This window comes from Pseudophryne corroboree, chromosome 3 (assembly GCF_028390025.1).
Source record: "Pseudophryne corroboree isolate aPseCor3 chromosome 3, aPseCor3.hap2, whole genome shotgun sequence".
NCBI classification, from domain to species: domain Eukaryota; kingdom Metazoa; phylum Chordata; class Amphibia; order Anura; family Myobatrachidae; genus Pseudophryne; species Pseudophryne corroboree.
This window is the reverse complement of record NC_086446.1, coordinates 463,668,135-463,956,492: the sequence shown is the minus strand read 5'-3', so window position 1 is coordinate 463,956,492 and position 288,358 is coordinate 463,668,135. Positions and strand designations below refer to the sequence as shown.

The window sequence follows — 288,358 nt, the reverse complement described above, 5'->3', positions numbered from 1 at the left end:
TAATTTAAGAATGCCATCACCTGTGCTGAAACAGTTTCTTATCAATTAACCTGTCCAACACAGGTGCTGGCAATCATAAATTAAGAGAAAAGTCCAGAAGCAGAGCATTCTGTCCCTCCTGGAGAGGGTCATGTTGGGAGGTATACATACATACATACATACATACATACATACATACATACTTACATACTTACATATATTCACTTTTATATATAGATAGTTGCAGTATCAGTAAAGATTGTGCTGATGAGTAGGTGCTTCAGTGTGGTTCTGGAAGGATCCACCCACAGGAGAGAAAAAAGAGAAAGGGTATGTGACCACACCTAGGGGCTGCCTGTGGAGGCAGAGTCCAGTTGAGGTTCTAGCAGTCAGAGCCCAGTGTGCTTGGAGGCCAGTGGGGGCTAGGAAGCTGTGTTCTTACCTGCAGGAAGTAGGGAGAACCAGAAAACTCAGACTCTGCATTTGTGAAGCTGTGGCAGCCAGCCAAGCAAGGCTGGAGCCTGTGGTATACATGCAGAAAGCAGGCAAGACTGGGAGACTTTGCAAGGGACTAGAATGTTAATTATTTTCTGTTTTATGTATGTTGACAGTTAAGTATTATTTCATTTGTTTACCAGAAAAGCTGTATGTAGACCCTGATTAAGCACATAGACACTGAACCAATACACCCCTCCACTGAGCTAATTACCCCAGGTTATCACATGTGGTGGAGATTTGGCTTGCAAAACATCTATGCAGAAAATGTGGATTACAGCAGCTTAAAGGAATATATGGATGCTTATTGCACTGGTGTAATAGAGCCAACATGTAAGGTGATGAATGGAAACAAAAAGGCCTGTTCAAGTGCTTTAATGGAAAATTGTCTGCATATGTGCAAAAACATGATGCAAAGTTATACAAAGTGCAAATGTTTGGAATTGCAAGCTATAAAGTCTATACTGTGTACTTGAAGAGAAATAAGTGTTTTATACAATGTGAATGTCTGCATGGAAAAGCAAAGTGTTTGAATTTGTTGCAGCAGAGAATGGGTTAATGTAAAAAAGTCTGTTTATCTTGCTAGTAGCTCAAGCCTATTACCCTGGCTCCTTAAGACAAAGGGGGTCATTCCAAGTTCGCTCGTTGCCGATTTTCGCTATATTGCGATTAGTCGCTTACTGCGCATGCGCAAGGTTCGCAGAGCGCATGCGCTTAGTTATTTTACACAAAAGTTAGGTATTTTACTCACAGCATAACGAGGATTTTTCATCGTTCTGGTGATCGTACTGTGATTGACAGAAAGTGGGTGTTTCTGGGCGGAAACTGGCCATTTTCTGAAAGTGTGCGAAAAAACGCTGGCGTTTCTGGGAAAAACGCGGGAGTGTCTGAAGAAACGGGGGAGTGTCTGGGCGAACGCTGGGTGTGTTTGTGACGTCAAACCAGGAACGAAACTGACTGAACTGATCGCAATGTAGGAGCAAGTCTGGAGCTACTCATAAACTGCTAAGAAATTTCTATTCGCAATTCTGCTAATCTTTCGTTCGCAATTCTGCTATGCTAAGATACACTCCCAGAGGGCGGCGGCTTAGCGTGTGCAATGCTGCTAAAAGCAGCTAGCGAGCGAACAACTCGGAATGAGGGCCAAAGTTGTGTGGACATTTCTTTTGCAAAGGCAGTTAAAGAGAAAGTGCCATGTTAAATGCTGGTTATTGTAGTGCCACATAAAGAAAGATATGTTGCTATATTGTGTGGTGCAAGTGAAAATAAAAGCGTTTTGTGTTGATATTGTGCTGAGAATACATTTGAAAGCCAAGGTTTACAAGTGAAACAAGATAAATTGTTCCTGTGTTTATTAAAAGCAAATAAAAATGGGAAATAATATAGAGAAATATGCTATTAGAAAAGGCAGATTGCCTGCTGCAAGTGTTCACTTTCAAGCTAGAGGGTCATAAAGCCTGGACTGGACTCAGGGGCGGATCCAGAAGAAAATGAAAGGGGGGGGCACCATGATAGGGTAACAGTAATAGTTATATTTACATGCTGCTAAGGCACGTGTGCTCACAGATAAGGGGTGTGGTATCACAAGGGGCGTGGCCTCACAGAATACGTTATCAGGTAATGATTGGCTGTTGGAGTGCATCCTGGTTTATTGCCAATGTTTCACCCTGATGAAAAGGCTGATTGGGCTTTGAAATGTTGGTCACCTGTTCCATTAGGTATGGGAGCCTGGAAGGCACCCCAGCACAATATAATTATTAAAGTTTTTAGTTGGTGGTGGTAGGTGCAGCATACCTTGTTTTTGGCACTGCACAAGACTACAGGACACGAACTGCCCATCTTTGATTAGCAGAAGCAGCCAGCTGGATCTCCAACAAGCAGCATAAGACATCTGGAGGACAGCCCTGTAGCAATCACACGGGCTGCCTTCTCAAAGCTGAGGCTGAGTTTGACTGCACCTAGCATGGTGGTAAAGGAAGTGGAGGAGAAAGCGCTGGGAAACTGTGCGGTGCAGTGAGGGCTAATAAAGTCTTCTGCGCAGTCATAAGTAACAGTCTTACTCGATGCTGGCATTTGAACCCTGCACCTGGGCTGGCGGGAGGTAGGTTGCGGTGTGAGCAGGAGGAGGCTGGAGCTGCAGCTCCAGCCTCCCCATTGGTTACCACACAGACTTGCTGTTAGAGCAGGGGCGGGTCCTAGTGCCTGACGGCTCTTTTATCAAATCTGACTGACGGAAATAGCAGTAGTGCTGCTGCTGTTCTCCTTTTGAAAAAAAGTCAGAAACGACAGGGGGGGGGTGCACGGCCCGAGTGCTCCCCCCCCTGGATCCGCCTATGACTGGACTATACAGTCTAGAAGTGAAATAAGTGTGGTGACTGATGATGAAATAAAGTTGTATATTGTCTTATGGCATGACTATTTGCAGAGAGATGGTAAAGCAAAAGAAATACTTTAAAGTGACAAAGCAAAGTAAAACTGACAGTGGGTGTGGACAGGATAAGTTCCTGGGTCTACCATGTGAAGACTATGTCGGCTTGAAAGAATATGACCTTATGAATACAGTGGTGTATAAAAGACTTACATTATTTTTAGCAAATTAGTGACTCAAAGAGAAAATCAGTGGAAGATAAAATGTTGCATGAGCAAATGGTTGAAAAGTTGCACAGTGATTTGTCCTCTTTAAAAAAAATCCCTTAAACAAGAGAGAGAGAGAGGAATTTGAGTTTACATTTCTTAAAGAGACAGAATTCAAATTAGCAGTTATATCTGAATGCTTTGAGAAGGCTTCAGCATCAAAATGTATTACAAAAAATTAGAATGATGTTCTTTTCATAAGAGTGCAAGATTGTTTGAACAACTATCTGAGAATGACTTGCTTTTTGCAAAGCAAGAGCAATACACTGTGTAATTTCATCAGAGGTGTTTGGAACTTCAGAATTTAGAGAATGTGTTATGGGATGTCAGATTGATGCAGAGCACATACAAGTAAAAACGGTAGACATAGCAATGGTGTTAAAAGGAAAAGACATGGAGGTTGTCTGTATTGAAGCAAGTTTTAAGGAGCAAATTCAGACTCTTCAATCCAACTTGGCCACAACTAGAGCAAATTTAGAGTATCTCACTGAAAGAAATGTGTTTCTGGAGGAAAGCTTACATAAAGCAGCAGTACAAAGTGAAGCTTTAGAGAAAGAACTTAATCATGCTGATGGTGTTGTTGGAAAATTGCAAGGAGTCAATGAGAACCTAGAGAAATGTTTGTTACGTACACAGAACCAGTTGCAAAATCTCCAAATGTAAATGAATGCCAGAGAACTGGAGCTTCTGTGTAAATGAAAAGTATCAGAGTCTGAAATAGCTGTACAAAAGTTGAGACTTGTTGAATTTGAAGATATGGAGAGCAATCTACTGCATACTGAGAACAAGTTGGAAAGCACTGTGGGAAAAATTACCCAGCTGGAAAACAGCTCTCTGCAACTAAGGAAAAATGTCACTTGGAAGTGGGAAAAGCAGAAGTAAAGAAATTGAACTACACCCTAGAATTTTATTCTGGACCCAATATGGCGGCTGATGTCTTTACTGAACCTAGGCCCTCATTCCGAGTTGTTCGCTCGCTAGCTACTTTTAGCAGCATTGCACACGCTAAGCCGCCGCCCTCTGGGAGTGTATCTTAGCATAGCAGAATTGCGAACGAAAGATTAGCAGAATTGCGAATAGAAATTTCTTAGCAGTTTCTGAGTAGCTCCAGACTTACTCCTACATTGCGATCAGTTCAGTCAGTTTCGTTCCTGGTTTGACGTCACAAACACACCCAGCGTTCGCCCCGTTTCTTCAGACACTCCCGCGTTTTTCCCAGAAACGCCAGCGTTTTTTCGCACACTCCCAGAAAATGGCCAGTTTCCGCCCAGAAACACCCACTTCCTGTCAATAACACTACGATCACCAGAACGATGAAAAATCCTCATTATGCCGTGAGTAAAATACCTAACTTTTGTGTAAAATAACTAAGCGCATGCGCTCTGCGAACCTTGCGCATGCGCAGTAAGCGCCTAATTGCAGTATAGCGAAAATCGGCAATGAGCGAACAACTCGGAATGACCCCCCTAGTCTGACCGAAATACAATAACTCAAGCAACAGTTACTACAGGTTGATCCTGAAAAAAATGGCATTAAGAATGAGATGCAAATTGACTTGTATAATGAACAGAAAAAAACCCACAATGAATTGCTTGAGCAAAGTAAGATGTTCCATAAGAATAATAGCAGAAAGCAGCTATTAGACAATGGAGATATCCTCATTAATTGCCACTCTGTGCAAGAGGGGACCAAAGTGTTCTAGTTGGGAATCTCCCTAAAAGAACTGTATTGTAAAAGTTGATGCAATACCTTGCAGTGACTTTCAACGCACAGTGATAGCTAAAGGGGTGATGTTTTCCTAAATGGCTACAGTTCCAGATAATAAAGCTGTGTCTAATGGGGATCAGTACGAGATCCTGGTGGCCGGGATACCGGCGGTCAGGAGACGGATGCCGGGAGCCCAACAACCGGGATCCCGATGGAGAGCGCAGCATGTCCCCTCGCAGGCTTGCTTTGCTCGCCACGCTTCGGGCCCAGTGCCGACCTTAAGTCACCACAGGTTTCTGTTCCTGTCCGGGTGGTGGCGTGGACCACCACCCAAGAGGGGTAACCAGCCAGCGGGCAGGACTCCGACCGCTGGTATTTCAGCTGGTGTCGGGATTCCGGCATCGGTATCGTGATTGCCGGGATCCCCACAGGCAGTCAATTGACTACCTTCCATCTAAAGTTGGTGATATAGAACTGGCAAAGGTACAAGATATACAGAAGCAAAGAAAGATATTGACGGCTTCCTAGAATGAGACCCTGTTGTTGCCATGTGAATAGAGACACACAAGTGAGGTCTTCTGCCAATAACAGCCACCCGTTGTTCCCTTAGCGTACGACACACTTACCGGTACTTAGGGCGCCATCTGGACTTACACTCACAACAGTAAGGGCTTATACAATCAACAGATGATTCAGTGTGGGGCTGGAAGGATCCATTCACACAAGGAACAAAAAGAGTGTGTGACCATCCTTAGGGTCTGCCTGTGGAGACAGAGTCTAGTTGGGTTTTAGCAGTCAGACAGTCCAGATCAGGACTGCAGTCAGAGCCCAGTGTGCTTGGAGGCCAGTGGGAGCTAGAAAGCTGCGTTCTTAACTGAAGAAGGCAGGGAGAATGAGAAAACTTCGCATTTGTGAAGCTGTGACAGCTTGTCATGCCAGGCTGGAGCATAAAGGAAGCAGGAAAGATAGGGAGACTTTGTGACTTTGTAAGAGAGACTTTGTTCCAGACTAGCTGTCCAAGTATAGAGAGGGGAGAATCAGTGAGATGTTGCCCTATATAGGGGCTAGGCTGTTTATTATTTTCTGTTTTTTTATGTTGACAGTAAAGCATTATTTAATTTATTTACTGGAAAAGCTGTGTGTGGACCCTGAATAAACACCTAGACAGTGAGACAATATACCCTTTTACCGAGTTAATTACGTCAGGCCATCACAATAGATGCGTGTGTGTGTGTGTGTGTGTGTGTGTGTGTGTGTGTGTGTGTGTGTATATATACACCCGCTAGCCATCCACCTGTTAGGCCCCCTGCACCCCCAGCCCGCCACCTGTCTGCATGTCGTATTCAGTATGAGTTACCGATGGACGGGATGCCGGCTGTCAGTATACAGACAGCGGCACCCCATCCATCAGAGTCCTGACAGCCCACCATTTACCCTCCTAACCCTCAAGATTTCCCTGCCTAACCCTAACCCTCCCCGGTGGTGCCTACCCCTAACCCTCCCCACTTAGTGCCTAACCCTAACCCTCCCTTTGTTATGATTCCAGCACTCTGGTCTGAGGAGATTTTATAACAAGGACCTGAGCACTGGACAGGAACAGACGTTCAGCAAACCTAAGCAGCATGCAGGAAGCTATTACCGGCGTCTGTGTGAAGCACTGAGAAAGTATTTAGCAAGGAGTCCTCCAATCAGATGTTACAGAGCCAGATTATCAACATGCCGTGCAGCTGCCAGGCTGCACGAGCAAAGACAAGTGTGTGTGTGATTTATTTGACCCTGCAACGGGGAACGCGGTCCACCCGTGGCGTCCCCGTTGCTAGGGTCCGGGCGGCTAAGCACGCCTGGCGTCCCTGCGTTGCTAGGGAGCCGGCGGCTATGCACGCACGGCGTCCCAGCGTTGCTAGGGACCCGGCGGCTAGCCCGCTCGCCGTCCCTAGTAGCTAGGCGCCGGGCCGTGAGGACATCGCGGACCCCGGCGCCTAACAGTACCCCCCCCTTGAGGAGGGGTCAAGGAACCCCTAAAGCCAGGTTTCTGAGGAAATTCTCGAAAAAATGCCCTCTTGAGCCTAGGGGCATGAAGATCCTTGTCCAGGACCCAAGACCTTTCCTCCGGACCATAGCCTTTCCAGTGAACTAAAAAATAAAGCCGACCCTGGGACAATTTAGAGTCAAGAACTTTCTCTACCAAGAATTCCTGTTGTCCCCGTACCTCCACTGGAGATCTACCCTGAGAGATCCTCCGAGGAAATCTACTGGAAGAAACGTATTGTTTCAACAGGGAACAATGAAAAGTATTTCCAATTTTAAGAGATCTTGGTAAACGTAGCCGAAAGGCAACTGGGTTGACCTTCTTACTAATAAGAAACGGTCCAATAAATTTGGGTCCCAGTCTAGCCGAGGATTGTCGAAGCCTGATGTTGCGAGTCGACAACCACACCTTATCTCCCACCTTAAAAGTGCAAGGACGTCGGAGCCTGTCAGAAAATTTCTTCTCTCGGAAGGCCGCTTTCCTGAGAGCTAGGTGCACTTTTTTCCAAATTGCTCTGACATGAGAGGTCAAGGTTAGCGAGGAGACTGGAGAATGATGAAAAAAAGAATTGGCTCTGGGGTGAAAACCAAAAACTGAAAAGAACGGAGACTCTTTGGTGGAGGAATGACAAGAGTTATTGTAAGCAAATTCAGCCAAAGGGAGAAACTCAGACCAATCATTGTGGAGTTTGGCTGAATACAGATGCAAATATTGTTTTAATGACTGGTTGACTCGTTCGGTTTGCCCGTTAGACTGTGGGTGGTAACCAGTTGTTAAAGACAGTGTCATCTTCAATGAGGCACAAAAACATTTCCAGAACTGTGCGATGAATTGTGGACCCCGATCAGAAACAATATCAGTGGGCAACCCATGAAGCCTGAACACATGGCGGAGGAACAAAACTGCCAACCCTTGAGCAGAAGGCAATCGAGGAAGAGCGACAAAATGAGCCATTTTACTAAAACGGTCCACTACCACCCAAATGACTCGGAATCCAGCTGAAAGGGCAAGGTCAACCACAAAATCCATGGAAATATGAGACCACGGCCTGAGAGGAACAGCTAAAGGCACGAGTTGCCCGATAGGCAACGAACGAGGAACCTTATGCTGTGCACAAACCTGACATGAATGAACGAATTCCTTAACGTCTTTAGAAAGACTAGGCCACCACACTGAGCGAGAGACTAACTCCAATGTCTTAGTGATTCCCGGATGCCCTGAGACTTTGCTGTCATGAAATTTAGTTAAAACAGTGGCTCTCAAAAATTCAGGGACATAAAGACTACCAGCTGGAGTAAGTCTAGGAGCTTGGTGTTGAAGCTGGTTTAACTGGGTAAATAAATCCTGAGTGAGGCCAGCCCGGATGACTGAAGATGGAAGTATGGAGGTAACAACAGAATTGCTATTGTGAACCGGAACAAAGCTACGTGACAGGGCATCAGCTTTTGTATTCTTGGAACCAGGCCTGAAAGTAATTATAAACCTGAAACGAGTAAAAAATAATGCCCAACGTGCCTGCCGAGCATTAAGCCGTTTAGCTGTCTCAATATATTGCAGGTTCTTATGGTCAGTAAAAACCGAAATAGTATGTTTAGCTCCCTCCAGCCAATGCCTCCACTCCTCGAAAGCCCATTTCACCGCCAGTAACTCCCGATTACCAACATCATAGTTGGATTCAGCGGAGGAGAATTTCCTGGACATAAAGGCACAAGGATGTAACTCCAGAGACTCCGGATCCTCTTGAGAAAGGACAGCCCCCACTCCAACCTCTGAGGCATCAACCTCCACAACAAAAGGCAATTCCGGATTAGGATGTCTGAGGACTGGAGCCGAGACAAAGGCTTGTTTCAAGGCCTGGAAGGACAATTCGGCTTCATGCGACCAGTTGGTAGGATCCGCCCCTTTTTTTGTAAGAGCTACTATGGGAGCAACCAGGTCAGAAAAAGAATGAATGAACCTCCTATAATAATTTGCAAACCCTAAAAAGCCCTGAATTGCTTTTAAATTAGTGGGTTGCGCCCAATTAAGGATGGCCTGGAGCTTCTTTGGTTCCATGGAAAATCCCTGAGGAGAAATTATGTACCCTAAAAAAGATACTTCCGTGACGTGAAAATCACACTTCTCCAGCTTGGCATACAAATGACTCTCACGTAACTTTTGAAGAACCAGACGCACCTGGGTAACAAGTTGTTGCATAGATTCAGAAAAAATCAAGATGTCGTCTAAATAAACGACCACGAATTTCCCTAGGAAGTCACGGAGAACATCGTTAATAAGGTCTTGAAAAACCGCTGGAGCGTTAGACAGGCCGAACGGCATCACCAGGTATTCGTAGTGACCTGACTGAGTGCTGAAAGCCGTCTTCCACTCATCCCCAGATTTAATTCGGATGAGGTTGTAAGCTCCTCTAAGGTAAATTTTAGAAAAAATCACAGCAGAACGTAACTGATCAAAAAGTACAGAAATCAACGGCAAAGGATAGGTGTTTTTAACGGAGATCTTATTCAGGGCTCTAAAATCAATGCACGGTCTAAGCGAGCCATCTTTTTTCTCCACAAAGAAAAAACCTGCACTTAAAGGAGATTTTGATGGTCTAATAAATCCCTTCTTTAAGCTTTCCTGAATATAATTATTCATGGTCGTAGTTTCTGGCCCGGACAAAGCATATAATCTCCCCTTTGGCAAAGTGGCACCTGGAACTAGCTCAATTGTACAATCATAAGGCCGATGGGGAGGCAGAATATCCGCATTGCCTTTAGAGAAGACATCGGCAAACTCTTGATATTCCACAGGAATGAGCTCTGGAATGATTTCTGCAACTCTGACTGGATACGAAATACATTCCTTAGCACAAAATGTACCCCATTGGGACATCTCCCCGGACCGCCAATCAATGGTGGGATTATGAAAGGCCAGCCAGGGGTGACCCAGAACAACAGGAACTGCCGGGCAATGTGTAAGGTAAAATTCAATATTTTCGGAATGTAAGGCTCCTACGGTAAGTACTACTGGAGGTGTACGGTGAGTAATTATCCCATTAGAAAGCGGACCCCCATCTAAGCCGTGCATGGTGATACATCTATCTAATGGTAACTGCGGAATGCCTAAGGCCTTAGCCCAAGTTAAATCCATAAAGTTTCCTGCAGCTCCACTGTCGACAAAAGCCGACACCAAAGAACTGAGGCTGCCAAAGGAAACCTTAACGGGGACTAAGAGAGAGTTGTTCGAGGAGATAAGCTGCAGACCTAAGTGAACCCCCTCACAATTCACTTGGTCAAAGCGTTTCCCGACTTGTTCGGGCAATTACGAGCAAAATGTCCCTTACAACCACAGTATAAACAAAGACCGGAATTTTGTCTTCTGGTTTTTTCTTCAGGAGACAGCCGGGAGAGACCCATCTGCATGGGCTCCTCGACGTCCTCTGGAATGGAATATACACATGGACTAGACCTTACAGATGCTCCTCTTTCAGCCCTCCGCTCACGGAGACGACGATCAATCTTTATAGCAAGCTCCATAAGTTTATCGATAGTCTCAGGAGCGGGGTACTGGAGGAGGCTGTCTTTTATAGATTCAGATAAACCGAGGCGAAACTGACTGCGCAGGGCAGGGTCATTCCAGCCACAGTCGTTCGACCAACGGCGAAATTCGGTACAATAAACCTCCGCAGGATTTTTTCCTTGTTTGAGAGCGCGCAGCTGACTCTCAGCGGACGCCTCTCTATCTGGGTCATCATACAAGAGCCCTAAAGACTTAAAAAAGGCGTCTACAGATAACAACGCAGGATCCTCTGCTCTTAAACCAAATGCCCAGGTCTGAGGATCCCCCTGGAGTAAAGAAATAATAATCCCAACCCGCTGAGATTCATTACCAGAGGATGTTGGTCTTAAACGAAAATAAAGTTTACAGGATTCTTTAAAATTAAAAAATTCTTTTCTATCACCGGAAAAACGGTCGGGCAAATGCATCTTTGGTTCAGAGACTACCTTCGGGGAGGCTCGCAAAAGATCTTCCTGCGATCTCACCCGAAGAGAAAGATCCTGAACCATCTGAGTAAGTTCTTGAATCTGGTTTACTAAGAGCTGACCGGGATTCGGCCCTAAACCTGACGGATTCATGAGGCCGATAAACTCTCACAAAAACTGAATGAGAAAAAATTAAACCCCGTTTAATTTTAAGTTTTGGTTTGGCCGGTAATAATGTTATGATTCCAGCACTCTGGTCTGAGGAGATTTTATAACAAGGACCTGAGCACTGGAACGTAATGCTGGGAAAGGAAGCGGGAATGGAAAATAGCCCCTTGCGCCCTAACTCCGTTGTCTCGCCCGTGCTGTCAGAAATCCCTTGCGAGACTATGGTTGCTTGAGCCCATGGCAGCCGCGTTTGAAGGGCGGATTACGTCTGCCCAACTCCGATGCCCCCTCAGGTCTTAATGGGAGGCAAAGGGAAATCCGAGACAGGGTGATAACAAGGGGCCCTCTAACTCAGCAACAAGGCCAGGGGCTACAAGGTAACTTAAAACTAGAATATGTGCGGAAATACCGCCAGGGAAAAGGACAACCAAAATACCACTTGTCCACTCTCCTACCCGGCACCGCCGAGTTCCGGAGAGGACTTGTGGAAGCGGAACCCTCCGCAAATGCTCCGAAACAGAATACAAAAAATATAGCGGGCTGAGCCGCAGCACACGGCAGAGCCGCAACTCACGAACACCACACGAGATTCTCTGGCGACCGTGGTGGACAATAGAGGACCAGAGACTTCTTGGGATGAGATGATAACTCCAAGATTCGGGAACTCTGAAGACAGGAAGGACCAGACACAGCAGGACAGGAACAGACGTTCAGCAAACCTAAGCAGCATGCAGGAAGCTATTACCGGCATCTGTGTGAAGCACTGAGAAAGTATTTAACAAGGAGTCCTCCAATAAGATGTTACAGAGCCAGATTATCAACATGCCGTGCAGCTGCCAGGCTGCACAAGCAAAGACAAGTGTGTGTGTGTGATTTATTTGATTGACCCTGCAACGGGGAACGCGGTCCACCCGTGGCGTCCCCGTTGCTAGGGTCCGGGCGGCTAAGCACGCCTGGCATCCCTGCGTTGCTAGGGAGCCGGCGGCTACGCACGCACGGCGTCCCAGCGTTGCTAGGGACCCGGCGGCTAGCCCGCTCGGCGTCCCTAGTAGCTAGGCGTCGGGCCGCGAGGACATCGCGGACCCCGGCGCCTAACACCCTTCCCCGCTGCCTAAACCTAACCCTCCCTGCTTGGTGCCTAACCCTAACCTCCCCTTCTATGTGCCCAACTCTTACCCTCCCTCCCCGGTCCCTAACCGTAACCATCCCGTGCCTTCACCCCAAGCCTTACCCTCCCTTCTGGTGCCTAAACCTAACCCCACCACCACCACAGTAGTATGGCAGCGCGTCTCAATGTCAGGACAATCGGGATGCTGGTTGTTGGTATTTTGACGCCGGCATCCAGCTTGGCATCAGTATTTTTTACGTCTGAATTTTGTCCTCCCTCGCAATCCCGGCATCAGTATATCGACCGCCAGGACCCCGTTCGTCGGGAAGCTAACTGCTTCCCTGCATGTTAGCCTGTAACTCCCACCAATGGGTCCCACCTACACTCACCGCATACCCCTCTGAGCACACTATATAGTAACATAGTAATTGAGGTTGAAAAGAGGCAAAATGCCCATCGTGTTCAACCTCTAGTTGTGTTGATTATAATGTACCTGCTTAAGTAATGTTTTATGACTATTTAACAACTATAAATCATGTTACACCCAGAATAACAACATCAATATTTTACAGTGTCCGCCATTACTACCTTCCCTGGCAGTGAATTCCAAATCCTTATTGCCCTAACAGTAAAGAACCCTTTCCTCCGTTGCGTACGGAATTTCCTCTCCTCCAGCCTCAGTGAATGCCCACATGTCCTAAACAGTGTTCTTTTAATAAATAATTCCTCTGATAACTCTTTGTAATGCCCCTTTACATATTTGAAGATATTAATGTCTCCTCTTAGATGCCTCTTTTCCAGGGTATACATATTTAACATAGTAAGCCTTTCCTCGTAGTCCAGTCCCTCTAGCCCTTTAATCAATTTAGTAGCTCGTCTTTGAACCCTTTCGAGTTCACCAATATTTTTTTTATACAGTGGTGCCCAAAACTCAACACAATATTCTAGGTGCGGATGTACCAATGATTTATACAGCTGCAGGATTACATCCTCATCCCTTGTCTCAATTCCCCATTTAATGCACGCTAGCACCTTACTTGCCTTTTTTACTGCGCTTTGACATTGTGTACGGTTATTAAGCCTATTATCAATGAGTACTTCCAAATCTTTTTCCAGTACTGTTACCCCTATACTTTCCCCGTTTAATATGTAGGATGCAAGTTTGTTTTTAGTCCCGAAATGCATAACCTTGCATTTTTCTATATTGAACCTCATTCTCCATTTAGTCGCCCAGGTTTCAAGTTTAGATAAATCATTCTGCAGAGACTCCACATCTATTTCCGAATTAATTACCCTACACCATTTAGTATCATCTGCAAAGATTGATACTGTGCTTTCCAGGCCTATTTCTAGGTCATTGATAAATATGTTGAACAGTAGTGGCCCAAGAACGGACCCCTGTGGTATTCCGCTGACTACTGGGGTCCAGCTTGAGGACTTCCCATTGACCACTACCCTCTGTACCCTGTTATCCAGCCAGTTACTTATCCATGTGCAAACAGTTTTTCCTAGGCCAAGCTCCTTTAATTTGATGATCAGTCTCCTGTGAGGCACTGTATCGAAGGCTTTTGCAAAATCTAAGTAAACCACATCCACTGATTTTCCCTGGTCGAGATTATTGCTCACTTCCTCGTAGAAGCTAATTAGGTTAGTTTGGTTCTTGCTAATAATCATAGCGGTCTGTAGATACTCCTGTATGCTATCCCTTAGAATTCCTTCCAATATTTTCCCCACTATAGACGTCAAACTAACCGATCTGTAGTTACCCAGGTGATATTTGGGTCCCTTTTTAAATAATGGCACCACCTCAGCTATACGCCAATCCTTTGGTACCATGCCTGACTATTGAAAATCAAGTATAGGGGTCTTGCTAGTTCTGATCTAAACTCCATAAGAACCCTAGGGTGAAGTCCATCAGGACCAGGTGATTTATTAATCTTAATTTTGCTTAGTCTCTCCCGGACTACTTCTTCACTTAAACAAGTATCTAACCACAAATCATTACTGTCACTATCATTATGCACTCCTCCCACCATCACTTCTTCTCTGGTGAACACTGATGAAAAAAATGTATTCAGTATTTCCGTTTTTATTTCGTCATCATTTATCAATACTCCAAATTCATCTTTTATAGGACCTATGTTCTCCTTTTTTAACCTTTTATTGTTTATGTATTTAAAAAAACTTTTTAGGATTGATTTTACTCTCTATAGCGATTTGCTTTTCATTTTCCATTTTAACTGCTCTTACTGCTTTTTTGCATTTTTTATTGCATTCCTTGTAATTCTTGAATGACTCCTCCTTTCCATTAGATTTATATGCTTTGAATGCATGCTTCTTGTTATCCATTTCTACCTTGACGTTCTTGTTAAGCCACATTGGTTTGAGTTTAGTACTCCTGCGTTTACTACCCATAGGGATAAATTTGTGAATATTGCTATCTAGCAACCCTTTTAAAGCATCCCACATTTCCGAAGTGTTCTTGTTATGAAACAAAACTTCCCACTCAATGTCGTTAAGTGCACATCTCAGCATACTGAAATTATCCTTCCTAAAGTTAAATGTTTTGGTTGAACCCTTATAGCTATGTTTCCTGAAACTGATGTCGAATGTGATCATATCGTGATCACTGTTACCCAAAGTCTCCCCAACTTTAGTGTTTGATATAATGTCCGCATTATTAGTAATTACTAGATCCAGAGTAGATTTACCCCTAGTTGGGTCCTCGACTAATTGAGACAAGTAGTGATCCTTTACCATATTTAAGAACCTGTTGCCCCTCGCTTTAACACATGAATCGTTACTCTAATTTATATCACTATAATTAAAATCCCCAATCATTATGATGTCCCCCAATCCCGCAGCCCTTTCGATTTGCTGCAAGAGTTGTTCTTCCTCATGTATTCTAATATCCGGCTGTTTGTAGCGCATGCCTATGACTAGTTTTTTTGCATCAATACCCCCACTTGAGATTTCAATCCATAGTGACTCCACATTATCGCCAGTCCCCTCATAAACAACCTCCTTTAAGTATGGTTCAAGAGATGGTTTAACATAAAGACATACACCTCCTCCTCTTTTGCTTGCCCTGTCCCTCCTGAAAAGAGAATACCCCTCCAAGTTTACAACCCAGTCGTGAGAGTCGTCCCACCATGTTTCCATAATACCTATAATGTCATACTCGGCCTTTGATGCTAACCATTCCAATTCCCCTATTTTACCTGCTAGACTTCTTGCGTTTGCAAGCATACATTTAAGTTTAGCGGTTCCCTTGTCCGTTTGTTTTTTTTAAAGGTAACCTATCATGGTTTACTAGTGCGTCCCTAGAGTTACTCTTACTGACTGTCCCTCTCGCTCCATCTCCACCGCCACCATACTAAATACTGGCCACCTTACTCTTCCCTTTGAGCAACCCAATGTTTACCTCTAAATTCTCCGCCCTGACATAAGTATTTTCCCTTATGTCCCGTACATCATTTTCTATATGCTGTAATGATGACACAAGATTGTTGTTAGTTAATGTTTTGGCAATACCATCATTAATACACCTTTCTAGATCCCATGTAAATACTCTTGCTGGCTGCCCTTTCCCTCCCCCCTTCTCCACCCCCATTTAACTCACTACCACCATCCCTACTATTCTCACTTCATGACCCATAGCTTCTAGCTATACCCTCCCCCCCAGGCTCATAGTTTAAAAGTTCCTCCAACCTACTAACAGCCTCCCCCCCCCCCCCCAGCACCGCAGCCCCCTCCTCATTCAGGTGCAATCCATTGCAACAAAAAAGATGGCGCCTGACTGAGAAGTCCGCCCAGTGTTCCAAGAACACAAACCCCTCTTTCCTACACCAGTCTCTAAGCCACACATTTACCTCCCTGATCTCCCTCTGCCTCCCTGGGCTAGCGCGTGGCACTGGTAATATTTCGGAGAATATTACCTTAGATGTCCTTTTTTTTTTAGTTTCTGACCTAAGTCCCTATAATCTTTCTTAAGGACATCCCACCTACCACTAACTTTGTCGTTGGTGCCAATGTGCACCAAGACCGCCGGGTTGTTCCCAACCCCTCCCAACAATCTATCTACCCGGTCCGCGATGTGCCGTACCCGAGCACCCGGGAGACAACAGACCATATGGTGATCACGATCCTGGTAGCAGATTGCCCTATCTGCCTTCCTGATGATAGAGTCCCCTACCACCACCATCTGCCTGGGTGCCTCTCTAGCTTTCATCCCATCTGAGCCAGAGGGACCACTCCTCCGGTTGCTAGAGGGAACAGTCTCCTCCGACTCCGTCATTTCGTCACTATCATCCACCGAATCCAGTCGGGCAAATTTGTTCGGGTTTGATAGTTCAGAGATGTCATGCCTCCCCCTCTTTTTCTTCCTTCTAACAGTGACCCAACTGGTTACCTGATTTTCCTCGTCTACCGGTGACCCCTCCTGCAACTCCACCGTTCTATCTAAGCATTGCTCGAGATTATGAATATCCTTCAGTCGCGTAACAGTTTGCTCTAGATCAGTTACCTGGGCTTCCAGGGCAACCGTTCGCACACATCTCGTGCATATGTATTCCCACTGGGTTGGCTGCTCCGGGTGCACATACATCTTGCACGACACGCACTGAGTGAGACTCTCAGTCATGGCCCCACCCATTTAATTGAAACTCTAACTCCCTATTACCTTCTGAAGACAATGCAAAACAATACAAACTATGCAATACGATATTGACTATGACCTAGCTGTGAAGAGAATAAATATTCACAACACAGTAGAAATAGCCATTACAATCAAATACACAATAAAATAGATAATCAATACTTATCTGAGTGGGCCCTCTCCTGCGTCACCGATACTCCTCCTTGCAGTTGCACCAGCTCTCCGCACCCCCTTCTCACTCGGCTTCCGGCACCTACTTCGTGCACAGTCCACAGTCTGCAGACCTCTCTCACGCAGGCTGTGGCTGCAGCAGCGCACACTCACACCCTGAAGCAGCAGCCCTCACACACTTTCTCTCCCCTAGCAGCACTCTCTCACTCACTCTCACCCTGCAGCAGCAGCAGCACTCCCACTCTCACCCCCCCCAGCGCACACTCAGTCACTCACCCAGCAGCAGCACTCACACTTGCCTTCTTCCTCACACTTACACACACACGCACTTGCTTACTCACTACACAAGCTGCAGTAGCGGTTCGGCTGTGCCCTCTCACTCACTCCCACACACACTCACACAGCAGCGGTAGCACTCACGCAGCGCACAAGCAGCTCACAAAGTAAACCCACAGCAGCAGCAGCGATCTCCCGCTGCCCATTCCACTGTACACAGCCTGGCGCCGCTCAGCCCGGCGCCGCTTCCTGACTCCTGGCCTCCTCCCGCACTTCCACGACACTTTCGCTTCCTCAGCGTCTCCTCCTCTCAGCCCATAACTGAACCCACCATGGCCGCACCTTCTCTTCCCGCAAGGTCCGCACCGATGACGTCCTCTACTTCTTAGGATGCCCTGTATATAAAAATGAATATTTTTTCTCTATGTATTAGTACTGTCTAGTATCCTTATTATTATATGTGGAGGTGCTCATGACACAAACAGGTTGCATCAATACAATGACATGAAAAATAAGGTAAAGATGGCTCTACTCAAATGAGTTTACAAGAGGTCTATTCAAATGTTGTCCTCATGGAGATTCCCCTCGGCTTAACGTCTCATATTTTTTTTTATTAAAGATTTTCAATACAATACAAAAACAAATGTAAAATACAATAAAGAAAAAAACAACACAGCATTTTAGATATACACAAAGATTTGAAACTCGAGAAATTATACAGCACATGTTCGCAAACACTGAGATATCAGCAGAGATAATTACCTTATCAAATTAAGGGGGACATGTACTAAGCAGTGATAAAAGTGGAGAAGTGGCCCATGGCAACCAATCAGCTGCTCTGTATATGTTTATAGTATGCAAATTATAAATGTTACGTCAATGCTGATTGGTTGCCATGGGCAACTTCTCCACTGGCTTACTTCTCCATTTATATCACTGCTTAGTACATGTCCCCCTTAGTTACTGAACACACGGTATGTACAGTAGCCTTAAAGCACAAGAAAGAGGTGAACATTACATCACGATAACCATGTTGATAATTGCAATTGCGATTTTTTTAGGCTACAGAGCTGCTAATGTCAGTAAATGAAGCTGCCGCCCAGCAGTGATAAGAGACGCCCACCAAAGCCACTGCAAACTCAATTGTAGTTGCGTACACATTCACAACCAACACGGAAAAACAAGGAACATCGGAGCTAAGTATTGGTCTATGGCTACGCAGACTGGACACTGCAGTAGCGCCTTTTTTTTTTACATACAAACTCACAGCTGATGCCAGAAAAGCAGACCCGAATATGGCCATTATACGCCTGCATTTCACCAACCACTCCCCATAAACTCCCAGTTAACACCTCCAAACGGGCATTTCCTGTCAATCACTTTGCAATGGAATCCTCAGTGCGATGGGCAGTCTTCCGATACTCGCTCTGTTGCATGATCATCGCCATTTCGTACAAACATGAATTAGGCCCTTAGTTCATTTACAGTTCTTCTCCACCTATTTATGTAACATTAGATTTGCATTGTTTTCTTTTCCCAGAGCTTTCTCACAGCTTATTCTCCTTTATTGTCTCTGTTCAATAAAATACTAACACTTTGTCTTAGTATATCTGCCTTCAGACCCATTATTATATATGCTGAGGCTCAGATTCTAGGTGATTCAAAGTGATTGAGAGCACAACTAATGATTCTTCTAGTGAAGACTGAAACCTTTAAATGTTCTGCTTGCATATTCTGTGCAACTCGGCTAGAGCAGGAAAGATTCATCTATTGTTCCCCGTTATATCACAGTAAGCGCGTAGGAGTATTTATAGTTTGCTTAGGGTATGCAGGCACCCACTTGCCGGCATAAGATAAGTTTCCTGTTGGAGCAGGTTGTGTAACCAGAGTATACTTGTCTTGCACCCAGAGTATACTTATCTTGTGCCAGCAGTGGGCGTCTCCTCCTCTGCGGCACCATCTTCCCATGAGTTAGTGACATATTTATAATGGGTGGAGGGAACGGATATATTTATAATGGATGCAGGGTGTGCCTACAGGGGGCCTACACTGCACACCGTACACCCATTCACAGTACTTACCTCTCCATTGGTACCATGTTTCTGGAGATTTGCACTGCAGATATTAATTGGAACATGATGCAGGTGCCATGTTCCTGGAGATCTTGCATGTGCACTATAGAAATGATCGGAAAATGGCACCTGCGTAATTCCTGGAGATCGGCGCATGCGAAGTAGGCTTTGGCACAGTCGGCAGGATGTAATGGAGTCCAAAATCATGCCTTTTAAGTGATTTCCCATTTAAAAAATGTCCGAGATCTGCCGGCATCCTGAACCTCCTGCGATCTCGGACTCTATTACATCCCGCCGAGTGTCAGAGCTCAGTCTACTGAGGAAATCCACCGGTGAAAGAGGGGGGCACACTGAGGCTGCACACAGACCCTCTCCTCTCTTGATCTAGCACACATGGGTCTGTGACTCGCCACTATGTGCCTACTGTGAGGGCCTGCCACCACCTATTACCACAGTTGAAGAGCTGGAGTTAAATAGAAAAAAAAATGTTTACTAGTATCTATGCTGCCAAATAACTAAGAAAGCAGGATTCTGCCTCATGTCTGGTCTGTGAGTGCTGCAACTGTCTGAGTTACAGTAATAAAAACTGAAATAAAAATCTACAGAGGTGTGGTTTTAACCTATCATCTACACTGGTGCCAGCATTATATACCCTGGTTCTCTTTGGTGGTGTTCAGGACACTCAGACCACTCAGTGACCACCCTTCTGCCTACTAGAGCTGCAGACAGCTCTGAATAGGGAAATAAATAGCTTTGTTGTATATGCAACCTGCACTGTCAGGCACTTGAACAAAGTTAAATACTGAAGCAGCTTGTGTAGGCTTGTGCTATTAGTTTAGTATGTGATTTACTTTTATTAAATGTGAAGCAACTGATGTAATTTAGCATTGACGAGAGCTATCAATACCTTGTAGGAGCTAAATGTATGTGGCCTGTCATAAATGTGGAGGCAAATAATTTCATGCTGGGACTAGTTGGGGAAAAGTCAGTGGCATAACTACTGTGGGTGCAGGGGGTGCAGCTGCTATGGGGCCCAGGATGCTTCCAGGGCCCGATGCTCTCCCTGCACCCAGTCATAGGCTGCCTCCGCTGTCTGCAGCTCCCCCTTCACCCTTGCCCACTGGATGAATGGGCGCTGCGGATAGCACCCCCTTCAGCCACATGGAGGATGTGGCAGGAGAGTGGGAGGCGGGCCCTAACTGGCAGCCTCCGAGCACTGTCACTCTCTCTTGCGCCCCTCTATTTCACTCTCCCTGACTCTCTCTCCCTCTCTTCACCTCACCCATTTTTATCTCTTTCTCCCAGTTACCCCCTCTCTCTCTTTCTCTCATTCCCTCTATTTTCATGCAACCTCTCTCTCTCTCTCTCCCTCTTTCTTGCTCCTCTGTCTTCTTCTCTCTCCCCCTGACACCCTCATTGTTTCTCTCTCACTCCCCCTCTCTCTCTCTCTCTCTCTCTCTCTCTCTCTCTCTCTCGCTCTCTCTCTCGCTCGCTCGCTCGCTCGCTCTCTCGCTCTCTCTCTCTCTCGCTCTCTCTCTCTCTCTCTCTCGCGCTCTCTCGCTCTCTCGCTCTCTCTCTCTCGCTCTCTCTCTCTCGCGCTCTCTCGCGCTCTCTCTCTCTCTCTCGCGCTCTCTCGCTCTCTCGCTCTCTCTCTCTCTCTCTCTCTGTCTCTCTCTCTCTCCATCCTGCTCCCCTGAGGGGAATTGTAGTGACAAGGGGGGAGGGGGCTTTCAAGTATTTGTTATGGGGCCCTCCAACTTCTAGTTATGTCCCTGGGGAATGTAGTTTTTTGATGTGGGTACTATTGATTTAATGTTGGGGAAAAAGGCCTAGTGTGTTCCCTTGTTACTCAAATTTTCAGTATGTGAACAATACACTATGTGAACAAGCGCCAATAGGCGTGAGATCAGATACATAGTATTTACAGTAGCATGCAACTACTATAAAGGGCTTGTGGCCAATCCTCTTACTAGACCTGAATACTTAAAATTGTTTCCAATCTGTGTCCCAACTTTCCAAGATCCAGACAAATAGAAACAGAGATTAAGAAAGCAGCAGCAATGTGTTAACGCTATAAAGAACAGGTAGTAGAGGATAGCACAGTCTGTCAACTGGACTAATTATGGAGGACAGTTCCAATTTGAAGGTACAGTTTCACATAAAAGGTTTTTGTCCCATTTCAGGGTCAGATATGTCCTTCTGGTGATAGGTCTTAAACTCTGTGCGTACCAGCAAAAGGTGGCATTTTTGACAGGAATGGGGGCATGGGCAGCAATATGATGTCGAATGTAATGTGATCATACTTCCTTTCCACCTGATGTTCCTGTCCTGATTCTTCATTCAAAAATTTTTGGGCCATATGGATGATCAGTCCAACATAACCACACCTAAGGGTTCTATTCAATGCCTGTCGGATCCTTCCGATGGAGAGGATCCGACCGGTTAGTATTCAATTAGCGGTATTTCCAACAGGTTTTGCCCATTTTCAACAATGCTGATCTGACTTTTTTTGAAGTCGGATCAGCATTGTTGAAAACAGGCAAAAATTGGCCACTAATGCAACAAAACACGTGGATCCACAGCTAATCTGCCGATCCACGTGTTTTCCAACAAGTCGTCAAAAAACGGCAACTCCATTGAAAAGGTTGAATCCTGATTCGACCTAAAAAAGTCGTAAACTGCCGTCTTTCCGACTTGATGGCAATTCCGACAGGCATTGAATAGGGGTTAGAGGTTGGTATCGTTATACCAGCGTCGGTCATCCCAGGGGTCAGATCCCTTGTGTGAGTGCAAAAGATCCCATTGCGGGCTTGCTGCGCTCACTATGCTGCACTACGCGCGCCACGCTATTTATTCTCCCTCCAGGGGTGTCGTGGACACCCCAAGAGTGAGAATAGGTGTCGGTATCCCGGGGGTCAGGATCCCAGCACCAGTATGCTGAGCACTGGGATCCCGACAGCCAGGACATTGAATGCATCCCATTGAATAGACCCCTAAGGGTGTTAAGATGTGGTATAGTTGTACAGATGTTGTATGCCATATTATTTTGTGCCTGTGGTAGAAAACAATTTTACTGTATAAATGTTATCTGTTCAGGACAAATGTTAGTGTGTCCTACATCCCAACCTTTGTAGACATTCAACTGAGAAAAAGGTAGATATAATTACATCATAATGGGTGGCACAGTACCTTGAGGCAGCGGCATATAAGTAATTGGTTTCCCAGTTCTAAATACAGTATATGGAAATTTTCAAGTAAACAGACCAATACTATCCCCAGACCATCATAGAGTTTCCTGGGGTTTTTTGCAAATGTTTCAGAATTGTGAGTAGTGATTTTGTTTATCTAGGACAGGTGTCTGCACCTTGATGAATGAGAGTCTTAGGTGCAGGCTATGAATAAATGTGATATAAATTTATATTTTTCATACTAGAAAAAGGAAGTATTTTGACAGTAGAATGTGTACGGTGTAACAGGGGAACTGTGGCCCTCATTCCGAGTTGTTCGCTCGCAAGGCGAATGTAGCAGAGTTACACACGCTAAGCCGCCGCCTACTGGGAGTGTATCTTAGCTTCTTAAATGTGCGACCGATGTATTCGCAATATTGCGATCACAAACGAGTTAGCAGTTTTAGAGTAGCTTCAGACTTACTCTGCCTGTGCGATCAGTTCTGTGCTTTTCGGTCCTGGCTGACGTCACAAACACACCCAGCGTTCGTCCAGGCACTCCCACCGTTTCTCCAGCCACTCCTGCGTTTTTTCCGGAAACGGTAGCGTTTTCAGCCACACGCCCATAAAACGCCGTGTTTCCGCCCAGTAACACCCATTTCCTGTCAATCATACTACGATCGCCGGAGCGAAGAAAAAGCCGTGAGTAAAAATACTTTCTTCTTAGTAAAGTTACTTGGCGCATGCGCAGTGCGAACATTGCGCATGCGCACTAAGAGAATTCTCACTGCGATGCGATGAAAATCTCCGAGCGAACAACTCGGAATGAGGGCCCGTGTTCATTATTTCCTTCCATCTTATGCTGAGCGAGTGTATCTTAACCTGGAGTTTCCTGGTCAAAAATCAAAGAGTTCTAAATCTCCCTAATGACCTTCCCCTTCTGGTAATTTGGCATGTGCAGCTAAATTTTACATCTGCCTTTCCCTCTGCAATATTGTTTTAGATTTAGAGCTGTAAAACACTTATGCAGAGCTCAAAAATGAGCTGGAAACCCAGGATCTACATAGACTTGAACGGCAGAGCAATACTGTAACTAAGGGGGTAATTCAGAGCTGATCGTAGCAGCAAATTTGTTAGCAGTTGGGAAAAACCTTGGGGATCATTCCGACCTGATTGCACGCTAGGTTTTTTTCGCTGCGCGATCAGGTCAGAACTGCACATGCATATGATCCGCAATGTGCAAGCGTGTCGTACGGGTGCAAAGGGGATCGTTGCTGAGCGACGGATTTTACGAAGAATCCATTCGCACAGCCGATCGCAAGGAGATTGACAGGGAGAGGGCGTTTGTGGGTGTCAACTGACCGTTTTCTGGGAGTGTTTGGAAAAAAGCAGTCGTGTCGAAGCGTTTGCAGGGCGGGTGTCAGACGTCAATTTCGGGCAAGGAACAGGCTGAAGTGATCGAAGAGGCTGAGTAAGTTCTGAGCCACTCAGAAACTGCACAAAACGTTTTTGGACCACTCGGCTGCACATGCGATCGCATACTTGCAAATCAAACATACACTGCCCTATAGGCAGCGACTATCTGTTCGCAGCTCTGCAAACAATAGCTAGCGAGCTATCAACTTGAAATGACCCCCCATGTGCACTGCAGGAGGGAGCAGATATAACATGTGCAAAGAGAGTTAGGTTTGAGTGGGGTGAGTTCAAACTGAAATCTAAATTGCAGTGTAAAAATAAAGCTGCCAGAATTTATACCCCTTTTCCACTAGCTCAAAAAACACGGGTAAATGCACAGGGGCACGCATTTACCCGTGTTTTTTTTCAAGTGGAAAAGGGTCCCCCCGCAAAAACCCGGATCAAGTGACCTGTGAATCCTACCCGGGTAAATACCTGGGTAGGACACGGGAATGATCCAGGTAAGGTTGTAGTGTAAACGGAAGCCGTGTCGATGCGACACGGCTCCCGTTTACACTGTATGGAAGGGCGGCGCTGGGAGATAATGTGATCTCCCAGCACCACCACTGCCGCGTCACTAGCAGCGTCACCAACCCGGCAATATGCCGGGTTGGTGAGCGCAATAGGAAAGGGGGCTGAGCACGGGCCGCAGCCGAGTAGCACCCATGTCAGGCTCCCAGCTGCGACCCATGCTCGTAGGTGGAAAAGGGGTACAACTCTACACAGAAACAATAACACACCCAAATCTAGCTCTCTCTGCAAATGTTATATATGCCCCCCCCCCCCTGCAGTGCACATGGTTTTGCCCAACTGCTAACAAATTTGCTGCTACGATCTGAATTACCCCCTAAATGCTACAATTTGCTAGCTATTTAAGGCTAGAGTTTTCTCTGTGACATTACCTGTACCATACCTCCCAACTTTCTAAATGTAAAGAGGGACATGCGTGGCGAAAAGGGGCATGGCCTATTGAAAAAGGGGCATGGCTTGGCGGGAGGGACCGCGATCACGAGCCACACCTCCATTTTCGTCACTGAGGGCACAGCGGCTATTCACCACTGCTCTGCTAAGCAGGGTAGCGATGACAGGAGACTCCCAACTGCCCCCCCCCCCCCCCCACCGTGGGACACTGCGGCCCGTGGGTGGGACTGTCCCACGAAAATCGGGACAGCATTTTATTTTTTTAAATGTAAAATACTGGGGCAGATGTACTAACCCTTGGAGAAAGATAAAGTGGAAAGAGATAAAGTACCAGTCAATCAGCTCCTAACTGCCATGTTACAGATTGTCAGTTTGAAAAATTACAAGATATGATTGGTTGGTAGTTTATCTCTCTCCGCCTTATAACTCTCCAAGGTCCAGTACATCTGCTCGACTGTCCTATTAACATTTAAGGGTTTTCTATCCTGACAGCGTTGAGGACCAGCAACAAAGAAGCTCACTCTGTGGCAGATGTGGAGAAGGCATAAGGAAGTGATAAACCATTGATAAGTGCAAGGTGATAAACGCACCAGCCAATCAGCTCCAATATGTAAATTAACAGTTAGGAGCTGATTGGCTGGTGCATTTATCACCTTGCACCTATCACTGGTTTATCACTTCTTTAGGGTGGTATTCAGTTTGCCGACTGTCGGGATCCCGGCACACAGTATACCGGTGCCGGAATCCCGACAGCCCGCATACCGACACTTTTTCTCCCTCTTGGGGGTCCACGACCCCCCTGGAGGGAGAATAGACCGTGCCCATAGCGTGGCGAGCGCAGCGAGCCCGCAAGGGGCTCATTTGCGCTCGCCCAGCTGTCGGTATGCCGACGGTCGGGATTCCGGCACCAGTAAGCTGGCCGCCGGGAGCCCGGCCGCCGGCATACTCTACCACACCCCTTCTTTATGCCGTCTCCCGGCTTAATACATCTGCCCCTCTGTTCTTCACAGAAGTCTGTTGTACCTCCTGCACCTATCATACAACAGGCTTAGGGGTACATTTACTAAGCAGTGATAACAGCGGAGAAGTGAGCCAGTGGAGAAGTTGCCCATGGCAACCAATCAGCACTGAAGTAACATCTATAATTTGCATACTATAAAATGATACAGAGCTATTGATTGGTTGATGGGGAAATTTCTCCACTGGCTCACTTCTCCGCTCTTATCACTGCTTGGTAAATGTTCCCCTTTTACCGCTTTCAGACATGTGACCTGGCAAATTCTCAGGTCTCAACTCCATGGCCATGGTCAGGAGCAGGGTCGTGGCCCCAAGACATAGTCCCTGGTTGTTTGCATTCATACATAGAGAAATCCTGGTTTGATGCGCGTTCTGCAAAAACCCGGGATTTCCATGTGTGTGTGAAAGAGGTATAAAGGGCATCTGCACATTTCAAGCAGCCTTTCCTGGCTGTTTTCCATGCGGACAGCAGGATGGATAGCTGCAATGTGACATCAACCTTTCACTGCATTTAGCCTTGCATGTGAATAAAATTACTTTGGGTAACAGTGATATGTAGGCAGGGGAGGCAGAGCCTCTCCTGTCATACTCCAATCATACCTCCCAACTGTCCTGATTTTGCGCACAGCATCTGTTCACTAGGAGAGAGGGACAGAGGGCATGCCAGCAGCTCACAGAGAGCTTGGCGTGTCCCCCACAGCTGCAAAAACGGGGGCGTGACCCGCGATTGCGGCACTTCCACAAGACCACGCCCCCATCCATAAGGTCACTCCCCCTATTTTTGTCCGCACGCCTCTGGCGCACGTCTGTGTCTCTCCTCCCAGCTTTCTAAAGTTAGGAGGTATGCTCCAATATACTCCGAAATGTTTGCTATAAAAATGATTAGAATAATACAAGGAATATAATTATAATATTACTTATGAATATCATCTGTATATTATTCTAAGCATTTTTATAGTCAAAACTTACCAAATTTGCTGCACTCTGCTGGAAATACAGGGACAGTCAGGGAGAGACCAGAGGTGAGGCGCCTATGAGCTCAGCCTCCCCTCTGTCATAGTCAGAAACTGTCTGGAGCTGGGGATGGGGCCCAATTGTGGCCAATAATACTGCAAACTGCTGTCTGCTCCCCAGACATTGACCTCGCCGCACGTTATTATTGGGTAATATACTAAGCTCTTAGCAAAATTGTGCAATGTATGGCCTTGCTGAGTAACGATATAACACCTTTAAAAACAGCCATTGTTACTTTTGATCTTTGAGAGATCCTGCGATCTAACCAGTTTTTCAAAACAAGACATGACTTACGGTACAAGACGACTACTGCTTTAACATGGAGATAAATTGTGCCTAGTTCAGGGGAATTCTATTACAATTCTTTTGGGAGATGAAACTCAACTGAAAGTTTAATCTCAAAAATAAAAGGTCATGCTCCCAAATGTTTGACTGTAATATGCTGGGACTTGTAAATGACTAAATGTAATTGCAAGGCCCTTTGAAAATAATATATTTCATGGAGCATATGTACTAAACAAACATAATAATCTACAGTATGGCTGAAGGATAATAACCATGCAATATAAAATCATGAATACTGGATACAGTTTTACCACTTCAATTTAACTGGAACATATGACAGAACTCATGAGTTACAGTTGGTCATCGTTATCAGTAAAGGGAGCAGGCGGAATTAATTATAAGAAAATATATAAAATTCACAGAGCCTTACTGGGGAAAGTTGCCTAGTGGCCCATACACGTAGAGCGGGATGTACTAAAGCAAAAATGCGGTAAAACCCCCGAAAACGGGAGTTTTACCGCATTTTCATATTTACTAACACCCTACCGACGCGTTTTCGGCGTCCAGGGTATCGCCATCTCTGGATGGCAATACCCTATAGAAGCCAATTGGCTTCTTTTCGCCGACCGCCGCATCCCGCCGACACCGCCGACACCGCCGCAGACGCCTCCCCCCCCTCCCCCCCAGCTTACCTTCCTCCAGGCTGCCCTGGACCCGGAAGGTAATCTCCTCCTCCCCCTAGCAACGCAGCCGGATGTCCTTCTGGCTGCAGGGGGGAGGAGGAGGCACCGGGGGCAGCCTGCTGCTGCTTCCCGGCATCTAGCCTGTGTGGGGACCCCTGGGAGGTGACGGAGACCCCCTGCAGACCACCTAACAGGTATCGCGGGGGGCCTCCGTCACCGCATCGCGATGTTGATCGCATATGTTAGTACATATGCGATCAGCATCGCTGCGGTAACCGGCGAGGGGCGGCGATGTATGTTAATACATCCCGCCCATGGTGAGATTCGGGCTATGCCCGATTTTCACTATGCGACAGGGGCTAGGTCGACATCACAAGCACATAATGAGTGTGCTTGCGATACTGACTATGTGCGATTTTGGCAAAGTGTAAATTTTGACTATCTTTTCTACGAGATCGTCAAAATTGACTTGCCTGCACAGTCCATCTAGTCTTGCGATGCCGACTGCGCGGGACTGCGCATCGGCATCTAATCGGGATCGCAAGGTGACTGTCTCCTTGCGATCTGCACTAACTTTTCTTACGATTTTGACTATATAGTCAAAATCATAAGAAAATATCTCACCATGTGTACACACCATTAGAAGTGACTTAATTGTATCCCAGATCAATGACAAGGGGTCATCAACTGGAAAGGGTTCTCACCTGTTAGGGTAATTAGCATGACTTGATGCCCTTATTACAAGGAATGGTATCTAGTGAGGGAAAATGGGTCATGGAATTTTTACAATAAAGTAATATTTTCCTGTGCGATTAGATTGACAAATGCTTCGCATGGGTTTTGTTTTACCTGTTCTGGATAACACCATTTGCATTTAAGATGGGTTGAACTTGGACTTTGGTGAGCATAATGGGTGAACATCAATGGCCTGATACAGAATTGCACGCACTCTGCATGCAATGCTGATGTTCACGGTTACAGGTGCTGTTGCAGTGAGGACATATGGTACCAGAAATGTGACAAAAAAATAATAGGCGTGCCTGGGCGGTGACTGGAAGGTGGCTACTAGTGAAGGAAAAATCATCCGTTCAGTGGACTGATTATGGGAGTGTCACGGGCGTAGCAATACAAATGGCTGCATTCTCAGATGCACAGCCAGAAGCATAAGAGACCATGGCCAGCCAGAGAAACTACAGCAGCCATAGGGCTGGTATTGATGGTGAGGCAGATTGTGGTATATAAGGGTGCACCAAGTTGTATTACAGTGTGCACAGGTACTAAAAGTAGGCGCCAATCTTTGCACATTTATCGTCACAAATGTACACAAGGGATGGAGTTTTTAGGCCATTTGCATAAAGTTGCAAATGAGGAAGCGCCAATAGATACTGCTGTGTGCACTTTTGCGTTTAGTGCAGGATCAGGCTCAATGTGTGGGAATAGGAATAATCTGGGTGGCGCTTAATAATACATGAAATAACCAGTGTATAAATAAAAAAGTATTTATTCAGCTAAAATGATAATCTGAATGAACCTCCCGGGCGTATTTCAAATATTTATAACGGTATACACATTAAACATTAATTATTCAGATTAAAACACAATTTGAGTATTTAAAATAAATTACTCACATAGAGATAGTCAGACATTTCCAGAGTATTTTGAGTGGTGTAATTCCCACAAGATTAGTAAAGAGTACAGAGTGACCGATGTAGTAGTAATATTGTATCAGATAGTTAGCCGTAGTATGGTTATGGCAGCAGGGGCACTCAGATATGAAACAGACAGTCTGCCCGTGCCACTGGTGTAAAAGGCTGACAGGGGGCACAAAATCCAGGTGTGCATGCACTAACCACTCCGTGGATGACGACAGGTGGGCGTCCGGTCCTGTCCTTTTGGGCACCGAGACCTGCACTGCGACGGGAGATGGGCCTGGATGTTGTACTGCTGGTAGATCCCGGATAGCGAACCTCTTTTGCGTGAGCTCCTATGCAGAGTGGCCGGATTGAATATTTGTCATGCTCCATGCGGTATTAAGAGCAGCTCACCGGATGGTACACCAATCACTGCATCACTGCAACAATAAAGGCATGAGAGCGGTCACACTGTGGTGGATGGTGGGTGGTTTTCCATCCACGAGGAGGGATAAGAAAGTCCTGTTTCCTTAACGCGTTTCAATGCACAGCAGGGTATCTTTGTCCCGCCCCTGGAAAAGTGGGTGTTGCCTCACAACTTTATATTATCAAAATGTATGTATGTATATATATATATATATATATATATATATTTATATATATTTATATATATATTTACCTCCCACCTATTACTTAATGTCCCCAGTATAGTGTCAGATACACATATGCCCCCAATAGTTTCAGATACACATACGCCCCCATAGTGCAGTGCCAGATACACATATGCCACCAATAGTGCCAAATACACATATGCCCCCTGCAGTGCAGTGCCAGATACACATAATATGCCCTCACAGTGCCATGTACACATTATATGCCCCCACAGTGCCAGATACATATATGCCCCCACAGTGCCAGATACATATATGCCCCCACAGTGCCAGATATACATATGCCCTCAGCAGTGCCAGATACACATATGCCCCAGTGCCAGATACACATGTGACCCCTGTAGTGCCAGAAACATATGCCCCCAGTAGTGCCAGATACACACATGCCCCCAGCGCCAGTTACACATATGCCCCCAGCGCCAGATACACCTATACCACCAGTGTTCCCGCTGCGGCTGCCACTGCTGCTGAGAGGGTCTCCAGTCTCTGGTGTCGGCCAAGTCAGACGCCGGTTCGTGAACCAATCAAAGCTTGCGGTCCGGCAGCCAATCATGAGCTGTCGCCGGTCCACGAGCTGAATGGCTGATGATCCGGCGCAATATTGTAGTTGAATAATGGGCCGGCTCGAAGAACGTCCTAAGGAATGTGTCTCGAGCCGCCCTGGCTCTCATGCATTTATTGCTGCAGTGATCAGTGAGCTGCTCATAATACCACACAGAGCACGGCAAATATTCACTCCACTCCGGCCACTCTGCATAGGATCACATGGCAAAAGAGGTGCGCTATCCGGGATCCACCAGCAGTACAACATCCAGTGCCCGTCTCCCGCCACAGTGCAGGTCTCGGTGCACGTAAGGATAGGACCAGACGCTCACCTGTCATAATCAACGTGAGCGGTTAGTGCATGCACACCTGCATTTTGTGCCCCCTGTCAGCCTTTTCCACCAGTGGCACAGGCAGACTGTTTCATATCTGAGTGCCCCTGCTGCCATAACCATACTACGGCTAACTATCTGATACCAGTGCCGTAACTAGGCATTTTAGTGCTGTGTGCAAGAAACGACATTGGCGCCCCCCATGTAAGATAGGGGCAGTGCGCGCCGTAGGCGCGTGAAAAATATATAGGGGTGTGGCTTCATGGGGAAGGGGCGTGGCCACAAAATAATAGCAATTCATACTACGGTGCACAGTAGTCTCCATTATTCAAATTACGCTGCACAGTAGCGCCACTACACCAGGTAGAGCCCCTTTTACACATTACGGCAGACAGCGTCCCCCTTTTTACACATTACAGCAGACAGTCCCCCTTTTTACACATTGCGGCAGCCAGTCCCCCTTTTTACACATTGCGGCAGACAGCGTCCCCTTTTTTACACATTACAGCAGACAGCGTCCCCTTTTTTAACATTACGGCAGACAGCGTCCCCTTTTTACACATTACAGCAGACAGCGTCCCCGTTTTTACATATTACGGCAGATGGTGTCCCCCTTTATACACATTGCGGCAGCCAGTCCCCCTTTTTACACATTACGGCAGCCAGTCCCCATTTTTACACATTACGGCAGCCAGTCCCCCTTTTTACACATTGCGGCAGCCAGTCCCCCTTTTTACACATTACGGCAGCCAGTCCCCATTTTTACACATTGCGGCAGGCAGATTCCCCCTTTTTACACATTACGGCAGCCAGTCCCCATTTTTACACATTGCGGCAGCCATGCCCCCTTTTTACACATTACGGCAGCCAGTCCCCATTTTTACACATTATGGCAGACTGTGTCCCCCTGAGAGAGAGAGAGAGAGAGAGATACATACTTACCATCTCCCCGCTGGCAGTCAGGCTGCTCGTGCAGCTGCCTCGGTGCAGGCAGGTGAGAAGGAGGAGGAGGGAGGAGGACTGGAGCCGCAGCAGCGCTATTTCATTGGTAGTAAGCGCCGCTGCAGCAGCCCCCTTTCCTTCCGTATTGGCTGCCCGGTGCTGCTGTGGATGCTGGGATGGAGGAACCGCATCCGAGCATCCACAGCAGCGCCGGGCAGCCAATACGGAAGGAGAGGGGGCTGCTGCAGCGGCGCTTACTATCAATGAAATAGCGCTGCTGCAGCTCCAGTCCCCCTCCCTCCTCCTCCTCCTTCTCCGCTGCCCGGCGCTGTAGCTCTCCTCCACAGCGCGGCGGCGGCGCACACAGCAGACTTCAGAGGCATGTAATGAGTCAATTTGACTCATTACATGCCGTTGGCCGTGCTCCCTCAGGGCAACTGCGCTGTGTGCCAAGCCCACTTGGCACACACGTAGTTACGGCCCTGTCTGATACAATATTACTACTACATCGGTCACTCTGTACTCTTTACTAATCTTGTGGGAATTACACCACTCAAAATACTCTGGAAATGTCTGACTATCTCTATGTGATCAGTGAGCTGCTCATAATACCACACAGAGCACGGCAAATATTCACTCCACTCCGGCCACTCTGCATAGGATCACATGGCAAAAGAGGTGCGCTATCCGGGATCCACCAGCAGTACAACATCCAGTGCCCGTCTCCCGCCACAGTGCAGGTCTCGGTGCACGTAAGGATAGGACCGGACGCTCACCTGTCATAATCAACGTGAGCGGTTAGTGCATGCACACCTGCATTTTGTGCCCCCTGTCAGCCTTTTCCACCAGTGGCACAGGCAGACTGTTTTATATCTGAGTGCCCCTGCTGCCATAACCATACTACGGCTAACTATCTGATACCAGTGCCGTAACTAGGCATTTTAGTGCTGTGTGCAAGAAACGACATTGGCGCCCCCCATGTAAGATAGGGGCAGTGCGCGCCGTAGGCGCGTGAAAAATATATAGGGGTGTGGCTTCATGGGGAAGGGGCGTGGCCACAAAATAATAGCAATTCATACTACGGTGCACAGTAGTCTCCATTATTCAAATTACGCTGCACAGTAGCGCCACTACACCAGGTAGAGCCCCTTTTACACATTACGGCAGACAGCGTCCCCCTTTTTACACATTACAGCAGACAGTCCCCCTTTTTACACATTGCGGCAGCCAGTCCCCCTTTTTACACATTGCGGCAGACAGCGTCCCCTTTTTTACACATTACAGCAGACAGCGTCCCCTTTTTTAACATTACGGCAGACAGCGTCCCCTTTTTACACATTACAGCAGACAGCGTCCCCGTTTTTACATATTACGGCAGATGGTGTCCCCCTTTATACACATTGCGGCAGCCAGTCCCCCTTTTTACACATTACGGCAGCCAGTCCCCATTTTTACACATTACGGCAGCCAGTCCCCCTTTTTACACATTGCGGCAGCCAGTCCCCCTTTTTACACATTACGGCAGCCAGTCCCCATTTTTACACATTGCGGCAGGCAGATTCCCCCTTTTTACACATTACGGCAGCCAGTCCCCATTTTTACACATTGCGGCAGCCAGGCCCCCTTTTTACACATTACGGCAGCCAGTCCCCATTTTTACACATTATGGCAGACTGTGTCCCCCTGAGAGAGAGAGAGAGAGAGAGAGAGAGAGATACATACTTACCATCTCCCCGCTGGCAGTCAGGCTGCTCGTGCAGCTGCCTCGGTGCAGGCAGGTGAGAAGGAGGAGGAGGGAGGAGGACTGGAGCCGCAGCAGCGCTATTTCATTGGTAGTAAGCGCCGCTGCAGCAGCCCCCTTTCCTTCCGTATTGGCTGCCCGGTGCTGCTGTGGATGCTGGGATGGAGGAACCGCATCCGAGCATCCACAGCAGCACCGGGCAGCCAATACGGAAGGAGAGGGGGCTGCTGCAGCGGCGCTTACTATCAATGAAATAGCGCTGCTGCGGCTCCAGTCCCCCTCCCTCCTCCTCCTCCTACTAATATTACTACTACATCGGTCACTCTGTACTCTTTACTAATCTTGTGGGAATTACACCACTCAAAATACTCTGGAAATGTCTGACTATCTCTATGTGAGTAATTTATTTTAAATACTCAAATTGTGTTTTAATATGAATAATTAATGTTTAATGTGTACACTGTTATAAATGTTTGAAATACGCCTGGAAAGGTTCATTCAGATTATCATTTTAGCTGAATAAATACTTTTTTATTTATACCCTGGCTATGTATTATTAAGCGCCACTCATATTATTCCTATTATTTGTTCTTTTCTAGGGGCCGGCATACCCCTACTCTGGGTGGCTGCTGATAAAATTACTAGAGCTAACCGTATCTACCACAGAATCTATTATTTTGTTAAACTGAATTGAGTGTATATATTATAATTTTCTTTGTGGCTGTTGGTATACAAATTATTATAAACTACATTCGCTATAGCACCTGAGACCATTTCTGCTCAATGTGTGGTAAAGCCTAATATTACAATATGGCAGGCATGACCTACAGAGAGACAAAGAGAGAGGGAGATACTAATAAAGTAGGCCTAATGATTGGTAATGATTGGGATTTTTCTTATGTCACCAAGTATAAAACAGTGGGGGTAATTCAGAGTTGATCACAGCAGGTAATTTGTTAGCAGTTGGGAAAAACCATGGGGGTAATTCCAAGTTGATCGCAGCAGGAATTTTGTTAGCAGTTGGCCAAAACCATGTGCGCTGCAGGGGAGGCAGATATAACATGTGCAGAAAGAGTTAGATTTGGGTGGGTTATTTTTAGTGATGAGCGGGTTCGGTTCCTCGGAATCCGAACCCACCCGAACTTCACCCATTTTAAACGGGTCCGAGGCAGACATGGATCCTCCCGCCTTGCTCGGATAACCCGAGCGCGCCCGAACGTCATCATCCCGCTGTCGTATTCTCGCGAGATTCGTATTCTATATAAGGAGCCGCGCGTCTCCGCCATTTTCACTCGTGCATTGGAGATGATAGGGAGAGGACGTGTGCAGCGTTCTCTCAGTTGTGTTCAGTGTGCTGCAAATATCTGTGTGCTGCAAATATCTGTGCTCAGTGTGTTTGCAAATATCTGTGCTCAGTGTGCTGAAGTGAAAATATCTATGTTCTCTGCCTGAAAAACGCTCCATATCTGTGCTGCATTGTAGTATATAGTAGGAGGACAGTGCAGAATTTTGCTGACCAGTGACCACCAGTATTATATCAGTACGGTACAGTAGTCCACTGCTCTACCTACCTCTGTGTTGTCAAGTATACTATCCATCCATACCTGTGGTGCATTTAAGTTTTGCGCAGTATATATATATATAGTAGAAGGACAGTGCATAATTTTGCTGACCACCAGTATATAATATATAGCAGTACGGTACAGTAGTCCACTGCTCTACCTACCTCTGTGTTGTCAAGTATACTATCCATCCATACCTGTGGTGCATTTAAGTTTTGTGCAGTATATATATAGTAGGAGGACAGTGCATAATTTTGCTTACCACCAGTATATAATATATAGCAGTACGGTACAGTAGTCCACTGCTCTACCTACCTCTGTGTTGTCAAGTATACTATCCATCCATACCTGTGGTGCATTTAAGTTTTGCGCAGTATATATATAGTAGGAGGACAGTGCATAATTTTGCTGACCACCAGTATATAATATATAGCAGTACGGTACAGTAGTGCACTGCTCTACCTACCTCTGTGTCGTCAAGTATACTATCCATCCATACCTGTGGTGCATTTAAGTTTTGCGCAGTATATATATAGTAGGAGGACAGTGCATAATTTTGCTGACCACCAGTTTATAATATATAGCAGTACGGTACAGTAGTCCACTGCTCTACCTACCTCTGTGTCATCAAGTATACTATCCATCCATACCTGTGGTGCATTTAAGTTTTGTGCAGTATATATATAGTAGGAGGACAGTGCATAATTTTGCTTACCACCAGTATATAATATATAGCAGTACGGTACAGTAGTCCACTGCTCTACCTACCTCTGTGTTGTCAAGTATGCTATCCATCCATACCTGTGGTGCATTTAAGTTTTGCGCAGTATATATATAGTAAGAGGACAGTGCATAATTTTGCTGACCACCAGTATATAATATATAGCAGTACGGTACAGTAGTGCACTGCTCTACCTACCTCTGTGTCGTCAAGTATACTATCCATCCATACCTGTGGTGCATTTAAGTTTTGCGCAGTATATATTAGTGATGAGCGGGTTCGGATCCTCGGGATCCGAACCCGCCCGAACTTCACCTTTTTTACACGGGTCCGAGCGACTCGGATCCTCCCGCCTTGCTCGGTTAACCCGAGCGCGCCCGAACGTCATCATCCCGCTGTCAGATTCTCGCGAGATTCGGATTCTATATAAGGAGCCGCGCGTCGCCGCCATTTTCACACGTGCATTGAGATTGATAGGGAGAGGACGTGGCTGGCGTCCTCTCCGTTATATTAGAAAAGAAAAGAGTAAACTGAGTGACTTAGTTATAATTGTGGGGAGGATTGGGGACGGGGAGCAGCTGTTAGGGAGTACAGTGCAGGGTTTACCACCAGTGAGTTTAATCCTTTGTTTCTCTACATGAAAAAAACGCTCGACCATATCTGTGCTCAGTGTGCTGCACTGCTGCATGATATATCTGTGCTGAGTGCACTGCTCAATCTGCCTAATTGTGGGGACTGGGGAGCAGTTATAGCAGGAGTACAGTGCACAGTTTTGCTGACAGTGACCACCAGTCTAGTATACGTTTGTCTGCCTGAAAAACACTCCTGTGGTGGTTTTTTTTTTCTTCATACTAGTTTAGCAGTCTGCTGACAGTGTCCACCAGGTCCGTTATATACAGTATATTATATATATAAGCAGTACGGTAGGCCACGGCTGTACCTACCTCTGTGTCGTCAGTGCACTCGTCGTCCATAAGTAATATAATACTATACTATCCATCCATCTACATTGTATACCTGTGGTGGCTTTTTTTTTTCTTCATACTAGTTTAGCAGTCTGCTGACAGTGTCCACCAGGTCCGTTATATACAGTATATTATATATATAAGCAGTACGGTAGGCCACGGCTGTACCTACCTCTGTGTCGTCAGTGCACTCGTCGTCCATAAGTAATATAATACTATACTATCCATCCATCTACATTGTATACCTGTGGTGGGGTTTTTTTTCTTCATACTAGTTTAGCAGTCTGCTGACAGTGTCCACCAGGTCCGTTATATACAGTATATTATATATATAAGCAGTACGGTAGGCCACGGCTGTACCTACCTCTGTGTCGTCAGTGCACTCGTCGTCCATAAGTAATATAATACTATACTATCCATCCATCTACATTGTATACCTGTGGTGGCTTTTAGTTGTGCGCAAAATATGGAGAACAAAAATGTGGAGGTTAAAAAAATTGGGAAAGATCAAGATCCACTTCCACCTCGTGCTGAAGCTGCTGCCACTAGTCATGGTCGAGACGATGAAATGCCATCAACGTCGTCTGCCAAGGCCGATGCCCAATGCCATAGTAGAGAGCATGTAAAATCCAAAAAACAAAAGTTCAGTAAAATGACCCAAAAATCTAAATTAAAAGCGTCTGAGGAGAAGCTTAAACTTGCCAATATGCCATTTACGACACGGAGTGGCAAGGAACGGCTGAGGCCCTCTCCTATGTTCCTCATGACTAGTGGGTCAGCTTCACATGAGGATGGAAGCACTCATCCTCCCACTAGAAAAATGAAAAGACTTAAGCTGGCAAAAGCACAGCAAAGAACTGTGCGTTCTTCTAAATCACAAATCCCCAAGGAGAGTCCAATTGTGTCGGTTGCGATGCCTGACCTTCCCAACACTGGACGGGAAGAGGTGGCGCCTTCCACCATTTGCACGCCCCCTGCAAGTGCTGGAAGGAGCACCCGCAGTCCAGTTCCTGATAGTCAAATTGAAGATGTCACTGTTGAAGTACACCAGGATGAGGATATGGGTGTTGCTAGCGCTGAGGAAATTGACAAGGAGGATTCTGATGGTGAGGTGGTTTGTTAAAGTCAGGCACACCTGTTGTCCGTGGGACGAATATGGCTATTGACATGCCTGGTCAAATTACAAAAAAAATCACCTAGTCGGTGTGGAATTATTTTAACAGAAATGCGGACAACATTTGTCAAGCCGTGTGTTGCCTTTGTCAAGCTGTAATAAGTAGGGGTAAGGACGTTAACCACCTAGGAACATCCTCCCTTATATGTCACCTGGAGCGCATTCATCAGAAGTCATTGACAAGTTCAAAAACTTTGGGTGACAGCGGAAGCAGTCCACTGACAGCTAAATCCCTTCCTCTTGTAACCAAGCTCCTGCAAACCAAACCACCAACTCCCTCAGTGTCAATTTCCTCCTTAGAGAGGAACGCCAATAGTCCTGCAGGCCATGTCACTGTCAAGTCTGACGAGTCCTCTCCTGCCTGGGATTCCTCCGATGCATCCTTGAGTGTAACGCCTACTGCTGCTGGCGCTGCTGTTGTTGCTGCTGGGAGGTGGGGAAGTCGGAAGACCACTTGTACTACTTCCAGTAAGCAATTGACTGTCCAACAGTCCTTTGCGAGGAAGATGAAATATCACAGTAGTCATCCTGCTGCAAAGCGGATAACTCAGGCCTTGGCAGCCTGGGCGGTGTTAAACGAGTTTCCGGTATCCACCGTTAATTCACAGGAAACTAGAGATTTGCTCGAGGTACTGTGTCCCCGGTACCAAATACCATCTAGGTTCCATTTCTCTAGGCAGGCGATACCGAGAATGTACACAGACCTCAGAAAAAGAGTCACCAGTGTCCTAAAAAATGCAGTTGTACCCAATGTCCACTTAACCACGGACATGTGGACAAGTGGAGCAGGGCAGACTAAGGACTATATGACTGTGACAGCCCACTGGGTAGATGTATTGCCTCCCGCAGCAAGAACAGCAGCAGCGGCACCAGTAGCAGCATCTCACAAACGCCAACTCATTCCTAGGCAGGCTACGCTTTGTATCACCGCTTTCCATAAGAGGCACACAGCTGACAACCTCTTACGGAAACTGAGGAACATCATCGCAGAATGGCTTACCCCAATTGGACTCTCCTGGGTATTTGTGACATCGGACAACGCCAGCAATATTATTCGTGCATTACATGTGGGCAAATTCCAGCACGTCCCATGTTTTGCACATACATTGAATTTGGTGGTGCAGAATTATTTAAAAAACGACAGGGCGTGCAAGAGATGCTGTCGGTGGCCCGAAGAATTGCTGGCCACTTTCGGCATTCAGCCACCGCGTGCCGAAGACTGGAGCACCAGCAAACACTCCTGAACCTGCCCTGCCATCATCTGAAGCAAGAGGTGGTAACGAGGTGGAATTCAACCCTCTATATGCTTCAGAGGATGGAGGAGCAGCAAAAGGCCATTCAAGCCTATACAGCTACCTACGATATAGGCAAAGGAGGGGGAACGCACCTGACTCAAGACAGTGGAGAATGATTTCAACATTGTGCAAGGTTCTGCAACCCTTTGAACTTGGCACACGTGAAGTCAGTTCAGACACTGCCAGCCTGAGTCAGGTCATTCCCCTCATCAGGCTTTTGCAGAAGAAGCTGGAGAGATTGACGGAGGAGCTAAAACGGAGCGATTCCACTAGGCATGTGGGACTTGTGGATGGAGCCCTTAATTCGCTTAACCAGGATTCACGGGTGGTCAATCTGTTGAAATCAGAGCACTACATTTTGGCCACCGTGCTCGATCCTAGATTTAAAACCTACGTTGAATCTCTCTTTCCGGCAGACACAAGTCTGCAGAGGTTCAAAGAGCTGCTGGTGAGAAAATTGTCAAGTCAAGCGGAACGTGACCCGCAACTGGGGCTGCGAGGAAGAGGCTAAGAATTCCGAGCCCACCCGCTGGCGGTGATGCAGGGCAGTCTGGAGCGAGTGCTGACATCTGGTCCGGACTGAAGGACCTGCCAACGATTACTGACATGTCGTCTACTGTCACTGCATATGATTCTGTCACCATTGAAAGAATGGTGAAGGATTATACGTATGCTGACCACCAGTATATGTATGTATATATATATATATATATATATATATATATATATATATATACGTATACTGGCAGGAAAAAGAGGCAATTTGGAGGCCCTTGCACAAACTGGCTTTATTTTACCTAAGTTGCCCCCAGTGTGTACTCCGAAAGAGTGTTTAGTGCAGCCGCTCACCTTGTCAGCAATCGGCGTACAAGGTTATTTCCAGAGAATGTGGAGAAGATGATGTTCATCAAAATGAATTATAATCAATTCCTCCATGGAGACATTCACCAGCAATTGCCTCCAGAAAGTACACAGGGACCTGAGATGGTGGATTCCAGTGGGGACAAATTAATAATCTATGAAGAGGGGGATGTACACAGTGAAAGGGGTGAGGAATCAGAGGATGAGGAGGAGGTGGACATCTTGCCTCTGTAGAGCCAGTTTGTGCAAGGAGAGATTGATTGCTTCTTTTTTGGTGGGGGCCCAAACCAACCAGTCATTTCAGTCACAATCGTGTGGCAGACCCTGTCGCTGAAATGATGGGTTTGTTAAAGTGTGCATGTCCTGTTTATACAACATAAGGGTGGGTGGGAGGGCCCAAGGACAATTCCATCTTGCACCTCTTTTTTCTTTCATTTTTCTTTGCATCATGTGCTGTTTGGGGACTATTTTTTGAAGTGCTATCCTGTTTGACACTGCAGTGCCACTCCTAGATGGGCCAGTTGTTTGTGCCGGCCACTTGGGTCGCTTAGCTTAGTCATCCAGCGACCTCGGTGCAAATTTTAGGACTAAAAATAATATTGTGAGGTGTGAGGTTTTCAGAATAGACTGGAAATGAGTGGAAATTTTGGTTATTGAGGTTAATAATACTATGGGATCAAAATGACCCCCAAATTCTATGATTTAAGCTGTTTTTGAGGGTTTTTTGTAAAAAAACACCCGAATCCAAAACACACCCGAATCCGACAAAAAAATTTCAGGGAGGTTTTGCCAAAACGCGTCCGAATCCAAAACACGGCCGCGGAACCGAATCCGAAACCAAAACACAAAACCCGAAAAATTTCCGGTGCACATCTCTAGTTATTTTTTTTCTGTGCAGGGTAAATACTGGCTGCTTTATTTTTACACTGTAAATTAGATTGCAGATTGAACACACCACACCCAAATCTAACTCTCTCTGCACATGTTATATCTGCCTCCCCTGCAGTGCACAAGGGGATGGGGGGGGGGGGGTAATTCCAAGTTGATCGCAGCAGGAAATTTTTTAGCAGTTGGGCAAAACCATGTGCACTGCAGGGGGGGGGGCAGATATAACATGTGCAGAGAGAGATAGATTTGGGTGTGGTGAGTTCAATCTGCAATCTAAATTGCAGTGTAAAAATAAAGCAGCCAGTATTTACCCTGCACAGAAACAAAATAACCCACCCAAATCTAACTCTCTCTGCAAATGTTATATCTGCCCCCCCCCCTCCCCTGCAGTGCACATGGTTTTGCCCAACTGCTAAAAAATTTCCTGCTGCGATCAACTTGGAATTACCCCCATGGTTTTGGCCAACTGCTAAAAAAAATTCCTGCTGCGATCAACTTGGAATTACCCCCAAGGTTTTGACCAACTGCTAACAAAATTCCTGCTGCGATCAACTTTGAATTCCCCCCCATGTGCACTGCAGGTGTGGCAGATATAACATATGCAGAGAGTTAGATTTGGGTGGGTTATTTTGTTTCTGTGCAGGGTGAATACTGGCTGCTTTATTTCTACACTGCAATTTAGATTTCAGTTTGAATATATACCACCCAAATCTAACTCTCTCTGCACATGTTACATCTGCCCCCCCTGCAGTGCACATGGTTTTGCCCAACTGCTAACAAATTTGCTGCTGCGATCAACTCTTAATTAGGCCCAGTGGGGGTCATTCCCAGTTGATCACTCGTTAGCAGTTTTTAGCAGCCGTGCAAACACATTGCCGCTGCCCTCTGGGAGTGTATTTTCGCTTTGCAGAAGTGCGAACGCTTGTGCAGCAGAGCACCTGCAAAATCTTTTTGTGCAAAACAAGACCAGCCCTGTAGTTACTATTCTAACGATGGTGGGACAGCTTTTGACATCACACACCTGCCCAGCGTTCGCCCAACCATGCCTGCGTTTTCCCCGACACGCCTGCGTTTTTCTAAGCACTCCCTAAAAACAGTCGGTTGACACCCAGAAACACCCACTTCATGTCGATCTTCTTGCTTTGTGCTGTGCGACTGAAAGCTTCGCTAGAACCTGTGCAAAACCACAAAGGACTTTGTACCCCTACGTCGCGTGTGCGCATTGTGATGCATGCGCATGCACAGATTAGCAGTTTTTTTCACTGATCGCTGTGCTGCGAACAACGGCAGCTAGCGATCAACTCGGAGTGACCCCCAGTGTACAGAGTGTGAATTACTAATACTAAAGGGCTGTGCAAGGTGTTCTGTCAGTGGGTTTTTATTCAAATGCCTACAAATAAACAGGACACTGAATACAGTAATTCTAGTAAAGGAAGATGTTCAGCAATATTAAGACCATTACATTTCCCCAATGGTTGAAGAACTAGCGAGTGGGGGCAGCAATAATGGACTGCTTATTAACTAATAGAATTAATACTACTATAATACTTGATCTGTGTTTTATGAAGGGATACAAAATCCATGTATTTCAGCTAAATTTAATCAGCTTAGCGACGTTTTACAGCTCATAGACTGGGATTGTGTCCTTTCAAACAAAAACACAAAGGGCAACTGGGTCATTTTTAAAAATACATTAAATACATGAAATAGATGTAGCTGAGCGGCCGAATGTTAGAACTGACATGTGAAAAACACACAAACTATAGAGGAATTAAATTAATACAGGAAAGTAAAGACAATGACATAATGTCAACATTGTGAATGTCAACAGACAAAATGTCGACACCCCGGTTTCTCATGATTTTAAGTTGGGTTAATAGTTAGGGTTAGGCTGTGTTTAGGGTTTATGCCAGTGTGGACTTACTGACATTTGGAAAGAGACACTGGTACCAACTGTGGTAACTGTATAATTTTGGTTTAATTATAATTTATGATCAGAACTGGGAAATTATTCATATTTTAAGGCATCATAATAATAATAATAATAATAATAATAATAATAACTGTTAGATTTTACATTACAATATGTATTTCAAGTGTGTGTGCCCCAAATGGATTCCTCTACTTTAGATACATAACTATGTAGGAATATATCAGGGGTTAATACACATGTCTGGCAATGAGCTCTTCATTGGAATATGCAGGTGAAAGAAGAAATCTACTGAAAGCCATTTCCGCCATACCCACAGATTGGGTTCCATGCTGTAAAAGTAGTCAGACTGCAGAACTCTTTACATGGGTAGGTGGTGGATAAATTCAAAAGGAACTGAATGCTTTCCTTACAAGAAATGTTATGTGGTACCGGTAACGCATACATCCCAACTTTTTGGATGATTGAAGTGGGACTCACACACGGCGTAGCCGCGCCCACCCGGGAAAAGTGGGTGTGGCCTCAGTAAAAGAGCGTGGCTTCACAGTGATGCCGCAATCGCGAGCCACATCCCCAATCTCCATCACTATGGTGGCATGGTCAGCGCTCTGTGAGCTACTGGCAGGGGCGGATTGGGAACTAAAAATGGCCCTGGAAAAATTTCTAGAAGTGGCCTCACATGGGCGGCACCACGTGAACTGTAGGCGGGACAAACACCAAAGTAGGAAGTATAAGTACATCACTACACTAGCTTGGAAGTTGTTGGTTTCAATGTTATTGGTAGTCCTGGCCCCAACACTCACAGACCTTTAACCTGCAGTGACAAACCCGAAACCTCCATATTCCAAACAACACTCAGTCACCACCACCGAGACTGAACACAAACCCCAAAACCTCCAGCATACAGAGACACAATCACTAAAACAAGCTGCGTACAGGAAAGAGGGTGACACACAGGGCTGGGTAAGGGAGCAGGGGCTGGCACACACACATTGTTGGGTGCAAGGGCTGACACACAGGGCTGGGAAGAGGAGAAGGGCTGTCACACATACAGGGTTGGGTACAGAAAAGGGGGCTGACACACACACACACACACACATACACACACACACACGGCTGGGTGCAGGGGCTGACACACAGGGCTGGGTAGAGAAGCAGGGTCTGGCACACATACAGGGCTGGGTAGAGGAGTAGGTGCTGGCACACATACAGGAGCAGGTGCTGACACAGAGGACTGGGTACAGGGTAGGGGGCTGGCACACGTACAGGGCTGGGTACAGGAGAGGGTCTGGGTACAGGAGCAGGGGCTGGGTACAGGAGCTGGGTTCAGGAGAGGGGCTGGGTACAGGAGCTGGGTGTAGAAGAGGGGCTGTGTACAGGGGCAGAGGCTGGGTACAGGAGCTGGGTGTAGGAGAGGGGCTGTGTACAGGGGCAGAGGCTGGGTACAGGAGCTGGGTGTAGGAGTGGGGCTTGGGTACAGGGACAGAGGCTGGGTACAGGAGCTGGGTGTAGAAGAGGGGCTGGGTACAGGGGCAGGGGCTGGGTACAGGAGCAGGGTGCAGGAGAGGGGCTGGGTACAGGGGCAGGGGCTGGGTACAGGGGCAGGGGCTGGGTGCAGGAGCTGGGTACAGGGTACAGGGGCTGGGTACAGGAGCAGGGGCTGGGTACAGGAGCAGGGCCTGGGTGCAGGAGCAGGGTCTGTCTGACCCACCCACACACCCACCCCTGGGTAGGAGAGAAGTGTTTGTTACACTGGGCTGTGTTCCCCTAATCCAGCTACCATTGTACCTCTTTGCTGTATCCCATATTTATTTATGTTCTTTGGCAGCTCCGCACCTGTGTCCACAGCAATCACTCAGCCTCAGGCAGGAAGTTAAAGTAAACACACATGACACTTCCTGCGTAGCCTGAGGCTGAGCAGAGGTTGTCCTGTCAATGCTGCCGGTGGGCCACCAGGTGGTTCTGCTGGTTATAGGAAGCAAAAAAAGACCACACAAAAAAGTAACTCAGCCGGAGGCCGGCCTCGCAGTAGTGTCGGCCTTCCGGGAATCCCAGTCTCTCTGGTCTCCGTGAATAGACCTGTGCACATACACACAGCATCTATTCACTGCTGCTCTGCTAAGCAGAGCAGCGAGTGAGGGGGGGGGGGGCAGTTGGGTGCTAAGCAGTGCACCCCACTGCCCCCCGCCCACAATGGGACACTGCGGCCCACGGGTGGGACGGAGGGACAGTCCCAAAAAAATGGGATTGTCCCGCAAAAATCAGGACAGTTGGGAGGTATGGTCATGATATTGGGGGTCAATCCAGTAAGGTGCAATTTGGATCATATGAGTCACTCTCACAGCAAACTTGTACTGTGAATTACATTTGCAAACCAATTCCATACATGCTATGATTTTCTAGATGAAATTTGCATTTTTTTGTGTGCACCCCCCTGAGCAGGTGAAAAAGTAAGGAAAATATTTTAAGGTCAAAATGTTGGGACACAGTGCAGATCCACACAGTTACTTTATATCCACACAGCTAGTCTATATTCGCATAGCTAATCTACATTCACACAGCTAGTATATATTCACACAGCTAGTCTACATTCACACGGCTAGTCTATATAGGGAGAGGTTAAACTGTATGGACTGTTGCCTTCAAACATCCTGGTTGTCTTCCATTTAGTGTCCACACCAACCCATGCTGTATGGTATAGCACTGGCTAAGGAATTGGGGAGGTCAGCTTTGCTACCCTTTTTCTAAATTATTATTATTATTATTATTATTATTATTATTATTCTGTTTAAAATGTGCATGCTGTATATACAGATGCACATGCAGATTACATCACAGGATGTTTGGAGCTCATGTTGGCTGTGATGTAGGGGTCATTCCAAGTTGATCGCTCGCTGCCGATTTTCGCAGCGCAGCGATCAGGTGAAAAAACTGCATTTATGCGCATGCGTATGGCCTGCAATGCGCACGTGCGACGTACGGGTACAAAGCTCTTTGTGGTTGTGCTCAGGTTCTAGCGAAGTTTTCCTTCGCACTGACAGCTGCAAGAAGATTGACAGGAAGGGGGCGTTACTGGTAGAGATGAGCGGGTTCGGTTTCTCTGAATCCGAACCCGCCAGAACTTCATGTTTTTTTTCACGGGTCCGAGCGACTCGGATCTTCCCGCCTTGCTCGGTTAACCCGAGCGCGCCCGAACGTCATCATGACGCTGTCGGATTCTCGCGAGGCTCGGATTCTATCGCGAGACTCGGATTCTATATAAGGAGCCGCGCGTCGCCGCCATTTTCACACGTGCATTGAGATTGATAGGGAGAGGACGTGGCTGGCGTCCTCTCCGTTTAGAATAGATTAGAGAGACACTTGATTTACTAATTTTGGGGAGCATTAGGAGTACTCAGTACAGTGCAGAGTTTTGCTGATAGTGACCACCAGTTTTATTTATAATCCGTTCTCTGCCTGAAAAAAGCGATACACAGCACACAGTGACTCAGTCACATACCATATCTGTGTGCACTGCTCAGGCTCAGGCCAGTGTGCTGCATCATCTATTATCTATATATAATATTATATATATCTGTCTGACTGCTCAGCTCACACAGCTTATAATTGTGGGGGAGACTGGGGAGCACTACTGCAGTGCCAGTTATAGGTTATAGCAGGAGCCAGGAGTACATAATATATTATATAGTGAGTGACCACCAGACACACAGTGCAGTTTATTTAATATATCCGTTCTCTGCCTGAAAAAAGCGATACACACAGTGACTCAGTCAGTCACATACCATATCTGTGTGCACTGCTCAGGCTCAGGCCAGTGTGCTGCATCATCTATATATATTATATATCTGTCTGACTGCTCAGCTCACACAGCTTATAATTGTGGGGGAGACTGGGGAGCACTACTGCAGTGCCAGTTATAGGTTATAGCAGGAGCCAGGAGTACATAATATTATATTAAAATTAAACAGTGCACACTTTTGCTGCAGGAGTGCCACTGCCAGTGTGACTAGTGACCAGTGACCTGACCACCAGTATATATAATATTAGTAGTATACTATCTCTTTATCAACCAGTCTATATTAGCAGCAGACACAGTACAGTGCGGTAGTTCACGGCTGTGGCTACCTCTGTGTCGGCACTCGGCAGCCCGTCCATAATTGTATATACCACCTAACCGTGGTTTTTTTTTCTTTCTTTATACATACATACTAGTTACGAGTATACTATCTCTTTATCAACCAGTCTATATATTAGCAGCAGACACAGTACAGTGCGGTAGTTCACGGCTGTGGCTACCTCTGTGTCGGCACTCGGCAGCCCGTCCATAATTGTATATACCACCTAACCGTGGGTTTTTTTTCTTTCTTTATACATACATACTAGTTACGAGTATACTATCTCTTTATCAACCAGTCTATATATTAGCAGCAGACACAGTACAGTGCGGTAGTTCACGGCTGTGGCTACCTCTGTGTCGGCACTCGGCAGCCCGTCCATAATTGTATATACCACCTAACCGTGGTTTTTTTTTCTTTCTTTATACATACATACTAGTTACGAGTATACTATCTCTTTATCAACCAGTCTATATATTAGCAGCAGACACAGTACAGTGCGGTAGTTCACGGCTGTGGCTACCTCTGTGTCGGCACTCGGCAGCCCGTCCATAATTGTATATACCACCTAACCGTGGTTTTTTTTTCTTTCTTTATACATACATACTAGTTACGAGTATACTATCTCTTTATCAACCAGTCTATATATTAGCAGCAGACACAGTACAGTGCGGTAGTTCACGGCTGTGGCTACCTCTGTGTCGGCACTCGGCAGCCCGTCCATAATTGTATATACCACCTAACCGTGGTTTTTTTTTCTTTCTTTATACATACATACTAGTTACGAGTATACTATCTCTTTATCAACCAGTCTATATATTAGCAGCAGACACAGTACAGTGCGGTAGTTCACGGCTGTGGCTACCTCTGTGTCGGCACTCGGCAGCCCGTCCATAATTGTATATACCACCTAACCGTGGTTTTTTTTTTCTTTCTTTATACATACATACTAGTTACGAGTATACTATCTCTTTATCAACCAGTCTATATATTAGCAGCAGACACAGTACAGTGCGGTAGTTCACGGCTGTGGCTACCTCTGTGTCGGCACTCGGCAGCCCGTCCATAATTGTATACTAGTATCCAATCCATCCATCTCCATTGTTTACCTGAGGTGCCTTTTATTTGTGCCTATTAAAATATGGAGAACAAAAATGTTGAGGTTCCAAAATTAGGGAAAGATCAAGATCCACTTCCACCTCGTGCTGAAGCTGCTGCCACTAGTCATGGCCGAGACGATGAAATGCCAGCAACGTCGTCTGCCAAGGCCGATGCCCAATGTCATAGTACAGAGCATGTCAAATCCAAAACACCAAATATCAGTAAAAAAAGGACTCCAAAACCTAAAATAAAATTGTCGGAGGAGAAGCGTAAACTTGCCAATATGCCATTTACCACACGGAGTGGCAAGGAACGGCGGAGGCCCTGGCCTATGTTCATGGCTAGTGGTTCAGCTTCACATGAGGATGGAAGCACTCAGCCTCTCGCTAGAAAAATGAAAAGACTCAAGCTGGCAAAAGCAGCACAGCAAAGAACTGTGCATTCTTCGAAATCCCAAATCCACAAGGAGAGTCCAATTGTGTCGGTTGCGATGCCTGACCTTCCCAACACTGGACGTGAAGAGCATGCGCCTTCCACCATTTGCACGCCCCCTGCAAGTGCTGGAAGGAGCACCCGCAGTCCAGTTCCTGATAGTCAGATTGAAGATGTCAGTGTTGAAGTACACCAGGATGAGGAGGATATGGGTGTTGCTGGCGCTGGGGAGGAAATTGACCAGGAGGATTCTGATGGTGAGGTGGTTTGTTTAAGTCAGGCACCCGGGGAGACACCTGTTGTCCGTGGGAGGAATATGGCCGTTGACATGCCAGGTGAAAATACCAAAAAAATCAGCTCTTCGGTGTGGAGGTATTTCACCAGAAATGCGGACAACAGGTGTCAAGCCGTGTGTTCCCTTTGTCAAGCTGTAATAAGTAGGGGTAAGGACGTTAACCACCTCGGAACATCCTCCCTTATACGTCACCTGCAGCGCATTCATAATAAGTCAGTGACAAGTTCAAAAACTTTGGGTGACAGCGGAAGCAGTCCACTGACCAGTAAATCCCTTCCTCTTGTAACCAAGCTCACGCAAACCACCCCACCAACTCCCTCAGTGTCAATTTCCTCCTTCCCCAGGAATGCCAATAGTCCTGCAGGCCATGTCACTGGCAATTCTGACGAGTCCTCTCCTGCCTGGGATTCCTCCGATGCATCCTTGCGTGTAACGCCTACTGCTGCTGGCGCTGCTGTTGTTGCCGCTGGGAGTCGATGGTCATCCCAGAGGGGAAGTCGTAAGCCCACTTGTACTACTTCCAGTAAGCAATTGACTGTTCAACAGTCCTTTGCGAGGAAGATGAAATATCACAGCAGTCATCCTACTGCAAAGCGGATAACTGAGGCCTTGGCATCCTGGGTGGTGAGAAACGTGGTTCCGGTATCCATCATTACTGCAGAGCCAACTAGAGACTTGTTGGAGGTACTGTGTCTCCGGTACCAAATACCATCTAGGTTCCATTTCTCTAGGCAGGCGATACCGAAAATGTACACAGACCTCAGAAAAAGAGTCACCAGTGTCCTAAAAAATGCAGCTGTACCCAATGTCCACTTAACCACGGACATGTGGACAAGTGGAGCAGGGCAGGGTCAGGACTATATGACTGTGACAGCCCACTGGGTAGATGTATGGACTCCCGCCGCAAGAACAGCAGCGGCGGCACCAGTAGCAGCATCTCGCAAACGCCAACTCTTTCCTAGGCAGGCTACGCTTTGTATCACCGCTTTCCAGAATACGCACACAGCTGAAAACCTCTTACGGCAACTGAGGAAGATCATCGCGGAATGGCTTACCCCAATTGGACTCTCCTGTGGATTTGTGGCATCGGACAACGCCAGCAATATTGTGTGTGCATTAAATATGGGCAAATTCCAGCACGTCCCATGTTTTGCACATACCTTGAATTTGGTGGTGCAGAATTTTTTTAAAAACGACAGGGGCGTGCAAGAGATGCTGTCGGTGGCCAGAAAAATTGCGGGACACTTTCGGCGTACAGGCACCACGTACAGAAGACTGGAGCACCACCAAAAACTACTGAACCTGCCCTGCCATCATCTGAAGCAAGAAGTGGTAACGAGGTGGAATTCAACCCTCTATATGCTTCAGAGGTTGGAGGAGCAGCAAAAGGCCATTCAAGCCTATACAATTGAGCACGATATAGTAGGTGGAATGCACCTGTCTCAAGTGCAGTGGAGAATGATTTCAACGTTGTGCAAGGTTCTGATGCCCTTTGAACTTGCCACACGTGAAGTCAGTTCAGACACTGCCAGCCTGAGTCAGGTCATTCCCCTCATCAGGCTTTTGCAGAAGAAGCTGGAGGCATTGAAGAAGGAGCTAAAAGGGAGCGATTCCGCTAGGCATGTGGGACTTGTGGATGCAGCCCTTAATTCGCTTAACAAGGATTCACGGGTGGTCAATCTGTTGAAATCAGAGCACTACATTTTGGCCACCGTGCTCGATCCTAGATTTAAAGCCTACCTTGGATCTCTCTTTCCGGCAGACACAGGTCTGCTGGGGTTGAAAGACCTGCTGGTGACAAAATTGTCAAGTCAAGCGGAACGCGACCTGTCAACATCTCCTCCTTCACATTCTCCCGCAACTGGGGGTGCGAGGAAAAGGCTCAGAATTCCGAGCCCACCCGCTGGCGGTGATGCAGGGCAGTCTGGAGCGACTGCTGATGCTGACATCTGGTCCGGACTGAAGGACCTGACAACGATTACGGACATGTCGTCTACTGTCACTGCATATGATTCTCTCAACATTGATAGAATGGTGGAGGATTATATGAGTGACCGCATCCAAGTAGGCACGTCACACAGTCCGTACTTATACTGGCAGGAAAAAGAGGCAATTTGGAGGCCCTTGCACAAACTGGCTTTATTCTACCTAAGTTGCCCTCCCACAAGTGTGTACTCCGAAAGAGTGTTTAGTGCCGCCGCTCACCTTGTCAGCAATCGGCGTACGAGGTTACATCCAGAAAATGTGGAGAAGATGATGTTCATTAAAATGAATTATAATCAATTCCTCCGCGGAGACATTGACCAGCAGCAATTGCCTCCACAAAGTACACAGGGAGCTGAGATGGTGGATTCCAGTGGGGACGAATTGATAATCTGTGAGGAGGGGGATGTACACGGTGATATATCGGAGGGTGAAGATGAGGTGGACATCTTGCCTCTGTAGAGCCAGTTTGTGCAAGGAGAGATTAATTGCTTCTTTTTTGGGGGGGGTCCAAACCAACCCGTCATATCAGTCACAGTCGTGTGGCAGACCCTGTCACTGAAATGATGGGTTGGTTAAAGTGTGCATGTCCTGTTTTGTTTATACAACATAAGGGTGGGTGGGAGGGCCCAAGGACAATTCCATCTTGCACCTCTTTTTTCTTTTCTTTTTCTTTGCATCATGTGCTGATTGTGGAGGGTTTTTTGGAAGGGACATCCTGCGTGACACTGCAGTGCCACTCCTAGATGGGCCCGGTGTTTGTGTCGGCCACTAGGGTCGCTAATCTTACTCACACAGTCAGCTACCTCATTGCGCCTCTTTTTTTCTTTGCGTCATGTGCTGTTTGGGGAGGGTTTTTTGGAAGGGACATCCTGCGTGACACTGCAGTGCCACTCCTAGATGGGCCCGGTGTTTGTGTCGGCCACTAGGGTCGCTAATCTTACTCACACAGCTACCTCATTGCGCCTCTTTTTTTCTTTGCGTCATGTGCTGTTTGGGGAGGGTTTTTTGGAAGGGACATCCTGCGTGACACTGCAGTGCCACTCCTAGATGGGCCCGGTGTTTGTGTCGGCCACTAGGGTCGCTTATCTTACTCACACAGCGACCTCGGTGCAAATTTTAGGACTAAAAATAATATTGTGAGGTGTGAGGTATTCAGAATAGACTGAAAATGAGTGTAAATTATGGTTTTTGAGGTTAATAATACTTTGGGATCAAAATGACCCCCAAATTCTATGATTTAAGCTGTTTTTTAGTGTTTTTTGAAAAAAACACCCGAATCCAAAACACACCCGAATCCGACAAAAAAAATTCGGTGAGGTTTTGCCAAAACGCGTTCGAACCCAAAACACGGCCGCGGAACCGAACCCAAAACCAAAACACAAAACCCGAAAAATTTCAGGCGCTCATCTCTAGTTACTGGGTGTCAACTGTCAACTGACCGTTTTCAGGGAGTGTTTGCAAAAATGCAGGCGCATCTGAAAAAACGCAGGCGTGGCTGGGCGTTCGCTGGGCGGGTGTGTGACGTCAAATCCGCACATGAATAGGCTGAAGTGATCGCAAGCGCTGAGTAGGTTCAGAGCTACTCATAAACTGCACAAACTGTTTTTGCAGTGCTCGGCTGCACATGCGTTCGCACTTCTGCAAAGCTAAAATACACACCCCAGTGGGCGGCGGCATAGCGTTTGCACGGCTGCTAAAAACTCGGAATGACCCCCATAGAACTTAAGGCACAGTGCACTTCTACATAAGCACCACCTGCTGTTTTAAATCAGTATTGCAGGTCCATTAAAACATGCTAGTAGCTAGTTCATCATGATATTGGGGCTAATTCAGTCCTGATCGCTGCTGTGCATTTTCGCACAGCAGCGATCAGGTATTAACTGCGCGTGCACCGGCACCACAGTGCGCATGCCAGATGGCCGACGGCTGTCTCAGCCCTGCCATCGCCTCTGCCTGATTGACAGGCAAAGGCGGTCACTGGGTGGGAGGGGGCGGGCCAGCGGCGTTTGGCCGCCGTTTATGGGGCGCAGTCCAGGCAATGCAGGTGTGCCTGGACCATTAAGGGGGCGGTCTGCGGCGGCTGCATGACGTCACACGCAGCCGCTGCAACCCTCACAATGACGCGTAGCTCCCTGCCAGCGCGCAGGAGCTGCGCTGGTAGGGAGCTACTCTTCCAGTACAAAAGCATCACCACTGTGCAATGCTTTTGTACCTATGTGGGGGCGTCCCACCACATGTCTGAAGACTGATCGTAGATGTGCTAAATTTAGCACATCTACGATCAGGTCTGAATTCGGCCCATTGTACCTTAATGTGAGATGTTCTACTAAAGGCATGTTGTGTTGCTGAAAGTATAGTTAACGGGGGACACATCTGTAGCTGCAAACCTAAAAATAGTCAATAATGGGTCAGATGTCAGAACTTTAATAGGTGGTGCCTTTTATTTTGTAGATATTTTTCTTACTGACCAGCCTTGCAATATTCTTTTGTAGGGCACTATAGCTCCCAACTATCCTGTTTTTCAGACATTGTCCTGCCATCCCACCTGCGGACCACAGTGTCCCACGGTGGGGGGGGGGGGGGAGTTGGAAAGCCCTCTGTCACTTGCTGCTCTGCTATGCTGTGCGCAGAGCAGTAAGTGACAGAGAGAGGGACTGGGGGCGGCCAGCAGTTCCCAGAGTGCTGGGCATGCCCCCACAATGATAAAAATGTGGGGGTGGCTCACAATTGTGGCATTTCTCGTGAAGCCACACAACCTAGCCATTAGGCCACGCCTCCTACATCCAGATGTGTGCAGCTGTCCCTCGTCCAGCCTGCACAAAGTTGAGAGGTATGGAGAACCACTGTAATGCTTCTCAGGGTCATTTATTGGTAATTTTTCTTGGGTTCCCTACATCAAAGGGGGTCTCTGGGAAACTAGTTGTCAGAAATAAATATGCTTCAGCTGAGTCTGTTATATTTATTTTTTGACTGGTTCAGCTGTTTGGATATCAGGGTTTCAATTTATTGAAATTGAAAGTTGAGGGTCTTAGCTTTTATACTGCTCTTTGGTTCTAGCACTGGTTCTCCTTTTTACTTTTAGTTTCCAGATTATTTGTTTTACAGTACAGTACTACACAAAACACCCTTTGCTGCCTCTTACATATAAAATATCTATATAACATTATTTGAGCATTGACCTATGTCTTGGGTTTGGAGACCTGTGACAACAGTGGGGTACAAGGTAAGGTAGTGAAGAAGTTGCACAAAGCGACAGTAATTTATCTACCAGGGTCTATGAAATTACAATTAACATTTTCTCTCTCTCAAAGGTTTGATACAGTATATCTCCCCTGAAGAAAGGAGGGGCCCAAGTGCAGCCTTCATGAGGACCCCATCCTTTCTCCATTGTGCAGTTGTGAGTAAACTCTGGCACTATGCACACATCTACAGGGAAATAACTATCAACCTTGCGGTCGCATGCTTCCGGGATGCTAACGCATAGTGAAGGGTCAAACCGACCTGATGGACACTGCCGTTGAGGCCGTGTCTGAATAAGGCCCTCTCTCCTTTCAAAACATTTATGACTGTAGAGGTTTTACTGGAGAGATAAGGAGCTTTCTAATGTTTTCCAAGGCATACGGGGCCTGATTCAGATTTGTAAGTGAAGCAAAAAAAAGCAAGAAACTTTGGGGCAGATGTATTAACCTGGAGAAGGCATAAGGAAGTGATAAACCAGTGATATGTGCAAGTTGATAAAGGCGCCAGCCAATCAGCTCCATTATGTAAATTCACAGTTAGGATCTGATTGGCTGGTGCCTTTATCACCATACACATATCACTGGTTTATCACTTCCTTATGCCTTCTCCAGGTTAATACATCTGCCCCATTGTGTCTGGAACAAGCCATGTTTGATTTGGATGGGCAGCAAATACATGTATATTTTTTCTGTGCAGGATTAATGATGGATGCTTTTGCATTTTAGCCCACAAATGTTAGACAGCTTTATTTTTACACTGCAATTTAGATATAAGTTTAAAAACACCCCATCCAGATCTAAATCTCTCTGCACATGTTACATTTGCCCCACCTGCAGTGAGTGCAACATGGTTTTGTACAGTTGCTTCCTTTTTACTTTCAACTCAGAATCATGCCCACTGTGGGTGCCTGAGAACTACTGTAAATAATGATGACAGTGACTGTCACTAGCACTGGCTTACTGCTTCTGAATGCCCCCCTGACAAAATATTTGTTCTTAGCCGGGCACAAAAGTGTCTTCAGATTCTAACTGGAGTGCTCCTCACACAGTGAGCTCTGATCGACAGAGCTCTTTGTGGATTGCATACAAATGGCCAATGGGGAGTTGCTGCACATGGCCAGTAGCAGTAGCTCCTCACATTGTCCGGCAGCCAGTCTTCTCCTCTCCTCAATCCCTTCTGTATATGAGTAAGTATATACAGATGGAGCCGCACTCATCTAGTGCAGCTCCATCGCAATTGTGCACTCCTGGCGGGACTAGGCGCTCCGGCACCGAGCCCCGCTATGGGAGTGCACAGAGACACTTCTGTTGTAGTGAATGGGGCGCGTGCGCGGCAAGGATGCGCGCGTGGCCCAAGCGCTGCGTTGAGTGCACCTAGGCAGGGCGCGCCCAGGCACAGACGGAGCCACGATTAACATGGTTCCATGTGTATGCATGCATGTGTGTGTGTACATATACATACACGTGTGTGTGTGTGTGTGTGTGTGTGTGTGTGTGTGTGTGTGTGTGTGTGTGTGTGTGTGTGTGTGTGTGGGGTATGTGTGCGCGCGCACGCTAATTATGTGTATGTGATATAGCACTTATATGGACTCCCCCTCTCCCCCTTTACAAATCCTGCATTAGCCTGATTGGATAATTGTGGGGGCGAGTGGAATGAAGCCCCTTGCGGGCTCGCTGTGCTCGTCACATTGCGGGCTCGGTGGCGAACTGCACTCGCCACAGGTTCTGTTCCCACTCTGTGGGTGTCATGGACACCCACAAGTGGGAATAATCCCTTTAGTCAGCATGCAGACTGTCAGTAATTTGAGTGGGCGGGAAGCAGGAGGAGGTCATGTGACCGTCGGTCTCTTGACAGTCGGTCACATAACTACATCCCATGTACTGCTCAGACTAGCCTCAATTAGACTGTATCTTAATCATAAGAGTGTGAGGTAGTTGGGACATTTTTTCTTTACTTTGCCAAAGTGTACCTAGAAGTGTACAGTACATTTCTGCTGCCGTGCTATTTAAGGATATAAAATGTCCCACTTAAAGGTAATATGTGATCCTACTCTATGCCACCCCTAAACAAAGAATGCCTCTAAAAAATGTGCCCTCTTCGCTTCTGTATCTTATTTCAATAATTTTGATCTGCAAAGTTAAATATGGCTTTTTCCTGCTTTGCCATGCTATGTGCCCACCCATATAAAACAGGGCATATCCCATATCCTACTCCCGGTGCAAACATTGACTGGTCCACAAATAATGTCACCCTTCTCTACAAATCAATGCACTTTGGTGAACATCTGCAAGATTTTGTGCTTCCTATGTTACTACCACTTTTGTTACTGTAGCACTGATACCTGTTGCAGGCAGCTAGGGAGGCCAATCCAGGGTCGTTTTTCAATCCTGGGAATCAGGATTGAAAAATGATCAATCCCAGAATTCTTGGGATATCTGGGAATGGTTTGTTGCTTTTAAAATTGAATTCTTTAATCTCCCCGCCCTGCACAGCCCAGCCCACACATCAACTCACCATCCTCTGGAAGGATGGGGGGGGGGGGTTTCCACTCGCTGCAGGCAGTGTGACCCGGTGAGGTGTGGGCGGTGCACGGAGCTGGGGTCAGGCTGCACAGCGTTACCTCTGACATCATGTCACGCTGTGCAGTGCGCACAGCCTGGGGTGGCCATCGTCTGAGCCTGCTGAAGATTCTCAACGCTGCAGAGCATTAAAAAAAAAAATGTCCAAGCTAATCCTAAAATTCATGGGATTGGAAGCTCCAATCCCGGGAATTCAATCTCGGCTAATTTTTGGCCAAAATCCTGGGATACCGCTGATCCAGATCTCGGGATTGAACACCATACAGGCAGCGCTTCTGAAAAGGAACACAGGGAGACTTGTGTTCACAGGCTACATCTACAGACTGCCTTGGGATCAGAGAGTATTCAGAAAGACATGCAGAAGCTGTCAGGGATGGGGATACTGGGCATGGAGTTGAGTAAGTCCAGAGAAGTAGAGAAAGGGAGAGACAAGCAGCAGCCATGGGATGGAAAGTTAAGAGGCAGCCATGTGCTGGGGAATACTGTGAAAAGAATCCCTGCATCCAGGTAACTAACTCAGCTGATTGACACTTTTTTACATAATTTAGCGCCGCCCGCTCCATAAGGTTTCTCGATTCTTAGCATAATCTCCTCATCCTGCCTGCTTTACCAGGAAGTGGGGGGTATGCTGGAGATCCGGGGATTCTTCCGTGGATGCAAGGGACTACCCGAAAAATCAGGAGTCTCCCACAACTTCCAGGAGAGTAAATAAGTATGCTTACATTTTTACAGCTTTCAAAACAGCTTTTTTCAACAGAAGCTACTGTACCTCAATAGTTCATAAAATAAGTGCAATAGTGCAGTACTGTTATTTCAATAAACAACGGTGACATTTCTATAATTATGCAAAGTGCCTATGTACCAAAAAATAATATATCTAAATAAATTACATCTTCACAGTCTTACTTTCCTCAATAGATCCTGGTGCTCAGGAGATTGCTAAAAAGATAAGAGTGTAATAGTGTCATGCCAGGTGACTCTGAGTGTAGTCTTTCCCTCTCTCCATAGATCATTTGGTAACTGCATAAACATACATCAGGTAACATACTGTAGGGATAGCAGATTCTCAAATACTGAGTGTCACACATCTGGGTCTTAGCCCCACTTACCATGTCCAATGGTGCAGCTTCCCTGTGACCCGCGCATCCCCTGGCCATCTGCAACATGCCTGAGCACTGCCTCATCAGTTGTGAACAAACAGTCTGCATGCATACTGTAGGTGCAGCCATATTGGATTCTGTCATGTGAGCTCTCAGTCCTACCAGTTCTCAGCAGCCATGCTCACATGACCAGCTCAGCCTATGGTCTCTGACAGCACCCTATTTAAACAAGCTCTGGTGTTCAGCCCATTACCAGAACAATTTATTTCCTTCCTGAGAATAGTTCTAGGTTCCAGGTTTCAGTGGGATCCTGCTCTGTTCCTGTTTAATCGCTTCTGTGATCTCCTTGTATTTTGCACCATCCTGTACCACTGTGATGGTATGCCTGTCTTCAACACTTTGGGCTTATCAGCTGCTCTGGGTGTCCTGCCTATACTACCAGTATTTTTGGCTATTCCTAGAGGTCATGAGTTAACTCACTATAAGGCTGGTTAGAAAGGATTTCCTGTTCTGGGTGTCTTGGTTTCTGGAGCTGGCTCTGACTCTCATAGGACCCAGTTCCAGTGCTGGTAATCAGAATGTGGATACCATGTCTGTGCATTGCGGCAGTTGGCAGTTCTGGGTTCCCCATTTCTGGTTTTCAGTTTTGGAATTCCGAGTCTAGGTTTCAGGTCTAGGGTCATGGTGACGTTGCAGAACTGTGCAGCTGAGGTCAGTTAGAAGTTCTGAGTTTGTCATTTCTGATTTCCTGATTCCAGGTCCAGTACTAATGGGTCTACTTACTAAGCCTTGGATGGAGATAAAGTGGACAGAGAAAAAGTACCAGCCAATCAGCTCCAACTGCCATGTTCCAGGCTGGGTTTGAAAAATGGCAGTTTGGAGCTGATTGGCTGGTACTTCACTTTATCTCCTTCCAAGGCTTAGTAAATAGACATCTATATTCTGAGCTTCCACTGCAAGGTTGCCTGAGTTCACAGTAGTGGGTTCTAGCTCCGTGTGCCTGGGTTCAGGTCACGGGGTTGAGTTTGCCACAAACTGTTCCAGGTTTCCACATTTGCGGACTCCAGTGCCATATCCTGGCACAGCTCCTGACCAAAGGATTCCATACAAACCACTAGTGTTCTCTGGTTATCTGTATTTCCATTTAAAGAATCTCATAAAGGGTCCTTATTTCATCTACGCTGCAATCGGAGATGGATGACCAAAACCTTTCAACCATGACACTGAGGAAGTGTATGCCTACAAACTATTACGGTCTACGGTATTAGGACTTATTATTGTAAGAACTAGTGACTTATCTAGGGCACAGGCACAAGACCAAATATAATTTATTTTTTTATTACAATGCATAGTCAGTACTGTTTAATAAAAAGCTTGCACCTTCTACAGTACAGATAGTTAAAGCGTGCGCAAAGATTTTAATATGAATGATACCTCTTAGTCACACTGCTGCTCAAATTTGCAAAACAGGCTTATAGAGATAGATGTGTATGATTGTAACCAATGAGACATTCTCCTTATATGAGCTAGTAAAGTCCTGTGTTTAATAGACTTTCACTGCAGCCTATACGTATACTGTATGACATACATTCTCCAAGGCTTTGGGAAGATGCTGAATTGATGCAGCCAGTCGATTGGTGGTTACCAAGACAATCATTCACCATATCACAGGGGATACGGTCGTTAGGTCGACACAACTTAGGTCGACAGTCATTAGGTCGACCACTGAATGTCGACTTTGGCATTAGGTTGACATGCACTAGGTCACCATGGGCTTTAGGTCGACATGTACTAGGTCGACAGGTAATAAGGTCGACATGAGTTTAAAACAAATTTGTTTTTACTTTTTCAGACTTTACGATCCACGTGGCCTACAATTGGGAACGGGCGTGTGTGAAGCGAGCCATGCAAGGGGACACGGTGCACTAATTGGGGTTCCCCGTCACTTTACGGAGAAAACAACACCATAAAAAGTACAAAAACTCATGTCGACCTTTTCACCTGTCGAGCTAGTACATGTCAACCTACTGCCCATGTCGACCTAGTGCATGTCGACCTAATGCCCATGTCGCCCTTCAGTGGTCAGTGGTCGACCTAAGTTGTGTCGACCCATACCCTATCACAGGTACCATTTACAACTCAACACCAGTTGCTGATTCAGTCTGCAAAAACATCCATGGTGCTGACAGTTCCAAAAGGAAATGATAAGGCTAAACACCTATATCTGTAAACCTATCTTCATTCTAGCATTGAAGACAATGGGGCAGATGTATTACCCTGGAGAATGGATAAAGCAGTGATGAGCGCAAGGAGGTAGCCAATCATTATGGATTTGAAAAATGACAGTTACAGTAGGAGCTGACTGGCTGGTGCGTTATTACCTTCCACTTATCACTTCTTTATCACTTCTATATCCCTTCTCCAGGTTTATACATCTGCCCCAATATTCAGTATCCATATATTAAATGGCATAGAGATTTGTTTCTATTGCCATGGGATTTATGGATATATAATGGCTCATTCTGGATATTATAGGGAACTTATGTTAATATGGGCCCTCATTCCGAGTTGATCGCTAAGTTTTTCGGTCGCACAACATATTCGCAAAGTTGCGTTAATGTAGTAAATTTGCGAACCTCCGCCCTCAACGTATTTTAGCAAATTCGCACGCAGCATTACACAAAGTGGGCGTACGCCAAATGACATCGCAGTAATGCGAAACCATCGCAGCATTGCGAAACCATCGCAATAACACATATTTAATCGTAAAAATACTAAGTTTGAGTAGATTTACACATTTTACCGTAAAATTGCACACTTTTAAGGTAAAACGCACCAAAAAGTTTTTTTTGGCTATTAAGTGAAATTACACCTTTCCTTTTAAAGTCCACAAGCCCTTTTCAATTACGAACCCAATTAGTGTAATGATTGATAATGTTCCTAAACAATTAAGTCTGTAAAAAAAACCAGATTAACACTTTGTTGCCATAATTGCCCATCAACATGTAAAAGTGTAAAATAGTTTTGTTTTTTTTTTCACTTTTTTTTTTTTTTAAAAAGGTGTTGTTTGTGAATGAAGGTTTTTACATGTTTCTTAACACAATAATCTCCTGTATTTTTGGTTAAAAATGTAACGTTAGATGTGTGTAATTTTTTTGGCTAACAAATTCTGCCTGCCAATCTGCTGATCCTTTTTTGCATTAATAAACACAACACCCGGTTAACTTTAATCAACTTTTTTATTTTTTTTTGGTTAATATTTTTTTTATTTTTAAAACAAATAATCAAAATCAAGCAAATTTTTGCAATTGGTCAACACAAGTCATTATTCCTTGCAGGTGTAGGCGCATGGTGTAAAGAATCCCGGATAAACTTGTAGGATCTCCAACTGCAACATCTGAAATTAAGATGCAACACAAACATTAATAACTTAATTACATTAATTATTATCCAAGCAAGGCGCAAAGCACACTTAAATGCTGGCATGTCCAAACTGCTGGACTCCAGCTGTTGTGAAACTACATATACCAGCATGCCTTTACACAGTTTTGTGGTCAGGGAATGGCAAAGCTGTGTCAGGGCATGCTGGGATGTGTAGTTTCTCAACAGTTGGAGTGCCGCAGTTTGGACAGGCCTGCTTTAATGGCAAAGTTACTACATCCTGCCTGTTTTATGGTACAATCATTAGCAGAACACACAAGCCTGCTCAGCCTTTTTATCAGATTTTAAAGTGTTCCAGACCATGTGTTAAATTTACTACTATGTGAGTTATATTTAAGATGGAACGTTGCCCATAGCAATCAAGCAAAAATATGATTATTATATTGTAGAAGTGGATCCCAATTTTTAAAGTATAATCTTATTGGTTGCTATGTCCGACATCCCATGTTAAAGATAACTACCATCTTCGTCAATGTTACACCATGTTGGCATTCATTCCCATTTGTTGTTTTATTTGTATTTTATTTTTAGGGGGTTGGTCCTGCATCATCACACTGCATATCCACATCTTCAGAAGGCCAACATATCATAGCATTCCCACACTCCCTGAAAGCTGCCCTTACTAAATAAGTGCAAACAGGTTTGAGTAGAACAATTAGTAATTTTGAGAATGTAACTTTCACACAAAAAAACAGTGTGTCATTAGGCTGCATAACAAAGTGAAGCATGTGATTTGTAAGTGTAAATATTCAGACTACACAGGCCCAAGTGTAAAAGGCAAACAACATACTAAACTCCACTCAGGTCTAACTGTTTACCAGAAAAACTAACACATATAAACCCTGTTCTCCTGGCAACCCTGGCTACCTAATGAGTGTCAACCTAGAGTGGACACACAAAACATTGCACACATACACACTGTACATATAATGACACTCACAAATATGTCAAGGCAACATGTACACCATGATGAAATTTTCAAATATTTGACCAGGGTCCAAGAATTCTAACAGTACAACACTGCATGTTTTGACATTGTAAGTGTAAGTGGGTAATCATTTTTTTCATTATAAAACAAAACTTACTTTCCACGGCAACCTCAAGACTCCCGGACCGGTCTGCAGGGGCTTCCTCTGCCCATTCACTGGGTGGGGATGTTGGCTGGATGGGGGAAGGTGGCTGGATGGGGGAAGGAGGAGGGATTGGGGAAGGAGGAGGGATTGGGGAAGGAGGAGGGATTGGGGAAGGAGGAGGGATTGGGGCAGGAGGCTGGATGGGGGAAGGAGGCTGGATTTGGTTGCCAATTTCAGAGGGGGGGTCTGATTGAGAGGGCGAGGGGGGCGGAGAGAAAGTTAAGGCAATAGAGGGTGTGGGGGGTTCAGATTGGGATGTAGAATTAGAAGGAGAAGGGGTATGGGAAGGAGGAGAAGGGGTCCCAGAAAGAGATGGAGAGGTGTGGTGAGAAGGGGAATGGAAAGTGGAGTGGGCCAGGGAAGCTGATGGGGCCTGGGAAGCTGAGGTGGACTGGGAAGATGAGGTGGACTGGGAAGCTGAGGGGGACTGTGAAGGGGAGGGGGAGTGAGAAGGGGAGGGGGAGTGAGAAGGGGAGGGGGAGTGAGAAGGGGAGGGGGAGTGTGAAGGTGAGGGGGAGTGGGAAGGGGAAGGGGGTGGTGAGTTTTGCCGTTGTTGTTGTCCTAGAATGATAATTGTGTACAAATTTTGTAAACATGAGAAATTACTTAGTAATCAATTTCTTTTCTCAATGTTCTGTTCAATGTTAAATGTGGTTTTTTTTGTAATAGCAAAGCAAACATGTTAAGATCCTCTTCATGTTGGCCACAGCAAACAAAATGAGTCCAAATTTTTACTTTGAAGCTCATTCCTTCATCTAGTCAATTGAGTCATAGTGATTGGTCTAGGCAACATCACCAGATTACTATTCCAGGAACCTTATTATATAGCCAGCACTGATCAAGTTTTTTGGTTCTTTTTCCTGCCTGCTTCTTATTTTTTTGAAACAGGCACTTGTTTGGTGTTACTTTGCTACAGTCAGTACTGTTTTCCCTAACCACACACAGTGTCATAATTTCCAAAAAAGGACACAGCAGGTTGCAATTAGCCTACCATTTACTGTAAAATGATTGAAATTCCAAGGGGATTACAGCAGGAATTTCGTTTGCAATTGGCCAAAAGCATGTGCACTGCAGGGGTGGCAGATATAACATGTGCAGAGAGAGTTAGATTTTGTTGGTTTGAGTAATTATGGGCAGGGTAAATACATGCTGCTTTATTTTAACAATGCAAATTTATATGCAGATTTAACATACCCCACCCAAAAATTACTCTCTCTGCACATGTTACATATGCTTCCCCTGCAGTGCACATTGTATTGAACAATGGAACCATAAATTCCGGAAGCCCTAAACTTGGAAAAAAACACAGTAGCACAATTTTGAACAAAAACATTATGTAAGGTAACTTACTTCGTGTATGCAGAGCCCGAATTTGCTGGCGGATCTCCGCCAACAAATCTGGAGTCCTCCTACGGAGATCACTCCACCTCCTTTCTAGCTGGATGATTGTCCGCCTGCTGCGGACGCGAGTCCGCAGCAGGCGGCGGACCTCCGCGTAGGCCTCGCGCTTCACCCGATTGGGGATGAAGCGCCCAACGCGGCCTACGCGGCGGTCCATCACCGCAACCAGCACGCGGAGCTCCCGCCTGGTGAACGGTGCTGCACGCATCATGGCAATGGCGTTTTCCTTATTTGGGCATATATTTATAGTGTCTGTTAGCATGTGATTGGTCAAAAATCTATGTTGTCATTTCTAATAACTTTATTGCTCTAAGCAATGCTGTGAAGAGCAGAGTGTTATTTGGCACGAGCGGAAATTCGCATTAGCAGAAGCGAAAATGTTTTGAACACAAATTTAAGAAAACAAAACACACACAGAGACACAGACTTTAGATAAAATTACTATACATATCTGTGTACTCACCACAGTTCGTGTGATCATTCAGCTGGACAGTCACAAAGTGTGAAACATTGAGTATCATTTGTTTGTGTGTTTGGTTCCAGAATCAGGATTTGAGGATATAAAATAAATAAGTACACTATTTATTAACATTACAGTATTTAAATTACTAAAAAAACATTGTAAGCTTTACGTGTTTTTGGTTTTTGATAAAAAAAAACAATTACCCATTCCAACACAACAAAAGCCTTACCCAATCACTTTACAAGATCATACAAAATGCAATCATGGTTTAAAAAACATAAGCATACTGTGTTGTATTATTTCTGCAAATATAAAATATAAAAACACTATACCTGAAATATTCTGCAACAATTCTTGCCCTCACTTGGCTCCCCCTCCGTGTCACACTCCCCCCACCGAAGCGTGGACCAACCCCTGGCTCCTCATCAGGCAATTCCTCTGCCTGAGGAAGCTCTACACTACTCCTTACCGCGATATTATGTAGTATTGCGCACAGGACCACTATTTTACTTGCCATCTCCGGCGAATACATGATGTCGCCACCAGTGCGGTGGAGCACACGAAACCGCCCTTTAAGGACACCAATTGTGCGCTCCACCAGCTGCCTAGTGGCAGTAAGCGCGGAGTTAAATGCCATCTGTGGTCCTGGCCTGGGATTACGGTAAGGAGTCATGAGCCAGGGGGTGCAAGGATATCCACGGTCTCCTGTTGGTAGATAATCCAATATTTCAAAATAGTATATTTGTCAAGTTATTTTTGTTTGTTTCAAAAATTAAAGCAAAAACTCACCCAATAACCACATGTCTGCTCGTTGACTTGATCTTAATCTCTGCCATATCCCTGATTGTCTAATGACATATGCATCATGGGAACTTCCAGTAAACTTTGCATTCAGGGAAAGGATCTGGAGGGATGGCCCACAAACAACCATTACATTCAGAGAATGAAACAGTTTCCTGTTTCTAAAAATTTCTTCATTATGTCTTGGTGGCTGAATAGCAACATGTGTGCCATCCACAACCCCAATAACATGTGGGAAGCGACTACCACCTTCCGCAAATTGCCGCTTCACCACATCTAGGGCACCAACATCCAAAGGCATATCAATGAACTGCTTCACCCGCTTTAGGAAAGCCTGGCAGACACGCCGCAGGACCTTACTGAACTGGCCCTGCGACATGCCAACCAGGTCTCCCACAACATGCTGATATGAGGCTGTAGCCAAAAAATGTAACACTGCAAGGAATTGTGTCAATGGTGGTATTGCTGTAGGATACCGAATTTCAGACTCCAGATCACTCTCTATTATGGAGAGAGTGTCTAGGATTAGATGTGGTGGCAGCCGGTATCTACGCACCACCACATCATCTGGCATCCCAAAAAGTAGGACACGGGTTCGGAAAATTGGTGGCCTAGCACGCCTCCGTTGCCTTGGTTGATGAGGAGCCGGCTGTGGTTGTGGGGCTTGCGGTTGGGGTGGGAGTGCTGGCGTGGGTTGGGGAGGTAGGGCTTCTGCTGCAATATATATTGACATCACACACTTTTTAAAAAAAAAAAAAAAAAACAAAGATGAAGAATACAAAACTAAAGTTTGACAAATATACTACAATAAAATGGTTTGACAAATGTGGTGTCAACTTACTGCAGGAGCGTACATTTTTTCTGTGTTGAATTCATGTCCAAAATGTAAAAAAAATTGGCAAATAACAAATAAAGAACAAATTTAAATAAAAATACATATGTTATTTTTACAATTTCCAAAAAAAAAATATGGGTACATTTCTCTGCATAAAAAACTTCACTAACACCAATAAAAAACCACAAACAAAAAATAATAGGCATTTAGTAGCTAGACCAGGAAAGACAAACACTACTTTGCAGATCAATCCTGGTAAAAAAAAAATTTGTTTAGCCAAAAGGCCAAAAAAAAAAAAAAAAAAAATATTTTACAAAACACAAACAGGCACCAATACAGGCCAAGGACACTTACCTGCTCCAAAAGAAAGGAAAACTTGGTGTTCCCTAGCACACCAATCCAAATAAATAGCAAAGGGTTATATGACCCAAAAACAAGCACCTACAAGAGAACACAAATGATAGTCACAAATAACATACAGAACATTAAAACAAACAGCCACCAATACAGGCCAAGGACACTTACCTGCTCCAAAAGAAAGGAAAACTTGGTGTTCCCTAGCACACCAATCCAAATAAATAGCAAAGGGTTATATGACCCAAAAACAAGCACCTACAAGAGAACACAAATGATAGTCACAAATAATAAGCACATGTTTATTTTCACAAATGGACTTGCCAAATATATATAGGATTAAATAATTAAACAAAAAAACATTAATAAAACACTTTGACTTCCAAAAATTAACAATAACATTTCCACAATACTCACAAACCAAAAATTGCATAAACAATGCAACACTGTCTATATTCCAAACGCAAACGAAAGGACAAAGGTATGCTTGACAATTACTCACTCTGCAAATTCCACTAGCACCTTCACGCACAAGCCAACAAACAAATGAAACTCCATACTACCTACACTCACAGCGTGCAAACTCGGCCCTTAAATAAGCAGTGCAATCATTCACCAGATTAATAGTGTACACCTGTGTGAATTAACTATTCGCACGTAGGTATATAAGCGCACACACCTCGGCGTACACGTCATCACAAACATGGCTTCTCGTGAGCAAATCGCAGCAGAGCTAGACCGCATTGCAGAGCAGCAGATGGCATTGCAGAAACAACGCTTAGAGTGGCAAAGGCGCTTGTTAGAATCAGCCTCTGCGGATGTGGAGGCAGGACCTAGTACTCTGCAAATTTCTGCTTCTGAACCTCAACAATTGAGTGTGGATACCCTGCCACACACACATAGTGAGCCAACTGAGGGAGAATTGACTTTAGCCACACAAACACAGCAGACAGAAGCTGCTAGTGAGGAGGAAGATGGAGATGAACAACAAGAAGAAACCTCACAGGCTACCTCCAGACGGAAAAAAAGACAGCCTGCATTCACTAAGAGGGAGTTGCGTGTCTTGGTCACGCAGGCCATGGCCAAAATACATAGAGGGCCAAAAAACATGGGTGCTGCTTCAAAAGAACGCATATGGAGAGACATCACAAAATCTGTGAATGAAGTTGGCTCTGTCGTCAGAACATCACAGGAAGTGAGACGACGGTAAGTGCATCTTGACAATCCATTTTCTGTGCTAAGTTGTTCAAAAAATATAGTTACATATCATGTTCTGTCTAGCAAACACAAGCAGAACATGTGTGCTATATATTTTCTACAACCAATAATAATACTCAACTTTGTCCCTCTTTCACAATACATATGTAGGTGGGCTGACTTCAAATCCCGCCTGAAGGCAAAGAGGGCTGCGGAGTGGAATGCCTCAAGGGCTACAGGGGGTGGACCACCTGTCGCTGTGGAGTATACTGACTTGGAGGAGATGGCGATGGACTGTGTCAGTTATGAGGAGGGCCAAGGGGTGTCTCATATGGACACGGACCTGCCTGAGATTCTGACGGGACATGACTTGGAAGGTAAGTTTACACATTTATTTGTCTGTAATTTGAACTGTATTTAGAATCTTTTACTAATTTATACTCCAACTTTTTCCCCACACATTCTTCTATTTGCTTGGCACAAAACACAGCACAGGGGGGTGAACAGTTTGAGTCACAGGCCGGTTATGTGGTTGAGGCTGAGGTGGAGGGACCTAGTGGGTCTGGCAGTGTGGGCCAACAAAACCCACCTATGCAGGTTCCTACTGGCCCCCCCACCCAACCCTCTGCTATCCCGGAGATCCTGCTTGAAATTGCTAGGTATGGTGAGAGCCTAAACACATTTCAAGACGGGGTCATCCGGGAGGTAAGCCAGATAGCTGTCCGGCTCACTGAGATCCGAACCTGTGTTGAGCAAGGTGTTGCTCAACTCTGCCAAGGTCTGGCAGAGATCAGGCAGGCCCAAGAACAACTGGCCTCCTCAAACCAAACCCTTGCAAATAACATCTTGCAAGGGCTCCAGGCCATCGCTGTCTCCCTTGCCCACAGTGGCAGAGAGCCAACCACATCGGCTCCCTCCCCTGCCCCTGCCCAGGAAGAACAGGCCACTGGGCAGGCCCAACGAAGGTCACTCCGCAGACCAAGCAAAGAAGATCAGCCTCAGGCGGGGAGAAAAAGAAGAAAGTGATGTCTCTCCAGATGGGCAGCACCCATGTTTTTGTAGTTGCCTCTATGTTATTTTGGAGTTGGCTTGTGTGGCCAGAATGGATCACTCCCTCTTAGTGAAATGTCTTTTTTCTGTTTGGAGGAATTGTAGCCTGTGAGTTTCTTTTAACAAACAACAGAGCCATCTTCCTCTCACTAGTGTGCTGTGTATTGTTGTGTTTGTGTGGTGGATACTAATTCTTTTTCATTTGGTATCAAATTTGTGTGTGGCAGGGTGTGTAATATGTTTAATTTATGCATTTAAAAGATACTTTTGTCAGAAGCAGAAATTTGCAGAGTACTGAGTTCTGCTATCTAATTATTGTCAGTGCCATCTGCTTGGTGCTTGGTCTATCTCTGCCTGTGAGACTCATGTGGAGCCATGTTTAAATGTTGTGTAATATTCTTCCCGTAATAAAAAAAACATATTACAAATGTGTGCAATTTCTTGAAGGTAATGCATTAGCAAAATCTTAGTTAACAAAAGATTAGGTCAACATATAGACACTTGGTGACCAATCTGCTAATTCTCCTTAAAATTCAAAATAATTTAAAAAAAAAGGTATGCTTTGCACCACACTTTAATGTCCATATTAATAAAACAGACACGACAACTTGATTAAATATCTTTGGTCAACATGACATCATTGAAAACATTGTCAGATATTATAAACATATATTAGTGTGACTTTTAAAACTAAATCATAGTGTATGCTGCATTATGTGGCTGTTGGTTAATTGATAAGAATGTAGCAGAATTCTATAACTTTATCTAAAAATGTAACTTGTTTGTATTTAGTAGTCTAACACACATTAAAACATTTCAACAAAATGCTTACACACCAAGGTAAACACAAATAACAACCTTATTTGACAGTGTGTGAGATTAATATGTGAGTAGAATAAACATGTAATGTGTGTTCAGTCAATTGGTGGTTGGTAACTTTCATGTGCTCAGTAATTAACAAGTAATTGGACATCAGATGAATGTGCTCTCCAATTAACTGCTAATTACTGCATACACACTTGTACCAGTACTTCGCAAATGTAGAGTAACTGCAGACCTACTCTGCTGCTGCGTGAATGGTGCTACGGTTTCCTATGTTAGTTTTAACAGCGACAATGTTTATTTGCGAAAACAACGCCCAATGCTAGTTGCATACTCCCACACAGTACGCCCACTTTCACGCCCATGTCGGAGCATTGCGAAGTCTCGCCTCCGCCACGCCCACGCCACTCCTCGTTTTCGTTTGGCAGTTACGGGTTTTTTTTTCCAAAGTAATTTTGCACAGTTGTCGTACGTATGTCGTCGCGCATGCGTAATCACGCATTTGCGCATGCGCAGATACTTACATTTCGGACATTTGCGATGCGATGACTCTTAGCGATCAACTCGGAATGAGGGCCATGGTTCTCATTTTATTCCGTTTAATATATTGTTGTTACGTATTGTCATTTTATAGCTGATATATTTTTATAAATAATTGTGGTGGGATTCAGTTAGCCACCCCCCAGCACACGTGCTCTTTTTCTTGGCGTATAATGGGGGTCATTCCGAGTTGATCGCTCGCTAGCTGTTTTTAGCAGCCGTGCAAACACTATGCCGCCTCCCACTGGGAGTGTATTTTAGCTTAGCAGAAGTGCGAACGAAAGGATCGCAGAACGGCTACAAAATACTTTTGTGCAGTTTCAGAGTAGCTCCAGACCTACTCAGCGCTTGCGATCACTTCAGACTGTTCAGTTCCGGATTTGATGTCACGAACACGCCCTGCGTTCGCCCAGCCATGCCTGCATTTTTCCTGGCACGCCTGCGTTTTTCCGAACACTCCCTGAAAACGGTCAGTTGACACCCAGAAATGCCCACTTCCTGTCAATCACTCTGCGGTCAGCAGTGCGACTGAAAAGCTTCGCTAGACCTTGTGTTAAACTACATCGGCCGTTGTGAAAGTACGTTGCGCGTGCGCATTGCGCCGCATACGCATGCGCAGAAGTGCCATTTTTTTGCATCATCGCTGCACAGCGAACATTTTCAGCTAGCGATCAACTCAGAATGACCCCCAATATGTGAAATGCCTGCTATTTAATACAGAGATTTTCAGTATTTTCTTATTTTGTAACAGAAGGAGAGAGAATTGACAGCATAGGAAAGGAATGAGTTAAACATCTTGTGAGGGGTGGACCTAGCTGGAAAGGAAAGTACAGCCCTTTGGAAAAGGGGAGGGTTAGTATATATAGGGAAGGATAGCCATTTTGTCTCTCTCTTGTTGGTGAAATTGCCTTGTGTTGTGGGTGAGTGCTGCAGTGCAGAACTTCCCAATTTCATTCCCAGTTTCCCTGCGGTTTTTCCTAATTGGGGTGCATTTATAAGCTCCCTGCATCCCTTCTTAGCTACATATTCTCCCTGCTTTATTGTGGTAGGAATGGCTACCCGCCCTCGACGTTCCGCCGGGCCCCCAGCCCGGTACCGCGCTTCTGGCGGTGGGGCTGGCCCGGGGGAAGGGGTGGCAGGCCTGGGGGACAGGGCCCCGTCCCCCGGGGCCTCCATGGGCTCGGGCAGGAGCACAGGGCGGCGGACCAGGTCGGCCTCGCCGCTGAGATCCGGGCCGGCTTTGCCGGGCGGGCGCGGCCGGCGGGGTGGGCCGGGGGTCCGGCACGGCCGCCCGGAGGTTGACGGGCAGCGGCCCTCGCCTCCGGGAGCGGCTGCTGAAGCAGCGCGCGGGCGCCCGGCGGGGGATATGCAGGCGGCCTCTATCAATCGCCCCTGCCGCGGCCGAGTGGAGGTGCCGGGCGGGGGGGAGAGGCCAAACTGGGATCGGCTGCTCGCCGCGCGGGGCTGGTTACGGAGCCTCGCGCGGCGGGTCCTACAAGGGCGGCAAGCGGGAGCTCTCTGGCTGAGAGCGATGGGGCGCGCGCACGGCCACGCTCACCTCTGGCGCCGCCAGCCGCGCACGTGTGCGCGCAGCGGCACCGCCGGCCCTGCTGTCTCCCCTAATATCGCCCCGGCAGCCGGAGGCCGGCGGGGGCCGGGGGGAGAGATGCAGGTCATTGGGGAGAGTATATGCAGGGGACGGGCAGGGGAATGCAGGAGTGGGCCAAAGAGGTGCGGCAGCAAGAGGTGACGGGGCGCGCGCACGGGATGTGCGCGACCCCGTGCCCACGGCGAGCGGCGCCGTGCGCAGCGGGTTTCCCGGTCTCCCCAAATCACTCCCCCGGAGCCGGAATCCAGCGGCTTGCGGGGGAGGAGGGGGGACAGGGAATGGGTTAGCGGCCGCAGGGCGGTTGCACGCACCGCATGGGCTCGCGGCGGCCCCCCCTCAGCGGCGACGGATAGTTCCGACCCGCAGGAGGTGGGGGCGTATTCGGAGGGGGAGAGCGAGGGCAGTGCGGGTACCGACAGGGGTGCCTCCGCTTTCCCGCCGGGGCAGCGGGCGTCAGGTGCCCAGTTCACGCAGGTCGGCCGGCGAGCGCGTGGTCGCGCGCGGGCCCCGGTTGAAGGGCACTTGGGGCCCAGGGCCGGGTCTTGGGGGGGTCCCGACCCCTCCGGAGCGCTGGCGTCTGCTCTGGCCACGGTGGTGGAGGCTTTGGGGCCACTAGCCGCGGCTGCCTCCCCGAGGGCGGCGGTTCGTTCCGGCGCGCCTGCAGGCTTCGGCAGCGCAGCGTGTGGCACGCGCCTGCCGGGAGCTCGGGGCGGCCGCCGCAGAATTGGAACAGGGGCCGGGGCAGGACACGCGGGAGCGCGCGGCGGCAACGCCCCCCTCACGGAGGGCGCGGCATGCGCCGCGAGTGCTGGATGGGTCCTCCGCTTCTTTCTCTTTTACAGGGAGCTGAGAGACGAGGAGATGGAAGAATTCGAGGAGGAAGATGTCGGTTTGGCCACGACGGAAGATTCCATGTCGGAGCAGTCGGCGGCATCAGGTGAGGTGGTGCAGTCGGTATCGGTTTCCTCCACGAGCTCTAGTTCTCGTAGTTCTTCCTCTTCCTCCTCTTCATCTTCTCTGTCATCGCAGGCGTCCGAAGTCAGTAGCACGACTAGGACAAAGAGGCGGGCGACGAAATTCGCCAAGAGGGCAGCGGGCCAGCAGAAAAGGCGGAAGAGGCGCAAGCGGCTTAGCGTGGAAGCTCGTAGGGCCAAGAAGCGTCGCGATTTGCCCGGTGTCGTGCTCTGCGACTATACTGCCGTAATGCGGGGGCTGCGAGATAGCTGCCGCAGGAAGATTCGCAGAGGGGACTTCGTGGACGTGTTCGTATTGACGAAGGACACGAAGAAAGAGTATAAGGTGGCGGCCGCAAAGAAGGGCATCGGGGCTGAGGCATTCCGTACCTTCGATAATTGGCTGGCCGGGTTCTGGGTCTTCACGGCGTGTTACCTGGAGGACAGGCCGGCAGAACACATGAATATAATTCGGTACCTGCATCTCGTGCATGACATGCAGCGCACGTCTTCGGGATCAGAGTGGCGTAGGTACGACCAGGAATTCAGGGAAAAGCAGGACGGTTTGCAGGTCATGGACTTTGGGTTCAAGGACGTTGAGGTCTGGCTCAAGGTCACGCGGGCTTCGCAACAGGCTGATGAGCCCCGGAAGCCGGGGGCGGACGGGCACCGCGCAGGGTCGTCCGCCCAGGGGTCCGGCGCGGATTGGCCAAGCCAGGAAGGTCGGGCGTCCGCGTAGGGGGGCGAGCCGCCACAAAAGGAAAATGTTTCGCGTTTAACAACGCAGCGTGTTCCTTCGGCAAACAGTGCCGTTTTCGACACTCGTGCCTGCAGTGTGGCGGTTCCCACCCTGCATCCTCCTGCTTCAAAGGCAGTCGGCAGGGTGCCCGGGGTAAGCAAACTTACCCCAGGCAAGCCGCGGGCGGGAACGCTCCACAGAGCGCCAACACCAATTAAATTGGAAACTATGGGCCGGTGGTTGGACTGGTATCCGAATAGGGAGGATGCACAATTTTTGTTTTACGGTTTTCAGTTTGGGTTTCGCTTGCCTGTTGCGAGCGAAGTGTCCGTGCGGGCCCAGCGGAACCTCCAGTCTGCCCGAGCCTTACCGTTAGTACTGAGGGAGAAAGTAGAAAAGGAGGTCAGGTTGGGCAGGATGGAGGGACCATTTTTATCACCCCCGGTGGATGACTTGGTCATCTCTCCAGTGGGGGTGGTTCCCAAGAAGACTCCAGGCGCTTTCCGGCTCATTCAGCATCTTTCTTACCCGTCGGGGGCGTCGGTCAACGACGCAATACCGCCGGCTCATTGCTCGGTGGTCTATCAGTCGTTTGACGAGGCGTTGGAGATGGTCCGCAGCTACGGGTCTGGGGCCCTCATGGCTAAGATTGATGTTGAGTCCGCTTTTCGGTTGCTGCCATTACATCCGGACTCATTCCGTTTTCTGGGTCTCCGGATTGGAGCGGAGTATTTCATCGACAAATGTTTGCCGATGGGATGTTCCGTTTCATGCTCATTTTTCGAGCGCTTTAGCAAGTTTCTACATTGGTGCGTGGAGTCTTCGTCAGGGGGTCACGGGGTAGCCCATTACCTCGATGACTTCCTGTGCGCAGGTCCGGCAAATTCACCTCGGTGCGGCAGCTTGCTTTTCAGCATCAGAGCGCTGTTTTTCCACTTCGGCGTTCCGGTGGCCGAGGATAAAACAGAGGGCCCGTCCTCCTGTTTGTCCTTTTTGGGGATTGAGATTGACACGGTGGCTGGATCGTGTCGGCTGCCTCAGGACAAGGTGGTGAAGCTCCGCGATGCTATTTGCCGGTTTGAAGGGTCGCGTAAGGTCACGCTGCGGCAGGCGCAGTCCTTGCTGGGCATGTTGAACTTTGCTTGTCGGGTAATCCCGATGGGCAGGGTCTTCTGCCGGAAGTTAGAAAGGGCGACTGCGGGGTGTGCCAGACCACACCATTTTGTGCGTTTGTCCTCAGAGATCAAGAGGGATTTGGCCGTATGGGCCTCATTCCTAGAGGACTTCAACGGGGTGTGTATATGGCAGGCCCCAATGGTGGACAGCGCTAGGTTGCAGCTGTTCACCGATGCAGCGGGTGCCTCTGGATTCGGTTGCTATCTGGAGGGATCTTGGTGCGCGGCCTCGTGGCTGGCGGAATGGCATCGCGAAGGTTTAACTAAGGACCTTTTGCTTCTGGAGCTTTTCCCCATTATGGTAGCACTGGAGGTATGGGGCGATCGGCTGGCTCATCGCAGCATCTTGTTTAGATGTGACAATCTGGGCGTGGTGCATGCGATTAATAACCAGAGGGCGAAGTCGCTGGTCGTTCTGCGGGTGCTGGGGCAGTTGCTGTTGACATGCCTACGACGAAACGTGTGGTTCCGCGCGCAGCACGTGCCGGGGCTGGAGAACGGAATTGCTGACGCGTTATCACGAGGGCAGTGGGAAAGATTTTGTTTGTTGGCACCCGAGGCCGACGAGCATGGTTTTCATTGTCCCGGTTATGTTTGGCAGGTGATCGGGCCGGACTGGAGGGTCTAGCGTTGCGGTCAGTCGCGCCAAGTACGCTTACGGCTTACAGGCAAGCTTGGAGCGAGTGGGAGGAGTTTGTTCAAGGACGGAATTCGCAAGGTAAGAGCGGGCATCAGATGATGCTTTCTTTTATTTGGCAGCTGTATGTTTCGGGTAGGTCCAGAGCGGTGGTATCCCGGTACTTGGCTGGTATTTCGTTTTTCAGCAAAATAAAGGGCGTCCCCGACGTGACGAAAAGTGGGATTCTGCTGAAGGCGATGAAAGGATGGGCGCGAGTCGCGCCGACGCCGCCTGACAGGAGGCGGCCCATTGACGCGGCCTTGTTGCCGGCTGTCATCAGAGCGGTGGGAGGTGTCGCATCGTCCATGTTTGAGTCGCTGTTGTTTAGCTTGGCGTTCTCAATGGCTTACCACGGGGCCTTTAGGGTTTCCGAATTGGTAGCGCCTTCAAGGCGAGCAGATTCGCGCATGCTTCTCGGAGACGTGGTGGTGGGTGAGAGGTCCTTGATTTGCAGATTGCGTCGCTCTAAGACGGACCAAGTGGGGAGAGGTCGATGGGTCACTTTGGTTCCGGCTCTTGATGAGAGCATTTGCCCAGTAAGGTTGGCAGTGCAGTATGAGGCAGTATGGCCCGACGGTCGGGGGTCATGGCTGCTGCATTATGATGGGCTGCCGGTGCCGAAATATCAATTTCGTTGGATGCTGGGTCGCTGTCTTGTGAGCTTGGGCCTTCCACCCGCTGCGTTCGGGACGCATTCCTTCCGCATAGGGGCTGCGACGTCGGCTGCGGCGGCGGGATTTTTCATGGCTGAGATCCAGGCGGTGGGGCGATGGAAGTCGTCAAGTTACAGACGGTATATTCGCCCCGTTGCATGGGATGTTGGCTAGCGCATGCGTTCTTTGCACTTGCTGTTGTTTAATCATGATTGTTACAGTTCAGTACGTTATGGTGTTGTGCGTTTTTGTTTGTCTTCCCGTTTTTTTATCCTACTCAGGGATTAGCTACTCGCCGTTGCAGGCACGAGCCGGCAGCGGGGGTCTGGAGTTATTTTGCGATTTTTTTGCCTGACTTGACGGACTGAATTCTAATCCACAATTCGGCTAATCTGTTCTAATCAGAGTCCCTCAGCAGGTTTTACGCTTTCACCTCCAGCTGAGTTCTTACGTGTTTTACCCTGTTTTTTACCCCCCCCCCCTTTTTATTTTATTAATTTTGTTTTCAACTTCCCCATTTGTGTGTTCATGTTCTGCTTCAAATTGGCCGAAAGCTCAGGCAGATCGGCTAGGCCGAGATTTCTGCAATATTCGGAAACAAAAATTTTTCTTTTTGGCAGATCCTTCAGGTTAACGCAATTACTGAATTATTGGTGTAGATATTTAGTAACCAATTTTACCCCCTTTTTTCCTCCTCTTCAGGTTGTTTTGTTGATGACTTCACCGTTTGGGTGGTGGGCCACTCGTATGTGTTTTGGGCCGCAAAGTTTTTAGCCTCGGCTGGGGCTCAGCGGTTTCCTAGGGCTCAAGGAGTTAGATGGCTTGGTTGGCGAGGAATGATGTGGAAAGATCTGAGGAGTAGGCTAGTTAGTCAGGCCAGCAAGCATGGAGTTCCTAGAGTATTGGTTGTCCATCTAGGTGGCAACGACCTGGGGAAGAGGACATCTTTGGAGTTGCGGTGGGCCATGATACAGGATCTGGCAAGTGTGGCCGCGGAATGGACCAATTGCATATTGGTGTTCTCCTTGATGGTGCCAAGATTGAGTTGGCGAGGTGTGGTGGACGGACGCGTAATTGATGAGGCCAGAAAGAAGGTGAATGGGGCGGTGGCGAAGTGGGTGCTGTCCCACGGAGGCAAAGTAGTTCGCCACCCTAGGATTCGGTTCCGAGACAGTCACCTTTTTCGGCCGGATGGTGTACACCTATCCAATGAGGGGATGATGTTTTTCCTGGAGGATCTGTTCCTAGTGTTGCAGGAGTTAGGGTGAGGTTATGGTGGCGGTGCGAAGACTCTGGGGAGGAGTCTTTCGCTGTTGGCGGAAAAGAACGGCAGTTTGTAGTTGTATGGTAAGCTGTAGTGATTTACAGTTTGATTTGGTTTAGGTGCACTCACCTCCATCGACTTATTGGCCGCTCGACCACCCGACGGGAGGCAGCGGAATGGGCACCCATCAGGGTGGGAAGTCACTGTGGGGGTGGAGCTAGCACCTATTACCGTTGTTGATAGTTTGTAATTAAATTAGGATGGTTTTGATTTTAGCACTTTAAGGTTAGCGTCAGTTAATAGAGCCGTTCTTTTTTCTGCCACCATATGCCGGCTGATTCGGCATCTTAACAAAAGTTTTCATTACAGGTTTGCTATGGTTAGGGTCAAATAAATAGCTAGCAATTTTTCTGCCAAATTCACGTCTCCGTGTCTTTATTTCTTGGTATGAGAGGTAGCGAATGCTTACTTAGAACGAAGGGGTCCACCAAATGTCACTAGGATGTTTAGGAGAGAGAATTGACAGCATAGGAAAGGAATGAGTTAAACATCTTGTGAGGGGTGGACCTAGCTGGAAAGGAAAGTACAGCCCTTTGGAAAAGGGGAGGGTTAGTATATATAGGGAAGGATAGCCATTTTGTCTCTCTCTTATTGGTGAAATTGCCTTCCCACCCTCCCGCCCTGTTGGTAGAGGTTCTGGCACGGAGTGCATTGGCATTGAATTGTTGGCTGGTTTTATCGTTGGCTATTTATTGGCGGAAAAGAACGGCAGTTTGTAGTTGTATGGTAAGCTGTAGTGATTTACAGTTTGATTTGGTTTAGGTGCACTCACCTCCATCGACTTATTGGCCGCTCGACCACCCGACCGGGAGGCAGCGGAATGGGCACCCATCAGGGTGGGAAGTCACTGTGGGGGTGGAGCTAGCACCTATTACCGTTGTTGATAGTTTGTAATTAAATTAGGATGGTTTTGATTTTAGCACTTTAAGGTTAGCGTCAGTTAATAGAGCCGTTCTTTTTTCTGCCACCATATGCCGGCTGATTCGGCATCTTAACAAAAGTTTTCATTACAGGTTTGCTATGGTTAGGGTCAAATTAATAGCTAGCAATTTTTCTGCCAAATTCAAGTCTCCGTGTCTTCATTTCTTGGTATGAGAGGTAGCGAATGCTTACTTAGAACGAAGGGGTCCACCAAATGTCACTAGGATGTTTATTAGAATTCTAATGCTCAGATCATCAAAAGAAAGCTTTAATAGCAGTAATATCTGCTATCATTACAGGCAACGACTTTGCAAAGTCTCCTTAATTTCGTTGCAAACTGTGAAGATGACCTTCCCTCTCCCAGAACACTGCATGCCGAACTGTAGTTATGGAGAAATGATTGGAAGACTGTAAAGTCTTCCTGCTACTCCATTTAATCATATAAGGTTCTACAGCATGCTGCCAAATTGACTTACTGAATTCCAACATAATACACTCCTAATGTTATCGGGGCCCATGTAGAGTCGGCTATATGTGTTTTGTTTTTGTTTGTTTCTTGTGCATAATAATAATAATATGTATCAAAAACGCTTACATGTGTAGATTTTATTGCATTTTACACTTATGACTGGAAAGGTAAAAATGAGGAGGGAAGGATCGGACACACATAGACCGAATACATTAAGGGGTCATGTAATTGCCACTAAAGTAGATCTGGACACTGGCAGTTGGCGGATATTAATGGTAATGATCAACATAGCTACCTGCTTATAAATGACTAATTGTGGATTGACCCCTCTAGCTCATAACACTTCATTCGTTATAAAGGTTGTTGTATTATTTGAGTTGTAGTCTTGTATTTGTATAACTTAATTGTTATTTGCATATGGGCTGTGATAGGAAAAAGATTCTTAACGAGTAAAACAATAGCTATAGATCTCATTTAATATAATTTCAATCATTTTTATTACATATACTGAGCATTAATGGATATCTAAAACAACATTTTTGCCATGAAAACACAAAAACACATAAAAAAATTGTTAAGAAATAGGGACAGAGAATCTCACTTTGCATGTATGGGACTGTAAGTTACATATATCACTGGGGTTGGTATCGCCGGTCACCATACTGACGCCGGGATCCCGGCATTGAGATGCCCGGAGGGCAGGGGGGGGCGGGCGCAATAAAGCCCCTTGTGGGCTCGCCACACATCAATGAGGCAGCTGCCTCTTTCCTCATGTTTTTCAATGGCCTTTTAAAGCCCGTAGTTTGGCCTCGCCCCCTGCTTCAGCCAGTTTACAATTATCAGTGGGAAGCAGAGATCTCGCTGCCTTCCATCAAGACTGGACTGGGCAAAAATGATTATAAAAATGCAAAGAAGATAATTGTGAAACAGAATATGAGTTTTAAATATCTTTGTGTTATTTTACCTATTATGGCAGAGGGGGCTCTGCCTCCCCTGTCTCCCTTGACTGCACGTCATTGGATGGGGTATACTTACTAAAGGCCAACATTCATAGATTTTTATCAAGTTAAAATAGCTGAAAATAAATCTAAATCAATGTTGGGTTTCAGGGTCTAAAACACACCTTTACTAACAGATTATTTTTATATACATTTTTAAATGTTAGCAAATGTGTGTTTTAGTCCTGGAAACACAACAACGATTTTGATCAATTCTTCATCTATGTTAGTAAATATACCCTGGCCTACAGGATATCCCATTGACCTTTTATCTTATTTCCTGAAGGCAATGCTTCAAGCTCCATCCCTATTGGCAGCATTTCAGTCTTACACGGCAGACCCATGTCTGCAGGGCCTTCAGGGCTGAAAAGATTGCGGTTTTCCTTGAGTGAAAAGACAGCACGGATAGTGCAATGGTTAGCATTACTGCCTCACAACACTGAGGTCATTGGTTTGATTCCCACCATGGCCCTCCCTAACTTTGTTGAGTTTGTATCAGTGGTGGACCTGCTCAGGGCCAGAGAAATGGATACCTAGCAACAGTGACATAACTAGACATTTTAGCACTGTGTGCAAGAAATGCCATCGGAGCTCCCCCTCCATGTAAAACAGGGGCAGTGCGCGCCATAGGTGTGCACAAAAAATATAGGGCCGTGGCTTCGTGGGGAAAGGGTGTGGCCACAAAATAATACCAATTCATATAACGGTGCACAGTAGTCTCCATTATTCAAATTACGCCACACAGTAGCACCACTACACCAGGTAGAGCACCTTTTACACCTTACGGCGGACAGATTCCCCTTTTTACACATTACGGCAGACAGCGTCCCCTTTTTACACATTATGGCAGACAGCGTCCCCCTTTTTACACATAACGGCAGACAGCGTCCCCTTTTTACACATTATGGCAGACAGCATGCCCTTTTTACACTTTATGGCAGACAGCGTCCCCCTTTTTACACATTATGGCAGACAGCGTCCCCCTTTTTACACATTACGGCAGACAGCGTCCCCTTTTTACACATTACGGCAGACAGCGTCCCCCTTTTTTCACATTACTGAAGACCGCGTGCCCTTTTTACACAGTATGGCAGACAGCGTCCCCCTTTTTACACATTATGGCAGATAGCGTCCCCCTTTTTACACATTACGGCAGACAGCATCCCCTTTTTACACATTACGGCAGACAGCGTCCCCCTTTTTACACATTAAGGCAGACAGAATAGAAAGAAAGAAAGAAAGAGAATTATACTTACTGTCTCGGTGCAGCTTCTTCTAGCAGAGACTCCCCCTTAATCTGGCTCTGCATGCCGGCTAGAGAGGAGGGGGCCCAGATGGAGACTGCACACAGGCCTTCTCCTCTCTTCATGCACTCCTGTGTGTAAGTGTGTGTTTGTGTTCATGGGCAGACTAGATAGACCAAGTGTTTGTTATCTGCCATCAAATTCTATGTTCCTCTTCTATTCTATGCTTCTATGACAGGAGAGACAGGGACAGGGACCAACCAGCTTCCTACCTGACGGGGATATTTCCTAATGCAGGAGATTCCACTTTGGAGATTTTCTCAATTTCATCACACTATGGGCCTAATTCAGTTTGGATCGCAAACTGTGGGTGACCCACAGTAAATGCGAAAGCCTCTGCTTCATTGACAGGCAGAGGCATTTGCGGGGCAGGCGGCAACGCTCCGTTTCCAAGGTGGTGACGGAGCGTTGCGGGGGCGGCGGCAGGGAAACAGAGGCGGAGTTTTCCGAACGGGAGGTGCAGCGAGGGCGTGATCAGGCGGGCTGCTTGACGTCACAAGCAGCCGTTCTGATCAAAAGGATGGTGGCGGGTCTCCTGCCATCACAGCCAGGTTGCGCTGGCAGGAGCAATCAACAATTTCAGCGATCACGCTGAAATTGCGGTGCAATCGCGAATTCAGCAGGATCGCAGTGGTGGCCTGCAGGCTGAGCACCCTTGCCCACCAATGGCCAGCTCTCAGTATACGAGTAAAAGGATTGTAAATTCTGTTGTTTAGCAGAATTTACAATCCTTACAGAATAGGGTCCCATATCTTTTCTTTAATCTCAGAGCTCAATCCACGCCCCTCAGCTCACTTCACAAAGGCTGGAATTAAGGAGAAGGCCTCTCTGGAGAGGCATCATGTCAGTGTGGAGCTTTACTGGGAGGGAAAGTACAAATATATGACCTGGGTCCAGGGACCGCCTAAGTCTCTGGGGCTCCATAGCAGCAACATCCTCTGCCCCCATTATAACTATGCCAATGCAATGATGCAGTCAGAGGTGTAACAAGGTGTCATGGTGCCTGGAGCAAGCTATGATTTGGCGCCCCCCCCCCCCCCCCCTCCCCTGTACTGAATTGGGGGCGTGGCCAACATGTGAGGGCATGCTGCACTTGGGAAAAAAATATTCCAAAATCCTAAATTGGTGACACTTGTGTGTTTTATTACTCAGAAATACAATACTGAAAGATAGTGTGGTGCTATAGTCTAAATGGGGTCAAAACAATGTATGTACAGTTGCTAACATGCCCCTTTGTCAAGGTGAGTAACATGTTAGCCCCGAAACGTTGGGATATCATGAAGTGATCTTTTAATACACAATTCTGTTTTGGAAGACTCCGAGTGCCGCTACATTCTTTCCTGTTGTTACTAGAGATGAGCGGGTTCGGTTTCTCTGAATCCGAACCCGCACGAACTTCATGTTTTTTTCACGGGTCCGAGCAGACTCGGATCCTCCCGCCTTGCTCGGTTAACCCGAGCGCGCCCGAACGTCATCATGACGCTGTCGGATTCTCGCGAGACTCGGATTCTATATAAGGAGCGCGCGTCGCCGCCATTTTCACACGTGCATTGAGATTGATAGGGAGAGGACGTGGCTGGCGTCCTCTCCATTTAGATTAGGGTTGAGAGAGAGAGAGAGAGATTGACCTGAGGCTGTGATACTGTAGAAGAGAGTGCAGAGTTTAGTGACTGACGACCACAGTGACCACCAGACAGTGCAGTTGTTTGTTTTATTTAATATATCCGTTCTCTGCCTGAAAAAAACGATACACACAGTGACTCAGTCACATACCATATCTGTGTGCACTGCTCAGCCCAGTGTGCTGCATCAATGTATATATATATCTGACTGTGCTCAGCTCACACAGCTTATAATTGTAGGGGAGACTGGGGAGCACTGCAGTGCCAGTTATAGGTTATAGCAGGAGCCAGGAGTACATAATATTATATTAAAATTAAACAGTGCACACTTTTGCTGCAGGAGTGCCACTGCCAGTGTGACTAGTGACCAGTGACCTGACCACCAGTATATATAATATTAGTAGTATACTATCTCTTTATCAACCAGTCTATATTAGCAGCAGCCACAGTACAGTGCGGTAGTTCACGGCTGTGGCTACCTCTGTGTCGGCACTCGGCAGCCCGTCCATAATTGTATATACCACCTAACCGTGGTTTTTTTTTCTTTCTTTATAGTCATACTAGTTACGAGTATACTATCTCTTTATCAACCAGTCTATATTAGCAGCAGACACAGTACAGTGCGGTAGTTCACGGCTGTGGCTACCTCTGTGTCGGCACTCGGCAGCCCGTCCATAATTGTATATACCACCTAACCGTGGTTTTTTTTTCTTTCTTTATACATACATACTAGTTACGAGTATACTATCTCTTTATCAACCAGTCTATATTAGCAGCAGACACAGTACAGTGCGGTAGTTCACGGCTGTGGCTACCTCTGTGTCGGCACTCGGCAGCCCGTCCATAATTGTATATACCACCTAACCGTGGTTTTTTTTTCTTTCTTTATACATACATACTAGTTACGAGTATACTATCTCTTTATCAACCAGTCTATATTAGCAGCAGACACAGTACAGTGCGGTAGTTCACGGCTGTGGCTACCTCTGTGTCGGCACTCGGCAGCCCGTCCATAATTGTATATACCACCTAACCGTGGTTTTTTTTTCTTTCTTTATACATACATACTAGTTACGAGTATACTATCTCTTTATCAACCAGTCTATATATTAGCAGCAGACACAGTACAGTGCGGTAGTTCACGGCTGTGGCTACCTCTGTGTCGGCACTCGGCAGCCCGTCCATAATTGTATATACCACCTAACCGTGGTTTTTTTTTCTTTCTTTATACATACATACTAGTTACGAGTATACTATCTCTTTATCAACCAGTCTATATATTAGCAGCAGACACAGTACAGTGCGGTAGTTCACGGCTGTGGCTACCTCTGTGTCGGCACTCGGCAGCCCGTCCATAATTGTATATACCACCTAACCGTGGTTTTTTTTTCTTTCTTTATACATACATACTAGTTACGAGTATACTATCTCTTTATCAACCAGTCTATATTAGCAGCAGACACAGTACAGTGCGGTAGTTCACGGCTGTGGCTACCTCTGTGTCGGCACTCGGCAGCCCGTCCATAATTGTATATACCACCTAACCGTGGTTTTTTTCTTTTCTTTATACATACATACTAGTTACGAGTATACTATCTCTTTATCAACCAGTCTATATTAGCAGCAGACACAGTACAGTGCGGTAGTTCACGGCTGTGGCTACCTCTGTGTCGGCACTCGGCAGCCCGTCCATAATTGTATATACCACCTAACCGTGGTTTTTTTTTCTTTCTTTATACATACATACTAGTTACGAGTATACTATCTCTTTATCAACCAGTCTATATTAGCAGCAGACACAGTACAGTGCGGTAGTTCACGGCTGTGGCTACCTCTGTGTCGGCACTCGGCAGCCCGTCCATAATTGTATATACCACCTAACCGTGTTTTTTTTTTCTTTCTTTATACATACATACTAGTTACGAGTATACTATCTCTTTATCAACCAGTCTATATTAGCAGCAGACACAGTACAGTGCGGTAGTTCACGGCTGTGGCTACCTCTGTGTCGGCACTCGGCAGCCCGTCCATAATTGTATATACCACCTAACCGTGGTTTTTTTTTCTTTCTTTATACATACATACTAGTTACGAGTATACTATCTCTTTATCAACCAGTCTATATTAGCAGCAGACACAGTACAGTGCGGTAGTTCACGGCTGTGGCTACCTCTGTGTCGGCACTCGGCAGCCCGTCCATAATTGTATATACCACCTAACCGTGGTTTTTTTTTCTTTCTTTATACATACATACTAGTTACGAGTATACTATCTCTTTATCAACCAGTCTATATATTAGCAGCAGACACAGTACAGTGCGGTAGTTCACGGCTGTGGCTACCTCTGTGTCGGCACTCGGCAGCCCGTCCATAATTGTATATACCACCTAACCGTGGTTTTTTTTTCTTTCTTTATACATACATACTAGTTACGAGTATACTATCTCTTTATCAACCAGTCTATATTAGCAGCAGACACAGTACAGTGCGGTAGTTCACGGCTGTGGCTACCTCTGTGTCGGCACTCGGCAGCCCGTCCATAATTGTATATACCACCTAACCGTGGTTTTTTTTTCTTTCTTTATACATACATACTAGTTACAAGTATACTATCTCTTTATCAACCAGTCTATATATTAGCAGCAGACACAGTACAGTGCGGTAGTTCATGGCTGTGGCTACCTCTGTGTCGGCACTCGGCAGCCCGTCCATAATTGTATATACCACCTAACCGTGGTTTTTTTTTCTTTCTTTATACATACATACTAGTTACGAGTATACTATCTCTTTATCAACCAGTCTATATTAGCAGCAGACACAGTACAGTGCGGTAGTTCACGGCTGTGGCTACCTCTGTGTCGGCACTCGGCAGCCCGTCCATAATTGTATATACCACCTAACCGTGGTTTTTTTTTCTTTCTTTATAGTCACATACTAGTTACGAGTATACTATCTCTTTATCAACCAGTCTATATTAGCAGCAGACACAGTACAGTGCGGTAGTTCACGGCTGTGGCTACCTCTGTGTCGGCACTCGGCAGTCCGTCCATAATTGTATATACCACCTAACCGTGGTTTTTTTTTCTTTCTTTATAGTCATACTAGTTACGAGTATACTATCTCTTTATCAACCAGTCTATATATTAGCAGCAGACACAGTACAGTGCGGTAGTTCACGGCTGTGGCTACCTCTGTGTCGGCAGTCCGTCCATAATTGTATACTAGTATCCAATCCATCCATCTCCATTGTTTACCTGAGGTGCCTTTTAGTTGTGCCTATTAAAATATGGAGAACAAAAATGTTGAGGTTCCAAAATTAGGGAAAGATCAAGATCCACTTCCACCTCGTGCTGAAGCTGCTGCCACTAGTCATGGCCGAGACGATGAAATGCCAGCAACGTCGTCTGCCAAGGCCGATGCCCAATGTCATAGTACAGAGCATGTCAAATCCAAAACACCAAATATCAGTAAAAAAAGGACTCCAAAACCTAAAATAAAATTGTCGGAGGAGAAGCGTAAACTTGCCAATATGCCATTTACCACACGGAGTGGCAAGGAACGGCTGAGGCCCTGGCCTATGTTCATGGCTAGTGGTTCAGCTTCACATGAGGATGGAAGCACTCAGCCTCTCGCTAGAAAAATGAAAAGACTAAAGCTGGCAAAAGCAGTAGCACCGCAAAGAACTGTGCGTTCTTCGAAATCCCAAATCCACAAGGAGAGTCCGACTCCAATTGTGTCGGTTGCGATGCCTGACCTTCCCAACACTGGACGTGAAGAGCATGCGCCTTCCACCATTTGCACGCCCCCTGCAAGTGATGGAAGGAGCACCCGCAGTCCAGTTCCTGATAGTCAGATTGAAGATGTCAGTGTTGAAGTACACCAGGATGAGGAGGATATGGGTGTTGCTGGCGCTGGGGAGGAAATTGACCAGGAGGATTCTGATGGTGAGGTGGTTTGTTTAAGTCAGGCACCCGGGGAGACACCTGTTGTCCGTGGTAGGAATATGGCCGCTGACATGCCTGGTGAAAATACCAAAAAAATCAGCTCTTCGGTGTGGAAGTATTTCACCAGAAATGCGGACAACAGGTGTCAAGCCGTGTGTTCCCTTTGTCAAGCTGTAATAAGTAGGGGTAAGGACGTTAACCACCTCGGAACATCCTCCCTTATACGTCACCTGCAGCGCATTCATAATAAGTCAGTGATAAGTTCAAAAACTTGGGCCGACAGCGGAAGCAGTCCACTGACCAGTAAATCCCTTCCTCTTGTAACCAAGCTCACGCAAACCACCCCACCAACTCCCTCAGTGTCAATTTCCTCCTTCCCCACGAATGCCAATAGTCCTGCAGGCCATGTCACTGGCAATTCTGACGAGTCCTCTCCTGCCTGGGATTCCTCCAATGCATCCTTGCGTGTAACGCCTACTGCTGCTGGCGCTGCTGTTGTTGCTGCTGGGAGTCGATGGTCATCCCAGAGGGGAAGTCGTAAGCCCACTTGTACTACTTCCAGTAAGTAATTGATTGTCCAACAGTCCTTTGCGAGGAAGATGAAATATCACAGCAGTCATCCTACTGCAAAGCGGATAACTGAGGCCTTGACATCCTGGGTGGTGAGAAACGTGGTTCCGGTATCCATCATTACTGCAGAGCCAACTAGAGACTTGTTGGAGGTACTGTGTCCCCGGTACCAAATACCATCTAGGTTCCATTTCTCTAGGCAGGCGATACCGAAAATGTACACAGACCTCAGAAAAAGAGTCACCAGTGTCCTAAAAAATGCAGCTGTACCCAATGTCCACTTAACCACGGACATGTGGACAAGTGGATCAGGGCAGGGTCAGGACTATATGACTGTGACAGCCCACTGGGTAGATGTATGGACTCCCGCCGCAAGAACAGCAGCGGCGGCACCAGTAGCAGCATCTCGCAAACGCCAACTCTTTCCTAGGCAGGCTACGCTTTGTATCACCGGTTTCCAGAATACGCACACAGCTGAAAACCTCTTACGGCAACTGAGGAAGATCATCGCGGAATGGCTTACCCCAATTGGACTCTCCTGTGGATTTGTGGCATCGGACAACGCCAGCAATATTGTGTGTGCATTAAATCTGGGCCAATTCCAGCACGTCCCATGTTTTGCACATACCTTGAATTTGGTGGTGCAGAATTTTTAAAAAAACGACAGGGGCGTGCAAGAGATGCTGTCGGTGGCCAGAAGAATTGCGGGACACTTTCGGCGTACAGGCACCACGTACAGAAAACTGGAGCACCACCAAAAACTACTGAACCTGCCCTGCCATCATCTGAAGCAAGAAGTGGTAACGAGGTGGAATTCAACCCTGTATATGCTTCAGAGGTTGGAGGAGCAGCAAAAGGCCATTCAAGCCTATACAATTGAGCACGATATAGGAGGTGGGATGCACCTGTCTCAAGCGCAGTGGAGAATGATTTCAACGTTGTGCAAGGTTCTGATGCCCTTTGAACTTGCCACACGTGAAGTCAGTTCAGACACTGCCAGCCTGAGTCAGGTCATTCCCCTCATCAGGCTTTTGCAGAAGAAGCTGGAGACATTGAAGGAGGAGCTAACACGGAGCGATTCCGCTAGGCATGTGGGACTTGTGGATGGAGCCCTTAATTCGCTTAACAAGGATTCACGGGTGGTCAATCTGTTGAAATCAGAGCACTACATTTTGGCCACCGTGCTCGATCCTAGATTTAAAGCCTACCTTGGATCTCTCTTTCCGGCAGACACAAGTCTGCTGGGGTTCAAACACCTGCTGGTGAGTAAATTGTCAAGTCAAGCGGAACGCGACCTGTCAACAACATCTCCTCCTTCACATTCTCCCGCAACTGGGGGTGCGAGGAAAAGGCTCAGAATTCCGAGCCCACCCGCTGGCGGTGATGCAGGGCAGTCTGGAGCGACTGCTGATGCTGACATCTGGTCCGGACTGAAGGACCTGACAACGATTACGGACATGTCGTCTACTGTCACTGCATATGATTCTCTCACCATTGAAAGAATGGTGGAGGATTATATGAGTGACCGCATCCAAGTAGGCACGTCACACAGTCCGTACTTATACTGGCAGGAAAAAGAGGCAATTTGGAGGCCCTTGCACAAACTGGCTTTATTCTACCTAAGTTGCCCTCCCACAAGTGTGTACTCCGAAAGAGTGTTTAGTGCCGCCGCTCACCTTGTCAGCAATCGGCGTACGAGGTTACATCCAGAAAATGTGGAGAAGATGATGTTCATTAAAATGAATTATAATCAATTCCTCCGTGGAGACATTGACCAGCAGCAATTGCCTCCACAAAGTACACAGGGAGCTGAGATGGTGGATTCCAGTGGGGACGAATTGATAATCTGTGAGGAGGGGGATGTACACGGTGATATATCGGAGGATGATGATGAGGTGGACATCTTGCCTCTGTAGAGCCAGTTTGTGCAAGGAGAGATTAATTGCTTCTTTTTTGGTGGGGGTCCAAACCAACCCGTCATATCAGTCACAGTCGTGTGGCAGACCCTGTCACTGAAATGATGGGTTGGTTAAAGTGTGCATGTCCTGTTTATACAACATAAGGGTGGGTGGGAGGGCCCAAGGACAATTCCATCTTGCACCTCTTTTTTCTTTTCTTTTTCTTTGCGTCATGTGCTGTTTGGGGAGGGTTTTTTGGAAGGGACATCCTGCGTGACACTGCAGTGCCACTCCTAGATGGGCCCGGTGTTTGTGTCGGCCACTAGGGTCGCTTATCTTACTCACACAGTCAGCTACCTCATTGCGCCTCTTTTTTTCTTTGCGTCATGTGCTGTTTGGGGAGGGTTTTTTGGAAGGGACATCCTGCGTGACACTGCAGTGCCACTCCTAGATGGTCCCGGTGTTTGTGTCGGCCACTAGGGTCGCTTATCTTACTCACACAGTCAGCTACCTCATTGCGCCTCTTTTTTTCTTTGCGTCATGTGCTGTTTGGGGAGGGTTTTTTGGAAGGGACATCCTGCGTGACACTGCAGTGCCACTCCTAGATGGGCCCGGTGTTTGTGTCGGCCACTAGGGTCGCTTATCTTACTCACACAGTCAGCTACCTCATTGCGCCTCTTTTTTTCTTTGCGTCATGTGCTGTTTGGGGAGGGTTTTTTGTAAGGGACATCCTGCGTGACACTGCAGTGCCACTCCTAGATGGGCCCGGTGTTTGTGTCGGCCACTAGGGTCGCTTATCTTACTCACACAGCTACCTCATTGCGCCTCTTTTTTTCTTTGCGTCATGTGCTGTTTGGGGAGGGTTTTTTGGAAGGGATATCCTGCGTGACACTGCAGTGCCACTCCTAGATGGGCCCGGTGTTTGTGTCGGCCACTAGGGTCGCTAATCTTACTCACACAGCTACCTCATTGCGCCTCTTTTTTTCTTTGCGTCATGTGCTGTTTGGGGAGGGTTTTTTGGAAGGGCCATCCTGCGTGACACTGCAGTGCCACTCCTAGATGGGCCCGGTGTTTGTGTCGGCCACTAGGGTCGCTTATCTTACTCACACAGCGACCTCGGTGCAAATTTTAGGACTAAAAATAATATTGTGAGGTGTGAGGTATTCAGAATAGACTGAAAATGAGTGTAAATTATGGTTTTTGAGGTTAATAATACTTTGGGATCAAAATGACCGCCAAATTCTATGATTTAAGCTGTTTTTTAGGTTTTTTGGAAAAAAACACCCGAATCCAAAACACACCCGAATCCGACAAAAAAAATTCGGTGAGGTTTTGCCAAAACGCGGTCGAACCCAAAACACGTCCGCGGAACCGAACCCAAAACCAAAACACAAAACCCGAAAAATTTCCGGCGCTCATCTCTAGTTGTTACCTAGCCTATTTTTGCAAGTGGGCACCGGAGCATATTATACCGCAAGTGGGAGTGCTGGTCCATTCAATTTTATATATATATATATATATATATATATATATATATATATATATAGACAAGCAGAATGATTTGGCACTCCAGCAGGCCCTCAGCTGCAATAGTATTTACTCACGGTGCCTTCCTCATAGGCTAACAGCCCCCAATACATCCGTCGAAAGGAGGCGGCACTCAGAGACTTTCAATGTAAGAAGCTAAATTGATTTATTAGTGCATCAATGTTTCGGACCCGTAACCCCGTCGTCAGGATAACAGTGAATAACAAACAGTTTAAATACCTTCACCGCATGAGGTCCTCCCGGCTTCCGGATACATCACGTCCAGCTCACCTGGAAGTGACTATGTCTCGGCCCGTCCAGCAAGCATGCGGGGCTAAAAAAGAGTAACCAAGACAACGTGTATAACTAATATTATGATATTGTCATGTGCAAAAGCTATCAAACTTTATCAGACCAAATAATACACACAGATAAAACTCTTCATACATATATCAAAACTTAAACAATACAACAAATTCATTACAAATCATGCTACACGGGTGAGCAGGGCCGGCTCGAGGCATGTTCGACTCGAGCGGCCGCGCAGGGCGCCACCCTTAAAGGGCGCCGCACGCTGGGGCCGCCATGTCGTTGCCTGGAGCCGGCCCTGTCTTGGAAGCCTGGAGGCAGCGGCTGTTCACCCGCGCCGCTGCCTCCTGTCTGTTAGGGAGATGTGCGCGCTATGCGGCGCCGGCGTCTGATGTCAGACACCGGCGCCGCACAGCGCGCACATGTTCTGTTTCAGCTGGCTTCGGATCGTACAGCAGCACTCCTCCTTCTCCCTCATCTGCACAGCAGGTACTGGGGGCATGATATGTGGCACTGTGGGGGGCTTTTATCTGGCACTGTGGGGGCATTAATCTGGCACTGTGGGGGTAATTAATGTATCTGGCTCTGTGGGGGCATTTCCGGCACACTGTGGGGACATTTATCTGGCACTGTGGGGACATTTATCTGGCACTGTGGGGGCATTTATCTGGCACTGTGGGGACATTGGCATTTATCTGGCACTGTGGGGACATTTATCTGGCACTGTGGGGACATTGGCATTTATCTGGCACTGTGGGGGCATTTATCTGGCACTGTGGGGGCATTTATCTGGCACTGTGGGGACATTGGCATTTATCTGGCACTGTGGGGGCATTTATCTGGCACTGTGGGGGCATTGGCATTTATCTGGCACTGTGGGGGCATTTATCTGGCACTGTGGGGGCATTGGCATTTATCTGGCACTGTGGGGGCATTGATCTGGCACTGTGGGGGCATTGATCTGGCACTGTGGGGGCATTTATCTAGCACCGTGGGGGCTTTTCTGTATCTGGCACCGTGGGGGCATTTATCTGGCACTGTGGGGGCATTTATCTAGCACTGTGGGGGCTTTTCTGTATCTACATATCTGGCACTGTGTGGCCATTTATGTATCTGGCATTGCTGGGGGGCATGTCATGTGTTGCTGGCACTGCTGGGGGGCATGTCATGTGTAGCTGGCACGGCTGGGGAGCATATCATGTAGTGTTCCCGCTAGGCGTCTGTGGCTAGGCAATGTGTCTAACGTGCTCTGCCTGGCGCAAAGTGTCTAACGTGCTCTGCCTGGCGCAAAGTGTCTAACGTGCTCTGCCTGGCGCAAAGTGTCTAACGTGCTCTGCCTGGCGCAAAGTGTCTAACGTGCTCTGCCTGGCGCAAAGTGTCTAACGTGCTCTGCCTGGCGCAAAGTGTCTAACGTGCTCTGCCTGGCGCAAAGTGTCTAACGTGCTCTGCCTGGCGCAAAGTGTCTAACGTGCTCTGCCTGGCGCAAAGTGTCTAGGAGGTTCTACCTAGTGCAGTGTGTATTAACTGCACTACTGTGTGGTGTAATGCGAATTGCCACTATTATGTGGCCATGCACCTTCCCCACGAAGCAACGCCCCTAAATGTTTGCGGCGCGCCTTCGGCGCGCTCTGTCCATGCTTTACCATGTGGGTAGATGAGCAACAAGCATTACAGTATGTACATCATTTTGCCCTCCTAACTTAAAAATGTGCCCTCCCTGCCCTAAAAAGTGAACACTATCGTATAGCTGGCACTGCTGGGGGGCATATTGTGTGTAGCTGGCACTGCTGGGGGGCATATCATGTCTATCTGGCACTGCACATTGTGTATCTGGCACTATACTGGAGACATTGTGTATCTGACACTATACTGGAGACATTGTGTGTAAGGAACACTACTGTGGCTGTTATGTGTAAGGCTGCTAATTGTGTGCGTAGAGGGGGTGTGAAAACATATTTATTTATAGTCTAATAATATGAAGTTATGAGGCCACGCCCACTTTTCCTGGAGCGCACGCGCCTTCGGCGCGTGCATAGGGGGGGGGGGGGGGCGCTTTTACATGTTTTCGCTCAGGGTGCTAGTAGGCCTGGAGCCGGCCCTGCGGGTGAGAATGAGAACAAGACCCAAGCAGTATACTATAATTACTTAATAAATGTTCGAACTCATATACATCACATTCTAATAAATAGCAAAGAATAAGGAAAATTACTATAAAAAACATCTTCTACCCTCTTAAGAGTATTACATTCCCTGGGTAAATTACCTGATGGTATCATTCTAGCTTCGATTGATAATATATATATATATATATATATATGTATAAATATATATTTATGTATATATATATTTATGTGTATATATATATATATATTTACATTATAAATAAATATATATATATATATATATATATATATATATATATACACCACTTTTTTTCAGAGTCCTGTATTTCAGGAGTATAGTGTCTTTCCAACGCGTTTCGTCCTTTAGCAGTTTGTGTAGGACTTCATCAAGGACTTCACCCCTTGATGAAGTCCTACACAAACTGCTAAAGGACGAAACGCATTGGGCAGACACTATACTCCTCCATAAGGATATCAGATAAGCCTCTCTATTTTTTATTCATTGTATGGGTCCATTTTGTGTATATTGTTTTTTTTTTTTTTTTGTGTTTGTATTAAAAAATTTTAAAACGTTATTACACTACGGGCTTTCTTCCCGTTGTTGGGATTTTATATTCTACTTTTAAGGTTTCCTGGTAATTACCTGGAAGGAGAGAGAGATCCTCTTAAAGAATCCATTATATATAAGAAAGCACAAGTCCTGACTCCTGAGGGTTCTTATACCAGACTACTGAGAAAGCCAGAAGATCTGACCAGTAGAAGGAGAGATATACACTACAAGCTGGAATATACACTGGATGTGGTACGCATATTGGGGGTCATTCCGAGTTGTTCGCTCGCAAGCGGATTTTAGCAGATTTGCTCATGCTAAGCCGCCGCCTACTGGGAGTGAATCTTAGCATCTTAAAATTGCGAACGAAGTATTCGCAATATTGCGATTACACACCTCGTAGCAGTTTCTGAGTAGCTCCAGACTTGGCATCTGCGATCATTTCAGTGCTTGTCGTTCCTGGTTTGACGTCACAAACACACCCAGCGTTCGGCCAGACACTCCCCCGTTTCTCCGGCCACTCCTGCGTTTTTTCCGGAAACGGTAGCGTTTTTTCCCACACGCCCATAAAACGGCCTGTTTCCGCCCAGTAACACCCATTTCCTGTCAATCACATTACGATCGCCAGAACGAAGAAAAAGCCGTGAGTAAAAATCCATAGCAAATTTACTTGGCGCAGTCGCAGTGCGGACATTGCGCATGCGCATTAAGCGGAAAATCGCTGTGATGCGAAGATTTTTACCGAGCGAACAACTCGGAATGACCCCCATTATTATTTCATTTGCACTTGGAAACCACTAACACAGAAGGGGCTGGATCCTACCATTTCTATACATAACTTTTGAGACTTTGAAATAGAGTCTACATCACAGGACTTTTTAAGCAGTCCCCCTAAGTGGGGAAGCGTTCTGAACTACATTTCTCTATATCTGTAATTAACCATAGATATAAGTCTTGTCTTTCAGGTAGCAGCGCTAATTACACTATTGTATAATGTAATGTCAGCACCAACGACTGTGCTAACACGTATGGACAGCACTTGAATTGCTCTGTCGGGTACCATCTAGTGGCCGCCAGTGCGCAAAACACTTGAATTCCCCCCCATAAAAGTGAAGAGCAGCATTAGCCTTATTATATAGGATATGGACTTTAATTTACATGTATACATTTCAAATCAATATAATAAAATCTGAGATATGATTTGCTGCTCATGTCATTGTTCTTTGCAGGATTCTATAAAATGAGCTGCTATGTAGAGATGCACCTGTCTAGCATGACAGAATCTCTGTAATTATATTCAAATGTGTGAAATTATAACTATAACAAGCGTGGTGATGTTAAGATAAGGATGAGATTAGATAAAATGAGGGATTTCCATATCAGGGAAGACAGATGTCCTTACTTTGACACCACATTTTATTTATTGAGTACAAATAGTTTGTACTACCAAGCTTCTCTTCCCCAGTGGTGCACCCTCCTGGAACAGATGTGCAGAGCACTGTGTAACTGATGCAGCCCTCTGGCTCCCCCTCTGGGATCTCATTAGTTTTACAGATAGAAATATGTAATTGCAGTGTGTGCTTCAGTGTCCAGGCAGCAGAAATTGGCAGAAGACTGCTTATTACCTGGATTTAATATTGGCTAGATTTCTCTCAGCTATCCTCTTCTAATGCATCTTGATCCTATGGAATGGAAGGAGAGAACCTCACCATGACTAAATAATTATAGCAGATTTATTAAGTACAGCTCAAAAACTAATGAAAAAATGTGTGGTAATTGCTGTGTGGAACTGATTGTACAGTGACTAAGATCTCCCATCCTGGGTTACAGAGTACATATTACACATCAGACATGTCCCAAGCATGATCATCAATTATTTTTAGAAAAGTTTCCATTAACTAAGCTTTTTTTTTTTTTTAAATCAATCCTGACTGTATGGTTTCACAGGGGTACAGAGGGGGAATAATTATGCATAAATACTTGGCCATGTCGTAGGTATCATCGTCCTGGTAGATATTTGTACACAACAATCTCTGACATTAAAGTTATAGTAAACCCAGTTATAAATAATACAGTTTTTGCAATTTCAGTCTCTGGGGTAAATTTACTAAGGTGCGAGTCTTTTAGAACTGGTGATGTTGCCCATAGCAACCAATCAGACTATACCTATTATCTTCTAGAAGCAGCTAGATAAATGTTAAGTAGAAGCTGATTGGTTGCTTTAAGAAGCTTCACCAGTTCTATAAAAAGCTCATCTTAGTAAATTAGTGTAAATTTATAACGTCCATAGAAAAAGACTAGGGGAGTCATTCCGAGTTGATCGCTAGCTGCTGTTGTTCGCTGCGTAGCGATCAGTGAAAAAAATGGCTAATCTGCGCATGCATATGTACTGCACTGCGCACGCGCGTCGTATGGGTACGAAGTCCATTGTGGTTTTGCACTGGTTCTAGCGACGATTCCAATCGTAATGCCGATCGCAAGGAGATTGACAGAAAGAGGGCGTTTATGGGTGTCAACTGACCGTTTTCTGGGAGTGTTTGGAAAAACGCAGGAGTGGCCGGTCGTTTGCTGGGCGGGTATCTGACGTCATTACCGTGTCACTCGTCGCAGCAATCATCGCACAGGATAAGTAACTACAGGGCTGGTCTTGTTTTGCACAAAATGTGTTTAGAGGCGCTCTGCTGCACAGGCGTTCGCACTCCTGCAAAGCGAAAATACACTCCCACGTGGGCGGCTACTATGCATTTGCACGGCTGCTAAAAACTGCTAGCAAGCGATCAACTCGGAATGACCCCCTAGATGGAGAGCATGTAAGTCAATAAACACGATAACAGGAATTTTACTATGTATGAGGTGTGGCTATTAAATAATGAGACTGTGTGAGTTAAAAGGGAGTGGAAGAACATTGACCATGGACTATACCAAAACGGTTTTGCAAATGTCACACTTCTCACAGATAGTTTGCTATCACGTAGTGTTCGAAGAAGTTGTGTTTTTCCTGTGCATTGTAAAAATGTTTAGTTCAAAAGTAGAGCAACGTGTTAACTTAAAATTGTTAGTTAAATTGAACAAAACACCCATTGAATCTTTCCGTATGCTAACTGAGTCTTATGGGTCAGATTGAGTGGCACTACAGATATAGGGGGCTAATTCAGACCTGATCGCTGCTGTGCATTTTCGCACAGCAGCGACCAGGTCTTAACTGCGCATGCGTCGGCTCCGCAGTGCGCCAGTGCATGACAGTCGACAGCTGTCTTAGCCATGCGATCGCCTCTGCCTGATTGACAGGCAGAGGCGGTCGCTGGGTGGGAGGGGGCGGGCCGGCGGCATTTGGCAGCCATTTAGGGGGCGCGGTCCGGGCAACGCTGGCATGCCCAGACCGTTGAAGGGGCGGGCCACGGCGGTTGCGTGAAGTCACACGCAGCCGCTGTGACCAGGGCAGCGACGTGTAGCTCTCTGCCAGCACGCAGGAGCTGCCCTGGCTGGGAGCTACTCTTCCAGTACAAAAGCATCGCCGCTGTGCGATGCTATTGTACTTGTGCAGGGGGAGGTCGGGCCTGACATGCGGGGCGGACTAGCCCTGTGCTGGGCATCCCCCCGTATGTCTGAAGACTGATCGTAGATGTGCTAAATTTAGCACATCTACAATCAAGTCTGAATTAGGCCCATAGTGAGGGTCGTAAGGATGTCGAACGTACCGGAAAGCCTTGCACATCAAAAATAAATGAAAATGTGTAAAAAATTTAGAAATATGTTCAAATTGACCATTGACTCAGCATCCGAATTACAGCAGAAACGATAAACTGTTATGCAAGTTTTTCATCAAGCTCTTAAAATGAGAAAAGTTTATGCTAAGATCAGGGCCGGTGCTTGAATGTTCGGCGTCTCACTGCAAATTATAAATTTGTGCCCTCCCATACTTTTCAAAGGGACAGCACACATAATGCCCCCTGCAGCAGTGATGCTTATACACATAACGCCCCCTGTAGCAGTGAAGCTTACACACATAGCACCCCCTGTAGTAGTGATGCCTACACACGTAACACACCCTGTAGTAGTGACACTTACACACGTAACGCCCCCCTGTACCAGAGAAGCTTACACACATAACGCCCCCTGTAGCAGTGATGCTTACGCATGTAACGCCCCCTGTAGCAGTGACGCCTACACACGTAACGCCTCCTGTAGCAGTGACGCTTCAACACGTAACGCCTCCTATAGCAGTGGCGCTTACACACGTAATGCCCCCTATAGCAGAGACGCTTACACACGTAACACCCCCTGTACCAGTGACGCTTGCACACTCAACGCCCCCTGTAGCAGAAACGCTTACACACGTGACGCCCCCTGTAGCAGAGACGCTTACACACACAACGGAACTTGTAGCAGTCACGCTTACACGCGTAATGCCCCCTGTTGCAGTTACGTTTACACACGTAACGCCCCCTGTAGCAGAGACACTTACAGACGTAATGCCCCTTGTAGCAGTGATGCTTACACACGTAACGCCCCCTGTAGCAGTGACGCTTACACATGTAACGGCCCCAGTAACAGTAGCGCTTACACACGTAATGCCCCCTGTAGCAGAGACGCTTACACATGTAACGCCCCCCAAATTTAGAAATATGTTCAAATTGACCATTGACTCAGCATCCGAATTACAGCAGAAATGCTAAACTGTTATGCAAGTTTTTCATCAAGCTCTTAAAATGACAAAAGTTTGTGCTAAGATCAGGGACGGTGCTTGGATGTTCGGCGCCTCGCTGCAAATTATAAATTTGTGCCCTCCCATACTTTACAAAGGGACAGCACACATAATGCCCCCTGCAGCAGTGATGCTTATACACATAACGCCCCCCTGTACCAGTGAAGCTTACACACGTAACACCCCCTGTAGTAGTGATTCTTACACACGTAACACACCCTGTAGTAGTGACACTTACACACGTAATGCCCCCTGTACCAGTGAAGCTTACACACGTAACGCCCCCTGTAGCAGTAACACTTATGCATGTAACGCCCCCTGTTGCAGTGACACTTACACACGTAACGCCACCTGTATCAGTGATGCTTGCACACGTAACGCCCCCTGTAGTAGAGATGCTTACACACGTAACGCCTCCTGTACCAGTACCAGTGAAGCTTACACACGTAACGCCCCCTGTAGCAGTGACGCTTACGCATATAACGCCCCCTGTAGCAGTGAAACCTACACAGGTAATACCTCCTGTGGCAGTAACGCTTACACATGTAACGCCTCCTGTAGCAGTGGCGCTTACACACGAAACACCCCATGTAGCAGTGACGCTTACACATGTAACGCCCCCTGTAGCAGTGACGCTTACACACATAATGCCCCCTGTAGCAGTGACGTTTACACACGTAATGCCCCCTGTAGCAGTGACACTTACACACGTAATGCCCCTGTAGCAGCGACGCTTACACGCGTAACTCCCCCTGTAGCAGAGACGCTTAAACACGTAACGCCCCCTGTACCAGTGATGCTTGCACATGCAACGCCCCCTGTAGCAGTGACGCTTACACACATAACGCCCCCTGTAGCAGTGACGTTTACACACGCAATGCCCCCTGTAGCAGTGACACTTACACACGTAATGCCCTCTGTAGCAGTGGCGCTTACACATGTAATGCCCTCTGTAGCAGTGGCGCTTACACACGTAACGCCCCTTGTAGCAGAGACGCTTACACATGTAACGCCCCCTGTAGCAGAGACGCTTACACACGTAACGCCCCTTATAGCATTGATGCTTACACACGTAACACCCCTTGTACCAGGGACGCATACACGCGTAACACCCCCTGTAGCAGAGACGCTTACACACGTAACGCCCCCTATAGCATTGATGCTTACACACGTAACACCCCCTGTACCAGGGACGCATACACACGTAATGCCCCCTGCAGCAGAGACGCATACACATGTAACAGCCCCTGTAGTAGTGATGCTTACACACGTAAGGCCCCCTGTGCTATTGACTATAACACACATAACGCCCCTGTAGCAGAGACGCATACAGACGTAACACCCCCTGTAGCAGTGATGCTTACACACGTAAGGCCCCCTGTACTAGTGACTCTTACACACGTAACGCCCACTGTAGCAGTGCCACTAATACACATACACACACAGCTACACATACCACATATACATACATACACACATACATACTGTACATACATTACACACAAACATAGTCACACATACATATACACAGATACTGTAGCAGCTTATCCTCCTGCTGCAGCCTGGTTCTGGTTCTGTGTAGCCCCGCGCCTTATTTCTGTGTAGCCCCACCCCTTTTAGGTCCGCACACTGCACTGTGAGTCTGTGACAGTTGAGGGGAGAGGCGGCTTCATGCTATCGGCACCACTGCCTGTGATAGAGTGTGACAGGCGCAGCAGCAGCAGGGACATCAGCTCAGCACATGGATGCAGAGCAGGCAGAGCGCCTCTCCAGCCTGGCGTCTCCCTGCTTTGCATCCCTTTGCTGAGCGGCTAGCACCGGGCCTGGCTAAGATAGTTCCAAGGCTTCTTACTGCCGAGCAGAAAAAAAATCAAAAGTGAATTTGTACAGACATTTTTAAACAAGTTGAAGTAGATTTAAATTTTTTATATAAAGGTATCACCTGTGATGAAACATGGATATTCCAGTACGATCCAAAGACAAAACACCAGTTCATGCACTGGAAAGCATTGTCATAACCAAGAATGAAGATTACGTGCCGAAGTATATCCAAATTCAAAGCCACGTTAATTGTTTTCTTTGATATCAAGGGTGTTACTTTGGCAGACTGGGTACCAGAAAGCGCAACAGTGAATCAACATTACTACAAAAATGTTCTAGACTTTGTGGGAAAGAATCAGAAGAAAGAAGCCAGAGTCGTGGAAAATGGTTTCATCTTCCATCAGGACAACCGCACCAGCCCACACGGCTCTCTCTGTGAAGCAGGTTTTGGCCAAGAAACAGATTGCAGTGATAGAACATCCTCCCTACTCACCAGACCTAGCAACCCTAAAGTCAAATCTGTACTCAAGGGAATCTGTTTGGCATAAGTTACTAAGGTGATTAAGAAAACAACGGAACTGTTTAGACAGCTGACAGATAATGAGCTGCAGCACAGTTTTGACCAATGGAAAATAAGAATGCAGTGATGTGTGGATGTGGAGTAACTAGAAGGGTAATGGAATTAAAATGTACTTAATGGAATTAAACGTAATTACAGCATCAGTCTCGTAATTGAATAGCCACACCACATTCCAGGGACAAATGTTTGAACCCTTGTATATTGGCTTATGTGTCTGGTTATTTTCTAGATACATTAACTGGTGCCAGTTTTATCTAAGTGCTAGACCCAAGCCCAATCTGGTTAATTCGTCTTCATATGTATGTATGTATGTATGTATGTATGTATGTATGTATGTATGAGGGAAGATGAAGGGAATCAATGTTACAAATATAATTACCTGTTTTTTAACATGTACATAACACCTATAGAACTAAAATACAAAAACATGCCCTTTTTATTTAAATTAATACCTAGAAAAACACATAGCAAATCAGGAAAATACATAGTATAGATTATACGGGTTGGGTTTGATATACCGGCGGTCGGGATCCCAGCGGTCAGCATGCCAACGCCAGGATCCCAGCCGCCAGAATGCTGGCAGGGGGGCGAGCACAACAAAGCCCCTTGCGGGCTCGGTAGCTTGCTGTGCTTGCCACAGGTTTTATTCCCACTCTGTGGGAATAGCCATCGGCCCCCTGCCGGCATTCTAGCAGCCGGGATCCCCGACCGTTGGTATCGTGACTACATCCCAATTGTACATTTCATATACACATGTGAACTCTGTACATCTGCATATGAGGCTGGGAATATGACCTTTTCCATAGTCAAAGGCCACTTATAGTATACTTGGGCCAAATTCCGCCTTTCAATAAACAGTTAACGGTTTCGGAGCTACCGCTCCTTCATCAGGATTTTCAACAATGCCCTGCTTGTTGAAAATCCTGATGAAGGAGCGGTAGCTCCGAAACCGTTAACTGTTGATTGAAATACAAGCGGAATTTGGTCTAAGTATACTATGCTCTGAGTGCCGTTTTTCATTAAGAAGTATGTATATATATATATATATATATATATATATACAGATATGTCCTGATATATCGTTGCTGCGTACCGCATAGCGGGCGCCATGCAACTCGCACCAGCTCCTTGCGCTATAACTCCCGTTATAAGTTGCGTTGTAAATGTGACGTCACGTTATAATTGTAACATGCATTCTACTTTCTGTCCACCAGATGTCGTTTTTCCTAAACTCTATGGCGAATGCCTCAAATAGCCAACGGACCCTTCGTAGTGCCACCTGCTGATTGGCTGACGGGTTCGAATCCTAGCGGGACCAGAATTATTATTTTTTGTGGATTCTTTCTGTTTATTCTTTCCTGCTGAGCTCGTTGTAACAAAGCACTAACCCCAACCACGGTGCACCCGTTCACTATCAATATTGTCGTTACATTGGGGAAAATATCTTTTATTGTGAAGCATAAACAGCATGTACAGTTCGGACATCATTTCCGGTTCATTTGCTTCAAATAGCCCTAAATATGTAATGCACAATGCCACTGGATCTCTATGTCATTAATGTGACATCTTGGAAGGCTCCATTATGGTTTGTACACAGACACCGGACAAAATCCGTTAATAGTACAACACATCAAAACACATCATATATTTACCTGGAGTGCCAACTCATAACATGGTCAGCACTGGCATAATGGTTACAGTGTCCGCTTGCAATGCGTGCATCCCGTGTTTGAATCCTGTCGACACCAGAGAATTTTTATTTTTTTTTGTGAATTTATTTTTATATATTTTTTTTTAAAGAAATACACTTGTTTGTTCTGTTTATTCTTTCCAGCTGAGCTCGTTGTAACAAAGCACTAACCCCAACCACGGTGCACCCGTTCACTATCAATATTGTCGTTACATTGGGGAAAATATCTTTTATTGTGAAGCATAAACAGCATGTACATTTCGGACATCATTTCCGGTTCATTTGCTTCAAATAGCCCTAAATATGTAATGCACAATGCCACTGGATCTCTATGTCATTAATGTGACATCTTGGAAGGCTCCATTATGGTTTGTACACAGACACCGGACAAAATCTGTTAATAGTACAACACATCAAAACACATCATATATTTACCTGGAGTGCCAACTCATTACATGGTCAGCACTGGCATGATGGTTACAGTGTCCGCTTGCTATGCGTGCATCCCGTGTTCGAATCCTGTCGAGACCAGAAATTATTATTTTTTTGGTGAATTTATTTTTATATATTTTTTTTTTTTAAGAAATACACTTGTTTGGTCTGTTTATTCTTTCCCGCTGGGCTCCATTATGTTTTGTACACAGACACCGGATAAAATCCGTTATGGGTACAACACATTGCAGGCGGTGGGGAAGCAAATTCAGTTTGCACGCATTGTGGGCTACAGATTCAATCCACGGTTTGTGGACTGCATCCGGCGTCTTACATCAGGCAAAAATGGCAGAGAGACGCTACATTAGAGGGGAGCTTCTGATTCTGCTTAGGTGGCGGGACCGGCCATTTACTACTAACTTGGAGAAGCGGCAGGCTTACAATAATGCCCGCCTTGAGATCCGAGCAAAATATGGCCAGTCCCGCAGCCTCAGGTCACTCCAGAGGAAGTGGAGTGATCTGGTCACCAGGGAGCCCAGGAAACTGGAATTACTGCGGCTGTCCCTGAGGAGTAAGTACAGTCCAGTATTGCACATTATTACTACAGGTTGAGTCTCCCTTATCCAAAATGCTTGGGACCAGAGGTATTTTGGATATGGGATTTTTCCGTATTTTGGAATAATTGCATACCATAATGAGATATCATGGTGATGGGACCTAAATCTAAGCACAGAATGCATTTATGTTACATATACACCTTATACACACAGCCTGAAGGTAATTTTAGCCAATATTTTTTATAACTTTGTGCATTAAACAAAGTGTGTGTACATTCACACAATTCATTTATGTTTCATATACACCTTATACACACAGCCTGAAGGTCATTTAATACAATATTTTTAATAACTTTGTGTATTAAACAAAGTTTGTGTACATTGAGCCATCAAAAAACAAAGGTTTCACTATCTCACTCTCACTCAAAAAAGTCCGTATTTCGGAATATTCCGTATTTCGGAATATTTGGATATGGGATACTCAACCTGTACTGTATTTAAGTAATGTACATTTCTCTAATGTCCTAGAGGATGCTGGGGTCCATTTAGTACCATGGGGTATAGACAGGTCTGTAGGAGCCATCGGCACTAAATGACTTTAAACGTGTGGGCTGGCCCCTCCCTCTATGCCCCTCCTCCAGACGTCAGTTTAGAAATTGTGCCCGGAGGAATCCGTTTTGATGGGCGACCATGTTAAGGTCGACAGTCATTAGGTCGACCACTATTGGTCGACAGTGACATGGTCGACATGGACTCATGGTTGACACATGAAAATGGTCGACATGACAGGTCAGCATATGAAAAGGTAGACATGGGGTTTTTTTTTAAATAGATTTTTAACTTTTTCATGCTTTACCATACACGTGGACTACAATTTGAAATAGTAACCTGTGCCGAGCACAGTGGTAGCGGAGCGAGGCACCTTGCCTGCAGCATGGCGAGCGAAGCGAGCCATGCAAGGAGACGCGGTACACTAATTCAGGTTCCCCGTCACTTTACGACCCCCACCCCGTCACTTTGGGGTCAACAATACTTAGGTCGACAGTGTCTAGGTTGACCACAATTGGTCGATAGTAAGTAGGTCAACAGGGTGTCTAGGTCATCAGGGCCTCTTGGTAGACATGTACTATATCGACATGACAAAAAATTGACATGCACTTTTCTAAAATGTTTTCATTTTTTGAACTTTTTCATATTTTACGGTCCACATGGGTTACGAATGGGAATAGTGACCGGTATCCGATTATATGGTCAACCATCATTAGGTCAACATTCATTAGGTTGACCACTAATTGGGGTTCCCGGTCACTCTGTGAAAAAAACGATACCCAAAAATGTCAATAGTACCATGTCGACCTATTTTCATGACGACCTAGCACATGTCCACTTATAGACCATGTCCACCTATCAACACTGTCGACCAATAGTGGTCGACATAATGACTGTCAACCTTAGTGTGGTGCACCCAATGATGGTTACCCCGTGTACCTAAGCACCTCCTCAGCCATTATTTACTGTTACAGCATTCAGTATGTGCAGTAATGTACTGTATCTAAGGGCACTGTACATTCCTTTTTGTACCCAGGGCGTCAGCAGCAGCAGATAAGATGGCGAAGGGCCCAGCAGCAGATAAGGTGGCGAAGGGCCCGGCACCACTCTTTCACTGCTATACCGGGGACCAGCGCCACAAGCAGTAAGTCTTGTACTCTCTTTATTGTGTACTGTTTATACCAGTGGTTCCCAAACGTTTTTGAGTCACGGCACCCCTAGGCCAAAAGTTTCTTATTGAGAAATTTAGAAACAAATAAATAAACAAAAGTAAAATGTGCTTGTACAGTACTGTATGTCATCCTTAGGTTCAATTACTGTATGTGGTGAGGGACAGGATTCACTTCTGATTGCCCAAATACTGTACTGTAATTTATGATTGGAAGACCCCAGCACTGATTTTGCCTATTACAGTGACAATAAATATTTGAATTGGTTCTTGATCACCCCTGCAAGCGTCTATTTTTATTTTTGAGATTTACGGGCATTGCATAAGAGTCACTTTATAAGCGGGACATAAGGGGCACTCCTGGGGACATAAAGGGCACTACTACTGGGGGCATTTCTTTACAGTATACAGTATGTGTATATATATATATATATATATATATATATATATATAAAATAGGTAGATAGGGGTTCAGCGACCACTGGTGTCAGTTATTTCATTAACCAGGTTTATAAGTTCGAAAAAAACATAGAAATATCTAAAATATACTGTAGAAGGTCCGGTATTGAATATAAGGTTTGACAAAACATGTTTATTTAAGACATACTGTAGCTTGGGGATCTATGGCCCTTTGGAGTAATCCCCATTGGCGGTGGCAGTAAAAAGTGAGGTACAGTCTAGGTATTCAAATAACCATCTCTAGTCATAGTCTGTGTGCAAAACCATAAAGGATACTTACTGAGAAGTCCATGACTCGGGTAAATAATACATTTGAGACAATTTAATCTGTTTACAGTTGTAAAATAGTCTAGATTATTACTCTGTATAATCGGTAATTGGAATATTGTACACAGGTGTCTCCACTCTTTGAAGGTAAAATGCATAGGTCATGGCAACTAAGGGGGGCTAAGGGGGCATGCGCCACTGGTGCAGAATCTGAGAGGGAGCAGAGATGGGTACTCTGCCTCCCCTCTTTCCTCTCAGCCTTAAGGGGCTACCTTCTGCTGGGTCCAAGAACCCTCGCTGCAGGTACCCGCTCCCCAGCACCTAAAACACTAATGAATGGGGCAGGAGTGGTGACCAATGACTCTCCAGCTGCTCCCTTTCATTTCCCAAGCGTTGGTTCGTGGCCATTCACACACTCCTATGCCTGTGTAAGCGATGTCTGCCCCCAGGCCTGTTCCCCAGCACCTCCCCCTTCCCGCATGCAGCTCCACCAGAGAAGTACAGGGCCCTAAGGGGCTACCTTCTGCCAGGTCCCAGAACCCTCATTGCAGGTCCCCGCTCCCCAGTACCACCTATGTGGACTCCTGGGAAACCAACCCCCCCCTCCCCCCCCCCCCCCCCCTGACAACTAGAACACTTATCAGTGGGGCGGGTGTTGCCACTTACACACTCCTGTGCCTGTGCAAACTATGTCTGCCCCCAGCCCTGTTCCTCAGGGCTTCCTCTTTCCTGCACTGCAGCTCCACCAGAGGAGGACAGGGCGAGAGGAAGCAGCAGCCAATAATTAGTCTGGGCACTGAGGTGAGGTCTCTATATGCCAGGACAGCTGCTGCCTCCCAAAGTGTGGTCTTAGGTTTTACTTGCATGCAGGGCTTTGTAGTCCTACAGCAGTTGGCCAGTTGGAGTCCTCCACCCCCACCCCCACCCCCCACCCCCCCCCCCCCCAGTGTTTGTGATACAGTAATTGCATGGCTTATATCAGGTATATACTGTATCATCAGCCAGTCCTAGGGACTCCTCTCTGCAGCCAGGATAACCCACATTGTGTGTGACCCCTCCTCAGAAAGTTGGTACTCCTCCTCTTTAATTGGACCTAGGTCCTGATTGGAATACTGGGCTTTGTAGTCCTACAGCAGTTGGCCAGTCAGAGTCCCCCACAATACTGTATCTAAGGTTCATGTTAGTTTTCTTGTGTTCCTATCCATTTTCCTAGGGAAGGTGTGCTGGATGCACCCCGACGGTGCTGGTTGTCACTTTGCCAACTGTTTATTACTGTGTTTTTGACATGGGCCCTCATTCCGAGTTGTTCGCTCGTTCTTTTCCTTCGCATCGGTGCAATTTTCCGCTAATTGCGCATGCGCAGTATTCGCACTGCGGTTGCGCCAAGTAAATTTGCTAAGAAGTTTGGTATTTTACTCACGGCATTACAAGGTTTTTTCTTCGTTCTGGTGATCGGAGTGTGATTGACAGGAAGTGGGTGTTTCTGGGTGGAACTGGCCGTTTTATGGGAGTGTGTGAAAAAACACTGCCGTTTCTGGGAAAAACGCGGGAGTGGCTGGAGAAACGGGGGAGTGTCTGGGCGAACGCTGGGTGTGTTTGTGACGTCAAACCAGGAACGACAAGCACTGAACTGATCGCACTGGAAGAGTAAGTCTCGAGCTAATCAGAAACTGCAAAGAAAAATCTTTTCGCAATATTGCGAATACTTCGTTCGCAATTCTGCTAAGCTAAGATTCACTCCCAGAGGGCGGCGGCTTAGCGTGTGCACTGCTGCGAAAAGCGGCTAGCGAGCGAACAACTCGGAATGAGGGCCATGGTTCCAAAGTGTGTGTGTGCATGGGGGGCGCCAAATTACTGCCTTGCCCCAGGTGCCAAAAATCCTAGTTTCGGTTCTGCATAGGTACTTTAGAAGTTCCAGAACTCCTATTTTTTTTCGTGCTGAGGACATTTTTCATAAAATAATTATTGTAATATATGTTAAGACTACAGTGACAGAGGCATCAACCTCTAAATAGAAAGCTTGTGAAAGATTGTAATATACCAAATCATTAGCTGTATGGAATTAATTTTAATTTTTTTTTTTTTGATGGCTTCCTTCTACTGAGGTGAACCACAGAAAAGGAATTGCTTTATGAAGAATTGTAATGTGTTGCAAAATGTTTGAATAGTTCAAAAGCTCTACACTGCCTGAGAAATTCAAATGTGATTCAAAGAAGTATTTCTGAAATATTAGCATACAAACCGTATCTTCTCAGATATCCTAACAAAGGGGGTCATTCCGAGTTGATCGCAAGCAGAAAATGTTCGCTGTGCAGCGATGATGCAAAAAATCTGCACTTCTGTGCATGGGTATGCGTCGCAATGCACACGCGCAACGTACTTTCACAATGGACGATGTAGTTTTACACAAGGTCTAGCGAAGCTTTTCAGTCGCACTGCTGACCGCAGAGTGATTGACAGGAAGTGGGCGTTACTGGGTGCCAACTGACCGTTTTCAGGGAGTGTTTGAAAAACACAGGCGTGCCAGGAAAAACGCAGGCGTGGCTGGCCGAAAGCAAGGCGTGTTTGTGACGTCAAATCCAGAACTAATTGGTCTGAAGTGATCGCACGCGCTGAGTAGGTCTGAAGCTACTCAGAAACTGCACAATATTTTTTGTAGCCGCTCTGCGATCCTTTCGTTCACACTTCTGCTAAGCTAAGATACACTCCCAGAGCGCGGCAGCTTAGCGTTTGCACGGCTGCTAAAAATTGCTAGCGAGCGATCAACTCGGAATGACCCCTAAAAGGCCTAATTCAGCTTGGATCGCTGTTGAGACCCCCCACCGATGCAATTGCAAAATTGCATATGCAACAGCAGAATTAATTGCTATGCATACGCAGAAATCGAGTGCTAACGATAATTGCGGTTGCTCCAGGGCTACTCATAATAATGAGAATGTAGTCGCACTGGCGCCATGTTTTTAGTTGCAATCTATTGCAACGGACATCAGATAATAAGATTTTACTCACCGGTAAATCTATTTCTCGTAGTCCATAGTGGATGCTGGGAACTCCGTAAGGACCATGGGGAATAGACGGGCTCCGCAGGAGACTGGGCACTCTAAAAGAAAGATTAGGTACTATCTGGTGTGCACTGGCTCCTCCCACTATGACCCTCCTCCAGACCTCAGTTAGGATACTGTGCCCGGAAGAGCTGACACAATAAGGAAGGATTTTGAATCCCGGGTAAGACTCATACCAGCCACACCAATCACACCGTATAACTCGTGATACTATACCCAGTTAACAGTATGAAATATAACTGAGCCTCTCAACAGATGGCTCAACAATAACCCTTAGTTAGGCAATAACTACATACAAGTATTGCAGACAATCCGCACTTGGGATGGGCGACCAGCATCCACTACGGACTAAGAGAAATAGATTTACCAGTGAGTAAAATCTTATTTTCTCTGACGTCCAAGTGGATGCTGGGAACTCTGTAAGGACCATGGGGATTATACCAAAGCTCCCAAACGGGCGGGAGAGTGCGGATGACTCTGCAGCACCGAATGAGAGAACACAAGGTCCTCCTCAGCCAGGGTATCAAATTTGTAGAATTTAGCAAACGTGTTTGCCCCTGACCAAGTTGCAGCTCGGCAAAGTTGTAAAGCCGAGACCCCTCGGGCAGCCGCCCAAGATGAGCCCACTTTCCTCGTGGAATGGGCTTTTACTGATTTAGGATGCGGCAATCCAGCCGCAGAATGCTCCAGCTGAATTGTGCTACAAATTCAGAGAGCAATAGTCTGCTTAGAAGCAGGAGCACCTATTTTGTTGGGTGCCTACAGGATAAAAAGCGAGTCAGTTTTTCTGACTCCAGCCGTCCTGGAAATATAAATTTTTAAGGCCCTGACTACGTCCAGTAACTTGGAATCTTCCAAGTCCCTAGTAGCCGCAGGCACTACAATAGGTTGGTTCAAGTGAAAAGCTGATACCACCTTAGGGAGAAACTAAGGATGAGTCCTCAATTCTGCCCTATCCATATGGAAAATCAGATAAGGGCTTTTACATGACAAAGCCGCCAATTCTGACACACGCCTGGCCGAAGCCAAGGCCAATAACATGACCACTTTCCAAGTGAGCTATTTCAAATCCACAGTTTTAAGTGGCTCAAACCAATGTGATTTTAAGAAACTCAACACCACGTTGAGATCCCAAGGTGCCACAGGAGGCACAAAAGGGGGCTGAATATGTAGCACTCCCTTTACAAATGTCTGAACTCCAGGCAGTGAAGCCAGTTCTTTCTGGAAGAAAATCGACAGAGCCGAAATCTGGACCTTAATGGAACCCAAGTTTAGGCCCATAGTCACTCCTGACTGTAGGAAGTGCAGAAAACGACCCAGCTGAAATTCCTCTGTTGGGGCCTTCCTGGCCTCACACCACGCAACATATTTTCGCCAAATACGGTGATAATGGTTTGCGGTTACTTTTTTCCTGGCTTTTATCAGCGTAGGAATGACTTCCTCCGGAATGCCCTTTTCCTTTGGGATCCGGAATTCAACCGCCATGCCGTCAAACGCAGCCGCGGTAAGTCTTGGAACAGACAGGGCCCCTGCTGTAGCAGATCCTGTCTGAGCGGTAGAGGCCATGGGTCCTCTGATATCATTTCTTGAAGTTCTGGGTACCAAGCTCTTCTTGGCCCATCCGGAACCACGAGTATCGTTCTTACTCCTCGTTTTCTTATTATTCTCAGTACCTTTGGTATGAGAGGCAGAGGAGGGAATACATAAACCGACTGGTACACCCACGGTGTCACTAGAGCGTCCACAGCTATTGCCTGAGGGTCCCTTGACCTGGCGCAATATCTAGTTTTTTTGTTTAGGCGGGACGCCATCATGTCCACCTGTGGCCTTTCCCAACGGTTTACCAACAGTTGGAAGACTTCTGGATGAAGTCCCCACTCTCCCGGGGTAGGTCGTGTCTGCTGAGGAAGTCTGCTTCCCAGTTGTCCACTCCCGGAATGAACACTGCTGACAGTGCTAAGACGTGATTTTCCGCCCATCTGAGAATCCTTGTGGCTTCTGCAATCGCCATCCTGCTTCTTGTGCCGCCCTGTCGGTTTACATGGGCGACTACCGTGATGTTGTCTGATTGGATCAGTACCGGCTGGTTTTGAAGCAGAGGCCTTGCCAGACTTAGGGCATTGTAAATGGCCCTTAGTTCCACAATATTTATGTGTAGGGACGACTCCTGACTTGACCAAAGTCCTTGGAAATTTCTTCCCTGTGTGACTGCCCCCCAGCCTCGAAGGCTGGCATCCGTGGTTACCAGGACCCAGTCCTGTATGCCGAATCTGCGGCCCTCTTGAAGATGAGCACTCTGCAGCCACCACAGTAGGGATACCCTGGTCCTTGGAGACAGGGTTATCAGCCGATGCATCTGAAGATGCGATCCCGACCACTTGTCCAAGAGGTCCCACTGAAAGGTTCTTGCATGGAACCTGCCGAATGGAATTTTGCTTCGTAAGAAGCTACCATTTTTCCCAGGACTCGTGTGCAGTGATGCACCGATACCTGTTTTGGTTTCAGGAGGTATCTGACTAGAGATGACAGCTCCTTGGCTTTCTCCTGCGGGAGAAACACTTTTTTCTGTTCTGTGTCCAGAACCATCCCCAGGAACAGTAGGCGTGTGGTAGGAACCAGCTGTGACTTTGGAATGTATAGAATTCATCCGTGCTGTTGTAGCACTTCCCGAGATAGTGCTACTCCGACCAACAACTGCTCCTTGGACCTCGCCTTTATAAGGAGATCGTCCAAGTACGGGATAATTAAAACTCCCATTCGAAGGAGTATCATCATTTCTGCCATTACCTTGGTAAAGACCCTCGGTGCCGTGGACAGTCCAAACGGCAGTGTTTGGAATTGGTAATGGCAATCCTGTACCACAAATCTGAGGTACTCCTGGTGAGGATGGTAAATGGGGACATGTAGGTAAGCATCCTTGATGTCCAGGGATACCATGTAATCCCCCTCCTCCAGGCTTGCAATAACCGTCCTGAGCGATTCCATCTTGAACTTGAATTTTTTTATGTATGTGTTCAAGGATTTCAAATTTAAAATGGGTCTCACCGAACCGTCCGGTTTCGGTACCACAAACAGTGTGGAATAGTAACCCCGTCCTTGTTGAAGTAGGGGCACCTTGACTATCACCTGCTGGGAATACAGCTTGTGAATTGCCTCTAGCACAGCCTCCCTGCCTGAGGGAGTTGTCGGCAAGGCAGATTTGAGGAAATGGCGGGGGGGAGACGCCTCGAATTCCAGCTTGTACCCCTGAGATACTACTTGAAGGATCCAGGGATCCACCTGTGAGCGAGCCCACTGATCGCTGAAATTTTTGAGGCGGCCCCCCACCGTACCTGGCTACGCCTGTGGAGCCCCCGCGTCATGTGGTGGACTCAGAGGAAGCGGGGGAAGAATTTTGATTCTGGGAACTGGCTGACTGGTGCAGCTTTTTCCCTCTTCCCTCGTCTCTGTGCAGAAAGGAAGCGCCTTTGACCCGCTTGCTTTTCTGAAGCCGAAAGGACTGTACCTGATAATACAGTGCTTTCTTAGGCTGTGAGGAAACCTGAGGTAAAAAAATTTCTTCCCAGCTGTTGCTGTGGATACGAGGTCCCAGAGACCATCCCCAAACAATTCCTCACCCTTATAAGGCTCTATGTGCCTTTTAAAGTCAGCATCACCTGTCCAGTGTCGGGTCTCTAATACCCTCCTGACAGAATGGACATTGCATTAATTCTGGATGCCAGCCGGCAAAATATCCCTCTGTGCATCCCTCATATATAAGACGACGTCTAATGTTCGCAAAATAGTATCCCTGTTTGACAGGGTTACAGACCACGCTGCAGCAGCACTATCTGCAGGTCTCAGTCTAGTACCTGAGTGTGTAAATACAGACTTCAGGATAGCCTCCTGCTTTTTATCAGCAGGTACCTTCAAAGTGGCCGTATCCTAAGACGGCAGTGCCACCTTTTTTGACAAACGTGTGAGCGCCTTATCCACCCTAGGGGATATCTCCCAGCGTAACTTATCCTCTGGCGGGAAAGGGTACGCCATCAGTAACTTTTTAGAAATTACCAGTTTCTTATCGGGGGAACCCACGCTTTTTCACACTTCATTCACTCATTTGATGGGGGAACAAAACACTGCCTGCTTTTTCTCCCCAAACATAAAACCCTTTTTTAGTGGTACTTGGGTTAATGTCAGAAATGTGTAACACATTTTTTATTGCCGGGATCATGTAACGGATGTTCCTAGTGGATTGTGTATATGTCTCAACCTCGTCGACACTGGAGTCAGACTCCGTGTCGACATCTGTTTTTGAGCCCCTGATGGCCTTTGAGACGCCTGGGCAGGCGCGGGCTGAGAAGCCGGCTGTCCCACAGCTGTTACGTCATCCAGCCTTTTATGTAAGGAGTTGACACTGTCGGTATATACCTTCCACCTATCCATCCACTCTGGTGTCGGCCCCACAGGGGGCGACATCACATTTATCGGCATCTGCTCTGCCATCACATAAGCCTCCTCATCAAACGTGTCGACACAGCCGTACTGACACACCGCACACACACAGGGAATGCTCTGACTGAGGACAGGACCCCACACAGCCCTTTGGGGAGACAGAGAGAGAGTATGCCAGCACACACCAGAGCGCTATATAATTTAGGGATTAACACTATATTGAGTGAATTTTTCCCAATAGCTGCTTGTATATACAATGACAGCCGCTCTCCCTCTCTTCACACGGCATTTGGATCCAGAGAGGTGTATGCTCTTCCTTCCCCCGCTGCACCAGGCATTGGGAAGTTTACTGCTATTGAACTCCAGCAGCGGTGAGCATTAGACATTATCCATAAAACATTGTATACTATTCTGTGGAACTTTATCCAAATACAGTGGAAAAAGCTAACAATTCATGAGACAGCAATTGATTTACAGGCAATTACCGGATCATTTACATCTTGTGGAATCCTCTGGGGTTGTGTCAAGCACTATCACTTTCCAGAAAAAGTACAATTTATATTTTATATTTTGTTTTATAAATTATGTGCATTTATTAAAGTATATACAATTTTATTAATTGCATTTGCGCTCTCATTTATCCCAAATAATATGTAGACAACAAATGTAAGGACCCATAATAATTAAAACAGAGAGCACAAGCCCCTAAGGGATAGGAGAGCCCGGAACATACTGTAGTTGCAGCAGATTTCAGTCAGAGAGCTCATTGTGACAGGAGAGAACCTACAGTAGTCTGAGAGCTGTATTGCTGGTTTTAAATTGAAGTTGGGGCTACCCTCTTTTTTTATTCAATACTTCTTTTGTTGTTGTTGTTGTTGTTGTTGTTGTTGTTATTGTTGTTGTTAAAATGGTGCCTCTTTTGTTTGGTGACTTACAGTATTCTGGCGCATTTCCAGCGACTTGCAAAAATCACATCCTATTACATCTGATGACATATCTTCAACATTAAAAAATGAGAACATTTTGGACAGAGGCCTTCACTCAAGTGTGTCTCTTTCTGGTGGGTTTCTAGTTTCTTTTTGGCCGTCACATTCAATGAAATTCAGCGAATTGCAAGAATCATGCCAGTTGGTTAAAGTCGCAGGCTATTACATTCTCCCATAGTGTCTGGAACCATGGGTTTTGCTATGCCCCAAAAATATATAACTAAGGCTATATTAAAGATTATGAAACACATTCCGGTGCCCTCTTGCATGTTCCTCAGGAAAATAAAAGGTATTTTCCCAGCTCCGGTGTTTAATAAATAGCAAGCCACTCAGCTAGATTAAAGAATGACATATCAGGTGCATGAGTTCCTGAGTGTCTAATACCAAGTGTATAAAAATAGATAAAACTAATAAAAGGTTCTTCATTTATCACTAAGGGGTCTACTAATCATTAAATAGTTATTAATAGTGATTAATTTATGTTTTAAACTCACTGCGAGTTCAAAGACTCATTCAGAGGCATTCATCAAGCCTCATTAACAAAAGTATCACTTTCAAAACACTGCTCTTTTTGCTGAGTCAGCTTTTTGGAAAATTCAAATCTATGCTGTCTCCCCTCCTGGCCTACAGTCTCGGCCATGTGTCTCCTCTCCCCACATCTTATTGTAGTCTCTCTGCCCCCAGTCCCCCCTTGTGCCTGCAGCTTATTGTACGCTCTGTGCTCCCAGTCCCCCCCCGTGCCTGCAGCTATTTGTACTCCATGCGCCCCCAGTCCCCCACCCGCCCAAAGCTTAATAATTGTAGCATCAGCTAAAGCACTAAAGTATGGGGACCGTGGAAATTTTCTGGGGAGAATTTTTACTAGGAGATATCCGTGATATCTCCTGTGTTACATGAATGATGAATGGGTCTCACACTTAATGTATACAAAAGTAGGTGAAAATGGTAATTTTCACCTCCTTTTGTTGAAATTAAGCAATGATGAATAGACCCCTAACACTTATAACTAACAAACATATACAAAATGTAGTAATTATTAATTCAATTACAGTATAACCTGTTTTATATACATAGTATATAACATATCATTACTACGCTATACAATGAATGTACCAAGGTGTACACAGAATTTTTTACCTAATTTATTGCAATTTTTTACTAAGCTCAGTGACTTAGAGACAAGCCCGGACTGGCTATCTGGCACTTCTGGCAAATGTCAATATCCTGAAGAGGCAGTCCGCCCGGAAAGCTTGACTGGGCAGCTTCACATACAGTGATGTGCTGTGAGGCCACGCCCCTGTGACTTGCAACATACTCCCGTGAGGTGTGGCCACTCCCCTGAGAGGCATGGATATGCCCCTATTTTGTACGTGTGCGCACAAAGCGGATTGAGGTGGACAAATGACAGCCCCAATCTGTCCCTGCTTAAAGACTAAAGGCCCCATTTATCGACAATATTTGTCTCTGTTGTTAACTAACATTATTGTTCGCCGCTGCTTTTTTTGAACCTGAATTCTGCAATGACGCTATCGCCGGCTAGTGGTAACATTAAAACATCCAGTAAAGCTGTTTGTTATGTTCAAACAGCAATGATGAATGAAGTTGTTATTTTTTCCTGCAATCAACATATGCACCTTCTGTTTCCCCTTCCAGCACACGCGCAGTTTAATGGTCCAGCTCGCACCTGGTGAATTGAAATTATAATAACGTTTCAGAAAGTGACAAATGCCGCTCGTTAAATACTAACAGCCTCACATTTATTATGCACAGTGGCGTCGGAACGGGGGGGGGAGGGGCAAACATGTCAGAGGGGCAGGTGCTGAGGAGGGGGAGCATTACCACAGGATCCTCGCGGAGACTTCTACTTCACAAAGGGGTCTATTCACTAAGCCTTGGATGAAGATAAAGTTGATGGAAATAATGTACCAGCCAATCAGCTCCTAACTGCTATGCCACAGGCTATGTTTGAAAAATGACAGTTAGGAGCCGATTGGCTGGTACCTTATCTTCAGTGACTTTGGCCCAGATGCATCATTGTTTGGAAAGTGATAAATTGGAGAGTGAAAAAGTACCAGCCAATCAGCTCCTAACTTCCATGTCACAGGCCCTGTTTGAAAAATGGCAGTTAGGAGCTGATTGGCTGGCACTTTTTCACTCTCCATTTTATCACTTTCTAAGCGATGATGCATCTGGCCCTTTATCTCCATCCAAGGCTTAGTAAATAGACCCCAAAGTCTGCCGCCAGCGCAGTAGCATGCTGCCCCATGTCCTGTCCTAGTCGGCTCTTCACTGATGCATTACCGGGAGGAGGCGGGGATGTCCAGCAGGCTCTGCATGGCCACGCCTCCTCACAGTAATGCATCAGTAAAGAGCCAGCTAGGACAGGACTGGAGGCAGCATGCTGCGGCAGCACAGAGCACACGTTTTAAAGTAGGAGTCTCTGCGAGGAACCCGTGGTAAGCGCTCCCCGCATGGGGAGGGGAGGGGAGTTAAGGGATAATCGGGAGGAGCACCAAAATTAATTTTTTTATGCCCCCCCAACCACAAAACATTCTGGCGCCAATGACTAAACAAATAGTGAACCGCTGCGCCCTCTGCGGCTGCAGTCAAAGTCGACTCTGGGTGCCACTCAACACCCCAAAACAGAAATACACAACAAAAGGTGAGTGCTACTTCAACTGCGCACAGCCTATTGACCCACAATGGGTACCTTGCACATATAGGTGGAAGTCAGTCTATGAAAAGATAAGAGATTATCTTTCAATTTTGCACCCTCGCGGGGAGGGGGTGCTGACATGCGGGGCGGACTAGCCCTGTGCTGGGCGTCTCCATGCATGTCAAAGAAACTGATCGTAGATGTGCTAAATTTGGCACATCTACGATCAGATCTGAATTAGGCCCTAAGTGCCTAAGTAGTAGAGATGTGCACCGGAAATTTTTTGTGTTTTGTGTTTTGGTTTTGGATTCGGTTCCGTGGCCGTGTTTTGGATTCGGAAGCGTTTTGGCAAAACATCCCTGAAAATTTTTTGGCGGATTCGAGTGTGTTTTGGATTTGGGTGTTTTTTTTCAAAAAACCCTCAAAAACATCTTAAATCATAGAATTTGGAGGTAATTTTGATCCTATAGTATTATTAACCTCAATAACCACAGTTTCCACTCATTTCCAGGACACTGGTGACTCTTTTTCTGACGTCTGTGTACATTCTCGGTATCGCCTGCCTAGAGAAGTGGAACCTAGATGGTATTTGGTACCAGGGACACACTACCTCAAGAAATTCTCTAAGTCCCTGTGAACTAATGGCGGATACCGGACGCACGTCTAACACCAACACAGCTGTCAAGGCCTGAGTTATCCGCTTTGCAACAGGATGACTGCTGTGATATTTCATCTTCCTCGCAAAGGACTGTTGGACAGTCAATTGCTTACTGGAAGTAGTACAAGTGGTCTTCCGACTTCCCCTCTGGGATGATGATTGACTCCCAGCAGCAACAACAGCAGCGCCAGCAGCAGTAGGCGTTACACTCAAGGATCCATCGGAGGAATCCCAGTCAGGAGATTACTCGTCAGACTTGGCAGTGACATGGACTGCAGGACTATTGGCGTTCCTGTCTAAGGAGGAAATTGACACTGAGGGAGTTGGTGGTGTGGTTTGCAGGAGCTTGGGTACAAGAGGAAGAAGGGATTTAGTTGTCAGTGGACTGCTTCCGCTGTCACCCAAAGTTTTTGAACTTGTCAATAACTTCTGATGAATGCGGTCCAGGTGACGTATAAGGGAGGATGTTCCTAGGTGGTTAACGTCCTTACCCCTACTTATTACAGCTTGACAAAGGCAACACATGGCTTGACACCAGTTGTCCGCATTTCTGTTGAAATAATTCCACACCGAAGAGGTGATTTTTGGGGTATTTTGACCAGGCATGTCAATGGCCTTATTCATCCCACGGACAACAGGTGTCTCCCCAGGTGCCTGACTTAAACAATCCACCTGTCCATCAGAATCCTCCTGGTCAATTTCCCCCTCAGTGCCAGAAACATCCATATCCTCATCCTGGTGTACTTCAACAGTGACATCTTCAATTTGAATATCAGGAACTGGACTGTGGGTGCTCGTTCCAGCACTTGCAGGGGGCGTGCAAATGGTGGAAGGAGCCATCATTTCCCGTCCAGTGTTGGGAAGGTCAGGCATTGCAACCAACACAATTGGACTCTCCTTGGGGATTTGTGATTTAGAAGAACGCACAGTTCTTTGCTGTGCTTTTGCCAGCTTAACTCTTTTAATTTTTTCTAGCGGGAGGATGAGTGCTTCCATCCTCATGTGAAGCTGACCCACTAGTCATGAGGAACATAGAAGAGGGCCTTAGCCGTTCCTTGCCACTCCGTGTCGTAAATGGCATATTGGCAAGTTTACACTTCTCAGACGCTTTTAATTTAGATTTTTGGGTAATTTTACTGAACTTTTGTTTTTTGGATTTTACATGCTCTCTACTATGACATTGGGCATCGGCCTTGGCAGACGACGTTGATGGCATTTCATCGTCTCTGCCATGAATAGTGGCAGCAGCTTCAGCACTAGGTGGAAGTGGATCTTGATCTTTCCCTATTTTACCCTCCACATTTGTGTTCTCCATTTTTTAATGTGTGGAATTATATGCCAGTAATATACAGTATCTGGAATTAGACGGCAGTACTGTCTGGAATTAGATACCACTAGATAGATACCAGATACCACTGTGACTGGAATGATGATGACCTATGCACAGTGACAGGACACTACCACAGCACCCTACAGCAGCAAGATGCAGCACAAGACACTGGACTTTTAGTCACCACAAGGCAGCACTGACACTGAGCACAGATATTAAGCACTGTTCAGGATACTAGAAGTGACACGGAGCTGCAAGATACAGCAATGGACTACTGTACTGTACTACTATATACTGGTGGTCGCCACAATGCAGCACTGTACTACTATATACTGGTGGTCACCACAATGCAGCAGATATTGAGCACTGATCAGGAGACTAGAAGTGACACAGAGCAGCAAAAAACAGCAATTGCCTACTGTACTGTACTACTATATACTGGTGGTCACCACAATGCAGCACTGTACTACTATATACTGGTCACAACAATGCAGCAGATATTGAGCACTGATCAGAATAATAGAACTGAGTCTGACATGGAGCTGCAAGATACAGCAATGGACTACTGTACTGTACTACTATATACTGGTGGTCACCACAATGCAGCACTGTACTACTATATACTGGTGGTCACCACAATGCAGCAGATATTGAGCACTGATCAGGAGAATAGAAGTGACACAGAGCAGCAAGATACAGCAATGGCCTACTGTACTGTACTACTATATACTTGTGGTCACCACAATGCAGCACTGTACTACTATATACTGGTGGTCACCACAATGCAGCAGATATTGAGCACTGATCAGGAGACTAGAAGTGACACAGAGCAGCAAAAAACAGCAATTGCCTACTGTACTGTACTACTATATACTGGTGGTCACCACAATGCAGCACTGTACTACTATATACTGGTCACAACAATGCAGCAGATATTGAGCACTGATCAGAAGAATAGAACTGAGTCTGGCACGGAGCTGCAAGATACAGCAATGGACTACTGTACTGTACTACTATATACTGGTGGTCACCACAATGCAGCACTGTACTATTATATACTGGTGGTCACCACAATGCAGCACAGATATTGAGCACTGATCAGGAGAATAGAAGTGGCAAGGAGCTGCAAGATACAGCAATGGACTACTGTACTGTACTACTATATACTGGTGGTCACCACAATGCAGCACTGTACTACTTTATACTGGTCACAACAATGCAGCAGATATTGAGCACTGATTAGGAGAATAGAACTGAGTCTGATATGGAGCTGCAAGATACAGCAATGGACTACTGTACTGTACTACTATATACTGGTGGTCACCACAATGCAGCACTGTACTACTATATACTGGGGTCACCACAATGCAGCAGATATTGAGCACTGATCAGGAGAATAGATGTGACACAGAGCAGCAAGATACAGCAATGGCCTACTGTACTGTACTACTATATACTGGTGGTCACCACAATGCAGCACTGTACTACTATATACTGGTCACAACAATGCAGCAGATATTGAGCACTGATCTGGAGCATAGAACTGAGTCTGACACAGGGCTGCAAGATACAGCAATGGACTGCTGTACTGTACTACTATATACTGGTGGTCACCACAATGCAGCACTGTACTACTATATACTGGTGGTCACCACAATGCAGCAGATATTGAGCACTGATCAGGATACTAGAACTGAGTCTGACACAGAGCAGCAAAAAACAGCAATGGCCTACTGTACTGTACTACTATATACTGGTGGTCACCACAATGCAGCACTGCACTACTATATACTGGTCACAACAATGCAGCATATATTGAGCACTGATCAGGATACTAGAACTGAGTCTGACATGGAGCTGCAAGATACAGCAATGGACTACTGTACTGTACTACTATATACTGGTGGTCACCACAATGCAGCACTGTACTACTATATACTGGTGGTCATCACAATGCAGCACAGATATTGAGCACTGATCAGGAGAATAGAAGTGGCAAGGAGCTGCAAGATACAGCAATGGACTACTGTACTGTACTACTATATACTTGTGGTCACCACAATGCAGCACACTGAGCACAGATATTGAGCTTTTCAGGCAGAGAATGTAGCCATGTCCTCTCCGCTCAATCAACAATGCACGAGTGAAAATGGTGGTGACGCGCGGCTCTTTATATGGAATCTGAATCTCGCGAGAATCCGACAGCGAGATGATGACGTTTTCCCCCGTTTGGGTTTTGCGTGATAGGCGGGAAGAGCCGAGACTGCCTCGGACCCGTGTAAACCACGTGAAGTTCGGGGGGGTTGGATCTCGACGAACCGAACCCACTCATCTCTACTAAGTAGGTGTATATATTTTTAGCAGCATTGTCAACTAGGTTTAAAAACAATAATTTTGTAACGATTCTTTTACAGACAATCTGTGTCGATTTTTGTTTCATTTTCATTTGGAGGATTGTTAGGGGCTTCTTTAGCATCCACCTGAAACTGTCTTCATTCTGTTCCAGAGTCAGTTCCACTGACAGCCTGGCCATTCTCCAGCCTGAAGGAAAGACTAAAGATGTGGTTTATCAGAAATTCCTTTAAAATGAAAGTCACATGCACGGAAATACTTGAAATTTCATAGCGAAGCACGGGGATTCAGCTAGTACACACACACACACACACACACACACACACACACATACATAAATCACCAGTAATTTAAACATTGCCTTAATTATGGCACACTAAAGATAAATTATACTAAATAACATTTGACTTAATATCTGCCACAGGCAGAGACAGGCTCATCATTTTAACTGCTAAGAGCTAGATGAGTGGAATCGATCTGGAGAAATAATATATTGTTGTTCTTTCTATCCAATAAATATTTTAATTTACTTAAAAAAAGAACTAATTAATTTATTTATTCTTACTTCAAATGGATATTTGCAATGTATTTAGCACTTTCTCTAGATTTCGATAATTAAAAATTAGCACACAGGAGAAAATTAAAGTTAGGGCAAATTGGTGATCCACATACAGAGATTTCAATTGGATCAGTTTATTGCAAAACAAACTATATTACAAACTAAAAGTAAGGTCAAAATTCAAAAAAAAATTTTTTAACTCAACCGATTTGTTAAGTCCCTCGTGGGGTTACATATGTTATACCGGCGGACGGGATGCCGGCTGTTAAATCTCCGACAGCAGCATCCCGCCTGCCAGAATGCCGGCAGCGTGGTGAGCACTAAGAGTCCCCTTGCGGGCTCAGTGGCTCGCTGCACTTGCCACAGGATCTGTTCCTACTCTATGGGTGTCCTGGACACCCACAAGTGGGAATAGCCTGGGCGAACCAGGATTCCGGCTGTTGGCATTGTTGTCTGTCAGGATTTCAGCGTCTGTATCCTGAACGCCAGGATACTGACAGCCGGCATTTTAACTGCATCCCCCCCTAAGGGTGGAGGGCTCTCATTTGATGTATCCAATATGATTCTCTTAAACCCAATTTATTAAACCTGTCCCCTTATTATATACTAGAAAGCTTTCAGAAATACTAGTAATACAACAAGAGGTCATGTCTTTATAGCAGTCACCCAATGCCGGCAGCAAGTAAGCAAACCAAAGGTTTGGGTGTATGGTGGTGGGCAGGATAATTGTAAGGTGGGTGGGTGAGGGGATATCATTGTACCAGGTCCCAAGATTTCTGTTGCCGGCCCTGTTGCTCGGGGGTGAGAGTACATGATCACCACTCCCCTGGATGAGCCACTGCAATTAAAGGACCCCTACAACACCGAGGGTATCAGCACCATATGGAGGGTGGAGCGGCAATGCCTTGGGGGCAACATAGCAACTGCTACACTAGCCCATTATAGTCTCCCACTCATCATTTCATCAGGACATTTCTAACATGGAAAAGCATTACCTACAGTAGGCTGGCTGATTTCTGCTGGACTATTAAGAGGGACAAAATACAACAGAAAATCAAACAAAGCAACTTTTTATACTACAAGTTTGTCATTTATTAGAAATGTATGGGTATAGGGGGAGCAGTATGAGGCCCCTTGACTCAGGGGCCTGCGTGCTCCACACACCTGGCACCAGTGGTCAAAGTGGAAATTTTGAAGTGGGGGTATGGAAAGTGAAGGTTGTAACTATGCAATCCGGAAAAGGAGGTGTGGCCACTCAAAAGGGGTGTGTCCTACAGTGTAGTTTACCACACCATATACCCCTTATACACATTATGCACGACAATAGTAGGACCCCTTATACTATCTAGTACTGGTGCCACTTTCACATTATACCACACAGTATGAGCCAAAATTCACATTACAGCACACAGTATGAGGTTGAAATTCACATTATAGCACACTGTATGATCCGAAATTCACATTATAGCACACAGTGTGAGCCTAAATTCACATTATCACACAGTATGAGCCAAAATTCACATTATAGCACATGGTATGAGTCGAAATTCACATAATAGCACACAGTGTGAGCTGAAATTCACATTATAGCACATGGTATGAGCAGAAATTCACATTATAGCACACAGTATGAGCCAAAATTTACATTATAGCACATGGTATGAGCCAAAATACACATTATAGCACTTAGTATGAGGTGAAATTCACATTATAGCACACGGTATGAGCCGAAATTCACATTATAGCACACTGTATGAGCCGAAATTCACATTATAGCACACAGTGTGAGACGAAATTCACATTATAGCACACGGTATGAGCCAAAATTCACATTATAGCACACGGTATGAGCCGAAATTCACATTATAGCACACAGTGTGAGCCGAAATTCACATTACAGCACACAGTATGAGCCGAAATTCCCATTATAGCACACAGTGTGAGCCGAAATTCACATTATAGCACACTGTATGAGCCGAAATTCACATTATAGCACACGGTATGAGCCAAAATTCACATTATAGCACACAGTATGAGCCAAAATTTACATTATAGCACATGGTATGAGCCAAAATTCACATTATAGCACACTGTATGAGTCGAAATTCACATTATAGCACACAGTGTGAGCCGAAATTCACATTATGGCACACGGTGTGAGCCAAAATTCACATTATAGCACACAAAATGAGCCAAAATTTACATTATAGCACACAGAATGAGTCAAAATTCACATTATAGCACGCAAAATGAGCCAAAATTTACATTATAGCACACAGAATGAGTCAAAATTCACATTATGCCACACGGTATAAGCCAAAATTCAGGTTAAGCAACACAGAATGAACCAAAATTTACATTAAGCCACACAGTATGAGCCGAAATTCACATTATGCCACACAGTATGAGCCCCCCCTGCATCTCTCAGACACACCGCCCCCCCTGCGTCTCTCAGACACACCATCATCTCTTCCCTGCGTTGCCTCTCAGCCTTACCATCCTCCCCCGTGTTGTCTCTCAGCTACATCATCATCTCCCCCACTGTGTCAGCTCTCAGCCATATAATTATCTCACGACTATGGTCCTAATTCAGACCTGATCGCTAGGCTGCATTTTCGTACAGCGGGTGATCAGGTCTAAACTGCGCATGCGTAGGCGCATTGCACGGGTACAAAGCGGATCACTGCTCAGCGATGGGTTTGTGCGAAGAATCCATTTGCAAGGGTGTTCGCAAGGAGATTGACAGGAAGAAACCATTTGTAGGTGTCAACTGACCATTTTCTGGGAGTGGCTGGAAAAACGCAGGCGTGTCCATGTGTTTGCAGGGAGGGTTCCTGGCGTCAATTTCGGTCCCGATCAGGCAGAAGTGTTTGCAGCAGCTGAGTAAGTCCTGGGCTACTCAGAAACTGCACAAGATCTGTTTGTACAGCTCTGCTACACATGCGTTCGCACACTTGGAAAGTGAAAATATGGGCAGCGACTATGCGAACGCAGGATTGCAAAAAAAACCTAGCGAGCGAACAGGTCTGATTTAGGCCCTGTGTCTCTCTGCCTCTATGCCAACCCATCATGCTCCACCTGCATCTTTCATCATCCCCCTCTACTCATTCTGTGTCAACCAACCCCCCCCCATCTTTCTATGTCTCTCTGTAGCCGCCCTTCCCCCCTCCCCCATGTCTCTATGTGTGTGTGTGCCCCTCCCACTTCATTATATCTGTGTCCTGACAGCTGCCCTCACAGGTCAGGAAGCATTGGCGTCACGGTTGTCCTCCTGGAAGCAGCGCTAACAAAGTGGGAGCTTCCCTGCTGCAGTAAAGTCATGTCGCCAAGCACCACGAATCTTGCTCGGCGGCGCAATAGTTAGTGTGCGGTGCAGGTGTGGCGCCAGGGTGGCGGGTGGTGCTGGCAGGATACCCTGGCCGGGAGGCCACTGAGTGTCGGGGACATTTGGAGAGGTTCAATCTGCCCCTGCGCACCGCACTACAGCGTCAAACTGAAAATAAATAACAGCTCCCGACGCTTCCGGCAGCAATGTAGTTTATTTTCAGTTTGAACTTTGATCACTGTAGTGCCGGCTTCTTAGATTCGGGCATGTCGCGGTGCCCGCTTGGACCTGCATAGCGGGGTAATTCCGGACTGTTACTGGTGAGTAGGGTGCCGGACATTAGGGGGTGCCCCCCCCCGTGCGCATTCCTATGACCGCTCCTGATTGGTTGCCGGTCCGTGGTAGATTTGAAATAGTAGTGCCACGGTCACCTTGATGCTGCGGTGGCCCGGCGGGAGTCAGTGCTCGAAGAAGTGCCGGTATGCCATACCGTTGTATACGGGCCTACTTCAAGCACTGCCTGACACCCATTATAGATAAACCCCTGAATGCAGACATTCAGGAAGAAAAGCAAAAGTTACCGTTCTACGGCATGTGTCTAATGGCATCCACTCTGTCACCTCAGCCCACCATCACTTTGGCAAATTGTTTGACCTTACTGATGCAGTTTTCAAGCAAATTCAAGGTCATAAAGAATGAGAAGTTCAAAGTAATTAAATAAAACTACTGCAGTTCTTACCTGTATACATTCAATGCTGAGACCCAAGCCCCCAGCTGGTCACTGACAAATAGCTTAGCAAAGTAAGTTGATATATAGGACATACTTCAGTCGCATCACTAGGTGGGTGAAAGGGATGGGGATCAGTATGAATTGCAGATGGACGGGATGTCGGCAGTTAGAACCCCGACAACGGCATCCCATCCATAAGAATGCCGACAGCCCTCCAGTAAGCCACCTAACCCTCCTCTTCTCCATACCCTAACCCTCCCTTGTGGGTGCCTAATCCTAACCCTCCCCGGTGGTGACTAAATCTAACCCTGCCCGCTTGGTGCCTAACCCTAACCCTCCCTTCCCTGCTGCCTAAACCTAACCCCCCCCCACCACCACCACCCGCTTGATGCCAAACCCTAACCTCCCCTTCTAAATGCCTAACTGCTTCCCAGGGAGTGACAGGACAGGAGCCAGTGCTGCACTGTAACATTACATGCAACACTTGCTTCCTGTTACAGTGTAGGATCCAGCAGTGCAGCTAGACAAGTCTCCCGGGGCAGACCATCATCTCCGGAAATGCTGGGCATGCCTCTGGAGTAATGAAAATGGGGGTTAGGTCACAAGGCCAAGTCACCTTCCCTCACGAGGCCATGCACCCTTCAGCGCACACAGGGGGACTTTCCAGTGCACCGGGTGTCACTGACCCAAGTGACACCACTGCGTAGTGGTTATCTATGGTAGCACATACCAAAGAGCACTGGGATAGGGATGGCTATCGGTATTACACCCATCAATGAAAATATGCTATCATCTGTTAGGATATGGTGCGCTCTGTACCTGTCTCCTTCTGTGTACCAGTCTATGGGTGCATCCCCTAGTGTTAGACCTCTAGTGCCAGGAGTCACTCGGCAGCGGAGTCTTATGATGTAAGTTCCTGTTCCTCCATCTCAGAGAGAGTGAGGAGAGCGTGACACACAGAGACAGAGTCCTGGTATACAAGTGTGCAGAGCTGAGACTGGGAGCAGATCTCAGCTACAGAGACTAACAGTGTTCCAGTGCATGCATCATCTTCTCTACAGTGAGAGTCAGACTGCACGGCTGTGCAGTCCTCCATCTCTCACCACCACAGACATCTCCTGATAAGTACCGCTACCTAATGCTGTGATATATGGGCTCCTGATTACCGATATATGGGCTCCTGATTACCGTTATCAGTGTTACATCTGAGTCACCTGTGTACACTAAATAAACCTGCATTACTGTTTAAGTCATCTAGTGTGTGGACTGACGTCACTGCACCAGATAGCCCAGAACACTCTGCCAACATCATCTATCATTGATGGTTCGCGGCATTGAATATTTGCGCATGCACAGGAGAGGTTTTGCTGTAGAAACAATCCAGCAGCAAAATTTTCTCTGCGCATGCACGGCTCCCCCTTCCCCAGCAAGTAGCTGCCTTCCCTGTCCACTGTAGATACATAAGGGTGGGTGGGAAGGGGCGGGGCAGGTGCGGGTGACTGACAGCCGGTGCTGAGTTGAGTTGAGCTGAGCATCTGCAGGCGGAAGCCATTTTTGCTGCCGGCCAGGCCTAGGGAAGACTCACTGTCAGCAGTGCAGCAGCGGACAAGTGACTAACTGAGTCTTTTGTGGGGCTGTGGGCACAAGAATACAAGAAAAAAACATTGCCAGTGGCCTTCCACCACAGATGGTGGAAAACCATCTGATTCTCTTCCATAAATGGGAAAAATATTTGACATCAACCATAAACCATCGATGATTTCAAATCATCAATGGTCGATGGCCATCCCTACATTGGATTTGATTCTAATTAGCTGTTCCACTTTCTTTGCAAAATAAAAAAAATAGAAAACTTGTAGACTATTTTGCTTAAATATCTGCAGTAGGTATTCAAGCTGTAAGCTCTCATAAAGTAAGTACTCTTAACTCCCAAGTCCAATGTTGCTGTGTCTTGAAGCGGGACCCTGCGTGCGCATCCAAAAAGGGGGTAGAGGCTCAGGGAAAGGAGTGGAGCCTCACAGCAACCCAGTTCACGTCACTGCCGGGGTGGCCCAGCACTCTCCAAGATGCTGGCTGCCCCCAGGCTCCCCCTATACACTGTGAATAGATGGTGCACAGCTTCCATCCTCCCGCTGCTTATCCGCTGCTCTATGCAGGGCAACAGTGTGTCCCCCCCACCCCTGCCCCGTGATTGTAGGGGTGCTAATGTGACAGATTTAATATTCTCCTCAGAGTATCCAGTAATGCTACACAAGTAAAGCTTAGCAAATAATTATGGATTTTAGCAAATACTTTGACTATGACTTTGCTATATTTCAAATAATAATAATAATTGTATTTATATAGCACTCTTTCCCCAAATAGGATTCAAGGCACTTAACAGATAGAATGAACATAAGGCCTAAGTCAGCATGGATTGTAGATGTGCAAAAAATTGCACAGGGCAAGTCCGCCCCACATGCCGGGTCCTGCCCCCCTGCAAACTTGCGAGTGCATCGCAAGATAATGAAACGGTCCCATGTGTAGGTTTGCCCTCTGCCTTCGCAGTTTAGCTGCTAAGGTAGACAACGGGCCGCCATGTTCTGGGTGACAGTGGCTGCGTGTGACATCACGCAGCCGCCGTGTCCCGCCCCGCATCACAGTCCAGACACACCTGCATTGTCCGGACCACGCCCCCCAATGCCGCAACGCTGCCCCTGAAACGCAGCTTCTGCGCGTGCGCACACTGCACAGGGCTTCTGCATGCAAACGGTGTGGGAGCAGCATTCCTTGCTGAATTAGGCCCATAAACAATACAGTACAGAAACAATGAAGTACAAAAAATCTTTTCAGAAAATACAGAGAGCATATGACGGGAATAATGTGTCTGCATTGTATTTCTTTTTACAGAATTGGTCTATTAAATATTTTAATTTTTCACCAATAAAAACATATATAATTTTCCACATACTAAGTCTTCAACCTCTATACCACAATAAGTGCATAGTTTTGCCAAACCTTGTATGCCTGGTTATTTTTGGCAATAAAGTGAGCTGTACAGTTACATTATTGCTTTAATAACAAGCTCATGTAAAATGTAGGTGGCTGTAATACATTTACACATTCATTAAGCAGTGTGCGGGATACTACATATATCAGATTTGGTCTCAGCATGTTCATTTAACAGCTGGTTTTGTGCTAATTTGATACATTTATTTAATGGCAAACAGTGGTAAAATAACATTTTGGAGGTATGCTATGTGCTCTGAGCCTGATTCAGCAGTCCCGATTTAATCACAAATGACCGATTGTTTCGGGACTGTGCAGGGGTCGCAGTGCACATTTTCTGCAGTGTTACTGTTACTGTGGCCTGAGTCACAGTGCCCTGGATGCTGCAGCAAGATTGACATAATGTCAGCGTTTGGTGGATGAGACGGGGAGCATTCCTCAAAACGAAGCGCGCCGTAGCCAATGTCTGTGGCTTCGGACACAGATTCACTGGCTTTAGCAGGTAAGATATGAATGATGGCGATCCGATGCTGTGTTTTCAGATGCAGACACCGGATCTGAATAAGCCTCTGGTGGGCGTCTTTTTGCAAAAAAAACCTCCAGTGGCATTTGCATATGCACTCAGATCGGCTGTGATCAAAGATGCAACACTGATCCCCCCTGCGTGCACCTCTGAATCAGGATCTCTACATTAAATGAACCCTACAGTGCCACAGTATGTATGTGTGCAGATGCATTGTACTGTTTATATTTCTTGTAATATATGCAGCGCCGACCAAAGACTGCAGGGCGGAGCCGGACACCATCCAATGGAATGCCCAGAGTAGGCTCCCTGGGTCAAACTTATGGCCAGTGTACACTAACGGGAGGTCCGAGCCTCCGACTGGGACCCCAACCCCTAGTACGTCTTTTGGGATCCAATGTTACCAATCTGTGAAGTGTTCATCCAAATCAATCCAGTGAAAGGGCCAGGACAGGTTCCCCATGTCAAAGTTCTGCCTGGCGCATTCCGACGTGAGGTCCAACAGGGATCCTAACCCCCTTAAAACCTGGCCAGGATCCAACTGGACCACCTTGCATTGGTTTCATCCCCATGAGTGCAGGGGTGTAAGAGATTTTATATATATATATTAGTGCTGGGCAAGATAACGCGTTATTAACGCGTTAACGCCATAAGGCAATAACGGCGATAATATTGTTAACACCGTTAATGCTGCTGCGCCAGAAGAAGCCGCCGGAAGCAGTTATTCATCTGACCCCCTTGATGGAGAAGCCGCTGGATGCCGCCGGAGAAGAGGAAGCCACCGGATGCCGCCGGAGAGGAGGAAGCCGCCAGCCGCCATAACCTCTTGAGACCGAGACATCTACACAATATCTCTGTGAGTACTGGTTTTTATACAGAGCCTAAGCTCTAAGAGTTCTAAGCTAGAACACAAGCAGTGGGACTGGGTGAGTGGGATCCCGTAGCGCGCGCTGGCCGGAACTGGGTAACTTAGTTACGCGGCTGAGGAGAAACCTCAGTCGCGTGGGTTGCAGCGAGCAGGGCAGCCCTTCTCTTCTCTGGCGGGTGCCGCTGTGGGACTGGATGAGAATGGTTCCGCAGCGTGCGCGCAAGTTCTATCAACGCCGCTGTGGGACTGGATGTGACGGCTTTATGTACATTGGGGCTGATATTGCTTATATTAACAGGAGAGTTAGTGGAAGTTTGGGCCTCCTTCGTTCATTAAGGTCTCCCTGCTGAGCTATTATACTCCCTTTTATTGCTGGGGTGCCTAATCTGCTATAAACAAAAAATACAGTTTGTTTTACTTTTTTTTAAATAAATTTTATTTTATTTATTTAAAAATGTTTTCACAGAAAATGGAGAAAGGAACCGAAATCTTACATGGACATTTTCATTTTAAATCTCTACCAGATGGCACAGTTGATAAAACCAAAGTTATTTGTAAACACTGCAAAGCTGAATTTTCTTATCACCGGAGTACTTCGAGTCTGAAGTATCACTTAAATGCAATACACACCGTTGATGCCAGCAACTCACCCACTCAAACAAACAGTGGAGGCAAGCTTCGGCAGACTACATTGGATACAGCGTATGGGAGAAGTATAGATAAACAAAAGCAAGAAAAGCTAACAAATAACATAGCGAAGTGGATAGCTACAAACTGCAGGCCAATTAGTATTGTCGAAGATGTCGGTCTGAGGGATGTTCTTAGGATCGCAACGAATGACAGCACGTATGAGCCTCCCTCAAGACGCACCATCACAAGAAGAATACATAACTTGTATGAAAAGGAGAGTACTACAAAAGCGATGGCGTTACAATGTGTACCACATGTTGCTCTCACTGGAGATTACTGGACATCGCTGGGTAACCATAATTACCTCGGAGTTACAGTGCATTATATTGATGAACACTGGGAGCTACATTCACATGCTCTGACTGTAATGAAAACAGAAGAGAGACATTTTGCTGAAACGTGCGCTGAACATTTTATTCATGTTGCACAGGAGTGGAACATTTCAGATAAAGTCGGCACACTTAGCACAGATAGTGCAAGAAATATGATTGCTGCTGCAAGACACCTGCCTTTTGAACATGTCCCCTGCACTGCGCACAGTCTCCAGCGTTCTGTCACAGTATCTCTGCAGAACAGTGCGTTTGACAATGTCCTGGCCAAATGCAGAAAAGTTGTAGGCCACTTTAAACACAGTCCAGCAAGTGCTGCAGAATTACAAACACAACAATTTCAACATAGACAAAATAAGGAGTCGCTTATACAAGATATTCCAACCAGATGGAATTCGACTCTGGACATGATAAAAAGTGTCTGTAGAAATGAACAGGCACTGAGGGATGTCCTCACCACACACAACACCAAGATTGCCATGCCAACTACAGCTGAAATGGACAAACTGCAGAGGTTGGAAACGCTACTGGAGCCCTGCAGGTATATTTTACATACTTCATATATTTAATTTTTCCACTGTCCTGTCTGTAAAAAATATAGCATGAATGGGATGTAGTTAGGTAGGTTTAGGCACTTACTGGTGGTGGGTAGGAAGCAGGGAGGGTTAGGGTTAGTAGGGAGCAGGGATGGTTAGGGTTAGTAGGGAGCAGGGAGGGTTAGGGTTAGTAGGGAGCAGGGAGGGTTAAGGGTAGGGAGGGTTAGTATACTTACCGGGGACTTTTGGGTATCTGGATTCCAGGATGCCGCTGTCGGTCTTCTGACCACCAGCATTCTCCCGTACCCAAAGAAATGGGTTTGATTTTTTTTTACTGTTGCAGGTATGTGACTGAACTTCTGGGAGGAGAAAAGTAAGTTTCATGCTCTGTGGTTCTGCCTGCTTTTTGCCATCTCTCTCGGGTCATGGAGAGTTCAGATGATGACCCAGCCTACGTGGTCAAATTTAAGTCTACATTCAGAACAGACCTGGAGACACGCAAAGAAGATGCCAACATTGCATATCTGAAGATTGCTACCGCATTGGACCCTAGATTCAAGGACCTCAAGTGTATACCCAGAGCTGAGAGGGGTGAGGTGTGGGCCTTAGTCACCAACTTACTAAAGGAACAGAGGTTTGTTGCAGAGAAACCTGTGGAAGCAACAACATCAGAGCCACCAAATAAAAAGTTAGCCCTATTGGCTGCTTCATCAGAGTCTGATCCTGAACAGGAGGAAGATTCAGTTGAGAACAGTGTGCGTCGATTCAGAGCGGAGCCCACCATCAGTACAGAGTCCTGTCCATTAGAGTGGTGGTCCAAACATGCAGGCTCACACAGCAGGCTGGCCTCCATTGCACAGAAGTACTTGGCCACACCTGCAACATCAGTACCCTGTGAAAGGTTGTTTTCTCTTGCTGGTCATATTGTACAGAAGAAGAGTTTCTTTATCATCTGAAAATGTAAATAACCTTGTGTGTCTTAGCAACTGGCTTGGTGCAGAGCAGTAAATAGGTTACACACCTAAAATATATCTGTCCAATCTGGTGGGAAGAAAAATCTGGGTAAGAAAACAGATTTAGATTCTCAGAAAACATATTTTATTTTTTAATTTTAATTTTTAAAGTTTTTTAAATGCTACTGTGTTAAGGGAAAACTGCAAACCAAATGTTTTTGCTGTGTAGTTCATATAGAAGTACTAAAAGTGCGCAATACACTACTTTTGAATTCATTTTTGTCTTTAGTCGGCTAACAATACGATTAATCGCTATTAATCACATGAAATCCTGCGATTAATTGCGATTAAAAATTTTAATCGTTGCCCAGCACTAATATATATATATATATATATATATATACATACACACACACACACATATAGAGCCCTTGCCCCGAAAGGATTTTTTTAGTTTAGTGTTAAGTTGGATAATGAAAGGCATGTATACCAGGTTTGGCCCAGATCCATCTAGCCATGTAAGAGCCTATTAATAGAGTACATACATCATACATACATCATACATACATACATACATACATACATACATATTTTCACCTTTATATATATATAGATACACTATACCGGCACTCCACGTTGTAGCATGCTTTTGCTCTGCTGGTTGCCCTCACAGGATAAGATAAAGTCTGTCTGTAGGTGTGGCACTCCAGTCAAAAAAATCCAGTACAACCAAGAGAATCGGGAAGCAACGTTTCAATGCCTTTAATATGGCATTTTCATCAGGCTTATAACAAATACAACATCAAATCTTACCTTATATCCCCTCACCCATCAGTGAATGGCGCCATCCCGGCAACGGGACCACGCACCCGGCCTGGCGGCTCCTAATGATGACGTCATCATGTCTTGCGCTCAGCGCGGCGCACCCGATGACAAGTCACCCAGTTACCATAGTTACTGTGAGACAAACATAGATAAAACCACAAAGTATTTCTTTAATATATATAAACTATCCGATCACCATGGACAATTTAACCTGGCCTAAGCATGGACTAAGGATTGTATATCTACTATAAACAACATAATCTAACTGCATACCAGTCGAATCACATGGAACGTAGCAGTATGGTAGTAACAATATGTAAACCTTATACCTTAAATATGGAATACCACACAATAGTACATGATTAACTGCTATCAAATAGAACCACATATATTTTATATCATGGGTAATCCAAGCCAATAAACCATGAATACATAATCAAATGTATATGAACACCTAAATTGGACTATAGGAAATTATTAAGGCCCAGATGGTCATTAAGGCCCCTAGGTGTTAAGGTACCCATTCGGTGAATCCACCGGGATTCCATTTGCAGAAGCTTCAAGCCTCTATTACCACCCCGTATATTCGGGGGTACGTGGTATATCATCCTGTATCGGATAGAGGTCAGACTATGTCTAGCAGCTACAAAGTGTCTGGCCACAGGTTGTTCGCTATTACCCGTGGACAACGCTTTCCTAATAGCAGATCTATGTGCAGTCATTCTTTCTTTGAAGCTTCGTTCCGTTTTACCGATATAGGATTTCCCACACGGGCAAATAATCTGGTATACCGTAAATTTCGTATTACACGTAAATTGGTAACGAATGTTGTATTTTTTACCGGATAGGGGATGATTGACTGTATTACCAGCTAGCATGAATTGGCAAGTGGTACACGTACAACGTATACATCCCAGTTTCTGCCGTATCTCTTTAAGTGCATCAGTGCCCTGGATATTAGAGATGTCTACTTTAACCAATATGTCATGAAGGCTTCTTCCCGTAGTATGACAAGGCATAATTCTATTGGTAGCTAATGGCAACTCAGGGTCAGATTGTATGATAGGCCATAGTTTTTTTTACTTTTGGAGTAATGCTAGGGCTAGCTTGATTGTACCTATTCACCCATGGTAATATATTCTGCGGCTCCCGGTCTATTGCATTACTGTACCCAGATTGTTGCAATTCTTTTTATTTGGCTTCCAATAGCACATTAAGATGATAAGCCCTGCTAAGGAATTTATCTATCAAGATATTAATCTGTTGCTCAGCAAGCTTCGTGTCAGTTGTAATACGTTTAATGCGCAACATTTGGGAGTATGGTAGACCTCTAACGAATGCTCTAGGATGGGCACTGTTATAGTGTAATAGATTATTCCTATCTGACTCCTTGGTGTATAGACTAGTTTGAACAATACCTTCACAGATACTGATAGATACGTCCAAAAAATTCACACACTCATCAGAGATATTATATGTGAATTTCACTGGGCCATCCCTCAGGTTGTGATTCTCTAACAGGGTTATCAGCTCCTGTTTCTGTCCCTGCCAAAATATCAGCAGGTCATCTATAAAGCGTGTATAGAATACAATATGACTAGCAACCTGTGGACATGAAAAAATACATCTTGTTCAATATTGAACATAAACATATTGGCGTACGACGGGGCCACACTCGACCCCATCGCACAGCCAATACGCTGCAAGTAGAACTTGTTGTCGTAAATGAAGAAATTACAAGTGAGTATAAGTCGAAGTAAATCCATCACAAGACCCAAATCTGGTCCTATATAATTCTCATTGTCATCCAAGAATTTATATACAGAGTGTAGCCCCATATCATATGGGATTACAGTATATAAGCTTTTTACATCAATACTGCATAACCATATTTCTCCCTGTAGGTTAGGTAATTCCTTCAATTTTTGAAGTAATGATGGAGTATCCATTAAGTATCTAGGATGTGCCCTAATGGCCGGCTGAAAGAGCGAATCCAGATATACTGATGTATTTTGCAATAATGATCCTCTTGCGGCTATTATGGGGCGCCCCTGCAGCTTTTGCATAGACTTGTGTATTTTTGGGGTTGTATACAGGAGTGGTACCACAGGGAAGTCAGGGATAAGGGCCGTTGCTAATTCCTGTGAAATCTGTCCTTTATCCAAGGCTTCTTTCAAAACAATTTGTAGCTCGTCTTTGATCTTCAATGTTGGGTCCCCAGGCAATCGCTGATATGTATTATGATCTTCCAATTGTGCTTCAATTTCTGCTTTATAGTCTTGTAGGTCCTGCACTACAAGGGCACCCTCCTTATCCGCAGGACGGAAAACAAGTTGTTTATTTTGGGCTAGGCTCTTAAGTGCTAGATGCTCTTGTTTATTTAAATTGTACCTCATAGGTGGTAAGGTATTCACCGTCATCTGTACATCGGCTTCCATTAACCGCATGAAGGTCTTGATACTGGCATTAAATGATTGCGGGTCAAATGTAGACCGTGGTAATATCTTACGCAGTTGAGCTGGAATAACTGAAGGAGCTTTATCCGGAGTGTTAGTATTTCTAGCAAAAATTCCTTTCATTTTAAATGTCGATGCAGAGCTTGTTGTTCTACTAGCCATTGAAATTGATCAAATGGGACCGATGGTACAAAGGATAACCCCCTTGATAGCACATCATTCTCTATTTTGCTAAGGGTATAACATGATAAATTAACAACTAAGTAAGTTTTGGAGCAGGTGGCTTTTTTCCACGACCCCTTCCTTTTTGTTTGGCCGACCCGCCTCGTGTATTTCCTCTGCCTCTTCCCTCTATTGATCTTGTTGTCACCCCTAAAGGGTGAAATTGAGGATACCAGTGGCAATTCTGGTGTCACACGCCCTTTAGGGGTGACAACAAGATCAATAGAGGGAAGAGGCAGAGGAAATACACGAGGTGGGGCGGCCAAACAAAAAGGAAGGGGTCGTGGAAAAAAGCCACCTGCTCCAAAACTTACTTAGTTGTCAATTTATCATGTTATACCCTTAGCAAAATAGAGAATGATGTGCTATCAAGGGGGTTATCCTTTGTACCATCGGTCCCATTTGATCAATTTCAATGGCTAGTAGAACAACAAGCTCTGCATCGACAGTTAAAATTAAAGGAATTTTTTGCTAGAAATACTAACACTCCGGATAAAGCTCCTTCAGTTATTCCAGCTCAACTGCGTAAGATATTACCACGGTCTACATTCGACCCGCAATCATTTAATGCCAGTATCAAGACCTTCATGCGGTTAATGGAAGCCGATGTACAGATGACGGTGAATACCTTACCACCTATGAGGTACAATTTAAATAAACAAGAGCATCTAGCACTTAAGAGCCTAGCCCAAAATAAACAACTTGTTTTCCGCCCTGCGGATAAGGGGGGTGCCCTTGTAGTGCAGGACCTACAAGACTATAAAGCAGAAATTGAAGCACAATTGGAAGATCATAATACATATCAGCGATTGCCTGGGGACCCAACATTGAAGATCAAAGACGAGCTACAAATTGTTTTGAAAGAAGCCTTGGATAAAGGACAGATTTCACAGGAATTAGCAAAGGCCCTTATCTCTGACTTCCCTGTGGTACCACTCCTGTATACAAACCCAAAAATACACAAGTCTATGCAAAAGCCGCAGGGGCGCCCCATAATAGCTGCAAGAGGATCATTATTGCAAAATACATCAGTATATCTGGATTCGCTCTTTCAGCCGGCCATTAGGGCACATCCTAGATACCTATTGGATACTCCATCATTACTTCAAAAATTGAAGGAATTACCTAACCTACAGGGAGAAATATGGTTATGCAGTATTGATGTAAAAAGCTTATATACTGTAATCCCACATGATATGGGGCTACACTCTGTACATAAATTCTTGGATGACAATGAGAATTATATAGGACCAGATTTGGGTCATGTGATGGATTTACTTCGACTTATACTCACTTGTAATTTCTTCATTTACGACAACAAGTTCTACTTGCAGTGTATTGGCTGTGCAATGGGGTCGAGTGTGGCCCCGTCGTACGCCAATATGTTTATGTTCAATATTGAACAAGATGTATTTTTTTCATGTCCACAGGTTGCTAGTCATATTGTATTCTATACACGCTTTATAGATGACCTGCTGATATTTTGGCAGGGACAGAAACAGGAGCTGATAACCCTGTTAGAGAATCACAACCTGGGGGATGGCCCAGTGAAATTCACATATAATATCTCTGATGAGTGTGTGAATTTTTTGGACGTATCTATCAGTATCTGTGAAGGTATTGTTCAAACTAGTCTATACACCAAGGAGTCAGATAGGAATAATCTATTACACTATAACAGTGCCCATCCTAGAGCACTCGTTAGAGGTCTACCATACTCCCAAATGTTGCGCATTAAACGTATTACAACTGACATGAAGCTTGATGAGCAACAGATTAATATCTTGATAGATAAATTCCTTAGCAGGGCTTATCATCTTAATGTGCTATTGGAAGCTAAAGAAAAAGTATTGCAACAATCTGGGTACAGTAATGCAATAGACCGGGAGCCGCAGAATATATTACCATGGGTAAATAGGTACAATCAAGCTAGCCCTAGCATTACTACAAAAGTAAAAAAAACTATGGCCTATCATACAATCTGACCCTGAGTTGCCATTAGCTACCAATAGAATTATGCCTTGTCATACTAGGGGAAGAAGCCTTCGTGACATATTGGTTAAAGCAGACATCTCTAAAATCCAGGGCACTGATGCACTTAAAGAGATACGGCAGAAACTGGGATGTATACGTTGTACGTGTACCACTTGCCAATTCATGCTAGCTGGTAATAGAGTCAATCATCCCCTATCCGGTAAAAAATACAACATTCGTTACCAACTTACGTGTAATACGAAATTTACGGTATACCAGATTATTTGCCCGTGTGGGAAATCCTATATCGGTAAAACGGAACGAAGCTTCAAAGAAAGAATAACTGCACATAGATCTGCTATTAGGAAAGCGTTGTCCACGGGTAATAGCGAACAACCTGTGGCCAGACACTTTGTAGCTGCTAGACATAGTCTGACCTCTATCCGATACAGGATGATAGACCACGTACCCCCGAATATACGTGGTGGTAATAGAGGCTTGAAGCTTCTGCAAATGGAATCCCGGTGGATTCACCGAATGGGTACCTTAACACCTAGGGGCCTTAATGACCATCTGGGCCTTAATAATTTCCTATAGTCCAATTTAGGTGTTCATATACATTTTATTATGTATTCATGGTTTATTGGCTTGGATTACCCACGATATAAAATATATGTGGTTCTATTTGATAGCAGTTAATCATGTACTATTGTGTGGTATTCCATATTTAAGGTAAATTGTTTACATATTGTTACTACTATACTGCTACGTTCCATGTGATTCGACTGGTATGCAGTTAGATTATGTTGTTTGTAGTAGATATACAATCCTTAGTCCATGCTTAGGCCAGGTTAAATTGTCCATGGTGATCGGATAGTTTATATATATTAAGGAAATACATTGTGGTTTTATCTATGTTTGTCTCACAGTAACTATGGTAACTGGGTGACTTGTCATCGGGTGCGCCGCGCTGAGCGCAAGACGTGATAGGAGCCGCCAGGCCGGGTGCGTGGTCCCGTTGCCGGGATGGCGCCATTCACTGATGGGTGAGGGGATATAAGGTAAGATTTAATGTTGTATTTGTTATAAGCCTGATGAAAATGCCATATTAAAGGCATTGAAACGTTGCTTCCCAATTCTCTTGGTTGTACTGGACTTTTTTGACAGGAGTGCCGCACCTACAGACAGACTTCACCTATATATATATATATATATATATATATACAGTATATACACTGCTCAAAAAATAAAGGGAACACTAAAATAACACATCCTAGATCTGAATGAATGAAATATTCTTATTAAATACTTTGTTCTTTACATAGTTGAATGTGCTGACAGCAAAATCACACAAAAATTATCAATGGAAATCAAATTTATTAACCCATGGAGGTCTGGATTTGGAGTCAGACTCAAAATTAAAGTGGAAAAACACACTACAGGCTGATCCAACTTTGATGTAATGTCCTTAAAACAAGTCAAAATGAGGCTCAGTAGTGTGTGTGGCCTCCATGTGCCTGTATGACCTCCCTACAATGCCTGGGCATGCTCCTGATGAGGTGGCGGATGGTCTCCTGAGGGATCTCCTCCCAGACCTGGACTAAAGCATCCGCCAACTCCTGGACAGTCTGTGGTGCAACGTGTCGTTGGTGGATGGAGCGAGACATGATGTCCCAGATGTGCTCAATTGGATTCAGGTCTGGGGAACGGGCGGGCCAGTCCATAGCATCAATGCTTTCATCTTGCAGGAACTGCTGACACACTCCAGCCACATGAGGTCTAGCATTGTCTTGCATTAGGAGGAACCCAGGGCCAACCGCACCAGCATATGGTCTCACAAGGGGTCTGAGGATCTCATCTCGGTACCTAATGGCAGTCAGGCTACCTCTGGCAAGCACATGTAGGGTTGTGTGGCCCCCCAAAAAAATGCCACCCCACACCATTACTGACCCACTGCCAAACCGGTCATGCTGGAGGATGTTGCAGGCAGCAGAACGTTCTCCTTGGCGTCTCCAGACTCTGTCACGTCTGTCACATGTGCTCAGTGAGAACCTGCTTTCATCTGTGAAGAGCACAGGGCGCCAGTGGTGAATTTGCCAATCTTGGTGTTCTCTGTCAAATGCCAAACGTCCTGCACGGTGTTGGGCTGTAAACACAACCCCCACCTGTGGACGTCGGGCCCTCATACCACCCTCATGGAGTCTGTTTCTGATCGTTTGAGTAGACACATGCACATTTGTGGCTTGCTGGAGGTCATTTTGCAGGGCTCTGGCAGTGCTCCTCCTGTTCCTCCTTGCACAAAGGCGGAGGTAGCGGTCCTGCTGCTGGGTTGTTGCCTTCCTACGGCCTCCTCCACGTCTCCTGATGTACTGGCCTGTCTCCTGGTAGCGCCTCCATGCTCTGGACACTACGCTGACAGACACAGCAAACCTTCTTGCCACAGCTCGCATTGATGTGCCATCCTGGATGAGCTGCACTACCTGAGCCACTTGTGTGGGTTGTAGACCCCTTCTCATGCTACCACTAGAGTGAAATCACCGCCAGCTTTCAAAAGTGACCAAAACATCAGCCAGAAAGCATAGGAGCTGAGAAGTGGTCTGTGGTCACCACCTGCAGAACAACTCCTTTATTGGGGGTGTCTTGCTAATTGCCTATAATTTCCACCTGTTGTCTATTCCATTTGAACAACAGTATGTGAAATTGATTGTCAATCAGTGTTGCTTCCTAAGTGGACAGTTTGATTTCACAGAAGTCTGATTGACTTGGAGTTACATTGTGTTGTTTAAGTGTTCCCTTTATTTTTTGAGCAGTGTATATATATATATATATATATATATATATATATATACTGTCGGAAGGTGCGGCACTCCAGTCAGGAAGAATTTCACATGTAGGCAAATATATTTGCAACGTTTCAATGCCTTTATTACGGCATTTTCATTTCATCAGGCTTAATACACATACAAGACATAAACTCTTACCTTATATCCCCACCCATCAGTGAATGGCGCCACTCGGGTAGCGGGACCACGCACCCGGCCCGGCGGCTCCCAATGATGATGTCATCACGTCTTACGCACCACAGCGCACCCGTTGACTCATCACTCCGTTACCATAACAACTGTGAAACATATACAATTAAATACCATAATATAGCTACGTGATAAATACAAAACTGAAACACCATTCTAGACATTCAAATCTAGCCTATACAGGAGTTAAGGATCCATTACTATCTCAAGGCAACCAATTACCACTATATATAACTCAGCATACATAAACAACACCATGATATAGTGACTGCTCATCGCATCTATATTGACATTGAATGCCACATTAGGATTGATCAGTACGGTTACTACATGTTGAGATTATATAATACATACATGCATATAGTATAACTAGAGTCCTCGGCCCCTAATCTGTTCCATACTAGTAACCTAATTGCCCGCGGCATCAATCCAAGATAATCCAACCCATCACGGGTATGCATATATAAATATATACAGGCTTATCAAGACAGATCACTAGCACAACATTATCCAACCCCACGACAGCTATTGCAAAAAATTATTGAGGCCCAAATGCTCGTTTAGGCCCCTAGGTGTTAAGGTGCCCATTCGATGGATCCATCGGGATTCCATTTGCAGCAGTTTTAAGCCTCTATTGCCACCCCGTATATTCAGGGGTACGTGGTCGATCATCCTATATCGGATAGATGTTAAATTATGTCTAGCTTCTATGAAATGTCTTGCCATATAATTAGAGATGAGCGGGTTCGGTTCCTTGGGATCCGAACCCCCCTAACTTCACCCATTTTACACGGTTCCGAGGCAGCCTCGGATCTTCCCGCCTTGCTCGGTTGACCAGAACGCGCCCGAACGTCATCATCCCGCTGTCGGATTCTCGCGAGATTTGTATTCTATATAAGGAGCCACGTGTCGCCGCCATTTTCACTCGTGCTTTGGAGATTGAACGGAGAGGACGTGGAAGTGTTCTCTCCCTGAAAAGCTCCGTAATCTGTGCTCAGTGTGCTGAAAATATCTGTGCTCAGTGTGCTGCAAATAATCTGTGCTCAGTGTGCTGAAAATATCTGTGCCCAGTGTGCTGCAAATAATCTGTGCTCAGTGTGCTGAAAATATCTACGTTCTCTGCCTGAAAACGCTCCATATCTGTGCTCAGTGTGCTGCAAATATCTGATCAGTGTGCTGCATTGTGGGGACTGGGGACCACCAGTATACAATATATATACTTTTCTATAGCTTCTATACTGCTTGTCAGGACACATGGTCACAGTTACACCGCTCTGTACTGATATACAATAATATATATACTTTTCTATAGCCTCTATACAGCTTGTCAGGACACATGGTCACAGTTACACTGCTCTGTACTGATATATACAGTAATATATATACTTTTCTATAGCTTCTATAGTGCTTGTCAGGACACACATGTGTCACAGTTACACCGCTCTGTATTGATATATACAATCATTTTAAATCATTTTCTATAGCTTCTATACTGCTTGTCAGGACACATGGTCACAGTTACACTGCTCTGTACTGATATATACAGTAATATATATACTTTTCTATAGCTTCTATACTGCTTGTCAGGACACACATGTGTCACAGTTACACCGCTCTTTGCTGATATATACAATAATTTTAAATCATTTTCTGTAGCTTCTATACTGCTTGTCAGGACACACATGTGTCACAGTTACACCACTCTGTACTGATATATACAATAATTTTAAATCATTTTCTGTAGCTTCTATACTGCTTGTCAGGACACATGGTCACAGTTACACTGCTCTGTACTGATAAACAGTAATATATATACATTTCTATAGCTTCTATACTGCTTGTCAGGACACATGTGTCACAGTTACACCGCTCTGTACTGATATATACAATAATTTTAAATCATTTTCTATAGCTTCTATACTGCTTGTCAGGACACACATGTGTCACAGTTACACCGCTCTGTACTGATATATATACAATAATTTTAAATCATTTTCTATAGCTTCTATACTACTTGTCAGGACACATGGTCACAGTTACACTGCTCTGTACTGATATCAGGACACACATGTGTCACAGTTACACCGCTCTGTACTACTACTGATATACAGTAATATATATACTTTTCTATATCTTCTATACTGCTTGTCAGGACACATGGGTCACAGTTACACCGCTCTGTCTGTACTGATATATACAATAATATACATACTTTTCTATAGCTTCTAGTATTACAGTGCAGCATTTTGGTGACTAACAGTATATAGTTGTACAGTAGGCCATTGCTGTATCTTGCAGCTCTGTGTCACTGCAAGTATCCATCCATTCCATTTTCTTCCAGTGATTTGGACCAATAATACCATTCATTAGAATGAATAATTTCTGTGATTTTGTCATTTTCTTCCAGTGATTTGGACCAATAATACCATTGATAAGAACAAATAATTCCTGTGATATTGAGGTGTTTGTGTCGCTTAGCTTAGCCATCCAGCGACCACAGTGCACCTCTTTTTATCTTTTCTTTGCATCATGTGCTGTTTGGGGACTATTTTTTTAAGTGCCATCCTGTCTGACACTTCCGTATATGTCCAGTGGTACTGCCATTTGATATAATTCACGACATTACTGCCATATAATTTCAGTGATTTTGTCATTTTCTTCCAGTGATTTGGACCAATAATACCATTGATTAGAACAAATAATTCCTGTGATTTTGTCATTTTCTTCCAGTGATTTGGACCAATAATACCATTGATTAGAACGAATAATTCCTGTGATATTGAGGTGTTTGTGTCGCATAGCTTAGCCATCCAGCGACCACAGTGCACCTCTTTTTCTCTTTTCTTTGCATTATGTGCTGTTTGGGGACAATTTTTTGAAGTGCCATCCTGTCTGACACTGCAGTGCCACTCCTAGATGGGCCAGGTGTTTGTGCCGCCCTCTTGGGTCGCTTTGCTTAGTCATCCAGCGACCTCGGTGCAAATTTTAGGACTAAAAATAGTAGTGTGAGGTGTTCAGAATAGACTGGAAATTAGTGGAAATTGTGGTTATTGAGGTTAATAATACTATAGGATCAAAATTACCCCCAAATTCTATGATTTAAGCTGTTTTTGAGGGGTTTTTGAAAAAAAACATCCGAATCCAAAACACACCCGAATCCGACAAAAATTTTCAGGGAGGTTTTGCCAAAATGCGTCCGAATCCAAAACACGGCCGCGGAACCGAATCCAAAACCAAAACACAAAACCCGAAAAATGTCCGGTGCACATCTCTTATATATATATATATATATATTCTGTAGGTCTCCTTGTGACTTCCAAAACAGCTCTGACTGGCCGAGGCATGGACTCCACAAAACCTTTCAGTCCTGTAAGTTGCAAGGTGGGCCCTCCATGGCAGGGCGCATTATTCTGCTGAAAGAGGCCACTGCCATCAGGAACTTATGTTGCCATGAAGGGGTGGAGTTGGTCTGCAACGATATTTAGGTAGGTGGCACATGTCAAACTAACATCCACATGAATGTCAGGAACCAACGTTTCCCAGCAAAACATTGCCCAGAGTATCACGCTGCCTCCGCCAGCTTGCCTTCTTCTTACTGTACATCATGGTGCCACTCCAGGTAAACAATGGACACACACCCGGCCATCCACACGTTGTATAAGAAATTCATTGGACCAGGCCACTTTCTTTCATTGCTCCGTTGTCCAGTTCTGACACACATGTGCCCATTATAGGTGCTTTCGGTGGTAGACAGTAGTTAGCATGGGCACTCTTTGCATTCTGCGGCTACACAAGCTCTGATGCTCTGTGTGTTCTGGCACCTTTCTATTATAGCGAGCAATAGACTTTTCAGCAATTTGTGCTACAGTAGCTCTCTTGAGGGAACCGACAAGACGGGACAGCCTACACTTCCCACAAGCAACAATTAGCCGTGGGTGCCCATGATGCTGTCGCTGATTCACCAATTGTTCTTCCTTGGACCACTTTTGATAGCTACTAGCCACTACATATTGGGAACACCCCACAAGATCTGCCAAGTTGGAGATGCTCTGACACAGTCATCTAGCTATCACAATTTGTCCCTTTTCAAAGTCACTCAAATCCTTATGTTTGTCCATTTGTTCTACTTCCAACACATCAACCTCATGAACTGACTGTTCACTTGCGGCCTAATATATCCCACCCCACGCCAGGTTGAGGTAATCAATGTCATTCACTTCACAGTGATTTTAATAGTATGGCTGACGGGTGTGTGTGTGTATATATATATAGTTTCTTTAGGGGGTGCCTAGTATTTATAGATTTCTAGGGATTAGTATCCTTTGAATTTATATCGATTACATATAGGATATCAAACCTCTTATAACAATCTAATAAATGAGTAAAATGGCATCAGTCTTTTATTTTCCAAAGTATACATACATTTATTAAAAATATTTTCTTAAAATATTCGTAGAATAATTTTTACTAAAACCCTATTGCAGTAAAACAATAGTTGGTACACAAATACAATTGAGTTTTTCAGTAAGTACTTAGTAGACAACTTTTTTCTTTTCCTTTATGGATCCGAATACTATATCACCCAACGCATTTCGTCATCTATGAATTCATCAGGGGTGTCTTTAGTATATACTATCAGAGCAATAAATAATTGACTGTTAATAGTGTGGTCCCCTCGGTTAATCTTTTGTTCACATTAATATCAGTAGCTGGGCAGTATCTTTAGCTGGTACCTTTTATCCTGTAATACGTAGCTACCTGAAGATTTTCCCTCAGGAAAGTCTTTTCCTTTCTAAGGTTCTAGTTTCACAGATTAGTGTTCTCAACTTCCTATCCTGTATTCAGTTGGGTGGCTGCCCGAAGGGTTGCCCTCTGGGACGTATTTCTGTAGTTTTCCAGATCTGTGATCTGAGCCAATTTCTAGGGGTGTGGTCTTACAAGAAAGGGGTGTGGCTGCACAATTGTACTCCCCGTGGTACAGGGTGATAGTGGGTGACAGGGAGATAATAGGTTACTGGTGAGGCAGGGGTGACAGGAAAATGGTGGGTGACTGAGGCAGGGGTGACAGGGAGATAATGGGTGACTGAGGCAGGGGTGACAGGGCGATAATGGGTGACTGAGGCAGGGTGACATTGAGATAGTGGGTGACTGATGTCCCCAGTGCCAGATACACATGTCCCCGCAGCGCCAGACATGCCCCCAGTGCAGATACACATGCCCCCACAGTGCCTCCCACAGTGCCAGCTATGCCCCCACAGTGCAGATACACGTTCCTCCACAGTGCCAGCTATGCCCCCAGTGCAGATACACATGCCTCCACAGTGCCAGCTATGCCCCCAGTGCAGATACGCATGCCTCCACAGTGCCAGCTATGCCCCCAGTGCAGATACACATGTCCCCACAGTGCCAAATATGCCTCCAGTGCAGATACACATGCCTCCACAGTGCCAGATATGCCCCAGTGCAGAGCTCAGACATGCCCCTAGTGCCGATACACATGCCCCCACAGTGCCTCCCACAGTGTCAGCTATGCCCCCAGCGCAGATACACATGCCTCCACAATGCCAGCTATGCCCCCAGTGCAGATACACATGCCTCCACAGTGCCAGCTATGCCCCCAGTGCAGATACACATGTCCCCACAGTGCCAAATATGCCCCCAGTGCAGATACACATGCCTCCACAGTGCCATATATGCCCCCAGTGCAGAGCTCTGATTGGCTCACGGGCCGCAGACGAATTTAAGATAGTCACTGCCGCCGGAGACGTCAGTGCGCGCCGGGCAGCGGTGGCCGGGAGCGTATCGAGCCGCTTGCTGGCCACCACTGCTGTAGAGAGTGAAGTCACTGTGACTCACTGTCTGCAGCAGCGCCCTCTACTGCCTGGCGCTCAACGTGGCTGCGTAGCCCGCATATGCGTCGGGCCGGCCCTGGGCTAGTTACACAGGAGTCTGGAGGCGGGCTTACAGGAAGGAGTAGCTGAGTGCTACTGCACACCCGGTGCAGCGGCGGCTGTGAAACATACAGTGCTGCTGATCCCTGGGGGGCCATCATAGCATTGTATTACTCTAATTGAACTGATTAGCAACTTAATAATACTGTGGACACAGAAATGACTTGCCAAATCACATATTTAGTCTATAGTATTTAGTGACTGATTTCAGGGTGCTCCCCCTTTACCTTGTGGGCCCCTTGACATTAGTATTGTATACTATAGCTGTCATGTTGGAGCTTTCTGTAGTGTATTGTGGCTAGAGCTAACAGTTTGCTAACCTGGCAAATATATGTGTGGGGCTTGGCCTATAATTGATTTGATCCTTCCTACATGGGGTTACTTTCATAATTCTCCCCACGGACACTTTAAACTCCTGATCCGCCACTGGTGAAGTCCTCCATGACAAGGTTTATATTTGGGTCCATGCATCTTTGCCTACTTTATATTTATACTCCAGTGACAGTACACAATAAGCATGACTAAAGACGATAATGCAAATTAGCTTTAAAGTTTCCCTGTTCCTTATAAATTCAACATAAACCAGAAATTGATTTTAACATTAGTTTAGTCCCAAGTTCCCAATATATATGAAATAACATTTTGTTGTATGCACTGGATAACATGCCTAGCAGTCCCTGCCATTGTGAGGTCCTATCCTGTAAATGTAGCTTATTGTTTTAGTTCTGGTTATTTTAGCCATTAGTACGGGACCTCACTTAAAAATTTCAATTTCCAGATATAAGTAGCTTAGAGCAGGATTAGCAAAGGCCTTATTAGCCAAGACAGTCTGTCAGATGTGTGTACCTTGAGGTAAAATTTTCATAAAAAATCGATGTGAAAACCTAAACTGCAATCTGGGTCATGTGAAGAGAGCAGGAAAGAATATCTGGCTCGCTAACATAATTTGCCTTTTTTTATGATATCCTTTCACTTTCTCTCCCCGCCTCATTCTCTCTGTAAGGTCTGTGCATTGTCTCCACAAAGCAGATGGGAATGAAAAGCAAACAGCAAGATGTGATCGCTGTCTCTATAGAAACACAGCCCCAGGAGTGTGCTTGGTTTTATTTGTCCCAGCAGACGTCAGAGCATAGAAGCCAATATCACATGTGAAAATGGATTAGTATACAGAGGAACTCCCCTCTTCTACCTCCTCTCAGGAGCTTTTCTTGCCCCAAGCCCTCAACCTTTCATTCAGCAAAACTCTGTCACTGCATCTCATCCTGACTCCACATGATATGGCAGAATGCTTTGTCTGCACAACCTAAAGAGCTGACAGCAGGAAATTCTCAGGTTTAGACGAAATATCTGCAGTGCTGAGGATGGCATGATCATCACCCCTTTATTGTACTCAGCTGTCTATCTATATTGAATAAACGGTATCTGGGACACAGCAGCAGTGAAGCACAATCATATGATGAGCACTAGGACCAAAAGTAAATAATTTAGATGAATTCCAAGAGGAAATAATAACGTATGTGTGTTTCTTACAATAAATCAGGCTGAAAGCCTGCATGGATTGCTAACTAGACAGAAACTGTACTAAACCAATCCTTTCATGGGTAGAAGTACGAGTGCGTTACTCTATTGTCAAGCACATACTGTATATCTATTTTTGTTATAGATACATTATAGAAAAACCACACATCTCACAAATAAACATTTCTTACAGCAGTAGGAATGCAAAATAATTGTACAACTACCTAGCAGAGAAACTATCTGAAACTTTTAGCAGCTGCAAAATAAGTGATCTTGTGTCTCTATTGTTCCCGTGTTTTATTTTGATCATCGTCTTTTTTCCTTAATAGAAAATTGTCCTGTTTTATTTATTTATTTATTTATTTAGTTATCATTTTGTGGTTCCTTTGTGTGTTCCTTGTGTATCCGTGACCTGGATACCGATACACAGGCAACTTGTCATATATATTGTATACACAGTCAGTGGTGCACCTTTCTAGTACTGGGTAGGACCCACATTTGCCCCATAACCATAGCCAGATTAAGGGGGGGTCGCAGGGCATACAGCACCCTGGGCCCCCCTTTGTTAGGGGGCCCCCCAGCCAGAACACACTGACATTGCTAGCTTTCCCTCTCACGCAGTAGCAGAACCAGACAGCCAGAATGCGAGCAGGGCAGTATAGAATGCGAGGAGGGCAGTATGCATTGCAGGTAGAGTACAGGGTACACAGAACTTAAAATTACAGTAACTGAAAAACTAAAATAAAGCACAGGTAACAATTAGCACCGCAATTCTCAGCACACAATACGGCTGAAATCTAAGGAAGCAAAAGAGTAATTGGCATCCTACTTGGGGCGGGCAGCCGTTGGAAGAGATAAACGGTAATGAGCGAGAGGAGATGGAGGTATAGATGGTCGCTCAATAGGAAAGAGCTGTAATTGAAGTGCGAGAGAAGAGGGCTGTGAGAACAGGTGAGAAGAGGGCCCTACTCCAAGGAGCTTACAATATAGGTGGAGGGGGGAGACAGACAGGTGACATGAGGTGCGAGCAAGCTGAAGGTGGCCTGATGGCAGGAAGTAAGTGAGGCAAAAATGGCCAAGGCATGAGGCAGGGAGTTGGGAGAGCGGCCTCAAGACTAGGTTATGGGGAGGAAGGGTACGCTTTGGTGAACAGATGGGTTTTCAGTGCCCGTTTGAAGCTTAGCAAGGTCGGGGAGTGTCTAAAAGGGCGAGGCAGCTCAATTTAATGAAGAGAGGAAGCGTTGCCAAAATCTTGGATTTGTGCATGTGATGCAGTGAGTAAGATAGAGTAGATGCAACAGTATTGGCCAACCAGTTGGAATATGTAGGGAGATGAGGTAAGAGGTGTAGGGAGCAGTGGAGTTAGAGAGGGCCTTGTATATGAGGGTGAGGAGTTTGAAGAGGATTCTGTGGGGGGAATGGGAGCCAGTGCAGATTTTCTAAAAGGGGAGTGGCAGATATGGAGCTGCAGGAGAGGAAAATAAGTCTAGCTGCAGAGTTGATAACAGATCTGAGGGGAGCGAGATGGGAGCATGGGAGGCCAGTGGGGAGAATGTTGCAATAGTCGAGTCCTGAGATGACCAGTAAGTGGATAATAAGTTTAGTCGCACTCTGGGAGTGGAATTGCCTGATGCAAGTGATGTTGCATAGCTGGAACAAACAGGATTGAAGCAGAGATTGGACATGGGGGGTGAAGGAAAGGGAGGAGCAAGAGTGATGCCCAAGCAGCATAGTTGGGGAATGGGGAGATGATGGTGTTGTCAACAGTGATAAAGATATTGCGGGGGTGGAACCTCTGCATGGGGGAAAGATGATGACCGGTTTTGTCCACGTTGAGCTCCAGAGAATGCTCAGACATCCAGGAGGAGATGGCGGAAAGGCAACTGGATACCCGAGAGAAGACAGAGGGGAAGAGGTCAGGAGAGGAGATGTATAGTTGTGTATCATCGGCATAGAGGTGGTATTGAAGGCTAAAGGAGCTTATGAGCACACCCAAAGAAGAGGTATACATGTAGACCAGAAGGGGGCCAAGGACAGAACCCTGGGGGACACTGAAGGGGAGGATGGAAGGGGGTGATGTGGAGCCAAAAGCAGACACAGAGAAGGAGTGGTTAGTGAGGTAAGAGGGGAACTGGTCAAGGACAGTTATAGAGAGGCCAATGGTCTGGAGAGTGCGGAGGAGAAGAGCAGAAAGATTGGTGCAGATGGGATGGGCTGAGAGGCTGGCACAAGAAGGGCAGAGAGCATGGCACAGGCAGGGGAAGAGCATAAAGGTTGGCATACACATAGACAGTTCAGAGAAGCTAGCATAGACAGAGCAGAAAGGTGGATGCAGACAGGAGAATGGCAGGGAGGCTCATGCAGACAAGAGGAGGGCAGAGAGGCTGGTGCAAACAGGGAGGCTGGTGCAGACAGGAAAGCCGAAGAGGCTAGTGTAGACAGGAGAAGGGCAGAGACTGCTGCAGATGGGATGAGCAGAGAGTCTGGCACAAGAAGCAATAGGGCAGAGAGCCTGGCGCAGGCTGGGGAAGAGCATAAAGGTTGGCACACACATGGACAAGTCAGAGAAGCTGAAGAGAAGCAGAAAGGTGGATGCAGACAGGAGAATGACAGAGAGGCTGATGCAGACAGGAGAATGGCAGAGAGGCTGGTGCAGACAGGGAGGCCAGAGAGGCTGGTACAGACACGAGAAGGGCAGACAGACTGATGCAGAGGAAGGGCAGAAAGACTGATGTAGGCAGGAAGGACAAAGAGACTGTCACAGGCATGAAGGGTAGTAAGGCTGGTACAGAAAGGGGATGGATATAAAGCATGGCACAGATAGAGAACGGGAAGAGAAGCTGCGGCAAACTGGTAAAAAAAGGATTCCACTGCCTAACTACCATGTTACAGGCTGAAACTGTTGACACAAGACAGCATGAGTCCATGGATTTATGTAATTTATGTCAATTTCCAACCCTACCATCTGAATGTCAAGACAGAAATCGAGATAAGTCAAACCAAGAGATGTCTTTTCCAATCTTCAAATGCCCATGTTTGGTGAGCCTGTGCCCGCTGAAGCCTAATTTTTGTATTCTCAAATGAAAGGAGTGAAACCCATTGTGGTCTTCTGCTGCAGCCGTCCATCCCTTCAAAGTACGAATTTGGACAGAAAAGCTCTTTCTGTATACCACTGGTTATTTTAGTTACTGTTGCCTTCATACCAGCTTGAACCAGTCTGGCCAATCTCCTCTGACCTCTGTCATTATCAAGACGTTGGGCCAGATGTAATGACGTCCAACCAATTGCACATTTAAAAAAAGTCAGAGTTCGGGCGGCATCCCTCTGTAAACTCATCTTCATTTATGACCTCAGAACACAAGCACACCATAAAAATCTGACAATGAACCATTATGCTAGCCATCAGAAAGATATCGTTCCAACCAGCCAACGAGTTGGCTGGTTGGAAAGATAATCTGGCAGTGTGTGGGAGCAAACGATCATCAGTTGTTTGCTACCACACGCTAAAAACGCCCAGAAACGGTTGTTCCAACTAGTTGGAAAAATCAAACTTGTTTAATTTTTCCAACTAATCGTTCAGGTGTAGGGGGAACTTTCCCCCCAACTGAACGATAAGTAGGTGTACACTGGCCAGCAGTGTCCACCTACTTCTGTCACTCTGCCTGCGAGTGAGCCCAGGATCCCCAGCATCGGCAGCACTGAGCAGGGGCCGGGAGGAGGTTCAGGGGTAGCTGCTGCAGTTCATCACTGCTGCCGAGCTGCCCCTGTCACACTGGACCTCCTGCAAGTAGCAGCGTAGCGGGAGGAGGACCAGGGCAGCTACGTGGTACATCACTGCTGCCGGGCTGACCTTTTCACAGCGGGACCCCCAACAGTGGTGACGGAGCAGGAGGATTACCAGGGGCAGCTACGGCAGTACATCACTGCTGCAGGGCTGCACCTGTCACAGCGGCACCCCCGCACCTCACTCACAATCGCAGCACCCCACCCGTGATCCTGGCACTCTTGCTTTCCACCCGCGGTCGCGGCACCCCCGCACACCACCCGCAATCATGGCACCCCCCGCACCACACTCGCGATCGCGGCACCCCACTTGCAATTGCAGCACCCCCCACTCCCCACTCACGATTGTGGCACCCCGCATCACGGCACACCCGCACCTCACTCGCGATCGCAGCACCCCACCCGCGATCATTGCACCCTTGCTTTCAACCTGCGATCACGGCACCCTCGCATTCCACGAGTGTCACCCCACCCATGGTCGCGGCACCCCCCCACACCTCACTTGCGATCACTGCACCACCGCAATTGCGGCACCCCCGCATTCCACCGGCGATCACAGCACCCCCGCATTCCACTCATGGCATCCCACTTGCAATCACGGCACCTCCGCACCCCACCTGCGATCACTGCTCCCCCGCAATCGCTGCAACCCCCCACCCGCAATTGTGGCACCCCCCGCAGTCCACCCGTGGTGCCCCACCCACGATCGCAACACCCCTGCACCCCATCTGCGCTCATTGCACCCCTGCATTTCACCGCCATTTATGGCAGCACTGCATTCCACTCATGGCATCCCACCCGCAATTGCGGCACCTCTGCACCCCACATGCGATCACTGTACCCCCGCAAGTGTAAGGTGCAGTAAACCTTTAGTTTCTTGTTTCAATAAAAAAAAATTCCCATTTATTATTCTGCTTCTATTAATCAGAATCTTATATGTATAAAATAAATTAGACATTCAGCAAACATAAAAGGCAGAAACAAATGCCCGGTCTTTATAGCTTTGTTTATCTTGGCTTCTATTATGCTTTTTCCTTTATTTTCAACATTTTTGTACCTTTATTTAGTAGATTTAGATTAACTGGAATAAAGAAACAAATGATTTATATGGAAACATATAAAACACAGTATAAGGCTATGTAAACATTGTTTTTTTTAAAGCAAATGAAGCATGTAAAAAATTAGAAAATAACAAAAATTGAATACAATTAGACTGCATATATTTGCATTTTTACATGTGATTAGATAGATGTGGTGCATTGTTTAAAATAATTCTTGTTGTATTTCAGTGAGTTTGTCACATGTAAACACTGTTGAAAACATATAATCATCTCAGTTAGAGCCAGGGCCAGCTTTTGCCTAGGTCCCCAGTGGGTATGTGGCACCTAAAACACTCAATGGGGGGAATTCAATTTTATGTGTTATAGAATAAGGGGGCAGATGTTTAAGCCTGGAGACGGCATAAGGAAGTGATAAACCAGTGATATGTGCAAGGTGATAAACGCACCAGCCAATCAGCTCCTAACTGTTAATTTACATATTGGAACTGATTGGCTGGTGCGTTTATCACCTTGCACAGATCACTGGTTTATCACTTTCCTTATGCCTTCTCCAGGTTCCCCAATGTCGGGAAGCTATTCAATTATCCGAGCTGTAAACTCTCGACTAGAGGATTTCTGCTTTCACCCTCCTAAGGTGCAAGCAGAAATCCAACAAAACTAGTGCCATGATGTGAGTTGCGGGCTTACCGCCAATGCTAATAGCGCTATTCAATAGTGTGACACTCAATGTATGTTACTCATCCAGTGTTTTTAATGCCCATGTAGCACCCCCAAATGGAGCTTGGACCACTGACATTAAGGGGATATGAAGTAGCCAGCAGCCTCTTACATGCGATACCGCTGGCTATTGATCCTCTAAATCAGTTTACTGATAAAATACTAAGGAACAGCTGACACAAGTTTAGGACAATTGAGTTTACATAGGGGTGCATGAAAAAGCTTGTGGCCACAGTTAATAAGAGTTAACCAAAGATTAACCCTGCAATATACAAACAAATATAAAACCACAGCACTCGCCACCCCAGAAGCGGGGTGCAATGTCTGCACTCACCACTCATAGGGTGGGGTGCATGTAGCCCATGACCATCTACTTAAATATATACAAACAGAAAATTCAGCACTCACCATAGCAAGGTGACTAGTGTACCTTTAAAAGCCATAAGGTATGTGGCAGGTGCACATTAAACCAATTAGGCATATTTGCAGTTATATTATGTGTGATACAGTTGCCAGGTTTTAATTTTTGAAACTCTGTGATAGTTTAGGACCTGCATGAAGGTGGAGTACCTTGGCGATCGGTTTGCAGGCTTCTGTGCATTGGCCAATTTACTAACTAAACCCCCATCATTTATTTATTGATGTTGTGAGGATAAGTGAGCTTGCTATGGTGAGTGCTGAATTTTCTGTTTGTATATATTCAAGTAGGTGGTGTTAAAGGTAACCCCAGGAAAGGGCACCCTTTGCTTAACCAAGTTCAAGCACGCATTCAGTCAGTCAGCATCAGGTTCATACACGGCTGCAGCCAGTGACCAGTCAACAAATTAACATTTGTAATAACTAGCCACGTGTGTTCAGTGAGGAATAATAGTGCGGAGCTGCTTTATTTCCCGAAAACATTACATTATAAAGAGGTACATATTTGCATACAGTGGCGTAGCTTCCTTACACAAAACATAATCCTATTGGTTAATGATCTCTTTAATTCTATTGGTTAACATACTTTTCTTATCCTATTGGTTAATAAACTCCTATCTTCTTAGCAACGCTATAATTCCAGTTTGCGGTTTTATGTGGGGCAACAGGGGACTTTTGTTAAACTCATAACCTACATATGTCTGGTTCTGTTTTCGCACCTGTTATACCGCAAACTGACAAATACCTTTGAAGCCTTCACATTTAGCTGCTGACAATATATTTCTGCAAGGAAAGTATATCTTAGATAAAGGTCATAGCTTCACAAAATGGGTTCAAACAAAGTACAGGTCTGTACTTTTCCTGTGTCAGCTCTAAGCTGAAAAACAATTTGAAACAGCTTGTAAGATGTCAATTATAAAATGGAGTCCTATGAACAAATATGGCTTCCATCTTTATCAACTTCCCCTCTTTGTTTTTCATTTTAATTTACCCTTCCTTTACCTGGTCATTGATTCTATAGGGACACCTACTTTCACGACTGGTGTACCATAAGGGCACTCCAGGCATGGGCTAGTCCATTCAACATCCCTATGCTCGGGTAGAACCAATGTTCCCTATCCTCTTATTCCTAACCACAAGAGAAAGTTTACAAAAGAGAAGCGGTTTCTCAAGATGAGATTATTATAATGTTCATAGTCCTTGAAAATGTTTATAACTTCATATTGTGACAGCAATGTTCCTTTAGATCACATCATCATAGCAATAGAGACAGCTGGAAGCTTCTGTGTATCTGGTATGGCAGGTTTCACAGTAGAAGAATGTGGAATTGTATATTATAGCTCCTCCAATAAGTTTCATATAAATTGGTTGCGGTTTAGCAGTTTCAGCAATGCCTTAGGTAGAAAAATATTTTAGTGTCAGTATCCACATCATAAGCCTTACCATAAAATATGCAATTAACAGCAAAACAAGTCCCTTAGCAACAATAGATAATATTCTTGAAAAATTAATTGTTTGTATAGTGTTTATAAAACCAAGAAAAGAAAGAATCTGGAAATACACTGGTATAATTATGATTAGTAGCAAACTGATTTTTCAACTGTATTACTTCATTCATATTTTTAGCAATAATATCTTCTGGGCTAGTATAATTTATTAAATAAGTACAACATTTTACTCCATACATGGTCTGCAAAGTGACATACTAGCCTGCAGATACAGTAAACAATTGGAGACAATGTTTATATTGGTTCTGTTTTACATTTAATGACCAGCATCTTTTATGCCTATATGTCTTTACCTGGGTAATTGTTGACATCCTATGTGTAGACATTTCAGGTGGAGCAAGGGTAGTTAGTTGTGTATATATATTCCTTTTTGTTCTGTTATTTTTGGCATAGTTACTGATTATTGCACTATTACTTGACTCCTCATATAAGTAAGATTCAATCATTACTGTTTATATAAGAATAACCATGCTAACAAGAAGAACTGAGTAACACATTATACATCCCCCAGACCCTTATATGGCCTGGGGCCTATTAAATTGTATTTGTATATTTTGATTATGTATCGTGATTGGATAATACTTCCTTTGTCACTTTCTTGCAATGAGATGCGTTTATTTACGAGTTTCTTTCACTCAACGTGACTGAAGTGGCGGTAGTCAACAGAACTTAAAACGGTCCTTTGAATTTGGGTTCAAGAGACTTTCTCTTTCTTAGTGACCACCCAATCACCTTGCTTTAGTTCATGTGAGTCTTGGGAACAGTTGGAATCTGGGAATAGAATCAAAAACTTTCCATGCAATTTGGTTAGTTGCTGTTATATATGCATTACATAATAAGTTAAGTTACCATGCTCATGCAGAAGCTGCTGGGGAAAATAACATACTGTCCTAGCAACAATACCAAAATAAGATTTCATATGGTATTAACCCATGCTTTTCACTTGAAGTATTTGTGAGAACAAAGCAATGGGTAAACCTTCTAGTCATGTTTTGCCTGTTTCTGTAACTTATTTTTATAGCTTTAGTTTTAAGGTAATAAGTTTTTCTACATGTTTACTACTTTGCCTATAGGGAATGTAAAAGGCCTGAGTAACACCTAAATTTGACAGAATTTTGCCTAATACTTTTCCTGTGAAATGGGTACCTCTGTTGCTTTCAATAACTTAAGGTACTCCATATCTACATATTACTTTTTGCATTAACTTCTTTGCAACTGTTTTGGCATTTGCTGCTCTACAAGGCCAAGCTTCAACCCAATTTGAGAATAGGTCTTTGCACACAAGTACATTTTCATACCCAGAACATTTGGGTAACTGGACAAAGTCTATTTGTAATCTCTGAAAGGGGTAGCAAGTTTGTGGGGTACTTTTTGCTGGTACCTTCACAACCTTTCCTGGGTTATGTAAAGCACAAGCTACACACCCTGCAACATAAGCCTGTGCTGCCTGTGTGAAACCTGGTGCCACCCAATGCTGGTTCAGAATCCTCACCATTGCATCTGTGGATTGGTGAGTTTTTCCATGCAATATTTGTGCTAAGACTGGGTAAAGTGAGCGTGGTAAACAGATACGGTTTTCCACCATCCATCTGTCACCGTGTATTCGCCCACCTAATTTTTCCCAATCCTTTTTCTCCTTGCCTAAGGCCTGTGCTTGTAATTTGCACAATAACTGTAAGTCTAATGACTCTGGCGTGACAGTTAACATCACCTGAGTGTCTGGCAGAGGCTGGACTGCTGCAGCTTTTGCAGCCTGATCAGCTAGAGCGTTTCCTCTGACCTTTGCAGTATCCTCTTTAGTGTGCGCTTTGACCTTTATGACTGCTAATTTCTTTGGCAATTGAAAGGCAGCAAATAATGCCCTAATACAGTCTACATGTTTTATTGGTTTTCCTGAAGAACCTATAAAATCTCTGCTCTTCCAGATAACTGCATAGTCATGGGCAATACCAAAGCAGTACCTTGAATCTGTATAAACGTTAACTGTTTGACCTTCAGCATAAATACAGGCTGCTATCAGTGCTCTAAGTTCTGCCTCCTGAGCTGAACTACCTGATGGCAAGGGTTCCTGTATTAAGATGTCTGTTTCTGTGGTAACTGCAAAACCTGTATGAGGTTCCCCATCCACATAGTACCTGGAGTCATCCACAAATAAATGTAAATCTGCATTCAGTAGAGGATGTTCCTGTATTTCTGGTGTACTTGTGGCTTCAAGGGTCATTAACTCTATACAATCATGTTCTTGATCGTGTGTAGAAATTGAAAAATTTGATTGGTTTTCTGTGCCTGTCATTTCATCATCACTCGCACCATTCCCCTCTTTTGAAACCAGCGGCAATAATGTAGCTGGGTTCAAAGAAGTACAACGTTTGATAGTGACATTGGATGGTGTAAGCAATGCTACTTCATATTTGGTTAGTCTAGCAGCAGATAAATGTTTAGTCTGCGCTTGGTTCAGAATTTCAGTCACTGAGTGAGGCACATGTACAGTTAAGGGATGACCCAGAACAATATCAGCAGCTTTGTCTAACAATAATGCTGCTGCTGCTACTGACTTGACACATGTTGGTGCTGCCCGTATGACTGGGTCTAACTGTACTGAGTAATACGCTAGGGGTCGCTGTTTGTTACAATGTACCTGCGTTAATATTCCTTGCGCATGGCCTGAAATTTCACAACAAAACAAATTGAAAGGCCTTGCATAATCAGGAAGTCCCAGTGCTGGTGCTGATATTATGTCTGTTTTTAGCTGACAAAAAGCATCTAGCTGTTCTTGTGTCATGAGTAATGCACCTTGTGCATTTTGTCCCTTTAGGGCATCATATAACACTTGTAGTTTCTGTGATGCGCCTACAATCCACTCTCTGCAATAAGTGATCAGTCCTAAAAGGATATGAGTTGTTTACATGTTTGAGGAGGTTTAACTTCTGAAATAATTTTCCTCCTTTTTGTAGTGATATGCTTACTATAAGCAGAAATGCAGTGTCCTAGAAATTGTACTTTGTCTTGTGCATATTGTAACTTATTTCTATGTACCCTACATATTTTTTATATATGAATAGCAACAAGGGTTGACATTTGGGTTCTATTTAAAAATACCTTACACTTGTGGTTCTTTTGATGGCATCATATAAAACTTAGTTTTCTGTGATGCCCTTGGAATGTATTTTGTACAATAGGTGATTAATTTTAGAAATGACTTAAGCTGTTGTAAGGTGCGTCATAGAGATATTTCTAAAATAAACCTCCCTCCTTTACTGCCAAGCATCAACAGTGATGCAATGTTAATGTATGTTCACCTAACATCTTTCAGAGGTATCATTTATGCATTGTTACAGTTTACAGTTACAATCTTGATTTTATACCATGTAAATGTAATTGTATCATGAGGGCAGACTTTTATCTTAGGGGTATGGACTATGACTACAGTTCTGCCCACTTCTCATACCTAGTTTACTTCATCACTTGGCCCCACCCCTTGTAATAGTTACCCAAACACTTCCTGATTCTCTGACATTTCATTACACACTGTAACTGGAACAGCAACGAGCTGTACATTAAAGAAAATATTTTCTTACATCTGTAACATGTTCCTTATTATTTACTTATGAACTGTTACTGTTTTAGACACAGAGATATTAATTTTACTGTGGAGATTTTTTTTTTTATGCAAATACATGTCATATTTGTAGTCTTATGACAGCCCTTTGCTATTGGCTGGGGCAATATTTATTTGGCCACAACACATTTTATTATACTTATCCAAAACTTTATATTAAGATAATACTATTTTACACACACAAATAAAACACTGAGAGTGAGCCAGCACTCTCCCAACTCCGAACAGGGGTTAGCTGGAGTTTAATGATAAACCATTAGAACTTACATAATACATTATATTACACACTTCCATTGAAGTCTACAAGTCATTTGTAGCCACTGATTCAATACATATTTACCAATGTAATTTACAGACTATATATTTTGCTATTCTGTGGCACAAATTGACAGGAAAGTGCAAACACACTGATTACAATTTATGAATAATTTCTTTACACAATTTGATAAGCATGCAGTTTTAGAGACAAAAGCAGCCTGAAACTGAGACTTTTGGACCCCAGTTTTACCTAATGACGGACCAGACCACATGGGAAGGCAAAAAGGAGTAAAGAATAGATTACCACCAGCTGGTTTTATGTTTGCATTTCCATGCCACCTGAGTCCAATTGTTCATCACTAAGCAGGATCCAGAAAACTTATAACCCTTTTTGAATTCTATTTCTAGGTTTAAATTATTTTTAATTTTTTTACATGTTTAATGAACTTCATAAATTGTTGTTTAACATCAGGGAGTTCTGTAACTGTTATGTTAACAGTTCTGAATTTGTTTATGGCTTGTACCATGTTGTGGTTTTGCGCCGCTCTGCCTGCGCTGCGTTACCATCCACAGCTGCTACAGCAGGTGTGATTGAATCTTGTGTACATACCGGATACAATCCTCGGGTTCAGTATATGCTGGAGGTGCAGATGCCAATCTATAAGTTTAGGGCATCCGCATCTCCAAGTATATTTTGTAGGTTTGTTATTTTTAAGTAATGGCAACCATTCACTGATTAACTTTTTAGATTTAACAGATTTCCTAACATTTGGTCTTTTACAGGGTTTACATTTGTAAGACCAGGGTGTCTGACAAACTGGACATATTGTGTTATCTGGTGGGTTACAATGTCCACAATTTGGACATGCCCAGTAAGGATACCCTTTGGTTTTCTTGGGACCTCTATGTATCATTGTTTCCTGTCCAGATATGTCTGCATCTTTAAAATCAAGCCATTTGTTCTTGAGTTTGTCCTAACTCTTCTAACTTTTTCTTATACTGAAGTAATTTACCTGTTTTAATCCACAAATCAAGACTCTGTTCCAGATTATTATCCTTCACATATCTCCCATAGGTTACTCTAATTTGTTTCAACCTATCCGGGTCTAGAGTGCCATTAGTAGTCACTTTTGCCCATTGAAACAATCGTCTCATACCCTTCAAGCATTGCTCACCATGTACATTCTTCATAATGTCCATGGCACTCCGAGGTGCTTCATCCGAAGGGTAAGTATTTGTATTTCTGTTACACACACCAGTGCTAACAGGAGTATACCGGTGTATGAACAGAGAGGGAAGCGAAGCAAACGAACTCACAGACAGTATAACATAACATACACAGGAGGTGATGGAATAACTAATAAACACAAAGTGAACGGAGAAGCCCAAAGGCTCAGGAATTGGGTGTCTCCCTAGTGTCAGGAATGCTCAGATGGAATAGAGCGGACAATGAAGCGAGGTGTAGTGATTTAACATGTGGAGCACCTGAAATGATGTTGCTAAGAGCAACAGAAAAAACCCCAAAGGGTTACCAACGGGTGTGGGAATAAACTCCTTGGTCAGAGATAGAAATATAGACACAAGGAGAGTATCCACAATCCTAACCCCCACTTGCAGGGCACAGGTTCAGCTTACTGCCACTAAACTGACACCTGGACGCCCTGCACAGTGAGGGAGGATTAAGCAAGCAGGTCTGAGAGTACAGCCGCAAACCTGCTGGGTTCACAGAATAGCAAAAGAACCCCAGCAGGTCAAACAACTGACTCCAGTCTTACTGCTAGGTCCGGATTGGCAGAATGAAGTACCGAATCCCAAGGCCTATTCGCAGTAAGCAACAAGTAAATACAAAGTCACACAGTACTAGCTAACTCTCTGGAACTGACTAACAAACAGAGATTCAGCAGCATTTGCCTAGCCTGAGAGGATGGTTTATATAGCAGGTGCTGTCCACGCCCCACTCAGACCTCACAGACTGTGAGCACAAAACCAGCGCCGGATTCCCTGCCGTGCACAGAGCCTGTAACCACTACACAGTAAAAACCCGGACCGGAGTATCAGCTGCGCTCAGGTTACTTCGCTAACACTTGCCTCCCGGTTTCCATGGCGACGTGGCAGCACAGAGCAGGAGATCCTAACAGTACCCCCCCACTGACGAGGGGTCAAAGAACCCCTACCACCGGGTTTATCGGGGAACTGCGAGAAGAAAGAGCGTATCAGTCTGGGGGCATGAAGATCACAACTGCGCACCCACGACCGCTCCTCCGGGCCATACCCCTTCCAGTGCACCAAAAACGACAGCCGACCCCGAACCATCTTGGAGTCAAGAACCCTTTCAACCACAAACTCCCTCTGACCCCGTATCAGAAGAGGAGAAGGTCTTCCACTGGAAGGATTACTAACCGCCAGTTTTAAAAGGGAACAATGAAATGTTTTATTGATACCCAATGAACGGGGCAGATCTAACTGAAATGCCACCGGATTGATAACCCTGGTGATCTTATAAGGGCCGATGAACCGGGGGCCTAACTTATGAGATGGCTGTCTCAACTTCAAATTCTTGGTGGACAACCAGACGAAGTCTCCTAATTTGAAGCTGCAGGGTCTTCTCCGCTTATCAAAAACCCTTTTGGTCACTAATGACACAGACACAAGGGCTTTCTTCACTTTCCTCCAAATACCCCTAAGGACCAAAACAACAGAGGAACCACCAGGCGTGGAATCCAGGGGGTCAAAAGAATTGGCCTTAGGATGATGCCCATACACACAAAGGAAGGGAGAGATCCCTGTAGCAGAGTGAGCCGCGTTGTTATAGGCAAACTCCGCCATGGACAGATGAGCAACCCAGTCAGTATGACACTTGGTGACATAACACCTGAGGAACTGCTCCAAGGACTGGTTCACCCTCTCAGTCTGCCCATTAGACTGTGGATGGTAGCCTGACGACAAGCTCACAGAAATCTGGAGATCAGAACAAAATGTCCTCCAGAATTTGGCCACAAACTGGGATCCACGGTCAGAGACCACATCAAGTGGCAACCCGTGGAGGCGCACAACATGCTGCATAAATAACTCAGACAGGCGTCTGGCCGATGGCAACCCAACCAGTGGAACGAAATGCGCCATCTTCGAAAACCTGTCAACGACAACCCAAATGACTGTCATCCCCGAGGATTTGGGCAAGTCCACCACAAAATCCATGGAAATGTGGGTCCATGGCTTAGACGGAATAGAGAGTGGATGTAATGGGCCGACAGGAACCCCTCTAGGAGTTTTGTTTCGGGCACAAACGTCACATGCCCGAACCCACTGATCCACATCCCTAGCCACCGAGGGCCACCACACCGCCCTAGACAGCAACTCCTGAGTTCTGACAATACCCGGATGCCCTGCCGACCACTTGGCATGGAATTCCAGGAACACTCGCAGTCTTAACCTAGGAGGCACAAACAAGAGACCTACCGGAAGGTCTGGAGGAGCCAGCTCCTGTGCTCTAAGGACTAATGACAAGAGGTCCTGGGTAATGCCCACTTTAATACATGATGGGGACACAATGGGCAATGGCTCCTCGGTGGTCTCTTGAACTGGAGCAAAACTCCGCGAGAGCGCATCAGCCTTGATGTTTTTTGACCTAGGGCGATATGTTATCAAAAAATTAAAGCGAGCAAAAAACAAAGCCCATCGTGCCTGCCTGGCATTGAGCCGCTTCGCTGACTCTAAATATGCCAGATTCTTATGGTCGGTGAGAATTGAGACCACAAACTTAGCCCCCTCAAGCCAGTGTCTCCACTCCCCGAGTGCATCCTTTATAGCCAACAATTCCCGGTTACCCACATCATAATTCATCTCGGCAGACGAAAATTTATGGGAAAAGTAAGCACAGGGATGAAGGCGATTATCAGACACCCCGATCTGAGAGAGCACTGTCCCAATACCTATCTCAGAGGCATCCACTTCTACCACAAAAGGACGCTCTGGATCTGGGTGTCGCAGCACCTTGGCCGAGACAAATGCCCTTTTGAGATGGGCAAAGGCCGCTTTGGCCTCACAAGACCAGTGAGCAACATCCGCCCCTTTCTTAGTTAGTGCCACCAAGGGGGCCACTATAGACGAAAATCCAGCGATAAACCTTCTATAAAAATTCGCAAAGCCCAGAAAACGCTGAAGCACCTTCAAACTAGTGGGCTGCACCCAATCCAGGACTGCCTGTACCTTAGAACCCTCCATTTGGAAACCTTCTGAGGAGATAATATACCCTAGAAATGCGATTTGCTGGACTTCAAACTCGCACTTCTCCAGCTTCGCCCCAAGCTGGTGGTCTCTGAGTTTCTGGAGGACTAAGCGTACATGCTTCCGATGTTCCTCCAGGGAATGAGAGAAGATTATGATGTCATCTAGATAAACAACTAAGAATCTATCCAAATATTCCCTGAGCACATCGTTCATGAATTCCTGGAAGACTGCCGGGGCATTAGAGAGCCCAAAAGGCATCACCAAATATTCATAATGCCCAGAGTGGGTATTAAAGGCAGTCTTCCATTCATCCCCCTCTCTTATTCGGATTAGATTGTAAGCACCGCGTAGGTCAATCTTAGAAAAAATGGTGGCAGTACGAAGCTGGTCAAACAAAACCGAAATGAGAGGCAGTGGGTACGAGTTTTTAACCGTGATACGGTTCAATTCCCTGAAGTCGATGCAGGGTCGCAACGAACCGTCCTTTTTACCCACGAAGAAGAACCCCGACCCAACTGGGGACTGTGAGGGTCTGATAAATCCCTTAGCCAAGTTCTCCTGAATGTACTCTGCCATAGCCTGAGTCTCAGGACGTGACAGGGAGTACAGCCTGCTCTTGGGAAGCTCAGCATCCGGCAACAAATCAATGGCACAGTCATAGGGGCGATGGGTAGGTAGTACCTCCGCAACTTTTTTGGAGAACACATCCGCAAAATCTGCATAACATCCTGGCAATCCTGGCAAACTTAGCTGCGAGAGCCTGACTGGAAGGCTCAAGCAACTCCTGAAACAATCACTACTCCAACTAAGAATCTCCCCAGAGACCCAGTCAAATTGAGGGTTATGGGCCCTTAACCAGGGTAACCCCAAAACCAATGGGGCAAAAGAACAGACAGTCACATAAAAAGACAATTTTTCAGAGTGTGTGGCTCCAATAAACAAAGGAATTTGGCTGGTACAGGAGGTAATTTTACCCTGGGACAATGGTTCCCCGTTTAACCCACAGATCTCAATCTCTGATGCCAAAGGTACTGAGGGAACAGAGTGTTCCAGGGCGAATTGACGGTCCATGAAAACCCCATCGGCCCCACTGTCAACAAAGGCCTCAGTCTTGACAGTTTGACCGAGGATCTCCAAAGTCACCGGAATGAGAAAAGTCTTTTTGGGAAATTCTGACTTCTGGCCTGACAGGATATTTCCCATCACCCTCAGGCCCTGAAGTTTTCCGGTTTTTCTGGGCATGATACTACAACATGACCTTTATTCCCACAGTACAAACACAAACCCTGCTGTCTCCTCCGCGTCTTCTCACGCGAGGAGAGGCGGGTAGCCCCAATCTGCATAGGCTCCTCGGAATATTCCTCAGAGTCTGAGGTTCCCTTGGGAAAAAAGGAAACTGCGGTCTCCCTTTCAAGCCTACGCTCTCTCAGCCGTCTATCCACCCGGATGGATAACTGCATGAGCTGATCTAAGCTATCAGGCGAGGGATATTGTACCAGTTGGTCCTTTATCTGGTCAGAAAGGCCCCTTCGGTACTGGTTTCTCAGGGCTGGGTCATTCCACTGGGTATCATGAGCCAACCTCCGAAACTCCGTACTATAAACCTCAGCTGGCCGTCGCCCTTGCTTAAGAACCGTAATCTGAGCCTCGGCTGAAACCATCTTGTCAGGGTCATCATACAAAATGCCCAGTGCCGTAAAAAAAGCATCAACACTTTTAAGCAACGGACAGTCAGGCTGTAACCCATATGCCCAGACCTGTGGGTCTCCTTGTAGCAAGGAAATCACCATGCCCACCCGCTGAATCTCCGACCCAGAAGACTGGGGCCTAAGCCTGAATTATAGCTTACAGCTCTCCTTGAAACAAAAGAACTGCGAGCGATCTCCAGAAAAACGATCCGGGAGATTTACTTTCGGCTCCTTAACCCCTGAACTTGCCGCTGCTGCTGCGGGAGCTCCGCTAGCGGCCTGCGGGGTGTTCATTTTAATGGACATCTCATTAAATTGTCGAGTCAGGACCTGCACCTGATCGACCACCTGTTGCAAAGTATTTTGAGGGGTATGCTCCATATTCCCACAAAATTTCAACAGGAGTAGGGCTGCTGAATATGTTACACACACCAGTGCTAACAGGAGTATACCGGTGTATGAACAGAGAGGGAAGTGAAGCAAACGAACTCACAGACAGTATAACATAACATACATAGGAGGTGATGGAATAACTAATAAACACAAAGTGAACGGAGAAGCCCAAAGGCTCAGGAATTGGGTGTCTCCCTAGTGTCAGGAATGCTCAGATGGAATAGAGCGGACAATGAAGCGAGGTGTAGTGATTTAACATGTGGAGCACCTGAAATGATGTTGCTAAGAGCAACAGAAAAAACCCCAAAGGGTTACCAACGGGTGTGGGAATAAACTCCTTGGTCAGAGATAGAAATATAGACACAAGGAGAGTATCCACAATCCTAACCCCCACTTGCAGGGCACAGGTTCAGCTTACTGCCACTAAACTGACACCTGGACGCCCTGCACAGTGAGGGAGGATTAAGCAAGCAGGTCTGAGAGTACAGCCGCAAACCTGCTGGGTTCACAGAATAGCAAAAGAACCCCAGCAGGTCAAACAACTGACTCCAGTCTTACTGCTAGGTCCGGATTGGCAGAATGAAGTACCGAATCCCAAGGCCTATTCGCAGTAAGCAACAAGTAAATACAAAGTCAAACAGTACTAGCTAACTCTCTGGAACTGACTAACAAACAAAGATTCAGCAACATTTGCCTAGCCTGAGAGGATGGTTTATATAGCAGGTGCTGTCCACGCCCCACTCAGACCTCACAGACTGTGAGCACAAAACCAGCGCCGGATTCCCTGCCGTGCACAGAGCCTGTAACCACTACACAGTAAAAACCCGGACCGGAGTATCAGCTGCGCTCAGGTTACTTCGCTAACACTTGCCTCCCGGTTGCCATGGCGACATGGCAGCACAGAGCAGGAGATCCTAACAATTTCCCATTCTTATGGCCAGTAAGAATTTAAAATCCGGGAAATATCAGTAGCCTGGATCTAACGGATCCTCAGAGATACAACTGTGAGGATAATTGCCTGAAACAGAGGTGATCTGTAACCAATTTTTACCTATGTCACTATCCTTTGGAATGAAATGACATCCCATCAATATGAACACATCATCTGGGTTTTCTCTATTTTCCCAAACCCCTTCTTCTGCAGAGTACACTACTGCTTTTAAAACAAATGGATGTCCCTCCCCTAACTTGTGTATGATTGCTATGCAGACACAATCCTGACAGGACATTTAACTTGCATTCATTGCTTGCAGCAGTCTGTGGTTACAGCTCACGGAAGAGAGAGAGAAAAAAAGTTTTAAACGGCTTTTGTTCCTGATTTTTTTTTTTCTTCTTAACTCTGTACGCTATAATTTTTAAAGCGACAGGACGTGCTTTATGGTACTAACAAGGTATGCAAGTCAGATGCAATGATATTCTACCGTGAGTACAACTTAGACTCGTATATTATGTACAATATACTGTATTGTTCTGAACCTTCCAATTCAGACAGTATATCTGACCAATCCTTTCCAATATTTCTTACTTTAAGAATAAAATGACAACCTATTGGTACAAAAATGTTAAACCCCTCTTCCCACGGTTCAGAGAATAAGGGTGATTCTCCTGGATTACAAATATAATGTAAATAAAATTTCTGATCGTGGTGTGCCTTTGTAAGTGTGTAGTACTCTTAGTAAAGGGGACATGTTTGTTTCATAACTCTGACTTATTTTTTAAAGTCTTTATACAATATCCTACACATATAGACTGCAGTAACACAAACTTAACCTACGTTCTAATTCTCAATATAAGACAAAACAAGACAGTGGTTGCAGCAACATCCAGTTTAACAACCCATCAGTTGGTTATATGCAGACACACTCTAAATACTCAGAATCCATTTACTTCCACATTCATTCAGTCTTACGCCTTTATAACACATATATAAGCACATATAAGCAAGAGATAGAATGAAAATGAGAAAAACCTGTTTACTGAGTGAACTTTGTGCGTGCGATCCCGATGCCTGTCTCCCAGCGGAACAGAGTGGACAGTTAACAGGAATGAGAGTCTACAGAGAAATATTTCTACGTACCATGCATGGATTTTGAGTCTCAGTCCAGGAACCGTCCGCCCAGTCGTCCGCTGTTCAACAGGTGATGTGGGATCTCGGTGGGACCTCCATATTGTTAAAGGAAAGGGCACCCTTTGCTTAACCAAGTTCAAGCACGCATTCAGTCAGTCAGCATCAGGTTCATACACGGCTGCAGCCAGTGACCAGTCAACAAATTAACATTTGTAATAACTAGCCACGTGTGTTCAGTGAGGAATAATAGTGCGGAGCTGCTTTATTTCCTGAAAACATTACATTATAAAGAGGTACATATTTGCATACAGTGGCGTAGCTTCCTTACACAAAACATAATCCTATTGGTTAATGATCTCTTTAATTCTATTGGTTAACATACTTTTCTTATCCTATTGGTTAATAAACTCCTATCTTCTTAGCAACGCTATAATTCCAGTTTGCGGTTTTATGTGGGGCAACAGGGGACTTTTGTTAAACTCATAACCTACATATGTCTGGTTCTGTTTTCGCACCTGTTATACCGCAAACTGACAAATATCTTTGAAGCCTTCACATTTAGCTGCTGACAATATATTTCTGCAAGGAAAGTATATCTTAGATAAAGGTCATAGCTTCACAATATGGGTTCAAACAAAGTACAGGTCTGTACTTTTCCTGTGTCAGCTCTAAGCTGAAAAACAATTTGAAACAGCTTGTAAGATGTCAATTATAAAATGGAGTCCTATGAACAAATATGGCTTCCATCTTTATCAGTGGCCATGGGCTACATGCACCCCACCCTATGAGTGGTGAGTGCATACATTGTACCCCGCTTCTGGGGTGGCGAGTGTTGTGGTTTTATATTTGTTTTTTTATTTTTATATATATATATATATATATATATATATGAGATAATGAAGCGGCACTTATTCAGTGTATTTGTTTTGACCATTGCTAAGCAACTGCGGGTGGGATGCGGCTCGCTCTGGCGGACGCGGGATTCGGAGCTTGCACGGATGGCGTCTTCCAGGGGAGTAGCGTTCAGTCATCAATCAGTATTCATTGATGTTGGTATAAATATGTGTTGTAAGTGTCTGTTGTATTATGCTGTCCCTGACGAGGGGGGTTGTGCCCCGAAACGTAGGATTAAAACAAAGGACTTTTACTTCAGTTGAATACAAGTCTGGTGAGCGCTGCTTCATTATCATTTCTACAAATAGCTCGCATAAGCTTAAGAGGGCACCCTAGCAGGTAATCCCTCCTACCGGTGGAGTGCCGCGGGCACTTGGAAATATTATATATATATAAATAATATATATACTATTAACTATACAGTCACAGCCACCCTCCCCCCTTCCCCGCCACCAGCTTCTGCATAGGGTGCCCGGCTGCAGTGAATATGCTGTAGCCACAAGTCCCGCTCCAATCCTCGCCGCCGGAGATTGCAGCTACTGTGACTCCACACCCCCCCCCATGTCCCCCTGCCTGCAGTACCCGGCAGCGGAATCAGTGCAGGTCCCCCCTCTGGCCACCACCGCTGGGGCTGCCTGCAGTGCCAAACGGCGGAGATTACAGCAAGTGCGGCTCTCCCCTCAGTCCTGTCCGCACCGGTCAACTGCAGAGATCGCTCTGCAGCCGCGGACCCCCTATCCCTTCTGCATTTCTCCCCACTCCCCTCTTTCTTCTTTGCATTCAACTTGAATATGTATGTGTCCGTCGTCGCACCCCCCAACTGTAATTTGCAATTCAAATATCATTCTTCATATGGGGGCCTATTTTCTGCTGAAAGCAGCAATATGTGAAGATATCAGTTAGCCTGTGCGACCAATATAAAATCAGAAATCAGTTTTCCCCAGTGGTGCCCCAGCTCCGTATAAGGATTGCTTCATCATACAGTAATGTAGGGAGAGCGATTCATAGAAGCACAGGAAACTCTGTTTTATTTTTGCTTTACAGAAATTTTTTATTTATGTGGAGAGCCCCATGTAAAGCAGTGTAGATAGCAAAACGAGAGAAGAGAAAGACTCTATGTTGGGGCACTCTTTATTGAAAAATCGACTCAGTGTCGATTTTTCAATAAAGAGTGCCCCAACATAGAGTCTTTCTCCTCTCTCGTTTTGCTACCTTAATTTACTGACTCTGGGAGCACCACCGACGCATAATTGGTTAAACACACTTCGTGTATATCATTAGTCTAAAGTCGGTTACAGACTTAATTCTAATCTTGGTCATATGTCTGTTAGAATAAACCTGTTGCGGAACTATCCCCTCTAGATAAAGCAGTGTAGATCACAGGTCTTCATACGGAATGAATAAAGGACTTCCAAGCCAGTTCCAAGTTCAATGTTTCGGTGTTGCCACCGTTATGAAGAGCAACTGGCTTGGTAGTCCTTTATTCATTCGGTATGAAGACCCGTGATTTTCGAATGCAATTTTAGAATGGAAATTGCTCTATGTCTATTACAAAATATATTTGATCTATCTATCTATTCTATCTAATCTATCTATCTATCTATCTATCTATCTATCTATCTATCTATCTATCTATCTATCTAGGTCTGTCTATCTACAAAAGTTTAACGAACCCAGCATAAACTGAGTCACTTCAGTCTCCACCCCCGTGCTTGTCTCCTCCCCCCTCTGGAAACCCCCTCCTGCAAATCCTGCGTTTGCCCCTGATGCCCCATATACAGTACAGTATTACTTTTAAAGTGAAATAAGCTTTGCCTAGGGTGCAGAGAGACCTTGCACCGGCCCTGGTTCCAGCATGCAGTTCCTGCCGCTCCTCTAAGGTGGCAAGTGAAAATGAACTGGGAATGCTTTTATAAAGATTTAAGAATTTTTTTCATGTGCATATTCACATGACAACCACCAGGTGGAGCTCTCAACTATTGGCTGGTAGCCATAATCACCAAGGCATCCAGATACAGAACTGTACAACACTCAGTTATTTCTGACTGCAACGAAACATAATATTGTGCATGATGTGTAACTGATCTGTAGTATGTAATATACCTGACATTACAATGTACCTTACAGTGTCATAACTTGTTGAAGGACAATACATCCATTCGTTGATTTTCCTGATATATTACAGTTAAACAAGGAACTTATGCAAAGTGCTCTGTTGGCTCTCCCTGGTGTATTTTATAATTGTTCTTGGTTTACAGTGCCTGCTGTAAAATAGTTTAATCCCTGCTTCTTCTAGTATTTGACAAATGCTAAAACCCAGAGAAATCACATGTACAGAAAGGAGAGATGAGAATTTCACATCACTGTTAAGATGATATAGAGAACTGATCAAACATTGCTGAAGACCCTGCAGGACCTCTATGGCTGGTTAGAAATTGATCAGTTGCAGCACAATAATCACCTTCTGGTTTATGCAGCATTGCAGAATCTGTCTTAATGCACAGAAAATGTAAACATTAATAAATATACCCCCAAACATGTTACATTCTGTTTATTACTGCTCCTACCATCCTTCATTGTAGGAGGATAAGTATTTACTAGGTTTTAGAAGACACTGTATTTAGAGCTGTCTGAGGGAGACCATGGCTCACAGTAAATACATTCACAAGGCTTTTTTGCACATCTCAAATTTTACTTGTACAGTAGCACCACAGCAAGTATGTTGGGGCGGATTTAGGGGTCAGGCCACCCTTAGGCACATTATTGTCAGGCCACCCCCTCCCCCTCCCCCAATCACATCATTGCCCCCTTCATTTTAGGTGCCAGTCCGGATGCCCCAAGACCACAAAAGCAGCCCCAGCATCACCCTACTACCAACTCCTGACCCACAATTTGCTGCGCATTGTCCTATCCCTGTCATTTGCTAAATAAAATATAAAAAAATAAGTTGTAATGACAAAAAATAAAAAAAGAATCAACGGGCCATTATCAGCCTGGTGTGCAGCCCACCAGCAATTGCTGCCCCTAGGTAAATAGTACCTCACGTGCCTAGTGGGAAGTCCGCCACTGGAAGTATGAAAACTTCTGCACATAAGCAATTGTAATTTTTGCGTGTGAAATACTGGTGGGAACACAAAGTACAGGGGAGGTTTAAGAGAGGGGTGTAGTATGGTATGCCGACACTGGGCTACCAACGACCAGCATACCTGTGCCGGAATCCCGACCGCCGACACACCGACAGCTAGGCGAGCGCAAATGAGCCCCTTGCGGGCTCACTGGGCTCGCCACGCTATCTATTCTCCCTCCAGGGGGGGTCGTGGACCCCCAAGAGGGAGAAAAGGTGTTGGTATGCCAGGTGTCGGGATTTCGATGCTGGTATACTGTGCGTCGGGATCCCAACAGCCGGCAAACTAAAGACCACCCTAAGAGAGGAGAGTGTCTGTGTGCACACTCTGTGCAGGCCTCCTCCTCTCTGCTGTGCAGTAGGTCTCCAGAAACATGGCAACTGCCAAATTCCCAGGGACTAATCTTTATTGCTCATGGGCAGGTCTCCATTCATGACAGAGATAGTAACGCTTTACTTTCTGATGTTTCAATCAATGTACACAAACCTTGTTTCACAAAATTTGAAAAAATATTGTATAAAATTGCATTCAGGCTATGGGGGGTATTCAATTCTTGTCAGAAACTGTCGTCATTTCGGAAAGACGTCAGTTTCCGATAGGTTTAGTTCAGAAGGGGTTCCGACCTATTCAATGCCCCTTGTTTTTTTCCGACAAGTCGAGAATTCCAGACTTCTCGGAAAACATGTGGTTTGTCGGAATCCACGTGTTCTGTTGGAAGCGCGGCCAAGCCTGACAGATTTTAGCCCTGTTTCCGACAATGTCAATCCGACTTTAAAAAAAAAGTCGGATTGGCATTGTGGAGAACGGGCCAAACCTTTCGGATTTGGCCGGGCATTGAATACTCACATGTCATATCCTTTCCTTCGAAAAGGATCCAACATGAATTGAATACACCCCTATGTGTATAAGGTATATTTGAACCTAAATTCATTTTGTGTTTAGATTTGGGTCCCATTCCCAAGATCTCTTTATGGTACTGTATGCAAATATTCCAAAATACTGAAAAATCCAAAGTCCAAAATACTTCTGGTCCCAAGCATTTCAGATGTTGCCATTTTAACTCGTGCTGACGTAACCACCAACAGTCGACAGCTTTGAAAACCAGCATCTTAAATATTGTATACTCCTATGTCTTGGATAAAGAGACTTTCTCCAGAGTTTCTATTAACAGGGGTAAACTTGTAACAGGAATATTATTGATGATGCTGTTGTTTGCAGCTATAATTCCAAAGCATCTTCTCAAGGTCAATATATATTTCTTATGCTGAACTTTTATGAGTACATTTAAATCTTAATACAGGATGAAGATACTGGAAAAGGATGTAGCTCTTAGACAAATTACATCTGCAAAACCTTAGTATTACAAAGCCGGAATCCAGTAGAATGATTGTTGCTATGATTCAGCAATTATGTTAATAAACGCAGTAATAATAGTAATTTGACAACTAAGTATTGTTACCCTAAATCTCATTTCTCTAAAATGTTCTGTTCCTCTTAGCAGTGACCCAGATTCATAAATATTACTCATTAAAAAATAATACCACATAACGACCTCATAATTTTAGAAATAATTAAACTCACATATTGAACATGAAAAATAATTTGTTTCTATTGAAACATATATTTCATGATTTGTAAGCTGTAATTACACAGATTTATTGCATTTACTTTCAGCCTGTAATAAGAAATGATATTTGCAGTACAATAAGAGATGCTCTCAGAAACAGATAATAGAACAGACCCCACCCAATCAGAGGAAAGGATTATTAGCGGCATGAGCAGAATTTGGGCTAGGCAGCATTGGTTGAGATATGGGGGCAGGAAGCTGGTTCAAGGCTGTCACTGGAGGATATGGTAAATTCAAAGAGGGATAGAGGCTGACAGAAGGGGGGAAGTTATGAAGCTGCATCTGGAGCGGTGTGACGGATGGCACTGTAAATCCGGGTATTGGTGAAATGGTCCTTAAAGTATTAATTCCAGATTCCGCTGAGTTAGTTGGCAAGAGACAAGCATTCTGCATTGGTACTGGTGCTCCTGTAGATGTAGGCACAGGAGAGGCAGCCCTCATCTGGTTCAGCGAAGGTTTTTGATCTCCATATTGGAATGGGTTGGTAGGTGATGGGGCCCTCAGACCTAGAGGAAATACGAAAGGGATTTAATAAAAAATTTCAAAGGGCAAGCAATCAAGGCAACGATCTTAACTACCTCTAGTGCTATGGTTCCCAAACTTATTTATTATTATGAATTAACTTTTTCGACAACACCCTTAACTCATCAATAAAACCTTAAATACAGTAAGACAATAAACGTCATAACACAACTTTATATAAAATACTTGAACCTTAGGAGTGTTAGGGACCCGCCTGATGAGGTAACCAGTAGAAGGTGGGCCCATATTTCTTGGCCAAATATGATGCTAAGAACCTCAATTTTACTCCATGTTAAATTGCAGAGTTGAGTATAATTGTTTTGATTGCCAGTTTTCTTAGTGTTTAGAGTGTGCACCTGAAATATCTATTTTTAAAGTATAAAGTAGGCATGTTGGTGTGTCTAGGTTTGCATAGAATTTAATTATCCAAGTGGGATAAATGGGTATAAACAACGCTGTAACAGGGCTTTGCAGAGCCATGTGCTGGTGATGCCTCATAAGAGGATGATATCATGCCAAGGGTGCAGGGGCTGCTGGGAAGCACTGCCCAGAGCATATCTGGAGTGTCCATAGGATGCTTTGGGCACCACTGCAGCAGTGATACTGGCTGCAGCACCCTGCAAGCCAGATGAAGGTACCGTGGGACAGCAACAGCCACCCACAAAGCCCTGCTATCTGCAATGGCCCTGGGTGTAAAGAGTACATATTTGGGGGAGTTGCTTGCTGTGTGGAAGGCACACATCATTTTAACTAAAGCAAAATAGTTTTTTTTGCCCCAACTACACACTGGCTAAGAGTGGGTCTCATCTTATACTGAAAATACTATAGTGGAACTCATCTTTCTATCTACACTTCGGTAAAGAAGCTTATTTCTCTACAAACACACAAAAGTGCAACATGTATGTAAGCAGTCACAATGTAATTCAGGAGCATAAACCAAGCACTATTTTAGTTGATAAACTGGAAACTGCAATTTAATTATAAACTTATTATTGCTTAATATCGCACTTACCAGAGTAGAAGGGGTTTTTGTTTTTGATGGTAGCAGCATGGCTGACGAGGCTTTCTAGGTTTATCAGTGATATAGCAGCTGGTTCCAGAAAGGACTCTGGAGTGTTGCAGCGAGGTTTGGCATTGGTATCAGGAAGAGAATCTTCAGCCACAAAGTCCAGACTATCACTAGATGGCTTTGTGGGCGGTACAAGGTCTCCAAAGAGGTCCAGTTCTGTAAGAGAAGGGACACTGGGGGTCATTCCGAGTTGTTTGCTCATTGCCGATTTTCGCTATACTGCGATTAGTCGCTTACTGCTCATGCGCAAGGTTCGCAGAGCGCATGCGCTTAGTTATTTTACACAAAAGTTAGGTATGTTACTCACGGCATAACGAAGCTTTTTCATCGCTGTGGTGATCGGAGTGTGATTGACAGGAAGTGGGTGTTTCTGGGCGGAAACTGACCGTTTTATGGGAGTGTGCGGAAAAACGCAGCCGTTCGAGTTCCAAAACGCGGGAGTGTCTGGAGAAACGGGGGAGTGGTTGGGCGAACGCTGGGTGTGTTTGTGACGTCAAACCAGGAATGAAATGGACTGAGCTGGTCGCAATGGCTGAGTAAGTCTGGAGCTACTCAGAAACTGCGGGGTAATCGTTACGAGAAAATTAGCGAAGCTTTCGTTCGCAATTCTGCTATGCTAAGATACACTCCCAGAGGGCGGCGGCTTAGCGTGTGCAATGCTGCTAAAAGCAGCTAGCGAGCGATCAACTCGGAATCACCCCCACTGTTCTAAAGCCGACAGATAATGTGAGTCATACACTGTTCAGATGGTACATAGATAGCTTACCAAAAGAGTTTTCTGCTGTGATGTCTGATGATGATTTCAAATCTGTGGCAGCTGTTAAAAGAAAATCACAATTAAATTTGAAATATATTACTTTTTTATGCTGTATTACCAGGAGGCGCGAGAGGAGGAGTAAGCGGTGAGGAGTGAGGAGGGGGTGGCAGTAACATGGCAGTTACAATCGGTGCTGATTGGCTGGTACTTTATGGCCGTACACTTTATCTCTCTCCAAGTCTTATTAAATAGACCCCTGTGTTACTATGATAAGTGTGCGGTAAAACTACGGAGCGCCGTCATTGGGAATTAATGCATTGTCGTGTGATCTAATATGTCCAATCATGTTAGAGAGTTCTCTGTCAATATACCATGCCATTTTATAAATATAACTGCGGATAGATAGATAGATAGATAGATAGATAGATAGATAGATAGATAGATAGATAGATAGATAGATAGATAGATAAAGACCACTTTATAGCATATCTTTTTCAAGGTTTATTAGCAACCTATACACAGATGCACCAAATTCTAAATACAAGAAAAGATCCACATTTATATCCAAGCAAGCCATATGACCACTTCTGAATCTGACTTATGCACACTCCGAATCAGCCCCTAAGTATTCATCATTTACCTTGTAGCCATAATTTAAGTGATGCAGTTAATTTGCCGGCTGCCGATGCCGGAATCCGCACAGCCGACAATACGGAAAGCCGGTATCCCGGCGCACAGGGCCTATTCCCACTAGCGGGTGTCCATGACACCCATAGAGTGGGAATAGAACCTGTGGTGAGTGAAGCGAGGCGAGCCCAGCGAGCCCGCAAGGGGACTCTTTGTGCTCGCCCCGCTGCCGGCATCCTGTATACTGATAGCCGGCATCCTGACCGCAGATAAATCATACTGAGCCCCAATTTAACCATAGTAGTGTAGTAGTCTTACAAAGTTTACTATGAAGTAAAACAAACAACTTTACAATTCATTCAAGAACTTCTTTTTACACATATTGTATATTTTTTTATAGGAGATGCTGCCACAATTATTAATCCCAACAGGCTTAGTGTAAGATTCATGCTCCAAATATTTTGCAGAAAAAAAGCAGCAAGAGCACATCTTCAAATTTATAAGAATACAAAGCAAGTTCTTTGTTTCAAACTCAATTTTTTTTTTTTTTTTAAATTAGATTATATTGAAGTTTTATAGAACATAAGATAGAAGGGGGGGATACAGAAAAAAGAAAATGGAAATTGGGACAAAGGGGGGGGGGGATACAATCATATAAATACAAGGTTACAAGACAGTCTGCCAACACATGTTCGAACTGAGAGTTGACATGCAGATATAGTCATATACTGGTCAGTAAATGAAAGCCATCATGCCATTGTAAAATATAAAATGAACTCGGGGGGCCCCTGAAGGTGATCAGTGGAGGTGGGTAGCGTAAGGGGACTAGCCTGATAGGTTGAGAGACCTATATGTATACCAGGGAGACCAGCGGATGAGATGGTTGGACTGATAACCGGAATAGATCAAACCAGCAGTCTCAAATTCGTAATGGGATTGGACTGCGTGTTCGACAGCTGCTAAGGTGGGAATTTGGGGTGTGCGACAATTTTGTGCTATCAATAGTTTGGTTGAGATTAAAATATGACCCATCACATATCGATCGTTTGTTGAAAGATCGCCATGGAATATATGAAGAAGAGCTAGTTTAGGTAGCGGAGTTATGTGAAATCCAAGAACTTTAGATAAAAGTGTAAATACTGCAGACCAAAAATTAGTGAGTGCAGGGCAGGACCAGAATATATGGAGCAAAGTACCAACATTATTACAGTTGCGCCAACACATATTAGAGTTGGACAGCCAGATAGAATGAAGTCTAGACGGGGGGGGGGATATAGGCGATGTAAGAGTTTACAAAAATGTTCCACTTGGGACATGCATTTAGATAAATGGAAACAGGTATGGAGCACCCCCCCCCCCCCCCCCGCCATTCCTCAACTGAAATCGGACAAGCAAGATAATTTTCCCATTTCTCTAATGAGTTTAGTTTCGAAGGAGAATAGAGGTCAATAATGAGACTATACAACCTACTAATACCCCATTTACTATCAACTCTACCTAGTAAAACTCGTAAGTGTTTATGAAAAGGGGAGACTCTATGGGGGGTCAACGTAATGCTATGTAACCAGTGACGAAATTGTAGATATTTATAGAAGTCCCTATGGGGTAGGGAAAATCTAGATTGAAATTGACTATATGACAGGAGGGCACCATCTACGATCACTCCACAAAGAGTGGACAGGCCATGGTAAACCCAGACATCCAATTTTAAATCTGGGATCAGGGAAGCTACACCAGTTAGCGACAAGTCAGATGAGAGAAGATGGGTATCAGTCATTTTATAGACCAGTTCTAGCCAGGCCTTATGTGCTGAGAGTACGACCGCCGAGTAAGACACATAACGCAGACCCTCTAACTCCAGGAGCCAAAGATCATCAGCTATTGGAAGTGGGGAGACCAAGCCTCTTTCCAAAATTACCTAGGGTTTGAGATTATCTTCTACCAACCAAGCACCAACATGGGAGAGAATGCACACTAGTTGATATAAATGAATATCAGGGAATGCTAGACCACCTTCTAGTTTGGGTAGTGACATCGTGGCCCACGCTAATCTAGGTTTTGTTCCCTTCCATACATATTTTATGAATGCTGAATAAAATTTGGCTAGTAGAGCTTTGGGAATCAGAATAGGGATCGTTCTGAACAAGTATAATAATTTGGGAAGTACCATCATTTTTAGAGTACGGCCCATCCAAGTCACATGGTGCATCATCCATTCAGATAATAATAAGGATATTTTACTGAGAAGAGGTAGGTAATTACTGGATATGAGGTCGGAGACTCTTTGAGTGATCTGAATATCCAGATATTTTAAGCTCCTGTCCTGCCAGGCAAATTCATATCAGGATTTCAACAAATGTAATTGGGACGGGGAACAATTTATCGGCAACGCTTCCATTTTGGAGGTATTCAACTTGTAATACAAAACAGAAGAGTATTCCTCCAAAACTGTTTGTAGATGTTGTAATGATGTGTCTGGATTTATTAATGTAAGGAGAACATGGTCTGCGAATAAGCTGATTTTATATTCGTGGCCATAGACAACTGGACCCATCACAGTCCCCTTGGATGAAATAGCTTCCGCCAGGGGTTCTATATCGCTAAAGCACACACCAGTGGGGATAACGGACAACCCTGGCGGGTGACGTTACTGATTTGGAATGTGGAAGAAAGGATACCGTTCACAAAGACTCTGGCAGTCAGGTTTGAATACAACGCTGCTATAGAGGAGAGAACTCTACCCTCCATCCCAAACTTCCCAAGAACTGCATAAAGATATCCCCAGTGAAGTCAATCAAATGCCTTCTCCGCGTCCAGCGAAAGCAGTAACAGCGGCCGCGTGGACATGGAGAAGGCATCCAACACATCAATGAGCCTCCTGGTGTTATATGGAGCCTGTCTACCTTGAATGAACCCAAACTGATCACGTGTGACCAGGTCAGGGATCAGCGGATTCAGCCTATTCGCTATTAGCTTTGCGTAAATATTTACGTCCGTGTTCAAGAGAGCTATCAGATTGTAGTTAGTTACTAAAGTCAGGTTTTTTCCCTGTTTAGGGAATGTGACTATCCTAGCATCTAACATTTCACTGGGGAATACCCACACCATAGAGGCTTCATTAAAAACCGGAGTTAACACCAGGATCAAAATCTCTTGGAAGAAGGTACAGAATTTGTTAATATAGCCATCTAGGCCAGGAGCTTTGTCTGAACGAAGGGTATTAATAAGTTCACTCTGACCAGGGGAGTTCCAGGGTCTGGAGATCTGTCTTCTCCAGGCGGGGCAGGGTCATCTTTCCCAAAAAATTATTAATATCTTCAGATGTCGGTTGTGGAGTTGAAGAATCATTTTTTAGATTATACAGAGAAACATAGTAGTTGGCAAAGGCTGATGCTATGTCTACCGGGTCTGTCACTTTCGTACCTTGGGAATTGGCGACCACCTTCACCCGTTCCTTTGCAGTTTTCGCTCTTAGTTTCCTATCTAATAATCTGCCCGCCCTATCTCCTTGGACGTAAAACCTCTGTTTCAACCTGAACAGATTCTTTTGAACTTCTGTCAGAGCAAGAAGATTCCATTCCTCTCTAACCTTAAGAAGTTCACAGTAGAGGGATTTATTAGAGGGGGAGGATTTAAGTTTAGTCTCGTGGTCTGTTAACCTAGTCTTCACATCCCTCTGATAGGCCTCCTTCTGTTTATGTAGACGTGCAGCCTGAATTGCAGATCCATGAGTCACTGCCTTGAGGGCGCATCAATGCGTTAACATGGATGTGTCAGCTGAGTTATTGGTCTCTAGATACATAGTAAGCGTTTGGGCAATTGAGTCCCTAGTCTCCCGGTTAGAAAGAAGGTGATCACCGAGAAGCCAAGGACATGGTGGAGTCTTAAAAGAATGGTGATCCCAGCATAAGGACAGGGCTGAATGATCGGACCATGCACCTACAGGATAGTAGCTGTTTTAATCTGTTGGAGGGTCCACTTATCTGAGAACACCAAATCAATCCTGGAGAACGACCCATGTACAGGGGAATAGAAAATATAATCCCTACCGGTAGGGTTTTTGGCTCTCCACACATCATATAGGTCGTATTCATGAATTACGCTCCTAAATGCTGCGGAATGATCGCATTTAGGTAAAGCCTTCGGGGGGTGGTGCTTGGATGTTTTATCTAAGGTCGGGTCAAAAACCATATTGAAATCCCCTAAAAGGAGCAAGGACCCCGTTAAACAGGACTGGAGGACATTACAGAACTTCCGAAGAAAGGGAATCTGCTTGGAATTGGGGGCATAGATTACCGCTATGGTAACGGGCTTGTCATCCAGATTGCCCACTATTATCAAATATCTGCCATCTGAGTCAAAGAGATGCTTGGTCACTATAAAATTGCAGAAGCGAGGCATTAAAACAGCCACTCCTGCTTTTTGGCTTGGGCCGCAAGACATATAGCACAGTGGAAACTTATTATTGTAAAATGTTGGGGGGGAAGGGGACATAAAGTGGGTTTCCTGCAGGGCAACAATGTGGGCTTTAAACTTAGCAAAATGAGACAGCGCTAGTTTCCGTTTGTTCAGAGAATTTAGACTCTTGACATTCAAAGAAATGACATTAACCATAAGAAATCCTAACAAAATTGCATAACAGTACGGACCAGTGGAGTAATAATGAAATAAAAGTGCAAACATGATCACTCGTAGAAGAATATACACTGATACCTGCATCCCTGTATTCTCTCTCAGCAACCTCAAATATAAAGTAGGGGAAGGGGGGAAGGAGAGAGAAAAATGAGAGAGGACGGGGAAGAAAAGAAAATAAACAAACCATGCACCATACAGGTGCAACTTTAGACCACCAAAAGCGGTGGCACATTGGGGGATGTGGCATCCATAACCACCACCACCACTCGACCTAGAACCAAAAACTGAATGAAGTACATATGAAACTGAAATCTCCCGGTGTTCCACTCTCTCGCAAATAAACGGAAGAATGGATTACTAGAAGAGGAACACATCAGCGAAACACATACCCGAATCTGTGCAAACTATGTCATTAGGTACCATTGCAACAAAGAAAGCAAGTACCAAAAAAAGTGTGCTGTGAAAAGCAAAACAGCAAGTAAAAGAACATAAATCCACATACGTAGAGAGAGCCTATAATATCAATAATATCAAGTGAAGTCCGTTCATCAGTCCGCAATATGAATCCTCATATCAAGGACAAGTAAACATCGGGCCTGTTAGAAGAGATAAACGAGCAAATAGAATACAGAGAATATCGACACTCAGGTCGAGTTGCTCACAGTTGACCAGTCCTGGGCTAATTTGGACATGCTCCGGAGGTCAGAAGAAATCTCTTCTAAGTTCCAGAAAACCAGAAATTGGGAACCTTCATCTGGAGAAGTTATGACACTCGTATTAACATTTTGCCTGATAATCAGACACGTAGGGAAACCCCAGTGATACTGGATATTTGCCTTCCGGAGAGCTCTCGTGATCGGAGTGAAGGACCTCATTAGAGCCAACGTAGCAGCCGATAAGTCCCCAAAGACCTGAAGATCTCCTAGTATGGTGTTGGCGGTGTCCACAGATCTAGCAGCTTGGAGCACCCGTTCCTTGACATGATAGTAATGGAACCACATGAGAGTGTCCCTTGGCGCATCCCTTGGGGCAGATCGTGCCTTAGGAAGGCGGTGGATACGACCCAGCAGAAAGTCTATAATATGGACAGTAGGCAGCAATTTCGTAAAGAGATCAGTGACGTACTCCGTTAAGTCGGAATTCGATGCAGACTCCGGAATTCCTCTGATCTTCACGTTATTCCGATGAGATCTATCTTCCAAAATCTCGGACCTTACTGCGTAGTGCCGTAACCTCCACCTGAAGGTCTTCATGAAGGGAGAAAAGCTTGTTGTGGGATTTGATCACTTCTTCAAGTTTGTTTTCTAAGTAGTCTGTACACTGGCCCACAGTGTCTACAGATTGTTGGCAGATTTGCAATGCCAGTTTAAATTCCTGCGAAATGTCCGACTTAACGGAGGCTAGGAGTTGTTTCATAGAGCCAATCGTTAACGGGGCATCATCCCCCATCTCGGATACCACCACCGGGATCGATGCAGATGGATCAGGCGGGCAGTGAGTTGGAGAAAGAGGCTTATGAACTTTATCAGGAGGGAGTTTGCCCTTGGTACCTTGTGACGAAAGTGACTGTTTGAAAAAGTTCACTCTTGCATCTTTCTGACATTTAGGTGGCATTACGTCTTTGAAAGAAGGAAATAGCCAAGTAAGCTGACCACGACAGACTAGAACAGGGTCGGGTGGGATGTTGCAGGTACAATTCCGTACTAGAATGTCACATTAAGTATTTACATATATGCAGAGTAATGGTGCGCAGGAGCATCAGCTCACCACGGGGAATTCTTATCCGAAAACCTCATGGGTTCCAGAACAGCTGTGCCTTCACAGAACCAGCAGCGTGGATAATTGTATAAACAGAATACTCTGTGCAGTGCAGACCAAGTAATTACGCCCAGTGACCACAAGATGGGGATGTTGCAACATAGGAATATACTTGTTATGAAGACAGCATGTTGCCTACGATTTATCATAAATGCAAAATGACTTCCGTAGTGGGTATGTGGCACTTACCCTCCACTGGAAGCTGGTCCTGTGGAGTATAGGACCTTGTGCTGCACAATAGGGGCTCCAGACGCGGTCCAGCCAGTGTCCGAGCCTTCCTTAGGCAGCAGGCACACAGCTGTGGGAAGTCCCAGTACAGGCAGGGAGACTCAAGATGGCCGCCGCGGCTCCCGGGTGCCGGTCCTGCTGCTGACTCCCCCTGCCCAGGGTCCACCCGGCCTGGAGTCCCAGCTGATGTCCACTTTGGGGGTCTGGCGAGGATGGTAGGCGGTGAGGAGAAGCAGGGTAAGACTCGAGATTGCGCACTTCTGGTCTGTGATCCGCCTGTGCTCCAGAGCTCAGATCGCGGGTACTGTGGAAACTTGAGTCCCTGGATCTCTGACACGCTTAGGCCGCAACCTGCAGAGACAGACAGGGCTGTCCCCTGGCTCCGCGGCACTCAGCGCCCGACTCGGGGATGGGGGGGGGCAGGGATATAGAGGAGACCGGATAGTGAGCCCACAGGGGTCGGAATGCCAATATGGGGGCAATTAATAGTTTAGAAGCAGGAGCCCTGCAAAATCCCATCCACACTCCACTGCGGTTAGGCCACGCCTCAAACTCAATTTATTTCTTGTCATGGGTACACATGTACCACTTATTTATAACTTGGAAGTTCTTGCATTATAAAAGAAGTTTGTGCATTGTATATCTTGCTATGCAAAATTCTGGTTGGATCATTTATGACTAAACTGATTGCTCATGCAACACATGTACGTATCTATAATTAGTGATATGCACCGGAAATTTTTCGGGTTTTGTGTTTTGGTTTTGGGTTCGGTTCCGCGGCCGTGTTTTGGGTTCGGACGCGTTTTGGCAAAACCTCACCGAAATTTTTTTGTCGGATTCGGGTGTGTTTTGGATTCGGGTGTTTTTTTCAAAAAACCCTAAAAAACAGCTTAAATCATAGAATTTGGGGGTCATTTTGATCCCATAGTATTATTAACCTCAATAACCATAATTTCCACTCATTTTCAGTCTATTCTGAACACCTCACATCTCACAATATTATTTATAGTCCTAAAATTTGCACCGAGGTCGCTGGATGGCTAAGCTAAGCGACCCAAGTGGCCGACACAAACACCTGGCCCATCTAGGAGTGGCACTGCAGTGTCAGACAGGATGGCCCTTCAAAAAAATTGTCCCCAAATAGCACATGATGCAAAGAAAAAAAGAGGCGCAATGAGGTAGCTGTGTGACTAAGATAAGCGACCCAAGTGGCCGACACAAACATCTGGCCCATCTAGGAGTGGCACTGCAGTGTCACGCAGGATGGCCCTTCAAAAAAATACTCCCCAAACAGCACATGACGCAAAGAAAAAAAGAGGCGCAATGAGGTAGCTGTGTGACTAAGCTAAGCGACCCTAGTGGCCGACACAAACACCTGGCCCATCTAGGAGTGGCACTGCAGTGTCACGCAGGATGGCCCTTCAAAAAAATAGTCCCCAAACAGCACATGATGCAAAGAAAAAAAGAGGCGCAATGAGGTAGCTGTGTGACTAAGATAAGCGACCCAAGTGGCCGACACAAACATCTGGCCCATCTAGGAGTGGCACTGCAGTGTCACGCAGGATGGCCCTTCAAAAAAATACTCCCCAAACAGCACATGACGCAAAGAAAAAAAGAGGCGCAATGAGGTAGCTGTGTGACTAAGCTAAGCGACCCTAGTGGCCGACACAAACACCTGGCCCATCTAGGAGTGGCACTGCAGTGTCACGCAGGATGGCCCTTCAAAAAAATACTCCCCAAACAGCACATGATGCAAAGAAAAATGAAAGAAAAAAGAGGTGCAAGATGGAATTGTCCTTGGGCCCTCCCACCCACCCTTATGTTGTATAAACAGGACATGCACACTTTAACCAACCCATCATTTCAGTGACAGGGTCTGCCACACGACTGTGACTGAAATGACTGGTTGGTTTGGGCCCCCACCAAAAAAGAAGCAATCAATCTCTCCTTGCACAAACTGGCTCTACATAGGCAAGATGTCCACTTCCTCCTCATCGTCCGATTCATCACCCCTTTCACTGTGTACATCTCCCTCCTCACAGATTATTAATTCATCCCCACTGGAATCCACCATCTCAGGTCCCCGTGTACTTTCTGGAGGCAATTGCTGCTGGTGAATGTCTCCACGGAGGAATTGATTATAATTCATTTTAATGAACATCATCTTCTCCACATTTTCTGGAAGTAACCTCGTACGCCGATTGCTGACAAGGTGAGCGGCTGCACTAAACACTCTTTCGGAGTACACACTGGAGGGAGGGCAACTTAGGTAGAATAAAGCCAGTTTCTGCAAGGGCCTCCAAATTGCCTCTTTTTCCTGCCAGTATACGTACGGACTGTCTGACGTGCCTACTTGGATGCGGTCACTCATATAATCCTCCACCATTCTTTCAATGGTGAGAGAATCATATGCAGTGACAGTAGACGACATGTCAGTAATCGTTGGCAGGTCCTTCAGTCCGGACCAGATGTCAGCACTCGCTCCAGACTGCCCTGCATCACCGCCAGCGGGAGGGCTCGGAATTCTTAGCCTTTTCCTCGCACCCCCAGTTGCAGGAGAATGTGAAGGAGGAGCTGTTGACGGGTCACGTTCCGCTTGACTTGACAATTTTCTCACCAGCAGGTCTTTGAACCCCTGCAGACTTGTGTCTGCCAGAAAGAGAGATACAACGTAGGTTTTAAATCTAGGATCGAGCACGGTGGCCAAAATGTAGTGCTGATTTCAACAGATTGACCACCCGTGAATCCTGGTTAAGCGAATGAAGGGCTCCATCCACAAGTCCCACATGCCTAGCGGAATCGCTCTGTTTTAGCTCCTCCTTCAATGTCTCCAGCTTCTTCTGCAGAAGCCTGATGAGGGGAATGACCTGACTCAGGCTGGCAGTGTCTGAACTGACTTCACGTGTGGCAAGTTCAAAGGGTTGCAGAACCTTGCACAACGTTGAAATCATTCTCCACTGCGCTTGAGACAGGTGCATTCCACCTCCTTTGCCTATATCGTGGCCAGATGTATAGGCTTGAATGGCCTTTTGCTGCTCCTCCATCCTCTGAAGCATATAGAGGGTTGAATTCCACCTCGTTACCACCTCTTGCTTCAGATGATGGCAGGGCAGGTTCAGGTATTTTTGGTGGTGCTCCAGTCTTCTGTACGTGGTGCCTGAGCGCCGAAAGTGGCCCGCAATTCTTCGGGCCACCGATAGCATCTCTTGCACGCCCCTGTCGTTTTTTAAATAATTCTGCACAACCAAATTCAAGGTATGTGCAAAACATGGGACGTGCTGGAATTTGCCCAGATGTAATGCACGCACAATATTGCTGGCGTTGTCCGATGTCACAAATCCCCAGGAGAGTCCAATTGGGGTAAGCCATTCTGCGATGATCTTCCTCAGTTGCCGTAAGAGGTTTTCAGCTGTGTGCGTATTCTGGAAAGCGGTGATACAAAGCGTAGCCTGCCTAGGAACGAGTTGGCGTTTGCGAGATGCTGCTACTGGTGCCGCCGCTGCTGTTCTTGCAGCGGGAGGCAATACATCTACCCAGTGGGCTGTCACAGTCATATAGTCCTGAGTCTGCCCTGCTCCACTTGTCCGTGGTTAAGTGGACATTGGGTACAACTGCATTTTTTAGGACATTGGTGAGTCTTTTTCTGAGGTCTGTGTACATTTTCGGTATCGCCTGCCTAGAGAAATGGAGCCTAGATGGTATTTGGTACCGGGGACACAGTACCTCAATCAAGTCTATAGTTGGCTCTGAATTAACGATGGATACCGGAACCACGTTTCTCACCGCCCAGGCTGCCAAGGCCTCAGTTATCCGCTTTGCAGCAGGATGACTGCTGTGATATTTCATCTTCCTCGCAAAGGACTGTTGTACAGTCAATTGCTTACTGGAAGTAGTACAAGTGGTCTTCCGACTTCCCCTCTGGGATGACGATCGACTCCCAGCAGCAACAACAGCAGCGCCAGCAGCAGTAGGCGTTACACTCAAGGATGCATCGGAGGAATCCCAGGCAGGAGAGGACTCGTCAGACTTGCCAGTGACATGGCCTGCAGGACTATTGGCTTTCCTGGGTAAGGAGGAAATTGACACTGAGGGAGTTGGTGGTGTGGTTTGCAGGAGCTTGGTTACAAGAGGAAGGGATTTACTGGTCAGTGGACTGCTTCCGCTGTCGCCCAAAGTTTTTGAACTTGTCACTGACTTATGATGAATGCGCTGCAGGTGACGTATAAGGGAGGATGTTCCGAGGTGGTTAACGTCCTTACCCCTACTTATTACAGCTTGACAAAGGCAACACACGGCTTGACACCTGTTGTCCGCATTTGTGTTGAAATAATTCCACACCGAAGAGCTGATTTTTTTTGTATTTTGACCAGGCATGTCAATGGCCATATTCCTCCCACGGACAACAGGCGTCTCCCCGGGTGCCTGACTTAAACAAACCACCTCACCATCAGAATCCTCCTTGTCAATTTCCTCCCCAGCGCCAGCAACACCCATATCCTCATCCTGGTGTACTTCAACACTGACATCTTCAATTTGACTATCAGGAACTGGACTGCGGGTGCTCCTTCCAGCACTTGCAGGGGGCGTGCAAATGGTGGAAGGCGCAAGCTCTTCCCGTCCAGTGTTGGGAAGGTCAGGCATCGCAACCGACACAATTGGACTCTCCTTGGGGATTTGTGATTTCGAAGAACGCACAGTTCTTTGCTGTGCTTTTGCCAGCTTAAGTCTTTTCTTTTTTCTAGCGAGAGGATGAGTGCTTCCATCCTCATGTGAAGCTGAACCACTAGCCATGAACATAGGCCAGGGCCTCAGCCGTTCCTTGCCACTCCGTGTCGTAAATGGCATATTGGCAAGTTTACGCTTCTCCTCAGACGCTTTTAATTTTGATTTTTGGGTCATTTTACTGATCTTTTGTGTTTTGGATTTTACATGCTCTGTACTATGACATTGGGCATCGGCCTTGGCAGACGACGTTGATGGCATTTCATCGTCTCGGCCATGACTAGTGGCAGCAGCTTCAGCACGAGGTGGAAGTGGATCTTGATCTTTCCCTATTTTTTTAACCTCCACATTTTTGTTCTCCATATTTTAATGCGCACAACTAAAAGGCACCACAGGTATACAATGTAGATGGATGGATAGTATACTTATGGACGACGAGTGACGACACAGAGGTAGGTACAGCAGTGGCCTACCGTACTGCTATATACAGTATAATGGACCTGGTGGACACTGTCAGCAGACTGCTAAACTAGTACTACTAGTATAAAGAAAAAAAGCCACCACAGGTATACAATGTAGATGGATGGATAGTATACTTATGGACGACGAGTGACGACACAGAGGTAGGTACAGCAGTGGCCTACCGTACTGCTATATACAGTATAATGGACCTGCTGGACATTGTCAGCAGACTGCGTTTATAGTATAAAAAAAAAAGCCACCACAGGTATACAATGTAGATGGATGGATACTTAGTATACTTATGGACGACGAGTGACGACACAGAGGTAGGTACAGCAGTGGCCTACCGTACTGATATATACAGTATAATGGACCTGGTAGACACTGTCAGCAGACTGCGTTTATAGTATAAAGAAAAAAAGACACCACAGGTATACAATGTAGATGGATGGATAGTATACTTATGGACGACGAGTGACGACACAGAGGTAGGTACAGCAGTGGCCTACCGTACTGCTATATACAGTATAATGGACCTGGTGGACACTGTCAGCAGACTGCATTTATAGTATAAAAAAAAAAGACACCACAGGTATACAATGTAGATGGATGGATAGTATACTTATGGACGACGAGTGACGACACAGAGGTAGGTACAGCAGTGGCCTACCGTACTGCTATATACAGTATAATGGACCTGGTGGACACTGTCAGCAGACTGCGTTTATAGTATAAAAAAAAAAGACACCACAGGTATACAATGTAGATGGATGGATACTTAGTATACTTATGGACGACGAGTGACGACACAGAGGAAGGTACAGCAGTGGCCTACCGTACTGCTATATACAGTATAATGGACCTGGTGGACACTGTCAGCAGACTGCGTTTATAGTATAAAGAAAAAAAGACACCACAGGTATACAATGTAGATGGATGGATAGTATACTTATGGACGACGAGTGACGACACAGAGGTAGGTACAGCAGTGGCCTACCGTACTGCTATATACAGTATAATGGACCTGGTGGACACTGTCAGCAGACTGCGTTTATAGTATAAAAAAAAAAGACACCACAGGTATACAATGTAGATGGATGGATACTTAGTATACTTATGGACGACGAGTGACGACACAGAGGTAGGTACATCAGTGGCCTACCGTACTGCTATATACAGTATAATGGACCTGGTGGACACTGTCAGCAGACTGCGTTTATAGTATAAAGAAAAAAAGACACCACAGGTATACAATGTAGATGGATGGATACTTAGTATACTTATGGACGACGAGTGACGACACAGAGGTAGGTACAGCAGTGGCCTACCGTACTGCTATATACAGTATAATGGACCTGGTGGACACTGTCAGCAGACTGCGTTTATAGTATAAAAAAAAAGACACCACAGGTATACAATGTAGATGGATGGATACTTAGTATACTTATGGACGACGAGTGACGACACAGAGGTAGGTACAGCAGTGGCTTACCGTACTGCTATATACAGTATAATGGACCTGGTGGACACTGTCAGCAGACTGCGTTTATAGTATAAAGAAAAAAAGACACCACAGGTATACAATGTAGATGGATGGATAGTATACTTATGGACGACGAGTGACGACACAGAGGTAGGTACAGCAGTGGCCTACCGTACTGCTATATACAGTATAATGGACCTGGTGGACACTGTCAGCAGACTGCGTTTATAGTATAAAAAAAAAGACACCACAGGTATACAATGTAGATGGATGGATACTTAGTATACTTATGGACGACGAGTGACGACACAGAGGTAGGTACAGCAGTGGCCTACCGTACTGCTATATACAGTATAATGGACCAGGTGGACACTGTCAGCAGACTGCGTTTATAGTATAAAGAAAAAAAGACACCACAGGTATACAATGTAGATGGATGGATACTTAGTATACTTATGGACGACGAGTGACGACACAGAGGTAGGTACAGCAGTGGCCTACCGTACTGCTATATACAGTATAATGGACCTGGTGGACACTGTCAGCAGACTGCGTTTATAGTATAAAAAAAAAAGACACCACAGGTATACAATGTAGATGGATGGATAGTATACTTATGGACGACGAGTGACGACACAGAGGTAGGTAGAGCAGTGGCCTACCGTACTGCTATATACAGTATAATGGACCTGGTGGACACTGTCAGCAGACTGCGTTTATAGTATAAAAAAAAAGACACCACAGGAGTGTTTTTCAGGCAGACAAACGTATACTGGTGGTCACTGTCAGCAAAACTGTGCACTGTACTCCTGCTATAGCTGCTCCCCAGTCCCCACAATTAAGCAGTGTGAGCACTCAGCACAGATATATCATGCAGCACACTGAGCACAGATATGGTATGGAGCGTTTTTTTCAGGCAGAGAACGGATAAAAAACTGGTGGTCACTATTAGCAAAACTCTGCACTGTACTCCTCCTAACAGCTGCTCCCCAATCCTCCCCACAATAAGCTAAGCAATCAGATCAACTGTGTAACTATATAAACGGAGAGGACGCCAGCCACGTCCTCTCCCTATCAATCTCAATGCACGTGTGAAAATGGCGGCGACGCGCGGCTGTTTATATAGAATCCGAATCTTGCGAGAATCCGACAGCGGGATGATGACGTTCGGGCGCGCTCGGGTTAACCGAGCCATACGGGAGAATCCGAGTATGGCTCGGACCCGTCTAAAAAGGGTGAAGTTCGGGGGGGTTCGGTTTCTCGGAAACCGAACCCGCTCATCACTATCTATAATGGGTGCATCCTTGGATTGTCAGGGTGCCAGGATTCGGGACAAAAAGTCCTTATTATAATCTACTATAGAAATATAGAAGGCAAAAAAATGCACAATTACAGTATCTTTTATTATAAAACAACATATAGTACTAAATTGATATACTCTAGGCCCCTGGGGTAGTTATGTCCTTGAGTAGTTGCATGATCTGTATTCCTGGCTAGGCAAAGAATGAATAATGCTTGTTTGTTACAGTAGAACATGTTTGCCCAATGGCTTGTGATTCCCTGGCCGAGACTCTGAAAAGTCTACAGACATCTGGGCACGCTGGACATCTAAATTCTAATGAGCAATATCGGGCTGTAGCTTTACTGGAGCTTCTATAGCTGCTGTAACTTTACTGCACTGGCGGTGGGTGGTGCAATACAGTTATTTTTTTGTTCATTGAGACGCAGCCTGTGTGACATTATGATGTCACGCAGCACTATTGAGACAGGCAGAACAGATGAGCCACGGCAGCGGGCGGCCAGAAGAAATCGAAGAAAGAAAGTGTGGCGTCTGGAGAGACACTTGTGTGTGCTAGGGCCAGAGTCTGCAGGTATTCATTCATGTTGTTTGAGAATGAGATAATATATTTATTAGTGTGCACTATTTTAACAACGCTCTGGAGCTAGGGCTAGAGAGACACTTGTGTGGGCTGGAGTCAGGGTCTGTTGGTAACTATTCATTCATGTTGTTTGAGATATTATATATATTAATGCGCACTATTTTAACAACGTTCTGGAGCTGGGTCTAGAGAGACACTTCTGTGGGATGGGGCTGTAGAGACACTTGTGTGGGCTGGAGAGACACAAGTGGGGATGAGGTTTTGTGGGATGGGGCGCACAGCACAATGGGGGAAGGGGTGCACAGCACCACACTCTTCCGTGAGACCATGTCTCTTTTTCATTTGCGCATGCAAAAGCTCCCACATGGGGGGATACCAGACAAATCTTGCAAGGGGTGTCTCTGGTTGTGAAACCAATCAGCATAATCTAAATCTGATAGCAAAGTATAAATTCTCCATGTAAAGTCAATGGTATATACAAGGAGCAATCAAATAAAGACCAGACATTATGCAAGTCCATTTGTTTATGATGCTTTGAAATTAAGTTCTTCTAATACATCCACATTCAACAGCAGCAGTGACTAGTAAGAATTCAGGGAATACAGAGGGGGAAATGTAAGGAAGAGTGATTAGTCAAAATCACTGATGCAGGAGTTAATGTGGTAATTCTTTAAAGGCAAAGGGCCTAATTCAGCACTGGACGCAGGAGTGCTGAAATCGCTATTTGGCGATTTCAGCACTTCTGCACATGCGTGCATGCTACCGCGTGATGACTAGAAGTGCCTTCGTGTCCGAATGCAGTCTAAGTCCCGACGGGAGCAGTGATGGGGCGTCGATGCAGTGTTGTTGTTTTGTTGTTGTTGGTTTTTTTTTGGGGGGGGGCGATGAAGCACCGTTCAGGGGGGAAGGGTGTGGTCAGAACAACGGAGGTATGTCTGAACCATTTGTGGGGTAGGCCGCGACAGCTGCATGACAGCCCACCGACTGCCTTAGCAGCTAGGCTTCCCTAAACATGTTTAGCAAAGCATTAGCATTTCAGCAGGATAGGGGGGGACCCGGCATGCGGAGCTGCCTTGCCCTGTGCTGGACAGTCCTCTGCATGTTAGTGGAAAGAGTGAATTAAGTTCACAATGGAAACTAACACGTTTTGGGCCAGTATCAGCTGTAGTTGTGCAAAAATTTGTACAACTACTGCTGATGCTGAGTTAGGCCCGAAACCTGTTAATTTTCATTGTGAAAAAAATATCTAATTTCCAAAATGTCAGGTTATGCTTATTATTATTATTTTTTTTTAAACCCCTTAAATCTCTGCATCTTTCCATGTAGCACCTTTCCAAGTACCCCACAAGCTGGAGGTGGACCCCTCTATATTTTACACACACCATTCATTATAGCCCTATTTAAAGGTAATTGTAAAGAGGGTTTATTACCAACGTTACAGCATTGAGATGGTAAACATTTTATAATACAGTATACAGATAATGTCATTTTTGAGAAAGCAGTTATTTTAGAAACATACAGCACGATATGTGCAGAAAATACTCTGGTAAATATAGTAAGAATAAATATATTGTAGTATAATAATAATAATTGTAACATAGAATACCTCCATTTATAGTTATTTACATTCATAGTTCTGTACATTTTGGGACAGAATTGTTAGACTTACCACTGCTGTTGTGCCCCCAAGGATCAGACGTAGGGCCCTTTACAACTGGGGGCTCCTGCCAGCTTGATGGTCCATCACAGCTGAAAATGATACTTTGGCTGGTGTGGTCTGCTCTTAGCTGAGTGGCATGAGGAACTGGGTCCCAGGGCAGGGAAGAGCTGCTTATGTTTGCATAATGATCTGAAATGAGTAAAGACTTATAATTACAAACTTGTTGTGCATCACGGATCATTAATGCTGGCCATACATTAGGACGACCCACATCCGATGCTAATGGTCTCACGATTTCCCATGTACTCCCTGGGAAGCTCCCTGGCAGTCCTGGCCTCACGAGTTACAAACGATGTGCTAATGACCCGTCGTTAAACAATCCATTGTGTGCCTTACAAAAGAAAAAAGTCCAGGGAAATGCCACTCAAGATCATACGATTACGACGGATAATAAGGGCTGCACGTATAATCAGAGGATGCGAAGTTCAACCCGCAGGACCATGCGCTGCATTGTAATTGTACACATATCATGTACGATATGCACATGATGAGGCGTCGATATCGTGTATTCGTACATGATATTGACCTAGTGTATGGCCAGCATAAGAGTTTATTAATTTCTGCGCCTAGCGAACTGGAATAAATTATATACATATTAGGGCATACAGGATGCCGGTGATCACATGACCAACACCGGCACCTCAACAATTAGAATTCCGACTGGGAAGGGCTAATTATTGTATCCCTCCCCTGTTCCCTACCCTAACCTGCGTGGAGTGGCTGCTAGGGCTAAGACATGGGGGGTGGCGGCTACAGCAACCCCCCTTCCCCCTCCAGTGCCTAACCCTAACCCCTTCCCCCCGAGCCCTAACCCTAAGTCTAACAATTCACCCCAATACATACTTTTGGGATGTCGGCGGTCAGTGCGCACAAGTGATCGCAGCCTGCTAAGCTAAAATACACTCCTCCATAGGTGCGGACTAATTGATCGCAGCAGCAGCAAAAAGTTGCTGGCTGCGATCAACTCGGAATGACCACCATTCTCCAGTAGAATCCACTACATTAGATGGGGGGGAAGGGGGATCCATACTCACCTATTCCTTGCGCAGATTGGGTCTACTTGTCCAGAAGACATCCAGAGGATAAAAATAAAACGCGTTAACCGATCCAGCCGGACACAGGAGAGCTATATGTATATACACAAATAGATCCTCTTTACGAATGATGGAACCCACGTGATTTCCGTCATTCCAGCAAGAGATACAAAACCCCTGATAAGTGTCATGTTTTCATGGCCGCAATTGCGAAAAACACATGAATCCGGAAACATATTCCAGATACTGTGCGTGTTTTCACATAGCAGCGGGTAAATTTGACTGCAATAACAAAAAAATAAGAGCTTTAATTGAATTGCCCAAAAAAAACATCAGGCAAAAAACAGAACGAACAAGCCAGTTTTTTTTTTTTTTTGCGGTAAATTTACTACAATCAATTGATTCCCCCCCTAAAGCTGTCACATTTCCCTAATAAGCAGCAGAATGTTACGGTAACACGGAATGTATTTTACCTTTCTGCTCAATATCTGAAAATGTAAATGTTGGTATCTATTGATTTGGTACACAAATGGCTTTAATGTGGAACTATTTTACAGGATGTGATTACTGTATTAACATTTGTCTTCACTTAATTCTCATCTGATTGTGCTCAGAAAATCATACAGAATTAGAATTCAGCAATATTTCTGCAAGGTCTGTCCTGCAACCCAAATCACTTTGATTAATGCTAAATCTGTCTACTGGTGGTAATGAATGTTACAGTCGACTAATATCTTAGAGCTAATCTTATATGACACTTTTCATACTATAGAACCAGTCCGGAACAACTGCTAGTGCAGCATTTTAATGATTTAGGTCAGTTTAAAATGCAACTTTATCACTGTCACATGTAATAACTAATATCTTTTTTTTCATGGAGTCTTTAAATGTGTTTCCACTTCCAATATAATAGGAGTTAAGTTATAACAAAATATTTGATACAAGTTATGCATTTTTATTTTATTATCAAGTCAGTTGCAAACTGTATATCTGTTTCAAACCCTGTCAAAGGGAAGTGGTTAAGATACCGCCGCACGGGATCTCGGCGATCACAATGCCAACACCAGAATCTCGCACAGCGCTACAATGCCATCACCGGAATACCACTGAGGTAGGTGATTCTCCCTCTGTGGGTGTCCACGACCGCGTGCCCACAAGGGGCTTACTAGCGCTCGCCCCGCTGCCGGCACACTAGTGGCCTGGATGCCGCTATCGCTATACTGACGCCCGGCATCCCGCCCATCTGTATTTCATACCGAACGCCTGTTGTATTTTAAGCATTTCCTTTTATGAAACATCACCTGCAAGGAATGCAGGCCAGTAGTGGTTTTCATGTATAATAAAATATTTTTTTCACTTAAAAGAAGCGCTTATTTATGTAGTTATGCTGCCTTTCTATTAAAATTTGCTACCAAGCCCTAAAAATTATCACCAAATAAAACAGTGATTTGTAAGTCTTTATGAGGGCTACTTACAATGGGGAAGGAGCTGTGACATGTGTTCCAAAAAGAGCCCATGGGTGACTCTCTCCCCCCACCCACCACCCTCCCGCTCATTTGTGGTTCTGTCCCACTTCCCCGGCCCATGTGTACCTTCCTACCTCCCTCCTTGGTTCTTCGACTGAAGCATTTTTTACACATTTCAAGGTTTTTTAAATATTGTGTATATATTTTCGTTAATAATAATCACCAAAAGGCACAAAATAACTAAAAGAAATACATAGGGTTGGTCGTATGAAAATAGCATCAAATCACTAATGCGAAAAAATATATAGGGATACTAGATGTATGACAACTCCCTGGGTGACTCACTGTGGCTGGTCACAGTCCCTTGTGCATGGTGCCTGGCTGACCTGACTAAGTAGTCTGTGATTGGAGTGCTCAATATTGTGGCGCGTGCCGGCAGCAGACATTGAACAGAGATCTTGGCAGATAATGGCAGCAGGAAAAATGGACTCTCGCTCTGTCAACTAGTTTCGTCCTTATTCTAAGACATCTAATATCAAATCAGTAATATCAATAATTGGGGAAGCATCAGTACTCCATCTTGCCCGGGGTGCTGAATTGTCTAGCTATGGATATAAAAGAGCTGGTCCCAACAACGGCAAAAAGTAAAGGGATAGTGACTGCTATCACTTTATGTCAGGGTCCAGACCTGGATGACCTGATGTGTATAGCCATGGGTTAGTGCTTGTGTAATCACTACTGACGACCAGAGTGGAATCATTCAGATACTTTTCTGGGGAAAAAATGCATTACTGTAACCCATAGGTTACAATACCAAACACAATCTTAAGATGGTGATAGCTAACAGGGCCAAGTTCCAAGAACTAAGCTTTTTGGGGAATGCAGTTATCGCTGGTCACTATACCGACGCCGGGATCCCGACTGAGTAATAGCTCGACAGTCAGCATACCAACTGACATGGACTATTCCCACTCGTGGGTGTCCACGACACCCATAGAGTGGGAACAGAACCTGTGGCAAGTGCAGTGAACCACCGAGCCCGCAATCTAAAGCTCTGGATACCAGTGTCGGTATGGTGATCGGCAGGATCCCAAACGCCGGTCACTCAACCCCTTTTTGGGGCTTGGTTAATCGGGCATAATCATAGTTTCCAAAGACAGCTATAAGGACTGATGCAGCAATCTTTAAGATGGGGACCACAGTTGATATTCTATATCTTGCTGCATTACCCCCTTCTTAAATTGCCCGAGTCGATACAGTAAATTGCAACAATCCTCCAAAAACAGACATTTGTTATATTGATGTCTTGAAAAAGCCATATGCAAAGCAGCGTACTAGTTCCAAGTTTCATATATCTATCAGGGAGTGTGACCAACTTTCTAATATTTGGATCCAAACATTAAGCAGACATCGGATATGTTCCTAAGGATTATTGACATGATGTTATCAAGCCACGTAAAGACTTTACAAAAGTAAACATTAAATCTGTTGATACTTACTTGTTGGTCCGGAAGTTGGAAACAAAGAGGTTGTTGTACTTGATAGTGGAAGAGAACTGACATCATGGTAATCCCAGATGTTTGACGTATTGGATTGAGATGGGCCAAATATATCAATGAGTTCCGATACGTGTGTCTAAAGAATGATCAGTAGTAATCATTACTTACTAGTAGTAACCATGTATGAATCTCTATCTATATTTTGTCCTGAACTCTAGAATTCACAACAGTCCCACAGTTCATAAAATAAATATCTTTCTCATACTATTTCCACTTCATAGTATCAATTATAATACTACTTTTCTAAGCCAACATTAAAATCAGGCATGTTTTATAAAGCATAAATGTAACCATGTCACACATAGTCAAGTTACCTGGACAAGCTGCACCCTTTACAGACAATTTAGGTGCTTTAAAGTGCGCATACACTTACACGATATGGCACTTTTTCACACGATTTCCACCCATTGGGCCGATAAATCGTGAAAAGTGTCACATCGTATGTGTTTTACCTCCGATTTTGATCCGATGCATACAGGATCCGGAGATCGTCATGGCTCCCACAAGGATTTGTCGTATACCGTAGCCAAAACTGGGATCGAATACGATACATCATCTGCAAAAGGACCACATACGATGTATCGTATGCAGTCCAGCCACCTGGGAGCTGCCAGGTGAGTTGGCGGGGTATCGCATGCGAGGTTCACACGCGATACCTCGCACTAGTGGATGGGCACCTTTAGACCTAATTAATCACAAAAATTGCGGCATGTACAGACTGAAAGTAACTGCTGAGTCTGATCAATGTCCTTTAGGGATCTATGAGATGTTTATGTAGGTGTAGAGTAAATCCAGTTGCTGATGATCACATCTCAGGATGCCAGCAGTCATAGTTCCAACATAAATCTACAGCAATGGTAAACAACCTAGGGCTGGCAAAAATCCTGGCATATGCATGTTCCCAGCAGCTGGTAAGCCACAAGTTGCCACAGTCTTGTCTGAAAAATAATTAGTGGTGGTCATTGAGATGCCATTTTTATTTTTGCAGGCTTATCTGATAAAAGTATATCATATACATTTATTTTAATAAAATATTTATATTAAATTGTATACATTTATTTTTCTTATTAATATTGCTTAAGTTTGCCCTATGCAGATTGGAGCATGCTAAAGATAGTGTTTTCTTCTTCATATTGAAATCCAATCAAGATCAATGCGCCAACCCAGCAATATAGCGATGTGATATAACAATATATTGCATCGTCATACACAATGCACGTTCCTCCATACGACGACGTAATATATCATTACATGCTTACTGTAAAGACACTGTGTCATCTGGGGCATTGTCTATCTAATGTGCAGCACGTCAGGTGGATGATACAACCACCCAATTAATCAAATAATGAACTGGATGGATTTGCGAGTACCCAACTTTAGTATAGACACATTTCCCACTACAAGCAGTAATATTGATATATTTTACATGTCAATCAGAAAATACAGCAGCATTAAGTGAAATGTACCCAGCCCGACATCGCTTCCAATGGGACCCGGCTGTGGCAAATGCATATACATTTGCTGATGCCGGGTCCGACGCAGGCAGCATGTCATCACTAGTGACATCCCCCATGGGCCCTGCTGCAGGGCCAACGAGGGCTGACGGTAGTAACCTGGGGGAGTGCACATATCATGGGCACACTAGACCAGGGGTAGCCAACCCTGGTCCTCAAGAGCTACCAACAGTTAATGTTTTCCAGCTCTCCTCACAGAATCATGAGTGGAGTAATTAGCTCTACCTGTGGAACTTTTAAAATGTGTCAGTGAGTAATGGCTGCACCTGTGCACCTGCTAGGTGAGCTGGAAAACGTGAACCGTTGGTAGCTCTCGAGGACTGCACTAGACGATGTAACCGATATGTCACTCTAATCCGCGGGATAGGGCGACATATCATCCAGTTTGTACCCAACTTTAGACTTTCACAAGTTTCAACAACAGTCTAAAAGCGGGGATTACCTATAACCGTGACAGAGATACAGGAATAAAATGCACCTACAAAGGTTCACATTCTATCAGTATCATGTTATATGTATTTAAAATACCAAGAAACATGTGTCAAGCTATCAACTCTACTTATATAATACTATGTCAGCCTAATAATATTATGGGCAGGGCATTGCATAAGCATGTGTAATCTTGAAACCCTTGCTATATATTATGGTCAGTACTGGATTTTCAATTAATTGGACTAGTCACCTGCTAGTACTGTGTGTCAGAAGCGAAACAGAAGGAGAGCAATTATCTAAGCCTCCATTGAATATATTAAACCTATTCTTTCTTATACCCACACCCAGTGGGGACATGAAAATACAGTAGTAGTAACTTGGCCAGCATTATATTCCAACTGATGATTTTATTGGTCTAGGGAGCTTCCAGGCAGGTACTGTATATTATTACCTCCTTTTTCTTCTCTGCTCTTTGCTCATCATAGTCTTCCGACAAGTGGGTCTCCATCAGAGCCTTCTCAATTAGTGATATCTCACCTTGATGCACCTGCTTCTCCTAAATGGAAACCAATCTGTATTACAACCAAACAATACATTTACATAGCTCACAAGGTGAGATAGTGTGCACATAGGGCTGGGGCCACTTTATAATTGTGTAATTCAGAACACTAAATAAGTAAATAATAGTATGTATAAAGACATCCATTTAAAAACCACTCACTGGTGATGTAAACGGCATACCTTTTCATATTCCTCTTTACTTTGATTCAGTGCTGCTTGCAACTGTAAGTCTTCTTTCTCGTCAGGTGCAGAAGGGACTATTTTCTGTAATGAAATATATATAAATGAGTGCTACTCAGGGGTGTTGCCAGAACTTTGTGTGCCCCATAGCAACATACTGAAGGAGCACCTGTCCCAGCGCTTCTTGAGAAACACCTCTCTGCAGACGTAATTCATTTTATGCCCCATAATAGTGCCCTAGATCATTTTCTGAATCATAATAGTGTCTAGTTAATATTATGCCCCATAGTAGTGCCCTAGTTTATTATATGAACCATTACAGTAGTTCCCTAGTTTACATGCTGTCACATTGTAGAGCTGCCAATGCACATTATGCCACAGAGAATCCTCAATTTACATTATGACCCCTATTCATACTATGCCACATCAGAGTGCCTTCCAGTTCAAATTATGCCACATTAGTGCTCCATTGTTATTATGAGACACTATAGTGCCTCCACTGCATATTGTGCTACATTACAGTGCCCCAGTTCTTATTGTGTAACATTATAGTTCCCATCATATTACAATGAGTAGATGAGATTATGACACATTACAGTGCTCTCCGGTTCAAATAATGCCACATTACAGTGTCCCCTTACCATTCTAACATCCACTACACACACTTCTCACTGAAAATGTAATGTCACACAATTCAGGCTGGGCAGTGGATCAGACCCAATTGCTTAGCAGGCAAATCTAGGAAATTAGTATGCCACTTTATAACCCCGTGTCCAGGCCCCCCTAAGCCCCTGAGTCCCATAGCAATGGCACCCCTTGTACCCACTATGGTTACACCCATGGTGTTACTATAATTATTTTCCTAATAAATAAACTTACTATCAAGTGAGACACAACTGCACAAATACATTTAAAACACGGGTGCACATGTATTATCCTTAAAGATCTGTAAATGCATGGCCCTGCTTTGCTCATTATCAAGGCATTATCGAGGCGAAGAAGGGCCAATTACTAACGCAATGTAATAATAAAGCATCACCTCTCGGGCAATTCGCACTCTCCCTCTTGTAGTTGCTATAAGGGATTCTTTGCACGTACTGGTCAAAACCCCCGCAGCTTTAATTTAAAAAAAAAAAAAAAAACATTTTTAACAAAAAAAAGTTATCATTTTCTGTAAGCACAATCAGTGGCTGCATATTCCAACAGCCAGGGACATTGCTGTGTATGTGGTAGTGAAAACTGTAGCTGTCCAAATTGATAGCTGCAGTTGTCAGAGCAGTCAGTTCCACTGACCATTCATAACTCGCCAAACCAGATTGGTGCCTTATCTAGGTATAGCAGCGCCAATAATGACAGGGGGCATACCGCCCTCAACATTCTGATCACTTCCCTGCATTACAACACACAAGGAAGTGGTAACTGCAGCACATTACATGCACAATTACCGCAACTACATGCAGTACATCTCCACAGTACATTGTGGGTCTTTTGGGATAAATTCAGTTTGCCAGAAAAAAAAATTTCTGCAGCAAAACCTCATGGCTTTAACTTTTTGCTATTGAACTAGAAAATTGTGTTAGGTTAATGTGGGTTTTAAATAGAAAAATCTTTTAGGTCCCCCCTTAAACTAGTTGGTAACTTTGTAAAGGTTCTTATTTTAATCTAGAAATATCATTACACAGTGGAGAATATTTGATACTCCCTTTCAGATGAATAGTAATGTATTTAAAGGTGTTTAAATGGTAAAATATGACCAATATAGACTCTTAGGGGTCTACGTACTAAGCCTTGGATGGAGACAGGAGCGGATCTTGGTGCGGGTAAGCAGTGACTTTGCCCGGGGCGCTGCGGCCTGGGGGCGCGGCCGCAGTCACCCTGCAGGCACCGCCGCCTGCCCGCACCCCGCTCCACGGCTGCAGCAGACGCCGTGGGCTGTGTGGGCATCCGCTGCAGCAGGCTCCAGGGACAGACACTAGAGGTCAGTATTGACCTCTAGTGTCTGTGCGACGCTGCTATGGGAGAGACGTCATGACGTCTCTCCCATAGAGAGGAGCCAGCGGCCAGACGGAGCAGCAGCAGCGATCGGGAAGCATGAGCGGGGCAGTGGTAAGTATTGTTTTTTTTATTTTTGTGTGTGTGTGCACAACTACTGGGGGCAAAGAAACGGGGCACAACTACTGGGGGCAAAGAAAGAGGGGGCACAACTACTGGGGGCAAAGAAACGGGGCACAACTACTGGGGGCAAAGAAAGAGGGGGCACAACTACTGGGGGCAAAGAAACGGGGCACAACTACTGGGGGCAAAGAAAGAGGTGGCCCAACTACTGGGGGCAAAGAAAGAGGGGGCACAACTACTGGGGGCAAAGCAACAAGGGGCACAACTACTGGAGGCAAAGCAACAGGGGGCACAGCAACAGGGGGTACAACTACTGGGGGCAAATCAACTGGGGCCACAACTACTTGGGGCAAATCTGGGGGCACAGCTACTGGGAGCATAACAGTGGAAACTTTCGCACTGGGCGCCACAAGGTGTAGAACCGGCCCTGGATGGAGATAAAGTGGACAGAGATAAAGTATCAGCCAATAAGCTCCTACAGTAAGTGCCATGTCACAGGGTGGGTTTCAATAATGACAGGAGCTGACTGGCTGTTACTTTATCTCCATCTACTTGACGTCCATCCAAGGCTTTTGCTGTAAAAAGCATAGAGATCAGTATATAATGATGTGGGATAGGTATTTTTTATGTTTTGTATTGATGGAAAATGGGGTTTGGAACTTGTAGATGGGATTTATAAGTGTTTTCTACAAATATTTTACTAATTTGTATGTACAAGTTATAAATATAAATAACAATAGCTACATTCAAATCTACCCCAAAGTAATTAAAATACTTTTATTTGCTGAAATCAGAGTTGGAGTGGCCCAAAGTGATGCAGGGGAAACCCCCGATAGGCCAGACTGTCTGTGGGCCCACCCAGAGGTGTCACCGGGTGTGGTGACACCCGATACGCACCCTGGACCTCCCTGTGTGCCGGAGGCACGCTCGCGTTGGAAAGGGGGCGTGGTCACATATAAGGGGGTGTGGTCACATGCATAGAGAGCGTGGCCTCACAGGAATCCCAAGCTCATAACTCCGGGGGCATGCCCAGCATCTCTGGAGATGCTGGGCTGTACTGGGCAGCCCCCGGAGACACTCTTCCTTCGCTGTCGGCTCCTCATCAATGACAGGAGCCAGGTGCTGTATGAGGCTGTCACACTGCAGCACCTGGCTCCTGTCACTGCGGAGGAGCAGGCACTTTGGTGTCACCCCTCCGAGAGTGACACCCAGGTGTGGGACGCACCCCCAGCACCCACCTTATGACGCCACTGGGCCCACCCCCTCCACTAGGGATCAGGTTCCAGAGTGTGCACTTGAATTATACATTATACATATGATTTGTAGAACAAACTTTGCTCACCTCTCTTATGTCTTTCATGTCTCCCCTCTGCTTTCTTATGTTTCCTTTGTCTGTCACTCTCCTCATGTGTCCATATCTACATCCTAGGTAACCCCCTTACTCCCTATATACTCTCCATTGTGTCTGAACACCTGCATCTTTCTCTCCTTTACTTACAGTACCCCTTACAGCTCTCACTCCCTGTGCCTCACTCCCCCATCTCACCCCCTGCACCTCTCACTCCTCCATCTCACCCCCTGCACCTCTCACTCATGAATCTCACCCCTTGCTCCTCTCACTCCCCCATCTCACCCCCTGCACCTCTCACTCCTCAATCTTACCCCTTGCTCCTCTCACTCCCCCATCTCACCCCCTGCACCTCTCACTCCTCCATCTCACCCCCTGCACGTCTCACTCCCCCATCTCACCCCCTGCTCTTCTCACTCCGCATCTCACCCCCAGCATGTCTCACTCCCCTATCTCACCCCCTGCTCCTCTCACTCCCCCATCTCACCCCCTGCTCCTCTCACTCCCCCATCTCACCTCCTGCACCTCTCACTCCCCCAACTCAACCCCCGCTCCTCTCACTCCCCATCTCACCCCCTGCACGTCTCACTCCCCCATCTCACCCCCTGCACCTCTCACTCCCCCATCTCACCCCTTGCTCCTTTCACTCCCGCATCCCACCCCCTGTACCTCTCACTCCTCAATCTTACCCCTTGCTCCTCTCACTCCACCATCTCACCCCCTGTACCTCTCACTCCCCCATCTCACCCCTTCTCCTCACACTCCCCCATTTCACCCCCTGCACGTCTCACTCCCCCATCTCACCCCCTGCTCCTCTCACTCCCTCATCTCACCCCCTGCACCTCTAACTCCCCCATCTCACCCCCTGCTCCTCTCACTCCCCCATCTCACCCCCTGCACCTCTCACTCCCCCATCTCACCCCGTGCACCTCACTCACCCCCTGCTCCTCTCACTCACCAATCTTACCCCCTGCACCTCTCACTCCCCCATCTCACCCCTTGCTCCTTTCACTCCCGCATCCCACCCCCTGTACCTCTCACTCCTCAATCTTACCCCTTGCTCCTCTCACTCCACCATCTCACCCCCTGTACCTCTCACTCCCCCATCTCACCCCTTCTCCTCACACTCCCCCATTTCACCCCCTGCACGTCTCACTCCCCCATCTCACCCCCTGCTCCTCTCACTCCCTCATCTCACCCCCTGCACCTCTAACTCCCCCATCTCACCCCCTGCTCCTCTCACTCCCCCATCTCACCCCCTGCACCTCTCACTCCCCCATCTCACCCCGTGCTCCTCTCACTCACCCCCTGCTCCTCTCACTCACCAATCTTACCCCCTGCTCCTCTCACTCACCCCCTGCACCTCTCACTCCCCCATCTTACCCCCTGCTCCTCTCACTCACCCATCTTACCCCCTGCTTCTCTCATTCACCCATCTCACCCCCTGCACCTCTCATTCCCCCATCTCACCCCCAGCTCCTCTCACTCACCCCCTGCAGCTCTCACTCCCCCATCTTACCCCCTGCTCTTCTCTCTCACCCATCTCACCCCGTGCTCCTGTCATTCCGCTGAGGCACACTCCCTCATGGAGCTCGCTCTCTCTAACACATTTTATCCCTCAAACAGCTCTCCCCTGACACTGCTTATCCCTTATGTGTATCCCTCATCCAGTGTCTTCCCTAATGTGCCCCCCTTCATATGCCCCCTCTCATCTAGCGTGTCTACCCTCTTGTGCCACACCTCCATCCATAGTGTCTTCCCTAATGTGTGCTGCCTTCATTTGACCCCTCATCCATAATGTCCTCCTTCACGTGCCACCATACCATCCAGCATGCCTTCCTTCATGTGCCCCCCCATCCTGTTATCCAGCATGCCTTCCTTCATGTGCCCCCCCCGTCCTGTTATCCAGCATGCCTTCCTTCATGTGCCCCCCTCCTCTCATCCTGCATTACTTCCTTCATGTGCCCCCCCTCTTATCCAGCATGCCTTCCTTCATGTGCCCCCCCCCCCTCCTCCTCTCATCCAGTGTGGCTTCCTTAATGTGTCCCCCCCTCTCATCCAGCATGCCTTCCTTCATGTGCCCCCCTCCTCTCATCCAGTGTGACTTCCTTCATGTGCCCCCCTCCTCTCATCCAGCGTTACTTCCTTCATGTGCCCCCCCCCCTCTTAGCCAGCATGCCTTCCTTCATGTGCCCCATCCCCTTCCTCCTCTCATCCAGCATGGCTTCCTTAATGTGCCCCCCCCCCTCATCCAACATGCCTTCCTTCATGTGCCCCCCCTTCCTCCTCTCATCCAGCATGGCTTCCTTAATGTGCCCCCCTCTCATCCAGCATGCCTTCCTTCATGTGCCCCCCCCTCCTCCTCCTCCTCTCAACCAGCATGGCTTCCTTAATGTGCCCCCCTCTCATCCAGCATGCCTTCCTTCATGTGTCCCCCCTCCTCTCATCCAGCGTGACTTCCTTCATGTGTCCCCCACCCTCCTCCTCTCAACCAGCATGGCTTCCTTAATGTGCTCCTCCTCTCATTCGGCATGCCTTCCTTCATGTGCCCCCCCTCCTCTCATCCCAGCATGCCTTCCTTCATGTGCTCCCCCCCACACACACACACACACACACACACCTCCTCTCATCCAGAATGGCTTCCTACATGTACCCCCTCATCCAGAATGTCTTCCTCCATGTGCCACTGCCACTCCTCCTCCCCCTTCCATTCTTACTTTCTCTCACGCCGCAGCTCCTCCCTGCACGGCAGTGCACTTTGTTGCTTACCTTGGAATAGCCCGCATTTTCTATTCATTTATGCTGCTTATCATTTTTCCACCATTAATAAAATATTTAAAAATGAAACACTTGACACCTTTTAAGAATCTCCAATACTTTGCTTATGGCCGCTAACAGTCTTCATTATGGTCCTGCTAGTTGTCATTTTGTGAGGCTTCAGGATGATTTTACCACTTTTTTATGCACTTCTGTTAGGTCACTATTGTAGAAAAATCCAGCGAATCAGCTTTTCTAATTAAATCTCACATTTCATAGGTGTTCGCATTGCCATGATGTATGTGAATCTTATGCTGCAGGTTCACTTTGTAAACTTGCGGCTAATTGAGTTTATGTGTGTTTATTGAAGCTAGGATGGGAAAGAACCTCCCATCATCCCTGGACTTCATAATGATTTATCTAGTGTCATGGTCGTTTTAACAGAGGAGGGGGCCCATGTGCAGACTCCAGGTGAGCCCCTTCCTCTTCATGGCGCAGTAAAGTCTAGCATTGTGTCAGAGTCTACTGCGCATGCGCAGGTCACCAGAAACATGGTGCCCGTCATCTTCTTGAGACTCATCACTACTGTGCATGCAAGGCGGCCATTGTGCCGCTGATTTTTTACCGCAGCTGCAGCTCCAACGCGGGACTCCGGAAAGGTAAGTAATAAAACATGTGTGCAGTGTGTGCGGTGTGGGCCCCCTTGGACACAGGGACCCGTGTACACCACACACACTGCACCCATTATAGAAACGCCAATGTCTAGTGCAGGGTGGTTTTGTTTGGTGATCACATTGATTACCAGTTCATAATTACTAAGAGGGCACATGGGGTCTATTTATTAAGCCTTGGATGGAGATAAATCCAACGGAGATAAAGTCCCAGCCAGTCGGCTCCTACCTGCCATATGTGAACAATAGAGCATGCAGCGCTAATAGGTCACAAATGAGATGAGCAGGTCATCACAATACACATATTTCATTGTATATTCAGAGCAACATTCACCATTGATTAAAATGGAGAAAAAAACCACAAAATATTACCCACAGGCTGGGTTTGAAAAATGACAGTTAGGAGCCGACTGGCTGGGACTTTATCTCCGTCGGATTTATCTCCACCCAAGGCTTAGTAAATAGACCCCATAGTTTGAAAGAGGAGATCCCCCCCATCGTCATTCTGCCATCTCCTCGCCTTCCAGTAACTGCCATAACTTCCTTAGTGCTCAGGAATGAGACACATTCAGCCGGAGCACTTTTGAGGTATAAACTATGGGCAAGTAGCACTACTTCTTAGCACTGACGGGAGTAAAATATTCATCAATTCGACAAAGACTCAAAAGGCTATGTTTAGCTGAAACTTAAAGGGATAATAATAATAATAATAATAATAATAATAACTGGAAATCACTTATTGTAATGTTTAGAGGAAATTATTACATTTTAATTTGTCTTTTTATACCTCAGACTCTTGTGTTAGAAAACCTAACCATTTCAAAGTTAACCTAGTGACTTGTAGCACTGAATTACCTGTCACACGGGGAACATTTTCTGCATGTAAAGCCCGATTCATGTTTATATGGAAATGCGCAGCTGCATGAAAGCGCCATGCAATTCCATCTAATTAAATGAAAATGCAGCAGGAGGCGTCTGTAGGAGATAGACGACTCCTGTTAGCATTAGCAAGGATCCAAGTGCTGCGACTGAGGATGCAGCATCGGATTACCATCACAATCATCGGTCACAATTCGCGATGGCTACAGGCATCGGCAAGCCTGCGTAAACTGACGCTTACTCAGGCTGGACATAGGATCCAGATACCGGGGTCCAAAAAATACTGTATGCATCCGACGACGCAGACCCTGGACCCATCACGCCTTCAAAACATGGGTGACATGACCCCATTTTGACCAGGTGCCACCCCAAATGCCACAGCATGTCAATCATGCTGCGGCTGACAGGGAACTGCGCAGACACCTAAATATTGTATTTGTACGCATGCAATCAGGTTTGCATATAAATGGTTAGCAGTGGTAAGGTCATGGGTTCAGTTCCCACTATGGCCCTAACTGTGTGGCGTTTGTATGTTTTCCCCATGCTTGCGTGGGTTCCCCCAGGGTACTTTGGTTTCCTCCCACAACCCAAAAATATACAGGTAGGCTGGTTGGCTCCAAACAGGAGCATATGGTAGGGAATATAGATTGCAGCTCCACTGGGCCAGGGACTGATGTGAATGGCCAAATATTCTATGTAAAGTGCTGCACATTATGTGTGCGCTATATAATAACTAGTAAGCTAGAAGCAAGTTCTACCGCTTACATATGTATAGTAACACACAGGGCCGGATTAAGGGACATATGGGCCTGGAGTTTAAAATATTCAAGGGCCTATTGTGAGAAATGGGGGAGGTGTGATCAGTGCTGTGTGGGCATGGTGAGAGCCATGTGGGCATGTACATCCCCTACACTATCAGCCCCAAAGTCACCCTAAATATGTAAAAATATTAATATTTGCATAATTTTGTGAGAAAAATAGAAATGCATTCTTAATAGTTATGATTTATGGACGACCATGTGGCCAGCCATTGGCTAGTGATCAGCATGCTGTTTGTGTGGAGGCCTGGAGCTGTAGCTCCATCCGCCCCATTGTTAATCTGGCCCTGGTTACACACATAAGATTCTATGGTGTGCACAAGGCATATTATGTACGGTCACATCTGCTTTTCATTTTTCATAATACAATCCCTTTTCCAGGAAATAAAACGGTGTTAATCCCAGAGCTGTATCATATAGGCAAACTTGGCACATGCCTTGGGCAACTCTGTGAGCAAAAAGTGTGTATGTTTTTAACTACTCTTTCTATGCATTTTCCTAAATGTCAAGTAAAAATAGTAGCTGAAAAATTCTTGGATACAGGGTCATGAATGTGTAAACACAAACTGCTTTAGGGCATACTGACAGTGCTTAGGGCTGCGCTAACTTGCAAATATGAAGTTAGATATGCAAAATATGTGACCACAGTATTCTCTAAGGGGTCTATTCATGAGGCAGTGATAAGTGTGGAGAAGTGAGCCAGTGGAGAAGTTGCCCATGGCAACCAATCAGCATTGAAGTAACATTTATAATTTGCATTCTATACAATTGTACGGAGCAGCTGATTGGTTGCCATGGACAATTTCTCCACAGGTTCACTTCTCCACTCTTTTCACTGCTTCATGAATAGACCCCTAAGTGTGATAGTGATTCAAAGTAGTGTATAACGCAATTCGTGACATATCTGTTTTTAGTGCAGGTATAGTGATCATGCAGTATACCCATCACTGTGCCACACTGAATGAGATCCATGGGGCACAATACATTGACTTTTGTTATCAAATAAAACAAACATATTCATTTGCCACATAACATAAATCACACCATGATATCCAAAGTTACTATACTGTGACTTGTACAATTATAGGGAGACGTCACTGGGTGTTGTCTGTATTGAGCAATTGTACTTAACTTAGAGTGACACGTTGCACAAATAATAATTTGATTATAGTATTTCATAATTGTCATTAAACAAAAATCTAATTTTCAATGACAACATCCAAAATAAATAACTGAAAAAAAAGAAAGTATATTTTCTCAAGATTAGTTAAATATTGAAACATGTATAAAAAAAACTTAAAAAACAAACAAAAAAACAAAAAACATGGTGATGCATTGAATGTCTGGACCCTACTGTATAAAAGCCTGCCAGTCAGGCTGGTGCTAATACTGAGAGTCACCCACAGTAAGAGAAGTCCCCATTCACAATTCTACATGTATTAATGCATTTGCTACTCCTGAGGGAGGCAATTCAATTAGCTGTGATGGTTGCAAAAGTACAGATAGAACGGTGACAGGGTTGGATTAAGGAGGGGGGCGTGAGACAAAGGCGATCGCCCATGGGCCCGCACTAACAGAGGAGCCCCCCACACAGGGTCAGTCTGATCCTATAATTGCAGAGAACAGTTGTTCAGCAGCACCTGTTCCCTGAACGGGGCTGCTGCGACTGCATGCAGCACAGATAGGTTCCAGAGTCCAGGGCCATAGAGAGTGGGGCCCTGGTACTGGGAGCATGGCAGAATCATGGAAGCATGGCCAGGCCCCCTTCAAAAAAATATGTAAAAATACTATGCATGTATTGCACAGGGGCCAGTAACAAAATAGAGTGCAGTGTATCTTCCTGTCAGCCGCTGTAGTAAGCAGGGTGCTGCTGGTCCCTGTTCTCCAGTAGTGTTAAACAATGGAGCCTGCTACTTGAAACCCTGTCCAATTGGAGGAGTAGCACTGTCCAGAAGATGTGTAAGAGGGCGTTCCAAGGGGTGGTGTCCAGTTCGTTGAGGTGCGGCTGAGTGTAGCACCAATAGCAGCAGTGGTGGTGTCAAGACTCTGAGGTGGCACCCAGAGTAAAGAAGGCGAAACGCTGTCATCATCATCAGCAGCAGAGCACAAGGACAGGTCTGGTGCATTGCTACAGTGATCCGTGGGGCTAGTGCAGCAACCTCCGAATCAATGGAGGAACAAGTCTCATAGAGGATGGCCCTGAGGAGGAGTGACGGCACTTGGAAGCAACCTCTCCAGTGTCGGACTGTGGCATAGGGTCCACTGGGAAAATGCAGTGGTAGGGGCCCATGTTTAGGGGTGTGGTCAGTCTGCAGAGGGGGTGTGGCCTGCCACCTCATTGGTTTGACTAACCATTAGAGAGTGCAACGTCTGGGCCCCTTCATAAATATATACAGAAAATTCAGCTGCTGCATGCATGATAATGTATCAGATTAATAACATTAATAACAGCAATGCACTGTTGAATATACACCATAGTCCAGTATAAGGTAACATATGTAAAATGTATAATTCAAGTGCACAGTCTGGAACCTGATCTTTAGATCAGGAGGTGGGGCCCCAGGCAGTGGGGCCCACCGGTGGTTTCCCCTGTACCCCTGTGGGCCAGTCCAAGCCTGAACCTCTCAGAGGGTCACTGGTGTATTGTGAATTTGGGCACTGCCACAGGAAAAGCAGCTGGCAATTCCAGAATTAGTGGTAGGGAAGGGCAGACCTGGGCCTCACCAATAAGCCCGGTTAATTAGTACCTACTCCTCCCCTCTCAGCGCGACTGCCTGAGTCCACTCATCAGCATCATGGGACACATCACTTCACTGCCGCTGGTTTGGGTACTCGGGAGCCACCGCTCTGCTCTGTAAATTGGCTGTGAATTAAATACTGGGGGGCATAGGGGAGGGGCCACCAGGTGGTGCACTGTATGGCAGACAGTGGGAGCACTGTAGCTATATTGGGGGGCTAAGGGGTCATTTTATTGGAGGAGGCCCCACAATTTAGTTTCCCAGAGGCCCCCAAAATCCTTAATCCTGCCCTGGTGACACTTTGAAACGACCTCCAATAGAGGGTATGATATTAGGGTAGCGTATTGTACAAATTTAAACAAATTATGATAAATGATTGTGGATGTCATTAAAAGTGTAAAAAGAAGAATAAAATTTGTCTTTTGCTACAGGTCCCAGCAAGCCTCCCCGCATGCTGGTACTTGGAGAACCACAAGTACCAGCATCCGGGGCTTTAAAGGGCCTGCTAGTACCTGTAGTTCCACAACAAAAGATATATTACAATAAAGATAAGACACACACACCATGATAGTAGAAGTTTATTAAAACACACTTACACACTCACATATACTTACCTACTGTCCCACGGAGCCCCTCGGTCTCCTTTGTAAAGTAGAATCCATAGGGTACCTGTAAAAAAATATATATACTCACCTAGTTCCAGTGTGGATCGGTCTTCTTCGATCCATGTAGGAATTCACGGGGTTAAAAATATTAAACCGCATTAACCTGCACCACCGGACGTAAGGGGATCCATATGTACACACATGGATCCCTTTTTCCCAAATACTGTGTTTCCTCATAACTTCTGGTACTTGGAGACCCGCCAGCCAAGCAGGGAGTGCCATTTCATAGCACTTTCCTGATTGGCTGTGTGCTTCTCAGCTGCCAATCGAGCAGAGCCTTTAGACTATAATGGGGGGGGGGGGGGAAATCTTCTATGGACAGTATTCAATAGAAGTCGGAACTGCCGTCTAGTCAGAAATACTGCAGTTTCTGACTTTTTTAGGTCGAATCATGATTCGACCTATTCAATGGGCTGCCGTTTTTCCGACTTGTCGGAAAACACATGGATCGTCGGGTTAGCTGCGAATCCACATGTTTTGTCGGATTTGCGGCCAAATCCGACAGGATTTAGTCCCATTTTCGACAATGTCAATCTGACTTTAAAAAAACTCGTATTTACATTGCTGAAAACGGCCAAAACCTGTCGGATTTGGCATCAAATTGAATACTGAACTGTCGGATCCTTACCGTTGGAAAGGATCCAACATCAATTGAATACTGCTCTATGGCGGGAACCTGCAGACCGCAAGGTTAATTGAGGTCACTCTTGGGGTGGGTGAGGGTCGCCATTCCCCCGGGGATTCCCGGCCAGTGCTGACTAGTTGAGAGGGAAGGGGGGATTAGTGCCATGGCCGCAGGGACCAGTATAAATGTGTCCACCGGCTGTGGTATTATGTCCTTGACTAGTGGAGCCCGGTGCTGGTTTCAAAAACACAGGGGACCCCTACGTCCTTTTTCTCCCATATTTTTGGAACCAGGACCGGTCCAAGAGGCCGGTGCTGACTGTTAAAATATGGGGGGGAATATGGGGGAACCCTACACAATTTTTTTTCTCTCTATTTTAACAACCAGGACTGGCTCAAAGAGCCCTGCGCTGGTTACGCTTTGTGGGGTGGGTGCACGTTTTTGTTGTTGTTTTTTTACTTTTTTAAACCATTTAAACACTTTTACCGACAGAAGCATGCACGGATCTGTGCATGCTTCTGTCAAAACTTGTACATTGTAATGCAACTCGCATTACAAGGTGAGAGTATAACCATTAGGTTTCTGGTGTGTATTTTTGCCAGATCTTTCATGCAAGTATAGTTCCTTTCTAAAAACTTGCACTGCATTATATTTGCGAGTTTTGGCACCATATTGCACAGTCTCAAATTGCGATAAGGTATGAGTTGGAATTTGCCTAAAAACTTGCACCGCATTACATTCGGCCCGTGGTTGGAGCTGCGACCATCATCGCAGAGTACAGATTATCGTACTTTGCGCATGCGCAGGACCCATTCTGTATGCGAATGGGTCCTGTAACACACTGGATGCAGAGCCAGTGATTGACAGTCTAGGGGGTGGGAAGGGGACAGAGACAACCTCCGTTTGTGAAAATGGAGCTGTGTCTCTGCCGTTTAGGGTAAAGGAAGAATCCAGGGATCTCGGTAGTAGGATGGAGATTTCCAGGCCTCTGAAATGGCCAGCTTGCATGGAGCGGTTGGCGGGATGCTGCAGGGAGCTGTACCGCTGGCTGCTCAAGCTGCAGTAAAAATAAATATGCAAAAGTAAATAAAGAAAAAAAGGCTGCATGAAATGCAGCTAGACAAAAACATGCCCAGCTCCTTGGGCACGAAGAACATAACTGTCTGCTGGGGGAGGCGGGGCTATAGAAATGGACGGAGCCTGTGCTGCTGCTTCAAATAATTAACTATTTGGCGTTCAGACTCTTCAGCTCACCCTATACTTATGGTTTCCAGTGTTCCCAATGGAACACTGGAAACCAGTGTTCTATAATTTTATTTTTATTTATTTAAGCAGTGCACTATGCATGGGGTTCATTACAGGTGACCATTTTATGTGTGACAGTGTGATATATATTATTATTATTATTATTATATATAATACAATACTAAGGGCTGTATTCAACAACTGTCGGACTCCCCTCCCATCCTCCCTCACTGCCACTGACTTTGCCTCCTTCTTCATCTCCAAAATTGAGGACATCCAACACGACATCTCCCGCCGTCATCCCTCTGCTACCCCCCTGCCCCCTTTATCCCTCCCCTCCATCTATCCCACCCTGTCCTCCTTCCGTCCCACTTCAGAAAAGGAAGTCCACTCCCTCATCTTATCCTCCCCGCCCTCCACCTGCCCCCTGGACCCCCTTCCCTCCCGTCTTCTCCGCTCCCTCTCCCCCACTGCCTGCTCCCACCTTGCTCACCTCTCTACCGGCAGTCCCAACTGCCCAACCAGTCCCTCTCTACCGGCATCTTCCCCTCGCCATTCAAACATGCTCTGGTTTCACCTATTCTCAAAAAACCCAACCTCGACCCCTCATCATCCACTAACTACCGCCCCATCTCTCTTCTCCCTTTCGCCTCCAAATTACTTGAACGACTAGTCTATAGCCGTCTCACAAGCTACCTCTCTGACAACTCCATCCTCGATCCACTACAATCTGGCTTTCGCCCACTCCACTCAACTGAGACTGCCCTGGTGAAAGTCACCAATGACCTGCTTTCGGCCAAATCCAGGGGCCACTTCTCTCTGCTCATCCTTCTGGACCTCTCTGCTGCCTTTGACACCGTAGATCATCCTCTCCTACTCCGCACACTCCAAAACGCTGGCCTCTCTAGCACTGTCCTTGACTGGTTTTCTTCTTACCTGACTAACCGCTCCTTCTCTGTGTCTGCCTCCAGCACCACCTCACACCCTTCCATCCTTCCTGTTGGTGTCCCTCAGGGTTCTGTCCTTGGACCCCTTCTGTTCTCCCTGTACACCTCTTCCCTGGGTGCGCTCATTAACTCATTTGGCCTTCAATACCACCTCTATGCTGATGACACACAACTCTACCTCTCATCTCCTGATCTGTCCTCCTCTGTCCTCTCTCAGGTTTCCAGCTGCCTCTCCGCAATCTCCTCCTGGATGTCTGAACGCTCTCTAAAGCTCAACATGGACAAAACTGAACTCATCATCTTCCCCCCATCCAGAGCAACACCCCCGACCAATATCTCCATCATTGTTGACAACACCACCATCTCCCCCATTCCCAAACTCCGCTGCTTGGGCGTCACTCTTGACTCCTCCCTCTCCTTTGCACCCCACATCCAAGCTCTGGCACAATCCTGTCGTTTCCAGCTACGCAACATTGCTCGTATCAGGCCATATCTCTCCCATAGTGCAACTAAACTCATCATCCACTCACTAGTCATCTCACAACTTGACTACTGCAATGTTCTCCTCACTGGCCTCGCTTGCTCCCATCTTGCTCCCATCCAATCTGTCCTGAACTCCGCAGCTAGGCTTATCTTCCTCTCCCGCCGCACTACATCTGCCACTCCCCTTCGACAAAATCTACACTGGCTCCCATTCCCCTACAGAATCCTCTTCAAACTCCTCACCCTCACATACAAGGCCATCTCTAATTCCACTGCTCCCTACATCTCCAACCTCCTTTCCCTTCATACTCCCTCCCGCCCCCTACGGTCGACTAATGACCGTCGCCTCTCCACCACCCTGGTCACTGCTTCCCATGCACGAGTTCAGGATTTTGCCCGTGCTGCACCCCTTCAGTGGAACGCACTCCCCCGCTCCATTAGACTCTCCCCGACCTTGCAAAGCTTCAAACGGGCACTAAAAACACACCTATTCATCAAAGCATGCCCTCCCGATGCATAACCCAGTGCTGAAGCCGCGCCTCCACCCCCCTGCCTCATGCCGTGAACATCTCAGCTTTGCTTGCATACTGCCATCAGGCTACCTCCCACTTGCCTGCACCTCTTGTCATCTGTCTGTCGCCCCTCCCCACTAGATTGTTAGCTCTTCAGAGCAGGGCCCTCTTTCCTCTTGTTATCTAAGCCCTCGTCTCGACACATTTCACTCGCAGCTCTCCCCTACTCAATGACCATCTTTATCCTGCTAGTAAAGGCTCATCTCCATCTATGGCCACCAGCCTCTAGTAGTACGATGATCACTCCATCAATACTTACATCTTAGCTGTATTATGCCAGCGTCCACAGCAGCGGAGAGTGATGTCTGCGGCGGATTGGGGAGGCGCTGCAGGGAGAGAGGTGCCCGGCCGGGGGACGGCCAGGCAAGGTACCTCTCAACCCTGTAGCCCGCCGCACAGCTCCCCGTATCCTCACCTCAATCCAACTTGTTTGCCAGTCGGATTGAGTTTGTTGGAAAGGGGGCCAAAACCAGATTTCGCCCCATTTCCGACAGAAGCATGCGGATTGGCGGCTATTCCACCGATCAACGTGTTTTCTGACAAGTTGGGAATTCCCGACTTGTCAGAAAAAAAAATCATTTTTTGAATAGGTCGGAACCCCTTCCGACCGAAATCTGTCAGAAGCTGCCATCTTTCCCACAAGACGGCAGCTTCTGACAGTTATTGAATACACCCCTAAAGGTCAAAGGAAAAATGTGGGTACCTCAAAAGTCGATGCACAAGGTTCAGTTTAGTTATAAAAATATGTCTGCAGATGCTCCTCTCAAAGGGTTCAATCAAAAGTATGAACAGAACCAATATCTGCAGCTTGGGCAAACAAATGCATTTCTAGGTGCACTTTGAGTAGTTTAATAATAGGCTTCACGTGTTTCAAATGTGATAAAAACATTCCTGATCTCTACCCACTGTCATGATTTATTTTAAGCCTTAAATAAAGCTAAGCTAAATACTTTAAAAGATGGACTGAAAAGTTTTGTTGAAAAGGGTCTTTAAATGTTTTGAAAAATGACCTCCAAAGACAAAAAAGTTCTCCATGAATAGAAATTAAGGCCATTATAGCAAGACAGTATAATCAAAACTATGATTTTTTTAATATTTTTTTTTATGGAATGTCATAGATTTGCTTTTAAATATCTGTTTAAAATGTATTTTAATTCAGAATTTCCCTACAATGTCTAAAAGTTTTGCTGATACCTTCTCAGCTTCTTCTCTGCTCATAGCCAAAGCAAGTTGCAACTGTAGCTCTTCCTCTCCTGTACTCTGAGGTCTTACTTGTTCTAATTCTGGGGAAAGAGTCGAGTCATCAGAAGCTGTGGGGAGGACAACAAAAATAAATTAAATCACTTTCAAAGCATTGCTGTTATTGTACTGAAAATGCGTGTCAGCATGATTCACTCCATCCACTACTAATCACCTTCATTGTAGCGAAGCCTGTGGCTGCTGTCAATAGCTGAGGTTACTTGAGACATTCTTCTTCGTGTGGTTTGAGCTTGAGCTCTCTCCTGCTTTACCCGTTCCTCATCTTTCAGCAGGGAAACAATCTGTTTAGCTTTCTCCCGCACATTAATTCCATAGTCTTTTCCATCTTTGTCCAAGAACTGAAAATCTTTCAGAGTCTGCACAGCGATGAGGTTCTCATGACAATCCTGTACCACTTTGTTAGATCCATTTTTAATTAAATAATCCAAAAGGGTCAGACCTTTGTAGACATGACGCCAGTTCTTGCCACTGTCATTTAGTCTTCTCCAGACCATCACCATTACCTCCGGGTGAACTTCTGCACTATGTGTCATTTGAGCAATTTCAGCCATTAGAGTAGTGGATGGGCCCCATGGGTCATTTGAGGTGGCCTCTCGTACCTTGACTTCGGCATCGGTGTAGTTGTGGACAATATTTTTCACTTGACGACGTATAGATGAAGTAGCCATTGTGGAGCTTGCACGGACTTATAGAAATTCTGCAAAGTTTGATCAGCCAGATAATTTAATTTTCTATGCTGTCTGCAGAGACGTTCAGAGAGCTGAAAAACAAATAGTGACAGTGAGGTTTATTTTGTTCTACTGAATAATAAGACAAAACTTTAGATCTTTAAGCTTGTAAATCCCCTTTTACTAGTAAATATAAGACTGTTAAAAGTAAGATAATTCAGACTGAGGTGGAGTTTCTCAAGAATACAAATCTATGAAAGAGTCCAAGAATAGGTGCCCATTCACAGGGCTATCGGACATTTCCTAGTTACATAGTTGGTGAGGTTGAAAAAAGACAAAATGTCCATCGGGTTCAACCTGTATTATAAAATTAAATATCATTTAGATGCTGTAACCTTGGATATTTCTATCAGTTAGGAATTTATGTAATCCATTTTTTTTTTGTATAATAGTTTTTATTAGTTTTGAGCAAAAATAAAGCCAAGAACAATAGTAGACAGAACAGGCGATATCCAAGGTATTTGACTGAATAGAGTAATCAGCATAATTTACAAAATACAATAACTGTACAACGAGATATTCAATTTGCTTATCGCGTACTACTGAATATGGCAACAAACAAATATAGACCAAAGAAAACAACAGAGAGAGCAAGAAAGAGAATAAGACAAGAAGAGTGACAACACAGTGACACAAACAGGGAAACATAGAGACACGGGCCAGATTCTACTCATAGGAGTATTCCTAAAACGGCATAGTGAAACATATATATAAAGTAATTTAAAAAAAAAAAAAAGTATCAAGTGTAATCAGTAGTCTCAGATTGTGGGGAATGTAATTGTGATAAATCTGTAGTGCAAGTAATAGCCAATGGGAACCCTCTCGGTTCCAGATAATCCTTCCATTTCAGCCAATGTTTCCACACCGAAGGAGGCGGTATCGAATATATACCTCCTGCTGTTTCAAATAAAAAATGCTTTTTTGTAGGACCATTAGCCATATAGTAAGTAGGGAATCGGTTATGAGAAAATCTAGGGGGGTCTAACTTCCTAAAATGGGTTTCTTGAATAGCCACCACATTCGCCTTCATTTTATAGAAGGATGACAAAGCCAGTTTGCGCTTCTTCGGGGAGTTCAATCCCTTAACATTTAGTGAGACTATCCTAACCATAGCTAATGAAACAGGGAGCGAAACAGCCGCTGAACCCAACAGGTGCAGTCAGAAGTAATACCATATCTTGAACATAGTACCATAGTAGAAACAAAACCCAGGGGAGACAAGACACACAAGGGAAACTCACAGGGGTAGAAAGGAGAGAAGAAAGAAAGAAAGAAAGAAAGAAAGAAAGAAAGAAAGAAAGAAAGAAAGAAAGAAAGAAAGAAAGAAAGAAAGAAAGAAAGAAAGAAAGAAAGAAAGAAAGAAAGAAAGAAAGGAAACAGACCCCGTAGAGATACGGAGCCATAGTAAGACGCCAAAACATCCAGCGCCTCACACTACAAATAGAGAGGTTGGTGGCCAACCTCCCTGCAACCAAACAGCCGAGGCTTATGAGTCTCGGTATCTATAAGCTCACGCGACATATAGAAATCATATAAATACAGGGCTACAGAGACATGCAGTCCTAAGCAAATCATTGCGAACTAGAGGAACCTAAAAACAACAGCAAAAAAAATAAAAAAAATAATCAGAATGAGGCATAGTACATAGTCATAACTCTCTACAGAGGATCTATACACATAGTCTGTTAACAAATTATGACAAATAAGGTCTTGTATGTGTAAAACAATTTTTCTTTTCAACAGATAGACCAATGATCACACTGTGGTTTTGTGCTTTTGTGCTGGATTTTATGTTAAACATTATTTTTTTTATGTGACAACATATGGTATTCCTGCAAAGTATTTAGCGATTCATTTATCTATCTAAACCTTGAATATATCTAAATTCAGACTGACCTATTATTTCAATTACCAGAATATTATTCCACCAAGCATTTTGCTTGGATTATGCAGATATTTATATCTACCTTGTAATTGTCTAATGCAGACTGATATATTGTCTGAAATACCTGGATGCGCATATATACATATGTATACCTTTTTGCTCTATTGGCACACTTCACTCTGCCAGTAGGGAAACTGTCACATATTCACAGATATCACCACAACTAAGTTGTGGGAGACAGTGAGTATGTAAAAATTGTTTTGCCCTTCTTGAGGATTCTTTTTTCATGTCTCTCTCATGGTTCCTTATAAAACACACATTACTAATATAGCTGTATTTTGAACGCTACACTTTGGGCAAACAATTGGTATCTAACAACGATAACACACCTGGCACCAGTGTTAATATCAGAATACGGGCCGCCCTATACATAATTCCAATATTGTATATATGTGAATAAATCCCTTTGCTCCCGGCTTCATAATTTTTTCACCCAAATCACTGGGACACAGTACCCTGATACTTTGAAGTAACTGGGTTAAATTTTCCCCATACTTTTCCAGACCAGCCCAAACCTATTAAGCAATTGGTTTCTCCATACGCAGATAGGTATGTACTTGACTATCTACAGTCATACCATGCTGGACATGCCCGATCTCGTCTGATCTTGGAAGCCAAGCAGCATTGGGCCTGGTCAGTACCAGAAAGGGTGACCTTCTGGGAATACTGGGTACTGTAGTATCAAGGAATACACCTTCCGTGTATATATCCTTCACTCACCAGTAATTTTACCGCTCTGAGTCTTTGCAGCACTATTATCTGTGTCACTTACTAGAAGGAGTTCGGAGTCGTCAAAGCCGGTTTTTCCTGTTTCTCTCACATGAATATACTTAGGTATAAAAATTCATAAATCTATAGAGAATACAGGATTTACCAAATTTTCGCTCTAATTAAATTCAAACATCAATACTCGCTTATTCCCAGTGGGTGTGCGGACAAACCATCTGCCACCTACTTTACACCAAGTGAGTCACATATCGTCACATTGTGATTTAATACTTTTTTATTCACCTTGCTGATATATACAGCATTTTTTGTCTATTTTGTTCGTCTCCCCCTTTTTTTATCGTCTGATATGAAATAAAAGTTACGTTTTATCTTTATGATCATACCTCACACCATTCTATCTTCATTTACAAGTTAATTTATTAAAAGTGTGCCCCAGAGAAACACCAAAACAGTCCCTTTTTTTGCCTCTACGCAAACCCCCCCCCCCCCCCCCCCCACAAACTCACAGGGGTAGAAAGGAGAGAAAAAAGAAAGAAAGAAAGAAAGAAAGAAAGAAAGAAAGAAAGAAAGAAAGAAAGAAAGAAAGAAAGAAAGAAAGAAAGAAAGAAAGAAAGAAAGAAAGAAAGGAAACAGAACCCGTAGAGATACGGAGCCATAGTAAGACGCCAAAACATCCAGCGCCTCACACTACAAATAGAGAGGTTGGTGGCCAACCTCCCTGCAACCAAACAGCTGAGGCTTATGAGTCTCGGTATCTATAAGCTCACGCGACATATAGAAATCATATAAATACAGGGCTACAGAAACATGCAGTCCTAAGCAAATCATTGCGAACTAGAGGAAATAGGTTAACCTAAAAACAACAGCAAAAAAAATAAAAAAAATAATCAGAATGAGGCATAGTACATAGTCATAACTTTTAAAACTATAACTCTAAACTGCTCATATCTGAGCAAACCTGGAGAAAAGAAACAGCAAAATAGTCTCAATGGTGGTAATCAACGTATGCAATAACTATAGCAGTCTCTGCAGTAAACATCCTGGAAATGTGATAACATCCCAACGAAGGCCGCTTTTGGCAAATAGGCGTTGCCTAGGCATAACTCTACTTCTCAACCGTCAACCAGTCCTGCTGAAGTCGGCGGTCAGGAGAGCCAGACCCATGATCTCCTCCCAGATTCCATTTACGGAGAAGCTTCATACCATCGTCCACCGAAGAGATAGCAATAGTGGAGCCATCTCTGGAAATCTGGAAGCCCCACCTATAGACAATGCCAGTCTTTCGAAGAGCTATAGTAACAGGTTGGAAAGAGCGTCTTTTATTAAGAGTGTACTGCGACAAGTCTCCAAATAATTGAAGCTGGCCCAAGGCCTCTGCTGAGTCAGAAGAAGGTCTAGCCGCTTTGAGCAGGGATTCTTTAATATGGAAGAAGTGAACTCTCATCAGAACATCCCTTGACGATTCCTCTGGAGCACTGCAGGCCTTCGGAATCCGATGTATGCGGTCTATAAGCAGATCCGAGGTGCTGGTGGAGAGCAACAATTTCTTAAAGATCTCCATAGTGTAGTCATGAAGACTGCTATTAGAAACCGAGTCAGGGACCCACCTGAGTTTAAGGTTGTTTCTGCGTGAGCGATCTTCCAAATCCGCTACCTTATCGCGCAGAGCAGCAACTTCACCCTCGAGGGTATCATGAGAGTCAATGAGCGAATTATGCAAGCCCACCACTTCACCCATCTTCGTTTCCAGCTGGCTCGTTTCCTCTCGCCCAATTCGTCAATGGAGTTCTGGCAGGATTTCAACATGGTTCTAAACTCAGATGTCACTTCGTCCTTAAACTGATGCAGCAAAAGCTTCAAACTGCCCACTGTTAAAGCTTCGCTATCCTCTAGACACGGTGGAGAAGGGGGGTCCTTAGAGGGGGAAGCAGGCACCAGAGGAGAGGGTGGCATGTTCAGGGGTGACGAGCCAGCTACAGGGGCTTCAGCCTCTTGAGGCCTATTGCGAAAGGGAGAAGGCTTAAAAAAGGTGACTTGAGAGACCGGTTTGGAGGCTTTTTCAGAGGCATGACACCAGACTCCCCAGAAGAGCTCTGGACTCAGTAGGAAGGGAGTACAGCGGGGTCTCAATCCACACCGTGTCGCGTGTGGAAAAGTATCGGCTAGAGTGAATGCGGGGAGGCATTAGGAGGACATACTTCAAAGAGGTTCACATCTCAGCACAGCAGTGACAAATCTGATTCTAGAGGGCGATCAGCAATCACCCCCTAACGAAGGGCCTCAAACCCAGGAAGCAGCCTATCCCTGCAGCAATTGATCAAACGCTCAATGTAAAGCAGATCCAGATCAACTGCCCAGGGCCCGTATTGATCGGTGCCGTAGACAAGGTCCTAACTATAGGCCGCAGCCGTAGGGCCCTTTCTCTGCCATCAGATATGATATGATATGCCAGGGAGCAAGAGAAAAACTAGTAAGGAACCCAGGTGGAGTGGGAGGTGTAGTGTAGTTCCAGGGGATACTAAAGACCAGCCCCAGGGTAACAGGAGGCTTAGCACCTCGTTCAGCCCGGTATCTCAATCAGGGCTGCTAATGGCAGCTGCCTGCGGAGAGTGCATGCAGAGGGACAGTGGATGAGGTCACTGCTGGTGATCAGGGCCAGGGGAGCCCCTCACCTTGTCAGGAGGAGGGGGGGGGGGGAATCACCCGGCCCGAGTGGTCACTGCTTCCCTCCCCGGCTCCCGAGATCAAAGATGGCCGCCGCCGGGGCTCCGGGCTGCCTGCCACGGCGCCCAGCCGGCCTCTACTCCCTCCTGTAGTGCCGCTGGTCCCAGCGGCACAGGCGCGACGGTCCGGCCGTGGTAGCTCAGATCAGAGATCACCGGCAGGTGCTCCAAAGACGTACACTGCGCGGCCGGCGGCTCTGGCCGCAAATCGAGGTCCCGGCTTCTAAGTGGTGGGCAGGCCACTACCCGCAGGAGCCAGAATACCGGCTCCCCAATTCCGCAGCGCTGGCCCACCACTATGAAGTCTCCTCTCCACTGCAGGGACTGACACTGGCAGGGCTTCTAGGGCACAAGGAGAAGAAAACAGGGGTAATAACTCCTGAATTCTATCAGAGCTCACTGTCCGTGCTGCCAGTCAGTTCAGCCTCCAGGCCACGCCCCTATCTAATCCATTTTTAAACTTATTTAGTGAGTCCACCATTACTACTTCCTCTGGTAGAGAATTACAAATCCATACTGCTCTTACTGTGAAAAACCCCTTTCCTCCGTTGTGCATGAATTTTTTTTTCTTCTAACCTCAGGGGGTGTCCTCGTGTCCTGTGCAGCGTTTTTTTGATAATCAGATCATCTGACAAGTCCTTGTATTGGGCCTAATTCAGACCTGATCGTAGCAGCAAATTTGTTAGCAGATGGGCAAAACCATGTGCAATGCGGGGGGGGGGGGGGGGGGGGCAGATATAACATGTGCAGAGAGAGTTAGATTTGGGTGAGGTGTGTTCAAACTGAAATTTAAAGTGCAGTGTAAAAATAAAGCGGCCAGAAGTTACCCTGCACAGAAACAATATAACCCACCCAAATCTAACTCTCTCTGCAAATGTTATATCACCCACCCCACCACCACCCCCACCCCCTGCAGTACACATGGTTTTGTCCATCTGTTAACAAATTTGCTGCTACGATCAGGTCTGATTTAGGCCCATTGTGCCCTAATGTATTTATAAATATTCATAATGTCCACCTCTCTGTCGCCTCTTTTCCAGTGTAAACATATCTAACCTTGTAAGTCTTTCCTCATAATTCAGTGCCTCTAACCTCTTAACCAGTTTGGTGGCTTGCCTCTGAACCCTTTCTAGTCCTAAGATATATTTTTTATAGTGAGGTGCCCAGAACTGTACACAATATTCCAGGTGCGGCCGTACCAATGATTTATACAGTAGCAGGATTACACTCTCATCATTGTCTCCATTCCCCATGTTATGCATGCTAACACCTTATTTGCTTTTATGCTGCATTTTGACATTGCATACTGCTACTAAGTCTATTTGCAATTTGTTTTTCGTTTTCTATTTTGGCTACTCTGATTTCTTTTTGGGATTTTTTGTTACATGTAAGTTGTATGTATGTATGTATGTATGAATGACCATACATGATGTTGGCCAAATTGGAAAGAGGAAACCTTTTTCAACTTGAGTGGAACTGGAGGATCAGGGAGAGCTTAATTGTTGCAGTTAGATACACTTCAAGTTACTGCTTTACCAGATTTACACGTTATCCAGGCTGATATCTGATTTGTAAATATTTTTGGGCGCATACATGTTGCAATTATTGGCACATTATATCTAATTAACTTTATTCGCTGGTATAATGTAAATTTATAAGGAAACTTTAATGTCCCCCCTCCCACCATGCTGCATCATCCTTCTTTATTACTGTAATTAGTGGGTCATTGAGAAGCAAACAGGGAGGTATTGAGGGGTGTGGATCATTAGATTGACAGTGTCTAGGCCGACAATGTTTAGGTCAACAGTCACTAGGTCGACAGGGTTTCTAGGTCGACATGTTCTAGGTCGACAGGTCAAAAGGTCAACACAAGTTTTTCATGTGTGTTTTTTGTGTCGTTTTCTCCGTACAGTGACCGGGAAGCCCAATTAGTGCACCGTGTCCCCTCGCAGCCTCGTTCCACTACCGCTGCGCTCGGCACAGGTTAGTATTCCCAATCGTAGTCCGCGTAGATAGTTAAGTATGAAAAAGCAACAACAAAAAGACAAAATGTGAAAAACTCATGTCGACCTTTTGACCTGTCGACCTAGAACATGTCAACCTAGAAAACATGTCGACCTAGTGACTGTCGACCTATAGTGGTCAACCTAAACATTGTCGACCTAGACACTGTCGATCTTCAGACCAGATCCCAGTATTGAGACAGTCAGCTTAGTGTGTTGGATGATTGTTTACTAGTTACAGTAAGTTGCATAGATACCACCTGGCCAATAATTTTAAATTCAGTTAAACGGTTTGTTTGTTTGTTTGTTTGTTTGTTTTTTGTTTGTTTGTTTGTTTTTATTCTCACATTTTTTTTCACAGTTTAGTTTTTTAAGACATGCTCTCTAGAGTTTTTTTTTTACATTTTCCTCCACGTGACAAAATTATCATGTTGGATTATGCCATGGGACCCCTGTCAGCCAGCGTGTGCCATTATCTTGTGAATGCTTTGTTAGGTCCCAGTGGGGGTGGTCTTCAGTATGCCGGCGGTCGGGCTCCCGGCGACCAGCATACCGGCGCCGGGAGTCCGACAGCCGGCATACCGACACTTATTCTCCCTCGTGGGGGTCCACGACCCCCCTGGAGGGAGAATAAAATAGTGTGGCGCGCGTAGCGCGCCACCGTGCCCGTAGCGTGGCGAGCGCAGCGAGCCTGCAAGGGGCTCATTTGCGCTCGCCACACTGTCGGTAAGCCGGCGGCCGGCCTCTCGGCGCCGGTATGCTGGTCGCCGGGAGGCCGGCCGCCGGCAGATCGTAGTGAACCCCCCAGTGGTGCCAAATCATGTCACTTCACCCAGTTTATCATGTTTAAATAATTTATATTTAGTATTTATGAATTGTTTTAAAAATTGGCTATTAATCCAACTATAGAGATACATTTCTCCCATATCCAAAGTGCTTGGGACCATAAGTATTTTGGATATCGGATATTTCCGTATTTTGGAATATATGCATACCATAATTAGATATCTTGGGGATGGGTCCCAAGTCTAAACACAGAGGGTTAAATTCAGAAGTGGTTGTTCTTGCTACTGCTGTTACTGTCTTTTGCCATATGCAATTGCGATTATATGCTAATATGGGCAGAAGCTGATCTGAACATAGAGATGCTCATTGCAGTCGCATAATTTCGTCCAACAGTGTATAATTGCTGATACCAGTACCATCGTTGCAAATCGGAGTCTGAGTGCCTCTGAAGACACGCAGGATGAGCTGCAGAGGGCTCTCCAGTAGCAAGTAAGATCGCAACTGCTAATTTATGCACGCCTATGAAACGCCGTCTGAACGCCATGACACGCCTGCGTTTGTCCGACCACTCCCCATTACCACCCCCAAACACTGTCTTCTTGACACTAACTTTGCGACTAACTTCTCTTTGTGAATGCTGTAGCAATTCAGGTGGTCTATTCATGAAGCAGTGAAAAGTGTGGATAAGTGAGCCAGTGGAGAAGTGCGCACTGCGGCTCAGACACATGCACAGTAAGAAACCATTGGTTGATTTGCTGACAATAGCAGCATTGTGACCGCAGCATTGTGACTGCATCTGAATTAGGTCCAGAATGCGTTTATGTTTCATATACACCTTATACACATAGGTCATTTTATACAATACTTTTAATAATTTTGTTCATCAGAAATAAAAGGTTTCACTATCTTAGTTGCGCTCAAAAAAGGCCATATTTTGGAATTTGGGATATGGGAGACTCAGCAAATAGTATTATTAGTTTATTTGTATAGCACCACGTTACATAGAGTTTCAAGTGATTTACGGAATCATTCAAATACTGTCGTTTCTGCCCCACTGGACCTTGCAGTCTAAATCCTCTGCTACACGTACACTACTGAGTAACTTCCCTGATATAATTACTTTATTTTTTACTTAAAATCAGTGAGCTGTGTGCACCTTATTCAGCGTGTTGTCCAGGTATGGCCCTGGTATTTCATAGTGTTTCCTTCATGTGCAAGAAGCAGGACTTCTATGTCTAATTTCTATTTTTTTTTTCAGTGGGAAACGGAACCCTGATTGATGTGCCTAGAAGCTTTCACAGCTCAGCCGAGCGCTCAGTAAAGTAATGTAATTAAAAGCTTAAAAGACCCGACATGAGTGACGCATCACCTCTTTCCTCACACTCTGGTGAGTCGCCTAATCACAGTATGAGTCAAATTATAGTACAGTCATTTGGGAAACTTTTTGTTTTTTTTAAATATAGGTGGGGTTGGTCTCATGAGCGAATGGGTTGTGTAGAGGAGGCTGCAATACCTCAGTATCGGACATGGCAGCAAGTCCCAAGTTAATATAGTCATGTTGTGGGTGTGAACCTTTATGTTAATAAGGTCAAGCACAAAATGGATGACCTGTGCTGAACACTTTTTTCTCTCACTGTGACCCATTGTGTCCTACTGTAACTTGTATTGTCAAGACTACAGTTTGCACACTTGGTGCTATATATACAATACTATACCTATTTTGGAAATCCTTCCCAGATAATTTTCCAATAACATTTCCCATATAAAAAAAAAAAGAAATCCCGATTAGAAAATAAAGTCAGCAAGCAAAACAAAGTGTGTAATGTTACACTTCGCTGTTCACAATCTTGAAAGAATATTTGACTTGGCTTTACCTTTGACTGTTAGTGTGCCGACTGTTTACGGTTTTATCTTCCCCTCTGCTACTGACCTGGCCTCCTTCTCTGCTTATGATGCTGACCTTGCCTCTCTACTGCATTTCCTGCCCACGACTGTGCCTTGTGTCCAGTCTCTGGGTCTGGTTCTTTTACGTTTCATCTGCACCTTTTACTAATCTGGGGGCATCTGCTAGTTGTATTGAAAACTTGTAACATCTATCTACGACAGTGTGTTTCCTGAATAGATTTGTTTGCAAATTGAGGCCTGCCACAAGGAAGCAATATCCTTATATGTCAGGTTAGTTGCTTTAGGGCTACCGCGGCTTTAAAAACACCTTCCGGTCATTGCCAGGTGACCCAGTCATGCTGATACCAACACACCCATGACTATACCTCCCAACTGTCCCAATTTTAGAAGGACAGTCCCGTTTTTGGGGGTTTGTCCCACTGTTCCTCCCACAGGCCGCAGTGTGTGTGTGTGGGGGGGGGGGGGCAGTTGGGCAGCTCCATACCACTTGCTGCTCTGCTTATTTCAGAGCAGAGCAGCGGGGAATAGATGTTGTGCGCATGAGCAATATCGTCTATTCCAGCGAGCCAGAGGTACTGGGGGCATGGCCAACAGCTCACAGAGCGCTGGCCGTGCCCACACTTTGACGAAAATGGGATGTGTGGCTCACGATAGCGGCATTCGCACGAAGACATGCCCTCTTTTCAACTAGCCACTCCCCCTTTTCAACAAGGGGTCCTGACTTCAAACCTCTGGATGTTGGAAGGAAAGCATGACTGGTGGCCACACCCTCAGTTACCGCCCAGCAAAATTGCATGGATCGCCATTCAATGTGGATCTGCCCCTCTGTGCCATTGTCATTCGCGCCAGATAGCTTCTCTACATCCACCTCTGAATCACTCCGAGTCCTCACTCCTTATAATTATTGTCAAAACTACTTTCACTGTATTGAGAAACTATCATGTTGTTAAGTATTTCTCAAAGGAATAGCGATTACAACACCTGTGACTATCATCTTGAATACATTGCCGAGCCTTTGGCCTCTGTAATGCCTCTGGCAGTCACAACATTTCACTAATAAGAAAACCACCTTGATTTATGTCTCACACTGATCCCATGTAAAAGAATCTGTCTTTCAGCTGAGAAAGTAACTACCTGGAAAAGAGGAACATTCCCATCGCCAGCACCAGAAGGAGTATCTATTTTTCCGTTTCTAAACGAGACAAGCTCTATACAGTGGGGCAAAAAAGTATTTGGACAGCCACCGATTGTGAAAGTTGACCCACTTAAAAAGATGAGAGAGGTCTGTAATTTCCATCATACGTACACTTCAACTGTGAGAGAAAGAATCTGAAAAAAAAAAAACAGGAAATCACATTGTATGATTTTTTAACAATTTATTTGTATATTCTTGGGGAAAATAAATATTTGGACAATCAAAAAGTTTAACTCAATACTTTGTAATATAACCTCGGTTGGCAATTACAGAGGTCAAACGTTTCCTGTAGTTCTTCACCAGGTTTGCACACACTGTAGCAGGTAGTTTGGCCCACTCTTCCATGCAGATCTACTCTAGATCTGTCATGTTTTGGGTCTGTCGCCGGGCAACACGGACTTTCAACTCCCTCCACAGATTTTCTTTTGGGTTGAGGTCTGGAGACTGGCTAGGCCACTCCAGGACCTTGAAATGCTTCTTACAGAGCCTCTCCTTAGTTGCCCGGGCGGTGTATTTGGGGTCATTGTCATGCTGGAAGACCCAGCCACTTTCCATCTTCAATGCTCTTACTGAGGGAAGGAGGTTTTTGCCCAAAATCTCACGATACATGGCCCCATTCATCCTCTTCTTAATACGGATCAGTCGTCCTGTCCCCTTTGCAGAAAAGCAGCCCCAAAGCATGATGTTTCCACCCCCATTCATCACAGTGGGTATGGTGTTCTTGGGATGCCATTCATCATTCTTCTCCCTCCAAACACGGCGAGTGGAGTTTATACCAAAAAGTTAGATTTTGCTCTCATCTGACCACATTACATTCTCCCAATCCTCCTCTGGATCATCCAGATGGTCACTGGCAAACTTTAGACGGGCCTGGACATGTGCTGGCTTAAGCAGGGGGACCTTTCGGGCGCTGCAGGATTTCAATCCATGACGACGTAGTGTGTTACTAATGGTAACATTTGTGACTGTGGTCCCAGCTCTCTTGAGGTCATTGACCAGGTCCCCCCGATGTAGTTCTGGGCTGATTCTTCACCGTTCTCAAGATCATCGATACCCCACGAGGTGAGATCTTGAATGGATCCCCAGGTCGAGGGAGATTGTCAGTTATCTTGTATTTCTTCCATTTTTTAATAATTGCGCCAACAGTTGATCTCTTCTCACCAAGCTGCTTGCCTATTGTCGAGTAGCTCATCCCAGCCTTGTGCAGCTCTACAAATTTTGTCCCTGCTGTCCTTAGACAGCTCTCTGGTCTTGGCCATGGTGGAGAGGTAGCAGTCTGACTGTTTGAGGGTGTGGACAGGTGTCTTTTATACAGATAACCAGTTCAAACAGGTGCCATTAATACAGGTAACGAGTGGAGGATAGAAGAGCTTCTTAAAGAAGAAGTAACAGGACTGTGAGAGCCAGAAATCTTGATGCTTGGTAGGTGTCCAAATATTTATTTTCCACAAGAATATACAAGTAAATTGTTTCAAAATCATACAATGTGATGGTTTTTTTTTTTCAGATTCTGTCTTTCACAGTTGAAGTGTACCTATGATGGAAATTACAGACCTCTCTCATCTTTTTAAGTGGGTCAACTTTCACAATCGATGGCTGTCCAAATACTTTTTTGCCCCACTGTATACAGGCTTAAATATCTTTCTACCTTTGCGTTGATACCACATGATGTAGGAGAGGATCACAGAGTGACATGGCGCAGTGGTCCTGTCACAGCTTAAGTAGTCTGGCAAGTATTACTTTTTTTGTTTTTATACAATAAAAAAAAAATCTCTTTTAGTGATTAGGCAGCTTTTGGAAGTAAAAATATCTGTAGAAGAATAAAGACACAAATAATCCAATAACCAGTTACATGAAAGTCTCAAAGAAACAGTGGGGTGAATTTACTAAAGCTTCTAAAAATGAAAAGTTTTGCTGTTGCCCATAGCAACCAGATTATAGCTATAATTTTCTAGGATGCAATAGAGAAATGATTGTCAGAATTTGAGTGGTTGCTATGGGCAACATCACCACTTTTCATTTTTAGAAGCTTTACTAAATGTACCCTATTGTCTGTATATTTGGTATGTGTCTGCGGCAGGGGTGTTTTAAGAAAGGAGTGGGCCCGTGTGAAGACTCCGGGTGGGCCCCTTTCTCTCCATTGCGTTGTAGGCTCCGGCACTGTGCCGGAGTCCACTGCGCATGTGCAGGTTTCCGGAAACATGGTGCCAGCCATTTTGGGTGAGCTCTTTCCAGAAGCTGTTTGGCTGCAGCGTCCGTCGCGGGACTCCAGAAAGGTAAGTATTAAAACAACATGGGCGCAGTGTGTGCAGTGTGGGCCCCCCTGGACCTAGGGGCCCGCGTGCATCGCACACATTGCACCCATGATAGAAACGCCAATGGTCTGCAGTTATTACTTGTTAATTCACACAAATAAAGATCTTTGGAGTGCAATACTGTAATTATCTAGTTTCCATGTTTACCTCTAGTCCACAAGCTATTACTGTACCACCCTTCTACACAGCAGCTCACTCAAACCCACAAACCAGCAATGTTGGGTAACTAAATCAAATAGCACTAATAAGCAGTTTTCCCACTGTAATATTGCTGGACCAATATGCAATTTGTGGTACTTAATAATCGTATGTATCAAACTCCTGTTTACCTTTAAATTACAAGGTTAAAACAAGGGCATTAAATGATTATTTGTCTATTTGTTATACTCTGTCTTGTTTTTGTATCAGTATTCAAAATAGTGTTAATTTCTACAGCAACAATCACATTAAATAGTGCTGTACACAGAATATGGAATATACCAGTATGTATTTATACTGTGTGAGGTAACGGAGTGGGGCACCTGGAGGAAACCTATTCTAACACACACAGAGACCATGCAAATGGCACATAAATATTGCCCTCTTTGGAATCAATGCCAGGACCAAGTACTATGAGTGCTAACCACTGTGCCACTATATTGTTTTTCCCTAGTTGTAAAGAACTACACATATTAGGACATTCCTTTTAATATTGTTTGATAGAGTGGACTGCATTTACTATGTAGAATACACTATATTGTTCACTAGAGATGCTTGAATCGCTTGCAATTAATTTCCCCAAATTACTGTAATTACTAAAAAACTCAATCTTTTCCTATGCAGTGGTGAATTTCCATTTAGGAACATGAGGCATGTGCCTAGTGGTGGCACTTGTTTGGTGGACAGCATTTAGACGCTTCTATTGGTACTGTCAGCCTGAAATATACCAGTAACTGCTAAATATTTCCACTTTACTTTGCCATATGCGACCTTGAATGGAGCATAAATGGATAGGACATTCGCATACTGCCCCTGTCAGCTATCCTACGTAGTAAATATGTATAAATAATTAAAAAAAATTAAAGTTATCGCTTGTGGTGGGGAGGGGGTATTATTCTGTTAAATTGGCTATCATCAAATGAGGGCTTATAGCCAATCAAGGGGCAGACTAGATGGGCCAAGTGGTTCTTATCTGCTGTCAAATTCTATATTTCTTTGTTTCTATCAATGAAATAATTAAATTAGGCAAGGGGGATGATGATGTTTCTGTTGTGTCTAGGGTGCACTCACCTCTAAATATGCCCCTGCTCCTATGTAGAAAGTAAGGACTATACACACTACACAAAATGACAGGGTGAGAGATGACACCAAGCATGCTGATGATCTTATCCATATCTCAAACTCCAGGAGAACCTCCACTATATTACTCTCCTTAGATGCTGAAAAAGCATTCATTAGGATCTCCTGGAGTTTCATGAAGGCTGCTCTTGAAGTTTTTGACTTCATCACTGGAGACCAAGCACTATACTCCGCCCCTTCTGCTACAGTCCTGGCCCCTTCTGCTACAGTCCTGATCAATGGTGTACATTCTGGTCTGGTCCATATCAGAAATGCCACAAGGCAGAGTTGCCCCCATCTCCCCTGATATTCACCCTTATAATTGAACTGCCCACTTCTCAAATTACTGTAGATCGCATCCTGATATATGAGGTGTGCAAGTGGGCAACACCAATCCCTAATTTTCTCTCTTCACGGATTATATTCTCCTATCCCTGACCCAACTGGTAATTTCTCTCCCTAACTTTTTAACTTTTTTGTGTCCTTCAGTCTTAAAGCACTGTCTCATGCTATACGAATAACTATTGACAGAAGCCAGGCTGCTCCATGTTTCCCCACGGGAATCCAAAAGCCTCAGAACTCATTTTAACTTCAAATGGCAACTCAAAAAGTACTTTGGAATTTATTTGCTCTCGTGCTAGGATTCGCTCTGTGGGGGTAATTCAGATGCAGATGTAATTCACAGCAGCAAATTTGTTAGCTAATGGGCAAAACCATGGCCCTCATTCCGAGTTGATCGCTCGCTAGCTGCTTTTAGCAGCAGTGCAAACGCTAAGCCGCCGCCCTCTGGGAGTGTATCTTAGCTTAGCAGAAGTGTGAACGAAAGGATCGCAGCATTGCTACAAAAAAAAGATTGTGCAGTTTCAGAGTAGCTCGAGACTTAAGGCCCGTACACACTGGTCGATATATCGGACGTTCTCTTGAACGGCCGATATATCGCGGGAGCGTCGGCCAGTGTGTACGGCCGATACGTCTGTGAACTCCGTCGTTCACAGACGTATCGCGTCGGCCGCGCAGCACAGCCGACGGCCAATATATCTACCAATATATTGGCGCGTCGCTGTGCACATGCTGCGGCGGCCGGCGGTGATTGATAGCTGAACTGGGTGGGCGTGTGTACACGCCCGCTCAGTTCATGACGTCAGTCCCCGACGGATCGGGCAGTGTGTATGCTGAACACACTGCCCGATCCGTCCATAGATATATCTGCAGATCAATTGATCTGCAGATATATCTACTAGTGTGTACCCACCTTCACTCCTAGCTAGCGATCACTTCAGTCTGTTTAGTTCCTGTTTTGACGTCACAAACACGCCCTGCGTTCGGCCAGAGTACAGTGCAGAGTTTTGCTGACCAGTGACCACCAGTATTATACGTTCTCTGCCTGAAAAACGCTCCATATCTGTGCTCAGTGTGCTGCATATATCTGTGCTCACACTGCTTTATTGTGGGGACTGGGGACCACCAGTATTAAATAGGAGGAGTACAGTGCAGAGTTTTGCTGACCAGTGACCACCAGTATTATACGTTCTCTGCCTGAAAAACGCTCCATATCTGTGCTCAGTGTGCTGCATATATCTGTGCTCACACTGCTTTATTGTGGGGACTGGGGACCACCAGTATTATATAGGAGGAGTACAGTGCAGAGTTTTGCTGACCAGTGACCAGTGACCACCAGTATTATACGTTCTCTGCCTGAAAAACGCTCCATATCTGTGCTCAGCGTGCTGCATAAATCTGTGCTCACACTGCTTTATTGTGGGGACTGGGGACCACCAGTATTATATAGGAGGAGTACAATGCAGAGTTTTGTTGACCAGTGACCAGTGACCACCAGTATTATACGTTCTCTGCCTGAAAAACGCTCCATATCTGTGCTCAGTGTGCTGCATATATATGTGCTCACACTGCTTTATTGTGGGGACTGGGGACCACCAGTATTAAATAGGAGGAGTACAGTGCAGAGTTTTGCTGACCAGTGACCACCAGTATTATACGTTCTCTGCCTGAAAAACGCTCCATATCTGTGCTCAGTGTGCTGCATATATCTGTGCTCACACTGCTTTATTGTGGGGACTGGGGACCACCAGTATTATATAGGAGGAGTACAGTGCAGAGTTTTGCTGACCAGTGACCAGTGATCACCAGTATTATACGTGCTCTGCCTGAAAAACGCTCCATATCTGTGCTCAGTGTGTTGCATATATCTGTGCTCACACTGCTTTATTGTGGGGACTGGGGACCACCAGTATTATATAGGTGGAATACAGTGCAGAGTTTTGCTGACCAGTGACCAGTGACTACCAGTATTATACGTTCTCTGCCTTAAAAAAGGCTCCATATCTGTGCTCAGTGTGCTGCATATATCTGTGCTCACACTGCTTTATTGTGGGGACTGGGGACCACCAGTATTATATAGGAGGAGTACAGTGCAGAGTTTTGCTGACCAGTGACCACCAGTATTATACGTTCTCTGCCTGAAAAACGCTCCATATCTGTGCTCAGTGTGCTGCATATATCTGTGCTCACACTGCTTTATTGTGGGGACTGGGGACCACCAGTATTATATAGGAGGAGTGCAGTGCAGAGTTTTGCTGACCAGTGACCACCAGTATTATACGTTCTCTGCCTGAAAAACGCTCCATATCTGTGCTCAGTGTGCTGCATATATCTGTGCTCACACTGCTTTATTGTGGGGACTGGGGACCACCAGTATTAAATAGGAGGAGTACAGTGCAGAGTTTTGCTGACCAGTAACCACCAGTATTATACGTTCTCTGCCTGAAAAACGCTCCATATCTGTGCTCAGTGTGCTGCATATATCTGTGCTCACACTGCTTTATTGTGGGGACTGGGGACCACCAGTATTATATAGGAGGAGTACAGTGCAGAGTTTTGCTGACCAGTGACCAGTGACCACCAGTATTATACGTTCTCTGCCTGAAAAACGCTCCATATCTGTGCTCAGTGTGCTGCATATATCTGTGCTCACACTGCTTTATTGTGGGGACTGGGGACCACCAGTATTATATAGGAGGAGTACAGTGCAGAGTTTTGCTGACCAGTGACCAGTGACCACCAGTATTATACGTTCTCTGCCTGAAAAACACTCCATATCTGTGCTCAGTGTGCTGCATATATCTGTGCTCACCCTGCTTTATTGTGGGGACTGGGGACCACCAGTATAATATAGGAGGAGTACAGTGCAGAGTTTTGCTGACCAGTGACCACCAGTATTATACGTTCACTGCCTGAAAAACGCTCCATATCTGTGCTCAGTGTGCTGCATATATCTGTGCTCATACTGCTTTATTGTGGGGACTGGGGACCACCAGTATTATATAGGAGGAGTACAGTGCAGAGTTTTGCTGACCAGTGACCACCAGTATTATACGTTCTCTGCCTAAAAAACGCTCCATATCTGTGCTCAGTGTGCTGCATATATCTGTGCTCACACTGCTTTATTGTGGGGACTGGGGACCACCAGTATTATATAGGAGGAGTACAGTGGAGAGTTTTGCTGACCAGTGACCACCAGTATTATACGTTCTCTGCCTGAAAAACGCTCCATATCTGTGCTCAGTGTGCTGCATATATCTGTGCTCACACTGCTTTATTGTGGGGACTGGGGACCACCAGTATTATATAGGAGGAGTACAGTGCAGAGTTTTGTTGACCAGTGACCAGTGACCACCAGTATTATACGTTCTCTGCCTGAAAAACGCTCCATATCTGTGCTCAGTGTGCTGCATATATCTGTGCTCACACTGCTTTATTGTGGGGACTGGGGACCACCAGTATTATATAGGAGGAGTACAGTGCAGAGTTTTGCTGACCAGTAACCACCAGTATTATACGTTCTCTGCCTGAAAAACGCTCCATATCTGTGCTGCATTGTAGTATATAGTAGGAGTACAGTGCATCATTTTGCTGACCACCAGTATATAATATATAGCAGTACGGTACAGAAGGCCACTGCTCTACCTACCTCTGTGTCGTCAATTATACTATCCATCCATACCTGTGGTGCATTTCACTTTTGCACAGTTTGCTGACCACCAGTATATAATATATAGCAGTACGGTACAGAAGGCCACTGCTCTACCTACCTCTGTGTCGTCAAGTATACTATCCATCCATACCTGTGGTGCATTTCAGTTGTGCGCAGTATATATAGTAGTAGGCCATTGCTATTGATACTGGCATATAATTCCACACATTAAAAAATGGAGAACAAAAATGTGGAGGGTAAAATAGGGAAAGATCAAGATCCACTTCCACCTCGTGCTGAAGCTGCTGCCACTAGTCATGGCCGAGACGATGAAATGCCATCAACGTCGTCTGCCAAGGCCGATGCACAATGTCATAGTAGAGAGCATGTAAAATCCAAAAAAATAAAGCTCAGTAAAATGACCCAAAAATCTAAATCAAAATCGTCTGAGGAGAAGCGTAAACTTGCCAATGTGCCATTTACGACACGGAGTGGCAAGGAACGGCTGAGGCCCTGGCCAATGTTCAAGGCTAGTGGTTCAGCTTCACCTGAGGATGGAAGCACTCATACTCCTGCTAGAAAACTTAAAAGAGTTAATATGGCAAAAGCACAGCAAAGAACTGTGCGTTCTTCTAAATCACAAATCCCCAAGGAGAGTCCAATTGTGTCGGTTGCGATGCCTGACCTTCCCAACACTGGACGGGAAGAGGTTGCGCCTTCCACCATTTGCACGCCCCCTGCAATTGCTGGAAGGAGCACCCGCAGTCCAGTTCCTGATAGTCAAATTGAAGATGTCACTGTTGAAGTACACCAGGATGAGGATATGGGTGTTGCTGGCGCTGGGGAGGAAATTGACAAGGAGGATTCTGATGGTGAGGTGGTTTGTTTAAGTCAGGCACCCGGGGAGACACCTGTTGTCCGTGGGACGAATATGGCCATTGACATGCCTGGTCAAAATACAAAAAAAAATCACCTGTTCGGTGTGGAATTATTTTAACAGAAATGCGGACAACTGGTGTCAAGCCGTGTGTTGCCTTTGTCAAGCTGTAATAAGTAGGGGTAAGGACGTTAACCACCTAGGAACATCCTCCCTTATACGTCACCTGGACCGCATTCATCAGAAGTCAGTGACAAGTTCAAAAACTTTGGATGACAGCGGAAGCAGTCCACTGACCACTAAATCCCTTCCTCTTGTAACCAAGCTCCTGCAAACCACACTACCAACTCCTTCAGTGTCAATTTCCTCCTTAGACAGGAAAGCCAATAGTCCTGCAGGCCATGTCACTGTCAAGTCTGACGAGTCCTCTCCTGCCTGGGATTCCTCTGATGCATCCTTGAGTGTAACGCCTATTGCTGCTGGCGCTGCTGTTGTTGCTGCTGGGAGTCGATCGTCATCCCAGAGGGGAAGTCGGAAGACCACTTGTACTACTTCCAGTAAGCAACTGACTGTCCAACAGTCCTTTGCGAGGAAGATGAAATATCACAGCAGTCATCCTGCTGCAAAGCGGATAACTCAGGCCTTGGCAGCCTTGGCGGTGAGAAATGTGTGTCCAGTATCCACCGTTAATTCACAGGCAACTAGAGACTTGATTGAGGTACTGTGTTCCCGGTACCAAATACCTTCTAGGTTCCATTTCTCTAGGCAGGCGATACCGAAAATGTACACAGACGTCAGAAAAAGAGTCACCAGTGTCCTAAAAAATGCAGTTGTACCCAATGTCCACTTAACCACGGACATGTGGACAAGTGGAGCAGGGCAGACTCAGGACTATATGACTGTGACAGCCCACTGGGTAGATTGACTCCCGCAGCAAGAACAGCAGCGGCGGCACCAGTAGCAGCATCTCGCAAACGCCAACTCGTTCCTAGGCAGGCTACGCTTTGTATCACCGCTTTCCATAAGAGGCACACAGCTTACAACCTCTTACGGAAACTGAGGAACATCATCGCAGAATGGCTTACCCCAATTGGACTCTCCTGGGGATTTGTGACATCGGACAACGCCACCAATATTGTGCGTGCATTACATCTGGGCAAATTCCAGCACGTCCCATGTTTTGCACATACATTGAATTTGGTATTGCAGAATTATTTAAAAAGTGACAGGGGCGTGCAAGAGATGCTGTCGGTGGCCCGAAGAATTGCGGGCCACTTTCGGCATTCAGCCACCGCGTGCCGAAGACTGGAGCACCAGCAAACACTCCTGAACCTGCCCTGCCATCATCTGAAGCAAGAGGTGGTAACGAGGTGGAATTCAACCCTCTATATGCTTCAGAGGATGGAGGAGCAGCAAAAGGCCATTCAAGCCTATATATCTGCCTACGATATAGGCAAAGGAGGGGGAATGCACCTGACTCAAGCGCAGTGGAGAATGATTTCAACGTTGTGCAAGGTTCTGCAACCCTTTGAACTTGCCACACGTGAAGTCATTTCAGACACTGCCAGCAAGAGTCAGGTCATTCCCCTCATCAGGCTTTTGCAGAAGAAGCTGGAGACATTGAAGGAGGAGCTAAAACAGAGCGATTCCGCTAGGCATGTGGGACTTGTGGATGGAGCCCTTCATTCGCTTAACCAGGATTCACGGGTGGTCAATCTGTTGAAATCAGAGCACTACATTTTGGCCACCGTGCTCGATCCTAGATTTAAAACCTACGTTGTATCTCTCTTTCCGGCAGACACAAGTCTGCAGAGGTTCAAAGACCTGCTGGTGAGAAAATTGTCAAGTCAAGCGGAACGTGACCCGTCAACAGCTCCTCCTTCACATTCTCCCGCAACTGGGGGTGCGAGGAAAAGGCTAAGAATTCCGAGCCCACCCGCTGGCGGTGATGCAGGGCAGTCTGGAGCGAGTGCTGACATCTGGTCCGGACTGAAGGACCTGCCAACGATTACTGACATGTCGTCTACTGTCACTGCATATGATTCTGTCACCATTGAAAGAATAGTGGAGGATTATATGAGTGACCGCATCCAAGTAGGCACGTCAGACAGTCCGTACGTATACTGGCAGGAAAAAGAGGCAATTTGGAGGCCCTTGCAGAAACTGGCTTTATTTTACCTAATTTGCCCCCCCCCTCCAGTGTGTACTCCGAAAGTGTTTAGTGCAGCCGCTCACCTTGTCAGCAATCGGCGTACGAGGTTACTTCCAGAAAATTTGGAGAAGATGATGTTCATCAAAATGAATTATAATCAATTCCTCCGTGGAGACATTCACCAGCAATTGCCTCCAGAAAGTACACAGGGACCTGAGATGGTGGATTCCAGTGGGGACGAATTAATAATCTGTGAGGAGGGGGATGTAAACAGTGAAAGGGGTGAGGAATCGGACGATGAGGAGGAGGTGGACATCTTGCCTCTGTAGAGCCAGTTTGTGCAAGGAGAGATTGATTGCTTCTTTTTTGGTGGGGGCCCAAACCAACCAGTCATTTCAGTCACAGTCGTGTGGCAGACCCTGTGGCTGAAATGATGGGTTTGTTAAAGTGTGCATGTCCTGTTTATACAACATAAGGGTGGGTGGGAGGGCCCAAGGACAATTCCATCTTGCACCTCTTTTTTCTTTAATTTTCCTTTGCATCATGTGCTGTTTGGGGACTATTTTTTGAAGTGCCATCCTGTCTGACACTGCAGTGTCACTCCTAGATGGGCCAGGTGTTTGTGTCGGCCACTTGGGTCGCTTAGCTTAGTCATCCAGCGACCTCGGTGCAAATTTTAGGACTAAAAATAATATTGTGAGGTGTAAGGTGTTCAGAATAGACTGGAAATGAGTGGAAATTATGGTTATTGAGGTTAATAATACTATGGGATCAAAATTACCCCAAAATTCTATGATTTAAGCTGTCTTTGAGGGGTTTTTGTAAAAAAACACCCGAATCCAAAACACACCCGAATCCGACAAAAAAATTTCAGGGAGGTTTTGCCAAAACGCGTCCGAATCCAAAACCCGGCCGCGGAACCGAATCCAAAACCAAAACACAAAACCCGAAAAATGTTCGGTGCACATCACTAGTTTTTACCCAAGTTTGGTCTCCTTTGTTATTTGCTGAGTGTAGACCTCCCCATCCCATCCCTCTTGAGTGTTAACCTCATATGGTGACCCATGGGCAGTGAATGATGTTTCCTCTACAACTCTGGTTCCTCCCCCTATGCTGTTTTTCTCTTTTAACGTTGGATGCTTATCATGTATCTACCCTTACGATACTGTTTCATTGCCCCCATCCCCTCTTACCTTAACCCCTCCTACACCCCTTTACTTCCATCAGTCCCTGACTTTTATTGTTTTCTTTTTGCTCACTACCAGGGGCGGATTGGGTTTGAAAACCAGCCCGGGAAATTTCTGGTAGCAGCCCTTGAGGGGGCGGGGTCTGTTGAAGAAGTGGGGTCTGTTGAGAGCGGCACGATCCCTCCTCATAGAGCTGCGGCCTTCCTTACATTTTTTGCTGCAGTTGTGTCTACAACTTTTGGCTTATGCCGCTACAATTCCCTTCCCTGGTGTACATCTGTTCATCCAAATATGCAAGACTGAGACACCCCCTGTCAGCATCTACCCCTTATGCTTTGTGCGTATTTTGATGCCACCTTTGGTCGCACCATTGAAACTTTCACCAGTCCTGTGCTAGGTGCAGGCAGCTCATCCGTCTGAGTATGGCCTCCAATGTGAGCGATCCAGCATCTCTATAAGCAACACTCCCACACTACGTTACATATACATCTGATTAGCCCACCCGCTGGAACCGCCTAGTAACGCCCAACACATTTCAGATACACTACTTTGTGCGTATGTCTGAATCTGTACTGCACATCTGTACAAACACCATCAAGCTGTATGTGCGGTGCAACTCAGATGAAAAACATCACTCCATAGCGTCCAACATCACCACTGGTCAGACTCAGATCAGGCCTATAATGCTGTATACTATGCGATAGTGATGCTTGCTGTAGAAAATAACTACAAAGGGTCATGCATATTTAAATAATGTCACTCCACTTCTATTGCTGATCTTACTCTTTATAAAAAAAATAATTCAGAGGTGCAATAAATAGAAAATAGCAATTACCAATAAACAAAAAAAACAAAATAAAACAGAAATTACATATTTTGGCTGGCAATGATTTGTCAATAGCTGGCGTGACATTATGGCAACCATCACACCACACATGCTGCAGCATACTGTACGTAAAATATATGTCACATATACTATATCTATCTGTTTATATCTATATATAGGCACAATAGTCAAAGGGTGAAATAAAATAATAATAATACAACTCACTAACATGATTGGACACCATAGATCACATGACTGTGAACAACCACAGTTTCCAATATCACATCCCCACCTCACTGACAGTGGTGCATTCCTCCTTCACTGATAGCAGCACATCCCCCCTCACCGACAACAGCGCATCCCCGCCTTGCTGACAGCGGCACATCCCCGCCTTTCTGACAACAGTGCATCCCCGCTTCACTGACAGCAGCACATCTCCGCCTTTCTGACAACAGTGCATCCCCGCCTCACTGACAGCAGTACATCACTTCCTCACTAACAGCAGCACTAGCGATATCCCCAGGAGCAAGGTGCAGGCGCCATGTTCCCGGAAACCTGTGTATCCCCAGTAGACTCTTGGCATTATGCCAGAGTCTATTTGCTGCTTACTTGCTACCGCAATCGTATGCACAACACTGGTACTCTCACATCACTCTCTCCGTGGCTTCAGAGAGTAACGTGAGAGTACCAGTGTTGTGGATACGATTGTGGTGAAGTGACTGGAAGCCGGGAGCCGTCACGTGAGAGCAGAGAGCCAAGCCAGGGAAAGAGCTGGAGACAGAGACTCCCAGGATTTATTGTGCCCTGTGAGACCCGATGTGCATTAGTTTTTACATGTACTTGCAATTATAAAGTGTTTGAATCTTAATAGATATTGCACTATCTATCTATCTATATACACACACATTTACATATATATATATATATATATATATATATAAAAACACAGTAGTATCTTTATCTCGCGCCAACCTAGAAGCGGCACCACGGGAGAGATCTTTGTTGGGAGACCTCAAAAGCATACAAGAATAAACACAAATTCCCAAGTGCGCTAAAGTGGAATGTAATTACACAGTTCTTCCAGCGTTATTTTCGTCGGAATGTAGACTGGAGGGTATTTAAATCTGGGGACCTGTAACAGACACCCCTCACCAAATAGTCACCCAAACAAGAGGCCAACAGGCCAATTAGTAAAAAGTTATTTTAATAACGTATACACAGTTCAAAGTATAAAATTGTGTCAATAAAATGCAACTAAAAGAGTACACAGCCAACACGTTTGTAAGGTGGAATCTAGATATCCCCTCACCTTTTGCAAGGTGCGAGCTCGACAGGGAGTATCTTTACAGACTAGGTTGTGATTCTCTGACTGACAAACCCAACGCGTTTCGTCTTATCGACTTCATCAGGGGTAACGAATATAGGAAAAGGCTAATTTGCTCATGATGAATTAATATAAAGGATCATAACCTCTAATGTACGATTATTCAGAATCTCCTATATCTGGACTTAGTGGATGAAGCTCTTATATCAGGGCTCCTGATTAGAGCTTAAGAGGTATTCCTTCTTAAATGTGTAATCGGTTGGATAATGGTGTTTTGTATAAACTACCTTAAAACTAATTGGGCGTAAATCCTTACAGGGTCGCCTAGGAATACTATTGGTTATAATCTCTTAGGAGTGCTGACAACCATATGTCGGCATTTTTGCAAACTACCTAAAGTGTGGTGTCCAATTTTAAATTCAAGACTATTTCTGATTCGGATGTTGACCAACGTACAATGAAATTCAAGAATTATATAGCTGGTTTAACAATCTCAAAAGTATAAGTGGTGTGGCTTCCTCAATAGGTCTCACAGAATAGATCCTGGGAGAGATTTGGCTGCATGTGGAAATCACAGAATCAGAATATTTGCTGCACCACATCCTCTGCCCTGCCCACCTGGGCTTCCCTCTCCATGGTGGAGGGAGTTCCCAAAGTTGGAAAGTATGTGGTAGGTACAGTAGGATCTGTGGGAAAGAAACAACAGGATGAAAAAATTGTTCCCTCCCCACATTCTGCTACCCAGTTGGACATCTGAGAATTGTGTTACAAATTTTGGATTGCTATTTGCATTGACATCATGAGTAATGTTGATCCTTTTTATACACTTTATGGTACTGAAGCACACAAATCTTTATGCAGCCACATTTGGAATGTGAATGGATTCCTAAACTGAATCTTGAAAAAGTTCCCGATATACAGGGAACGAAACGCGTTGATCAGCCTTTTCCTGAGCTCCACCAGTGTATCAGCATTTCACCCTGAGATCCCTGACAAGAGGCTCTATGATCTTTAATCAGCAGGACTCAACCAGCTAATCGAATGTCATCAGTCGGGTCGCTCCCGTATGCTGAGCAGCAACAGTTCAGCCTACAAGTGCAGCGTTCACCCGAGTGGCTCCCACTGCAGCTACATTACAGACGCCGACTTACACTGCATAGGCCGGGGATCCTGTAAGCGTCCTCCAGCCGTACACCTATTTGCCGATCATTCCCGAGCAGTCCTAAAGGTGTGTACACACGGTGAGATATTTTTTTTAAATTTTGACTATATAGTCAAAATCGCAAGAAAAGTTAGTGCAGATCGCAAGGTGAAAGTCACCTTGCGATCCCGATTCGATCCCGATGCGCAGTCCCGCCAGGTCTGCATCGCAAGAAAAGATAGACTGTGCAGGCAAGTCAATCCTTGCTAGATCGGTGTACTATCTAGTTCATCTCACATGTCAATTACATCTCTAAGTCACGGACAGACTTTGTACCTGCCCGGTGCTACAAGAAATCACTATCCAGGAATGGTAGCTATTTACAAACACAGGTTTTTTTATCCTCTCACCATCAGTAACTGTAAATACCGGTATACCAGACTTCCTGGGACACAGTGTTAAACCCAGACAATATTGAAAGGACAGCACGGCATTCTCAAGTACTATCTTATAAGGAGATTTCAATGTCTGTTTGTAATTCTATATAAATTGTTTGATATAGAGCACAGGTTCTCAAACTCGGTCCTCAGGACCCCACACAGTGCATGTTTTGCAGGTCTCCTCACAGAATCGCGAGTGAAATAATTAGCTCCACCTGTGGACCTTTTAAAATGTGTCAGTGAGTAATTAATACACCTGTACACCTGCTGGGTTACCTGCAAAACATGCACTGTGTGGGCCCCCGAGGACCGAGTTTGAGAACCTATGATATAGAGTATTTCTTACGACTGATACATTGTCAGCTTTCATATGAATGTTATTCAGTATAACTATCTCGGTTGAGACAGCAACCTCAATTTATATACATGAGAATTAGTATTTTAATAAATTACAAATGTTTTTAGAAATATAACTGAATTACGAGTATGCGTATATTTATTAAACAACTTGACTTTACCTATGTTAATAGTCTTGGTTAAATGGGAAGTACAGTATATTTCACTCAGATAAATGATTATACTAGATCAGTGCAGTGATTTATTTTGTTTCATGTTTTCATAACAGGTACTTGTGCCTGAAATAACCTACAGCTCCCTGATGCTAAGGAAACTCACTCAGATCATGCACATACTGTGCATATTATAAAAGACAAAGAAAAAAGTATAATTGTTTTGATGGCTGTGTGACAGGCACTTTGTCACTGTTATCAGACCAGTCCAACTATTCTACCTTTCTTCATTTGCTCTGACCTTCTTGGTAAAGTCTATGGGCCTAATTCAGAGTTGATCGCAGCAGCAAATTTGTTAGAAATCGGGAAAACCATGGGGGTAATTCTGAGTTGATCGCAGCAGCAAGTTTGTTAGCAATTGGGCAAAACCATGTGCACTGCAGGGGGGGGGGGGGGGGGGGGGCAGAAATAACATTTGCAGAGAGAGTTAGATTTGGGTGGATTATCTTTATTTTGTTTCTGTGCAGGGTAAATACTGGCTGTTTTATTCTTACACTGCAATCTACATTCTAGTTTGAACACACCCCACCCAAATCTAACTCTCTCTGCACATGTTATATCTGCTCCTCCTGCAGTGCACATGGTTTTGCCCAACTGCTAACAAAATTGCTGCTGCGATCAACTCGGAATGACCACCCATGTGCACTGCAGGGAGGGGGGGGCAGATATAACATGTGCAGAGAGAGTTAGATTTGGGTGTGGTGTGTTCAAACTGAAATCTAAATTGCAGTGTAAAAATAAAGCAGCCAGTATTTACCCTGCACAGAAACAATATGACCCACCCACATCTAACTCTCTCTGCTAATGTTATATCTCCCCCCCCTGCAGTGCACATGGGCCCTCATTCCGAGTTGATCGCTAGCTGCCGTTGTTCGCTGCGTACCAATCAGTTTAAAAAATTTAAAAACTACGCATGCGTATGAGCCCCAATGCGCACGCACGGCGTATAGGTACAAAGAGCATCGTTGTTTTGCACTGCTTCTAGCGACGATTCCATTCGCACAGCCGAATGCAAGGAGATTGACAGGACCAGGGCGTTTATGGGTGTCAACTGACCGTTTTCTGGGAGTGTTTGGAAAAACACAGGCGTATCCAGGCGCTTGCAGGGCGGGTATCTGACGTCAATTCCGGGACCTTCGTCGCAGCAAACATTGCACAGAATAAGTAACTACAGGGCTGGTCTTGTTCTGAACAAAATGTGTTTGTACCCGCTCGGCTGCACAGGCGTTCGCACACTTGCAAAGTGAAAATACACTCCCCCGTGGGCGGCGACTATGCGTTTGCACGGCTGCTAAAAGTAGCTAGCGAGCGAACTACTCGGAATGAGGGCCATGGTCTTCCCCAACTGCTAACAAATATGCTGCTGCGATCAACTCTGAATTACCCCCCATATACATTCCCTATCTGACTTTCCCTATGGGGGAGCCCTTGTAAGAGTGATTTACCAAGAGGGCCACTGCCAGCAGTACTCCAAAGCATGATGCATGCTGATTTTACTACAAGTAGTACTGCAGAATAACAAATGCCACATGAGAACTGAGTTAAGTATTATGTCATGCAATAAATCCTTCCTGATTGTTTTCTTTCTGTAAATTCTAACAAATGTGCTCGCAGCATAATAATATACAGTAGAATTTCAAAGTACAGTAAAGTAATCAGAGACTTCAAAACACTGAAGCTTGTATAAACTTGAGGAAACATTTCACCCAAATACCTGCACATTTCTAATATCACTATCATTACATACCTCTCCTCTGTATATACAAATCCCAGTTAGCTTCAGTTGGTGCATCTAAATATATATAGTAGATGATAAGATTGCTTCTTTCATCTGGAATGTATTGCCTGCAGTAGTAATCCCTGGTGGCTCAGGGCTCTTCCACATTACTAGTGGTTTCTTGGGGCCCTTCCACATTACTAGTGGTTTCTTGGGGCCCTTCCACATTACTAGTGGGTTTATTTATTTATTTATGTATTTAACTGCAAGTGTAATCCATATCACTAAAGTTGTAATCCCTATTTGCCTACTCTCCCGATACATCCAGGAGACTTCTGTAGCTTGGGTAGCCACTGGCTCTCCTGGACAAGCAGAAAATTATCCTACATTCAATGTTAGGAGGTTTACATGACCTGTGACACCATACACCACACCCTTCCCATAACCATGCAAGCTGGGGCTTTCCCTGACACAGTCACACCTCTGTTAAAGGAGCCTGCTGGCAGTTGCTGGAAGCTTATCTACCAGCAGCTGTTAAACTCAGTCCAGCAGGACCAGCCCTCGGTTGCTGCAGCAACTGCCCTTATCCTCTTCTTTCCGGACTTCAGAAGGGGGGTAATCCAGGGGGCGACTGCAATGGGCGATCCTGATAGGATTGCCCACCAGCCTGAGCTGTCTGCACTGCAGCAGGCCTGCCTCCCTCAGATTCCTTTCCTGATAATTTCGTCCACGTAGCACGTAGACTACAGTAGCAAAAGCAATCTAATGCTGCCGCCGTTAGTTATCGTGCACAAGCCCACAAAGTTATGCTTTCTGTCTGGAGCTTAATGCATGCAGCCACATCTCAGCCACATAGAAATCTAGGGGGACTGATAGTTACTAATCACTTTAGAGCGCATAAATTCGATGCGATCTATAGCTTGGATAAGTAGCTATTCAAATACCCTCACCTTTTTAGTGAAGTGATGCGATGCAGATGGGTCTCGCATTGCCATCTTCTCTTCTTTATCACTTACTTTCTTTTTTTTTAATCCCCTGCCCATGCATGAGCCAGTCATCTCAACAGAAAGGGTAGGGGCAGAGAGAGGGGGCAGCGGTCAGTAAGGAGGAGGTGCCCCGGCATATGCATATGTTGTGTCACCTCAGCAGCAGAGTGGCTGGGGGCAAGCTGGCAATCAGGAGGCGGGAGCTGAGCATGGGGAAACTGTGGCAGCAGGCAGACAGGAGGAGGAGACCCAGCATATGCATATGCATACACCCATGACTCCTCTGATTGGCGGCTGACACAGAAGGTGGTGGGGAGAGGGCAGGAGACAGACATCTTCACTGCTCTTCTCCCCTAACAAGCTTCCCTACCAGGTGCATTTTAACAAATAAGGGGGCCTGTGCAGAATCCAGATGAGCCCTCTCCTCTGCACGGTGCAGTAGTCTACTGCACATGCGCAGGTCTCGGAATATAGTGCACTCAGTACCTTGTCTCCTGTGTATACATTACACTGGGTGCACATCTTATAGTGTTTACCCTCTAGTGCTGGAGCATCAGGGAGGCCTTCCATCCAATACCGTCAAAGTCACTACCTTACTACAGCCGCATGAGGAGCAACAAAGGTGTTCCAGCCAAGAAATACAGTGAGGAATATGCAAACATAGCTTACTGTGAACCCCAAAACATACAGGAATCAAAGTCAAGCAGTGATTGGACAGTGGAAGTCAGCAATTAATACAGAGCTGTCAGCACTGCATGATAACAGTACATGTACTGTAGCTGATAGTCCAAGCAACCGTAAAACGATCAAGAACAAGTGGGTCTTTTGCAAGAAGTTAAATGCAGATGGGATAATTGCTTGTTACAATGCCCTCCTTGTTTCCAAGGGATATACTCAAAGGTCCAGAATCGATTACGGAGAGATCTACTCACCTGTCACAAGATACAGCACCTTAAGGTTAGTGGTTGCTATTGCTACACTACATGATTTACTGTTATACCAGCTAGACTTTGATTCTGCATTTTTTTTGAATGGAGAGTAGCTGAGGAATTTTATATGGAACCACCTGAACATTATGACAAGAATAAATTCCAAGCAGGAAAAGTTTGCCTTTTAAAGAAGTCGTTATATGGCCTCAATTAAAGTGGTAATTGCTGGTATGTGAGGTTGGATGCTGTGTTGTTAGAAATTAACTTTGTTAGGTCAGGGACTGATCACTGTCTATATCACAAAACTATAGACGAAAAGTTGTACATCACAGCTGTATACATAGATGAGCTACTACTGGCAGGACAAGAGAAACACATCATTGACATAAAACAACAGCTAAAGCAAAGGTTCAAGTTAAAGGATCTAGGCCCTGTAAATCATTTGTTAGGCATGAGGATTGTACAAAATCTAATAGTAGGGACTGTTACAATTGATCAGCAAACATATATTGAGGCAATACTTTCTAAGCATGGAATGTCTGATGCAAAAGTAGTAAGCATTCCCATTGACAAAGGTGTAAAAATGGTAAAGGCCATGTCACCAAGCAGCCAAGAAGAGATAGAGGAAATGAAAGAGATTCCTTATCAGAATGCATTTCTTAGCTTAATGTACGCAAGTATTGTGACTCATCCTGACATCACACATGCAGTAAGTCGCGCAAGTCAGTTTGCAATCAATCCTGGGAGGCAACACTGGATTGCAGTTAAAAGAATTTTAAGATACCTTAAAGGTACAAGTTCAATAAAGTTGGGATTTACAGAGCCTAAAGATTCCAGCTTAAAAGTTTTCTGTGATGCTGACTTTTGGTCAGATGAGGACGACCGTCGTTCCTACATAGGGTATCTGTTTGTACTGGCAGGTACAGCAGTCAGCTGGGAAAGCAGGAAGCAACCCACAGTTGCTCTTTTTACTACAGAAGTGGAGTATATGGCACTTACAGAAACATCAAAGGAAGCACTATGGATAAAAGATACTTTGCATGAATTAAGTCTTCTTTATCACGGTGAGACCATCAACAGATTTGTCTTCTGGCACCAAGCATTATGGACAGTCTAAGCATATTGCCATAAGACATCAATTCATTTGTGAATTAGTGGAGAATAAGTCCATCAATGTGTGTCATGATCCAGGCTATTTCAAGTAGGAATATGCCTGTTAATATCAATGTATGTGATATCAAGAGATCTGATTGCTGTGTCAATGTATTTTGTATTGAGAAACATGTCTGTGGATGACAACTGGGGGTTTATTTACTAAAATCCAGATATTGTCCGAGTTTGTTTTTTTTCCCCAAAGTGTCAACATGGGAATTTACTAAGCACAAATCTCGGCAGTGTTGGGGCTATTCGTAACGTTTTTCACTACAGAGGGCAGAAATACGAATGCATAGACCATCAGTCAAACGCGGCTGTTTGTTCATACAACACGGTAAATTTACTATTCATTTGTATTTTGGTGTTTGTCAGTGAATGTTCAATTGTGGACGTATTTTTTTGCAAATCGTACAAAAAAGCAGCAAAAAAATAGACCTGCTTTTTCCTGGCGTGTTTGGATAGTCATGCATGGATCAGTGAGATCCGTGCATGCTTAACTGTGGGAAATGGTCTGTTTTCCTTAAAAATCAAAGAAACAAATTGCGTGGGTTCCCCCCTCCTAAGCATAACCAGCCTCGGACTCTTTGAGCCGGTCCTGGTTGTAAAAATACAGGGGGGGAATTACTGGGGTCCCTCCATATTTATACAACTAGCACCGGGCTCTGCGTCCGGTCCTGGTTCAAAAAATACGGGGAACAAAAGATGTAGGGGTCCCCCATATTTTTTAAACCAGCACCGGGCTCTACTAGCCAGAGAGATAATGCCACAGCCGGGGGACACTTTTATATAGGTCCCTGTGGCCGTGGCATCACCACCCCAACTAGTAACCCCCGGCCGGGGTTCCCTGGAGTGGGTACCCCTTAAATCAAGGGGTCCCCCCCTCCAGCCACCCAAGGGCCAGGGGTGAAGCCCGAGGCTGCCCCCCCATCTGTGGGTGGTGGATGGGAGGCTCATAGCCTTTTTGTAAAAAATAGATTTTTTTGTGTGGTAGAACTACAAGTCCCAGCAAGCCTCCCCCGCAAGCTGGTACTTGGAGAACCAGAAGTACCAGCATGTGGGGAAATAACGGGCCCGCTGGTACCTGTAGTTCTACTACAAAAAAAATACCCATAAAAACACAACACACACTGTGAAAGTAAAGCTTTATTTTACATACATGCACACTTAAAAAACTCACATACTTACCTATTGTCCCACGTAGCCCCTCGATCCCCTTGTCCAGTAGAATCCACGGTGGACCTGTTAAAAAATGCCCAAAATACTATTGGGGGTCATTCTGACCCGATCGCACGCTGCAGTTTATCGCAGCAGTGTAATCGGATCAGTAGTGCACATGCGTTGGTGCCGCAGTGCGCCGATGCATGCTAGATGGCTGAAGGCCGTCATTGCCTAGCGATCGCCTCTGCCTGATTGACAGGCAGAGGCGGTCGCTGTGCGGGAGAGGGCTGGACGGTGGCGTTAAGTATTTAAGTATTTAGTGTGCAGGAGCTGCGCTGGCCGGGAGTTACTCCTCAAATGCAAAAGCATTGCCGCTGTGCAATGCTTTTGCATTTCTACGAGGGGGGGCGGCACTGACATGCGGGGCGGACTAGCCCTGTGCTGGGCGTCCTCCCGCATGTCTGAGTGCCTGATCGTAGCTGTGCTAAATTTAGCACAGCTACGATCAACTCGGAATGACCCCCATTATCCGGTCAAGTTCGGTCCTCTTCAGTCCATGTAGCATCCAGGGGGTTAAAAAAATTAAAAAAAACCCGAACCCTCTCACTAAAGGGATTGCATGTTTACACATGTAACTCCTTTTTCCGAATGCTGAGACCCCCCATGACTACTGTCACTGGAGATCCCGCCAGCCAATCAGGGTGTGCCACGTCATGGCACTCTCCTGATTGGCTGTGTGCTCCTTGCCTGTCAATCAGGCTGGGCACAGCAGCTAGAATGGAGGATCGTGATCCTCCATTCTAGTCTATGATGGGAACTTTGCGGTCTGCGGTTAACCGCAAAGTTAATTGGGGTCACCCACAAGAGTGACCCCAATTAACTTTGCGGTTAACCACAGACCGCAGAGTTAATTGGGGTAACTCTTGTGGGTATTTTTACACAAAGGCTATCAGCCTCCCATCCACCGCCCACAGATGGGGGGGACAGCCTCGGGCTTCACCCCTGGCCCTTGGGTGGCTGGAGGGGGGACCTCTTGATTTAAGGGGTCCCCACTCCTCCAGGTAACCCCGGCCAGAGGTGACTAGTTGGAGTGGTAATGCCATGGCCGCAGGGACCTATATAAAAGTGTCCCCCGGCTGTGGCATTATCTCTCTGGCTAGTGGAGCCCGGTGCTGCTTTAAAAAATACGGGGGACCCCTACATCTTTTTGTTCCCCATATTTTTTGAACCAGGACTGGTGCTGGTTGTATAAATATGGGGGGACCCCAGTCATTTTTCCCCCCTGTATTTTTACAACCAGGACCGGCTCAAAGAGCCCGAGGCTGGTTATGCTTAGGAGGGGGGACCCCACACAATTATTTTCTTTGATTTTTAACACCTCATCATGTACACAATGAAGCCCTGCACGGATCTCACTGATCCGGCTGGGCTTCATTATGTTATGTCCGGCAGTGTTTTACTAATTACTCCCGTAAAACGTTGCTCGACAATACGAATCACATCAGCATCGGAAAATACGAGAATAGAAAACTCGTCAGCTTAGTAAATTTGCGTACATGAATTCAAAAAGTTGCAGTAAAATACGTCCGATAAAAATCGAGATTAAACACCCACCAAATCGCCTGAAACACGAATCTTAGTAAATAAACCCCCTGGTTTGAGAGTTAATTGCCTTGTAGTGTTTACGCAGACACATCAGGGGTCCAGAAATAGTAAACAATTCAAAGGTTTGTGCTATGTGGAAAGGTGACAAGCTTCAATGCTCTTCCTGAACTTATCTGTATGTTGTGGCAATTGACATTGCAAAGGAACAGAATTTCAGAGGCCAGGGTCAGGCCTGGATTGTGTCATTTCAAACAAGTTGTTTGCAGCAGCAGTAACTCACTCATAATGAGTGTGCTTGCGATCCTGATTCTGTGCGATTTTGGCTAAGTGTCAATCCTGACTATCTCTTCTATAGAGATAGTCAGGATTGACTTGCCTACACAGCCTATTTTTTCGGCCGATGCCGACCGCGCGGGGCCGCGCATCGGCATCGGATCGGGATCGCAAGGTGACTGTCACCTTGCGATCTGCACTATCTTTTCTTCCGATTCTGACTATATAGTCAGAATCGGAAGAAAAGATCTTACCGTGTGTACACGCCTTTAGATTTGGGTGGGTTATTTTGTTTCTGTGCAGGGTAAATACTGGCTGCTTTATTTTTACACTGCAATTAAGATTGCAGATTGAACACACCACACCCAAATCTAACTCTCTCTGCACGTTATATCTGCCTCCCCTGCAGTGCACATGGGGGGTAATTCCAAGTTGATCGCAGCAGGAAATTTTTTAGCAGTTGGGCAAAACCATGTGCACTGCAGGGGAGGCAGATATAACATGTGCAGAGAGAGTTAGATTTGGGTGGGTTATTTTGTTTCTGTGCAGGGTAAATACTGGCTGCTTTATTTTTACACTGCAATTTAGATTGCAGATTGAACTCACCACACCCAAATCTATCTCTCTCTGCACGTTATATCTGCCCCACCTGCAGTGCACATAGGCCCTCATTCCGAGTTGTTCGCTCGGTAAAAATCTTCGCATCGCAGCGATTTTCCGCTTAATGCGCATGCGCAATGTTCGCACTGCGACTGCGCCAAGTAAATTTGCTATGCACTTAGTAATTTTAATCACGGCTTTTTCATCGTTCTGGCGATCGTAATGTGATTGACAGGAAATGGGTGTTACTGGGCGGAAACAGGCCGTTTTATGGGCGTGTGGGAAAAAACGCTACCGTTTCCGGAAAAAACGCAGGAGTGGCCGGAGAAACGGGGGAGTGTCTGGGCGAACGCTGGGTGTGTTTTTGACTTCAAACCAGGAACGACAAGCACTGAACTGATCGCAGATGCCGAGTAAGCCTGAAGCTACTCAGAAACTGCTACGAGGTGTGTAATCGCAATATTGCGATTACTTCGTTCGCAATTTTAAGATGCTAAGATTCACTCCCAGTAGGCGGCGGCTTAGCGTGAGCAACTCTGCTAAAATCGCCTTGCGAGCGAACAACTCGGAATGACCGCCATGGTTTTGCCCAACTGCTAAAAAATTTCCTGCTGCGATCAACTTGGAATTACCCCCATGGTTTTGCCCAACTGCTAACAAAATTGCTGCTGCGATCAACTCAGAATTAGGCCCCTTGTCTCCTGTGTATACATTACACTGGGTGTGCATCCTCTAGTGTTTTCCCTCTAGTGCTGGAGCATCATGGAGGCAAAGACTGATGACACAGTTCCTCCTGTAGTGGAGAGATAGAGACAACTTCTCCTGTAGCATGTGTTGCACTGACTGAGCGGGATGGAGAGCAGTTGGGCGGTGTGTGTTACTTCCAATGGGAGTCAGTCTGCACGGCAGTGCAGCCTTCCATCCCATACTGTCAGAGTCACTACCTTACCACAGCCGCATGACGTATAGTGATAAGTACCGCGCTTTCACTGTAATAGCCTGTTATATATGTGAGTGAGTTACTGCTGCTGCAGAACATCTTCTGCATTAACAAGTGTTGTCTTTGAATGTTAATAAACCAGCGTTCTGGTTAACTATCATTTGTGTGAGTTAACATCACTATCAAACACCGCAACACTCTGCCAACACTACTTACCAAAGCTATAAATCACATAGGGGTCTATTTACTAAGCCTCGGATGGAGATAAAGTCGCTGGAGATAAAGTACCAGCCAATCAGCTCCTAACTGACATGCCACAGGCTGTGTTTGAAAAATGACAGTTAGGAGCTGATTGGCTGGTACTTTATCTCCAGCTACTTTATCTCCATCCAAGGCTTAGTAAATAGATGCCATAGAACTGATGTGATGCATAGTGATAAGCAACTATTCAGTTTTTGTTTTTCTCTTACGTCCTAGGGCATACAGGGAATCCATTTAGTACCATGGGGTATAGATGGGTCCACTAGGAGCCATGGGCACTATAGAAGTTTGATAGTGTGCGCTGGCTCCTCCCTCTATGCCCCTCCTACCAGACTCTGTTTAGAAAATGTGCTGGAGTAGACGGTCACGTCTCTGGAAGCTCCTGAAGAGTCTGTATTTATTTTCTAAGTTTGTTATTTTCAGGCAGGACTGGATGGCACCAGCCTGCCTGCTTCGTGGGACTTAGGGTGGGAATGGCCCAACCCCACTAAGGGTTAATGGTCCCATTCCCCGCTGACAGGACGCTAGCTCCTGAGGGAACTATTCGCAAGCCCCACCACGGGGAGCGTACATTCCTGCAGCACGCAGCCACCCCTAACAGAGCCAGAAGAAAGAAGAGTGGTGAGTACTAAGCCGGCGTCCCGGTTAGCTGGTCACCGGCCATTATGGCGGCATGAGGGTACAGAGATGCATGGCTTCTACGCGGGGCAGACTGAGTCTCCTGACTAAGTACACTGTAGTGTACACAGTACTCAGACTGGCAACACAGTCATAAAAGGAGCCTGTCTCCATTTTATGCACCCAGATACATCAGCCAGTATAAAGAAGAGTGGGAAGACCGCATGCCATTGAAGGGGCGATGCTTCACTATGAGCGTGCCAGATCCAGCAGCTCACAAGCGCCATTTTCCCTACTTTAGCGGACACAGACGCTGAATAAAAGGGACGCGCAGCTCCTCCAGAAAGCCTCCAGTTTACCTCAGCAGTACCAGGGGGTCATAGCAGTGGGGGAGCGATTACTAGTGTACTAAGTCCCTAATCTAGGTACTTAGTCTGCGACCCGGCTAAGCTTGGCATTAGCGATAAGGGTGCCGTGTGCTGGTTCCATACTCTCTCTGTGTCTTTCTGGAAAGGCTCTTTGTGGGTTAATTCAATTGTGCTTTTAACCTTTTCCTGTGTGTGTGCTGTCACTACTGCAGTATGTCAGGCAAAGAGTGTGTTTCATGTAAGGTACAGTGTTCCTCTTCTGCAGGGGGTTCCCTAGTATGTACTCAGTGTAGTATCCCTTCCCAGGCTAGTGGGGCAGAACCAGCATGGCTGGACCCCGTTAGGGGAATGATTTCCACCTTTTCTACAAAATTATCTCATAATGAGAAAGAGACGCAATACTTAAGGCAGTCTATGGATGAGTTTATAAAAAAGGACTCAGTACTCAGACCAACGTTTCAGTACTCTACCATTTGTCTGCAAAAACGTACCTTGGCCCATATACTGCATTCTGACTCTGATGATGCAGGGTCAGAAATGGAGGAAGGTGAGGTGGACATAGAGGTAGGGGAGGGTACTCTGTCACAGGATGTAGAGTCTCTCATAGATGCTATCAGAGAAGTTCTAAATATCCATGATAAGGTGACAGAGGAATCTTACTTTAATATTAAGAAAAAATCCTCAGCCACTTTTCCTGTGTCAAAGGATCTAAGGGGGTCATTCCGAGTTGATCGCTCGCTGCCAATTTTCACAGCGCCGTGATCAGGTGAAAAAATGACATTTCTGCACATGCGTATGCCCCACAATGCGCACGCGCGACGTACGAGTACAAAACTATTTGTGGTGGTGCTCAGGTTCTAGCAAAGTTTTCCTTCGCACTGGAGGCCGCAAGAAGATTGACAGGAAGGGGGCGTTACTGGGTGTCAACTGACCGTTTTCAGGGAGTGTTTGTAAAAACGCAGGTGTGGCTGGGCGTTCGCTGGGCGGGTGTATGACGTCAAATCCGGAGACGAATAGGCTGAAGTGATCGTAAGCGCTGAGTAGGTTCAAATCTACTCTGAAACTGCACAAACTGTTTTTGTAGCGCTCGGCTGCACATGCGTTCGCACTTTGCTAAGCTAAAATACACTCCCCAGTGGGCGGCGGCATAGCGTTTGCATGGCTGCTAAAACTAGCTAGCGAGCGATCAACTCGGACTGACCCCCTAAATATCCTGTTTGAAGAACCGTGGGTTAATCCAGATAAGAAATATCAAATTCCCAGGCGGTTGTTATCTTTTCCTTTTCTTCCTGAAGATAGGAAAAAATGGGAAAATCCACCGATAGTGGATGCATCAGTCTCCAGGGTCTCACGTAAAATTGTACTACCTGTGCCTGGTGCAGCCTTCATAAAAGATGCGGCTGATCGCAAGATTGAGACTACACTCAAATCTTTGTATACTGCTGCTGGGGTGGCCCAGAGATCCACTATAGAATGTGGCTGGATTACAAGAGCCATTGCTAAATGGTCAGGTAATTTACTTGAGGGGTTAGACACCTTACCTCAAGAGGAAATGATTTTGCTCCTGCAATATATACAAGACTCTGCGAATTTTATGGTGGAAGCCATAAAAGAAATAGGTTTGCTTAATGCACGCACTACAGCTATGGCAGTGTCAGCACGCAGAGGATTATAGCTGTGTCAGTGGACAGCTGATGCGGACTCCAGGAAAGGCGTGGAAGGGCTACCTTTCACAGGAGAGGCCTTATTCAGAGATGAACTTGACAAATGGATCTCCCGAGCTACTGTGGGAAAGTCCACATACCTACCTTCTACAGCTCCGCCAGCAAGGAAGGCCTACTCGGGACCTAATCTTCAGTCTTTTCGGACTGCCAAATTTAGGGGCAAGGCCAGAGGTTCTTCTACCGCCACCAGAGGTGCTAGAGGTAAACCACACAAACCAGCGACTGCTGGTTCACAGGAACAGGGCTCAGGCTCTGCTTCCTCAAAACCTTCCACATGACGGTGGACTGTGATGCCTGGAAGACATGAGGGTGGGAGCCCGGCTAAAATTCTTCAGTCACATCTGGACAGGTTCATGCCAGGATCCCTGGGTGATAGACCTTATATCCCAGGGCTACAGACTGGAGTTCCAGGAGCTCCCACCTCACAGATTTTTCAAATCAGGCTTACTAGCTTCTCAAGAGGCGAGAGTAAACCTACACAACGCCATTCAAAAACTGTTACAGCCCAAGGTCATTATTCCAGTTCCACCTCATCTGCACAACAAGGGTTATTATTCCAGCTATTATTCCAGCTTGTTTGTGGTACCGAAACCGGACGGTTCGGTAAGACCGATTCTGACCCTCAAGTCATTGAACCCGTACTTACGTGTGTTCATTTTCAAGATGGAGTCATTGAGAGCGGTAATCTCAGATCTGGAGGAGGGGGAATTCCTAGTGTCTCTGGATGTCAAGTATGCATACCTACACATTCCGATCTGGCCGCCTCATCAGGCTTATATATGGTTTGCACTGCAGGACTGCCACTACCAGTTTCAAGCCATTTGGTCTCTCCACGGCACCGAGGGTGTTCACCAAAGTAATGGTAAAGATGATGTTGCTCCACAGACAGGGAGTGAACATAGTCCCGTACTTGGATGATCTTCTGATAAATGCACCGTCCAGGGAACGGAGAACATTGTCCTCTCAACCAGACTACTCCTGGATTATGGGTGGATTCTGAACCTGCCAAAATCTCACCTAGAACCAAAGCAGAGGCTTCAGTTCCTGGTAATGATACTGGACACAGAGTCTCAGAAAGTATTCCTTCCCTTGAAAAAGGCAATGGTAATCCAGTCGATGGTTCGGGCCATCTTGAAGCCGACCCGGATCTCAGTACATCTCTGCATATGCTTTCTGGGGAAAATGATGGCTTTTTACAAAGCAATTCAGTATGGGAGGTTTCATGCGAGACCCTTCAAGCTGGATCTGTTGGACAAATGGTCCGGATCGCATCTTCACATGCACCAGAAGTTTCGTCTGTCACCAATAGCCAGGATCTTCCTCCTGTGGTGGTTACAGACTTCTCACCTAGTTGAGGGTCAGAGGTTTGGGATTCAGAATTGGAGTCTGCTAACCACAGACGCAAGCCTCATAGGTTTGGGAGCAGTTACCCAGGGAGTGCAGTTTCAGGGAAGATGGTCAAGTCAGGAAGTCATCCGTCCAATAAACATCCTGGAAACTCAGGGCTATCTACAACGCCCTTCTGCTGGCCTCTTCTTCAGAACCAGGCCATTCAGGTCCATTCGGACAATGTTACGGTGGTAACGTACATAAACCGTCAGGGCGGAATGAAAATCAGAGCTGCAATGTCAGAGGTGTCAAGAATTATCCTCTGGGCAGAAAGACATGCCGTGGCATTGTCGGCGATCTTCATTCTGGGGGTAGACAACTGGGAAGAATGAGGCTTCCACCCTTAGGTGTTCCGGTGGTTAACACATCGGTGGGGGTATCCACGAATCGACATGATGGCCTCTCGACTCAAGAAGAAGCTCAAGCAGTATTGTTCCAGGTCGAGGGATCCATAGGCAGTAGCGGTAGACACCCTGACAACTCCGTGGGTCTACCAGCTGGTGTACTTGTTTCCTCCCATTCCTCTGATTCCAAGAATTCTAAAAAGAATAAAAACAGAAAAGGTTCAAGCAATCTTCATTGCTCCGGACTGGCCGCAAAGGTCCTGGTATGCAGATCTTCCAGAGATGCTAATCGAAGAACCGTGGTTTCTGCCTCTTCGAGAGGATCTTCTGCAACAGGGCCCGTTCATCTATCAAGACTTACTATGGCTACGTTTAACAGCATGGAAGTTGAACGGCTGATTCTAGCCAGGAGAGGGATTCCTGACAAGGTCATCTCAACTATGATCCAAGCCAGAAAGAGGGTACGTCTAAACATTACCATCGTATCTGGAAGTAATTTGTCTCTTGGTGTGAGAGCAGACAATATTCTGCGGTGGAATTTCATCTGGGATGTTTCCTGCAGTTGGGAGTTGATGTGGACCTACACCTAGGCTCCATTAAAGTTCAGATTTTGGCCATGTCTATTTTCTTTCAGAAACAATTGGCTTCTCTCCCTGAGGTACAGACGTTCTTGAAAGGTGTTCTTCACATCCAACCTCCCTGTGTGCCTTCTACGGCACCTTGGGATCTCAATTTGGAGCTGCATTTCCTTCAATCGGACTGGTCTGAACCATTGCAGGAGGTAGACGTAAAGTACCTTACGTGAAAGACTGTCACACTGTTGGCATTGGCTTCATCAAGACGTGTGTCAGAACTGGGGGCATTGTCTTACAAGAACCCCTACTTGATTTTCCATGAGGACAGAGCTGAACTCAGGACTCGTCAGCAATTTCTTCCTAAGGTGGTGTCCGCGTTTCACATCAACCAATCTATTGTGGTTCCGGCTGGACGCCTCTGCTACTTCAAAGTCTTTGGATGTCGTAAGGACTTTGAAGGTCTATGTGAAGAGAACAGCTCATCACAGAAAATCGGACTTGCTGTTCGTTCTTTATGATCCCAATAAAATTAGGTGTCCTGCTTCGAAGCAGTCTATTGCACGCTGGATCAGGCTCACTATCCAGCATGCTTATTCTACGGCAGGTTTGCCGATTCCGAAGTCTGTTCAAGCCCACTGTACTAGATCGCTAGGTTCCTCTTGGGCGGCTGCCCGTGTTGTCTCGGCTTAACAGCTCTGCCGAGCGGCTACTTGGTCGGATTTGAACAAGTTTTCTAAGTTTTACAAGTTTGATACTTTGGCCTCTGAGGACCTTCAGTTTGGTCAATCAGTTCTGCAGGAACCTCAGTACTCTCCCACCCGGGTTGGGAGCTTTGGTACTTCCCCATGGTACTAAATGGATTCCCAGTATCCCCTAGGATGTAAGAGAAAATAGGATTTTAATTACCTATACAGTAAATCTTTTTCTCGTAGTCCATAGGGGATACTGGGCACCCGCCCGGTGCTTTGTTATTCCTGCTCTGTTACTTGGTTCCGTAATGTTGTTTGGTTCAGTTGTTGCTGTCCCTGTTTGCAAGTTTGGTTAGCATGGCTTTCCTCTTGTTCTGGTTGTGCTGGTTCGAATTCTCACCCCTTTCCTTTTCTATATCCTTCTCTCAAAGTATGTCCGTCTCCACGGGCACAGTTTCCTAGACTGAATCTTGTAGGAGGGGCATAGAGGGAGGAGCCAGCATACACAATCAAACTTCTATAGTGCCCATGGCTCCTAGTGGACCCGTATATACCCCATGGTACTAAATTGATTCCCAGCATCCCCTATGGACTACAAGAAAAGGATTTACCAGTAGGTAATTAAAATCCTATTTTTTTCATGACTAGACCCCTTAAGTGCATCTTCAGATAAACTTCATGTCTTCATATGAAATTCCTGCTATAAAGATATTGCTTATGATGATGGGGTTTAGTATGAAATACCTACAATCAAAATCCCGATGGTAAAAAAATTGACAACAATTGTCCAACAATCAAAATCCTGATAAGGTCAAAAAACTCAAAATACCGACATTTAAAATACCGACAAGATCAAAACACCGACATTTAAAATGCAGACTGGTCAAAAAATCGACACAAGTTTTACATATATTTTGGGTGTGTATGTCGACATAGGTCAACATGGATACCGCATAAGTGTGCCGCGTCATCTCACGTGGCTCGCTATGCTCGCCATGCGTTGGGCACGGTGCCTCGCTGCGCTCTGCGCACTATTATATTCCCCCTCCAGGTCCACTGGGATGGTAAAGTATAAACAAGTCGGTTTCAATTTAAAAAATCATGAAAAAAACATGTCGACTTTTTGACCTGTCGACATTTTACATGTCTGTATTTTGACCTTGTCTGTATTTTAAATGTCAGTATTTTGACCATGTCGGGATTTTGAACTTGTCGGGATTTTGACCATCGGACAATGGTTGTCTGTATTTTCATCGTCGGGACTTTGTTTGCAGGTAAATTGACCACATCCCTGATGATGGCATCAACTTCAATCTTTACTAGTATAAAATTATTCCTGTTTGCTGCATCCTAAAATAATAAACCAGCACTAGGGCTATAACCAGGGCTAATTACTGCTAGATCATGAGGACAGCTTTTCTGTTGAACAGGGCTCGGCTGGTAACACTATAACAAGCAACCCTACGGGATGCAGTCATGTGACCGGCTCTCGAGATCCTGGAGGGCTCCATGCCGACGCCGGAATCACGACCATTCACAATGCCGCCCAATGGAATGCCGACACATAGGGTCTATTCCCACTCGTGGGTGTCCACAATACCCATAGAGTGGGAATAAAACCTGTGGTGAGCCACCGACGGAGCCGGCCCTAGGCGGGTGTGGTTCATCAAATCGACAGTGTCTAGGTCAACAATGTTTAGGTCGACCACTATAGGTCGACAGTCACTAGGTTGACATGGATGGAAGGTCGACAGGGTTTCTAGGTCGACATGTGCTAGGTCGACAGGTCTAAAGGTCGACATGAGGATTTTTTTTTTTTTTGGTGTCGTTTTCTTTGTAGAGTGACCGGGATCCCAAATTAGTGCACCGCGTTCGCTCGCCATGCTTCGGGCATGGTGCCTTCGCTCGGCACACTCTACCATTCCAATCGTAGTCCACGTGGATCGTTAAGTATGAAAAAATTTAAAAAAAGGAAAAAAATGTGAAAAACTCATGTCGACCTTTAGACCTGTCGACCTAGCACATGTCGACCTAGAAACCCTGTCGACCTTCCATCCATGTCGACCTAGTGACTGTCGACCTATAGTGGTCGACCTAAACATTGTCGACCTAGACACTGTCGATCTTCAGACCGGATCCCCCCTAGGCATAAGCAAACTAGGCTTCTGCTGATTAAAATGATATGCAGCATGCCTATATTCTGTGTGTGACTGCGGCTCTATCTGCATTCGAAATGCATTACTAATGTGCGGCATTAAGGTGTACTACAGTACTTTGTGGCATAACGTATAGAAAGGGCACTACTGTGTGATCTAATGTGAATAAAGCACAATATGATGTGATGCAATGTGAATAAGGGGCAATACTGTGAGGAGTAATGTGGTACTATCATATGATGTAACGAGAATAAGAGACACTATTGCATGATATAATGTGAATAAAGTTGAAGTACTGTGTGTCGTAATTTTAACTGGGGGTTGGGCTGCGCACCGAATGTGCACACTGTTCCTATTTAAAATATAGGGGGTAGGAGCACCAAAATTAGAACTTCTATGGGTGAGGGGTGATGGTGCTGGGAAAGGGGTACAGGGTCAGAGGCGGAACTAGCGTCTGTGTAAGGGGGCACCAGCCAAAATCTTGCCTAGGGCATCATATTGGTTAGGGCCGGCTCTGGCCACCGAGCCCGCTGCATGTCGAGCGCAGCAAGCCCGCACTCTTACAAGACTCTGCTGGTAATTTGTAAGATGACTGAATCAATACTGTGCCACATGACACAATAACATAAAAATCTTGTAGTAAGCAAAACCAGTGTTGGTGTCTTCCAATCATAAATTATGTGGACAATCAGAAGTGTATCCTGTCCCTCACCACATAATTGAACAAAGGATATAAGGATATAAGCACATTTTACTTTATTTAATTAAAAGAAACTTTTGGCCTAGGGGTGCCGTTCTGATACTTCTGATACTCTAGGGTGCCGTGACTCAAAAATGTTTTGGAACCACTGGTATATGTGCTTAAAAAAAAAACATACTACAATCCAGAGCAGCAGTGGGTTAAGCAGACATGTGCCAATAGATTAATACAGATGATTGTAAACTCTTTCTTTAGATATGAGTATTACATTGAATGTGACTAACAAGAGGCAGGAGCCGCATAAAGATAAGGTGCCTGGCGGCAGCATTCCCCGTTGGAGCTATCGACCTTGAGAAAGTAGTCTACAGATAACACTACCAAAGGCAAAACACATATCAACAAACACAAAACTAGTTAGGGAAAACCAGTATACTCTAAACCATACCTCAGACCAGGGCCGGCAACAGAAATCATGGGGCCCGGTACACCAATATCTCTGCCCCCCTCAACCTACCTCTGCCCACCCTCCTCAACCCCTCCTCCAGACATCACATACAATAAATATATATATATATATATATATATATATATATATATACAGACATCACATACAATATATACATACTATATATATATATATATATATATATATATATATACATATATATATATATATATACATATATATATATATATATATATATATAGATATATACTGACAGCACAGTCTGTGTGACATCAAGCATGTACATGTAGTAGTCAGTGGGACATATACAGTACTCTGCAGCAATCTTCCATGTCCACATAAACTTATCAGGAAGCAGTAGTTTCCCTACACATATTACACACCCTGGGAGATCACGCGCAAACAGCTCACCTATAAATATTATTACACACCTGGGGAGCTAACACACATAACCCCCTATACATATTACACATACAGAGCAACCCTACGCATATTACACACAGAGCCCTCATATACTGTACATTACACTCCCGGTAAGCTTGCACACATACACAGTCCTCTAATTCATATAACACATACAGAGCCCTCTAATACATATAACACATACACAGCAACCCTACACATATTACAAAATGCAGCTGCTGCCTCCTCCAGAAACTCAGCACGGAGCAGTCAATATGCCGGTTACCGCATACATTACCCCCACCGGGCACAGCAGCCCTCCCGCCAACTCGTGCAGGGGGGTGAGGAGCTCAAGAGAAACACACATGGAGCACTCCGGATAACTAACTTGAAGTGATTCCCCTCCATGTCACTCATGGCTGCCACTCTAACTAACAACCAGCTGCTGGTGCTCCCTCCGGCGGTCATGGCGTCCTCTCTCATTTGTCTGCGGCGCCAGCATCCCACATCCCGCTCTCTCCGCTGCCAAACACCTCCCAAAATCTCAGCTATTTGGCAGGCGGAACAGGCATTATTTTGTGTCCCTGATGCTCGGGGCCCCTATGACTGTTGGTGCCCGGTACGGGTGTCCCCTTTGACCCCCCCCTGTCGCCGGGCCTGCCTCAGACACACATAAACATGCATATACGGTATTACGTCCACCAAACCTTGACTGAAATAAATGTTCCAAAAGCGTAACATTTTACACACACATAATACATAAAAGTAGTTACAGTACTGTATATTGCTTATGGAGCAATGCTGAAGGAGTTAACAATAACTTCCCAACCACTGTGTGCTACACACTGGGGGTGATTCCGAGTTGTTCGCTCGCAAGCTGCTTTTAGCAGCATTGCACACGCTAAGCCGCCGCCTACTGGGAGTGAATCTTAGCTTATCAAAATTGCGAACGAAAGATTCGCAATATTGCGAAAAGACTTCTCTGTGCAGTTTCTAAGTAGCTCGAGACTTACTCTTCCAGTGCGATCAGTTCAGTGCTTGTCGTTCCTGGTTTGACGTCACAAACACACCCAGCGTTCGCCCAGACACTCCTCCGTTTCTCCAGCCACTCCCGCATTTTTCCCAGAAACGGTAGCGTTTTTTTCACACACTCCCATAAAACGGCCAGTTTCCGCCCAGAAACACCCACTTCCTGTCAATCACACTCCGATCTCCAGAACGAAGAAAAAACCTCGTAATGCCGTGAGTAAAATACCAATCTTCATAGAAAATTTACTTGGCGCAGTCGCAGTGCGAACATTGCGCATGCGCAATAAGCAGAAAATCGCTGCGATGCAAAGAAAATTACCGAGCGAACAACTCGGAATGACCACCACTGTTCTAAAGATGGCCCTATACTGTCATATTTAATTTGCCATCAGAAAAACCAATTATCTGACATTGGGGGAACATTCAGAGTTGTTCGCTCGCTAGCTGCTTTTAGCAGCATTGCACACGCTATGCCGCCGCCCTCTGGGAGTGTATCTTAGCTTAGCAGAATTGCGAACGAAAGAGTAGCAGAATTGCGAATAGAAAATTCTTAGCAGTTTCTGAGTAGCTGGAGACTTACTCCTACACTGCGATCAGCTCAGCCCGTTTCGTTCCTGGTTTGACGTCACAAACACGCCCTGCCACTCCCCCGTTTCTCCAGACACTCCCGCGTTTTATCCTGGCACGCCTGCGTTTTTCCGCACACTCCCAGAAAACGGTCAGTTTCCGCCCAGAAACACCCACTTCCTGTCAATCACACTACGATCACTTCAACGATGAAAATTCTTCGGTCGGACGTGAGTAAATCTACTAAGTTTTGTGCTAAAATACTTAGCGCATGCGCACTGCGTATCATGCGCATTTTTGCCTTAATCGCTCCGTTGCGAAAATCGGCAACGAGCGAACAACTCGGAATGACCCCCATTGTCATACACTGGGGCAGATGTATTAAGCCTGGAGAAGTGATAAAGCAGTGATAAGTGTAAGGTGAAAGCGCACCAGCCAATCATTACGGGTTTGAAAAATGATAGGAGCTGACAGGCCATGGGCAAACGTGGGGGGGGAGGCGGTTGCCCGGAAACCCCCCGCCTCTTGGCAAATTATGCAGTAATAAATAGTAGTAGTAACTAAATATAATACGATTACCATAGTTGCCGCCACATCATACATCATGCAGTTTGAGGGAAGAGTGGAGCTACTGCACAATCAGTGCACTGGACCAGAGCGTAGCTACCAGGAAGAAGAGACAGGAGCCTTGCCATATGGAGGGAGAATGTGTGCTTAGAAAGTGCAGAACTGGTTCTATTATGTTTGTGACTCTATTTATTATGGTATGCTTAACCTTTTCCTGACCACTTATCTTATTTATATTATTTAAATATGTTTGATACAACCTATAGCAGTGGTTCTCAAACTGTGTGCCTAGGCACCCTAGCACCTAAAGGGGGGTACACACGGAGAGATCCCTGCTTAAAATATAAGCAATCTGACTAGATTGCTTAGATTTTAAGCACGGATCTCTCATGTGTATGCCCCCCAGCAATAACGATGCGCGGCCCCGGTGCTAGATTAAGCCTGCATGCAGGCTCAATGTAGCGTAGTGTTCACTCTAGGCTGTTTTAGCAGGGCGCCGCGCCCTGCCCGTTTTTTAACAGGCAAAACCCGCCCTGCCCCTTTTGCGGCGCCCTGCTAGAACAGCCGCCCGCTTCCTGCCCTCCCGGCGTGTATAGATGCCGTGCGCATGCGCGCGGCATCCATTCACGCATTGGGAGAGGGCTGGGGGAAGCCCAGCACCGACGGAGGTGCTGGGCACGCCCCCAACAGTGACGTCGCCGGCCACAGACGCTCTCTATAGTAGCGTCTGTGGGCCGCACCGCCCCCTAAAATGACGGAGGTGCGGCCACGCCCCCTAATTTGCGTGGCCACGCCCCCATTTCGGACGCGCGCGTGCACATGTGCCCCCGGAGTCCGGCGCCCTGCCCCTTTTCACTCCTAGAGTGAACATTAGTAGCGGGTTGCTCACTTCAGCGGTCTGTGATAGATCGCTCAGCACACATCTCTCTAGTGTGTACCCCCCTTAAGGATGACATACTGTATAAACACAATCTAGAAATCCTGCGTTTGCCATTGCTGGCTGGCAGTGCTGTAACTAGACATTTTAGCGCTGTGTGCAAGAAACAGCCTCGGCGCCCCCCCCCCCCCTATGCAAAACGGGCAGTGCTCGCCGCAGGCGCGCAAAAAATATGTAGGCACGCGGCTTCATGGGGAAGGGGTGTGGCCACAAAATAATACCAATTCATATTACTGTGCACAGTAGTCTCTATTATTCAAATTACGCCACACAGTAGCGCCACTACACCAGGTAGAGCCCCTTTTACATATTATGGCAGACAGATTCACCTTTTAACACATTACGGCAGACAGCGTCCCCTTTTTACATATTACGACAGACTGCGTCCCCATATTACACATTACGGCAGACTGCGTCCTCTTTTTACACATTACGACAGACAGCGTCCCCTTATTACACATTACGGCAGACAGCGTCCCCTTATTACACATTACGGCAGATTGCGTCCCCTTATTACACATTACGGCAGACAGCGTCCCCATATTACACATTACGGCAGACAGCGTCCCCCTTTTTACACATTACGGCAGACAGCGTCCCGTTTTACACATTACGGCAGACAGCGTCCCGTTTTACACATTACGGCAGACAGCGTCCCGTTTAACACATTACGGCAGACAGCTTCCCCATATTACACATTATGGCAGACAGTCCCTACACACACACACACACACACACACAGCCTGTCACCTACAGTCACACCACACACACACACACACAGAACTCCCCCCCCCCCCCCTCCCCTCGTGCCAACTTTACCTCAAGGAGAGGCGCTGTAGCAGAGACGGATGCAGAGTCAGACAGACCAAACAGCAATGTCGGGGGCGTGGCCTAATTGCGGACCCGTTGTCACGCCCCCTTTCAGCACAGACAGGCGGCCTGGGAGACAAGGAGGCACAGGACCACGAGGCTGAAGTTAGCTTCACAGGGCCGGACATACGGCAATCACACCCAGTGTCCTGCTCCGCCGCTGCAGCTACAGTGCTTCTGCAGACGAGCACTAAGCAGCGGGAGCCCACAGGTGTTGCCGGCGGTCCTGTGCCCTCAGTGCACATGCGCTGTGTGCCAGGCACCGCCGGCACATACCTAGTTACGGCACTGCTGGCTGGTGTGCTATCACCTTCCACTTATCACTGCTTTATCACTTCTCCAGGCTTAATACATCTGCCCCACTGTGAGATAACTGTCTGTCTGATGCTGAGTATATCACAGCATAAATGATCACATCTGTTGTGCATGCTGAAAGATTTCTCATGCCCAACAAATGTTGCTTGGTTGTGGCATTGTGCAACGATTGGCACAATCAGCTGACAATTGGCTTAAGGAGGATACACACTAGGCGATTTCAGCCTAAAAAATAAACAATGACGTAAATGTTTTTAGGCTTATATCATCCAGTGTGTACGGATGTCCAGTGTGTAAGGGATAATATTGGTGACCGATGAACGATGCGCGCTCCCGCTCGTCGTTCAGCGATCACCAATATTGAGCTGACATGTAGCTCATCGTCGGGCTGAGCTGCATGTCCGGGAATGCCGGCGATGACATCACTGAACGTTATTGTTGAACGATAACGTTCAGTGTGTATGTGCTATATCGTTGAATGCTATATCGTTCAATGATATAGTCGCTCATCGCCGGCATTCCTGCATCGGCTAGTGTGTACCCGCCATAATATGGCTAATACTTGCACAGTGGGAAACAGTATGCTATACCGGTGGCCGGGATGCCGGCCGTCAGTATACCGACAGCGGCATCCCGGCCACTAGGATGCCGGCAGCGGGGTGAGTGCTAGAAAGCCCCTTGCGAGCTTGCTGCACTCGCCACAGGTTATATTCTCTTTCTGTGGCAGAGGGAGAATAACTTGTGTCGTCAGGCATTTCACCGCCAGTCAGGATTCCGGCGTCTGTATTGTGATTGCCGGGATCCTGATTGGCAGTATGTTAACCGCTTCCCGCACAGTGTATGGCCACCTTAACTCATGTGCCTTTGATCATTATGTAGGACTCTTATTATTTATTTATTACCAGTTATTTACATAGTGCACACATATTCTGCCGCACTTTACACGAGTCCCTGCCCTAGTGGAGCTTACAATCTATTTGTTGATGGGGTCTATTTACTAAGCCCTGGAGAGAGATAAAGCATACCTCCCAACATTAGCTCCTGCCAAAGTGGGACCCACGCTGCGCGCAACAAAAAAGGGTCATGGCCTATGGAAAAGGGGGCATGGCTTCACGGGAGAGCTGCAATCACAAGCCACGCCCCCATTTTCATCATTTAGGGGGCATGCCCAGTGCTCAAATAGCTGCTTGCATGCCCCCAGTCCCTCTTTCTCCTGTGAATAGACACTGTGCACATGCACACAGGGCCGGCGCTACCACTAGGCAGCTTTAGGCAGCTGCCTAGAGCGCCGGCCACTGGAGGGCGGCACTTAGCACAGCAGCACATTAACATGAGGGATGAGCGGAATGTTCCCACGCAACCCACAGTACCGGTTTTAAAAAATATATATTTCTGCGGGTTCCGGAGGGGCGGGGTGATTGAGGATAAACGCCGGCAATTGATCAGCGGCTGCAGCCGCCCGTCCCTCTACAGCTGCAGCCACCCGCCCCTCACTAGACGCAGCCGCCCGCCTCTCACTAGACGCAGCCGCCCGCCCCTCACTAGCCACAGCCGCCCGCATCTCGTCAGCGTCCACCATGGACTATGGAGCGGACACAAGAAACGGGAGCAGTGCCTCCACGCCAACAGCAGCAGTGCTATCCTGGACGGCATCGTGATCCGGGAGATGGTGGCAACAACAGCATGGAGCAGTATTCCCACCATGGCTTCCTGGCCAAGATGCCGCTGCCTGGAGTCACACCCTGGACAAGTGACCAAAATTCACCCTGGCTGGGGGGGGAGGAGGGTTGGATTTATGTATATATGACTATGTATATTTGGAGTCAGTGTATATATGGAGGCAGTGTATGGATGGATGGATGGATATATGTATGTATGTATGAGAGAGACAGTGGATGTATGTATGTATGTATGTATGTATGTAAGAGAGGCAGTGTATGTATGGATGTATGTATGTAAGAGAGACAGTGTATGTATGTATGTATGAATGAGAGACAGTGTACGTATGTATGTATGGGAGAGGCAGTGTATGTATGAGAGAAGCAGTGTATGTATGTATGTATGTATGTATGGTTGTATGTATGTGAGAGGCAGTGTATGGATGTATGAGAGAGGCTATGTATGTATGTTATTGATTTATGGAATCATATTTATGAATATTAATATTTAATATATCATATATGGTATTTAATATATGGATATATTTCAATTAATATGCATTTATCATATATATCTGCAAATATATTATGTCAGGCTTACAAACTAATTGGCTGATACATATATGCAGTCCTTATACATATGACTTATGAAGTTATTAAGTTAAGATTCCTTAAAGAGAGTTCAAGCTTGAATATTACCGCTCTTTTTATATGATTCTTTATTTACAGGCAGATCAAATCGTACAGAATAAGATATACACAGTAGTGATATATATACTAATTATAATTATATATGCTTCCTTCGTTACATAACATAAAACAACATGACATAAGTTTCACAAACAGTTTCAATTGCTAACATAAAATGTATACTTGCAAGTTAAAGATTGCCATCCCAAGAATCATTCCTTCTGCATGTTCTCCATGACTTCTCCTCCTGACTGACTTCCTTCCTTCTCCTTCTTCTTCTCCCTCTCCCTCTTCCTTCTAACTCCTAACTACAAGTCTGGTCCTTTTATCTCATATTTTACCAATTCAAACTATCATATTCTCATAGTTTCCAATGGAATAGGTAATTATAGGTTTGTCAGATTCCAAGGTGTAATAAAACAAACATTGAACTGGGCTGTCGTGTCCTGTTCACGGAGGCATGGTGTCATAAAAGTGTGGTGTCCACACTGCCTTAAGCAAGTATAGTATTGTAAAATCTGGAATGTCTTTTCATCCAAAGTTCTGTTGTATTGACAAGTTTTCCTGGGGTCGGTTACACAATGTTTTATCAATGGATGTGATCTCTTTTCATAGTAGTTAATTTATACTCCCTAGCTTTTAACCTTCACTGGACAATAGACAAACCAGTAGATTCTGATCTACTGTAAGCACACCTGTGAATTCCAATGACCAACAGAGCTCTGTCACATACCTATTATCATTTATGGCCTAATACCTTTTCTCTACAATGACTCTTGATCTTACTGTAACCTCTCTGGCCTTATTTATGACTAGAGCAGAATAAACCTGTTTCCTACACTATTTTTTACCATCTTGCTGTAAAACACAAATATACAGTTAAATATATAAACACATACACAAACCTAATCTCTTAAATCAGCTAAACATTACCTCATACATTCAAACTTATTTCATATCTATTCCTTACTATATATATCCAGTATACTGTCCACTATGGTAACATCGCCTATTTATAATGAATTATATTTTGATTCAGACAATATCCATTGCCCTAATATTATACTAAGTGCAGACAATTACCTATAAGGCAACAGTCGCCCCCTTGTGGCCATGAGAAATTCTTTTGATTGGCCACACATTAAACTAGCGTAATTGCTTCCAAATACATTTCAAAATATTCCTTCAAACATAACTTTCGTTGTAACCATAATATATACCATAAGTGTAATAATAATAACCATTATGATTTTAAAAATCTCTAAAAATTCTTAGCTTACCTAACCTTATTCTACTTTTTAACTAAAGCAGACAAAACTGAGGTTTTTATTCAGTATTCATGAGGAAAACTAATTTCTACAGACATTTGGAATACCATAGCCCAATTGTAGACCTTTTTTCTGTATCTGGATCAGTACGTTTGGACATTTTTGCTGTTCTTGTATGTAGCAATTTACTGGGATAAGACTGTCATCTGCGTGGTTTGCTTGCAATTGGAGATGCCTTGCGTTTGCATTATGGCCTTGCGTTTGCAACATTTGCACCATTACTAGAAGTAGAATTCTTCGTAGCAGCTGCTCCTTTGCTTGCCATTTCGCTGTTTGAGGCAGAGGGCTGTGTACGTCGAGTGCTGTGTCTTGAACATTCAGTACTTGTGACGACCCTCAGTAATAGTAATAGTCTTTATACAGTCTTTAGCAGTTCTGTTTCCTTTGCGTTTATCCAATGCCGCAGTTGTGACCAGTGTCCATATTGCTTTTGCACAAACAGGTTGTGATTTTGAATAGAACAGGCATATATGAAACAGTCTTTTTTTTTTTTTTCTTTCTTTCTTTCTTTCCTTGCTTGTTAATAGTAGGTCTTAATTGTCTTCGGGCAATAGTACCACAAATGGCTGTGAGTAGTACACCTACTCTGTTCTGTATTTCCTCACTGAATAAATTACCATGCAGTCTTAAATCTCCTTATTCTACCTTGTACCTATTTATACATCTCAATCTTACATAAACTTATACCAGTTTAACCCATATAAAGGCGTTTTCTATCCTACCTATATTTTGACTAATAATTATTTAAAATGCTTTTGATGTGTATATAGTAACATCCTATCAATACAATAAATGAATATAATTTTGCTTCAAACAGATATTAAATATCATTTAGGAATGGCTTTAAATATATCTAATTCCATCCAATATTATTTTATATGCAGCCATGTGCATATACAGTGACCCTGTTATGCTACAAATAATTATCTTAGACTTGTGACAGTCTTTATTAAGAGAATTATTCATCCCACTTAATAATCTCGGCCCAATTTGTTATAACGTGGTATACCATCCTGTATTAGATATTTAATTACTTTTGAAGCTTTTACGAAGGAAGCATAGGTAGTATCTATTGTGTAATATATAAAAAAAACATAAAATATTTACAAGGTATATATGCAATGATATAAAATATATCTCAGACAAATGTTTACATATATGTGATTAAGGTATATGAAGGGATGAGACAGTTCTGTATAATCACAGTGATGAGATGTGCTGTACACTGTTGTGGGAGTGTACATGTAGTTTGAAAGACAAGTAATGATTACTTGTGATGAAAGGGTTAATGAAAACCTTCCCCTTTCTTGTGAAACTGGAAAACTCCTTGAGGATTTGTCCATATATCAGTCTTTAGGGATGCTATGTAGATTTTGCTGGATAGCAGCGATGAAAGGGTTAATGAAGACCTTTTCCCTTGTAAATTGGAGTCTTTTTTGGAGTCTTGCACCATTCTGTATACAGGTTGCCAGGATTACTATGGATCAAACAAAAAGACATACAATGAATATCACAGATATTTATACAGTGATTTAACATACCGTGCTATGCATTCTGTCCTATCTGCTGCATGTTATCAGGTACAGAATTTACAAATGTGTCTTTAAAGATTGAATAACAAACAAACAATTGTTTCTGGCCTGTGCCAATCTTTCCTGTCACCTTGTGTGTCAATGGCAGCACAATTGTCGCTGCAGATATGATGCTGGTTTAATTTGGAAACTGTGGCTGTTGGAACATCAAAGCAAACAATGGCTACATTGGATCTAACAAGTAAAGGAATGATACTACCGTATTCACTTGTGACCATACTCCCTTGTGATGCAGCCTGGGCCCAGACTGTCTTTAACCATAGCGTTTGCTGCTTGGTGTGGCTCCTTAGTTTGGAAGAATCTTGGAGCTTCTGAAAAAACCTACTTTTGTGGGGAGAGAAACTTGTTAAACTTTGCCAAATATGTATTGCAGGTCCCAGGGCTTTCTGTCTTTCCACACCTGTAATAAAATGGTTATGGCACCAGGGCATAAAAACATTTTCATCCTGGTGATCCTTTTTGTCATTGTTAATTGGTGTGTGGTTTGCAGAATGACACTCTGCATGTGGTCTCTCTGAGAGCATGCAAACATTTGCACCATCACTAGAAGTCTCTGAGTGCTCTGTGGGGGTTACATAAGTTTGGGAACTTTGTTTGTAAACATGCATTCCTGAATTAATTTCATGGATTTTCCCTTTAAACATGTTTCCAGGTGAATACATTTCAAGGTTTGCAACTCTGGTTGCCATGGGAGTTTTCACCATGGGGAACTTCCCCACCCCTGTGTGCACTGTACTGCTGCTATCAGTGTTTAAATCTGCTGACAATTCACCTTTGCCTAAGGGCATAACAAATTCTTCATTTACATTGGGAACTCTGAGAGTGTATTCAGCAGAATACTCATAATCTGAGTTACAATGATCTTCCCCCTTACTAGACACAGTATAGGGGACATCTCCTATTGCTGCTACCTCCTTTACATTAATGTGCTGTCTGATGATAGACACATCCGGCACATTGCTACTTTCTTCCTTTACCACAGAGGCTGTTCTGCTGGTGGTCTGTGTGACCATAGCAGACTCCATGCGCTGCACATTGATGCAGTCCTGCAACATGTAACTTTCCTTAATTTTAGGATCTTGACTGATTAAGTCATTTCTGACTCCTGTAGACTCTGTGTACAGAGTTTCACATACCTCAACACTATTCCTGTTTGGTGTTTCTATCTCAGCTTGCTTGCTGGATGTTATCTCTTCATCAGAGATCTTGACAATTTGATTACAAACTGTCAGGCTTTTCGCTTCTGCCCCAAACTTTTTCTGTTTATTTTTCTGTTTAAGGGACTTAAATAACGAATGCATTTTTGCATTAATGGTCAGGCACGCCTTACGAAGACGTGAACCTGATTCTTCTTTACATTTCTGTTTGGCTTCTAGAGCCGCAGTTCTGCGCATTTTTCTAAATGCTACAGAAAACTTTTGCATTTTTAACATTTCAATGCTAAATTTATATATTCTTTGTTTTTAGTACTGAAGGTATCCTCTCCTTAAGATTGACCGGTGTCTTAAGGTTAAACTCTAATACCTGGTACATTTATACATTTATTTGGAAATACTCTTTTCCACTGTGCACATTTTCTATTCTAGGCCTTTAAATTCTTTATTCTCATTTGTAACCTATTCCACTGTGATCTTGTATTTTGCCAGCAGGCTTATAGCCTTTGGTGCTGCTTCCTAATAGATATTATGTTAGTTAAAATAACGTATATTGCACTAACACATTTATCCTAGGTTATACAGAATACAAAATTGACATTACACAATGGTAATAAATTTTCATAGATACATCCCCACCGTGATTCTGCAGATTTGGTAGCCAGCTTATAGCATCTGCTACTCCTCATAAATATTATAGATCAGATAATCAGATTCAGTAATAACAAGTCCCTTCATGGTCGCCAATATTGATTTATGGAATCATATTTATGAATATTAATATTTAATATATCATATATGGTATTTAATATATGGATATATTTCAATTAATATGCATTTATCATATATATCTGCAAATATATTATGTCAGGCTTACAAACTAATTGGCTGATACATATATGCAGTCCTTATACATATGACTTATGAAGTTATTAAGTTAAGATTCCTTAAAGAGAGTTCAAGCTTGAATATTACCGCTCTTTTTATATGATTCTTTATTTACAGGCAGATCAAATCGTACAGAATAAGATATACACAGTAGTGATATATATACTAATTATAATTATATATGCTTCCTTCGTTACATAACATAAAACAACATGACATAAGTTTCACAAACAGTTTCAATTGCTAACATAAAATGTATACTTGCAAGTTAAAGATTGCCATCCCAAGAATCATTCCTTCTGCATGTTCTCCATGACTTCTCCTCCTGACTGACTTCCTTCCTTCTCCTTCTTCTTCTCCCTCTCCCTCTTCCTTCTAACTCCTAACTACAAGTCTGGTCCTTTTATCTCATATTTTACCAATTCAAACTATCATATTCTCATAGTTTCCAATGGAATAGGTAATTATAGGTTTGTCAGATTCCAAGGTGTAATAAAACAAACATTGAACTGGGCTGTCGTGTCCTGTTCACGGAGGCATGGTGTCATAAAAGTGTGGTGTCCACACTGCCTTAAGCAAGTATAGTATTGTAAAATCTGGAATGTCTTTTCATCCAAAGTTCTGTTGTATTGACAAGTTTTCCTGGGGTCGGTTACACAATGTTTTATCAATGGATGTGATCTCTTTTCATAGTAGTTAATTTATACTCCCTAGCTTTTAACCTTCACTGGACAATAGACAAACCAGTAGATTCTGATCTACTGTAAGCACACCTGTGAATTCCAATGACCAACAGAGCTCTGTCACATACCTATTATCATTTATGGCCTAATACCTTTTCTCTACAATGACTCTTGATCTTACTGTAACCTCTCTGGCCTTATTTATGACTAGAGCAGAATAAACCTGTTTCCTACACTATTTTTTACCATCTTGCTGTAAAACACAAATATACAGTTAAATATATAAACACATACACAAACCTAATCTCTTAAATCAGCTAAACATTACCTCATACATTCAAACTTATTTCATATCTATTCCTTACTATATATATCCAGTATACTGTCCACTATGGTAACATCGCCTATTTATAATGAATTATATTTTGATTCAGACAATATCCATTGCCCTAATATTATACTAAGTGCAGACAATTACCTATAAGGCAACAATGTATCAGTGACGTGCGGTGAGGTAAATGGCTGGGGAGGCACTGGCTAATATCAAAGACAGATTTACATATATATGAACCCAATAGCAGAGCATGTCGGGGAGGGCTGCACTATGCTGTGTAGACTGTGCAGACTACTGGCATATGTCATAAGGGACTCATCCCTTAGCGCAAGGGACTGCCATTGCTAGGCACAGTACACACTGGCCAGAGTCACTTACAGTACAGTACATTATATAGTGGGCAGCAACTCTGGCACGCAGTCAGGCAGCCAGTGACATTGGGCCTAATTCAGACCTGATCGCAGCAGCAAAATTTTTCTCTAATGGGCAAAACCATGTGCAGTGCAGGTGGGGCAGATGTAACATGTGCAGAGAGATATAGATTTGGGTGGGGTGTGTTCAAACTGAAATCTAAATTGCAGTGTAGAAATAAAGCAGCCAGTATTTACCCTGCACAGAAACAATATAACCCACCCAAATCTAACTCTCTCTGCAAATGTTGCATCTGCCACACCTGCAGTGCACATGGGACCTCATTCCGACCTGGTCGCACGCAGGCGGATTTTTGCACTGCTGTTACCAGGTAATCACCGCCTACAGGGGAGGGGGTTAGGGCTGTGTAGGGGAGCGATCGCTTGTGCAGAGAGCTGCACAAACAAAAAGTTTGTGCAGTCTCTGCACAGCTCAAGACTTACTCAGCCGCTGCGATGAATCTTCTTGGAGCTGACGTTAGGATCCCTCCCTGCAAACGGCCGGACACACCTGCATTTTCTTCGTCACTCCCCAACGGTGAGTTGACACCCCCAGACGGCCTCTTCCTGTCAATCTTCTTGCATTAGCCGCTGCTAACGCTTTCTTCGTTCTTGTCGCAGCTGCCGTCGCCGGGCAGCAAAGCGCATGCTCATTGCGGCTGGCACGCATGCGCTGTTGATACCCGATCGCACGGCTGCAAAAAACTGCAGCGTGCGATCGGGTCGGAATGACCCACATGGTTTTGCCCATTAGAGAAAATTTTGCTTATGTGATCAGGTCTGAATTAGGCCCCTTGTCACTGTACCATACACTATAAGTAGGCTTTGTGTCCAGTTTCTTATGGAACACTTGTATTTTATTTTATTTTTTTTGGGGGGGGGGGGTTCTGTACATTTTGCTAGTCAATGCCATATTAGTTATTAATAAAACCCTGCAAAAAGGGAAAGAGAAGCTCTGCCTCTTTAATACTCCTTTCACGCCGCACAAATTACCCAGTATATTGCCGGGCTGACATGGGTTTAGGTGCGGTGTGAAAGGGGTATATTCCGATTTCCCGCGTCGCATGGCCTGGTATTTCAACCCGGAAATAAAGCAGGGTTATTCCCGGGTCAGGTGCACAGTGTGAACGGGATGCCGGGCCGATGTGATCCGGGATTCGTTCACACTATAGGGATAGGCGGCACTTGGGAGATAATCTGATCTCCAAGCACCGCCTCTGCGCACGTCACCAACCCGGGTTGGTGCCGTCAGTCTGAAAGGGGTCATGTGACCTGCAGCAGCACCATGTCAGTACAGGGGGAAGGTGGCTGAGCTTTCTTCCTGGCAGAGACCTGTGCCTTCTCCACCTCCCCCCCTGCCCCCCCAACACATACACACACACCCGCACAAACATACACACACACACACACACACACTACAGATTTAAATCATTAAGGAAAAAATAAAAATATAGACTGCTGTTAATGTATACATTCTTACAAAAGACAGTAAAGTGGACAGTACTGTGTCATATGCCACTAGAGAAGAACCTCCATACATAACATAAGACCAAATTGGAAACGTGTCACATAAAATCTTGCCATGTAAGAGTGTGCATGGGCAGTCAAATAACACTTGTACCTTTTTAATAGACTGTTTCTTTAAAGAAACCTCTTCCCCCTCAGCAGTAGTACAGTGGTCAGCTATATGTTTGCTGGGGCCAGTTAATGATAGCTTTCCCACACTATGGTGCCCTCAACATTAAACCTTGCTGGATGATATGGTGATAAAAGAGCTGGGGATCAGGCATTTCACTGATGTTTACCTGCCTGGTGATCTGTATGAGGAAGCTGTCTCCATCTCATGGCTGTATCCCACGTTCAGTGCAGTACAGGAGAAGGAGGACGAGTGAGGTAGCTAATGCATATGCATAACTGAGGGGCGTGCCTTCAGCCTGTGTCAAGGCACGCATGTCAGAGCTCCCTCAAGCTGGTGCTGTTTTCAATGCAGGATTATGCCTGACTCGTGGCTCCGCCCCCAGATCCGCTCCCAGCTCCGTACAGCATTTGACAGCTAGAGAGAGGCAGATCTCTCAGTGCCTCTCTCTCCTCTGCTCTCTGCATTTGCAGATTGCTGCAACTTCATAATCCAATGACAATAGCATCATTTTATACTGATCTGTGTTCTAACACAAATCAGTGTAAAAAACAGCTATTTTCACTGGAATATGACAGGTGAGGCTCCTCCTCCCCTGACTGCACGTCCCTGGTATGTATGTATGTATGTATGTATGTATGTATGTATGTATGTATGTATGAGAGAGACATTGGATGTATGTATGTGAGAGAGAGGCAGTGTACGGATGGATGGATGTATGTATGTATGTATGTATGTATGTATGAGAGAAGCAGTGTATGTATGTATGTATGTATGCATGTATGTATGAGAGAGGCAGTGTATGTATGGATGTATGTATGTATGTATGTATGTATGAGAGAGGCAGTGTATGTATGTATGTATGTATGTATGTATGTATGGGAGAGGCAGTGTATGTATGTATGTATGGGAGAGGCAGTGTATGTATGTATGTATATATGTATGTATGAGAGAGACAGTGGATGTATGTATGGGAGAGGCAGTGTATGGATGTATGTATAGGAGAGGCAGTGTATGTATGTATGTATGTATGTATGAGAGAGACAGTGGATGTATGTATGGGAGAGGCAGTGTATGCATGTATGTATAGGAGAGGCAGTGTATGTATGAGAGAAGCAGTGTATGTATGTATGTATGTATGAGAGAGGCAGTGTATGTATGTATGTATGTATGTATGGATGGATGTGAGAGGCAGTGTATGTATGGATGTATGTATGTATGTATGAGAGAGACAGTGCATGTATGTATGTATGGGAGAGGCAGTGTATGGATGTATGTATGGGAGAGGCAGTGTATGTATGTATGTATGTATGTATGAGAGAGACAGTGGATGTATGAATGGGATAGGCAGTGTATGGATGTATGTATAGGAGAGGCAGTGTGTGTATGTATGTATGTATGTATGTATGTATGTATGTATGTATGAGAGAGACAGTGGATGTATGTATGGGAGAGGCAGTGTATGCATGTATGTATAGGAGAGGCAGTGTATGTATGAGAGAAGCAGTGTATGTATGTATGTATGTATGTATGAGAGAGGCAGTGTATGTATGTATGTATGTATGTATGTATGTATGTATGTGAGAGGCAGTGTATGTATGAGAGAGGCAGTGTATGTATGAGAGAGGCAGTGTATGGATGGATGTATGTGAGAGGCAGTGTATGGATGTATGAGAGAGGCTGTGTGTGTGTGTGTGTGTGTGTGTGTGTGTGTGTGTGTGTGTGTGTGTGTGTGTGTGTGTGAGAGAGAGGCAGTGTATGGATGTATGAGAGACAAAATCAAATAGAAAGAGATAGGCAGCTGGATAGTAGGGTGCCAGGATCTGGGAAGGAGGTCACCTTACTGACTGGGAAAGTGATAGTGTTGGGGGGCAGTAGGGAGATGTTTTGCCTAGGGTGCCAAGAGACCTTGCACTGGCCCTGCATGCACACAGCGGGGTATATTTACTAAGGTCCCGATTTTGACCGAGATGACGTTTTTTCTTCAAAGTGTCATTTCGGGAATTTATTAAGCAAAAATCTCGGCAGTGATGAGGGCATTCGTAATATTTTGGAAGTCCTAGGAAAAAATCACGAATCAATACACCATCGGTCAAATACGCCTGCAATTTGGTAGAAATCGGTAATTTACTAAAAAGTGCAAATCACAAACACTGCCGACAATAGCCAAACACTGCCGTGCTGAAATACAATTCGTGAAAAAGTGCTAAAAAAAAACAGACCTGCTTTTTTTTCCCGTGTTTGGATAGGCATACACGGATCCATGAGATCCGTGCATGTTTATCAGTGGGAAGGGGATGGGAAAGTGATATTTAAAAAAAAAAATGCGTGGGGTCCCCCCTCCTAAGCATAACCAGCCTCGGGCTCTTTGAGCCGGCCCTGGTTGAAAAAATATGGGGGGGGAAATGATAGGGGTTCCCCCATATTTAAACAACCAGCACCGGGCTCTGCGCCTGGTCCTGGTTCCAAAAATACGGGGGACAAAAAGCGCAGGGGTCCCCCCGTATTTCTGAAACCAGCACCGGGCTCCACTAGCCAGATACATAATGCCACAGCCGGGGGACACTTTTATATAGGTCCCGGCGGCCCTGGCATTACATAACCAACTAGTCACCCCTGGCCGGGGTACTCTGGAGGAGTGGGGACCCCTTCAATCAAGGGGACCCCCCCTCCAGCCACCCAAGGACCAGGGGTGAAGCCCCAGGCTGTCCCCCCCATCCAAGGGCTGCGGATGGGAGGCTGATAGCCGTTTTGTCAAAAAATGAATATTGTTTGACCGAAAGTAACCTCACCGCTGACCACAAAGTTCCCACCATTGGTTACAATGGAGCGCATAGGCGCTACATTGTAACACTGCCGTGTGCTGCCTGTCATACAGTACAGGAGCACACAGCCAATCAGGAGGGTGCCACAATGTGGCGCTCCCTAATTGGCTGATGGAACCCTCTTAGACATAAGTCAGAGGGGGTTTCTGGCACTCGGGGAAAGGGGTCCCATGTGAAAACATGGGGCCCCTTTCAGTGCGAGGTCGGGTGTCCGTTTTGTTATTTTGCAAAGTACCTGGATTACAAATGGATTAAAAGAGGAGCCTTCTACACTGAATTTTGTGAGTATAATTTTTTCAACAGGTACACCATGGATTCTACATGGAGAAGAGGACCGACCCTCGTGTGAACATAGGTAAGTATGTGTGTATGGAGGTGTGGATGTATGTATTAAAGTTTTACTTTCAAGGTGTGTGTCTTATGTTTTTATTGGGGTATTTTTTTAGTAGTAGTACTACAGGTACCAGCGGGCCCGGTTTTCCTCCGCATGCTGGTACTTGTGGTTCTCCAAGTACCAGCTTGCGGGGGAGGCTTGCTGGGACTTGTAGTACTGCTGCTAAAAACAATATTCATTTTTTGACAAAACGGCTATCAGCCTCCCATCCGCAGCCCTTGGATGGGGGGGACAGCCTCGGGCTTCACCCCTGGTCCTTGGGTGGCTGGAGGGGGGGTCCCCTTGATTGAAGGGGTCCCCACTCCTCCAGGGTACCCCGGCCAGGGGTGACTAGTTGGTTATGTAATGCCAGGGCCACCGGGACCTATATAAAAGTGTCCCCCGGCTGTGGCATTATGTATCTGGCTAGTGGAGCCCGGTGCTGGTTTCAGAAATACGGGGGACCCCTACGCTTTTTGTCCCCCGTATTTTTGGAACCAGGACCAGGCGCAAAGCCCGGTGCTGGTTGTTTAAATATGGGGGAACCCCTATCATTTTTTTCCCCATATTTTTTCAACCAGGACCGGCTCAAAGAGCCCGAGGCTGGTTTGGCTTAGGAGGGGGGACCCCACGCAATTTTTATTTTTATTTTAACACTGATTACAATTTTTTAAAAGGTGCACAATGAAGCCCAGCACGGATCTATCACATCCGGCCGAGATTCATTGTATTAAAGTCGGCAGTGTTTTACAAGTCACTCAGTAAAACACTGCCTAAAAAAACGAATGACATCGACATCGGTAAATCCGAAAATGCAGAATACGGCAGCTTAGTAAATTAGTCGTACTAAATTCAAAAAGTTGCAACTTTACACTTTCGATGTCATTCGTGATTGAACTTTGACCTCAAACGGGAAAATACGAATCTTAGTAAATATACCCCAGCATCTATTCACCGATGCAGAGGGACAGTTGGGAGGTATGGATAAAGTGTGGATAAAGTCCCCACTTTACCTCTCTCCAAGGCTTAGTAAATAGACCCCATACATTCCTTACCACATGAACACACACACTAGAGACATATAACCTACCTACCAGTATGTTTTGGGGGGAAACTACAGCACCTGGAGGAAACCCATGCAGTCATGGGGAGAATATATAGGGTGTATTAATTAGTATATATAAGGTGTATGTAATTAGTGCAGTTTTTTTGACCGGTCGAAAAAACTGCACTTTTTGCCTGTTTTTAGGTTAAATGTACATTCGACCTTTTCAATGCCCATGCCGATTTTTCGACTGGTCGAAAAATCTGGCATTAGCGAAAACCATGTGTATCGGCGAATGCGCCACCAAAACACGTGTTTTGGTGAATTTATAAGCCTTTTCTATCATTTTTTGGTACAATTTTTGCTCATGCCGATGCAAAAAATAAATAAAAATTAAATGGCATGGGCGAAAATGCATTAAAAAACAGATAAAAAAACGCCCGCAATTGAATACCCTGTGTTGAATTAGTTCCACTTTTTCGACCAGTCGAAAAAACTGCACTTAATTGAATACCCCCCATAAACTCCACACAATTAGGGTGGTGGTAAGATTTGAACCCAAGACCTCAGTAATGCTAACTATTACGCCGCCCGTTAATTTTAATTCCATGAATTGTTTAAAACTAGTTATGAAAGACAGAATTTATCTCTCTGGATACGAATTCTCAAAAATGTTTGCTGGCTTCATTACATTTCCAAGCACAAAAAATAGAATATTATTTAAGTATATTTTGTACAATCAATTAAGAGAAAAAGCCTTTCGCACCAAACTAGTAATAACACTCCATAATGGATTTCAGAAGAGATATAAATTATTATTTTCATTATTTACATTTTATTACTATTATTACATTTTATTTATAAGGTGCCACAAGTGTTTTCGCAGCACCGTACATACGGATGACATTAGAACAATACAGGGAACACAGAACTTAACATTACAGTAACTGAAAAACTAAAACAGAGCACGGGTAACAATTAGCACCATAATTCTCAGTACGCAAGTACTCGGCATACTACTAGGACGGCAGGCAGCCACTGGAAGAGATAAAAAGTAACACAAGTATACACATTCACGACGTAGGGGAGAGCTTTAATTGAAGCGTGAGAGAAGAGGATTGTGAGAACAGGAGGGAAGAAGGCCCTGCTCTAAGGAGCTCACAATCTAGGGGGTGGGGGAGACAGGCAGGTGATATGAAGTGCAAGTAAGCGGAAGTTGGCCTGATAGCAGGAAGTAAGTGAGGCAGAGATGGCCAAGTAATAAGGCTGGGGGTTGGGAGAGATTTGGCCTTGAGATTAGGTTATGTGGAAGGGTAGGCTTTGATGAACAGGTGGGCTTTCAGTGCCTGCTTGTAGCTTTGGTAGGTCGGGGAGAGTCTGATGGAGCAAAGGAGCTTGTTACAGTGAAGGGGGTAGCGCAGATCAAATCTTGGATTCGTGCATGGGATACAGTGACCAGGGCAGAGGTAAGGCGACTGTCATTGGCAGACCCAGAGTGAGCGGGAGGGAGTATTTAGGGAAATGAGGTTGGAGATGTAGGGAGCAGTGGAGTTAGAGAGGGAGTTGTATGTGAGGGTGAGGATTTTGAAGAGGATTCTGTGGGGGAATGGGAGCCAAACGTAGGTTTTGTCGAAGGGGAGTGGCAGATGTGGAGCGGTGGGAGAGGAAGATAAGTCTTATCTGCGGAGTTAAGAACAGATTGGAGTGGAGCGAGATGGGAGAATGGGGGGCCAGTGGGGAGAATGTTGCAATAGTCGAGCCGTAAGATGACTAGTAAGTGGATAATAAGTTTAGTCGCACTTTGGGAGAGGAACTGCCTGATCTGAGCGATATTGCATAGCTGGAACCTACAGGATTGAGCCAGAGATTGAACGTGGGGGCCGAAGGAGAGGGAGGAGTCAAGAGTGATGCTCAAGCAGCGGAGTTGGGGAACAAGGAAGATGATGGTGTTACTTCAATGGTCCTTAACTTTGCAATTAATGGGGGAGTTGGAGTTTCGGAAAAGGGCATGGTACTGGTAGATTGGTGAAGATTGGGGTGCGGTTTGTATAGATCTGCTAATCCGTCTGGTTTTCCAGATATGAAAGTTGCAAGGTAGGCTATGATGTATATTTTCACTCGGCTACATTGAGTCCAGCCCTAATTTAAATTCTTTGCAGGTTTTTACAAAATAAATTCCAATTTACCTTTGCTTCGCCGTTTTAGTAACATAGCATTACACAGAAAAGAGGAACAATTAGAACAAAGAAATTGTATTAGAACAATGAAATTGAATAAGGAAACCCCACTGTGACTCCCTCCAATAAAATAACAGATGGGGTGTACTCTCTTTATACAAATAAACTGGTTCAGACTGAGGAATGACAGAAGCTGCTTCTAACCAGATTAGGACTAATATGAATATGACCTTTTACTAGCTCACAAAAGCAACTGTAAGACAAGAACAAGAACTAGTGAAAAAAATAACATTCTCAATGGTAAATATTTATTCAAAATCAAAAGTACTCTAAAACCCCAGCTCACAAGCATTGAGCATAACTCAAACAATCTTTCTACAGTAGTTCTGCATTTATATATATATCCCTAAACACAGCAGCAAACAGAGCAAAGGCATGTTCATATATGTTATTGTGCTACCCACCTCCCACCTCTGACCTCCAATGCACAGACTGTACTAGTGTACTCTAGTCATTACTACATTCCAGAACTCCCATCAATATAGACAATCTGCATTCATACTGCATAGGTATATATTTCTCTGCGGTAAGGGCGATGAAAATCCACCTTACCCTACTAAGTCAGAGTGCATTTCTGTAGCCTAACCGAAGTATGAATTCTATACACACCTAGCTATACAAAACCAACCTGCATGGAAACTACCATACAGATCACTCAAAAACAACACTTTGGTAGATGACTACAAGCCCATCCCAATACATTGCATGTGTGTATGTATGTATGTATGTATGTATGTAAACAGGTTTATCTGGATATAGATATCTATATATATATATATATATATATATATACATACATACATACATACATACATACATACATACACACACACACACACGTAGATTTATTAATAGTATCTTTCATTTCTGTAGCAAGAATATCTGTTCATTCTCACACCCAGTCGGTAAGCACAAATATTGGTAAATCATTTAAAGTAGTTACTCTTACCTGTTCCACTTCAGTATGTAGAGTCCTCCAGTATGTAGAGCAAATGCTTTAATCCATAACTTGTCCAATAAACTTTACAGAGATCCTGTTGTCTATACAATATATATGTATGTGATAGGCAAGCTTTAATGTAAGTACAGAAATACACAAGGTATCATATGCCTAGCAGTAGATTGATTAATATAAGGTTTCCATCAGATACAGAACTAGGTTTCATTTTAGATTTCTGTGCCTCAGTATATTGGTAAACGTTTTCAGACATCTGCCAATCTTGTGTCCATGTGTGTGTGTACAATATGTGTGTGTAGAGTCTTGCCTGTAATTCAATACATGCAGTATAGAATGATTCTACCAATGAAAGATTACCTGATAAATCTGTATGGAGTTTTAGTTTGTATTCCTGTGCATTAATGTATGTGTGTGAGTTTCTTACCACTGCTGCTGTCACAGTGTTTTTTCTATAGTGTCACCCTAACATGAAGTTGTTAAGCAGGTTAGGCAGGTCAGACTCTGAAATTCAGCCCACATTTAACACTTTGAGAACCGACATACTGTAACGTCCCCAGGTAAATACACACAAGCTGTCTGTAAATCGGCAATGGATATGTCTAAAGGTTCATACACACAATGAGATTTTGACTTCCCCTGAACTCCCCGGAGTCCTGAACCACCGATATTGACTATCTGTACTTGAGATTTTGACTAAGTGAGATTTTGACTAAGTGCCAATTATGACTATACTACAGTTGGTACTAACTAGATAGTACACCAATATAGTCAGGATTGACTTTCCTGCACAGCTTATAGGTGCATACACACAGTAAGATATTGACTCTCTCCTATTTTGACTATGCTATTTCCCTTTAACTGCCCCAGAGCCCAGAACCACTGATTTTCACTATCTGTACCTTCGATTTTGACTATGTGCGATTTTGACTAAGTGCCAATTTTGACTATACTTATACTTACTATATAGTCAAGATTGACTTGCCTGCACAGTCTATCTCTCCTTGCGATACCGACCCTGCGAGAGTGCGCATCCGTATCGCAAGCTGCCTAACACAGTGTGATTTGCACTAACTTTCCTTGCGATTTTGACTATATCAAGCGTGGTCAACCTGTGGCTCTCCAGATGTTGTGAAACTACACTCCCTATTTGCAAAACTGTGGCAAAGCATGATGGGATTTGTAGTTTTACAACAGCTGGAGAGCCGCAGGATGGCCAGGCCTGGATTATATAGTAAAAATCGCAAGGATAAATCTTACCGTGTGTACACACCTTATCTTTTCTTGTGATACCTACCCCAAAGGAGCGTGATTTTGACTATATAGACTATACGGTCTATAGGTCGACATGGAACAGGATCGACATGAGTTTTTAAAAAAAA

General features: G+C 45.3%; 2 protein-coding genes and 1 pseudogene across 3 annotated transcripts; 1 reads left to right on the top strand and 2 right to left on the bottom strand.

Moving 5' to 3' along the window:
* Positions 1 to 62,422: 62,422 nt before the first annotated feature.
* LOC135056015 (putative nuclease HARBI1) lies at positions 62,423 to 65,986 on the bottom strand. The gene is made up of 4 exons (XM_063960704.1): positions 65,135 to 65,986; positions 64,678 to 65,050; positions 64,346 to 64,367; positions 62,423 to 63,042 (listed from the first exon to the last, which is right to left on the bottom strand). Exons 1-3 carry the CDS (start codon positions 65,877 to 65,879, stop codon positions 64,364 to 64,366), a joined length of 1,122 nt encoding a protein of 373 aa, XP_063816774.1. The 5' UTR covers positions 65,880 to 65,986; the 3' UTR covers positions 62,423 to 63,042; positions 64,346 to 64,363.
* A 107,893-nt stretch (positions 65,987 to 173,879) lies between these two features.
* On the bottom strand, positions 173,880 to 287,414 carry EPN3 (epsin 3). Of its 2 annotated transcripts, none has more exons than XM_063963620.1 (10): positions 286,971 to 287,414; positions 217,830 to 218,435; positions 217,610 to 217,725; positions 200,553 to 200,636; positions 200,263 to 200,367; positions 197,806 to 197,941; positions 193,756 to 193,935; positions 176,241 to 176,291; positions 175,418 to 175,630; positions 173,880 to 174,389 (listed from the first exon to the last, which is right to left on the bottom strand). In XM_063963620.1, the coding sequence occupies exons 2-10, from the start codon at positions 218,341 to 218,343 to the stop codon at positions 174,007 to 174,009; spliced, it is 1,782 nt and encodes a 593-aa protein (XP_063819690.1). In that variant the 5' UTR covers positions 218,344 to 218,435; positions 286,971 to 287,414; the 3' UTR covers positions 173,880 to 174,006. The 2 variants fall into 2 exon arrangements, with proteins under 2 accessions (XP_063819690.1, XP_063819691.1); XM_063963621.1 differs by lacking the exon at positions 286,971 to 287,414 and adding an exon at positions 279,711 to 279,828.
* On the top strand, positions 220,912 to 221,030 carry LOC134893132 (5S ribosomal RNA; annotated as a pseudogene).
* Positions 287,415 to 288,358: the final 944 nt, after the last annotated feature.

What these genes read in the sequence shown, in the direction of transcription:
- EPN3 (XM_063963620.1), bottom strand. Translation starts at nt 218,343, where the DNA reads ATGGCTACTTCATCTATACGTCGTCAAGTGAAAAATATTGTCCACAAC. An exon ending in CAGGCTTCGCTACAATGAAG is followed by an intron (nt 217,726 to 217,829) that starts GTGATTAGTAGT and finishes TCCTCCCCACAG; the next exon opens with CTTCTGATGACTCGACTCTT. An exon ending in TTGGGGGCACAACAGCAGTG is followed by an intron (nt 176,292 to 193,755) that starts GTAAGTCTAACA and finishes TTCTTTTAACAG; the next exon opens with CTGCCACAGATTTGAAATCA.
- LOC135056015 (XM_063960704.1), bottom strand. Translation starts at nt 65,879, where the DNA reads ATGTCAATATATATTGCAGCAGAAGCCCTACCTCCCCAACCCACGCCA. An exon ending in AGCAGACATGTGGTTATTGG is followed by an intron (nt 65,051 to 65,134) that starts GTGAGTTTTTGC and finishes ATCTACCAACAG; the next exon opens with GAGACCGTGGATATCCTTGC.